General features: G+C 40.4%; 11 protein-coding genes and 1 long non-coding RNA gene across 20 annotated transcripts; 6 read left to right on the top strand and 6 right to left on the bottom strand.

Moving 5' to 3' along the window:
* Positions 1–3,034: 3,034 nt before the first annotated feature.
* LOC114160956 (aryl hydrocarbon receptor nuclear translocator-like protein 2) lies at positions 3,035–21,711 on the bottom strand. Of its 2 annotated transcripts, none has more exons than XM_028043917.1 (17): positions 21,515–21,711; positions 14,243–14,357; positions 14,062–14,100; positions 13,944–13,985; positions 13,620–13,777; positions 13,461–13,543; positions 10,758–10,850; positions 10,092–10,209; positions 9,857–10,006; positions 8,530–8,767; positions 7,972–8,078; positions 7,703–7,853; positions 7,566–7,621; positions 7,263–7,374; positions 6,070–6,148; positions 5,860–5,962; positions 3,035–5,204 (listed from the first exon to the last, which is right to left on the bottom strand). In XM_028043917.1, the coding sequence occupies exons 1-17, from the start codon at positions 21,642–21,644 to the stop codon at positions 5,056–5,058; spliced, it is 1,923 nt and encodes a 640-aa protein (XP_027899718.1). In that variant the 5' UTR covers positions 21,645–21,711; the 3' UTR covers positions 3,035–5,055. The 2 variants fall into 2 exon arrangements, with proteins under 2 accessions (XP_027899718.1, XP_027899719.1); XM_028043918.1 differs by having other exon boundaries at positions 14,261–14,357.
* Positions 21,712–27,562: 5,851 nt separating this feature from the next.
* On the top strand, positions 27,563–30,088 carry LOC114160639 (uncharacterized). Of its 2 annotated transcripts, none has more exons than XR_003598818.1 (7): positions 27,563–27,819; positions 28,091–28,175; positions 28,360–28,504; positions 28,625–28,818; positions 29,017–29,161; positions 29,260–29,387; positions 29,737–30,088. XR_003598818.1 is itself a non-coding variant. In XM_028043300.1 (7 exons), exons 1-7 carry the CDS (start codon positions 27,773–27,775, stop codon positions 30,040–30,042), a joined length of 969 nt encoding a protein of 322 aa, XP_027899101.1. In that variant the 5' UTR covers positions 27,563–27,772; the 3' UTR covers positions 30,043–30,088. The 2 variants fall into 2 exon arrangements, 1 of the variants encoding a protein (XP_027899101.1); XM_028043300.1 differs by having other exon boundaries at positions 29,098–29,161.
* Positions 30,089–31,587: 1,499 nt separating this feature from the next.
* Positions 31,588–47,355, bottom strand: LOC114161113 (serine/threonine-protein kinase 38-like). The gene is made up of 14 exons (XM_028044178.1): positions 46,817–47,355; positions 39,718–39,857; positions 39,285–39,336; positions 38,803–38,925; positions 38,248–38,331; positions 38,045–38,168; positions 37,817–37,971; positions 37,643–37,745; positions 37,464–37,525; positions 36,710–36,827; positions 36,433–36,556; positions 36,202–36,297; positions 36,022–36,113; positions 31,588–35,749 (listed from the first exon to the last, which is right to left on the bottom strand). The coding sequence occupies exons 2-14, from the start codon at positions 39,849–39,851 to the stop codon at positions 35,625–35,627; spliced, it is 1,392 nt and encodes a 463-aa protein (XP_027899979.1). The 5' UTR covers positions 39,852–39,857; positions 46,817–47,355; the 3' UTR covers positions 31,588–35,624.
* Positions 47,356–52,214: 4,859 nt separating this feature from the next.
* On the bottom strand, positions 52,215–56,094 carry med21 (mediator complex subunit 21). Its single transcript, XM_028043387.1, has 4 exons — positions 55,960–56,094; positions 55,475–55,589; positions 54,681–54,781; positions 52,215–52,812 (listed from the first exon to the last, which is right to left on the bottom strand). Exons 1-4 carry the CDS (start codon positions 55,999–56,001, stop codon positions 52,633–52,635), a joined length of 438 nt encoding a protein of 145 aa, XP_027899188.1. The 5' UTR covers positions 56,002–56,094; the 3' UTR covers positions 52,215–52,632.
* Positions 56,095–56,100: 6 nt separating this feature from the next.
* fgfr1op2 (FGFR1 oncogene partner 2) lies at positions 56,101–62,151 on the top strand. Its single transcript, XM_028043385.1, has 6 exons — positions 56,101–56,317; positions 57,097–57,233; positions 58,435–58,552; positions 58,654–58,796; positions 58,872–58,985; positions 61,427–62,151. The coding sequence occupies exons 2-6, from the start codon at positions 57,099–57,101 to the stop codon at positions 61,562–61,564; spliced, it is 648 nt and encodes a 215-aa protein (XP_027899186.1). The 5' UTR covers positions 56,101–56,317; positions 57,097–57,098; the 3' UTR covers positions 61,565–62,151.
* A 379-nt stretch (positions 62,152–62,530) lies between these two features.
* Positions 62,531–73,408, top strand: tm7sf3 (transmembrane 7 superfamily member 3). Its single transcript, XM_028043384.1, has 12 exons — positions 62,531–62,820; positions 64,707–64,861; positions 66,530–66,680; positions 66,799–66,919; positions 68,704–68,875; positions 68,951–69,128; positions 69,208–69,294; positions 70,410–70,490; positions 70,577–70,729; positions 70,838–70,938; positions 71,738–71,900; positions 71,974–73,408. The coding sequence occupies exons 1-12, from the start codon at positions 62,754–62,756 to the stop codon at positions 72,225–72,227; spliced, it is 1,683 nt and encodes a 560-aa protein (XP_027899185.1). The 5' UTR covers positions 62,531–62,753; the 3' UTR covers positions 72,228–73,408.
* A 930-nt stretch (positions 73,409–74,338) lies between these two features.
* Positions 74,339–98,710, bottom strand: gas2l3 (growth arrest-specific 2 like 3). 4 transcript variants are annotated; one of them, XM_028043383.1, is made up of 10 exons: positions 98,585–98,710; positions 85,799–85,843; positions 81,528–81,714; positions 80,615–80,733; positions 80,395–80,536; positions 78,660–78,723; positions 78,427–78,568; positions 77,293–77,397; positions 76,091–76,963; positions 74,339–76,054 (listed from the first exon to the last, which is right to left on the bottom strand). In XM_028043383.1, exons 2-10 carry the CDS (start codon positions 85,820–85,822, stop codon positions 75,686–75,688), a joined length of 2,025 nt encoding a protein of 674 aa, XP_027899184.1. In that variant the 5' UTR covers positions 85,823–85,843; positions 98,585–98,710; the 3' UTR covers positions 74,339–75,685. The 4 variants fall into 4 exon arrangements, with proteins under 4 accessions (XP_027899184.1, XP_027899181.1, XP_027899183.1 ...); XM_028043380.1 differs by having other exon boundaries at positions 74,339–76,963; XM_028043382.1 differs by lacking the exon at positions 98,585–98,710 and adding an exon at positions 87,496–87,980 and having other exon boundaries at positions 74,339–76,963.
* Positions 98,711–106,016: 7,306 nt separating this feature from the next.
* On the top strand, positions 106,017–138,667 carry arid2 (AT-rich interactive domain 2). 2 transcript variants are annotated; one of them, XM_028043599.1, is made up of 21 exons: positions 106,017–106,533; positions 106,657–106,750; positions 107,716–107,813; positions 121,023–121,156; positions 125,653–125,871; positions 126,141–126,208; positions 126,849–126,918; positions 127,986–128,236; positions 128,453–128,549; positions 128,627–128,836; positions 129,021–129,185; positions 129,847–129,925; positions 130,031–130,165; positions 130,283–130,500; positions 130,835–133,200; positions 134,051–134,205; positions 134,306–134,444; positions 134,584–134,669; positions 134,775–134,898; positions 135,729–135,820; positions 136,969–138,667. In XM_028043599.1, the coding sequence occupies exons 1-21, from the start codon at positions 106,442–106,444 to the stop codon at positions 137,078–137,080; spliced, it is 5,004 nt and encodes a 1,667-aa protein (XP_027899400.1). In that variant the 5' UTR covers positions 106,017–106,441; the 3' UTR covers positions 137,081–138,667. The 2 variants fall into 2 exon arrangements, with proteins under 2 accessions (XP_027899400.1, XP_027899401.1); XM_028043600.1 differs by lacking the exons at positions 106,017–106,533; positions 106,657–106,750 and adding an exon at positions 107,135–107,622.
* Positions 138,668–157,887: 19,220 nt separating this feature from the next.
* Positions 157,888–160,439, top strand: LOC114160799 (uncharacterized). Of its 2 annotated transcripts, XR_003598855.1 has the most exons (8): positions 157,888–158,173; positions 158,272–158,427; positions 158,605–158,689; positions 158,866–159,176; positions 159,288–159,582; positions 159,681–159,836; positions 160,014–160,098; positions 160,273–160,439. It is a non-coding gene; the product is annotated as an uncharacterized LOC114160799 (long non-coding RNA). The 2 variants fall into 2 exon arrangements; XR_003598854.1 differs by having other exon boundaries at positions 157,889–158,173; positions 160,014–160,439.
* A 204-nt stretch (positions 160,440–160,643) lies between these two features.
* scaf11 (SR-related CTD-associated factor 11) lies at positions 160,644–175,468 on the top strand. The gene is made up of 15 exons (XM_028043469.1): positions 160,644–160,839; positions 164,114–164,150; positions 164,417–164,562; positions 164,649–164,726; positions 166,181–166,260; positions 166,353–166,432; positions 166,518–166,555; positions 167,296–167,366; positions 167,452–167,577; positions 168,773–168,864; positions 169,180–171,714; positions 173,713–174,053; positions 174,142–174,315; positions 174,397–174,516; positions 174,936–175,468. Exons 2-15 carry the CDS (start codon positions 164,132–164,134, stop codon positions 175,029–175,031), a joined length of 3,996 nt encoding a protein of 1,331 aa, XP_027899270.1. The 5' UTR covers positions 160,644–160,839; positions 164,114–164,131; the 3' UTR covers positions 175,032–175,468.
* A 1,607-nt stretch (positions 175,469–177,075) lies between these two features.
* Positions 177,076–182,402, bottom strand: LOC114160747 (sodium-coupled neutral amino acid transporter 2-like). The gene is made up of 15 exons (XM_028043498.1): positions 182,211–182,402; positions 182,037–182,118; positions 181,842–181,957; positions 181,207–181,280; positions 181,016–181,108; positions 180,668–180,743; positions 179,320–179,402; positions 179,151–179,209; positions 178,863–179,015; positions 178,690–178,769; positions 178,474–178,574; positions 177,727–177,851; positions 177,494–177,638; positions 177,302–177,399; positions 177,076–177,181 (listed from the first exon to the last, which is right to left on the bottom strand). Exons 1-15 carry the CDS (start codon positions 182,324–182,326, stop codon positions 177,080–177,082), a joined length of 1,503 nt encoding a protein of 500 aa, XP_027899299.1. The 5' UTR covers positions 182,327–182,402; the 3' UTR covers positions 177,076–177,079.
* A 6,035-nt stretch (positions 182,403–188,437) lies between these two features.
* On the bottom strand, positions 188,438–212,654 carry LOC114160744 (sodium-coupled neutral amino acid transporter 2-like). Of its 2 annotated transcripts, XM_028043496.1 has the most exons (17): positions 212,310–212,654; positions 210,835–210,877; positions 195,899–195,996; positions 195,725–195,806; positions 195,530–195,645; positions 194,895–194,968; positions 194,704–194,796; positions 194,356–194,431; positions 193,008–193,090; positions 192,839–192,897; positions 192,551–192,703; positions 192,378–192,457; positions 192,162–192,262; positions 190,320–190,444; positions 190,087–190,231; positions 189,700–189,797; positions 188,438–189,579 (listed from the first exon to the last, which is right to left on the bottom strand). In XM_028043496.1, exons 2-17 carry the CDS (start codon positions 210,868–210,870, stop codon positions 189,478–189,480), a joined length of 1,521 nt encoding a protein of 506 aa, XP_027899297.1. In that variant the 5' UTR covers positions 210,871–210,877; positions 212,310–212,654; the 3' UTR covers positions 188,438–189,477. The 2 variants fall into 2 exon arrangements, with proteins under 2 accessions (XP_027899297.1, XP_027899296.1); XM_028043495.1 differs by lacking the exons at positions 188,438–189,579; positions 189,700–189,797; positions 190,087–190,231; ... (10 more) ...; positions 195,725–195,806; positions 195,899–195,996 and adding exons at positions 202,430–204,076; positions 204,197–204,294; positions 204,389–204,533; ... (9 more) ...; positions 210,364–210,479; positions 210,563–210,644 and having other exon boundaries at positions 210,737–210,877; positions 212,310–212,652.
* Positions 212,655–226,463: the final 13,809 nt, after the last annotated feature.

Genomic DNA, 226,463 nt, shown 5'->3' with positions numbered 1-226,463 from the left:
AAACCCCTTCTCCATTGTCAACTTTCAGTCTAGCCGGTTAATGTCTGGTTTGGGTCTAGCCAAATACCTGTTGGCAGTGTGTTCCTCACTATATGGGCAGGAATGTGGGAATGTGAGCGGGCATTAACTCTGGTCAATATGTCGATAATATAATTTTGTCTTTCATTATGTTTGTTTGTTACGGGTTGTTCTGAACCATTGACGGAGTAAGCGCTCTTCCGCAAGTACCGCCTATGCCTGTCCAGTGACATAGAACTACGGGCCAATCAACGAATGCAGTCTGCTGCCAAACGAGTCGCTTGCATTCAATACCTGGCATGACCCGGCTAATCCAATCCCTGACACGAATCTGTCTGGAACTGACTGGGGAAGAACCAGTAAAAGCCACGTCCATGGAGAAGAGGCTTTATCAATCTGACCAGAATAACTTCGTCCATGTTTTCTGTGTCCCCTACAAGAGTTGTGGCGATGACTTCCTTCTTGTCATTCCTCCATAAAAGTCTGTTTGTGCTGCATTGACTTATAATTATTCTGCTGACAGATTCTCACAGCTGACCTGTGGATGTCTGCAACTCTTCCAGATTTACCACAGGCCTTTCATTAATCATGCTTCTCTGCTTAATATTTCCTATGGCAACACATTTCTGCCAAAAACGCTGAGGAGCAAATTAATGGGCTCTTTGCACCTCAGCTTCCGCGTTCGGGAAAAAGCGGCTCAATCGTTTCCGATCTATTGAAAAAGGCTCTTTGCACTGGGTGTTTGCAGGGCTTGTCCAAGGTAACAATTAATGATGTACATCAATCCGAAGCCCCAACAAGTAAGCTGGAGAAAGGTTTTAAGATGTTCACAGATGTTCGTTATACATTCACAGATACAAAGGTGAGTTTTACTTTCTTTAAACTTTGTGGCTAACATTACTTTTAGCTTATTCTAGTAGGCAATATTCTTGGACATTTTTCTTGTAAAAATGTGCTATTTAAGTATCTAAACATTTTTCATCCATCCTAACGGACAATGTTTTTACCTTGTGAGGTCTGTGAATAAGCATAAATGTCCCTGGTCAGAGCATGCTCTGTTGATTAATAAATGATGCTCTGTTGTGTTTCCTTAATACACTCCTCAGGGTTTTTGGCAGGACTGTGATGCCATATTCTTCTTACCTGGCCAGCCATTTTATTTGCAATTACTAAAAAGCTAAATTTGACACAGGTGGACTTAATTAGATAACTTCTTAAGGCGATTTGTTCCTTTAAATTTCATAAATAGTGTTAGAGTAAAGAGACTAGATGCAAAAGACAACATTTTCTCTGTAAAAATTTTTGCAAAGTCTTGCATTCTTTTTCTTCCACTTTATAGTTATACCCTACATTGTTCTTGGTATTCCACATGAATTCTCAATGAAACATATTAAGGTTTGTGTTTTTACCATTATAAATGTGGAAAAGTTCAAGGGGTTTAAATACTTTTGCAAAGCACTGTAGGTAAACTCCATAACCTTAAGCTTTGTTTTGTCCTATTAATAAAAGGTTTCTGTTTATATCGTAGGTTTGTGGTGCCTTTCTATCCTAAAGAAAGATATAAAACTTCAGATATTTCACAAAAAGATATTAACATTCATGGAAAAACCTCACATAACCTTATATTAAAGCATAAAGTACGGCGCCCACCGTAAGAAAGGCTTACAGTGTTCAATTATGCTGCATAACTGACCAGTACAGTATTGCGAGGTAACGCAAAAGAAAAAAATTCCCCATGTCCCCTAGGGGGCTCCGTAGAATACAACATACGAACAACCGAACGTATGTATTTTCATCGCAAAATATGTCCAGCCTCCATTAGTGCTCTATTTATATGACACGTGCCAACATACAACATGAATCGATGTTGTTTTCGAATTGATGGGAGAATTTCATTTCTGTTGATTTACAGCACAAGCGAGCGACGCGTCATATTTTCAACATTTTGAGGATCCGGTGTGTCACAAACTGCTGTTTGTTTGCTGGTTGGAAATATAAAACAGATTACATCTCGATCCCAAACACTTAGCTTATTTTCTTCCAACCCAGGAATCATATTTGCAAATGTGAATTCAGACGCCATCTTATGACAGATAAAAACAATCTGCAAGACAAGGCACGTGAAAATAAACAAGCTGACCACATAAAGCATCTGAATGCTTGACTGGGAAAACAAAAAAAAAAACATATTTTTGCTTGCATGGCAAACAAAATGTAAAAATTCTGCCTGTAAGCGAACTGGAAAATACGAGTGAGAGTAGTTCAGTGCTTTTCAAAGTGGGGGCCGTCAGGGGGCGCTGTGGGGCCCTCAGAAAGCTGGAGGGAAGATAACGAGAAAAAAAAAGCCCGATTGTCTTTTTTTCTTTTATCTCAATTTTTTCTTCAGAATTTTAGTTTTGTTTTTCAATCTTTCTGTTTAGGTAAAATATAACTTCAAAAAATTATTTTAATGTTACTTTTGAGGCTCATTTTCTGATTGGCTGCCAGTCAAATTGATCAGACTGCTTGGATGCTCAAGCTAGCGTAGCGCAGCAAGCTAGAAATGGAAACGACAAGAAAAAGACGAAACGAACCGTCCAGCAGCCCGACTGTGGAGAACATAAGAACTGTGTGAATAAAACAATATGTTACATATTTTCTAATGATCAAAAGAGTTCTACTGAAAGTGTGCATTATTTGGAAATAAAGACCTTTTTTGCAACAGAACTATTTGGGAGATATTTCATGTGTTTTACTTTTATTAGCTCTATCATTATGTTTCATACACACAGAGCTACAGCTTCTACTTACCCTTAAAATCCCACTGACAGAAACCTATGAATGTTTTATAGAAAGCTGGTACAATTTGGCTTTGTTACATAAATAAATGACGGTACTTTCTGTGCTGCCTCATTGTTCATCTGCCTTCATAGTGTCACCTAGATTTATTGGTAAAGATGTGTAAAAAGTCATAAAATAAATTATTTAAGGAAGTTGCATAATCTAAAAAAAAATAAAAATTTAGAACATCCCAGCCTTGAATTTAGATACATTTATTTAGTGGGGGGGCATCCATGTCAAAAAAATATAACTGTTTACATCTACGTTCCAGGCAAAGTTATTGAAATTCTTAATAATCCTCTAAAATAAATGCCACTGAAGCATTTTACATTTGATAATAACTTCTAATAAGTAAAATATGACACTTTTTTCGCCCTGTGCGTTTAAACATAACACGACACAAAAAGCTCGTTATGTAAGCTAGCCACTGGCTAACCACCACGGGATTCAACTTACACCTCAACTGGTTGTTTCGGGAGTGATGTCACATAAAAGCATTTTCTGCACAGCCATCACGAATGTAGACATGTGGAGTTTGCTCAGCTTTTCTCGAACATTTACTGAAACCGTGTGTTTTGGCGATACAAAGACAAAATCTTTTTTAGAAAAAAAAGAGTGAATATGTGGAAGAGCGCGTCGGGCCAGGTGTTGAATATGGTGGAGGATCTGGGATGCTGTGGATCAGATTCTCTTCCAAAAGTCCAAGGGACACCGCAAAGATGCTGTCAAGCTATACTCTTGTTATCCAGGTATGTATTCTACTTCTGATGTGCTCCCATTGTGGAATAGTCCATGTCTATTGGGAGCAAGTGTGTGACATTCACAGTTTCTGGCTGTATCAGGATCGGGACGTTATTTTTTGCCCTTCTTTCACCGTCTCATTTTCAGTTTATTTTCTTTAGGCTTTATGTGTGCTCCTGAATGTTAAGATAATTATAACAACTAAATGATTAACCAAATCAATCAGAAAGTTGGGCATGCCGTCAGTTTCACTTTCAGTTTCACTTTCAGTTTCAAGTATCGAGATGTCTGCATAGCACAGCACGCAATACGTAGTGGCATAAAAAGGGTTAATGTAACAGATTTGTGAGCCATAGTTGCATCATTTTTGTAGCAATGGTGGACATGTATATATTTTTATATATAGGGTTTTGTGATCTGTGTCAGTAATGTGGCAAAATCTTCCGACCTGCCCAAAAAATTTGTAGTAGCCAATTTGTGTAGGCTACAAGGTCAAGTGCATAGTAAAGGTGTGTGTGTACTAGCTGATCAGTGAGAGAAAAAAATGTATGGAAAAGAAAATTGATAAAAAAGCGGCAGAATATTTTTCTACAAGCAAGGCAGATATACAAAATCATCTTAACCCCAGCCAATTGGGTTTGTACCCACAATTGACTGTCCTGTGTTAATAACTTTGGAGTGTATTGTGATGCTTTATTGTTACTCAATTTAGAGTAACAACAAAATTGGTTTCAGAATTTTTATGTGTCACTAAAAACAAACCTCGTGTGGGTGATTGAGTTGGATGGTTATGACTTTTTAAACACCAAAATCTAGGGGAGCTGGAAGGATAAATCTTCTTATTTCGACAATCTCTGAACACAAGTTCGGACAAAACGCCTCCTTTTAGAGAATTATCTCACTTTTACTTGACAGTTTTTTTGCAAATAGGGCATTAAAAATGCAAATAGAAACAACAACAAAAGAAAGACAATCATCCATGTGATGATGAGCGTTTTCACCGTGTGCCGGTGATGCGCGACTGTTCAAAGTTTGAGGAGTTACTATAGCAGCACTGAATTCGTCAGGAGTCTCGTTCTTCTTCTTCCACCTTGATAACTGATGGCAGCAGAGCAAATACTTTGTTCCTTTAGTTTTCTGTAGAAAGTGTTGGTCTAGACCTCCCTGAAGGTGCTAAGGTCTCACTGAGGAAGACTGGCTCACCACTGGCTCCGGGGGCACTTTAACCTCAACATGCTTCGAGCAAGAACCAAGAAACCAACAAGACGATCAGTCACAATATTCTGTCCTCAACTAAGACATGTTGCAACCTTTAGGACAAGTCCAGCGCCTTCACTTGGTTGAGGACAGGCAAGTCTTCAGATAATAGTTTGTTAAACGGTTCACAGGTTTGTGGCATTTGGCAAAAAAAAAAAAGAAAAAGGAAAAAAAAGGGCACAAGAACGTTAGAGGGGGCGCTGAGAGTCAGAGCTCCCTCTAGAAAGGCCAGTGTAAATCTTCAAAGTCCCCCGATTGGCTCATGTTCACGTCCGTCTCCAGCAGGCTCATGATGACCGCCATTGCTGCCTCGTCGCTGCTGAAGCTGCTGAGCCCTGGGACATCCAGGTCCAGCTGGGACAGGTCACCTGGGGGACAGCAAACAAGAAAGAACTTCAGAAACTCTCATCTAAGGCTTTCAGCAATGCTGAGGGCTTTGTTTTCTTGTCAAGTTATTGTCCCTGAATCCTGTCTTGTTTACTTGTAAACAAGTACTTGTATGCTTTATTGGGTTTATTTGGGTGCTAATACATCATGTGTTACATTTGAATACAAACTAATATGTGTCAAGTTTCAAGTCATGAAGATGAATTGACGTCCTCTTGAACACGAGATCAAGAGTATGGCTGTATGGCTGCCACCCATCGAAACACAACAATAGTTGCAATAGTAACAATAGTTTACTAATAACAATATTAATAACTAATAACAATAGTTTACTAATAACAATATTAATAACTAATAACAATAGTTTACTTCCACTTTCTATGGTCTGAATTTTTTAAAGTCAGTACTGAACATCTATTGACAAAAACTTTGTAGTTGTGTTTAAATGCATACAATGTTGAGAAATAAAATATTAGCTTGTACTGCTAATTGTTGCTAGCCTGATTTCCCGACTACTTAAAACAGGTCGCTCAAACTATTAAATATTTTCCTTCCATTGGAGTACCAAACATTGATTTTTGCACAATTGTGACGTACTAAAGTTGTGTTTGAAAGTTGCCAACAGACTAAAACTACCTCGACTCTCAGGAGCTCCACTGCTTTCAGCAGCTTCCTTACTGGAATCAGCCTGGGACTGGGAGGTTGAAGAGCTGCCTGCTTCCTCTTCTCTGCTGGGAGTCTGCAAGAGTCAGAGGCACCTTAAAGCTCAAAGTTAAAGCAAACACACTGTTAATGCGTGGAAATATGCTGTGGTTGACAGTCTGCAGTAGCAGTGAGGCAACTTACACTCCTGCTGGTGAGTAGACATTTCTCCTGGACAGAACCAAATGGACTAGAAGCTCCACTCGATGGGGATGAGTTTGCCCTGTTAAAAATAGACATAAAACTCTGGTGATGTGCGCTTAAGGTATTCAAACCTTGACGGTTGCAGCATTGAGAACTCTAGGTCTGTTCGATTGGGGACCAGAATTGCAACATCTGTTCCATTTTCAGTGCGGTTCACGTTCACACTGCACTGTGTCAAACCAACCGAAACAGCTGAAAAACCTGTTCTCCTCCTCACCTGTGGTGGCGCTGCACTAAGAACCGCGGAAGGGAATGACACAAGTACAATTTGGAACACTTTCTAAAAGTATATTTTTTCTAAAATATACTTTAAGTTCTAATTAAAAATATTGGTAAAATTATACTTTGCATAATCCTTTTAAAATGCACTTTGCATGTATTTGTAAAAATGTATATTTTGAATGTACATTTAAAGTGTACAAAGGATACCTTTATTTGTTCCAAAAAAGCATGTGATAGATACACTTAGCACACTTCAAATTGTGATTTTCTACATTTTATTTACAATTATAACACACTAAGCACAAAATTCATTGTTTCAAAAAAACTTACATCAAGCATACTGATGATTAGTCTGGCTTCAAACATGCTCAAGGACGCTAAAATTTTATATACCTACTATATTTATTTTTCACAAGGGAACTACCATGAGCCATTTCTCCCACTAGTTTTAGACTTGTGCATTTGTTTTCATTGTATTTACCCAGAATGCCCTGCGCTATTGTCCTCTTCCTGCTTTTGGAGCAGTCTTCAGTCCGCTAGGCGTTCACGCAGGCATTTGAACTGCACCAGAGTTCACTTCGACCGAACCGAGACTGAGGTTTGTAGGCGGCGGACCAGAGTTAGCTTTTTTGGTCCGCATCAGAGTTTGATTACGTATTCAGACTTCACCAAGCACGCAGAACTTTCTCGGCAACCAGACTGGAGTTTGATTAAAGCGGACTAAACACGGCTGGTGTGAATGCACCCTAAATCTGCCTTTCTGTCACAACAGTCTTCATGTCTTTCTACATGGCTTATCGCTCGTTTGTATAACTTGTTGGGACTTTTTTAATGGTACCGTCCAATTATTCTCATGGCAGTTTTAAAAATATTAAAATTATTTCTCACGTGTCATACCAAATGCGTTTTACCTGTATGTGTCGCTCAGTTCGTTTGCAATCTGGGTCCCTATGCTGCCTGCGTAGATCATGGTGCCCACACCAGTGGAGAGGCCAGGAATATCCGGGATTTGCTGTGCTTCATCTGTTAAAGCAAAGCCTCAAAAATTAAGTATTAATTTCCCTGGATTGTTTTCACTTAATTTTCTGAGGTATATCTACTCAAAGCTTACTGCTTTTGGGAAGGGACGGAAAAACTATACATGGCTTTATACAAGTGTGAAAGGCAATATCAAGAAAACATCTTGATTTTACAGTTTTGAATGAAAACCTCACCCTGAGTCGATTTCGAGCTGCCAGCCTCGCTTTCCTCTTTTGTGCGACCAGGCCCCCTGTTGGTGCAGAGCAGCATTGCAGCTTGCAGATCTAATGCATGAAATAGGAACCGAATCTGAGCGGGGAAACACACTTACGAGATCACCCTGTTCGAAGAGACGATGAACTCCACTTCTTTGGTCCACGGATTGGTGAAGCTAAACCACTGGCTTTGGAGCGTAACATAGGAGCCGTGTTTTGTTCTGAACTTGTAGCACTGGGTCTCGATCTTCTCTTTGCTTCGAAGAACTGCACAAGACATTGGACTTCATCAAAGAGAACTTCTAAGAACTTCTAAATGATGTGTGAAAACCTTCTTCCAGGCATTGAAAGTTGGGTTTTCTACGATTATAGTTTGCTCCATCACCTTGCCGGTGCTTCCCTGCCATATGCTGCAGGTCGTCCTGGTGGAAGTACTCGTAACAGGAGGTGCCAAGGACTTCCTGCGGCAAATAACCGATGACTGTCGTGGCTCTGGGTAGGAAACAGAAAGGGTAGAGTTTAACTATTCAGCCATTCTCTGTCTTTCCTACCACCTCCCAAGATTGTGTCCAATACGATGCATTCTAGCAAAAGCTGAACAGCAGCCTCAACATTTCACACCAGAAATTGGATAAACTTGAATCACTTTACTTTATTGGTGTTGTGTAATTACTTCCCAAAAAAGTGAGAAGAGATTGTCATGTGATGCCATCAAGACGCACAGCTTCTTCTGAGAAACAACGGCAAAGACAGAAAGGATTATCTCCACTGACAGAGGAATCGACGCCACAGCAAGCCTCTGCCATTCCTTTCTCAGCCGAACCGTGGCTTCAGAGCAAACCCGTAACCGACGGCGAGGGTGGTGGTGAAGGGGTTTGTGGGGGGCAGGGGGGAGGACAAGATCAATGGTGCGGATGGACGTAGTTAGAAAGTGGAAACTCACTGTTGATCTACAAAAGTGAACTTGCCGTCGATTGCACAGCGGGTTACAAACTCGGTGGCCTTGACGTTAACGTCTTTAGGGGGCTGGTGGGAGACGTTGGGGTGGAGGCGGCACACCGTCACCAGGCAGTTCAGGCTGGGCGTCTCCTTGTCCGCGGCGTCGCCCTCCAGGTCCAGCTGGCTGCTCGGCCAGGTCCGCATGTACCCGGTGCAGTGGAGGGTGCAGTACCTGTAGGTCTCTGTGGGCAGAAACAACGCGTGAGGCGACGACGCTCGACGTGTTTTAGTGGGAGTTTATGTTTGTTTGTTGGAGAAAGTTGGTGTTTAAGCAGCATCATAAAAGGAACAGAGACTGGACAGTGGGAGGAAGCCGGAGTACTCGGAGAGAACCCACGCATGCACAGGGAGAACATGCAAACTCCATGCAGAAAGATCCCGGGCCGGGAATCAAACCCAGGACCTTCTTGCTGCAAGGCAACAGTGCTACCAACTGTGCAGCCTGTTCTTATATTTAAGAACGGGCTGCTGTTGTTCTTATATTTAATTGGTTATTTTGTAGATCAATGCCTCTGTTTGCTAGTGTACAATGCTTGTTCTGCATGAAGTAATTGGTGAATTAAAAACAAAAAGAATCCACATGTGCAAAGCTGATGGAGACAAAATGCAGCTGAAAAGGCAGTGAAACGTTGTTGCATGAAGGTTTGGGGTTGAATATAGACGCACACAACATTTTAAGCTGTGGTGCAGACTAAAAAGCATGAGGCACCTGGAAGGTTACTGATTCCCCAATGTAGTGATCACGTTGTACCACAAGGTGGCGTCAGACCTCGAGGCATGTCATTTCAGCAGATCCTGGACCATTTCACTTGTTAGTTGTAAAGCAACCAGATCACCCAGACCTACTTTTTGTCTTTTAAATTGTCTCCTTTTATTTTTAGTGAAAAGAGACAAAAAAAAACATTTTGTAATATTTAGAGTCACTCACAAAAGTTGAACAAAACAGTTTTGACTGAAGAATATTGGTTGTTTTTTTCCCTTGTTTATGAACTGATGGAGCCTTTATTTATATCTAGTTCCTCAAACTTTACTAAATCTTTCTTTTGGCAGTTTTTGAACATTTAATCCAAATAATAAATTGGTTAATAGTAGGATCACAAAGTCCTACTACCTCTAACCACTCTGACAGAACCTAACCACGTCCTTGTTTTCATCTGTATGAACCAAGGTCTTCTGTTCCTTTTTAGACACTAACTCACCACCAAAAAGAGCAACGCAGGACGGGCATGCAGCAGAACGGCCATTTCAAAATCTGACAAACTGGAATTCACCTTTCTTCTTAGAAGCGGCGGGCAGCGAGTGCTTGCCCTCGTGCTTCCCTGTGACCCGACTGTGCTTCATGCGGCAGAAGAAGGATCGCCTGGCTCCGGTGGCCAAGTGGGACGGCCTGACGGGGGCTTCGGCCTGGACCTGAAGCCCCGCTGCACAGAGAAGACCACAAGTTCTGACACAAAGCGCCTGACTCCCGTCTGGTTTGCTCTAATTCGGTTTCGCCTGCAGTCTTACTGGAGGCGTCGACGAGGCGCTGCTGGGGGAGCATCTCTGAGGACGAGAGCTGCTCCTTCACCTTGTGGATGTCTTTGGGGTGGATGAAATCGAACAAACTCTGGCTGGTCAGCTCCAACTGGAAGAGAAACGCATGTATTGATGATATTTCTGACTTTAATTTGTAGAACTTATGGTGCGAGTAATTCAGCATTTAATCAGTTTAAAGTACGACAAAGACTTACGGCTTTGTTTTAATGATTGAGGGAGTCTAACTCCAAATGAAAGATTATTGAGGATTTGAAACAGATTGTAAAAGTTTGCATACTCTTTGAATTTTCAAATTTTTTTACATTATAACTACAAACTTCAACATATTTTATTGGGAATTTGTGGGACAGAACAACATAAATTAATGTTCTAACATGGCAAAACAAGAAAACGTTCCTATGCTATAAATATTTTTTGCATGGTACAGCTGATCACTGCATTTTCATGGGCTCAGTGTAAATTCTAATTTGCATCAGGACTTCACCGAAATACTTTTTGATGATACTTCATCAAAAGGTATTTTGAACATTATACTTTTTGTTGTATTAATTTATGTTGTATCATCAAAAAGTATTTTGTTTTTTTAAATCAAGCATAAATATTGACAACAAAATGTGCAGTATGGCCTGAACAAACCTTGCTGAAGTTAAGGATCTTGGAGACAGACTCTGAGATGAACAGGATCTTCGCCCGATCGCACCTTACGACTAACAGGAAGCCATCGGCTGCCTTGACATGAAGACACCAAGAAAATTGAGAAATAAAAAGCCGGTAAAAAAAAAAAAAAAAAAAAAAAAAGAGGAAGTGGACGTGTTGTGGGAAAGTTGAGGCTACAGTTGAGGCATGTGACCGAAGCCATAATCCCATCCATCCATCCATCCATCCATCCATCTTCTTCCGCTTATCTGAGGTCGGGTCGCGGGGGTAGCAGCTTCAGAAGGGAGGCCCAGACTTCCCTCTCCCCGGCCACTTCTTCTAGCTCCTCCGGGGAAATCCCGAGGCGTTCCCAGGCCAGCCAAGAGACATAGTCTCTCCAGCGTGTCCTGGGTCTTCCTCGGGGCCTCCTCCCGGTGGGACGTGCCCGGAACACCTCACCAGGGAGGCGTCCAGGAGGCATCCTGACCAGATGCCCAAGCCACCTCAACTGGCTCCTCTCGATGTGAAGGAGCAGCGGCTCTACTCTGAGTCCCTCCCGGATGACTGAGCTTCTCACCCTATCTCTAAGGGAGAGCCCAGCCACCCTACGGAGAAAACCCATTTCGGCCGCTTGTATCCGCGATCTCGTTCTTTCGGTCATGACCCAAAGCTCATGACCATAGATGAGGGTGGGAACGTAGATCGACCGGTAAATCGAGAGCTTCGCTTTTTGGCTCAGCTCTCTTTTCACCACGACGGACCGGTACAGCGCCCGCTTGACAGCAGACGCTGCGCCAATCCGCCTGTCGATCTCCCGCTCCCTTCTTCCCCCATTCGTGAACAAGATCCCGAGATACTTAAACTCCTCCACTTGGGGCAGGACACCCCCCCTGACCCGGAGAAGGCACTCTACCCTTTTCCGGCTCAAGACCATGGCCTCGGATTTGGAGGCACTGATCCCCATCCCGGCCGCTTCACACTCGGCTGCGAACCACTCCAGCGAGAGCTGCAGATCACGATCTGATGAAGCCAAAAGGACCACATCGTCTGCGAAAAGCAGAGATGAGATCCTAAGGCCACCAAATCGGATCCCCTCAACACCTTGGCTGCGCCTAGAAATTCTGTCCATGAAAGTGATGAACAGAATCGGTGACAAAGGGCAGACCTGGCGGAGTCCAACTCTCATAATCCCAGACTGGGAAAACTGGCTTTAGTAAATCCAAGCTATAACATATGGGATCCCTGTTCTGAGGAGTGTGAGAACAGATGTGTCAAGCTTTTAAAGCTCAAAGGGGGGTTAAAGCCAACGTCGTAAGACAATGGAAGGGGTATGATGCAAGTGGAGAAAACTTATGGAGTGTGGTACACGCTGCTGCACCGCCATTGAAAATAATCTGGTTATGACGAGGGTTTAGGAATGTGCAATACATGACTGAAAAAGCAGCAACTCATGTCTTGTATTAATTTAAAACAAATGCTAACAAAATAAAAAGATCACAAGCATACGTTTGGTGCTTCAAAGAGTACACAACGTACTCTAATGTCAAGACACAAACTCGTAAGCAAATACCTCTGAGAACCATTGAAATCGTTACGTTAATGGCTCCATTTCAACTCGTGAAGATTCATGTAGGTCTTAGGGTGTTTTGAGACCTGATAGTCCGGTGTACTCAGTTCAACTGGAGAATAATATTGTAATATTTGTTACATTTTTAGCCGCTGCAGTTCACTTTCACACTGCACTGTGTCAACCAAACCAAACCTTTTGAAAAACATGTTTACCACCTCACCAGCGGTGGCGCTGCACCAATAACCACAGAAAAAAGCAACACAAAAACCTCTGAAGAAGACACTAAGAGTAACTTCCCTCATCCCAAAATGCAAACAACAATGAAGTGGTGTCAGATTTTAGCTGTTGTAGGATTTGTTTTTGGCAAAACACCACAAGCCATTTCTCCATCGAGTGCTAGACTCAAGAGTTTGTTTCGGTTGTGTATACCCAGAATGCCCTGCTCTTTATGCTGCTCTCTGGCTTTGGACCGCTCTCTGGTCCGCCTGGCATTCACATATGCTCTCAAACCACACCAGAGTTCACTTCTATTTAACCTAGACCTAGGTTTGCAGGTGGACAAGAGTTTGCTTCTTTGGTTCACATCAAAGATAGCGCGAACATTCACACCTCCCCAAACAAATCTGACTTTCTAGGCAAACAAACTAAAGTTGGACAAAACAGGGTTTCTGTGAATGCATCCCAAGTTGCCATTTTGAAGCTAAGTATAGTTGGACTGAATGTTTTATAAAACTTGCCAGGAGAAAGCATCAACTCTGAAAGGAACAGAACACATTTTGGCTTTAAAGTTTCTACTGAAAAATTGATAGTTCTAATGGAGCAGTGCAACTTGGGCAGAGAAGACCAAAGTGCAGATATCTGGACATAGCAAACACAAACTCCTAATACCAACTATCCAAAAGTCCAAAATGAACTAAGCAGTTTGCAAAAATATTCCAAAATTAAGTGTAAGGCCATCTGTCACATTGCTTAAGTGGAGGCATTCAAGAGTCATACTCTGAATGTTATCTAGTTGCCTAGATTTAAGAGCTGATAAGAAGCGGGTGACTTCAATGTGTTGTCCTTGTAAATTGCACCAAGACTTTCCAATAATCAAAGTCAAATTTTTATGACTTTAGCTTTTAAAATTTTACCCTGAGCAGAAGGTGCCGAAGGTCATCGTGAGGCAGGATGGAAGGCTTGTGCTTGGCATCGGCGAAGGCACCGCTCGCCCCAGCTGCAATCAAACAGAATCCACTTTTAGACCATCTTTACCAACATTTTCAACAGCAGTGCAAACGGTTATGAAGTACCTTTGAGGGCTTTCAGGTGTTGTACAGCTTTCCGTAGAACAGTGAGCTTATCAAGTTTTCTTGCCCTGGGCTGGCACGCAGGAATCATGGCGGAAAGCTCGTCAATGAGGTTGTTCATTTTGTCCCTCCGTCGTTTTTCAATCTGTCGGTGAGGCTCCCTGTAGGTACATACATGTATATCTTTAATATTTAAATTATGATGATTGTAAAATAAAGTGATAAATTCAGTGAAGAACCGTTTAAGCTCATAGAACTCATTGAAGAGCCATTGATGTCAAAAGTTCCTTAGCTACTCAGATGATCCAGACATGAATAAAGATTCACCTGAAGCATTTCATTTTGACTTGCTGATCCTCTCCCTCAGATCTACAAATAAAATGATCAAAATCAGACTTGATGTTTCCTTCATAATCAAGATGTAAAGCCTGAAGGCTGTGAGTACCTGCTGAGGTCATCCTCTAAGTTGAAGTTGAGGCTTTGCCTGTGAGATCAGAGACAACGTGAGTCATTTAATACTCCAGAGAGAATACAATTTGTCCATTGTACAGTGTCACGTTTATGATACTACATAGGAGTAAAAGACACCAAAGTTGTTTATTGCCACAGACAACACCCGCTCTTACTGTACACGGGTGTCTGACCTCTCCTCCACCTCCCCTTTCCGTTTCCTTGGCAGCTCGACAGATGGCATCGTGGATCCTGCCTGGACTGGCCCCTCCTCCTCTTCTGCAGCTCGATCTAATACGTGAGGACAAGCAGGAATGTAGCAGACTGTGAGTGAACACTGCAGCCTGGAGCCCAAAAAGGGCCCAGGCTGTGACATGGTATCAGGGTGTTACAGCAGGACTCAAAACGCAAAGAAAGACAGTTGGGAACTTTGGGCAATGATTTGATGGAAGACCTTGTGTCTTGACATTCATTGGGAAAAAACTTTTCTGGTATCACCTATTTAAACATTGTTGTGTCCTACTAACCATAGCGGTCTCTCATGCCAGTTGACTCTTGGATGTCAAGAAAAAATAAAGAAGAAAAAAATAAGGTACAGTTTTTTATTCCAGGGCGCAGGAAAGGAAGTTAAGACCAACTGTTGAATATAAGATTCAAGAGGGGGAGTCTAGCTCTCATACTGGTTACACTTACTAGGCAAAGACAGTTACAGAAGTTTGATTTTCCAGTTCACATAGGTTTGTAGCATGTCTTTATCGACACGCTGTGTCCCTAAAGACATGCTGTGGGCATTGTTGAGTAAATTTAGGTGAGATGAACATCTCATTTCTACAGAATATCTGGTCTCTAGTTTCCAAAAGCAAAAACTGTGTGCTTGTTCTGGGTACAGAGTCAAATTTGTTCCTTCAGCATGTTGTTCTCCACCAGGGCTGACCCTGAAACTGGTCGTATTACAGGTGTTGACAGACAGGACGTCCAGGTGCAAGTGTGGAGAGGAGGTGTTCTGGTTTGAGAACTTCTGAGTCTCATTATTCAGAGGATGCAGTAGAGTAACTGTCTTCAAGCAAGGGCGCCCTGCAGTGACTTATCACTTCAATTAAATAAACAACTTTGTAGTCAGGCAAGTGCCGTTCTCCTAGCAACTGCCAAATCCAGACTTGCCCAATGAACTGCCATACAGAGAAACATAATTAACCACTCCAGAGAACTGCTCTAGAATCCACTGGTGGTGTGCATTACTAAATACTTACCAATACTTTGAATTTGATGAGGTACGGCTTGGATACAACTTTTGGCCATTGAAACCTATACCACCAAGCTGTCCAAATGTACTCACTGCACAGTCCAGTTGTGAAATTGCGACACTTGAGAGCGTCCTGTTCTGTCATAAACTTGTGTAGAAGCAGATCGTGCCCGAGGGCTGTAAATAACACATCTGTAGCCATGGAAGTGATTGGGTGACTCACTACGTTTGCCAATTTAGGGTAAATTGTCTTCAAAAATGCTCTCATGTTTACTGCTCATCTCCCTCCAGCTGTATTTCACTTTAAAAAACAAAAAAACAACTACCTTCACAAGAATCCTGTCATTTCCCTTCACTCTATTATCCTTCAGCTTCCAGCCACATTCCTTCCTCAAAAACTCAAACTTAACTGCTTTGCCTCGGTCTTGCTCTAGAGTCATCTGTTTCCAAGCGAACTGTGACACGCCGACTGAACATTCAAAACCTCGAGCTGTGCAGGTTTGAGCTGTTAAATGGCATGTGTGCGTAAATAAGGTTTGTTCTGTGTCTTGCCTAATCCTTATATAACAGCTGGAACACTGACCTACTTACAACTCTCGGGTGGACTCTTTAAATTGTGACATCCACTTACAAAAAAATCAAACCTGCACGTGAGGAACACTTTATAGTGAGATAGCTGACCGCCGTAGTGCCTCGGTTGAATTATTGACTGGATTTTTAATATATTAGGTGATTTAAGAAGATTGCCGTGTTTTTTAATTTAATCTTCCAGCGAGGAAGCAAGGTGTCCTGTCAGACCGTCAGTTCCCGAAACAATCTGTTTTGGAAGCAAGATTGTACGGTTGACTCACTTGCACTTAAGAAATAATTTCAGATCATTCTTAAAATGTACATCAATAAAGTGTAACATATTTATTTATATAAATTACAATACTATTTGCTATAAGAGAACCTTTTTCCTAGACAATGTTGATATTCTCTTAATAAATAATAATTGCCATAATTTAGTTCAAAGATTATAAGCAGAAGACTAGACCCACTGGACTGTTAGCTAGTAGCTACCATCAAAGTGATGGTAGCTCTGGTGGACTCATCACAGACCAAAAAAAATACCTTTATTTTTACAATAATCACGTTTTATGAAAATAACTAAAAGTGTTATCGGACTGAACAATACTATATACCATGTGCTCATGAAAAACTACTTCATTAACCTACCTTTCCTCACCTTTGATTGTTGTGCGTAAATGTACTTGTTTTTTTTTGTTTGCTTTTTTCAGAAGCAGTCTCAAAAAATACGGTCACGCCGACTTTCTTTATTTCTTGTTATTCCCCTTAAATCATATTCTATTTTTATGATTACAATGTCACACAAAAAGGAAATAGCAATAAAATCGTACCCTCCCTGGAAATATTTCTTTTTGCACGAGTGCAAATTAGCTCATGGTACAGATCGTGCTTTCAGAACAGATTTTGCAGTACCAGCCACACGAGAACACACACACACACACACACACACACACCTACACACCCACAAAACCTCGTAAAAGCGAACATGAGGTCAGTGCAACCCGATAGACATCACACAGGGTAAAAAACTTGCGGAGTCCTACTGACCCTGTCTCTTAAGGGCTAAGTAATTGGTTCAGAGCAGCAATCTGAATAAAAATTTATTTTTATTTAGTAATAAATTACTTTGAGATGTCACAGTGACCCCTCCCTGGCTCAAATGACACCTGGGAGTACTCAAGAAGATTTAAACCAGCAGTGGGGGAAAAAGCTGAATTTCATTGACATATTTTCTTTAATCTTTCTGGTGCCGTTTAGTGGGTCACTGATGCACTAGTGGAAACACCAGATCTCTCCTCCACCCACTGCGGATCTCTGCAGCTGATCCAGCACATTACACTGTGTACCTCATCAGGGGGTTTTACCACCTTTGTGTCATTCAGCTAAGGCTCTGTGGACTGTTTCGTGCTTTGAACGAACATATATGGGCAACACTGAGTCGCATCAGCAGTGACAGGAGCACTGTGGAGAGGCCAGGCCTGCAGGGCGCCATGGTGACGACATACAGGAGGGGAGCGACAGGATGAGGCGGAAGCACGGTTTTCTGTTTAATTCCACTTGAATACCTTGAGAGAATTTGTTGGTGGACAATAAACGACCTGATCTGGGTTCAAGTGGTGCACAGAGGGGGGAAAAAATCCCTATGAAACACAATGCAGCAGCTCACTTTAGAATCAAAAGACCTTGAAAATGTGTCCAAGCTGCTTGACAACTGGCTGCACGTGTCTTTAATTCCCTTATTTATGCAAATTCACAAACAAACTTACATAAGGTCCCTGCAGGTAAAGAGACCCAGTCACAGGTAGAAATAGTCTCCAGTTTAGGTCAGGATATTCTTCAGAAAAACTCAGAAAACTGAGTTTACTTGAAGCTGTAGAATTATAATTACATACACCTCCTCTCCACACTTGCACCTGGACGTCTACAGTTTCAAGCACACAGCCAAGCTACAGCAGAAATACAGAAAATGGTAGCTTTATATTATAGTACTTTGTAGCCAGGCGTTTTTGTGTGTGTGTGTGTGTGTGTGTGTGTTTTGAATGTTTATTTTCCCATTTTCTGTCCACAAAGTGATCGTGGTCTTTACAGAAATGCTTCAAAATGAGTAAAATGGGCAAGAAGAGGACAAAAACTGTTTCAGGTCTAAAAGACACAATCTACACCAGAAGAACATTATGCGATTCTTCCATGCTAAGAAATCATTAACAAAAGTTAACTTAAGGTGGATTTATCATTCGTTCTTAATTAATACTTTACATTAAACCCATATAATGGGCCAGTAGCTACGATTCCATACAATGGTCATGCCAATTTTGACTGGAATTTTAACATGTTCCATAGAGTAGTCCCTCCATCCATCCATCTATTTTCTGTACACCATTATCCCAGTGGAGTCGGGAGGGGTGCTGGTGCCGATCTCCAGCGAACGTTTCAGGCGAGAGGCGGGGTTGCATATAGTAGTTTGGAGAGAAATGAACCAAGATACGTAAAGCGTTATTTTGTCAGATGTTGACGCTACATGTGGCTGTTATAAACAGAAAGAGGAAGTTGCAAACTAGAATTGACCACACATATCAGGAAAAACATACGTGTTTTTCCGATAAACTGCTGAGGAGGTGTGGACTTGTACATTTTTCAGGATTCTGTGCCTCTGGTAGGGCACAGACCCACCAGTGGATGGGAACGTTCGATACATTAAAACTTATTCAGCAAATGTGTTTCAACCCTTTTTAACGCAATGCTTCAAATGTGAAACTTGGAAAAACGTGAATAGAAACACAGTTAAAATGGGTTTCAATTATTTAATTACAGTACAATCACACACTAAAAATTTGTGGAATATCAGCTCTTTAATTTGAGTGATAGAGAAAATAGACATTTGGACGCAATCGACATATGACCTAATTTTTTCCCTCAATTATTTGGTTGGACTAATATTCAGAGTCCCTGGACTTTTTCACATTACACATACAAATCTGAAAAGTCTTCCATGTTTTTGTATTCGGCCATCGTGAGGCAAAGCTTCTCACAACCATGTTTCACTGCAATAACAGTCTTTGGAGATAAATCTAGCAGTTTTTCACATCTGGACACTGAAATTTCTGCCCTTTCCTCCATTTTTCTCCACTTCACAATTTTACACAATTCTAATTGTCTATCATTAAAAAAAAAAAAAAAAAATACATTTAACTGCACGTGACATGTGAAAAGTTTTCTTGGTTGAAGAATTTTGTGAGGCACTGTACACAGGAAGTGCTAAGCATGACACAATAAGCAGCGTTCTATCATGTAGTGTAGATGTTGAGTGTTTTCTTTCATTTATGCGTTGCTGACGTATTTAGCTTGATGTTTGATTATTGGTAATTTAAGATAACCAGTAAACTAATAGTCTCTCTGCGTTTAGATAACCTTTAGCTATTTGGCACTTAGCTTGCAGGTCAAACCAGTTTGAACAGCCAGTAGTTGAGTCTGCTTTGTTTCTTAGTAATTAGGGTTTTTTTTAAACAATTTGTTTGAGGACTTGTTAAGTTGTTGTTAAGGCTTAAGAAATGGGTATTTTTGGCCCTTTGCAATAAATAAAACACACGTTCTAGTTTGAAATTATCACCATTTTCTAATGCCAGATCTGTTTAATCTTTGTTATTATTCATGAATAATAAATTGACAAACTTTTGATAATGTTAAGGTTTAAGGATTCCATGTAAAATGTAAAAGCAGCCAAAGTTTTTTTTTTTATTATTCCAGTGCAAAAGACGTTTATTTGCTCTGTTCAGACAGAAAATGGGCGAAAACAGAGAAAAATACAGCAAATGTCCCAAGGTTAGGAATCAAACCCTGGACAGCTGCGTTAAAGAATAAGGGCTTCTACAAATTCTGCAAGTTTAAAGTTATTTTTTTTAAACGACAAAAAATATGGCTCAAGACCTGGATTTAGCTGACTTATACACTCGCTCCTGTTAAGAAAAACCAAGGTTCTCGTGAAACATCAGGAAGAGTTTGAGTTATTCTTAGAGCTGCTATCTATGCATCCAGGAACCGAGACAGCAGTTCCAGAGCCAGGTCTGTTTTAAACATGCTGCGAGACTCGGATGACTCATTATTCTCCAGCCCAGTTTGAGGTCATGATCTGATATCCGTGATGCCTGGAGCTGCTTTTGCACGACTGTTACTGAAACTAACACTAGTGAACCTCATTTATGCACAGGACACAATCAAATTAGAACTTCAGTGAAAACGTTCAGGGGTTGTTCAGACTCGTGCAATTTGTTTAATTTGCGGGTGAAGTTTCAAGGTTTGAACAAGGATATGTAGGGGGAATGCAGCTGAAAATGTTAAGTTAAATTATGCTTAATTAAAATATAAAAAAATAAGCACAGTGTTTTGGGCATTAGTTGCCTTTAGTTCACAGCAATTGGACAAGACACAGGGAGGAGAGAGAAATGGAGAACATGGAGCAAAGGGTCGAAGACAACAGCCCACATATTGTTAAAAAGAAAAACAAGCACACAGGCTTTTTTGTGCAGGACAAACAAGGAGTTCAGCTTATTTAATTATTTTTGTCTATTTAAATCTTAATTTGCAGACATTTTAAGCTGCTCTGTCATAAATGTAGGGTAGGTGGAATATGCCTGAGTTTTGTTTACATTTCTAATATGGCTGAAAAAAAACAAAACTCAACTGAGCTGAATTTTTTGGAACTGTTCATTTAGAAGCATATTTCATTCATTGAGGAAAGGTCACTGTGTATTTAAACGACAGGCTTCATTTAAACACTGTTGTTGAGTTTTGATAGGACTTACACCGAATTGAGTTTTGCGTTGTCAGAACGTCACGTATAATAATCTGATCAAAACCCACTTTCGGGCGGACATTCCGACGCTTGTAAGAATTGTGGCGCTTTCTCCAGTCTTTTCATGCTTGACATTCCTGCACTCGTCCCTGGGCTGATTCAGCGGCTCTCGGCCACCGCAGGAACCAGCTGCCTCCCCCTGCTGCACGGCGCAGGCAGCGCTGCTCTACTGATCTACTGACCCACTTTCGGGAGGAAGTCTGAAAGAGAAACGGTATCTCGTGGAAACACGTGACGCAGAGTAGCTAAGCTCTTGTCGGGGCGGTTCTTGGTGACGGTCGGGTCAACCATGCAGAAAGGCTCACCGCTAGCTTCGAGGATAAAGCTAGAAACACAACAATTATTTAAATTGTAAAACTTTGGGAGGTGCTTTATTTCGTCACAGCGGCGTTGACGTGGTTGCTGCCGGAGCGTGGCCTGGTGAAGGGCTCAACAAAGGCACTTCATGCGCGTGCTTGCCGTTGCTCGAACATTGAATGAACGTGAAGCGCGCGACTAGATAACTCAACAATATAATAACTCAACAATAGTTCAGCAGTGTTCATTTCATACGGGGAACTACTGTGGCTAAACCCTGACGCTAAGAGGGACACTGAAAGTAGCTGAATTACTCTAAACAATAAACGAGTCAAAACAGACCTTTTAAATATTAAGTATCTCAACATTTAAATGTTTATCGTTAGAAATAGGAACGACGGTGAAGCAGGAGTTCAACAAAAATAAATACATAAAACTGTAGCGCCAACCCAAAGTAAAGTACTGACAACCAGAGCTATAAGAGCTTACCTGCCGGTTTGTCCACCGTGCTGTCGGAGCCCCCGGTTGACATGCCTGCGGACTGGAACCGGCGCTCCCGGTGAAGGCTACGGAGAGCCGCCGAGCATGTTGAGACACCAGCTGTTGTGGTGTGATGCATAAAAGAGACCGTGGGAAGGAGGGAGCTTCAGATAGCCGGGGTGTTGTATAATTGACTTCATTTTTTTTTTTCAACCCCCCCTCCATCACTCTCCTCCTCCTCGCGTAGTTCCTGTTTTTTTTTTTTTTTGTTTTTTTTTTTTTGCACAGAACGATGTGAGTGGAGTGGAGAGGAGTAGGGTGGGGTGGGGTGGGGGTAGAAACGTGAGGGATGAGTGAGAGAGGAACACCCATTTTCAATAGTGGACGGGGAAAGAAGGAGAGAGTTCACGCCGGTCTTATCCTCCATTAGCTACTATAACCTATATGGTTCATTCAGGTCCACTAGTCGAAAAAGCTGCAACGTTCTGAGGATTTTTTTTCTTTTTCAAATGTAATTTAATAGAGCCAGTCAGTGAAAAACGACACATTTTTTCCAGTAGTTATTATTGTATAGTTACGCTGAACAAAATACAATTCTGACTGCAGTTTCGTGTGACAGGTAATAATCCATTTGAAGGGCAATTAAATGGCCTGACAGGAAGCGTGCAGTGAGCGCGCGGCAGTGCTGATAAATTCATTTTTGATTCACGCCGAATAGAGCCGAATAGAGCCCGGTCACTTATTCTTCCCCTCCCCGTGTCGTGCACGTTTCGGTGACCTCAATAAGAGCCTCGAGCTCGTCACCCATCTGACGCCGCTGCAAGCTTTCTCGCTTCCTTCCTATCGGAGCAACGAGAGAAGTGAGGTCTCACTCTGTTTCTTTTTCCAAATCAACTTTCATCCAAAAGTATATCATGTTTTTTGTTGTTTTGTTGGGTTTTTTTTTTAAAATATGAAACTATTCATATCCCTGGCCATTTAAGATTGTAAAAATATTTATTTTACTAAATGGCAGTGTAATGACAGAAAAAAATTGTTTCGCAAAATTTGGATCACTCTTTGGAACAGAGGAAGAGGATTATGGACACTGAAAAAAATTGGCTTTTTTTCCTCAGAATTTTGACTTTACTGTCAGAAGTGTTTTTCTTAGAAGATTGCAATCAGGATGATGAGGGGGGGAAAAGTCTGAATTTCCGTGGCCCTAATCCTCTTCCCTGATGAAGTGAAGATATTCACCTGTTCAGACGCTGATGTGCCAGGGTACCTTTTCTGGTTAGAAATGTGCAATTCAATCTGCTTAATAAAAGAATAAAACGTAAAGATGCTTGCCAAAGCTACTAAGAGCCTGTCATTTTTAGAGTGTCATTTTATATGCTTAAAGGCCACTCGTAGAGGAAGACGCAGTTACTTCAAAAGCAACACATGGAGCTAGAGTACAGTTTACAAATCCACCTTATAGGCATGAGACTACTTTTTTTTAAAAGTTAAACTGTTGTGCAGATTAACCACCCAAATGTTAGGGTCCATTTAATGAGCCATAGCAACAGTTTTAATTATTTAATGATGGATTGTAGCATATTTTAACTAAATAGATTCTGAAATAATTACATATAACTTTAACATTACAGATTCAACTTTTAATTCACCATCTATATTTGCAATACTGCACTTAAGTATGTTTTCATTTCATTTCAAACATCGATGCATGTTGCTTATTTATTTCAGATATAAAAATGTTTTTGACAGTCTGTTGGACTATAATCATTTTAGCTTTCAATAGTCTCAATCTAAGATTGTATCCATGCTAGGCAGGATGTAAAAGTAATTTTTGTTTGTCTGTTTGTGTGCTTTAGCAAACCCAGAAACACAGTTACACAGGAGTTAAACGTGTTAAAAAGTTTTAATATGGAGCTTTTAGGTCTTTAAATGGGGAAGTACGCAAAACAACCTGCACGGCAGCAAATAACAAAGATTAAATAGATGGTAAACTGATTTTATATAGCAAATTCTACAATATGAAGGAAAATGGGGGAAAAGGGAGCAGACGTAGACTATTGTGTGTTTTAGTGAAAACATTTACTTTGAGGAGTTTTGTTCAGGAATATATATGAGGAGTGATAGGTCTCCACTAGTATCGACGATCTTCGGCGCTCACCTACATAGTGTTATTCGAGACCTTTGCACGAGACTTTACGTAAGAAAGAAGGCTGCACGTGCCAGCGAGAAACGTGCTGACCTATATATTATATAACTCGAGGGTCACGTGGCGGCGGGAGGCTCATTAACCCATTTTATAAAGAGTCCGTGGAGAAAGTGCGGCGATTCCACGCACGCACTTTCAGCTGCCCATCAGAACAGCGGGGTGGTCAGGTGATACCGAAACAGAGATATTACAAACATATTCTGATGTTTCAGAGTAGCAATGCAAGGAGTCAATACCAGTAGTTCTTATAGGTTGACATATATAATAAATATTTAACTTATAATTAATATCAATCTGTCTACCTACGTCTTGAAATCGTCAACATTAACATAATGATTTATGATTAAGGAGTGAAATGTCCTTCATCTTTCCTCATGACAGAGGAATGTTGCCCCGCAAATATTTCAGTGTGGTCATTTAATAACTGATTTTGTAAAGGTGAAGAAATTTGATAGTCAGTGTTTAAATATGAGGGAAAACAGCAGTCAACAACCGGAAGACAAAGATGGCGTCCAAGATCTACAATGTTCTTCACATTGAACATTTAATGTTGTCAGCTGCTGTTTTTGAAAAGTTCCTTACATGAAGAACCTTAATGGAATTTTCTCTGCGATTTGCTGTGTTCGAAACACTTTTGAGCACAGGAGAGGTTCCCTGAAGGTTACATTTAGCAACTACAATGAGACCTTTGAGGAACCTTTCAGGAATCTTCTCTCTAAAGTAACTTGAATGTAAGTTAAGCAACATTCATGATGTTTCACTCTACGAGCCTCCAGGGAATGTTCAAAAGTTTCAAAACTAACCTTCAGGGATTAATTCCTAAATCAGAAAGTATGTTAATTGCAATATTCATTGTTTGATTTCCTTGTAGTCTTTAGGTAAAGTTCTATGTCAATTAGCTTCAACATTTACAGGGACCTTTAGAGAATATTCCCTAGATGCCCCAAGAAGATTAGCTTCAACACTATATGACTTTCTGGGAACCTTGAGGGAACCTTCCTAAAGGTTTCCAGAAGGCAGTTGCAACATTGATAGAATGATGCTTCCTAAAGGTTCCCTGATACCTTCAACTTTGACAGTGCAAAATCCAAAATGTGATATTTCAGGAACTTCTGAGAAACATTCCATGAATCGTCACTGAAGGTTAGCTTCAACATTTACAGCTGGACCCTTTCTAAATCTTCACAGAATATCCCCCAAAAGTTCCTTGAAGCCTTAACATTGCAGCTTGGGGACCTTAGGGAACATTCTCCGAAGATACCTAGAGGGTAAATGTGAACTTTCACACCACACATAACCTCCACAGAGGATACCTAAGACTCTTTAAAGATTAAGTTCCACTTTTACAACTGGATCCTTTGGGTACATTACCTAAAGTTTCACAGAAGATTAGCTTTAAAATTCAGAGTGTAACCTTTTTACTGACTTCAAGGGATTTTAATTGGAGGTTATTGGCGATGTTCACAATGTGACACTTCACAAAATGCTCCCTTACTGTCTCTCGAGGTTCCGTGAGAACCAACGTCAAATGTTATACTTTTTATATTATGACCTTCAAAGAAATTGTACTAAAGGTTCCTTGAAGATTAACTACTCCATGATGTGACTCTTTGGGAAGCGTTGAGGAAAGTTCCTCAAAGCTTTCCTTGAACATTAAGAGGATGTTCTCTGAAGGTTCCTTGAAGTCCTGCTTTAAACATTCAGTGTTACTCTTTAGGAATTTTGGGGGAATATTTTCCTGAAGGTTCCAGAAGGCAACAATCATAGTATTAAAACCTGGAAACTTCCAGGGAAAACTTTGTAAAGGTTCTATGAAGTCTGTTGTCAACTTTCATATTGCATTGTGTTTCTGTGTTTCTAATGATGTAAAGCACTTTGAAATGCCTTGCTGCTGAAATGTGCTATACAAATAAAATTTGATTGATTTCATAATTTTCACTGGGTGGCATTCAAAGAACCCTCAAGGAACTTTCTTTGAATGCTTCCTGGAGATCAGCTCTGATGTCCGCAGTGTAACTCTTGGAAACCTCCAGGGATTGTTCTCTAAAGGTTCTGTGAGGTCTAATGTCAACTTTTACTTCCACAAAATGACCTTCAGAAGACCTTTTTATCAGTGTTCCTTAAAGGTTACTTCCATTTTCATGCGTTTAATTTTCTCCGCACACAGTAAAAAATGCTGGGTTATTTTCATAACCCAACTTCTGGGTAAGAGATGCTGGGTCATATGTTGGGTTACTTTGACCCAATATTGGTTCAAAAGTAGTGACCCAGCGGTTGGGTTGACTTTTTTTTTTGTTTTAATGAACTCCACTTAACTGATTCTGTTAGGTTTCAGGTTCAGTTGACTCAACACTTTACCCAATTGGTTGGGTCAAATACAGTTTGACCCAACCAATTGGGTAAAAATCCATTGCCCTCTTCACAAACCTCCATTTTCAACTGGACTGTGACCTGATCAGACAACACTGGATTTCTCAATTCAAATAAAACATGGTAAGTTACAATATCATGGCATAATATTTTTAAAGTTTATAGGGTTATTGTATTCTTCATATATTACAGATCTTTTAAATTAAATTTATGTAACTTTAATTTAATTATTTGATTTAACCTATCATCTTCGTTGATAGGGTAATGTTTTTGAAATAATTAATTTAATTCAAAGATAATTTATCCAATTTGGTTTAAAAAAAAAGGTGAGGGTGTGGGAGGGAGAGATAGCGCTTTGCCCCCCCCCCCCCTGGTTTTCGCGGGCCTCGTTCACTAGCGCGCGCAAAAGGTGGTAGCTAAGCTAGAATGCTAATAACGGATCTATAGCGACAAGGAGGGACTGGAGGCTTTGCAGTAGCGGTGTCCGAAGCGATACAGGCTATACAGGTATTCTTAGTAATATATCAGTAATATAACTGTTAAATGCCATTTTCATTAAGCCTTTTATTTCTTACTGAACACACTATGCTATGCTATTATACGGTTAACCTGGGTGAAACCGATTGAGGCAGTGGAGAAGAAAAAAAAAAGTATGCACCAGCAATGGCAGAGGAGGGGAAGCTAAAGTTGGATGCTTTCTGTCAAATAAAAGTAACTTTTACAGATTTCTAGTGAAGATTTAACTATATAACAATAAAATATCTGCTCGATTTATTGAAATATCTCTTAATTTAAAAGTGCTCCGACATGTTTGGAGTCGTCCCCACCGGTGTTCTGTCAGATCAGCAACTCTGCGATGGCATGTGCTTAACACAAACTGACGGCTATACTGTATCTGTCATTATTACCATATGATTTTATGTAAGCAGCAACATCATCATGACGCAGAAATTAGATAATGCGCACGTATGTTATTCTGGCCATTATTAGCCACCAAGGTGGAATTAAAAACATACAGTTATTAGTGAAAACAGCTGGATTAACGTTTGGGTTTACACAGATCTGCTTCATGTTGTCAGGTATCAGGTTGCGCTGGTGAAAACAAGACTGAACAGTGTGATCTCTCCTGGTGTCCCAAAAAGTGATGTTTTACATTTGTTCAGGGTTATTAGCTGCTAAACATATAGTCAATGTCCTATTATTTTTTCTTATTTGCTGTGAAATATTTGGTGATTGTCCTAAATAAAATATTTTTGCACACATTGTACAGGTTATTTTCCACATAGGAAAAAAATGACTCAAATTGTATCACTTTTTTCCCTGAAAGATCTGAAAGATGGATGAGTTTGTAAAACAGAAGCTGACTGAATGGAAACTTTCTGACCTAATCCCTGCTTTTGAAGGTAGGTTAAGTATATACATGTGTGTGTGTGTGTGTGTGTGTGTGTGTGTACTTAAAAGCATGCATTGGCAACATATTGACATCCATTCTTACTAATTAAAATTAAAAATGACACATCTCATCTTTTCTTAAATTTCTAAGAATATTAAACTGCAGCTAAATAACAGCTATTTTATTTTTCACTATTTATCTGTAGAACATCCGTGAGATCCTCAGTGCCTCCCCTGAAGGTAGACCTGTGGTTATCAGTCTTGATGGAAATCAGCATATATCCATTCGTGAAAGACGGTGCATGGTCAGAACACTTGTGTCACACCTGATGGATCAATATGGAGAAAAGTGAGTATTTCTTGTAAAAACTGGATCAATTAGGTTGTTTTTGTGACATTTTGCTCTTGGTGAGAACATTAACGGCATTGTGCAGTGCTCACCTAAGTAAAATTTCTCCAGTTAGAAGTCTTAAAGTATGTGTTGGGCTAATAAAAACAGAATTTTTTGGAAATTGTTTGTGTTTTAAGGTTTCTGCTCTATGTTTTCATCTTACAATAACTAATTAAAATAAAATATTTTACTTGCCTGTCTTACTGAATGTAATTTTTTTTGTTTCCAGCCCATCTTCAGACACTAAAGCAATTCTGGCATCTTCGATTGTGGACCAGTTTCCATGTTTAAGAGACAGCCATGGCACAGGATATGTAAGTTTTCACACTTCAGAGAACTAGCACACAAGTACTTCAACAACTTGCACAATGGTTAGCATTAAATATCATTGTAACTATGGTGTTTGAGCTTTGAGTTGTAGGTTTAATAAAAAATTTGGACATTAAAACAGAAAGGCTAACATTTAACTTTTATATTTCTTTTGTTAAAAATGTTCAGGACGCCTGGTTTACCCGCGGAAGACAACACAGGCCAGCAACTGGCTTTCTGGAGGAGCGTTTCCGTAATGTAAGGAAAAGGCATCAACCAAGGAAGAAGATGCTTTCAGCCCCAGAAGCTCCACCAAAAAGATCAAGTTTGCCTGGTACTAGCACATAGACTTTTTCCAAGCCCTATTGTTTTGAGCAGCAATCTAAGCTCTTATTGCTGTGAATTACCTCACATTTTTATTCTTTTAATTCCTGTAATATTTTTTTCCCCACAGAACCAACCATCAGTGCTGAGCGTGCCATCCAGATGACAGAATGGCTAAAAAATAACTTCTGGCCCGCAGACCAGGTTGTCCAATACATGCGGGAAACTGCAGTATATCGCACAGGATGGATCCGCTCAAGTGGGACAATCCCAATGCAGCAGATTTTTGCAGAGTTCCCACGTTTGTTGGACACACCAGGGATGGTGAGGTTATACCTCATATTGAGATCAGTTAAATGTTAAACAATAAACTGCAATACCATGTGAAAATGTACAATTACAATCAAACTCAAAATGTCAAACTACCCAGAACATACATTTGTAGCACCCATGAAAGGTTGAATGTAATAGTTCATTTCACTTTTACATTTGATTTGTATTTTTGTCTTTTCTGATTGTTAGATTTTGCAGGACTTTGCCGTTTTATATCCACAGTCTTGTGGATAACTGACAGAGAACTGGAACACCTTGTTCTCATCAAAGGTCATTCGCATGGGGAAGAAGGAGGAGAGCGGTCTTCTGCCTGAGATTGAGTTGCTTCCACAAGGTATTGAAGCTCAAAAGGAACATTTTCTGAACTAATTTTTTTCTCCTGTGGCTCTTTTTTGATTGTGTAGCATTTTAATCTGAGTTTTTCTTTGACAGACAAACAAGGTGACGTGGCACTGCAGCTGCTGCCAAAACTCCTCCATGCTGTTCCCTACAGAGTTGGGCGAAAGGTGGTCAGACCCAGCAACCTTGAAGTCCAGCAAGCCTTCATTGATGTCCAGCCAGTAAGTCTATCTTCATGTCAGAATGAGTTCTTTGCTGTTTAAATGTAGTTGAAACCAGAAGTTTAAAACAAATATGCTTTTTTTCCCTCACTGTTCTCCCTGTCATTAATCTGGAATTTACCAAGTCCTAATTGACGTGAAATAAGAATTTTAATGTCATATAACACGAGACAGCGTTGACCAAAAATATGTCTTTTTATATAGTATATGTAAACTTCAAATGCAAGGGTCTTTTGATAATGTATCAAACAAAAATCACATAAGAATTAGTCAAAAATTATTAGTGGGGAATGTTCCTCCTTACCTTTAAATGACTAATGGCTTCCTTTCTGCTTTTTCCACACACCAGATTGGGACAAATATGGTGGAATATCTTGGAAGTACAGCAACAGAGCATCCACGTGTTCTCATGCTTGGGGACAGGTATTGTTGTTCCCAAGCATTTGTTGTCATAAATGGAACTGCTTTGGAATATCCATCTCTTTTGTGGGCCGTTGACGGCTGTTTCAAATCATTCTTCGTTTTTGATGTGAGTTATCCGAAGTCGTGTATCCAGACTTGGGATTTTCTCCAAACTGTGATATATGAAATCCCAGGAAACGAGTCACCCCCGATAAAATTAATGAGGGCACAGTTGGAGGCCATGGAAGAATAAATGCAATTCTTCAATAACCCTTAAATAAGTTTTAAATGTTCTGATTGAAAAACCTTCTTTGTTACTATGTTACTATTTTTTTTTTACATTTCCTTCAAACTCTTTTGATGAAAATATTTTGTTGTGTACACCAATAAAGTAAAAAAGGGTGCAGATTTAATCAATTGTTTATATGTAACTTTTACATGTCTGTATTAAAAATTTCATGTATGTTGGAATGTATAACATTTGCAAATAAAAGTTATTTTGAGCTAATCTGAATGTTTTTAGTTAAATTTTTATAGTGCATTTTAAAGTAGAAAAGGAAAAAAAAATTAAAAATAAAAATATGGTGGTAAAATGACCCTTTTAATGGGTAATAAATTTCAACCCAATATTGAGTCATTTTAACTTTGGGCAGTGGTCAATTTAACCCAAGCTTTAGGTTGCAGCTATGACCCAATGTGCTGGGTCAAACCCTCAACCCAACCCAGTTGAGTTAAAACAACCCAGCGTTGGGTCGGTCCATATATGACCCAGCGCTGGGTTACGTATTGGGTTATTTTTAACCCAGCAGTTTTTACTGTGCAGCTAAACTGAAAAGTGGATACTACAGAGTAAGACCATGACAACAGGGTCATGGCATGACGGCCCTATCACTTCTTCTGTGAGGCGGGTTTTCGAGTGCGTAAGTAACCCGCTTGCTGTTGGCTTTCTGTTGTAACCTGATTTCGTGGTCCAAACCAGAAACCCAGTTTCCTTAATGGGGGTAAGGGATTAAGAGAAACCCGGTTAACTAGATTTGCAGGGTGGGATGGGACAGCGTGAATTCTTGGCCAATTCTTGACATAACATTGATGACTCACATGAAGGTTGCTGTGTTTTCTTATAGCTGCCGGTTTACTACATATGGTAACCTGGGACACAGTGTCTTTTAAAGAACAAGAACTCTGTCTGGGAAAATATTTTTTAATAGTACTGACTTCAAAATATCACTATTTATAAATTACATTGATTAATGATTATTAATGCTTGACCGGCATACTTTGATTTTGTAATTGAATCTCTACCATCCCTGGATTAAGTTGTTCTTATCCATTTGTTCATTCAGGGCTTGACCAACAGAAAATGAAATAAAAGCTCGCCAAGAGCTCCCCCTAGTGGCTCAACAGGGAGAAAGTAAAGAGTTTTGATTTTACATTGCGAAAACTTCATCTGCTACAGATTGCAGTCTCATTTCATTTGGTCTGCATCTGGTTTCTGTTTATTATCATTGCTTAGAAGGTAGAAAAAAGTTCAAATTAAGTCTCAAGTAATTCATTTAGCACTTGAGTGTAAGAGGGGTATTTAAAGTTAGGAGAGACGACTTGTAGACAAGACCAAGTTAAACCACATCACATTGTTGATCCCTGTTGACTAGAGTGAGTTTGTTTTAACAGTTGAGATGAAGCAGGAAAAGACCAACAACTGTATCAATTTGGACAGTGGTGTTTGTTACATGGCCTGTGCCAAACAAAAAAGAAAAAAGGAATTTCCCAGAACAGTAAAGACATTGAAAACTTCAAGTGTTTAATTATTTTTTTTATTTTATTATTTCTGAGCAGTGTATCAACATAAAAAAAAACTGAGCAACATGAATGAATATATTAATGAGCATCCCCTTCTCTCCTCTACAGACAGTAGCCTTCCAGGTTTCTACCGCATCTTAACACAGTTCTGAGCCGTGGAACCGGGGAATCTTCCTTCAACAGCGAGGGGAATACAGATCATTTATCTTTTCGGCTTTTATGTTGATTTTACCATACGATATAGTTGCGCTCATTGTCTCTTGGCAAAACGAAACATGCAGCATTACCCTTTAATAATCTGCCGACGACTGTTTGTTACTCGGCAGTAAACTGGTTTGGTCCAAACGAGGCAAATGAATTGTCTCGCTTGATAAATAAGAAACATTTTCCTGAACCTTTTACTACCTCGTTGGAAAAATCCCTTTAGTTAAAGTGACACCGCAGTGGATTTCAAGTCAAGTGTTGCTGTATCAAGTGAAATATAGCACGCATCGCAACTATTCACCCTCCGTTTTTCTTCTTCATGATAAATAAAACAAACACTGTCGATCCTAGCACAAAGCAGACATTTGACACTAAACAGTGAGACACTTCACCTCACAACACAAAAGGAGATCATCCACTTCATGAACAATTGTCCCTTTCCTAGTCAGTCTTCAAGTCGCCTCACTATTTCTCTGGAGTTTTCTGAAAGCAGGTTTTGTTTCTGAATTCGACACATCTGTGGGAAACTACCAAATACTGACCAAGAGGCTTGAATTTTCTAGTTTGAGATTGTTTCAGTAACATTTAAAACCTTTTCTGTCATCAATCAAAGGCAGTCTTGGAATTCATCAGCCTTTCACACAGCCACAGTGTCGTCACCAAGCTTTGCATTGACACTTAAGTTTGAACAGAAATTCCTACAAACAGATTTTGTGTCGTTTGAAAGACATGACCAGATGGAGAACACATTGGATGCCATGTCTAAGTTTATCAGTTTCAACAAATGATTAGACCCCCCTGTCAGCATACCTTCCTAGAAGATCAAAATAGTTTAAATATGTTGAGCCAATCTGTTTACTCTAGTTTCTCCATTCATGTGCAGTAGTAAGATTTCGAATGGCAGGATTATTTCTTTAAACATGACACAAACAGAGTGGCAATGGAAGAAAAAGTTATGTTTCGGAAGGTCATGCAATGATTTTGATATCAGATCAAAGAGTTGGCAGTACTGTCCCACAGCTGGTTCCATGGCAACATTGGGTGTAGATACAAGCAGTCATCAAGTCCAAAACATGCCCAATGTCTTCATTGGCAAGTCAACCCAAGATTCAAGAAGTATCCAAGGTGATCCAACACATGTCCATTTAGGGAGGCCTAGCTAGGACCTCATCATGACAGAACAGGTTTGTCAAACTCCAGCCCTCTATGGCCTGGTGTCCTGCAACATCTAGATGTGTCCCAGGTCCAACACAACTAAATCAAATGGCTGAATTACTTTCTCAGCATACAGTCAAGTTCTAGTGTAGAAGGGTGACATCTTGGGGAAGACAGGCAGAAGTATGATGTTCCTGTCTGGTTCCATCAAAACATTACCAGAGAGAACCTTAGGTTATGCGCTGTGGATCTCCTAACCCTACATTTATGGTGTTGTGGTCCATCTTGGGTGTTTGGAACCTTCACAGAGAGTGTGGTGACCCACCACACTCTCAGTTTAGGGCTACTGTGTGGTATTGCTGGGAACTTGCACAGTACAACCACCTGGTTCGAAGCAAACACCCAATGCAACCTCCAATCAATTACCTGCACAAAGCACTCACTGTGTCTGGTGACCTTCCTCCACTGTTCCAGACTGTTGGATGCTCCAGCAACTGGCTGGTAAAACTCACTCTCTCTCCTCTTGAATCCACCACTTATTACCAATCACATCATCTATATACCAATTTACGGCGATTTTTGTGGCTGACTAAAAACAAAAAAGGGCTCGCTAATAAGAGATGTCCACGGACGTGGATAGGATTCTGAACTTTTTTCTGTTTGTTGTTTACATCAGAGGGTGCGATTTCACATAAAACACAGCCAATTAAAATACAGTGAATGTCTGCAAAAAGAAAAATCCAATTTATACATTAAAAAAAAAACACTAGCAGCATAAATAACACAAACACATACAAATATTTGCCTTTAAAACCCTCATCAGTCCAACTGATGAGGGTAGCATTTTTGAGTGTAGTCGGCCAAGGCATTTGTAGCTCGACAAATAAATTACTTACATGGAAAATGTAAGAAAAGAATTAACATGGGGTTATTACAGAGAAATTATCAGAATGCTGAAGAACTACTTTTCTAGCAGAGACCTTTAGAATCAGCTAACATAGGGATTCCTGGGAATATTTCCGATTACATTTACTCTTAGAACGCTTAGCAGACATCTAAGAAATGTCACTGCTCACGCACACATTTTGCTTTAGAAGTTTTGATTTAGTAAATGGAAATGACTTCCTTTTCAAGGGTGGTTTCCTGTTAATAAGCGACGGCTCCATTCGAACCACGGCATGTGATGAACTTTGGTAACTCCGTAGTCTCCCCTTCTGAGACTTCATGGTTAAAGACTGGCTTTACAGGGAGCGTTTTGTTTGTTGGCGTGCTTGTGAGAGGGATAAAAAAAAAAAAGTGTTAAAACGCATCCTACAATGGACATAAAATGAAAAATTAAAAACTCCAACCCTAGAGAGATCACTCTTATGCTGTTTTTGACCTATTTTAGTTCCATTTTTTACTACTTAAAGAGTTTCCTGTTTTATTATCTCGTCCATAAAAACCTGCCTTTGTATTATCACAACCCTCATAAATCACCTAAAAGACACCAGCTTATATATTTGCTTTTTGTTATACATATAATTCAAGCTGCCCCTTTACCGTTCTCTCAAAATCAATCAGCTTTATGCTAAGCTAATCTTAATGAATGCCTCCTAATTAATGTTTTCTAAACTACAGTGATACATCTAGCTACTTAAAAAGGCACTTTTGCATGTTATGTTGACTTAAGAAGCAAGAGGCTGGGCCTGCGGCTCATTAAGTTTTACATCTTAAAAGGACACAGAGCAATTTGGCAATGCCTCACGCCGACTAAGCAGAAGAATTACGAGTTCCGTCTTGTTGCTTTGCAGGGAGTTACACTATTTAACCTATGCCAGTGTCCCACCTTTATAAAGGAGGATTCCAGCAGGATTTGGGTGTTTGCTCATTCCTAAAATATTATACCCCTCGCTTTTTTGATATCCATCCTCAGATATTACATATCTTAAACAGAGGACGCTCAATTAAACCCCAAACAGAAGATAAAAAGGTGAAACTCACAATATACAGACAACTCAAGATGTCTTCAGTCTAAACCGATTGTGAGATTACGATTAATAACACTTTAATACCTACGCTGCAACAGCAGGCGGCGACAAACCGAACATCAATATCAAAATTAAAAAACGGAACTTGCTTCGGGTCGGAGCTATAAAACTCATTGGAAATCGTGCTGGAATTCTCCGTACAGCACAGCAGCATGTGTGCTTCAGTAGTTCTGGTTCTCTTCGGTCACCCAGACTTTGATTACAGTGCTGGGAGCTTTTAAGCGGACGTCAGTTTGCAGCTGTGTTAATGTAACCGCCAGTGTATCAACTATCAATGTGAGGATGCAGAAAGCAGGGATTTGTATTCAAGCCCCATTCCTGCCATCAACTTTTAAGCTAAACATGCAGATATGCTTAATTAGTGTCCTAGTTAAAGAGCTGGCCCGAGAGCTATGGCTAGAGACAGCACACGTGAAATATAAACAACCGAGGTAATGCGGCGACGCTCCGTCGTCTCCCAGCTCCTTCCAGTGGGGCGTTTTCTTGGCGGCAGAGCTGACCTAAATAGCTTGTGACGATGGTTACGTTTAGACCGAGGGACCGACGGTGCGTCGCGGCACCGGCGTGGCCCGTCAGAACCGGAGGGGGCTCGGCGGCCCGACCCTGTGTCCGTTAAACGTCTCTGTGTTTGCTTTCCTTGAGCGTGTCAGGCCTTTCCTGCCTTCATGTATGTGGGGATGGTGCCTCGCTGAGTCAGGCCCTCGAACCGTTTGTACGTGTAGTTCAGGAACACCCAGTCCTTTGATTTGAAGTCAGGCTCTGTTGCATTGGCTGTCAAAAACACACAGAAAATTGATTCAATTGACTGATAAAGATCCGATGTCGGAAAGGAGGAGTTATGTTAGGATTGTATTCTGCAACTTTACCCCTAGATGTCACCAGATTCTCTACACCGTGCCTTTAAGTTCACTTTGTTTTCAGTTAAATAATAGCAATATTTACAACAGAGGTAACCTCATGCACGTGTGATGCGAGTAGCCGCTGTAAAACTGAGTTTTACTACAATATAAACTGGAAAACATGAGACATTTGATATGACAAACCTGGCTGAAGGATGTCTGATTCGGGGAAGTCATCAAAGTTTGAAGTGTCATCAATACTTTTGATTTCGATAGAAATGGCTGCCGGTCGCTCCCTGTGGACGGAGACAAGAGGTGTTCCATCTTCTGATAAAAGGTTAGTGTAAAGTGAGTCCGCGTTTAGAAAAGCAGGTTTGTTTGTACCTGATGTGTTCCCAGTCCACTGACTCAAAGAATGGATGACTCTTGATCTCCTCTACACTCACAGCTCCGATTCTGTTCTCCGCATCAGTGCAATACCTTCAGTAACACCCAACAGAAAATTAAAAGTGAAAAGCGAAAACAGAACTGAAAACTTATAGAAAGAAAGCACATCCAGTTTCGGGGTCTGATCTTCCCGGGAGATTGGAAGGTAGGAAAAGTCAATGTTTGAACCTTAAAATCAAGTCTTTGGCCTTCTCTGAGATGGGGACTTCAGGTGGGAAGACGAGCGTTTCCTTCCAGTTCATGACCTTCCTGTAGGTCTCCTGTGGCGTCTCCGAGCAGAAAGGCGGGTAACCTGCCAACGACCCGAACACGCAACAGACAGAAGAAACAATGGTGATGCCTCAGTACCATCTACTGAGGTTAGAAATCCTACTTTAAAGTCTTAGAGCGAGCTTAAACGTAAAACGTATCAATCCAACAACACCAAGAAGAAGTCTGTTCTTACCGATGAGCATTTCATACATGATGACACCCAGAGACCACCAATCACAGAGCTTGTTGTACCCTGTCTGCATGAACACTTCAGGAGCGATATAGTCTGGCGTTCCCACAGTGGAATAAGCCTGTAAGTGAGCCGCAACATTCAAAACTCAGCTTTCTAAATGGAAGATATGAAAATCAAGTCTAAAACAGGGAATAGTCCGGTCCGACTCACTCCCTTTAAGTTCATCGTATTGATTAAACAGACCAAAGTTTTCTTGTTTTAACTTAGTCGGAATTACAAAGATTATTTTTATATGCTAAATGCCAGAAACCTCGGTGAGAACAGATTTTAGAAATGTTTTTGTAACTTTCCTTCAATTCAAAAGCTTATATCATCAGTATCATTGGTATCTGTCGCTTAAAAATGTGTGACTTGGGACGTTACAAAGAGAAATTCTTAAAAACAGTTCTCGTCATATTTTCAGGGATTTAGCAAATAGAAAAAAAATTGGTAATTCTAACTAAACTAAAACAAGAAAAGTTTGGTCTAACTTCAGACAGTCAGAAAAAAAAAAGTTTGTCTTTTTATTGGTTGTATGTAAATATCTGGTTTGAAATGTATAGACAACATGAAAAAGTGTGGTCCATGTTTGGATGACAGCGATTTTAAATGAACTCCATCTGGAGAAGAACGGATCAAATTTGACATTTGCACATGACGAGTGCATGAAAACACCAAAACTACACCTCAGCTACAGTCTAAAAAGGATCCGTACCAGCTGTCTCCTGTTCTTCTTCCAGGTTTCTGCTTTCCTCTTTGAGTTCATGTTCTGGAAAGCTGGGAAAAAACACACAGAACAAAGAAGAGAAGCATCGCATGAAACAAAATAGAACAATCTCAGTTATATGCTGCTGCTTTTATTGATATTTGGTTCAATCTACTTATGCGGCTCACAGAAATCACTGGGTGGGTTGTGCGTCAGGTTCCTGTAAAACTCTGTGCGATGAGCCTTCTTGAGTCCGGTGCACAGCCCAAAGTCAGACAACTTCACGTGACCCTGGAAGCAAACCGACATTCAGTGACACTACGACTCTGGAGTCATTTGAGGGTCATGCGTTTGGTTCTGACCCTGGAGTCCAGTAGCAGGTTGTCAGGTTTGATGTCTCTGTGGATGAAGCCCAGCTGGTGGATGGAGTCGATGGCGAGGACCGTCTCTGCGATGTAGAACTGCGTGGCCTCTTCCGACAGGGTGTCCTTCTTCATGAGCAGCGTCATCATGTCGCCTGGCAAACAGAAGGGCAGGAGATGTTTCTCGCTTGTTGAACATCATCGGATGCTGTGTAGGGGGATAAGCACCTCCAGGCAGGAACTCCATGATGAGGTAGAGGTTCCTCTTGTCTTGGAAGCTGTAGAACATCTTGACCACCCAGGCGCTGTCCGCCTCCACCAGGATGTCCCGCTCCGCGCGGATATGAGCCACCTGCAGGGGGAGCCGGCCATGAACTTAAGAACACAGCAGGGTGTAATCTTGCGACTGGAACGGCAGAACAAGGAGTCACCTGCTCTTTCTCCAGCATGTCTGCTTTCCTCAGGATCTTCATGGCATAAATGTGTCCTGTGTCCTTCTTCTGCACCAAACGGACCTAGACGAAGAGAACGTTCTCGTTTTATTTAAACGTATCAATCAGTCATTCAAGTTTATTTGTTCAAAGTGAAAACATAAAAAAACACATCAAACACATCATGTAGTCAATAGTTGTAAAAACCAATAGCAGATATTATTTTTGATGATGTCAAGTGACTTGATCACTTGACTGTATGATGTTTTTATGACTTTATTTTTGTGTTTTTATTATGTAAAGCACTTTGAACTGCCTTGTTGCTGAAATATGCTCTACAAATTAACTTGATTATTTCATAGATAGATATTGAATAAGAGAGTTCCTAGGATCAAGCTTTGAGGTACCCCACGTGGGACTTCTGTCCGCTTTGGTGAAAAGTTATCTACGGAAACAAGGAAATCCAGGATTTTTTATGTAAGATTCGCACCAATTGAACCAACTGGACTTTTAGTTTCACTGAACCATTTTTGGACTAAAAAAAACTTGACCTACCTCTCCAAAAGCTCCCCTTCCAATAACTTTTAGAGATTCGAAGTCGTCCAAGCCGAGCCGCGTCCTCTTCAGACGCAGAAACTCCGTCTCCTTACGGGCGTGTTGCGAGCGCCGCATCACTTTCTGCAATGGTACAGAGACGCCGAGTTGCCCGACTGACTTCAAAAATTACAATTTTGGATTTTTGCGGTGATTTCATGTTTGTACAGTGCCTAATTAAAGTATCCCAGCCCCTCTGACATCTTTACTATCTATTCAGTTCATCTACAGCTGAATTTATATAAAACGTAGGGAGGCAATCGATTTTGCTGGATTTCATTTAGGGACATTGGATTATCAGAAGGCTGAATGTACTAGGTTTGCATTTGTGGGGGAAAAAGAATCCTGAGCTATTATAAGTTTGAATATCACATAAAATCCAAATAGATCTATTGAAATTTGTGGATCTAATGTAAAAGAACATGAAAAAGTTGGATTTGTACCTCCTCGTCAGGCAAACCCTCCTCTTCCATGGCCTTCTCCAGCTTCTTCTGCCTAAAATGAGGAAGACGCCACATAAAACAGGTCGCAGGTCATTCAAAGCATTCACAGTAAACACGCATGATAAAACATCTCCAGTTTCTAGTTTCCTCCACATAAGCCTGTGAATGTAATTGTTGGAGTAGAAGCTTCCAGGGAGCGATTCATACGCCAAAGGAGGTGTAGGGTGTTGGTGTAAACAGAGACTCGTGTGTCTCCTACAGGAGTTCCCTGAGCAACAGGTCAACCCTCAGGTAACAGGAGAGTGACAGGCGTTTGTTTTGTTCACACCGTCTCGGGGACTGTTCCCTTATCTACGAGCCTGAGCGGTGGAACGCGACGCTGTAAACAACAGCTCCATCTAGCCTCGGCGACTCTCCCGTCAGCCGCTTTTACCTCATCTCCCGCTCCTCGTGCTGCGTGAGCAGGGTGCTGTAGAAGTTCTCCAGTGTCAGCTTGGCCACGGTCACCCTCTCCCGGGTGTGGTTGCTCATGGGAAGGGCAGCTGCCGTCCCTCCCGTCATGGCCATGCTATCCTGGTGGACAACAAAAACACAAACGGATGAGTGGAGGAGGAAGCAGGTCACCTTTTGAATGGAACGGTTTTGAGTTTTGGCAGGTTACCACGAGAACTTGCTTGTGAGACTTGGAGCACAGGATTACATCATAGAGGCGTTTAGGCTACGTTCACACAGAACGTCTTGATGCTCAAATCAGATTTTTTTTTCGCTGAAATCCTTTTTTTTTTTTTGGGCGTGACTGTTCATACTGCTAGTTAAATATGCAGGAGAAGAACGTTGATGTCACACAACATTGCATTGCTTACGGAAGTGATAGTAAATGGAACCGTTCATGGAACGATTTTAAATTTTATTCAGCAGTGGGAGCCAACAGTATTGCCCCACGATCATAACAAGACGAAGGAAGCTGATAAAAAGAAAGTAAAACTAATATTGATGGCTGTTTGTGGAGAATTTACAGCAATTTCTGTAGGCCAGTCTGTTGGGATGTGTATTCAGAGCCAAGAGTGGTGGGACTGCGATGTGCTTCACTGACACAGACTTCTGTCAGAATTTCGTAACCATAACCTTCTGAATTATGACGTACTGATGACATGAAAGCCAGATAAAATGCAACATGACCGTTCAGGCAGCAGACTGTTCTCACTGCAGAATAAACAGATAGGCTCCTGTCCACCCAAAATGATGTCTGCGCTTAAACACCTATTTGGAGGTTTCATCATCGGCTAAAGATGTGTTATTAATGTTCTAATAAGACAGTTACCAAAGAAGCCACCACATTAAAGCTCCAATAAGCCTATTTTGGCTGATACATGGCAGCTGTGAAAGAAATTTATGATCTTGGTTCTAGTGGCAGTATTATTATCATACTTCTATATATCTATATCATGTGTATCCAACTGGTAAACTATGTGAATGCTATGGGGATTGTTTTGGGTTTTTTTTGGTTTTTTTCAGATTCTATCTGGTATCTCGCTAAGATATTCCAGTGAGCCACGAAATGGAAAAGCCACATGCTGGATGGCTCGTGGCCCATGGGGCTTTATTTCATTTAAAGGTTTGAACAGAGTGGACTCTTTCGACTTTAATGGTCTTCGTTTAAACCGGGCAGGCCTAAGAATAAATAAATAAATAAAAAACCGGCAACACATTTGACAGCCAAGTGATTCCCATTCCCCTTCAAATACAGGGGGGGGGGGAAAGTGTTTGCCTCTCACAGGTGGCGTCAGTTTTAGTGATAAAATCATCTGAGTATTGAGGAAAAGATGGTGAACAAACCATAAACAGACATGCCAATCAAAAAGATCTTGATGACTCTATTGGGGAAACATTCTGTTGACTACCTAAAGAGGATGGTAGTGTCATGATGTGGCTAGCTGATAAATCAGTCTGGACGATATTTACATGAGAAACTGATCGTATTCTCAGATCTTATCTGCCTAACATCAAGCATCAGCAGGTGAAGCTTTTTCAAATATCAGTGACAAAGAAAGCTGGAGTCGGCGAAAGCCCTGCTCTGAAACAGTCACGAGGATAAATTGTCACAGGAGTTATTGAGATAGTAATATCGTTGGTTTGACAACATTTTCAAATAATGTGTTGGTAATGGCATAACAGTGCAAGATCTCAAAGATGAATACGGAACAGGACGACATTTGAAATATAAAAAAATAAAATAGAGCCAAAAGCAATAGAAGAAAAAAATAATAGTTAGCCTTAAAAAAAAGAATCATCAAAATTTAAATTGAGCTTCTTTTTTTTGCTGCAGTAAAAAAAAAAATATATATATATATATAATCATTAATAATCAGTATGTTGCATTATTTTTGCAGCAGTATAAATAATTGTTGCTTTTCTATTTTACATAAATTAAAAAGAAGGTCATAACCCAACTCAAAGACTACAAGACTGCTAAAGACAAACTAAGGAAATAAGTTCAATTTTCCTCCTCTTTAAGGAGCTGAATATTGATGAGAGCAGATTATGCAAACGTTACGTAAGAGAGTGAAAAAGGGACGAGGGTGGACGTGCACATCACTAAAACATTTGGCAGCGCGCCATCCGAAAGGCATGAATGGGTTAGATTAGCTCACAAAGACATTAAACAAGCCCTGCGGGACAGATATAGGAGCCGTGTTTCGTCTATTCCCCCGGCCCCTTTTCCCGTTTCGGCCCCGAAGGTCCCACAACAACAGGACACTTCCTGACTTCTGAGGGAAAATCCTCTGAATCATCACTGCAAAGTCCCTGATTTGGAGGGAGCCGGGGGGCTGAGGGTTTATTGAGGTTAGTCAACCTGGGTTACTGTAAGAAAGAAGCACAGTAACCCAACACTTCTTCTTCCTTGGGTTAGGTTGTCAGTATACAAGAAGAGTAACTAAAATCCTGCTGTTTTGATTGGATGCTGGTGACTGAGGGAGGTGAGTGGAAGAGCGGAGGCCTCTGAGGGGAGTGGAGCGATGAGGGCCACATCTAATGCACAGTGGAGGGGACAAAGCTGGCAGGAAAGGTGCAAAATGTATTTACTGCCAAGTCGGCAGGAACCTGAGTCATTGATATTTTTATTAAATATCAGATATTATTTTTACCATAACATGTTATAACTACAAATATGAATATGAATAACGACTCTTAAACAAATCAGCTTTCTTTCTGGACACAACCCAGAACCGCAGGCTGAGACTTAAAAGCCTTCAGACCAGTTAAATATTACTTTACTACACTGCTAATATAATACTTAGAAGTCAATGTGCTGAATATGATATTTAAAATCATCCTTGTGTGACTACAGATGTAAAGGTGGTCTGTGTATCTGGTACTGTGTATCAACTTTCGCCAAAGTTATAAAATCCCTTAAACTGGAACGATTACTGAAAGTAACTGGGTCCACCACATAAATAAATGGTGTAGAGATAAAAAAAATTACAATAAAATAAAAAATACAGGCTATTAGAGACTAAATTTTAGCTGGATTTCTGGGGGTGATTTTCCAAAACAAATCAGCTAGTGCTGAAATATTGCAAACTGTGAGCTCCTCTGCATCAGAAGCCATGACAGTGGGAACATTTCACCCCAGAGCTGCCCTGTTTTTCCATGAGTCCGCCTCCAACACATTGAGCTGCTTACGGTTTTTCCTCTCTAAGTGGACCTCGGCTGCGCGCGCCAAATAAACGCAGCATGTAGTGACGTTTGGGGAAACCTGATGGCTTCTTTCCATTGAGTACGTACCTTTCTCTGATTCAGGTTAGCAGAGCGGCTTGCGTTTCAGACTGACATAATGAGGAAAGTGTAACAGACTGGCTTCGGCATGACAGATTTGCCAGGCCGGGTTATGGGTTGTTTTTGGGTTTTTTTGGAAGTAATGCACTGCGTAATGTATGCTAACTTCCTATGCAGACAGTGTGTCTCTAGGAGGAGGGCTACCGGTTTTTACAACCCTATGAATTCTGGTCACTCATTGCAGGAGGAAAATTCATTATTGGGATCAATATCATTCTGCTTATTAAAGAAATATAATGCTCTTTGCTGCTGCTTGTTTAATTTCCACCGTTTACTCTTGGTCTGAGTGTTGTTTGTTAGGTGAAAACACCCGTGGCTCTTACCTGCCACATGCAAGTACGGGTAAAACTTGGTTTTTACATGCACTGTATGAGTGGGATTGCATTGACACTTAATGACGTGAGTAAAATGGAGTGGTTATTATGGAATTTGGACCAATTCCTCCTGAAAGAACTGGTGTAACTGAGTCAAGTCCACTAGCTCAGACACATGCTTTCAGGTCAGGACGGGGTTATAGCAGTTAGGATTTTTTTTTTTATAATAGTTTAGTTTTATTTTATTGTGACTTTTGTCTTATTTAGTAAGTTTTAATTAGTCCTTAAAGTCTGTTTGATAGTTTTTGTTAGTTGTTAGTAAAATATTGTTTAGTTTTTATTATTTATACTTTTTTTTAATATATATACTTCGGGTCATTTTTAGGTGCAGAATTAAAAAAGTTCAAAGCGTTGTTTTGTGATTGTGTTTACATCGATCCACTTTGAGGACTAAAAGTGCCCAAGTGTTCAGCTGTTGTCTTGATTTTTCCAGAAAATCTCATTTGTGAAGCGCACCAGTTCCTCCTGCGGCAAACCAAACCAGTTGTTCTCAGGCTTGCAATCTTCCCCTGTTTTCCTCCAATCGGTTTGGTCTGACATTTCTGGTTTAGTTTTCACTGTGCAACTTCTACATTCAGGTATCTAAAGGGATTTATTTACCCGCCGAAACCTTCACAATACATTCAAAGTCAGCTCGTGATATTAGAAATTTCAGTTTTAATATATTTACTTTCACGTACAAGACCATGACGTGTGGATACAGTAACAAAAAAAATTGCATTAAGTGCTCTCCTTTGCAGAAATCCTCCATTTTTGATGTTTTCAGTTCAACTGTTAACAATAATGTAACAAAAACCGCACGGGCGGGTCCAGGTCAGATTGGCTTTTAGTTATGGTTCAACTGTACACAGCGGCTAGACACATTTTCTTGGGCGTTCTCCTCCGCTGACATGCCATGATGATGTTCAAATTGTTCGCTCATCTAAATTTCGTTCCTGAGAAAGTTGCTCATTCCAGATCTTTTTGAATGCGTCGCAAATATATTTTCGAAACATACAAAAAAGCAAGACACGCCACACCACAGGTGGAAGCGGTTATGAACTGGTCAGAAGGTGTTATGTGGACGACCTGGGTCCAGCAGAATGTAGAAAATGAACCGGCTGCAAGCTAGCTGCACTCCAGCGGCGCTGCACGGCCCTTTAAATCCATCTGAAGGGACTGAATTTGGCTTGAAGTTAACTAGATCCACCCTGTAGCTAAACAAACAAGGCTGCACCACTCAGGCATTAACAAGGAAGGCATTATGGATGCAAGCAGCCTGTTTAGAAGCTCAAGCATGCAAGCTTGAAGCAGCCCATTAAAGCTAAAAACGACAAGAGCGTCCAGCGAAGCAGGGAGGGTACGGCATTACTGCTCTGACGGAACAGTTCCATTTGTTCAAGACGGCAACAAGACGTTTGTCCTGGTTACTCTGCAGAACCGCAGCAGTTCCTCAAAGATCTGTTTCAGCGAAGATTGAAAGGTTTTCCCCCCGGGCGTGCCGGGGTGGCGTAGTGGATAGCGCGACCCACATTTGGAGGCCTTGAGTCCTCAACGCGGCTGTCGCGGGTTCGATTCCCTGGCGACATTTGCCGCATGTCTCCACCCCTCTTTCTTTCCCCCTTTCCTGTCAGTCTACTTTCATATAAGGGACACTAGAGCCCACAAAAGACCCCCTGGAGGGGAGGGGAAAAAAAGTAATTCCCCCTTTAACAAGTGCTGACACACTTGGAGAATTATCTAGAGAGCAACAGCGTTTTGACAGGAGTTTTAAAAGCTTCTTCAAAACGCAGAGTTCCACCGGCTTACAGGTAACCAGCTGAATCTAATTCACAGCAAAATCGACAACAAAACAAACAATAACACCTTTATCCTTCTAAGACCCGGATTTCTCAGAATGTGTAAAATTCTCCAGTCAGACGCGCTCCACCCTTGCAGCACTGTTTTCCGTCTTGAATGAGACGACTCATTTATGAAGCCACTCAGAACACACATGAGCTCACACGTGCAAACACTCCCAAAACACCCAAACAAGAAAATGATCATCAATCAGACCTGCTTCATGAAGCCTTACAATATTAAGGGTCTTAAAAAGGAGCCCTTAATATTTTAATAAAACAATTCTTATGCTCAGGAATGACAACTTTGTAATTCATCCAGAATGAAAGCAACAGGAAACAGGCATATTTCAGATTCTAAGCAAATTGAACAAATTGAATTACATCAACACACCTGACGAGGTTTTGGTTTAGCAGATGGTTCTGCAACTCCTCCAGAACAACGCCACCCTGACAATGCTCTGCTGCTATCTGTGTTCTTTACACACTACAGACAAAAATGCTTTTGAGTTCCATTTTTTTATTAATCTTAATCCATAAGTATAAAAGTATTTGTATGTGAAGTTCCTCAAGGCTTTGTTGTCGGGTCACTTTTATTCAGGCATGAGCCGGCCGCCAAAATCAAGATTTGCAAAAAAAAAAATAAATTAATAAATAAAATACATTAAAGAGAGAAAAAAAACTGTCGGAAATCTGCAAAAATGTTCTAATAAATTGTTCCTGACAGCCACAGTCTGTTGGCTGAAAGAAGGCAGAGACTTTTCCCTTGAAAACAGTTATTGTTACTATCAATAACTGTCATAATCAACATGCTGTCTTGTTTTAGCTGAAGTAGAACTGATTTGCTTTTCTGTTTTAAATAAAATAAATCTTTTAGCTTTTACTTTTTTGTACTTCACGTTGTATTGCAAAGTTGTGGTATTTTAACTGAGAGAATGACTCAGGCCATTTTGCAACGCCTTATCAAAACCATCCTGTCTGAGATGCAGCTGCATTTGCGTGCATCTGGTTATTTAGATCCATAAATACACATGTTGATCAAAGGTCCTCAAAACTCAGCTCTCCGGTCACTTTTTAGTTCATATCCACGAGGCTCCTCAAACTCCATGAGATCACAACATCTTGTACTATATGCTGATGATACAACTTTCTATTTGCGTGCCCTCATGACCACAGTGTTTTGTAGTGTCTGACTTAGTGTAGGTATATCAGTGAGTGCATCAGGCGTAATGTTATAAAGAAGTCATCGTTATTGCTTACCTAACCTACCAGCATCTTAAAACTAGAATTAAAGCTATTCCTTTTGGATTTTGCTCTTTTTTTTTTTCTTGTATTTTCAATTTTATTTTATTTTCAGAGGCATTCGAAATTGCTTTGTGCATAACGGACGTCAGAATAAACTTGTCCTCATCTTATATAGGCTCTATTGTAAATAAGCACTGTTCAGACAATATTAAAATGGCATATTTTACATTTCACGTGCATTTTATTGTATTTTACCTACCTCCGTGTCCTGCTCCAGAGTCAATTATTGGCGTGCCGCCAGCACACAGCAATATGAGGGGAAAAAATATGTAAAATAATCCGGTCTGTGCCTAATATTTAGGCAGTTTCGGGCTGGTGGAACCAGTTAATATTGGCTGTCCGTCAGAGACCTATGAGGATGAACAGTAAACATCACCGGTATCAACGCCAAAATCATAACAAAGCTCTTCTGTCGCTGGCAGCAACCTCACCTAAAAATACTAGAAAAATATTTAACCGCTTTTAGCTGTCTACCCGACCCTCCCAAAAATATCAGCCGCCTTCCCGTTTCAGTCGCTACAAAACATAAAATAAGAACCGCTGCTTCCTGAGCTCGTCGGGCTCAGCAGACGCTCTGGGCTGACAACGCAAACACGTCGACATGGAAAAAACGTGAGCGACGTCCAATCAGCGGCGTCCGAAACGCGACTGCTTTTCCTCTAGCCAATCACGACGCGGACACAACGTAGAGGAGCAGGCGCTTCAACCAATGAGAGGGCCTCTGCCGTCACACAACGGACGCAGGTTTATTCGGCTAGCAGGCTCTCCTCTCGACAGCTATGAAAAATATACTGTACTACCTCCAGTTGTGAGCGTTGTTACATCATTTTGGGGGCTGTGGTTTGTGCGGACCCCGGCTAAAAATAGCGAACGTGGCGTCACTGTGTTAAAGTTAATTTCATAATGAAAAAAAGGCTCATTTTTCCCTCTTGCAGTGCTAAAAAAAAGTGTTTTCCACCTAATATATCATTTCACTGTTTGCTTTGAGGATATCTCACATCCTCAAACTATTTGATAAACTACCAAATAAAAATAATTCAAGTAAATATTTTTTTTTTTAAAGTTTTGAAATAATTATTTTCACCTATGAAGCAAAAATAACCCAGTCTGATCTTATGTGCAAAGGTTACTGTCTCCTTTGTTAAATCAGGTATTGACTTACATATGTTTTTCATTTACATTTTATTAGCCATACCCCGGCCTTATTAATGCTGGATCTGTAGAATGAAGAAATCACTTAAATTGAATATGTCCGACAACATATGAAGTAGGCTAAAAAGGCAACACATTGTACCTGAAGCCAAAGATCTAGACGTCTGGAAAGAGTTTTTCTAAGGTTTGGAACTCGAGTCAACAACAGTGAGAGTCATCTACCACAAATGGAGAAAATGTGGAACGGTTGTGAACCTTCCCACCACAGACCAGCCTACCTAAATTAAAGCAAGATTGCATCAACCACTCACCCAGTTAGTCAAAAAAAAACCCAAACCAACAAAAAAACACCTAAAGCCTCGCAGGCCTCGTTTGCTTCAGGTCAGATATGCGTTTTTGATTTCAGCAACAAATGAAAAAGAGATTTGGAAAAAATGACATGGCATGTGAGGGTTCTGAGGGTCAGCCACTGCTGAGAAAAAGCAACACGCAGGCCGAGAAAATGGACTTATGTAGCTTGGGGCTTCATTGAAAAACAAACAACAGTTTAGGTAGCTTTTTTTTCCACAAAATCAACTAAATTGTAGTTGGAAATCTTGCTTTCTGATTTTAGAATCCATTTGATATATGAATAAAATATGGGTGACAGAGTACTTTTTTTTTCATGGCACTGCAAATGACACAGCAAATTAAGATTAGGAGTTGATTATACATGCATGACTATTATCGTTGACTGTGCTGCACAAAGTAAGGCAGTTACACCAGATGGAGGTTTTGTGTACATTAACCCGAGCAATAAAACCATAAACCATGATAAGAATCCAAGACTTTCATTACGAGAAAACTTTCTGAGAACTTTAACATTTCCGAGTACAAACGTGTTCATTGTTTTACACGAGGTTGTAAAAATTAGGCCTTCAGTTTAAATCAAAGAGCAAAGCAGAAAGCCAGAAGGAAACCAGCCTACTTCCTGTAAAGGACCAATGGGAGCACAGCCACTGTATCAGGGTTGCTTTCAATGCTTCCTTGTAAAAAAATAAATAAATAAAAAAACATCCCAAAGGTCTTTAGGGCAGACGTGTAGGGAGCAAAAAAAAAAAAGATGGACCTGATTACTCCTGGGAATCACAGATAAACACAGACGTATCACTGACAACCCAGTTCTGTTGACCCAAACAAAGCACACAGCAGTTCAGAGTGGACGTTAACATTTTCCTGTTATAAATCTCCTTATTTGGACGACTCGCTGGCCTTTTACCGTCAGGGCTGTGTCGTCGCCGGGCAGAGGAAAGGTGGGTGTTCCCTGCCAGCATGTCTGGGTGTGGTGAGCGACAGACAAGGCTGTTTTTATGTTTCTCGTATCAATGGGGCCCACTGAGCTGTGACACAGCACCTATATTTAGTTTTGTCTGGTGAATTTCTGGCCTGCAGCTCATGCTGCGTGAAGTTCAGATTTAAATCAATCAATCAATCAATCACTTTATTTTGGCAAATTGTCCACATTAAACACAGGAAACAACTAAAGAAAAAAAAAAAAAAAAAACAACAATAAACAAACCCACAGTTTACCAAAAAAAGGAATACACTGAAGTAAAGCTTATTTTTGCCTACCGTTTTTTTTACCTTACAACCCACCAGGATATCTTCACAATATAAATCTACATAACAGCGTAAGATTTGATCATTCAGTTACATTTTAAAGCTCTTTTGAAATTCACCAAGAAAGGACAAAAATCATCATTCAATTCATTCCACAATTTCACACCAATAACTGAAACACACCTAGACTTTATCTGGCTTTTCCCTTTTGCACATTCAAATGTAAACAAACCTCACAAATTATATTTACTCTCTCTTAGCTTAAGACTTTTGTTCAATGCTTTATACATTATTTCCAGTATTTTTATAGAAACAATATCTTTAAATTTTAATATATTACTTTGAATAAAGAGTTTATCAGTTGGTTCACTGTATCCCACCTTATTAATAAGCCTTATAGCTTTTTTTTGCAGCTTAACTAATATATCAATGGTTGTTTTACTTGCATTTCCCCAGATTTCTGAGCAATAAGGCATAACCGAAGAGGAATATATAATGTGCAAGCCTTTAACATTTATTAAAACTTTTTATTTTAAACAATATTCCAATAGATTTTGCAACTTTATTTCTAATATATTCTATGTGAGGATTCCAACTAAGTTTATTATCTATAATAATCCCTAGAGATTTTGTCTCATAAACTTTTTTGATTTCAACTCCATTTATGCATAACTTTACATTATTATAGATCCGATTACCAGAGAATACCATGAATTTAGTTTTTCCTTCATTTAACGGCAACTTATTGTAATCAAACCATGTTTTCAACTCAGCTAATTCTTTTTCTACTGTTTTTATTATTTTATCCATATTTATTCCAGAAAAAAAAGAAATTTGTAAATGTATTCAAGACGCCTACAATTATCAGTGGGTCATATAAAAAGGTTGTCATTAAATTTGTTGATTTTAATAACAAAGTAATTACCAATTGCCTTTGCATTTATTGATCATCTTTTTTTTTTATTCCACATTTATTTTACCAGGAATGTCCTGCTGAGATTCACAATACCAAAGATTTGGAGGGAAAAGTTCTTTTAATTCCTTAACACTAAATCTTGAAGATGAGATGGATGGCTAATAGCATTATGCTAGCAAAGTCTTTGGCATAAACAGTCCCATTTATATATCTTTTTGCTAATTGTAAAATACTCAGCCGAAGGATTTATGCAAGGATAAATAAGGATAATCTCAGCTAATTTTTAAAAAAAGAAGAAAAGTAGGAGGTGGGACCCAAAACAGTTCCTTGAGGAACACCTAAAGATATTGGAAGCCTCTCGGATTAAAATAAATTAAAGCCCTGAAAAATGAAATATTTTTGGATATAATCTCATCTGTCTACTTCTCCTTTTCTACCCTCTCAGCAGTTTGTTTTTCTAGCTCTGCTTTGCCCCTTAAGAATTATGAAATCTACTAAAATAAGGGCTCACTTCCCTAAAATTCTCACACTTTCATGATGTAAGTGTTTGTTCTACTTTCTGTAAAAGTCACGAGTCGATGCCCGTCTGTATATTAAGAAACAACAACTTGGAAAAATGATATATCAATGGGGCCTATATGTAATCTTTTTTTTGTTCATCCATCTTCTGGTGACCAAATACTTTAATTCCATTGTTTTTTATGGATTTCAATGTACAGCCCTAACCAGATATTTACTTAGACTTGATGTAAAAAAGATACGTAACCTTTTTATTCTGACAGTTTGTCTTGAACTTTTTCCTAATTTAGGTCAATGTGTATTCCCAGATGTAATGGGAAAAGCCGAAATGAAATCGTTTCTATTATATTTCCTAGATTGTACTTTGTGAAGGGCTCCAGGAATTCTTCTGACAACAAAACGTCAACACATGATGATGCTGCCACTCCTGTACTTCACAGTTGAGAGGCTGTTTTCAGCCTTTCAATATTAATTTTTCTTGTAAATGCAGTGATTTTTTTTTATTAAAAAAAGGCCTTAAAAAGCAGAGCATCATTTTAAAATTGTCTGTCTGCAGTGTTTCACTCCATATTGTGACCTGGCTTTTCGTCTCTGAGTGGCACATCTTGGTATAGAAGTCATTTCGCTGTGGATTAATGAAACTTCCACTAGCTTCAGCCAAGTTATTTACACGTTTGGTTTAATTCTGGGTTCTCCTTCCTGGATGGCATGATGGTCGCCCATCTCAACGCAGCTTCCACTTGAACACAACGGAGCAGATGAACGTGGCACCTTTAGACATTTGAAAATCAAACAAGGATGAACCAGAATAGTGGAGCTTAACAGTTCTCTTTCTGATTTCTTGATTTTTTCCCCCCCATGATGTCACACATCGAAGAAGGCGTTACCTTAAAATATATTTACAGAAGTGCCTCCTGGTGTTCAAATGGTGTAAATCATTTGCCTCAATTGCCATGACTACCACAGTGCATAATCTTAACTTTACTTATTTTGTGACCTCAGGCACCACAGACGAGACAAACTGGAAAGTATTAGAGTAAGGTGTTGCTCACTTTCTAAGGCTGTTAGATAAAGAAAAGCTGCATCACTAAAACCTGACATTTTCCCATAGGTGTGTACATTTGTTTTGTCTTTTTTGGCCATTTTTTTAGATTGAAAGATGTTAGATCCGATACTACACGAAAGCCGTCTCTTAAATTAAAGGCGTTTCCAAGCATTACATGCAGATTTTAATGCAACATATGAAGCCATTAAATATGCTTTCGAGCTGTGACGTTTATCGTTTAGCACGTGGGGGGGGGGGGTGAACCCATCATTCATTTAAAAAAAAAAAACAATAAAAATGATGCTATACAGACCTGATCCGTGAGATATTTATGAGATCAGCTAAAATAAAGTGTAGGCTGTTACCGGAAATGCTGCTCTGTATTTTTAATCACATATTTACATTGTAACCTTTTTCAAAGCAGACTGAAGTGTTTACATTTACGTCAAAAAAAACAACAAATGAAATGTACAACATGGAATCTACATATATAACACAGCGGACGTGTTGCTAGGATGAATGTCCGAATGAACACCTTTTTTTTTTTTTTTTACTTAAGCCCCCCGCCCCCAAAAAAATGCAATTCAGAAATGACTTCAATTATTTGATTTCAAAATAATGCCTTTAAGTTTAAACTACATTGGAGACTCTAGTGTTGTTCATCCCAGACAGATGTTGGGCAGTGGAGAGATCTTTCCGTTTTTGCAAAACAAACATTCGCCGTGTGGAAAAAAACCAAAACAAAACAAAAAAAAAAAGTGTCCGCTGGTGGCAGGACGCGACGTCAGGACTCGGCCGGCGAAGGCTGGCTCAGCGCTCCGTTGCGGGTGCGCAGCTGCGACTGGGCGATGTCGGCCAGCGCGTTCTGGATCTTCTCCAGCAGCATGTCGCCGCGGTACACCACCTCCTCCAGACGGGCCGCCGCGTCGTGGTTCTCCTCCTCCAGCTGACGGAGGCTGGCCGCCTGGCGACAGGTAGACAGAGCTGCAGAGTCAACCGCCGCGTCGGGTTTTAATCTTCTTTTACTTAAGAGTTAAGGATCTGAAATTGTGTTTTTAGTGGGAGTTATGTGGAGGAAAAAAACCCTGACTCAAATGAGGAAGTGGAAGGAAAAATGGTGCGTTGGTTTTATATTTTATTTAACAAATAAAAATCTTAAGAAAGTGTGCCATGCATTAAAACACAGAACATAACCGACTGGTGTCAAAAAAATTGAATTGTTAAAACATTTTTTTCTTTTTTGTTTGTTTGTTCTGTTATCTAATTGGTTGTTTCTAATTTTGGAGATCAATGCATCTGTTTAATAGTTTTGTATGCACTAATTGGTGAATTTTTTATTTTTTTTTAAAGTGGCAAACATACTCCAATTTTTTGGGATATGTTTGTCCTAGCTAGATTTTGACCTGGACTTTGACTGGGCCATTTCAGCACATGATGATCCAGCTCAGTCTATTGCAGCCTTGGTTGCTCTTACAATGACAAACGGTGCTTCTTAGAGTGATCTGATTAAAGGTTTTGAATAAAAATGCATGCCACACTCTCCAGATTTTGACTGGTAAAAATTTTGGAAACATTTTGTATTGTTTTCCTTCCATTTCACAATTATGCACTTACTTTTTGTCAATTTGTAACATAAAATCAAATCTTTATTTATATGGACATAAATTCAAGGAGGCGGTTTAAGGCATTTTGGGAAACAATGATAACATAAATCTGTATTTTACATATTAAAGCCTTTTGCTGGTGAAGGCCACCATCAGGACACAAAGGCAGAGCTCCAGCATACTTACAGCATGATCCCAACTTGATTCTTTTAGCCATCTTATTAGTCATTCCATAAATATATCAAGCACACGCTCACATGACTCGCATTATTTTTACCCAGCGACCCCAGAAGGCTCAGCCATTCACATTGGATCTCATGTATCCTTGCGCTTCCAGAAAAGGGAGCTACACGTTAGCAGCGAGGCTAATTCCATCCACAAGCAGCCAAAACAGAGGCTGACAAAGAGCAGCTGTACAACCAGGAAGTGGCATAATGATGCGGAGAGTGATTGTTGCACAGAGTGACCTCGTATCAATAAGTTTATTCTGCGAGAGAGAAAAAAAGAACATTTCACCGGATCCAATTCCACAAGAATTTTTTTCCTCAACTGTCTGGCAGCAACTTAGTGATGTGTTACATGAGAACCTTTAGATCTCAAAATGCAGGTAGAAAAACTCAAAGTATTGATCAGAAAAGAACAACATAGAATCAGCGATACTCTGAAGAACAACAGTCAACATGGTGAACATTGACTGTATGAATACTTTTGATGCATTTTCAAAATGAAAACATTTAGAAGAAAAACTGAAGTCTGGTTTGAAGACAACAAACTATTTCCCTCCCAGATTCTGGGGCTACCTAAATGGAAACCAACCCAGATGGCTCCCTCTGCTGGCCAAAAGCTGGAAATCCCCACAAGAAACCTTAATGCAGAGGTCTCAAACTCCAGTCCTCGAGGGCCGCAGTCCTGCAGTTTTTAGATGTGCCACAGGTACAAAACACTGGAACATGAAGCGACGTTTGCTAGGATCGGTAGTGCTAGCTAAAGCTAAGGCTAAAACTTTTAAATTTGAACCGGGGAAAAGGAAACTATTGGGATGAAATTAGCTTACTATATTATTTCAACACTTGCAAACTAATATTTGTCATTTTAATCCCTTTTTTTGAAAGTTTTTTATTTTTTTGCGAGTTAATCCATTTCCTGGACATACAGACACTCGCGCTAGAGCGAATGAGCAGCGCGCGAACTCCTGCGTAAAGCGTTATTGCGAGCGGACTCTTCTGACCTGCAGGGCCGCCGTAGACTCCTCGCTGGGAAGAGAGTCGATCAGAACGTCCACGTCTTTGGCCGTCCTCGCTATCAGAGCTGCGAACAGTTGAGCGTATTCTGGAACAAAGAGACAGAGAGAGAAAAAAAAATCACGTAGTAAAAAAAAAAAAATCCGTAAACGTTAATGAAGTGTGCCAAGGAGCATTTTTGTTCAACACAGTCTAAACCTTTTGCAGAATCACATTTTGGGATCATAAAGCCACAAACCTCATTGTGGCTTTGCAATTGTTGTGAACACTTGAATTTTATTAGTGTGGGGAGGCAGGAAAAGAGGAAGTCAACTCATTTATTTTATGCTCTATTATCAAAAGATTTTTTTTTTTTTTAACAAAAATTATTTGATTATTGTATTATCCTGCGTTCAGCAGAGCCAAGCCAACAGCTTGTCATTCACAAAGCCGGTCCGCAGTGAAGCAAAAAAGCTGCAGAAGAAGGCTTTGGATCAAAGCATGTGGATGTGTTAGAGCGGCCTAGTCAAAGTCCAACTGAGATCTGAAAACTTGTGCTCAGAGATGTCCTACCTCCAAACTGGTTGAATCTGAGCTACTTTGAAACAAAAAAACAAAACAAAACAAAAAACACCAAATATGTGAATGTGGTAGAGACACACCTCACCGTTTAGATTTGTTTACGTTTGCTTTTATGAAATAAAAAAATAGATAACCTTACCTCCTTTAGCTTCATATTTAGATCACTATTCTGGGTTAGTTTATGCTTGTGAGGCTGTAATGAAAAATTTACTGAGCCAACCTTCAGTGGGGTTTGCAGGCTGATCCTTGTTGATGGCCGTCTGGATGTTACTGAAAGAGGCAGGTGGAGCACATTGCTGCAGAACGCCGATGGCGTTACAGAACTGATCAGCGAGCTGCAGCAGAAACACAATCAATACAGAGATCGATTAGATTATCATTCAGTACAGACGCTGCAGTCCAGCAACGATTCAGGGCTACCTAGCTTTAACCGAATCTAAGTAGACCTTCCAATACGATATGATATTCAAATGTGCTAAGCAGGTAAAGAAGAATATATCTTTCTTAGTAAATTACATATAAAGCATAAACTCGTGCATCTAGTGGTTAGCTGTGGTAGCTAGATAGGTTGAAAAGTCATGTATACTGCAGTTTTGGAGGAGTTACTACTTGCTATTACTGCTTATTTAATCAAGTTCTTGTCACATAAGGACAAACAATAATGTCCGTTTTCTACAGTTCCTTTTAAAAGAGAGTTTTGCGAACCGAATTGACTGCGTCTTGAAGTTGCGTTAGCCGATCCGCCATCTTTTCTGTCGCTACAGGAAATCGGGTCCTCTCTCGCGAGAGCGGGATCGCAAACTCTCGCGGAAGTAGACGGGCTGTTTCGGAAGAGTTCAGTTTGCTGTAGCTGAAAGCGGCTTCTTGGCGCGTCGCAGGACCGACTACAGAGCTACTGTGAATGTTTCTGTCCGCTGTCGTGCGTGTTCGAAGGGAACGGACCCACAACAGAGCTTCAGCCGAGGACCAGTGTTAGCGTGTGGCTAATGACAACCACCAAAACGTCAACAGGAAGTAAAAAGGCTAGCTAAACTAGCGTCTACTTGCACTTTGAGCTCTTCAGGTGTGACTTTCGTATTTTACACATTTCCTGTTGTTTAAAATGAGCACTGAACAATAAGCAAAAACAGGGGCTGCTGTCAAACATTTTTTATTAATTGTTTAGTGTATCATAGTCCACTGCTGGATGGTATTAGTTTAGTTAGCATACCTAGCAACTGTCAGCTAAAGTCAGAAAATGAGGAGCAGTTTTTATCTTTGCAAAATATGCTGACCTGTCTTGTATATCAATATAAAACAACAGCTGGATCTGTATAAATTGAAATATTATAGATAGATTAATATTTGATCATAGAAATATCGATTTCAGTACTTCAATTTAAAAAAAGTGAACCTCGTATAAAACCATTAGACACAGTGTAAAATTATTTCTGGTCAGTTTAATGATTGTGACTTACAGCTAGTAACAACGCACTGTTGAGCTTGTTACAAAGTTAACATGATCTTATGAGTTACAACTATATTGATATCTCTCGGATAGATAAGTAAATTGGATATGACTGTAATATTTTCACTCTATTAATTCTATTTTTATGTACTGAGCTGTACCAGCACTTTTCATTGTGTTTCTAGAATCTGACTCCATCTTTCTTCATTAGATCATATAGTTCAGCAAATTAGATACGGTTTTAGTAAACAACCTATAATGTTTCTTTTCCAAGGAACGAGTGAGTTTTGAACATGTAGGTGTTTCTATTGTTAATTATCCTAACTAATTGATTTTAGAGTGATCTCTTCGGATCTTCTCTGAATTTGTCCTGGCTGTGACTCGTCTCTCCTCAGGTATGAACTGTTCTTTAGAGAAGGTTCTGGCAGATGCCAAGTCGTTAGTAGAAAGACTCCGTAACCACGACAACGCCGCAGAGATGCTCATCGAACAGACAACCTCCCTCAACAAGCGGGTGGAGGCCATGAAGCAGGTAGGGCATGAGTGTGTTGCTGGCTGAGTGTGAACAGAGGTTATTCACACGGTTAGTGACCGAAAGTCTCAGAACAGAGGCCTAACTCCGTAACTTTTATTTAATGTTCTCATAAAATAAGTTGGTTTTAAACTTGCTGCCACCCGGGGGGGGTGGGGGGCTGCGTTCTCCCAGAAAGCTGGAGCATATTTTATGTGAACGCATTCTCCAGCACTAATGGGTCTGTGAATATTGTTGTACATGTGAAATGGTGAAAGAGAAAGTCATGATTTAAAAAAAGACTGCAAAAGTAGGGCTGAAGCGATTAATCTTCATTAATCAATTAGGGAAATAATTGTCAACTGATTTACTAATCTAAGAAACTAATCGTTAAGGGAGCTATACAAACAAACAGAAAACTATCAGCTGAAAAAACAACATATTCAGAGCTGTAATTAAGCCAAAACTGTATATGAACATCCATCCATCCATTTTCTGTTCACCCTTTGTCCCTAATGGGGTCGGGAGGGTTGCCGGTGCCTATCTCCAGCTACGTTCCGGGTGAGAGGCGGGGTTCACCCTGGACAGGTCGCCAGTCTGTCGCAGGGCAACACAGAGACATACAGGACAAACAACCATTCACACACACACACCCCTAAGGAGAATTTAGAGAAACCAATTAACCTAACAGTCATGTTTTTGGACCGTGGGAGGAAGCCGGAGTACCCGGAGAGAACCCACGCATGCACAGGGAGAACATGCAAACTCCATGCAGAAAGACCCCGGCCGGGAATCGAACCCAGGACCTTCTTGCTGCAAGGCAACAGTGCTACCAACTGCGCCACTGTGCAGCCCCTGTATATGAACAGTTTTGACTAAATTTTGCAAATAAGATAAAAACCTTAATTACCTTCATCTGTACTCCTCAAGTGGCATAGTTTCAGCTTCACCATGGTCAAGTTCACTAAAGGGATGCTAAAGTATTGAATATTCTTACTTTAAAAAAAAATTAATTATTTGTTTTTTATATATACAGTATATATTAATGTATTTCCAGTATTGTGTAAAAGTGCAGGTACAGCTCAGTACAAAAAAAACTCGAGCGGTTAAATGGAGATTCTGGTGATTGTGCCAAATGTTTTCACCGACAATCGATTACTAAAATAATGGTTAGCTGCAGCGCTGTATGAACAGTTGATGATGTGTGATCTCCTGTTGCCAGTACCAGGAGGAGATCGATTCTCTTAACCAGGTTGCACGACATCGACCTCGCTCCAGTCTGGTCCTGGGAATCCAGCAGGAAAACCGTCAGATCAGGGAACTCCAACAGGAAAACAAAGGTGAAACACTTGTGGATCCACGCTCCTTCGGTCCTACAGCGGCGGCTAGTTGACTCATTCTATAAGAGACAGGACCAAGCTTGTGTCCTCTCCTCCTGCAGAGCTCCGAACGTCGTTGGAGGAGCACCAGTCTGCACTGGAGCTCATCATGACCAAATACAGGGAGCAGGTGTTCAGGCTTCTCATGACCAGCAAGAGGGAGGACCCTGCCATCGTCACCCAGCTGAAAGAGCAGCACACCACGGTCCGCACACCTGACCTGCTGATGAGAAACATGCGTAAAATGTATGGAACTTGAATGTCCTTCTGCTCTTTGCAGGAAATGCAGGCGCACATAGACAAAATAAACGAGATGGCGTCGGTGATGAGGAAGGCGATAGAGGTGGACGAGGGCCGGGTTTGTGAAGACGAGGAGAGGATTAAACAGCTAGAGGTAACCCTGGACACTTTCAAAAATTCTTAGTTTTACAAGTATTTTATACCAGAGTGACTCCTTAAAAACGTATATATCTAAAATCAAAGCCTTAAAATGTCTTGAGTTCATTTTCAAAGATGTAAATATGCTAATCACAGGTTTTAAATGTTGTTGCATCATCGTTCCATCCTTAATGTAGTTTTTTTCTCTTTTTTTTCTTTCTTCTTTTTTTTTTTTGTTGCCAGACTTTTCAGTCAAGTGAAAGTTTGAGTCTCACGCAGATGTTTTTATTACATTATGAGACTGGAGGCGGTTGGTAACTACCTGCTAATATACTCGTGCTAGCTAGCTAGTTTTTTTTGTGTCCATCATGAAAACAAATCCATCGTCAGTTGGCCGGACGAAGTTGGCTTTTGCCACTGGCTTCAATCATCCACTATGTTTATAGTTTTTTGTGTCGCAAATGTTATTCATGAAAAAAAAAAAAGATCTAAAAAAAAGTCTTAAATTTGCTGAAAGCTGCAGCTACCCATTATACACAGGAGTGGAACCAGATTCAGGGTGCACTGACTGCAGTCTTTTAAAAGACTGATTTGCAGATTCTGATTTTGAACAACACCATTTTTATTTCACCCAAGAAGTCGCTAAATATAGCAGTAAAGTTGCTAAGTTGGCAACAGTGAGGTGACAGTTGATGACTGCACACGTACCAGTCAACAACAGTGAGGTGACAGTTTCACATGTAAATATCATCCAATCGCTGTTCTTCCAAAATCAAGAGAATCTGAATAATAGTTTATTTCACAGTTAACACAAATACAATATACAGTAAGTAACATATTGTTCCCAAAGAGATCAACACTTGTAATAAATAATTACATAATAAATACATGTATGTATAATTTTTTGATGATTTATTGGTGCACGTTTACACCAGATGGTTCAACCTAAGTTACCAGATTTCTGTCTCTTGCTGTTGGACTGGGCCGTATGTTCTGCTTTCTATCAGATAATACTGAATGAAAATGTACATCCATGAGGTCATGACCTTAATCTGAGGTCATGAGGTCAATAATCCAAAGCACACTAGCAAGTCCATCTCTAAGTGGCACAAAAGAATAAAAGAAGCTGATTTTTTTTAATGGTTTAATCCAGTCACACAGGAGGATTTTCAAGCACTAAAAGCATTTTTAAGGTCATGCCACAACATGTTAGTACGGTTTAACTCCAGTCTTTAGCTAGACCAGGGGTCGGCAACCTTTTCTATTCAAAGAGCCATTTGGGACCGCCTCCCAATAAAAAGAAAGCACTTGGAGCCACAACCCATTTTGATGTGCAAAACACTGATTGAAAATCAATTTATTTTTTCCTGCATGTTTATGTCTGTTAAGGCTAAGATGGAGCAGCACTGAAAGCAGCTCTTTAAACCATTCAGACTAGAACACAACAGAGACACAATCAAAACTGTCAGATGATTTATTACCCGCGATAATAACTCAGAAATAGTCCAAATTATAATGTATTTTTATTTCTTTCCTACTTACGGAAAGTTTCTGTTTATATTGTAGGTTTGTGGCACCTTTCTATCCTAAAGAAATATATAAAACTTCAGATATTTCACAAAAAGATTCATGGAAAAACCTCACATAACCTTATATTAAAGCATAAAGTACGGCGCCCACCGTAAGAAAGGCTTACAGTGTTCAATTATGCTGCATAACTGACCAGTACAGTATTGCGAGGGAACGCAAAAGTTTTGCGAGGGAACGCAAAAGTTTTGCAAGGGAACGCAAAAGAAAAAAAATTCCCCATGTCTCCTAGGGGGCCATGTGAATGGGGAATGGCCTTTTTTCTCTCCTCTCCCTCGGGATATTTTTTTTTAGCAAAGACAGAGTGTTTGCTCTTGAAATGTCTTTCAACATTTGACTTCTTGTTGTTTGCCAGTCTGTCGCCACATATTAAGCAGACTGGTGAACCAGTTTCATCAGCGGTGAAAGCAAAATGATCTGTCCACGTAGCATTAAATGTTCTGCCATCTTCAGAATGTTTCCTTTTCTTGGATTTATTCATGATGTATCTTCCAGGCAAGAATCAAAAAGTCAATAAATCAGTGCGCTAAAAAATTGCGGTCTGCCAGACATGTGGGGTTCGCCAGGAATGCCTGTCGCACATCGGTGGACATGACGTATATTTTGGGTGCTAAAATTGTTCAAAACTTTTGTTTTAATGTTACAAGTTTACCATAATCTTCAGATTTAGAAATTTATTTTAAAATGATTTTAATTCATAATTTTTTAATGATTTAATTTTAATAAAATATTCTATTTCCCGAAGTCACTGGGAGCCACAACAGAAGGATGAAAGAGCCACACGTGGCTCCGGAGCCATTGGTTGCCGACCCCTGGCCTAGACCATCACTAGTTCTCACACACACAACCAACTGTGTTTGTGTGTTCCAGCTAGAGAACAACGGACTCCGAGAGCTGCTGGGAATCAGTCGTGAGGCTTTCCTCGTCCTAAAGAGAGAAGAGGCCTCGGAGAACACGTCGCTGTCTCCGCTGCTGACCAGCGCCGACGTCAGCCTGCGGAAGAGCTAGAGCCCCGCCCCTTTACGGGACGCCGCCGCCGCCGCCGTTCCACCCACAGACTCCTCAAGGCGAAGCCTCCTGCCGCATGTCGCCACCGGAGCCCCGTCTCTGTCTGCTGTCGCTGTAATGTTTTGCTTTCTTGTGTCAGTGTGGAGCCTGCGTCGTTTTAAAGTATGAATGAGTGAAAGAGTGACATAAATAAATGCACAGTGGTCAAACCGTGTGAGGCCATGTTGATTTAATGTAACATCTAAACAATCATAGCATGTATTCCCATGTTTCTGTCTCTGTTTTGGTTTCGGTGGTTGTGTGTGTATACGCAACTTCTTACTTTCACAACTCCTGTTGTTGTTGTCGACGGATTTAAGGACAGGAAGCGAAACTTGAACTGCTCAAAACACTGCCAGGAGTAGGAGCAGATGTTCTCAGGTTCTCTTATTTATGATGGGGGGAGAAAAAACAATAAAACTACAATGTAAATAATAGCCTTTTACAGCTACAAAATAAATTAGCTTAAAAATAAGATGATTTACTTGAAATATGTTTATTTACAGTGCTTTGCATTGTTTGTTTTACAAATAAAAATCTGAGAAGTATGGTGTGAATTTACTCTGATACCTCCAAGTGAAATTTGGACCGTCTAGCTGCTTCCAAAACGTTGAAAGGTCTAGTCAAAGTTCAAGAGAGAATATCGGACTTGAAGTTTGATCCCGTTAATTATTTTCTGACCTTTTCTCTTAAGTTCTTAATTTTAGTTTTTGTCATTGTTTAATTATGATGTGTTTTTTTAAAAATAGAAATAAAAAGGCATAAGAAAAAATATATGTATGTATATATATATATATGTACATATGTATGTATAAATATATATATATATAAATAATTAAATTTGTAAAAAAAAAAAAAAAAGTCATTTAATATTGAAGTTCACGTTAAGTCGAAGTATCGCGGGATTAGAGGCGAGATTTCCAAGCCAGAAGGGGCCTGTTGTTGAACCAGCAGAGCGGCAGGGAGCGGAGTGAGGGAGACAAGTTGGGGTTTGTTGCAGGGAGCAGACCTCAGCTGTCCACTATGTCACTATCGCGGTTGGTGGGACGAAAACACGGACGAGTTCGCGGTTTCCGGTGATTTTTCAACCACCGGCAGGTTGAAGTGTTTTTTTTTTTTTATTTTTGTCGGGCAGGTAAACCGGAGGGAAATGTCTCACTGGATGTGGAGTCCGCTGCTGCTCTTCTTCGCATGTGAAGTACAAGCTCAAGCGGAAAGTGAGTACAGTCACTGCTACGGCGTGTTAGTGTCTACTTTTCTTTTTTTAAAATAAATCTTCTTCATAAATCATTTTATCTGTATAAAACTGCAGAATTCAGTTTTATGCGGTTTTTTTCTGTTAAGCTAGCAGGACAAGTAATTCCGCTCGTGCAGAAAAGCATCTGTAGCTTAGCTAGCTAAAAAATAAAACACGACATATTTATTTAGTCCACTAACCTCACTATAAGAAATAGCTCGATTAAAAGTAAATTATTAAAGTGGCAGGTTCCTGATGTCAGTGGAATAAACATGAAGGAAAGTCAATAACATGCAGCAAACCTCAGTCTGGGTAAAGTAGTTTTAAGTTCATAGAATTGCACTTATAAGGAATTTAGAGGCACCAGCAGGTGAAAACATTAGGATTTACTTTGTTAAACTAGATGTTTTACGTAATAATGACATTTTTAAAAGTCGAGTTACTCGATCATATAAAGAGATGTTGGCATTGAGATTGGGTTCCTTCAGCTCATTCCTTCCAAACAGGCTGAGGAATGAAAACATCCATAGTTAACCGATTAACTATGGATGGGGGGGAAACATCTAGGGAGGCAATGGAAGCAGATGATCAGATGATGCACTTAATTAATCCTGGTATATCTGAGGCTTGGCCTGACAAAAATATATTTGTACTCATTATCAAAGAAAGTCTTCCATCAAATCTTGCCCTTTAGAAGCAGTGGAGATTAAGGGAGCATTCAGACTGAACGGATTTTTGATTTTCTTGGAAATTGCCGAAGATCAACAATTGTCAAAGAGAAGAAATGTGAACATCCTTTAGAGCATGACAGCTTGAATTTCTTTGAGATGAGAAGTCATTTTGAATTAAAAAAAACAATTGTCTAATTCTAATCTCTGGGCATTTGTAGTAAAAACAAAACATCTAATTGCTCTTATATAAGATGGAGATCAGGCTGTGAATGCATGGCACATAAATGATATGCAAATATTTCATCTAAGCATTCCTGTAGTGCAGTGTTTCACTTGCTGACATTGCAGCGACAAGAATTGTGATTGGATATATTCTGCAGCTCTCCAGAAATCTATTTTGGTGAGCAGCAGCTCGCATTTGAAAAGTCAAAATTAAGGCAATCTCTTTAATAGAACTGCTCTACAAAAATCGGCAGTGAAGAATTCAGGTTTATGTTGAGTAATCTCAATTTTAATGTTGCATTTTTAGTCCGTTTTCAACCAAATTTTGCTTGGCTGTTGGACAGGCCTGTCATTGTAACAAATTTTGTCCTAGAAATTATTTTTGATAAACAATGAAATAGTCATTTTGAGACCATTTTTAACAAATAAATAATAATAATAATAATGGTTTAATAATGCAAGTAAACCCACTCAAGCATAAAAAAACCCCTTTAATTTCTAAAGAACATTTTAACATTGGATCTGGAAAACATTTCACGCATAAAAAAAGCAAATAAAACAACAATAATTCAAAGTCTTGATATTCAAAATTGCAATAAAAACAATAATCATCTCAGGGAAAACAGGCCAAAGTGGCAGGGAGTGGAAGCTAACAGTTCGTACCATGTGTCAAAAGCTTTGCAGTGTTTCACAAAACTTTCAACGATATTGCGCTCATTTTAATTTATCATCCCATTAATTGATTTGTTGATAATTGTGACCGGCTTTCTGTTGAGCCCTTCAAGAACACTTCCTTAATCCAGGAAGGAAATTAAATGCTAACTCATACTGTTCATGTTGTTGATGCTAACGGGCGTGGGCAAGAACCATCTCCTCTAGCAGCCTGTGTCGTAGCGCAGCAGTAGAAGACTCTGACTGAAGATAATGATTCCTGGACGTCCACGTGACCATCTGTGTCGTGTTGTGTCCTCAGACCGCGTGACGTTCCTGCCGGGGGCGTTCCAGAACGTGAACGTCTCTCTGAACGAGACGGTGGAGGCGGTGGTGACCCGGATCCCTCCGGACGTGGCCTTCATCACGCTGCAGTTCCACACGCTGCACCGCAACGCCACGCTCTCCTACACCAGGGTGAGAGGAACAGGGATTACTTTCATGCATCCGCTCACTGCAGTGAAACGCGAGGAAGTGGGATTTACTTACCAGATACAGTAAATGTCGGACTGTTTGTGGCAGAAGCTTTGTTTCCTTTAATGTTCCTGTGATTTCAGGTGTAGCTTCAGTGAACCGGGCGAGTTAAATCAGCGAAACAAGTGCGTTTTTAATTTCTCCCACTAATGCTCGGGGTCACGGAGTGCGCTAAAACCGTTCTGCTGCCACGGAATGAATGAATGAGGCTTTGTGAGGCGGGTCGGCTGACCCCCTGAGAGAAGTCTCAGTCAGCTGATGTACAGTCCTCAGGTCAGGAGCAGCAGACGAAACGACTTCCAGGAGAGGGAGGGGGGTAATCAATCTTCTGGCCAGGGTCCCAAAGTCTCTGAGGGGGAAAAAAAAATCTCCCCGCGGGGTCAGGGTGGCACTTACAAGTCAGGGAATGTTCTCTGATTATTCTGGAAGAAAACTAATCTGTGATTAATTGCCTGCTTCAGACAGATGAAAGGAAAACAGATCCAAGTCTGCTAAACGTGCCCAAATAAAAGGGGAAGTAGAGTTTTTCAGCAACAATGTAAAGTCATTCTAAAGATTTTAACTTCCTGTATGTGATATCTTTAATCAGTTCCCTTTTTTTTTCTTGCTTTGATCAATTACTTTTAGGATTTTTTTTGGTTGTGTCTACACCTTTCACAATAACAAATATTGCTGGACAACTTATAGTTTTAAAGTAATGTAATAATAATGCAGGAACACGTTCTCGAAGACCAACAAACTTAAAATTCTAATGAATATTTAACAGTGGAACTGGGGCACAGTTAAAATATCCCAAATAAATAAAGAAAACAGAAACAACAAATGAAATTAATCATGATGTCTCTGTAAACAAAATTGTTCTTCAAAGAAAGCTCTAGTTGAGACCTGAGCACCAGACTGAGGACTTTAGTCATCCAGTTTTTGGTTGATAGAGCGAAAATAGAGAAGAACAATAAATCACCCAAATGGAAATGATGAATCTCAAAAATCATCTCCGAATCGAATTGTGACCCTGAAAATTGGAATCAAATCCGTTGACAATGAGAGCAATCTGAAGGCGACACATAAAGACCTGATCAGTTATGGATTATTGAGTATTTCCTACAGATGGAGCCTCTGCGCTGGATCCGCAGTAGACTGTGGTTGTTGCTGGAGTTACAATGAAGCTGTGATGGAGAGGAACAACAACAACCCGGTTGTTGTCGAGTCGCAGTTAAATGTTGACTGGTTTCTTTGTGGTCCGACAACACGGAGCCAGACTTGTCCCCAGTTACTGCTCTGGTGAAAATTGCAGTTTAAAAATCTCCTGATTGGGATACAGTTGTGATGGAAAACATTTTCTGTAGGCTAAATAACTACCCTTTAATTAAAATTATATTTTGATTAATGAAGAAATAACCAACCCTCTTCAGTTTGGAAGTTTAAGGAAGACTCAAACTCATTCGTTTCCAGTGCCAACAGTGTTTAGTCTGTTTAAAGCAAACTCTTGTCAATAACTTTAAATTTATCTTCAGTCTAACTGCGGCTAATTCTGCTTTTTTTCTTTAACGAGGCTGATTAGTGCGTCCAAATAGAATAGCTAAACGCCTGAGCTTGACGTCTGTGTTCCAGATCCCAGATGAAGGTCCTTTCCTGTCGGCCGTGGACTCTGGGCTCCTCGCGGCTCTGCAGCCGGCCCAAACCCTGCTCTCCTTGTTCCTGTCTTCTCCCGACGAGGAACCCGTCTCTGGGACCGGAGTCATCCTCTCTTACTCCAGCACTGGTAAGGAGAGCAGGAAGTTGCGCACTCTCAGTCACGAAACGCGTTTCTGCAAAAGATTTCACCACAAACTGAGAAGCAAATGTATCTATTTAGTTTTTGCACTGGTGGTTCTTTCCAGCGCCGGTCCCTGGAGCCTGCAGCATGGAGTCCAGCCTGGACTTGGATCCCAACGTCTACATCAGCTACAACCTGTACGAGACCACCGTCCGCTTCGGCCCCGCTAATTTAGGATACCAGAGGTGAGCCGGGGAGAGTTTGCTTCACTTCCTGTTTAGCCACTCTGGTTGCAGGCTTCAGCAACACTGCAAACACACAAAGCAGATCTGGGTTTTTTTTTTTTTTTTTTTCATGAATATTTCTGAGTGTTGAACCTCGATGACGTATTACTGGGAAACATTTGCAATGGTTTGTGGACTGGAACGCTACATTAGACCGGAACGCTGTTTTGTGTTTTTTCTGTCGCCTTGCAATGTCATGCATGAGGTTTAGCAAGCAACTACTTATCTGATTAGTTTTTAGAGAAGACAGGAAGTCAGTTTTGATTTAGATCAACATCTACACTGCAAAAAACAAAATCTTACTAAGTGTTTTTGGTCGAGTTTCTACTTCAAAAGTACAATTGAAATAAGAGAAACTCAAAAGTAACTTTTCTGCAAGAAATAAGAGCTTGTTTTAAATGAATAATTCCTCAGTTCCACTAGAACTATTTCACTAATAACATGAGGAAAATGTCTTGCTATGAATTAAATAATCTACCAGTGGAACTAGTGGGTTTTTATTTATTAATATGAAGGAAATATTTACTTAAAACTCCTATATATTGCTGAAAAGTTACTTGTAAGTTAGTTTTCTCTTACTTCAAGTGTACTAAGATATTTGCACTACAAACAAGACCAAAAGCATTTGGTAAGATTTAATGTTTTTGCATTGTAACTCATCACAAAGATTTAAAAAGCTGCAGCTTTGACTCTGAGATGTTGCAAAACCGCCACACGTTGGTGGCAGGAGCTCGTTTTACTGTCTGTTTGCGACTTTCAGGCGTCCTACTGGTGCAGGAACCAAAGTAGAGCAGACTGATGCACATCAGCTGTTTATCAGCTCTCACATCGCGTTTGTGTCCCGCCCTGACGAAAGAAGTGAAAACGCACCAGTCCGTGTCTGTTCTCTCTGCACATGATGCGCCAACAACAATTAAACTGCAACTGTCTACTGTGGGTAATGAGATCCACAATCGCTTTCATGTGACAGAGATGTATGTAATGTTTACTGTTTGCATATGAGGCGGCAGTCAAGTCAAAATCAGTCCCTGATGTTTTTCAGAGTTTACATTTATGGGCCTAACCTGACCCAAAATGTGATCGGGCTCAGGCTTCTCTAATACGTTTGATTAGATCAGAGAAAGCCAAACCAAACTGTAAAGTTGTGTTAATTTGCTTTTTAGTCTAAATTAGAGGTACAGAAAAAAAATCTGTTCTATAGAAAACCTGCCATCAGAGAAGCATTTGTATTTTGAACAATTGTTTGACATTTTTTTTATTTAAGAAAAAGTTAGGCAGCTAAACTAACCTAATACTGGTCATTTAAGCTGCAGATTTGTATGCACAATTCTATGTTTGAAAAATGTGGATCTCTATTCTACATATAACAGACAGCTTACCCTGTTAAGGAAAGAGAATAAGGTGTAGAGTTTCATTAGACTGTAACAAGTGCAGCACAAAGCACAGGCAGCCCCGCCCTGCTCTTCTCCTCTCAGTCACATCCCAGATGATTTGCTCTTGACTCGCGCTGCGGTTCCAGCAAGCGACAAAGTGGAGCAGGAAGATGCGAAATGAAAGATTAAAACACAAAAAAGTTGCACTTATGACTCAAGTTATGCTCTAAAAACTGAACCAGTGAAATTTTACTAAATAATATGTCGAGTTTAGATTTGATTCAAACTTAGTCGGGTCAAGTTGGGTATTTTTTAAAAAAAAATTTAGGTAGATATTAGCTCTCTTTCTTTCTTTTTTAAAATCTTTGTCAGAGGTCAAACCCTGGCAGCCTGCGACACGTCGACAGCAAGCGACACGCGCTGGCGCCTGGAGTACGACGTCTACCATTACTTCCTACCCGAGAGCGACCTATCAGAGAGCAGCCTGTTCAGCGGCCTCCAGGCTGTCGCCGACGCCCGAGGCATGGCGGCGAGCGGCAGACTGGTGAGAACCCAAACATGACCAGTAAACTATACGTTTAGCGACGCATCAATGAACGACCGTCTTGTCTCCTGTAAGGTGGTGACGCTGAAGTCAACGGACAAGACGGCCGTGGCGTTCAGCTCCATCCCCGGTCAAGGCGTCATCTACTCCGTCATCGTCAGAGACCCCGTGTTGAACACCTCCGCCTCCTACGTTCCTGCCCACACCTACGCCTGTAGCTTCACCTCCACTCTGGACGGCTGCCAGACGCTCGGTTAGCATCTGTTGTAGCCACTGGTTTAAAATCAATGTTTTAAAGAATTTAGTTTAAGTTAGGTGTGAACGTGTTGCAGAAAAAATATCGACAAAAGTTTTCTTCACCATCGCTGGCTTGGCAGGCTTGTTCGTCTGCTTTTTCGGCCATCGATTCTTCAAATGTGGTGAGTCGACACACTAAGAGATGTATTCTAATCTGTTGGTGATGTAGAACCTGCTTTGTGATACTTAAAATGAGAATCCCTCAATAAAACTCTAATTTTGAGATCTAACAAACGGGCACCTCAACCAGGGATTTATGAGCGTTCTGCTGAGTCTACCTGATTACATCTCAAATTCAAACTGAGTTTTTGCAAACTCTTACTCAGGGTTTGTATGGGTACTTGAAATCCTTCAAAATGCTTGCATTTCAATTAGGCCTCTTTAAGGTTTGGAAAGTTCTCGTTTTCTGCAGAAAGTGCTTGATATTCAAAGTGAGCAGTTTTGTAATAAACTGCAATCAGACGTTTGATTCAAACCCTACATTTGGAAAACATGTACAGCTGAAACCAGATTTTTACATACACCTAATTAAAGACATGCAATTTTTTTTCTTCTTCTCACATTTAAGTTAGATTGAAGTAAGTTTATCTTTAGGTTAGTTGGAATTACCAAAGTGATTTTATGTGACATAAAATTATATTTTAGTTTGCTAAAATATCCCTGCTGTAGAATGTCGAATACTGCCACAATACATTGTTAATAACAATAATAAATGATGTCATGTGGTAGTGATTGTAAATGCTTGAAAAGTACTTAAATTTTACTGTGTAATGTGCACAAACCCTGCGTATCTTAGCAGGCAGTGAAGGAGTTGTACAAAACACAGAAGTGAATGGAAACAGCTGGAAGTCTTACTTCTCAGGCTGTAGTTTGTTTTTTGGTTTAGGAGTTAATTCTCAAGACGCTTCATGCCTCTTCATCACATCCACCTAATGCCACACAGTGATTGGAAAGGAAGTGTAATTATTATGGGGGAACACAGATGTTTTGTATCAACAGAGCCATTTTTTAAACTGAGAAACATTATGCTCACAAACAACATCTGTGGTTTCACATACTACATCACCATTCATGTATGTTTCAGGAAAATGTTTTAAAATAACTTTCAAGCTATGGAAAACAATAGAAAAACATGGAAATATGATGAAGGTAACACTTTAGGAAGCTAATGGAGCTAATGTGAGTCAATCTACTTCCTGTATGGGTTAATTTGTCTTTCTCTCTTCCTGTGGTTCAGAGCTGTTCTGCATGGGGTTCAGCTTCGCCGCGTTTTTCTTCTTCGTCCTCATCACAAGGACCACGCAGCTGGACTATGACAGTGAGACCCTCCTCCCAACCTCCTGACCCATTCACACAGCGTCAACAAGTTGGGATTTATTTATTTTTATTTTTCTCCACTCCCAGTCCGGCTGACCGTGTCCGCTGTGGTGGGGGTGGTGGGCGGTGTCGTCCTGGTGATGAGCTGGTGGCGCTTCGGCTCCGTCATGGCCTGCGTGGTCGTGGTCGGCCTGATGCTGGGCTTCCTCGTCGCTGCCGTCGTCCTCTTCACCCCGCTGGGTACAATCCGCCTCTCTCTCAGTCACAGCGCACCTTTTTCTTGTTGTTGGGGATTTTTTTCTCGTTTTGTTTTGATTTTTAAATCTGTGCCTTGCCGTTTGAACACAGGAGACCTCGAAGTGTTCAGGAACTCGGACGTGGTTTTCTGGGTGACGTTCTGCTGCATCATGATCACACTTCCGCTTTTCTTCGTGCGGTGGCCCAGAGAGGTAACACATTTCACACTCTGGTTACCTGACAGCGGCCTTCGTCTGGTGAATGTTGCCTAGTTACCACTGCAGCAAAACACCGGCCTTTCATTCAGTTTTCCTGTGGCAGATGGAGAAGGAAAGTGTTAGAAAATAAATAAAAACCTGAAATGTGCAAATTATGCTAGATTTTGTTTAGGAGCATCAGAGTGAAGGCTGACCGATGTACAGATGTAAGCCACACTTTTCAGATTTTATTTCCGTAATGGAAGATGCTGTGGGAAAACTGGTCAGAGCTGTTAGAGAAAATGAGTTTAAATACTTATGGGTATTAGTTTATTAAATAAACATGAAGAACTAAATTTTTTATTTTAATATGAAGCACCACATTATGAAAGTTATATGGTGTGAATACTTTTGAAAGCCAATGTATGCCTTTATTAATAACTTTATTTATTAGTTTAGTAGATCACAGTGGATTGGTTTGTTTTTAAACTGTGAGCTACTAAACAAATTGGTGCCATGCTGCCACCTGCTGGTAGTTTTGCTGCTACTGCAAGTCGGTGGGAAAAGAGAGCAGATTATCAGTATGTACCGCTGGTGCCCCCTGGTGGGCAAACAATCCATAGTCATTTGGAAAAACTGAATGTTTATGAAGTTTATTTTTGTAGCTTCTAAGTTAGATGCGTCTAGTTTCTGTTTATCAGTGAAGGCAACATGAGTGCAAAGTTGCACAGAGGACCAGAGTGGTTCACTAACCTGATTAGATGTAAAAATGGCCGCCATGTTTGAGGTTCTCCTCGCTTCTTGCTTGCTCCAGGGAAACATCGTGACGTGCGGCGTCGTCGGAGCGTACGCCGTGGTGCTGGCCGTCAACGCCTACGTCTACACCAGCCTCTCCTACATCACGCTCAACATCCTGAAGCGCTTCCTCAACAACAACTTCAGCGCCGCCTTCACGGACGCGCCGTTCCAAACCATCGGTGAGTTTTCATCGACTTGTTTCAGCTCGAGCCGTGATCAGATTTTTAACCGCCTCGCCGTGTTGTCCTGCAGACTACGCCTTGATCACGGTGTGGGCGGTGCTGGGCGTGTGCGGCGTGGTGCTGCAGCTGTACCGCGAGCGCTCGCGGCCTTTCTTCCCGCCCAGCCCGTACCTCATGTGGCTGCAGGAGCGCGAGCGCCGCAAGACCAACGTGCTGGACCCGAGCCACCACGTGCCCTCGCTGGCCGGGCGCCTGGTGGAGAGGGCGCAGCAGCTGGTCGGGCGGAGGGAGCCGGCAGGCGAGCACACGCCGCTGCTGCTGTGACAGCCGTCGATGCCATGCTGCCACCTGCTGGCAGTTTTGCAGAGTTGCGGCGCAGACGGACAGGAAACGATTCGGTTACTTTTAACACTGACGACACGAGACTGAAGATCTGCAGAAAGACCAAAAGTCCTTCAACCACTTCCTTTTTACTCAGCTCTTTTTTAAAGCAACGCAGATTTTTACCTGCACAATGAAACATGGGAGCCGCCATCTTTCTTTCCTTCACTTCCTTTTTGATCAGGATCCAGAACTCTGGAGGCTTTCAAACGATCAGGACTAAACATATAAACAAGTCCTCCCTCTGCAGACCCCTTCATATTTTGCACACTGGATTATATTAAACTATATGATGTTACATCGTTTAGTGCTGTGACACGGTGTTTGAAACATTACTGATTTGTTTTTGTTCATTTAAATGTTTTAATATCAGACAAAGATAACCTTAATCAACAAAAAGCGCTTCTCACATCAGGACTTCAATTATTTGTGGAAAAAAATGATCCGAGCCCAGCTGGCCCACAGCATCTCATTCGTCAAGACTTTGACTAGACCCAATCAAAACATTTATTTTTTTTCCCCTTTTGGAGTAACTTTGATAGGTCAGCCAGTCCTAGGAATGTTTTCCTCCGTTCTCTCCAGACTGAAGGACGTTATCTGGTCCTGATCGTTTCTGTCCTACTTCGTGTTGCTAAGCAGGTTCTAATTAAGTTCATATTTAACAAATCTGAAAAATCAGATTAATTAGGTCATTATATATTTCCCCAGCTTATCTTTGTCTGATAATAGATTAATTTGATTTGAGATGTGACAACAGTTCATCGCAGCACCTGGTTGCCATGGCGTTTCTCAGGGGTTTTGACACACAGCTTTTAGACCGATGAGTGCTGATGACACATGGTTAGATTTCTGAAGCAATTGAATATGTTTTGGGGTATTTTGTTCAGACAAGCCAACATGTTTGTAAGATTAACCTGTTTGAATTTTAATGTATTGATATTTAATAAAATGCCTTCAGTGTTTTTTGGACAGATTCTGCCGTAATGTGATTTCACTGCATTGCCTAATAATACGGGGGTCGACACTAATTGTGGCTGTTTAGAGTTGCTCACTTTGTGTTCTGCTCCCTTAGTCATGAATGTGCCTTGAGCTTTTAATAAATGGGTGCTTTCCCTTCAAACTAATTTTCCCTCTAAGGTTCACTTTTAAAGTTTGCCCAAGAGCACTTTATGAAAAATATAATTCATCCTTTGCTTTCTAACACTTCAGAAAAACTCCAGAGCACAATGCTGCCAACACCATGTTCTAATTCCGATGTTTTGTCAAATCCGATTTGTTTTTCCTTTTGCCAGGGCGGTTCACACTGCCACACGTGCGACCTGTACGTGTTCTGCAGTCTGAATGGGCAAAGGACCTGAAAGTGTCCCGCATGCGCAGTAGAGGGCGCAATAGTGTCAGCGTTCTCAATGTCCTGCCAGCCGCCATAAAAAGAAGTAGTGCTCATGGACCTTACCAAGCTCTGCCCACAACTGACCTAGAAACTCCCATGTGGCCGCAAGTCTCACAAACAAAGCCTGGCGGCGCGTTGTTTCTATGTAAACATGGCATCCTCCACTTCGACTGATTCTCTGAAGTGTATTTCTGACTCGATTAGTGCATCATTTCTACCGGAGTTTCACAATATAGCAGCTACTACAATGGACAGAGGAACTAAGAAGTTCATGTAATCTTTTTTGGATGAGATCAAGGTGTTTGAGTCACGCAATGCCTCCAACATTGTGCACATCACAGCAAAATGCTTTCACTCGATGAGGAAAACCAGCAGATCCACAAACCCTCTACATCAATATAGCTGTGGACAAGATCACTGCTGCCTCTTGTTCTTGCAAGGCTGGGTAAGTTGGGCATTCGTTGTTTTGTAGGTTAGTTTTGAATACAGGTCGCATTACGTAAAAGAAAATCGAAATTTAATATATTTTGCCGAAAAATGATCACCTGTAAAGATCAAACTCCTCAGTTTTCTATGACCCCATTATAGAAAGCAGAGTTTATCGTTATTCTAAATCTCATAACGTCAAAGTTCTCAGTTTGAGAAGCAACAAAACGGTCAACGATCTTAAACCAACATCCATTTATTAATCAGACAAAAACAGACATTCAACATAAGTTTTATATAAAGTGCTAAGAAATAAATTGATAAAAACACAAACCACCATTACAAAAAAAAAAGACAAGACGTTCTACAAAGTAGATTCTGCTCTATAAATGCTGTTTTCTCAGTGTTTTTGATTCAGGAGAAAGAAAGGGAGGGGAAGGCATCTGATCAGTAGTTTCTTTCAAAAAGCAAAAGTCACACACAGTGTGTTCAAAGTGTGTCAGCTGCTCGATGCACCACCTTCTGGCCTCTGATACATTCTGCAGCCACTCAGAATCACAGGTGAGAGAGAAGGAACGGAGGATTTCTGTTTAAAGGCACAAGACAGGAAGGAGTCTGCAGTAACAGGATCTGGTGTTCAGAACGTCCAGAAAGTATTTACAGCCAACGCTCCACATTATGCTGCAACCTTGATCCAGAGCAGTGCTTCTCAATTCCGGTCCTCAGGCCCCCCTGCTCTGCATGTTTTAGATGTGCCTCTATTCAAGAAACAGCTGATTCAAATGATTGCATCACCATCAAGTGCTGCAAAAGCCTGTTAATCACCCAAAGATTCAATCCAGGTGTGTAACAGAAGGGAAACACCTAAAACATGCAGGGCAGGGGGGCCTGAGGACTGGAATTGAGAAATGCTGATCCAGAGTAAAGAAAAAAAACAAAAGGCACCATCTGGTTAATACCACCCCATATTGTGAAGCACGGCGGTGGCAGCTTCACTCTGTGGGGAGGTCTTTCTGTAACAGCAACTAGGCAGACAGACGAGCTAGAGTTGAAGCCAAATATGAAAAATGGTTAATTTTGCAATTAAGGTTGTGACAAAATGTGGAGAAACTGATTAGTTTTTAGGTGGCCTGACATCCAGTCGTTTTCACAAGCTGAAACTGGAATCTCAGGAAAATATAAATAAAATTCAAGCATATTTCTAGTCATTTTTTTCAACTTTGGTAACCTGCTAAGGAAAGACAGAAGTTTATGTAAAACTTGTCTTAAACCAACTATATTCATGAGTTGGGTCTAAAAAGTTTCATGTTGTATGTTGAACATAATTTCCCTCTAAGACCATTTATGATTTAAATATTGTCATAATTAAATGTAAACATTGTGCAAGTTTTGAGTTTATTAATGTAAATCTGATCTCTAAAGAGACCACAGTTGGATAAAAAAAAAGACTATTAAATAATTAAAAAGAATAATCAAAAACAAAATTACAGACATGATCAGACACAAGGATTAGAGATGATATCAATGTAAAGACTGAGCACCAACAAGTGCTGCTGGTTTCATGAAGCCTTTAGAGGGCGCCATTTCAGGCTCTCTGCTTCCTCCTAGTGGTCATTTCAAAGTATGGCTTGTCACTCCTGGTCTTGCTCTGTGGGATCTTCTCTGCAGCTTTCACTGGGTTTCTCTGAGAGGTTGTGGGTTGAGTTGTCGTTGCTTCAGGCTTCAGCGCCGTCTTTGTGCTGGGGTTCCCTGGAGCTGCTGGTTTTCTCACAGTCCTCTGTGCTGTGGGGGGGGCCTTCTGATTACCTTTAGAGGAAGAGGAGGGAATACTTGGGACCGGCCCAGGGATGGCAGAGGCCACCTTGATTTTAACCTTTGACATGGAGCAGATAGAAGTTACTGTTGCTGGGGACACAGCCTGGGAGCAGGGGGTTGGGGCACGGGAGGAGCCAGCCTGGGAGCAGGGGGTTGGGGCACAGGAGGAGCCAGCCTGGGAGCAGGGGGACGGGAACTGTCGGGGTACCGTTTTTTGTACCGGCACAGTCCTTGTGGCCACCCTGGCCTTCCTGATCGTCCCCAGTCGGAGGCGTGACGCCGGAGAGCCGGAGCGCCTCTGTGCAAGGTGGGAGCGCTGGCTGGCGCCTGAGGGAGGCTTAATGTCTCTGGGGGCACATACGGTGGTGGAACGGGGCATGTGCTCAGTAGTGGGGGAGGTACATGGGCTGGAAGGTTTGGGGCATTTGGAGGAAGGCTCAGGGCAGACCGGGCTCCTGGGGTGGGCAGAAGGACCATGTGGGCAGGGCTTTAGCTTCGAGGCAGAGCTTGGCTCCACAGGGGGAGCTGATGGAGTCAGGGCTCTGCGGTGACTGCCCGGGCTGGGGGCCCACCTGCAGGAGCTGCTCACAGGTGAGGAGGGCAGAGAAGAGGAGCCTTTGGTGGGGACGGGTAGGGGGAGTTGGGTGGGCTTCCTGGGGGAGGACGGCACCGTCTGGAGGTCCTTCTTCGGTGGTGCAGCAGAACCTTTCCTCGCCAAGATGGGGGTGCAGGCAGGGGAGGGGACGTACGAGCGGCAGCTCTGTCCTACAGGGGGCACAGATGCTGATGAAGAGCAGGAGGAAGAGGAGGAAGCAGAGGAGGAGATGAGGCCATTAACTGCAGCAAGAGGGTCCATATGAGGCGGAGGGGGTGGAGCGTTGTTGGCACGGTGACCGCCCAAACCAGGTGGGCCCTTCTGAAAGGCCAGGATCTTCTGCTCCAGTGTGGTGAACTGCAGCACCCGCAGAGGGTCGTACTTGGTCAGGAAGCCCCTCAGGGTGTCCCAGCCCCCGCCAACTCGCACCATCACGTGTTTGCCGTGCAGCATCTGAGGGAACAAACATTCCCACATCATCCCAAAGTCCACACCACGAGCTTTCAGGCAAGCAGCAACTGTTTGACTGCAGCTCCCGAAATAGCAGATGCAGATTAACCCGTCTGCACTGAGGCGTTGTGCCCTGAATAGCAGTGGAGTTGTGATGTAATCACCATCCGCTGCTATTGGCTAATGAGCTTGCATGTGTCCAGCCACGGCCTGCGGCCATGTGCACCACCGGAGCTGCCAGGTCGCAACAGCTAGCAGCTAATCTCTGACAACAACACAAACACTCAGAGCAGAGTTCAAACTGACCGGGACGGACAGACGGAGATACTCACTCTGATGAATATTGTCTTATCGCCCAGTCTGTAGCGTCCCTCCGACAGGTACTCTATGGACACCTTGTTGGAGCAGTTACAGGGAGGGTCATCCATGCTGAGCTCCTGCAGAAGCAAACCATTTATCATCTCTGATGTACACAGAATCAGTTTAGTGTCTGTATTTAAACCGCTGATCCTTGAAGAACGCTCGAGTCGATATGGATGGATGTTCAATGGTCACCTTTAGGACAATAGCTGTGCTTCCGCTAGCCACAAGATTGTCCTATATGACATTTGAGGTGTTTTTTTTTAAAAACGCACCCAAAATGGTTTATTTCACAAAACTGCCATGGAAACACTTTTTTCACATCACATGTTCAATAACCGGATGTTGCTGCTGGGGAAAACCACAAAGACGACAGGAAGTAGTGGGAGGATCACGGTGCAGATAAATCATTTTTTACTGACCTATCACGGGAACAAACTCATTTTTGTGCGATTTTAATTTAATGGAAACACCTCAATTGTGACATTTTTATTGGTTTTCCAATATTAGCGGAACATGAAAACGCAGCTAATGTGAATAATGTCCACTATTCCCCTCATTATATCCCGCAATGTCGTCGCCTTGTCAAATATGTCACTGTCGGTTAAAAAATTGATTTGGAAAAAATAAAAGTTGGAAGATGAAAAATCAAAGTTTGAGATTGAAACCTGACAAAATGTGCAAAAGTTAATAGGAAATAAATAACTTTGGGAGAGAAAATAAAAAAAGAGAGAAAAAAAACCTTTTAAAGTAGGAACAGCTCAGTTTAAAGCCAGATGCATTTGGGAATATGATTAATCCAACTGTGTCCGTTTTTAATTCCAAGCCATTTCCCGCTTCACTGACTGGTTATTTTTAGAGCGGCCGTCTCCTCTGGGAGGAAAACGATCAACCTCGACTGTTGCTGCTGCGCTCTGATCCACTGAACCAGACTAAATACGTAAACCCATCCAACCGGCTCCGCAGCCCCCCCTTCAGGAGCGTTTCGACGTCTGCGCCCGCATGTGTGTCACGACGTGGCTCTGCACATGTGACTGAGTCAGAGCGCCGGCGGGGCGTCATGTGGGTCAGCTGCCGTTGTCAGGGGAAACGGGGTCTGATCTCACCTCTGGGTGGTAGAGCGCCCCGTGCTGGCAGCACACGCTGAAGGTCTTCACCGCGGCGGGAGGATCTTCCGTCATCAGCAGCGTCTCCTCCAGCTCGATCTCCTTCTCCAGCTTCACCAACACGGGCGGCTCCACCCCGTATCTGGGACAGGCGGAGACGAGTCAGGACTAGGTGGCGCCGAAGAGAGAGAGAGAGAGACTCAAAGGCTCTATGTTCAGAGGGGCCAACGCACCTGGAGACGATCCGGCCGACCTCCAGCAGACACAGACACACCTGCCGAGGCTCCTTGTGCAGCACTGGAGCGGAGAAAACACCCGTTAGCAAGAGGCGGCAGACAAACAGTCAGGATCAAAAAACATGTTAAAAATCTTTTTTTTTTTTTTAATTCAAAATCAGATCAGAGCTTTCTAAAGTGTTTTATAAACCTGGCCATCAGGCTTTACTCCCCCACCCGCCAGGCTAAGCATCATTTGTCTTTTTATTTTAAAAATATACACTACCCGCATTTCCATCGACCATATAAATATATAATTTAAAAATTAGCTTATTTTGAAAAACTGCAATGGAAATATTTTTGTCCCCACATCGTACAAGTCACATGATCAACAGCCAGATGTTGCCAGTGGCACCAACCACAAAGAAGAAGACAGGAAGTAGCTGGAGGATGATTGCGCAGCGTGTTTAACAACTTATTGTGTGAACAAACTTATTCACATGCGATTTTAATTGCGCTTCTTAATTACTGGAGACACAGGAACTGCTAAATTGTCGGTTTTTTCAACATTAGTAGAGTATTGACAAAGTTTGTGCACATTTGTAATGGAAAGTGTACACACACTTTACTTAGGGTGAAACAACTGAAGTGAAAAAACGTTTATTTTAATTATATTTTTTATGTTTGCCATCTTTCAGACTATAAAGCTGACAGGACATTTTAAAATATGACTAAGTAACTATGCGTTACTGGAAGACATCAACAGTACCTAAAATCCAACAATAAACATTTAACTCAAAAACATGGCGGGTTGTTGGCCGGCCGTCCCAACGCCTCAACCAACAGACTTAGCAGCTTCACTGGTGGGAAACCCTGATTAGGTCAAAATAATTAGAGCAGCAGTTATTTGGGTTTCCTTCCAGACTGGGATTCAAGTGTGATCCATGTGGGATCACTTCATTCGAGTTGCTCAAACTCCAGAGTGATTGCTCCCTCCATCAGATCCCGTTAAGCCACTAGGAGGTCCAGCTTCACTGGACTCTGCTGCTCCGATCTGCTCCGTTTGATCCCATTCAATCCTCAATGCTACATCCAACAATAACGAGCCGCAGCTTAAACATAGCAGCTAATAAATACCGCCTTGGTCGCCATGGTGCCGCTTTGTTCACCAATGTTCTCTAAAAAAAAAAAACTTATAAAAATAAAAATCAGAAGTGTAGTATGATGGCTAACATTTTCACTTGACAATCAAGCATTACTTCCTGTTGGTCTTGCATATAAAAACCTTCTTTAAACTTTGTGGCAAAATGAGGACAAGTGCAAAAGGAAGGAATGAGTATTTCTGCTAAGCAGTGAAGGTTTAAATAAACTGATAAATGTAGCTTCTAGTAAAAGTTTCTGATTTTCACTGTAACTCGTTACTTTTAATGAATCTAACAAAAATATTTTTAATCTGTGACTAATGTTAAAGATTATAGCTTCATTTGGCCTCAAACTTGAACCTTTTCTTTACAGCTGCATTTTAATAAGTTACCCAACTGTCTTTCTAAATGACTCAACTAGTTTTAATAGTTCACCAAATCGAGTGGGCAGGTTATTTTAAACGTCAACCTCAGAGGTCATGTCTGCAGGAATCCAGGCTGAAGCCTTCTTTCCCTGAGTTGGAATGATTAGACATTAAACCTGAACGTTTGTCTAAAAGTCCCAAAAGAAATGAGTTTAGTTGTCTGGTTGGACGCGTTCTGGTGTTTACCGAGGCCCTCCGACTCAAACAGGTAGGTGTCGTCCACGCCGACGTGCCGGCACCAGGCCAGGAAGTTGGCCGTGTTGTCCCGAGCGAAGAAGGAACCCGGGGAGGCGTCACGCTTACAGGCCACCTTCCTGGTGGGGAAGAGCTGGACGGGAAGCGGAACGTCAAACTTATGTGGAGGCCGATCATTCCAGTAAACATTTGTCGCGTTTCCACGTCGTACCTTGGGTAGCGCTGTGGGGCAGGTCTGGGCGACCTTGGTCTGCAGGGCGCCGATCAGCTGGCAGAGCTTCACGCCGTTATCCAGCTCCTCCATGAACAGTTCGGCTCTCAATTCCTCTCCTGGAAAAAAAGAAAACCACAGAAAGGTTAAAAGATATAAACCAGAGGAACATCTTCCTTTCTCTGCATGTTCCTGAGCAGGAGGCCACATTAAACACCAACATTTCCTCCTCCAAGGGGCTCAGGCGCTCCCACGCTCCCTCTGCTGTAAATCAAAGCCGGAGGGAACAATACGGCCGCACTAAGTGACAAAGATTGCTCTGTAAAAGTCGACTTCCGCCCGACAAAGGGCTCAGCCTCAGGGCTAGAAACTTTATCCCGTTGATCCCACCTGTTGGTTCGCTGTTTGAAACGTCTAAAAACCTGAAATGCAGGCCATCCTGTCCACGGGAGCGCCAACTCACGTTGAGCGCCGAGAACCTGCCCACATTCCTCGTGTTAGCAGCCAAACATTGGGCTGTGAAACCCTGATTCAGCAACAATAGAGTCAGTTTCGGGTTCCTCGCTGCTCCATTGTGCCACACGGACAATGGGCGTCCATATGAAGGCAGCAGTGGAGAAACTGAGGGATTCTGTTCCGCTCTGCGGTTTCCCCAAGAGATGCTTGGAAATGGAAGCATCGAAATCTGATTATACACGAGAGCCGCGTCGATAGTTCATCGGTACGTTCCTGGCCTCTGGGGGGGAACTGTTGGCAGGCAACACACACACACACACACACACACAGAACTACTGTTGAAGGCAGATGGAAAACTGATTGGATCAAACCTTGCTGTGTCAAAACATCTAAAAAAAAACCCAACAAATTAAAAGTTAGGAGTGTTAGGAGAAGCTGGTGTGGAAGTTAAACCCACCCAACATGCCACTGAGCCAGATGGCCAGGTCCTCTTGCATGGGGACCAGCGTGGCCTCGTGACGGACCGCCAGCCACTGGTCATACTGGAAAACGTTGGAGAGGCCGGGGCCGTGCCGCTGAGCCAACGGGCTGCGGGGGCACCTGGGACTCAGCAGGGGGGCGTCGAACTTCTCGCTGAACCAAACCTGGAGAACAAAATAAAGTTAACTGAGCTGGAAAAAGAAAAAAAACATACAAGTAAAAACACCTTAAATCTAAACAGGTCATTTACAAACGCTTTTGGTGGAAATTAAGTTTGTGTTTGTTAGTCTTACAGCGAAGCTCACAAACACAGGAACTTAGAAAAGTTAGCATCTGAAAAGAAAAGGAAAAAAAAAAACATACCTGAAACTATTCCATTTTTCTGAATTTTTGTCATTTTATACACAAAAACTAACTGGTTTTGTTGGCCAATAATTTCCTTTTAGAAGTTGTTAGCCTTGTTGCCCAGCTAGCAAATACAGGAACTTAAAAAGTTTGTATCCAAGAGGAATAATAAAGTTAAAGTCAACCTTTTCTTGGGGTCCAAATTTGTCTGTGGGAACAAAAACATGACAAAAACTAGATAATTTTACTTAAATGCCTCTTTCGTTCCCATTAGTAATTAGCTATTTTAACCCAACATTCTGAGACAGGCATAATTTTCACATAGAGTTAGTTTATGGTATTAATGTTCCTAACGCAGCATTATAAATAAGCATTCCTTGCATTGATGATCAAAATACTACTTTTTTTTAATAAGAATTTTGGTTGACAAATTCAGTGATGTAAAAAAAACAACCAAATTGTTAAGATTATTTTTTACCGTTTTCACCACGGTTTGCTCAATAAGAATATCTAATTTGAAAATATGATTAAAAGCAGTTACTGTGTGCAGTTTAGTCTCATAATAAAGTGACTTTATTATGAGACTTGTACATCACTCTTGAAAAACATTCCATTATTATCTGTGGGGCGATGATTGCTGTGTCAAGCCACAGCCATACAGTTACATAAAAATGAAACAATGTTTATACGGTCAGTTTTATTATTGGAACAGTACCACAAAATACTGCAATAGTATTTTACTCTTTAGGACAAAAGCACAAATGATATTCAGTTTTCTCCTTGTGTGAGGAAACACTAATGGATCATATTTAGTGAGCTACCCATGCAGCCTTCACACAGTGCTGCGTGTAAGCTCTACTGAAGAATCTGTGCACAAACCTGACCTAGTAACTGTGGTTACTCCATCTTAAAGCCACAAATCCATCTTTAATCAATACGTTTTCTGCACAGCCTCATGTTATTTTGCTTCTAGTCTGAATATATATATATATATATATATATATATATATATCTCCAATGCTGCTGTACTTTCCCAACATGTGCTTCTTTGTGCCTGAAGCCAACGTCCAATCATATCCATCCCTGCTGTCACACACTGCCTCACCCAGTCAGCATCCTCATCTGGTCACTCAAAGTCTGTCACACAGGGAAACCAAGTGTATGTGGGGGCAGTGGGGAGTTCTCAGTTTTATGGCTCTGAACAAAATGTAAAAAAAAAAAAGTGCTTTATGTTCAACTCTGTCAGTGTATTAGGGTCAGTGTAGTTAGAGGAAGAAGGGGGGGAAAGGTACATTTCTGCCCCCCAAAACTTTTTTTTTTCCCCCCAGGAAATTTCTGAGATTAAAGTCAAATTTTTCAATGTTTGGAATTGTTCTGATTTTCAGATTTCTGTGGCTTTCCTAGAAATTTCCTGAGATTCATCTTAAAATTTGTGTTCAAAAAGTCACATATTTTCTAGAAAAAGACCTTAAAATTTGAGTCTTTTTCTAGAAAATATGAATCCTTCCTCCCTCCCTCAATGGCCCCAATACACAGTTGTAAAACCCAGACTGAGAAGCAGGGGACCTCCACATTCCCAGCTGATTTCCCAGTTTCCAGGCGGTCCGAGGGGGTAAACCTAATCAGCTGCAGATGTCCACTCTGACATCTCCACACGTTACATAACCAGCTGCTGATGGACCGCTCCCTCTTCCTGCCATGCAGCTTGTTGACATCTGCCTCGGATGCGGCCTTTAATCTTGGTGTCGTTCGCATGTGACCAGGCGCTGCCGAGACGCGCAGCTCAATGGATTGTTGTGCTGCGGAACAAGGTGGCGAATTCATGGCGTTGGCCCGGACGACAAACAGGAAACCTTCTGGGCAGAGGAACGGACGGGCCGTTCCACACCGACGCAGCGCTGCTGCAAATTGTTCTGTTCCAGATCGCTGGACTGGGAGCAACTCAGGCCTCAGTGGAGCAGAACTTTGAGGTCGATATGATGGATTTAACCTCAGTTTGTTCTCCACAGCGACGCTAAAAAGAACATGTTGCAACTGAAGATTACAGAGAATGCTTTCCCCCTAGAAAGTTAACTTTTTTTTGCTACGTTTTCAAAGCTCAAGTCAAAGCCAGTTTTTAATAATTAGATAGGCCAGACTGTTGAGATGTTTAGGAGAAAAAAATAAATGAAAGAAAAAAAAGTAAAAGGGGAAAGGGACAACTCTCGGGGTTTAGATCTGCAACTTCCTGCTTTCCCTGCTGTAGAAATTACAGGACAGACAGCAAAATCTTTTAGTCACTTTTAAACCTCAGAAAGATTGAATCATCTGTTTGAGATAAGATTTTAATATTTTAGTCGTTTATTTCTAGATCCAGAATATGTGTGTTAATAAAATTTTGAGGTGCCAAAAAACACAAAGGATGGTTTGAGTGTGCATCAGTCACATTATTTCAAAGAAGAAAACAAAATGGAAAATCCAACCTGTGACAACTCCACAGATATTCTCAGTGAAAGTGAGAACATTGGAATCTAAATGCCTGTGGAACAGAGCCGGTCCGAGTTAATCTCACTGGGTACAGGAACGTGGACTCGTAATCCAGAACACAAACGCCCCAGATCCTGAAACACTCCCCACCTTTAATCGCCAATTAAAGGTGGTTTAATCTTAAGTGGCTCAAGCTAAGCACATCAAAACTTTCTAAAGGGAAACCATCCAACCAGATGGAAAATAAAAACATGACAAAAACAGATTCTCATAAGCTCCTCCTGCTGCTGCATGTCTATGAATCATCTGAACAGCATCAACAACAATCACTTACATTTTTCAATGCGACAGAAATGTTCCGTCTCCAAACAATCTGCTTCAAAAGTAGCAAGTTTGCAACTTTCAAGCTGGTTTCCTCCTACTTCCCATGACCTGCTAACTGACCTTTAAACTAAGCCTGAGCCGTTTACTTTAGTCCTTTTCACATTGCGTACTAAAATGCTCAATACACACTTTATATTTATTGTAAAGCTTTGGATTTCATTGGGACAAATCCCTTTACATTGTATAATTATAAAGGTATCAATGTTTGGAAATGCCAAACGGAACCCAAACTAAAGCTTCCAGTGGATTCTGCAGCAGTTCTTCCCTTTACAGATTGTAGTTCTACTTCCATGACTGCATACATGTTCAGCATGGCTGAGCAGATATCTGATCTGACTGTGCTCTACATGCGCAGTGAGGCTGCAGCATCACTGCTCAGCTTCCAGACCCAGAACCACCGAAACATTCAGCCACTTTCTACGCTCACTTCACTTTGAAAAACTCAAAACCTCGATTGGTAAAATCAAAGCTGCCATTTCGTCCACAGAGACTGTAACGTGACCTATAGGATCCATGTGCTGCGTTTACAGCTGCAGAACATCCGCGTCGTGCTGCAGCCCTTCCTGCCACATGTTATGCCATCAGCGCTTGGGAAGCATATTTTACATTCCCACAATCCAACTGTGGTGGGAATGTGAGAGTCCTGCTTTTTCCAGAGCAGATGAGAGGAGCGCGCCGGTCGAGGAGGTGTCGAACGGGGACAAGGCTGTAACTCGATCCGCTTGTTGTTCTGGGTTTGGGAACAACTTGCGATTCATCGCTGGGAGGGGAAAGGGAAAAAGTGAGGAGCAATCCGCCCACTCCCTACAAGATGTGGAGGGGGAAACAACTAAAGGCTGGGAGCTTAGGAACGCCAGACATGCACAACAACAACAGCAGCAGCACGGCATGCTGGGACACAGGTGGGCTCGAAGCAGCTGCTTAATTCACCTGGAGTATCTGAGCTGAAAAACCCAGATAGTTTAGGAATAAATAGATTGTTTTTCTTCTTTACTAATGTGACAGTTTGTGGTCCTGAAGCTGAACTTTTGACAGAAACAAGCAGACTCTTACCTGGATGCCAGTCTGGACAGCCATGATTGTGTTCACTTCTTCATTCTGTCGAGATGAAAGCAAATCTTTAGGGCAGAGTTTTCCCCCTGAGAACCCGTCTTAGCAGGGCAGTCTGAAGTCTACAGCAAATTTGAAGATATCACTAAGTAATTATGAATTATTGGAAGACATTGTCAACAATACCCAACACCTGCTAAAAGGTCTTAAAGGCAAATATAAATAAAACAATTCTAAGTCTGGTGGGCACAAGTAAAGACTGGTGGTCTGCCAGGCTTATAATACACTGGAAAAATCTTGTTTTCCACCAGCAGCTACAAAACATGAATCAAACTTATTGTTTAGAGCAACTGTGTCCAAACTTTTCAGCTAAAACTGTCACGTTGAAATTGATCGAGATCCACAAAATGTAGATATAAAAAAAAAACAAAACAAACAGAAGGTCGGGTTTTTTGCAAAAGGTTTCCCCTCTTGCCGTAAACAAAACAATATTTTAATAAAATCATCAATGTTTAACATATTTGGATTTTTTTCTCAAAGGCGAATGTTTAAACATCTTGCATTGTTTAGTTCAGTTTTTCGTAAAGGCTGTGGCAAAATGTGCTTGAGTGAAAGTCACTGGGTGTTTGTAGTCCTGTTTACTAAGAAAATTAATGAAAAAAAAACTTTTGATTTAAAAATAATTTGAAAAAAAAAAAAAAAAGTACTTTGTTCTGTACCTTCCACTTTCAAAAGATTTTAAATTGTAACTTCTTTGAAAGGCAGTGAAAATTCCTCAAGATTATTTTTTGTATAAAAAAAAAAAAAAAAATCAGCTTGACTTGGAAAACTGAGTTTGTGCATGTATCAATTTGTTTTTCTAATTAAAGGATATGAATGAGCACACTTTGTTTAAATTAATGAATGACCAGGAAGGAAGTTACTTATTAAAATGTTTCAACATATAGCAGGATGTATCAGATCTCAAAGAGAAAAAAATAATTATATATATACATTATTCCTATATATACACACTTTCATTTGTGAGCAATAAGCATTCAGTAGAAGCCCATAAAAACTGTGAAGCTGCCATCTGCCACGTTAATCATTCAGGAGGTTATGACCAAGCAGAGCGATCGTTCCAATTTTACAGCCTTATTATTCTATGTAAATGTACCGATCAGGGCAACCGGTTTGCTGTGACACTCCTCAGGGTAAATGCTGTTGCAGAGTGAAAAACTCTGTTACCTTCTTCTAGAGTCGCAGGTGTGTTTAAAAAGTGTTCAAAAGTCATTTTATTAACTCTGAATAATTAGCAACTACAATGATTAATTAAATTAGTTTAAAACTCAACATCAAATTGTGTAAGGAGAGTCTGTTTTAAACTGAACCTTCAAACTTTTCTCAAAGGAAGTGACACAGCTGGTTTCTCCAGTTTTCCCACACCAGTCTTACCCCGACACTCCCCGGTCCCAGTGGGGAGTGTGTTTGACACAGAGGGAGTGGGTGTGGGGAAGCAATCATGAGCACACAGATCCTAATAACAGAGCTGATTTGGACAACACAGCTGAGACAATAGTCCTGGAATACCAACCCCCTCTCCACGAACTGCTTTCACCCCAGATTTATGAATATCAGCAGCAAAAACTCTTGTGCTGCATTCAGATAACATGTTTTCTACTAAAGCACAGAGTGACAGGACTGACAAAGTAAAAACTAACCTAAACAACAGGGAGTGATGCGTGCAGACGAGAGGAGACGCAAGTCTGTCTGACATCATCTCACTTACCGCGGAACAGAAACAACTCAAACTACTGAAGAAACCTGTCCAGCGTCCAACTCCTGTCAGCCTATTGGACACACCGTGGACTAACCATGTCAGGTCCCTGCACAGTGTTCAGAAATGTTCAGCCAGAGCGGCTCCTGCCTCTGCGTCCACGACTGGGTGGAGGGAACGCCAGCGAGGGAATGACGGGACGGAGGGAGGGAGAGAGAGAAAGAAAGGGATGAGAGGAGGAGGTGCACGAGGAGAACCCTGACTAATGAAGTGGCTACGCTTCACTAAGCGCTGACCATCTATGTGCCCCCCACCAATCCTATCACAGCGGGACCCTCTCACAAAGCAGCCATTGTTTTCTTAACAACCAATCTCATCTCCGACCCAGGAACTCCCCGATCGGGATGCAATGAAACGGAAAGAGATGGAGTAGAGGAGGTGATTTACTGCTGCTGCTTCCTCTTAGACACCCCCCTAGCCACCACACCTCCCGGTTTGAACTAGGTCTGGACCGAAGAGTCAAACAAAGCTGCTGCAGAACGAGCAAACTTGAGGCGCAAAGGGCAAGCGCATGTGACATCCTATGAGTGAATCAGGTGTTTGCTTTGCCACAGCTGTTTCAATCTGATGACCGCGGGCTTGTTTGAGGTTCACCGCTCAAATAAGGCAAGCCGACTTCCAGCAGCCTTTCATTTTCAGCCACATTAGTTGCGTTTCCATTAACCGTAGAATTGCAGCAATTGAAATTACTAAAATAAATTTGCTTTCGATAAGACTTTTTGCAATAGGATGAGATTTTTCTCGGCCACATTGAAAAATATGTATTTTGCATAACTGCAATGGAAAGACTTTTTTCCCCACATGAGTCACGTGACCAATAGCCGGATGATACTATTGGAGAAAACAATGAAGACAACAGGAAGCAGGAGGGGTTTTTTTCCTGGGCTATGCATCCAGCTCTACCAGAAATCTCAGTTCATAAAAAAAGTTCTGAGTCTGCCGTAAAACTGCAGAATACAATTTTCCTAAAATGCTGCATATGTAGGCTTCCAAGCCTACATACGTCAATCCAATGTCATTGGAATGACATTGGGTTCGTCACTCCAATGTCTGAATAACACAGCTGATGGTGCTAGCACCATGGCTGGATGATTAAAATCTCATGTAAATGTTTACCTCCATCCCTGCCATGATTTGTAATGACTCATCGTGTGAACACGCTCATTCAGGTTTGATTTTCATTTAATTTCTTATTAAATGCAGCAATTGCACAATTCTGTTTTCTCGACATTTGCAGACAATAGACCAAGACCTGCACACATTTGTAATGGAAACAGCTACTGACGATAATAATGCCAGATAAGTCCCTGGAAACCACCTCAGGGTTTGCAGTGGTAGAAAGACCTTTAGAGTTCCAACAGAGAAGTATCTGTTGGATACTTTCATGAGGGGTGACCGCTCAACAACGACAGAAAAGAGGACGAATCTTTGGCAAGAACTCCAGTTGTGTGCATCTGGAGCATGAAAGGGGCCCACACACATGGTCAAATGTCAAGCGCAGAGGAGGGTGGGAGAACTGAAGCCAAGAGAGGAGACAAAAACAAAAAAATGGTTTTATTATGCTGCCAAAACCGAGCATGGTACCCCAGAAAGGGCATGGATCGACATGGAGACCTGCCACGCACATTCTTCAACGGTCATTTGACAGACATGTCCACACAGTGCTAGCTTTATTCTAAGGTTCATTTCCCATTTAACACTCAAAAGTGATTTCCCATGACACCCCCGCCCTTTCTCTTCAGCAGTTACGGCTTAAGTCGAGCACAAAAGATAACCAGTGGGGTTAGACTAAGGCTGGACTCAGATAAACGCTCAATTACCAATAGGGGTTAAAGATAAAGTTCTTTTTAGTTTTATACAACTCAATTTGTAACACAAGTCATTTAACTTCAGAAAACAGCTCATCCTGCTTTATTTCCCCCATGCCAACAACAACGTTACACAATGTGGCTGGAATGGATGCTGATTATCCCACTCCCCGTCAATCTGGTTTCATGCGTGAAACCGACACTCTCCCTGGCATCTCATTAAACGGACTTTCAAATTATTGGTTTTGAATCCACAATCATTTGAAATTGTGGCATACCTCAGAACGATTCACCAGCGTATATGTCTACTCTACTGTAAGGATAAGAAAAAATAAATTCAAACAATATAAAAATACTGAATTTATCCTAGAGGGAAATTAAATGTCACATTTCTGTCATTTAAGTATCTTTAAAAAGAGTCATCATGGATGGAGCTGCTGCGGGCAAAGCAGATCTCTAGCAGTCTTCAGTCAGAAGCCTCTGACTGAAGACTGTATGTCGGTCTCATCAACACTTGCCAACAGCTCAATATCCAGGGAGCAGAGATGATAACATGCCCTAGATGACATCCATTGTTGCCAAGCAGTGCTAATCCACATCATTTGCTTTTGCTACTCCTCCTCAAGTCTATCTTATCATATTTATCGTATGGCTACAGGTGTATAAATAATTTGCAAGCAGAAACACTTATTTTAATTTGAGCATATTTGATCAGAATAAATTGATGGGGTTTCTGAGCTACAATCAGTGCTTGGATTGTTTAATACAAAACATGAGACCTCACGACTGAGATGATGTCTGACTCTCATAGTTCACAAAAATACTTCATACATACCCAGATATCATCATGTACCCTGAGACCAGTGCTTTGTCCAGAGAATAAATTAGGAAGGAATGAAACAGCAGAGTCAAACCGGTGAAGAAAAGTGATTAAGGGCAGGCTGGAACATTCACAAACCAGATCACACAACATTCCTAAAGAAGAAGAGTTTGTAGAGTGAAACAGGCAGACAAATCTGCCAGAGAACCACCAGAGTCAGGTTTAGGGGGAGGAAGCTGTCGTTCACTCTGGGAGTGAAATTACAGACATTTTCAGACTGAACAGTTCCATGTTTATGGTAGAGTAAGCGCCACAAGCCCCGGTTCCCCCTGCAGCCTGAACTAAACTTGGATCCCGTCTGTGCTCTTTAGCATTCAGTGAGGGTGAAGACATCCGACTGTTCCCACTTCACACGCGCATACGTCGCACTGCTCTCTAGTCGTATCCAATAATCATTTAAGAGGATTGGGGCTATTCCAGACAGCAAAGCACATCCACGACGCTCCGTCACCAAAACACACAGCACGTGGCGCGCTCAGGGCGCCCGCGGCGCTCCGCTGAAGCATGCAGGCGCTCGTGCAGAAACGCAGAAGAGGGGGCATTACGTAATAAGTGAAGGTTCAGGCGGTGACGGACTTCTGATTTGCCGCCGAGTGATAAAACGCAAGCCTGAACCTGAGGCTTTTCATCCCTCCAGGGATTTTCTTTTATTTTTATTTAATCGGTAAACACTTGAATTCAGTGCGTTATTTGTTATGCAAGCGTCAGCCTAAAGTAGGAAGCAAAAATTAGAGAAAATTTCCTTAAATCACTTACTGTTTTTTTTAAATGACAGAGTATTAGGGCCATACTAAGAAAAAAAGAAATAAAATTACAATAATAAAGTCCTGCTATTACAAGCATAAAGTCGATATGTGTAAAGTCGTATCTCAATTTATGTCCGATATCACGAGAAAAAAGTTGAAAGAATAAGTTGCAATAATCTGAGAATTGAATACATTTTGAGAAGTCAAAGGTATAATATAAGAATTAAGTCAATATTCCGAGAATAAAGTCTTAATATGATTACGAGAAATCATGAGAATAAAATAGAAATAATACAAGTGTAAAGTCACAGTACCTTAAGTATTCATAACATTGTGAGAACGTAAGTCAAAAAAATACGAGAATAAGGTCATAACACAATCAAGTCAATATTTCATGAAATCATATTATGAGAAGTTGTAATACAAGCAAAAATAGAATCACAATGTGCCTTGCAATACAACTTTATTCTCTTATTTAAATTTTGTTAAATTCATTTTTTAAAACCTCGTAGCGTGGCCCTAATACTCCGTCGTAGTTTTTCCATTGGCTTTACAGCCATACTGCCAACGTTGGATTTAATCAGTTCATTGTGAACGCAACAATTTCCTTCTCGATTAATAACTTGAGGCGACACAATAACTGAGCGACATCCCTGTTAAGTGGCAGTAGGCCAGTAAACCCCCTTTGTTGGAGTCCAGAGGGATCCTGCTGGACCAAACTGGCCCCTAGAGAATAGCAGCTCCTTCTCTATTAGACTCCTTCCTGCTGAGCCCTTTGTGTCTGGACTTAATTACTCGATCAGAGCAGCGGTCGTTTAGAGCCTGGCCTGCTTCTTTTTATTGCAGATGGGGCCCGTTTGCACCGTGTCCATGAGGAAACTCATTCATTCAGGAAGAAAATAATGTCCCTGAACTGAACGGCTCAGCTTCAATTACTCTAAAGTTATTTAGCCCCCAGGTGTTTATATGTCTACTTGAAGTTTTTAAATAGAACTTTTAGAGGATTAAATCTACTGGACCCAACCTTCCTGTCCTTACTGCAGCGGCCTCTCCTTAGAGGTGGGACGTTATGAGTAAAGCCCATCTTAAAGGCTTGAATGAGCGGGCCCCACCTGCCGACCCAATTTTGATTTGATGACACTAATCCACAGCTTGCTTTACATCACAGTCAGCTCCTGGATATTAAAATCTTTCAGTGCCAACGAGGCCGACTGCAGACATGCCGGTGTGGAGTCAACCCACCAGAGACAGCCTTGTAAACGGCATCCTGCACAAACAAGTTTGAGAATGAGTCAACGCACAAACAGATGATTGAATCGGTTATAGCTTCAGACATAAAAGCTGTTTGGTTTCAAACAAAAACAAAAAAAAGTCAAATTTTCTACATTTTTTAAGTGAACTACCAAACACGTCTAGTTAGAACAGAGTTAGCTTTGTTTCAAGTGATATTCTGTTGCAATATTCTGAACAGTAAATATCTTCCCTTTGAAGCCATTTCCTGATATGGTAGGGTTCCTTAATCTACATTTTATAAGACTACTTTTTTTTAATAATGAAGAGCAGAAGTTCTTTTTGCCCTAACAAGCGGTTCGAATCCTCACTTTGAGAACTGTAAACTGGTGAGCTCTCAACAGAGCCTGACTTTGCACATTGGGTTGTCATGGACACCTGATTGCAAAACCTGACTTTTACACCAAACATTTTCCAATTCTGCAGTCCCGTCCATCCGCCTCACAGAGTTATGGGATGTTTCATTTCAGAATGCGACAACCCTGGGAAGATTTCTGCCATGAACCGTTTCTGCTCTGAAATCCCACAGAAACAGCAGGTCAGCCATTTGCAACAAATGGCTCAACAACTGCTACCGTTTATCTTTCCACCAGTATTACTTCAGCTGGTTGGTTCTGTTTGTCCATATATAAATGGAGAGAGCAAAGTGCATCACCTTGTGTGTTTTAAGATAAACAGGAACACAAAACTGGGAACTCAAACATATCCTGGAAGGAAGCAGACAGTTTGCAAATCAACACAACATTTATTTGCCTTTCGTTAATTAAAAAAAGAAGCTATTTTATCCCTTCATGGCAGCTTCAGGTGAAGAGAAACAATGTAAATGCTGTTCAACTGGGCCAGAGCTCTGCTAGTAATCAAATGTTCAAACAAATAGTCCCAGTGTTGCCAAGTTACCAGCTTTATTAAAGGTGAACTCAAACTACATCTAATCAAATCCTCTGAGGAGTCGTAGGAACTTCTTTTATAGGGAGGATTTAACCTTTATCATAATTTGCTTTGGAAAATGGAAAACTGTAGGTCAGAGCAGAAACTGGAGAATATTTTAACCCTCCTGTTATGTTCCGGGTCGAATTGACCCGTTTTAAAGTTAAATAAATTTTTAAAAATAGTTGGAAGTATTTTTTTTGCATGAAACTTTTTCTATTTGTCCTAAAAGGTGCACTCTACATATAAATTGAAAATTAATTCATTTTACACATCTGTACCAACCCCTAGGTCTACTTTTTACATAGATACTGTTCGGGTCAATTTGACCCGGCAGTCAGGTTAAAGTGCAAAAAAAGATTAAAAATGTCCATTTCTATATGTTTTCTTGCAGCTATGAACCATATTTCACCACACACAACCCTGCACACGCCGACACACACACGCCCACTTTCTCACCACTCTCTTTACTTCACTAGGAAACTGCGAGAAAGCAGACAACTTTTGTCAGGAATATTTTCTGTTCTTGTGGACAAACTCCACCCACACTGAGTGACACTCAGCAGAAGTGGAGGGAAACATAAATACTCTCTGCATGACTCATTTGTCTTGATTTTAATCAGCGGGTCAATTTGACCCTGAACAGTTTGTGTGTCTCAAATTCAATTATAAAGATCACCCATTGAAAAAAAAAAAAAAGTGTAATATAGAAAAAATTACCAAAGATCATTTCAAGAAAATTATATTTTTTTGTGTCTTTTCAGTGGACATTAAAAATGTAAATTCCATTTTTTATGTCCAAATGAGTAAATGAGTAGGTTGTCGTCACTGATCCTTAATTTCTGAGAAATAAAAAAAACATCATTGCACAAATATTGATAGAAATGGTTAGTATTAGAGTTAATAATTAGATACAAAAATGTTTTGGAGGAATTTTTTGGTTTCTGACACTATGGCATGATTAAACACTCCCCGGGTCAAATTGACCCACGAACATTTTTGCTGTGCCCTAGAAACGAACATAACAGGAGGGTTAAAAAAGAACCGTCACAGAAGACACTGGTGGTTAATCCTAGTTCTCAGTAACAGAGGAGCTCCTGAAAATAGCAGAAATATTTGAATTAAATGTTTGCATGCAGCTATCAGGAATTGGCTCAAAGTTCCAGAGTCAAACAAGCATTCAAATGACTCCTTCACTGGAGAAACATTCTGTATGTCATTTAGGCGACCTGCACAGTGCCTTGAAAAAAAATGAAATAAAATTCCTGAAGAGAAAAGTTTCAATTTATAAAAAGTTACAACTGATTATATTTTTAATGGGCAATCGTTTGGAAACTTCACAAATTCAACAATGCTTTATCAATCCCAAAGGGAAATTAAATAATCCATTTTATTTATGCCTTTGGTAGTTTGTGGTTTTTATTTCCCCCTTTTACAGTTTTGTGTTTTATTTTGGATATGCAAAATGTCTTCGAATTGCAGTGTTCTGTACAAAATGTAAGTTTATTAGGTTTTTGAGATGGACAACTTGCATCATTATGCCATCATCAATACATTACTAGAAAACAATATTGTTTATCGCAATTATTTCAGGGACAATTTGTTACCGTGACAGGCCTACCGACTATGCTAACAGGAACTGACAACATGTGACAATAGCTACGTTTCCATGACAATTTAATCTGTGTCAATATTCTGCTAATGTCAGAAGAAAAAAAGACAGACACAATTTAACTTTTTCTATTAAATATTAAACGTAACTAAAAATCATGTGAATAAGCTTGTTCACGCAATAAGATAACGCGCCTCCTCCAACTCATGCCGTTTTCTTTGTGGTTTGCACCAATAGCGAAATCCGGTTGTTGATTGTGTGATGCAGTTTTGCAAAGTGACCCAATTTTGATTCAGAAAGAAAAAAAAAAAAAAAAAAAAAAAAAAAAAAACTCACTTCATCTTAGCCCCAAAACTTTTTAATTGAACAGCAAGTTTTCAGATTTGGTGCGATTAAGCCAATTTATTTTCAAAATGTCAAATTGCACAATTAAATGGTCAATGAAAACAGAGCTGGTGAGATAACTAACTTAACAGGCTTTGACAGGTATAAATATTGTTCAGTAGCATAATTCCAGTTTAACGAGACTGGGATATAAACCCAATTTTGCTAAATCAAATCAGATTAAAGAAAAAGCCATAGATGAAAATTGGAAGTGCCATCAAACAAGTAGTTATGGATTTCCTGTCTGAAGAATCTGCGAGTCTTTAGATGATATGATTTATACTGCAAGCTGGAACTGTTCACGGAAGCTACACACATCTATCAGACCCTTAAGAAGCAGCACCAGATGAGACAAAGACAACTTAATGAGTTAAACATGAACACAGGGACATATGGGCTGCAGCAGTCAGCCGACACAATGGGATGATAATGAAATCTGGGATTACCCCTCATTTATTTGGGATTTCAGCCTCAGGAGGGGAGTGGTGGCGGGGATGTATTAAGGGTTAGTGTGTGTGCGCATGTGTTGTAGCTTTGGGAGGTCCTACATGTGAAGCCCAATGCCAAAGATCAAGCAGATGGCGATTATGAAAATTGATGGAAATGAGGTTCCTACTCATTTATTATGAAGAGGCGACCAGAGGCAGCTTTGTCTCAAACAGTGACTTGCTGTACAGAATCTAATCTGGAGGAGGACCTCACTTGGAAACATGGAGCAACTTCTGATAAACAAAAAAAGAAAACTCCAAGTCCTTTAACCAACTAAGAATGTGTTGTTCTGCCAAACTCTTATCAGTTTCCCCATTGCAGTGAAAACCCAGGAATAATGTGTAGAGGTACCAAGATCCTCTCAAGGCTGTTTTCTCTAAAACCCGTCGTTTCAGTTTTGATCTCCAACCAACAGGTTTCTGTCCATGTTCTGTCAAAGCGATGCGTTAAAGAGAAGACAAGATGTCTGTAGTTATGCAGGTAAAGTCAGCAGCCAGCGCTGTGCATCCATCAGTCTGATAAAACTAGTACGACTGTGTTGTTTGTGAACAGAAATGCATCCAAATGCCCAAACTCTGTGCTTTTTGTGATCATTTAAACATCTTTGTAGCCTCATTTCAACCAGCTGACCAACAGTGTGCAGAAACAGGTGGGTCCGTACCCACCTGTTTCTGCACAGGTGCAGCACTGCGACATGTTTATCACATGTAAGAGTACAAATTGTCCGACACATTTTGAGGTTAACGGTGCAACTTTAGAACTGACCCATTTGAAATTGGGCCACAATTAATCATTTTAATACATTTAATATTCTGAACATTAATCAGATGAATAAAAATTGACATTGTGCTGATTTTGTCATTTAACCACTAAAACATCTTTATTGAATATCAGAAATGCATGCAGATGCAAATGTTCGATTTAATTCTTAAAGAAAAAAACTTTTTTTTACCTAAAATACATATTATTTTTATTTAAATAATCAGATTGATTAGTAATTGAATAATAGTCACTAGGAGTACAGACTCAAAAAAGGCAATTTTGAGAACATGTAACAGACTTGGTAATTAAATAAAAAAAGAAGAAACACACACCAAAATATACATTTTGCACTTAAGCTATAAAAAGCAACTGCACTGATGTTAAGTCAAGCAGAAAGGGCTGAGCTGTTCACATGTTGATGCCAGAGGTTGTTGTTTTTTTTAGCTACAAATGCATCATTTGCTACAAAATGCTGAAGAGTTCACTGAAGGAATGATGCATTACTGCATTTTAAACACAAAATTACCTTCCCTAGCACCATTTTTTTTAATGGAATAGATTTCTTAATTTTGATGTTTTAATACAATTGTTATACTGCATAAGATAAGTTTAAATGGAAAATATGCAGAATGTGCCTTTTCTTAATCCCACTGATGGTCAGAATAATCTATAGAATACTTGATTATTAATCATTAGTTGCAGGCCTTTTGACAAGTTCAGAAGAATGAACAAACCTGTTCCATGTAGACACGTACAGGCCACCAAAAACAGGATTTCTATACATTTCCAGTCTCAGACTTCCATAGATTTCTGCAGCTTAGAATTTAATGTTGAATCAAAGAAATCAGGTTTTGATTTGTGGCAGATCGTTTCCTAGTGGCCAGACTTTAAATATGCAGTCTACAAAAAATAAAGAAAGAAAAAAAAAAAATCTGAAGGGAGGAAGGCTGATGGATGGACTGACAGACGAATCATAAACAGAAGGTGGAACGATGGACAGACAGGAGAAGTAATAATAATAATCTGTTTGGATGGACGAATGAGGGACGTTCGTCTGGGTGGTTCAATGACAGACAGATTAGTAAGTGAACATCAGAACCAACTTTCAGACGCATCTCATAGGCTTAGTGTCCTGCAACTTCTAGCTGTACCCCATGTCCCTGGGCCAGCACAGCAGAATATAATGACCAAATTCACATTCACTGTGACACTAAACATGCAGGCCGAGGCTCTAGATTATAATGCATGTCTAGCATTTCCCTGAAGACAACCTCTTTGCAGGAAGCACCTGTCCAATCCTTACTTCATCCCCTTTCCTTCAACAGGAAACCAGGATTGTCACACAACAACAACACTTCAGCCATAAAAAAAAAAAAAAAAAAAAAAAAACCAGCCCATCTTTATTGTTCTGGCTCCATAAGTGCAGCCACTGTGGACTTTGATTTTAAAAAAAAAACATCTTACATGACTACAATTCCAGACTGGATAAGATCATAGAATAACTCAGCAGAGACTGGCAACAGATTAAACATGTACTAGTAAACTACTGATCCTCTTACCCATTTATTTTTTGCTAGCTGCCACTCAACCAGGGATAAATATGTACACGCTTCAGACAGCGGCTCAGACTCAACAGAGGCAAGTAAAGACGTGTCAGAACCAAACAGCGAGGCTGCCGTTGGATAACGGAGACGGCAGGGAAACATGGATGGAAATTGGGTTTAAACAGAGCATTCTTCCTTTAAACGTCAGTCATTTTCAGTGTTTAGGAAGCCAAGCCGCAGATTTATTGCAATAAAACCCGATAGACCCCTTCAAAAGTTCCAGAACTGTTCCAGGCTCCTCGAATGCTCCATTTTGTGTGGACACAAAGTAACATGTGGAGACAAACGCGTCTCAATATCACGGTAAACCCGACACAAAACTTTAGCTTAGCTTTCAACTCTTCCTCTGTGTTCTAGCTGCTAGAAGTCTCCACGAGGCTTCCTCGCGAGGAAACTTTCACACAGGCGAAAATTCCAGCATCTTCCCAACCGCGTATCCTTTTCAATCGAAAACAGAGCAAATAAACTCACCAGCGGCACCGTGAGTTGGCAGTACTTCGCTTACAACCTCCGCGTCACAGTTGGTAGTGGATGCTCGTTTGACTCACTGGAAGTTTTCGGTTGGAGCTTCAATTATCGAGAGTTACTCACATTCTCCCCTCTATCGCTCCAGCTGTGTATTTAACGGAGAGCGCTGTTCGAAACAGCCAATCGGAGCGCAGAGACTGACTGTGGGCGGGACCTCTGGCCTACCTGAGCGTCGTTTTAATTGGATGATAGAAACCCATTCACATCAATGAAATTCATTCAGCTCTTTGCGCTGTGCCGCAAGATCAATGTGCGACAATTGAATAAATATAGATAATTATCCACATAAAAATATACAAAACAATCCAGTTTAAGTGCTCGACCCACGTTTCTTTTATACGTGACACTAATTTTATCCGGACACCTACTACTAGGTTTATAAAAAAAAATAAATTAAATATAAATAAATAAATAAAATAAATTTAGAGAAACATATTTTTATTTGTCCTTAATTTTTTTTAAAGAAAAAAAAGAGAGAAAAATTAGGTTTCCAAAAGTATCAGAAATAGAAAACTCTTGCTAAAAATCTGTCTGCTCTGTACCATAAAAGTCAGTGGGCGGAGCTAACACGGTTATCGGGGACTATGCAGTTAAACTGCAGCACAGGTCAACCAACTACATGATAGGAGTCAGAAGAGTTAAAATGACCGTAAGTAAGAAAAAATCAAAATGGCTGTCGCTCATATAAAAGGTCACGATAGTTAAACTGTTTTTTGTTATTATGTTTGTCTCATTATATCAGTCATACACGCACACTATTGTTCATTTTCTATTTGTGAGTGCTGCTTTTAGTCAAACTATTTTTCCACACTGACCGCCTTGACCTCCAGCAGGACTCTTTATTGCTACAGAGACACAAACTGAGCCATGTAAAATGAACCGCTTGAAGTAAACAGCGGGGAGGTTGGTTCTATTCACATCAAACTCTTATGTTCATGACTGTTGTGTCCTGAAGGGAAGAAGTAGGTCAGACTTGGGTTTCAGTCGCACACTTGCTATTGTGGAGTCAGTCCATGGCAGCCTGAAACACGGCGGTGGTAGTGGGACGGTCTGGTTGCTGCTTTGCTACTTGAAGGTTTGGACAACTTTCCCCTATGTTTCTCCAACAGATACCTGTTCAAAAAGGCATGATTCACAGTATGTCACGGAAAAACTTGTATTCAGAAACTACAAAGAAATCATGAATTCGGTCTGAAAAACACCAAGGAACTGTTGGAATAGATGAAAAGAGACAAAGAAAATACTTGATTAGTCAAAGTCAATGAGTTGGTGTAGGTGCTGATGGCTGAAGACAGGAAGGATCTTCTGCAGCAATCTGTAATACAGCGAATCTGAAGAAGCCTGTGACTGAAGACAGGCTGCCGGTGAAGACGAGGACAGTCTCACGAAGAAGATGCTAAGGTTTAATTTTCTTGATGTCGCGTTCTTTGTGTGTTTTTTTAAATGTGCACGGTGACATTTGCTTCAGTGTTATAAAGAATTTTTTTTTTACTTACTTATTTTTGGCTGTGTTATCGTTTTGGATAAGTAAATGGGATGGGACAACATCTTTATTTTTCTTTATAGGTAAATGTGGTATCACATGTTTCTCTTAGGTAGCTTGAAGGGGGAGAGGGGAATGGTAAAAAACAGGGGGAAAAAATTCTAAAACTGCTTCACATTTTTTGACAAAAAACAAGAGCAAGAAAACAAACAAGCACACGTACACATACCACGACCCATTTTAATACTGGCCTGAATTTATACTAATATCAGTTATGAAGAGAGTTCAAAAACCCAAAACTGAATCAGGACTTCCTGTTGAGTTGACAAAAAAGAAAATAGGATTTTTTGATTGTTTTTCCCAACGGGCATAGGTGGCGTACATTTTATGATACAGTTTTAGATCAGAACACAAATGTTTTCTTTTCTTGAAGAGTAACAAAAAATAAAGACATACCTGTTTTAAGATGTATTTTATAAGAAATAAGTGTCTAGAGTGGGGTCACTCCACCTCATTACTGAGTAAACCTACCTAAAAAGTTTTTTTCTCTCTAAAATGTTCGCAAAGATGACACTTTTCCACAAAAATAAAATATCTGTTCACGTTTAACAGTGTTGCCAATGCATATGGAACACATTGCATATTTAGTATACAGGAATGTTCTTTCATAATATGGAACAACGTCATAAAAGGACTTATCCTGATATATGAAAAGGATAATAATGTTGGAAGATATATTATTTCCTAACAGTGAACAGTATGTAAATGCGAAATTAAATGTTCTCGATAAATGTGAAAAATTAAACAAAAGTGCCATCTACTGGACTAAATGGATAATTAAATACAGTTTGTGTTCTATGCAAATTTACTGTACGTCACAATGTTTTTTGTGTGTGTAAGTTTTCTAGTTTAAGTTAGTTATGTATAATATCTACAGGACAGATGTAACACAGGTTTTTTCTGTCTTTATTATATTAAAATAAATTCTGCACAAAAAAAGTTATGTGAAGTCTTTTTATATATATATATATATATAACACGTCTATTAAAGTTTAAGTCACACTCGTTGATATAAAGTACTGATCTAACTTCAAAAGTACAACGACAGACAACGAGATCCCATCAAAACAGAGAACAAAATAGCACACAGAATAACTTCCATCTGCGCGCGAGAGGATCCCTCGCGGCCACCTGCCGCCTCCTCCAACCGGATTCCCAGCATGCACTTCGCTCCGGCCGTGACAGTATCAAGCTTAAAAATCTCCCAACTGATCTGTCCAAGTACAATGTGTTCCTGAGGAAATAGTCCGTGACATGAGGTGGAAGCTGTTGGCCAGAAGATGGCGCTGTTTACCAGAAGGTAGGTGAGTGAGGCTCCGGAGGTAGAGGCGGGTGTGGGAAGCAGTTAGGACGGTTTGTGTCCGAGTGTTTGGGGGGCAACTTGGGCTTTCTGCCCCTTCCCTCCACCCCATTTGCACCATATGCCAGACCTGACTGTCACTTCAGATGAGAACATCTGCAGTGATGGCACAACCGTCTGAGATGCGTTCAAGTGCTCACTGACAGCATTTGTTGCCTCTTGAACAGAGTTCATCTTTGCACTCATTTCTAATACCTACTATACAAATGGAGTATAATTATGAATAGTATGCTTAAATGAAAACAAATAATGATTTGTACTACCTTTGATTAGAACTAGTTTGATTCAAATACGTGGAAATAGTTTTGCTTCACAAACAAAACAAATGCTTTAGCGATTATAAAGTATGCTTTAAAGAATTGTTATAGGGCACGAAGAAGGCATCAAGATACACCACATCAAAACTAATAACATTTTCCATTATACACTTTAAAGTCCTTTAATTGAGATGCCAAAAGTGTTTATAAAATAGCATTAAAATACTTTTAAAACTTTTTGTAGTTTAAGAAACAAAAAACGGCAATGCAGGTTTGACGTGCCTAAAAGCTGCACTTTATGAGCCGGATCTGAGATGCTGTGAATGCCAACTCAAGCACTGAACTCACATTTTTGTGTTTTGATAAGAACACTAAAGGTTAAACGAATCATGAACTGGCTTTTGAAGAATTTGGAGGGTGTTGGAAACATCTAGCTCAGAGTTGACTTCTCTGAAAATGGCAGTTTTCCAGCAAGACCCCACCTTAGGCAGTCTAAATAAAATTTAAATAAAAACCATTAAAATTTTACTGCAGATGCCTACAGAGATATAATAAGCGTAGAATAATTCATGACATGATTTATTTTTCTAATAATTAACGACTAAAGTGGTCAGGACTCAATAATACTGGTGCACCGATTGCAGTTTTTCGCCGATCTTTGAAAGTGCTGACCTGTCGATTGCGACAGAACTTTTTGTCTGAAAAGTCACCACATTGGGGTGATTACTGAAGGCATGAGCTAGTAGGTGATCGTTGAACATTTTCTTTTTCTGGTGTTTTCAAATATAATAATGCCTTTGCTGATGATAAACAGTGTGTTAAAGAATCACTAAGCAGTACAAAATTATTTGGTCAAGGTTTGACTTGCCTAAATGAAAGCATTTTCCAAGCTTGCCCATCTAAGGTGGTGTAAATGCCAAACAGAAGTTAAATTTCCTTGTTATGTATTTTCACAAACAAGGGAACACAATTGAAATCATAAACTGTGCTTTTAAAAAAATGTAGTTAGTATAACATATTCCCAGGTTTAACCTGCTAACATACTCTAGATTTTAAACAGCTGACCAGTTCACTGTTTTAATAAACAGCAGTTTACTATAATTCCGTATCAGATGCTAACATGACTGGTGTCGTGCCACAGGTACCTCTAAGACCTGCATTACATATTAATTACTATAATTAGCGAAACATCCAATAAGACTGTTACCAACAAAACAGTGTTGTCGCTCCACAGCTGTAAACAAACCCGCAGCTAACTCGCCTGGTAGTACATACCTTGGGGGATTTTAACATACATTTTAAACAGTTTCGCGTTTACCTTATGTATATGAGATATCACAGTTTAATACTAAGCAGCTAATAAGTAAAAATGTACTTCTTAGTCGCTAACAGACTGTTGTGAACTTATTAGCAAACATTAGCGATGATGTTAAGGGATTGGAATTTAACACACTCGAGAGCGACACCACCACAGCTAGCTTCCAAACGGCTAACTATCAAGAACAGTTATCTCCTCATTGTTGTGGCTGCCATTCGCTTAAAAATGGAAGAAAACAGAAGAAATCCTTCTCCTTAGTGTGAGGTTTCAACGAGTAATTGGATTAACACGGATATCTGAGAGCACTGCGGTTGTTATTTTTTGCTAACATTCACCAGGCTAGCTAGCCGAGCGCGAGAGCGTGTCCGTTAGCCCAGAAATGGAATTGCAGAGAGGGGAGCCCAAAGAGGCGCGAGGTGAACTCCGGCGCGCCGCAGTTTTAACGGCGAAAATAGCACACTTTTAAAAACCGCACGAGGACGACAAGCACTTTTCTGAGTTGCACGGTGTCAATTCCTCAAAATGGGGTCTGCTAACGTGCGTCTCCGCCATTTTGTGACAGGTTTTTCATTGAGCAAAGGGGTACGTGTAATGGTTGAATGTAACCCCATCAAGAAAGATATCCGCTCGCTTGGCAGTTGCTGCGAGAAGGGATCGGGAGCAATTTTCAACCGACCCCCTCCGTGAGATAAAGTCGTTTTGAGGTGGTCACTAAGGGGTAGTGGCAGTTTACCACTACCGCTGACAAGTATGCAGCAACAGATTTCAGAAAGGAAAATAATATATCTGAGCTTGAGTAACACACAAAAATATATATAACCTTACATAAGACTATTTATAGAAATATGCCGAATAATTCAGATTTTCAGAAAATATCCGGCCTCAACAAAATTGATAGATAATTAAAAAAAAAATACGACTAGTGTTATATTTTAAAGCGAAATATTTGTATTGGAGACAGGGCTGTACTTAAGCAGGGGCAGCAGGTTGGGGCAGGCATAGTTTTGGGGGCCAACATTTTTTTTTATTTTTAATGATTGAATTAATGCTTTAGAAACTCAGTATTTTGTGCATTTCTAGAATAAAAAAAAGACTGTATGAAATGATAGAATTTCATCTCAATAGCTACCATTTAAAAACAATGATGTCATACTCTTTCTTCTTTCTAGCCTAGCTCATGACATCTAGCTCATCAAATCTATCAGCAAGTTTTATTGCTACATTATATCTGTACTAACAAGTCTGAATTTTGGAGTTCCCATATAGACACTCCCCTCAAGTCTTAGTTCTTAATGGGAAAGTTGGAGATCACTGGATAACAACTGGGTTTAGGGACCACAATCACCCCTAACTAGCTAAAACCCATGAACACTCGGGTCCCCTATAAAAACGCTTATAATGCCTATTTGAATAGTTCAAACACCAAAAATACCTTAATATGCATTACTTCATACAGCGGAAACAGTTGGCACTGCCATAGAAGCTAACATTTATAGTCTTCTTTATTTGGGCTGATATAGCCAATCACCTCTGAGGAAAACAAATGGTGCTCCTGGATTGGCTGCTTTGCAAGCACCAGACCAATAGTCTGCCAAGTAGCATTGCATGTAAATACTTCAGATTCCCCATCTGAATTTTTTGTCAAATATTCTTAACATTCTTGACAGAAAAATAGGTGACTATTCCACAAATAATTAGAATATGCCTACAAATAATTCCATATACACAAGGCCCTTTTTAAAGAAAGGAAATCAATGCAAAAATTGTTTCCAAAAATTTTTTTATTATGTGGGCAAGGCTTCATACTACACAGCGTACCTCATTGGATTGTAACAAGATCTTGTGATACTGAAGCATCACAGTGTCTCATTAAGAAGCCCCAAATATGTGTTTTCTGATTGACATCCTGTTGAGTCTACATTTGAATCTCTTATTTTGAAGTAAGGTGAGAACTAATTGACAACTTAGGCTACGATAGACTTCTCAGCTAGATAACTGGCAGCAGTTTGTGGCGTGAGCATTGAAATAGCCTTTTAAATAGTTCATACTCTGTAGAAAAAAAAAACAGTGACAGACAATATGGGCATAACTTGTAAGCACTGTGTAAATACTATGACTAGCTAACCACTAGGTTAGCATTCAAAACTTCTGATTTAATGAGTCTGTACTGTATTTAATCTATATAATCTGTCTATAGTTCCAAATCTAAAATCTACTGCTTAAACCCGAGTTGGATTCTTTAAAAACAGCAATGTTGGAAAGGTATTGTTTTACCTTTCCGACAATTTTGTGATTTGTAAAACCTCCAATTCTGAAAACAACAACAACAAAAAAGAATTCTTAATATTACCCAAAATATAAAATCTTACCTTTAGCATAAACATAATATTATTTATTGTCTTTAAGCTGGGTGAAATGCTGCAGCCCGAGTTCCTATGTAACTATTAATCAAGTATAATTTATCTGCATAGAATAAACTTGTGTTGGTAGGGCATCAAAACTAACCCCACCCACCTATTCTCCAGAATTTGGCCCTGACTGGAGATAAGCAGTGTCTAATAACTAGACTGAAGATTTCAAATGAACTCCAAAGCTATTAACTGTGTATCAGAATACTTTTTAAACTTGGCTTTAGTTCAACATGGAAGTAATTTTACCCCTAAAATACTAAATACCCACCATACAGCGTCTAATTCAAATGATTACGAAGCCGTAGTAATTAAATTAGTACCATCCCCATCCCCCCACGGGACACTTCCAAGAACCTTCTGACCCGTTTTCTAGTCGGCAGAGAGAGGAATTGTCAGACTGTCCCTAAAAAAGAAAACAGTCTCTATTGTTTCAGCAGTCACTGTGCCCGAGCATGGAAACAGTACCGCCACAGGCCACAGAGGGCGCTGCGTGGCAGGCCGGGCTCCGCGGCCTTCACATCTTTTTGTCTGAGAACTGGGTCCTCTGCCGCTCTACAGTGTGTGCGATAGCCTCGGAGCTGCGTCCGTAGCACACTGTCAAACCACTCCAAACGAACACAGCCGCGACCAAAAGCACTAATTGAGCACCTTCCGCCATGGCGCTTCTAACCTACCGGTAAATCGGCCGTGTTTTGGACTGCTCGAGGGAACTTAGTCCGAGCTTGTATCGGGTTTGCTCTCTGTGTGCATCAGTCTTTATTAGCGAGCTGCCGCTCTCCTTGCTACCAGCTATTTCTTTAACTTTTTAAACACTCGGCTCGGCGAATGACTGAGCGCCGGCGGAGTATGGGATCCTTGGTGTCTTAGGAAGCGACTGAAGTGGGGTTCGAGCGTTTTTGCGTGCAAAAACAATGGCAAATTCGACGGGGAAAAATCTCCTAGATCAGCGAAGGAAAGGACAGGCTTTCCTGGACGAGCTGCGGCAATTTCACCAAAGCAGAGGGTGAGATTGGGGCGCCTTTAATCGCGAGAAATACAACTTTAAATTCAAATTGCACGAACATGTGAGCTACCCAGAAGTGTTATTTAAGCATGTGTCAATTTATTTCATGTGTTATCTCAACAGATCGCCGTTCAAGAAGATTCCTATCGTGGGTGGGAAAGAGCTGGATCTGAATGCTCTCTATATCAGAGTCGTCTCTTTAGGTGGATTCGCGAAGGTGAGTGGGGACCTAAAGTGTAATTTCTCCACACTGGACCGCTGGCCGGACCGCTTCAGAACTCCGCGCGGATAACCCGGGACAAGTGTAACCCCCCCATGTACCTCCCAGAAAGACGTTAGTGGGTCGATGTTGGCCTTGTGCTAGTTTGCCATGTATCTCTATGCAATGTGGTGGCTTGTGTTGTTGTGTGGTTTGAATCGAGGAGTCCCACTGCTCGCGGAGTCAGAGTGCAGTTGGAGCGACTCGAAATTAGCGGGCACGTTCACCATCGATTATCGGCACGGAGCCCGGCCTGGGGGTGGGGGGGGAGCACCGCGCGGGGACACGGCGCGTCGCTCCGGGCTTTTACACACAGTTTACACCGGGAGGAGGAGGAGGTGGGGGGGGGGGGAAGCCTGAATTCTGCTTCTCGCCATAGCCATCTTTCTTCGGTTTCACGGCTGGGCTCGACTGTAGGCCTCAGTCAGAGGGCCCCGTGTCAGTGGATACAGTAAACGCTCCCGACACTTTACTCCAAAGACCAAACGACTCGCCGCTAGCAAATGCGTTTGGAGCCGCACGGAGGCAGCTTATTGGACAGTTTGGCCTCGAGCGGTTTTAACTTCAAAAATGGGAAAAGTCAAAGTTAGCTTGTTAGCAACATGGCTAACTAGCGTCAACTGTAACGTTTATGTCCCGAATGGATTCAGGCGGTTTAAATGATCTTTAATCCCCAAAATGTACATTTTTAGCATTACTAAACGAAAGACACGTTAGACTAAGCAACCCTAAGCTTCTTATTGGGTTTATTTAGTTTTAGTTTGCTCGACGAAGTTTGAGAAAGTTATTGATAAACGATGCTGATATTGGCAGGAGCAGCTGCTTTCAGTGTAACCGCTCTATCTTTGAGTTCTTCCTTTTTTCTTTTCTTTTTTCTCTAACCAGCTCCTCTTTTTTTCCCCCCCCTCTTCTTCAATTTTTAGGTGTCTGACAAAAACCAATGGGCAGAACTTGGAGAAGAGTTTAACTTTCCGAGGAGTTGCTCCAACGCAGCATTCGCTTTAAGACAGTACTACCTACGGTAAGCAGGACCGCCGAGCTGCTCTCCTCCCCGTGTTCAGGTAGCATGTGCGGAATGTTTACAAACGTAAAGATGCGAGCAGCAGGATGCAGCCTGCTAGCAAGCAGCACTCGTGACTTACTCCGAGACTTGAGTTGTATTTTAACTCATATATTTTTTTGAGCATGTTTGGAGTACATTTAGTCAGATTGTCACTTGTAAGTCTTTCGGTTCAGGCAGCTGTTTGGAATGAAAGTGGAGCAGCTGGCATTTGTGGTTCTGTTGCAACGATTGCTCCCCACCCCTGCCACCTGCCCACCAGAGATTGCACCTGTGTAGCCATTCATAATTATTGTACAGCCAACTGGTTGTGAAAGAAAGGAGGCCCTCTTGTTTGTGTGCTGTCAACAAGTGGCACCTAGTTGGAAGTAATTGGATTAAAGTCTGAGGTGTTTGCATGGCAGTATTCTAACTTTTTTTTTTTGCTGTCAGAAGATAAAACTATTTGTTTTAATCTCTATTTGGAAGCTCTCTAGTATCAGTTTGCTCGTCTGCCTCTAGATCAGGCCGCAGTTTAAAGATTTGGTGGTATTATGATACATTAGTAGTGCATTCCTCAACTGTTATTGACACTCTGTGACCTTTGGCGTTTTGGGCAGAATCTCTTGGAGTGAGAAACCATCAAACAACATGCAAATTGTGAATTTATCACACTTAAGACATTCTAAGCAGTCCTCATCTATACTAAAACTGTGCTGATATATTTTTGCAGCCCTGTGTTCAGTTCTTAAAAGAATTCACACTTTTGGCTCACGGAAACCACAAACTGTCTATCTCATTCAGGTTTCATGTGATGGACCGACACAAAGTTGCACATAATTTAAAGGGAAGAAAAATAATGCATGTTATGTTACTGGGCGTTCACCGGCTCAGTCTAATGTGAAGTCTCATCCATGTTGTTGACAGAAGTAGATGTAATTACCTGTGTAAAAAAAAAAAAAAAAAAAAGAAAGAACATGCTTATGCTGCTAGTCCACTGCAAGTGTAGTTATTCTGGCGTTTGTCTTGTGTCGGAGCATTCCCGCCGCTGACACAGGCGGAGCGTGTTTGTTCCTACCAGAACCTGATGTTTGCTAACATCAGGTTAACCCTGATCATCCGGTCCGATGCCCACCTGCAACCCCTGTCCGGTTGTGCGTCAGGCAGATGACGGCGAACCAAAACTGTGTTTTTGCCGACCGAGTAAGAGGAACGACCATCTGTTGGCCAAAGATCTCCCCGTCGTGAATGAATCGGACCGTCTCGGGTCAACACTTCCCACTCAGCGGTTCGGCGTGCCAAAGCTCCCGCTGCTGCCCACGAGATCCGAATGCAGCTCTGGAATATGCGAGCGCTCATCACCAGGAACTTTTTTTTTTTTTTTTACTTAATTTTTTTCCCCCGCTCACACTCGCTTGGAGTCGTTTCAACTGAATCAAAGCCCTCGGCATCCTCCGGCCCGTTTGTAGGACTCAGGGGGAAAAGGTGTGCATGTTAAATGAGAGACGTTTCAGATGAGAGACTGAGAACGTCATTAATCTGTAGGTCAGGAAATTCACTGCTTTGGAAAACGACTTACCAGTTGTTGCGTTTTTCTTCCTTCCTTTTATTACCCCTTCAAAGCATCAGCATCTGACCTATATTTCCTGTGTACTCCGCATTATTTAATTCTCTACACAAGTTGTTGTTTTCTATCATTTGCACATACACACACACACACACAAAAAAAAAATGCGTCCGTTGCAGTGAGTTGTGAGAGAGAAGAAAGGCTCCTGGTGTTCTTGGCGTTTCCTCCGAGCTGCAGAGTGTTGTACCCAAGTCAGGTGACTAGAACCGCCGGTTTAACCTCCGTTTGCCCTCCTGGCCTCTGAGTCAGTGACATCTAGGAAGTTTCAGTAGAGCTGCAGCTCATTGAAGGTTCAGTTTGTGTGTTGGGTTTTATTCTGGTGCGAGTTGTGCACGTGGCTGGAGAGTGTGTTTCTTTGGATTTGAAAGCTTTTGTTTATTTCTAGCAAAGTTTTCAGGCATTTATCGGTGACGGGGATTTTCACCCTGTTCTGTGGCAGTGCGTGTTTTGACAGTTAAACTCTGCGGGATGCACCTTTTGAGATTCTCATGATGCTGTAAAACTCTGAGAACTTTCCGATCTACCCACATAAATTGAATCAAAGATGATTTAAGTCCTGTTGCTGCTGCCAACTGTAAAATAATTAAACATGCACCGAGCTGAGATGTTCTGGTTAATACAGATTTTTGGTTTTCTTTAATGCTTGGGGCTATGTGTAAGATGAAAAATGTGTTCCTTGTTAGAGTAGTTTTTAAATCCACTGCACAGTGAGGGAATCAAATATTATTTCTATTTATGTATCAAAGCACATGTTTATCATTTTTAACTTAAAGAAGAAAAAAAATCAATCTCAGATAAGTAGATGTTCCTTCCTGATGATTATAGAATAAAATCAACAAGAGTTTCTAATGTTTATATGACCAGTTGAACATGTTTGACTAAATATGTTCTATTTTTCCTAATGATCTCAAAGAAGTAGTTTGTGATGCGTACAAACTCGGAAGTACTTCACAAACTGTATTGTCTTTTGCTTACGAAGGTCGCCTTTTTTTGTTTTGTTTCTTTATCTGCGCAATGCATGCTGGGCCGTAGATCATAGTCTACACCAGCCTATTGAAAACACACGAGAAGTCAAGGTCATGGACTCTGGCGAGAGTCTGGTTGAGCGAAGCTACCTCAAAGTTTTCTTGTGACCTTTTACACAAGATATCTGAAGTAAACGAACGTGTCACTTGTGAGCTGCTGTTTACTAGAGCTAACGATGGTTAGCAGAGAGCTTCCGCCATTAACACGGAGCCACCACAGTTGGCGGGAGGCTAGCAGGGAGCTTCTGCCGTTAGCGGGGAGCTAATGTAAAATCGAAACAAATTGGAAGACAATGAATGAATGAAGTGACACTGAAGCATAGTTAAGTCTTCTAGGTTAGCCTTTTCAAGCAGCAGCACCAACACCAGCTTTTTCGTCCATCTTTCTCCTCATCGTCTGTTTGGTCCTAATCCTTTTCATTTCTCCTTGTCAAGTCTTTAATGCCTTGTGTCTCAACGCGATACAGGTTCAAATTCAAAGAGCGGAACGTTTCTACTTGCGCAGAGATTACTGCCTTGCCTGGCCGGAGCTAGCGCCTCGGCTTTCATACATCATTTACCCTGGGTGTTATGTTTGCAGGACAATATACACACATCATAGATAGTATTTTACTGCTTTTTTGTTTACATTTTTCACATCTAAAAAAAATTTTATTGGAAAATTGGCCAATTGGTCTACATCTTAAAAATTAGTGACCAATACAAATAAAATACCGTAGCATTTATTCATTTTTGGTGTTTAAATCTATGTAAAAAAAATAATGACTACCAGTACCATTTTTATTTTTTAAGGCCTTATTGTACAGAATATTGTTCCTTTTTCCTGCGTTGCTGTTTCTAGAATAACTCAAATATGAGGAGACCATGTTAGCTTGTTAATTAGCAGGGCTCTGATATTTATCTTGCAGTTGGCTGCTTATCAAACATTCCAAGCTTTTAGTTTTAATTCAGTTTAATTTTTAAAAAAAACTTCCAGTATTTATCCCAAAAGAAATAAAATATCAAAATATTAATATCTGTATCTGCCCATATATTGAAAAAAAAATCTAGATCTGGTATTTGTGATAGTGTTCCCATCCTATAAGGATGGATCTAAGTGGTCTAATTCTATGCTTTATTATTTATTGTACATTATATTCATAATTACTAAGGGCACTTTGTTGTTTTTTTTAATGTTTAACCAAAGTAGTGAAGTTATTGTTGTCAGTTTCATTATTGTCTGTTGGCTTTTGTACTCCTATCTGGACTGACTGGACAAATTGAAGTTATGTTGTTTTTTCATGCTTGACTGAGCCTGTGATGCTACTGGTGCAGAGTTATCAAATAAATTTGTAGTTGAGTCCAGTTATGTCAGCGTTTAAAAAAAAAAAAAAAGTTTTAAGTGAATTTAGCTCCTTTTTTCTGTATCTGTTCGGTATCGGCCGATACTAAACCTCAGATTTATGTTAGAAGTGAAAAAAGTGGATCGGTGCGTCCCTAATTTAGTGTTGAGAGACTCGTTGGAGGGAGGAGTGTGTGAGGAACCAGAAAATCCAGCGCTGAACTTCAACCTCCTGGATGAGTTCAGTGTGTGTGGGTTTTCACACGGCCTGCTGCGGTTTCCCCGCTTCTTGTTTCTGCTGCTGGACTCTCCTGCTCCTCTGGAAACATCTGGAGCAGCCTTTAGATCTGCCTTCCTTCAGTAGTGTTTTATTTTTTTTTTTTTTAACTCCTAGCTAAGGCTCCAGAGCTGTCCAGTTGGTGACTATTTTTGTTGTTGTTGTTTTTATTTTGTGACGGATATGCTTCCCTTTCCCTCCTCCTCACGGACTGTAAAGCAAACTTGTTATCGGCGATAAGATCTGAAGGCCCTGGAGACTTGGTGTTTTTGGTCCGTCTGTAATTCGACCTGCCCTCTAGCAGTGTGGGCCACCACTGATAGCCTAATCTTCTTCTCTCAGCTTCCTCGCTAACAAGCAGATGGACAGATCTGCCTAATGCCTGACAGCGCAGCTACAATCTGGCTCCAGCACTTTATGATATTACGGATGCGTTCCATGTCTGTTCTAGGTGTTGATTTTGGGCGTCTTCCGCGCACGTTGCCCTTTCCAACGCTGGCTACTCAGTATTTACACAGCAACATAATGTTGTTAAGCCCATACATGGTAAATATGTCCAAATGTACACCTGAGTTCACCGATGCCATCGAGATCAGATGCTTGTTGTACCACACAGCTGTTTGTTTAGAACCAGATGGAGTAGAAATGTCAGGCCTGAAAACGACCCTCTGATGCTGGTAGTCAGCACAGATACGACCAATAACAATCGGCATAATTTATATTACTTCCACTGCGTAGAATCATCTTTCTCCAATGGGACAGCCGCAGAATATTATTGTTACTCTCACTATTTAATTCAAAATTGATTTTTGTGTCAAAACAATTCATAATTTCTGCTCCAATCTGCCGGTGTGCAGCGGATCCGCATCAGGCATCACGATTATTTTTGTAATCGGTTATCCTATCGATTAATCGGATACAAAAGTTTCACATTCTGCAGATATTTGATTTAACCACTTTAGCCTTTTTTTTAAAATACGATTTCAAAAATGCTTATCAAGATGAAAATAAGCGATTAAATTCCTTTTTAAATATGAAAATAAACAATTTATTGGAACGCTGTAGCATTATATGCAACAGTGTAGCATTCCTTTAGTGAACGTCTGATCATTTTGGTGCAGGGGAGGCATCTGCAGCTAAAATAAAAAGTTCCAGCATCAACATGTGAAAAGCTTCACCGTTGCTGCCTGACTTGATATCAATAGAATAGGACTGATCTGTTTTTTTGTTTTGTTTTTGTTTTTTTGGATTCACAGGTTAAAAGTTGGATTGCAAAATGTGCTTTTTTTTTTTCTTCTTTATTTTTTTTTTTTTAAGAATTTGAACCCGGTGAAGCCAGAACTTAGCCACTTGAGATGTTTTTGGGTAAAACATAATTACAGAAATTTTTTTTAATCTTAAGTGTAAGAAGTGCATATATTTTTTTTTGAATAGTTTAGGCTTAATTACTGCTGAGTGTCCTTTCAGCAAATTGCCATTTTTGCGTACATACTCCAGTTAACAATTAATCGATTACTAAATCAGTTGACAGTTGTTTAAAAAAAAAAAAAGAATCATTTCCACAATAATTTTCTTGAACTACTCCAGTCTGTTTTTTAAGGCAGAATTACAAATAGACGTTAATGAGTCACATTTATTGCATTTAAAATTTTATCCTATGCTTCGATGGAATTACTCCCTCCATGTGTCCTCTTGTTTTTTTTGGTTTTATGGAACAACCTTCCTGCAGACAGCCTCCTCCGTAGATGACGATGTTGCATTTCCATCCAGACGTTTGTAGCCATTTAACTGTCGCTATTTAGTGAAGAATCATTAAAAAAATTTATTTTCTTCTTACTATGTCAGATAAGCGCTCCTGTACATATATATATATATATATATATATATATATATATATATATAAAAGAAAAGCGGGTAGTCTTTGAACTTGCATTATTATGCCATTATCAATATATTTCTTGAAAATAGTCTCAAAACAACAATGTTATCGTTTATTGCAATCATTTCTAGGGCATTTTATGATCTGGTTGAACTTCTTGTCACAGGCCTACATGCCACAATAAGTTCGTCTAGAAGAATTTTGAATTAAACAGAAATGTAAGATTATAACTAATATACTAATTCAACAAATTAGTACAGTATATTATTGAAAAGTCAATTTATTTCAGGAACTTTATCACAAAGTTAAACACGTTTTCTAGATTAATTATACACAGAAGGATGTTTGAAAGGCGATTTCTGTTAATTATGATGATTTTTCCACTTACAGGTATTGAAAACAGGACATTTAAAATTAGAACATTACCTCAGACAATTTAAAACACACACACACACTTGATTCAGAGATAAGGGCTTAATGAAAAGTAGGCTTAGCACCTGCTGAAATAATACTTATAATCTGGGAAACAAGTGAATATGACTGCATCACTGGATGTCCTTTACCTTTATTTGGTCTTCACTCAGTTCTATCAATCCTGAATTCTTAAACCATGATCCACAGGGCTCATATTTCAAACTCATTTTTCCTTTATGTATTCAAGTACACTAACGTGAACACTCCCACTTTATTTTCCGTCCATAAATACATCAACAACCTGGATGTTCTTTAATGTACTTTTTGTTTTGAGTTCAGGAAAAATAAATTGGACCGATATTAATATTACTGTTAGGGTTGATAGCTGATATCTATCTCTATTCATATTTATATTTATATCTCTCTGTATCTTTTTCTATTTCCATTTATTTTTGTCTGACTCCATGTATCCATATCTCTCTACCGGGCTAATGCTGAAATATTGTTGAAAAATGTTATAATTATGTTTAATTGTGTTGCGTGTAGCTGTCTGATTTAAGCTGCAAGGTTCCCCCCCAGAAAATGAGCTAAGCCCGGTGGTTGGGCTCTAAGGCAGTCATTCTTCCAGCGGTCTGTTGTGTTTCTGAGTTAAAAAATGTTTAAAGTTGACAGGAAATTTTGAAATAGCACTTGATAATTCTGTGTTATTAAAAGATTGGAAGATTAATACCTGAATACCAGCTATAAAGTCTTAAAAATGCAAAAATGTTTTTAAAGAGACTTAAAAAAAAAATATCAATGCTTAGCCTGGTGGAGGCACAACTAAAGCCTGGTGGCCCGCCAGGCTTATAATGCACTGGGGGAAACCCTGAGCATTTGTAGTCTGCAGAAGAGAAATTGTAATGTGGAAAAATGGGATTCAGCATTGAATGAAAAGCAGAAATCGGTCAAGGCCGGTGCATTGCTGCTCGGTTCCAAGCATCAAAAATCATCCTGTGTTAAAAAGAGCGGAGGACATTTTTGAGACTTTGTAGTAATTGATATTTCATCACTGGTTTTCAACTTTTTCTACCTAAAAAACGTTTGTTCCTCCACGACTTCCAGCTGCTAGCAGCTCGTTTTCAGAAAACTGGTACACGTTCTGCTCTCATCTACTCCACGTTTCACACAGCGTGTGCGCTGCAGATTGTCTGGAATTCTCATGGCAAGACATGAGAAAGCCACCATTGGGACGATTTGTCCGACTTTTCCTGTGAGATCAGGGTTTTGCTCTGGAAACTGTTCCAAGGTGAACACAGAGTTCCTGTCTCTCCACTTGATAAGCAACCTGGTTACTGTCAGCAGGACAGTTCAGACTTTGAGAGGTTTAACTTTCTTTTTGGTTTTGTTTTGGAGAATATGGATTTCTTTGAGGACTTTTCCTCCATATTGCACTCGGTTTACTCCGCTCTGATTTGGAAAAGCAAATGTCACGTCACAAGTACGCCTGAAGTACATTCAGCTCTCTGTAATGTTGCATATGAAAGTCCCCAACAGATAACAGTTTTATTTGACATTAATGCAAAAAAAAAGGAAAAAGTAACAGAAAATGAAACTCCTGGATGGGATCAGTAACTTTGTTCCACTTTTTCATGTTCATTGTAGAAGTCCAAAAACATGGATGTTGTGCTGGTTGCTCATTCTAATCTGCTTTCAGGTGTGACTGTTTGGTTATTAATCCATCTCTTATTTGTGCTGTCCATAATCTGACCTTCATGGAAGAGTGGCGGCATCATACTGGGGGCGATAAATTGATTTGATCACTTCAGGTTTTTGAATTTGTTTGGAATTTCTTTTCTTCACCAATGAACTCCTCTGGTTTCCAGAGTTCAGAGTGACGTTTGGGCAGCCATGTCGTTTGACAAGCGCGTTTTCTAGCTTCTATTTATCTGGACTTGTCTTTGTCAAAGCTGTAGAACTCTAGAAGTGTTTTTTTTTCTCATTAGAATGCTTTTCTGTTCATTTGAAGATATTTTTCTGGTCGCATTGCGTCTTCATTCTGTTAATATTGCGACTTTATTCTTGTAATTCAACTAAAAAAATCTCAGTCTCGTAATCTCTACCTAAGGATGCACTGATCCAATTTTTCCACTTCTGATGCCAATATCTGAGGTTTAGTATCAGTCAGTACTGATGGTGGAAAAAAGGTGGATTGATTTTTTTTTTTTTAAACTTTACAGACACAAATGTACTGAATTACAATGCATTTGATAACTCTGCACACTTAAATACACCATGCGCTTCACATGCTTCATCAAAAATATAAAAACTGTATAATTTGTTCAGTAGGTGCAGTTAGGAGTAGAGCGGCTGATGTAGAATAAATTTAGAATAGCTGCATTTCCATTGTGCAAATTGGAACTGTGAAAATTAATTTGCCTATTGGCAACGTCAATTTAGAAAGAAACTCACATTTTTTATTTAAAAGTGATGAGTAGGTTTTTCAGCCGTATCGAAATTGGTTTATTTCACAGAACTTTAATAAACTGTTTTCCCATCAAACGAGTCACATGATCCCCAACCAGATGATACTATTGGTGGAAAAGACAACAGGAAGTGGCAGGATGATGATGGTGTGGCATGTTTTTAAATTGACTTATTGCATGAACAAACTCATTCATGTAATTTTAATTTTGTTTCCTATTTAATGGAAACACCCCAGTTACATTTTTTAACTTTTTTTTTTTACGACATTAGCAGAATATTGACAACGTCTTTCGCACATTTGTCATGAAAATGCATCTACTGCCAAAAACAGGTTGACTACTTTGGTCAAACATCTTTAAGTAAACAGCAACAGACCTTTCAAATGGTTCAGAAAGTGCAGTGAGAAATTATGAGTATAATGTAAAATAAATTCTAAAATATGATGTCGCTCAGAGCACATGGCATAGAATTTACTGAATAGATCTGCTCTTCTGGATTGAGCACATTGTCACGCATAAATGATCTACAATTCTTTTCAATATCTGTACAGATATTGATATTGGATCGCTGCATCTCTGATCCAGTCTGACTCTACATTGCGGAGATGTTAAAAGATGGATCTTTGAACACTTTTTCGAGCCTGCTTAAAAAACATACACCAATGACCTGCGTCCATGTCCAGCAGGGGGCAAACCGCTCTTTTTCTACATCTCCGTATTTCACAGTGATGGCATCTGGGCTGTTGGCATTCAGGAATGAAAGCCAGAGGATTCCTCTTCCGCTGCGATCCAGATGTGTGTAAGTAACGGCCCTGACAGGGACAGTGTCGCGCTCTGCCTCGGCCAGAGGGAGAGGGCAGAGAACGTCGGTACAGCTCCATCTCTCGCTCGCTCTCTCCTGAACGGTTGTAGTGAAATTCATGCAAACGCTGGCGGTTTGTGCTCTCTGTCGGTTGGTAGACGTCTCTCCCGCAGGAAGAGGCTGCTGCTCTCTTCATGCATGTAGGGGGAGAAGAGAAGGGGAAGTGCCGTCACGTGCAACTGCACTCAACAACCCTCCCACCCCCCTATTCCGTCCCCCACCCTGCTTTTATCTCAGACAGCGGTTGATGACGATGCAGTCAGCCCTAGCTTTCTCCCTCCTCTCTCTCTCTCTCACTCTCTTTCCAAATGATGGCAGAGTGTATTTATAGTCCAGCGTGCCGAGCGGGGGATTACCTCGGTGAACAAGCGGGGGCCTAATTCAGAGGCAGGCACTCGTTCGGTGACTCTCTGTCACACTGCCCAGGTTTTTTTTGTGTGTGTGTGTGTGTGTTCATCGCTACCAGGTATTCATCAAATCGCACGATGCTCTTTTGAGAAACGTTTTCCTCTCGCCAAGAGGGAACTCGTATGTATTTCCGACTTTTTCAGCGTTTCGGTAACTGCGAATGTGACCGAAACGTCACAAAGAGCTGCGACTTTGGTGGTTCTGTTGAAGAGAATCCCAGCCCGGCTTTAGGAGCAGCCGCTGCCTGTTAAACCAGCAGAGTGAGACCAGACTCTGCATTGAAAGCAGAGGTGATCAGTTTGCTTGGCAGCAGCAGGGATGTGGGAATAGAACCAGATGGAGCATCAGAACACCTGGGGAAAGATGAGGAGAAAACTTGTTTAGGTGGTCTTGGACAGTACGGACGACTGTTAAGTTCTTGGATCTCGCTTGATGTTCAGCCCGACTCTGGTTGGTGATGAAGTCATGCGTTTGGATATTTAGAATCTAACTCTGGTTGTTTATTACCCGGAGTAGAAAACGTTGGTTCGGCTTCCGCTGGTTGGAGTTTGGAATGATGTCCCGGTTATTTACATGTTGCCATGAACCGGTTTCAAACATTTAATTCAGAACCATTTCTGGAAGCTAGGGCTGAAGTTGAACTTCTTGGTGACATGTTTTTGGTTGCACCAATTGCAGTTTCATGGCTGATCAGATTGTTCAAAAGTCCTATGTTAGATTTATTTATTTATTTTGTCTAAAAAAACAAGTTGGCAACAGTGACCTGGCAGGCGGGTCTGTTAATCAGCCTTCTTTCACAGCAGAGCGAAAGGAGACATTGGCTGATTTTCAGATCTTTGTAGAATAGTTGAGATCAGCTTCATATTTATGTTTCACCCAAAATGAAAGAAATCGAGGCCGATTTTTGGGAGTTTTTAATCCGATATTGAACGTCGGTTACAAATCGAGATGCAAGTTAACAATCAAGTTGATCTAAAGTTGATTGATCTTGTCATATCACTAACAATTAATTGATAAGCGGCGATGTGCTTAAAGAGTTTTTCTCTTCTATCAAAAAAAGCCATAACATCGATGGCTACAATGTACTGTATTAAAAGATACAACATTTTTAACATTGTTTTGTGTCAGTTGTATTGAATCCTTACTTGAAAGTGGTGGTTTTCTGACAATATTAAACTTAAACATGCTCATAAAATATAACAAATCACTTTTTGAATAAATAAAAAAAAAAAAGTTTGTCCTCTGCTTTTCTGACATATTATCCTTGCTTTTGTAGCAAATCTAATATTTGGTTGAGAAGCTGACGCTGCTCTGCCATGCAGCATTGTTAAAGTGATAACTAAGAAGCTTGTCAAGTGTTTGCTTCATAACAGGACCGCATAAATTGCATTTTGCATTCCACACCGGATTCTGTTTGGGTAGTTTCTCTTTCAGGTTCCATTATGACCCCGCCATCTTTGTTTCTATATCAACTGGCTCTGCTTAAAGATAACCATCGGCGGCACTACAACGCCAAAAGAAGGTTTAAGCAAATGTTACTAATCAATTGGAACTAATTTTAATCTAATGAACCATTAATTGATAATTGGAATTAGATTCTGGAGAAGGTAGATCAAAAACCCTCAACTGACTGCAGAAGTCCTGTAGTTTCAGAAGAAGTCCTGGAAGATACTAAAGTGGCTATCAAAGTTGTCTGACTTTGAACAGTGTCGTCAGGCTGGTGGTGTTTTCTAAAGGCAGTTGTGGCTCATGGATGTTGGTAAATTGGAGAGGTCTTCCCTTAAGGAATGGGGTGAGAGTTGTCACGTACGCAGCCAGGATGTCTGGAAATCCTGTCGTACCATAGCAACACGGTGCCATGCTAAACTCTAAAGATGATTTTGAAGAAAAAGGTTGATTGAGGGGTTAATTCTGAGGCTGCCGTTGGTGTTTTTTTCCTCTTTTTTTTAGAACACTTTCAGTTAAGCGTTTTAAGTTCTCGTTTGAATGTTAGTTTAATTGAATAAATTTAACTTGCATCGGGAAGTTGCACATTTTTCTAGACAAGCTGCTTTCAGTTGCTATCAGAACTAAAAGAGAAACTTCTTTGGGGTCCAGCAGCTACTCAGGGTTGAAACAAGAAGCATGTGAATCTGGCTCAGGCGGCGCAGTCTGAAGGGAGGGAGCTGCTGCTAACGATTCTCAAAATAAGAGCTGAGCTAATGTTTCAGCAAACACTGTTAAAGGGGCAGTATTATATAAAATTTACTATTTTTTTTACGTATGTTGTTTCCCCATCAAAATCATATCTGGAGTGCCATCTTGACTCTTTTATGCATGTTTGAGAAATCTTTTTATCTCCTATGGCAACCATTCAGCTGTGCAAAACGCCTGGATGCACCTAGCTCCGCCTTCGAGGTGCAGTTTCAAAGTTTCCCCTCCTCTGTGACTTAACCACTTCACTCCTTCAGACTAGACAGCAGCAATTAGCAAACACCTGTTGGAACTGTGCCTCTGCTGAGGTCAGTATAGGAGCTACTTCAGAGTTGAACACTTTGTTAGAGGGTTATTAGAGGAGCCATGTTGACTTCCTCAAGGCGGAGCTTCAGAAAGAGCAGAAGCTTCTTAAAGAGACAGTCACTGTTTCAAGGCGTTAAATTCCAAAGTCATAATTTTTAAGCCATATTTAAGATCTCTACAGTATTTTTATAGTAACTGTTGACAGTTACTTGATTATGCTATAAAAAAGGCACTATTTGGAGAGAAACCACATACTGCACCTTTAAACCAAAGCAGAGACAACCATAAGGAAACTAGGATTCTGCACATTATTACATTTGGTTAAACAGGAAGTGTTTCAATTAAAGCTGGACACTGGGAGGTTGACTGTGCTCCTCTTAGCTCTCCTCTGACGGCTCTCTTCCCCTGACACAGATACCTGGAGAAGTACGAGAAGGTCCACCACTTCGGCGAGGACGATGAAGAGGCTCAGCCGGGGAATCCCAAAGCCTTCCTTCCAGTCGGTGCAATCCCCAGCTCCTACAACTACCAGCAGCACGTTGTATCAGGTAAGCAGAGCGTCCCCCGTCTGTCATTTCCTCACCGTCCTCCTGAGCCCCAGCAGCCCCAGTTACCGTCTGAATAGGAGATTCCCATTTGCTGTAACTCTATAACTACGACTCAGACGCTCTCATTTCATGTCAAATTTTTTTTAATTATTATTCATTTAATTTAGGAAACATCAAAGCTCTCTTCTCAGTTCTTTTAATCACATGCGTTTTGAAATGTTGTCCCCTCAGCATAAACTGTCTTAGCTTCAGCATTTTTAATTTCCGGATAATCTGCTCTGAACTGATTTTTCATACAGATCCCAAAGGAGCTTTCTTTAATTGCAGCGTGCTAATTTTTACTGCAGGAAAAGATGCATAAATGTCATTTTTGAGCTTTGAAGTGGATTTGATTTACGGCCCAGCCCCCTTTTTTAAGTAAGATACAGAAAGACACCGATGTAAATCTGTCATTATAAAGCAAATGACCCAAATTGATCAGCAATGACACAAAAAACTATTCAAGATTGTAAATGAATAAATTGAAAATATAGTGAAAATAATTACAATCTTTTGTAAACTGTCCCGTAGTGGCTGTGAAGTAAAGACTCATTTAATAAGGCCTGAATTATTTGGAGTTTTCAAAGGGTTTGGTTCATTTGATACAGTGCAGTGAAAATGTAACAGATGTTGCAGTTTTGGTCCAAAAACAGTCTTAAAATAATGTAGATCATTAACTTAACTCCTAGATCTTTGCCAGCATCTCCAACTACAGCATGCTCCACTAAAGGCGACGCAACTGGAGTCAGTTCTGACTCAATCCATAAGTTGATATCTTGTGGCAAACGGCTCATTTTTAGACTTGAGAAAGTGATGAAATCGCACCAAACAGTATTGCCTGGTTACACTTTGGAGTGGTGCGTTCATGAATCTGAAATGGATCGGGTTTTTTGAGTTTCTGACTCAGGTTAGGGTAGTTCTGTAGTCCAACGAAAGATGACAGACTGAAGTAGCTTAAGAGAGAGAAATGTGACGTTGAGGATTTTTGATGAATTCACGCAGCATAAAAGTTGGAGAATCCAATTATTTTTAGGGGAGGATTGGCTGATTTCAGCTGCTGGTCATTTGATTGACCAGTTGTTGGTGCCACTCAACACTTCATAACCTCATAGAAATGCACTGTAATCTGTTGACTGCACCAAAAACGCAATTCTACGTTAGAATTGTCATTTAAAATAAATCAAATACTGCATTTCTGCATTAGTAGTCTGAATAACACATACAAATGGGTCTGTGGTGTCATTTAGCAGAACACACAAACCATTTTAATTTGCCTAAGGAATGCTTTCATCATTCCAATATTGAAAGTCGTTATTGTTCAGTTATTTAGTCAGTATTGACATGAAGATCAGTTTCTAAGTGTGGGATCGCATTGCATTTACAGCAGAAAATAAAAGTACTTCGCCGTCTACTTTAAAGCCATTCTATTCTCCTGTTTGTTCACTTTTCCAGCACTGATTCATTCAGTTCTCTTCACCGTACTGCTGTGTTTTCACCAAGGTTATCAGGATACCCTCCCCAACCCCTTCCCTCACCACATGAATGCATCAAGTGTCCGTTTTCTCCAGCAGGAGTTCAGCTGTTTTCATGAGGAAAAACCAGCTCAGAGGATTTAAAACTGGATGCCAGTGTTGAGTCCACTGAAGCCGGCGGTTCTGTGTTCCTTATCTGGGCTCCGGCTCTGTGAATGCGAGCCATCCCGTCGCCACACAGGGTTGTAGTGTCGGCCGGTGGGGCTGCTCTCTCAGATAATTGACTTTCCTGACAGCGGTTATTGATGAAGGGAAGAAGGACGCACTTGTTGTTGGTTTTCCTTCCACCTCGGTTCAGATTAGTCTCCAGCCTTTTTAGTCTGAGACTCGTTTTTTTTTTTTCTTACTCCTTCTTTCTTTCTTTTTCTTCTGCTCAGCTAATTGACTCCAAAACACGATCACTGTGGGAAATCCAGTTTATTGAAAATGCAGAAGCAAAAGCTAGTCATAGTTTTCACTATAGCACATTGATCTGATTATTAGACCAGTCTATTATTAGTCTTTGAAGCTTTAAACCAATCAGCAGCCACACAAAGATTAATAATTAACTCATGAAAATGAAGCAAAACTGTATTCAAACTGCATCATTAATTCATAAACACATTCTCTTTCAACATTTACTATACACCAGTTATAAAATATATTTTCTCGGCCATATGCATTAAATTAACAATCTAAGTTGCAAACAACATATTGTTTTGAATTGATTTGTTTTAGACAGTTTTTTTTCTACACACTCATCCAAACTGTTCCATAGTTTTACTACATGCACTGAAATACACATCTGTTTGTTTTTAAATCATATTTCCTTCTGTGGTTTTTGTGTCTTGAGCCCAAGACAAAGAACATTTGTAAATGATCAATAACCTCTTTAGCGTTTCAAGATACTTGAATGAATAAACAACTTATTCATATGTTCTCTAGCATTCAGTTTTTATAAAATTCTCACCTCTTTTGTGTCACGAACATAAAGCTGGGTTTTATATATATGTTGCCCCATACATCGATACAGGTGTGTAGCAATGAATGAATAATATAATGCGTGGGGTTTTGATAGGTTTAAAACGTTTTATGTATTTTATGAGCTTTCCAGTTCGTCGTGATCAGCAACAGCCCCTAAAAATGTAACTCCATGTACTTTTTCCATTAGATGATTATCTATTGTTCTGTTGCTAGAAATTGTACGTTTTCATCCCAGCTTATTGAAGGTTTATTGTATTAAACCGCTGTATTTAAGTTTGATATATGACAAACCATAGTTTCTATGATGGCTTTAAAATCATTTCAAGAACGAATTTTTTATAATCTTTGGATTAGTTATAACATTTTATAGACTTCACAAATCTCTATAATGTACAAAACAAAAAGCTGTGGTCCTAGCACTGAACCCTGGGGAACTCCAGATCTGTTTTTGTCCTTTCCTAGCTGTACGAGTTGTTTTTTAGAAGAGAAGTTATAATCAAATGTGGGCTGATTGCAGTCAGTATTGTCATTTAAAATGCTCAACATTTAGATTGCAAAGTTATGTTTTCCAAAATCATCTTTATTTTTGCAGTTTGCCCATTTCATTTAGGCCATCTCTATAGCAACGGCCTCTTAGTCTTCTTAGGTGCACCGACAACAAAGTGCCGAGTCGGCTGCAACATCATTATTGTCATGTGTGCATCAGTTTAAAAAAAAGCGATTAGTAGTAGTCTACTACCATCATCCAGTGCAGCTGGGTTACCATGGAGACTGAACGCAGCCTAGTGGGTATTTCCATTCCCTTCAGATGACAACAAGTTCTCTGCAAAGTTTGTGAAGTATTCATTTAACTGCTACAATTTGTGTAAAGGCCCATTTGTAGTTTTATGTCTCCCAGGAGATGTTTACAGATCTTTCTGCAAACCTTGTAAATTGTGTTTTTAGCGGCTTACATGATGCTTGGTTCTGCAAATGCGGTCTATAAAACCTGATTGCTGCTGGAAGGCTTTCTGAGCTGAGCTGACAAAAAAAAAAAAAAAAAAAAGCAGATTTTTTTTTTTTTTGGAAGATAAAACCCCAGAGGAAGGTTGTGTTTAGAGATAAGGCAGGAAGAGGCTGTGGAAGTGATGAAATGAAGCGGCTTCTCCCAGACTGAAGTTGTATCATATCTAATGTAGGAGAAACTGACCTGAACGATATTTGTGAGCACAAAACATTTTAGGGCTGGAAATACAGTAGGTAAGACCCCGCACCAAACCAAAGGAGCCGTTGTCTGGAAAAACTGAGAGACGGACACACACACACACACACACACACACACACACACAGAAGGATTGAGGAAAATCGAGCAAGAATAGAGGGAAGAATCTCACATTTCTTGACAGATTGTGCTTTGTAACACTGGATCATCTCTATTTAAGATTTCTTAAACGATAACATGTTGAGGATGTCTCACACTGTAAAAATGTCGGTTTAGGTTATGAGCAGCTTGGTAGATTGAACACTTTTAAAACAGAGTTCCTATTCTGCATGGAAAAAGTATGGAAAAGCAAAATGGAGTGAGGACAATATGCATTTCCAGATTTTGTTCCCTTTCATATTGTCCTAACGTTGTGTCCATCCATCGGTCAGGCTGCTGGTAATCCATCAATCCATCTATTCATTCACGTTTCGTCCATCCTTCCCATTTATCCATCAGTCCATCCATCCATTCATCCGTACAGCCATTCGTACTTCCGCCTGTCCATCCATACATCCGTCTGTTCCTCCCTCCATTCATCCATCCCTATGCCTCTCAGTCAGTTGGTCCATCAATCCATCCATGTCCACATTTATCATTTTTGTGACATTTCTTGCTGTTGTGTACCCGTAGAAAACCTTGGGTGTGATCTTCAGGCCTTCATTGCTCTTCCATGTAGCCTGATGCATTTCCTCCGTTCTTTTCCTTTCTTTTTCTTCCAGACTATCTCCGCCAAAGTTATGGGCTGTCTACGGACTTCACCCAGCCGTGCGACTACAACAAACTGGTGCTCTCGCTGCTCTCGGGCCTACCCAACGAAGTGGACTTTGCCGTTAACGTTTGCACGCTGCTCTCCAACGAGAGCAAGCACGCCATGCAGCTGGACAAGGACCCCAAGCTGGTCACGTTGCTGCTGGCCCACACTGGCGTCTTCGACGACTGTAAGCCCCCCACATACAACACTTCAACTGAAGTGTAGTTTGCTTTACCGTTTGGGATTATATCAGTCAAGAAAATGACTGATTTAGATGTCGGGTATCCTGAAGGAACGCCACCCAGCTGCTTTCTTCTCTCTCTCCTTTGTTTTCCCATCACTGTTGGTCTCTTTAGCACCTCCCAAGTTCTCTAGTCAAGGAGCCATTGAAGGGCAATAACGGTAACTAAGCTAAGCATTGGCTCTCCCTCTTACCCTTTTTATGTCCTTTTCCAGCTCTAGGCAACTTCTCTACGGTGTTTGGGACAGACTGGAAGGAGAAAACCTCGCGCGACTTTGTTAGGGTAAAGTTTCCTCTCGCCTCCTTTGAGCTGGTCTTTAAGTTGGAACGTCTAATAAATAAAAATCAAATTACTCAAATTTCCATCAGCAACTAAGCTAACCCGCTACACTAATGTTCAAAGATTCTTTTTTTTTTTTTTTTTTAACTTGAGCAGCTAACAAACATCTGGAATAAGGTGTTCTTATTTAACTGAGGCATTTATCTAATATTAGGTCCTCTTAAGTGAGAAGATTTATTAGGGCATTACTAAACGAGGATGTCCAGGTTTTTATTGCTCCAAAGTCATTAAGTATTGATGCTGTAAAATCAGCTTATACGAGCATTCTTCTGGTTTGAATCAGTAATCTCACCTTATGCCCACGATCTGGTGAATCGTAAAAGTTAGATTTGAATGAAGTTACCTCCTACTGCGTTGTGGTGAACCTATTCCTGTTGGTTTTGATGAAGACCTTCAGTCTGCTGCTGGTTTTAATTATGTGCCACACTTTTTTTTTTTTTTGTTGGTCAGACAGTGAGTAATGCCGACTCATTTCCCTGATCGTCGTTTTGTTTGTAGTCCCACTTCGGAAGCTGATCTCACTACGGAGTGGATCGTGGATCCTGTTAGCTCAGTGTTTTGACGCCATGTTGTTCCTTCACAGTTCTGGAAGGAGGTGGTGGAGGACACCGAGGTCAGAGAGCTGATCTGGGACAAGAGCAGCTCAGCACAAGGTGAAACATTTTGGATGAGAGTTGTGTGACCAATTTCCAATCTACAACTATATTGTAATTTATCTTTAAAAATAATGTAAATATATAATTTTTTTTTAAATATATGGTATAGAGTACTTTTTTTGTCTCGAAATAAAGAGGCGTCTGTTCATAAGACGCCTGAATTTAGAATATTTGTACACAACACCTGTGACTGGTAATAAGTGTTTTATATTGAAAGGTAGGTGCTTGAATTACGATTGTACTAGAATTTTAAAGCAAATAGAAATTAGCAATTGACATTAGCATCATATATTAGCAATTAGCTTAGTTTGAGCATTACTAAAACCACTGCCAGCTTGTATTTTCTGGAATTCTCTGACTTTTTGTCAGCAGTATCATCGCAATAAATGTATTTTCCATGAGGTTAAAACAAGACAGAAACAACAGAAGTTGGACATATTTTTAATGAATAAATTGTAAAAAAAACATCCTTTCAAAGGATGAAAAATTCCCAGGAAGACGTCATTCAGTGAATGAATGAATAAAAATAAAGTCAGAATGTTACAGAGAATGAACCTGCAGGGAGTAGTTGTAGTGTTACCAGATTAAAGTCGTAATAATATGACGATAAGTCATAGTAATGAGAATAAAGTCATGAAGTCATAGTCCTGTATTATGACTGCTCTTTTAATTTTGAGTTTATATTCTTAGCGTGAGCCTAATACTGTCGTAAAAATGTTATAGACAGTAAGGTGTTTTTTTTTTCTTCTTGAATCTCTTTCTCTGAATTCATTTTCAGTGGTGATTGGTGATGGCATAAAATATTGAGACTTAATTCAGTAGCAACTTCCACACTGAAGAGTTTTCATTTTAGTGTGACTTAATAATATGCGAATGGTACATTCACTGAGTGTAAAAAGACTGGATTTTTGAGATTCAAACTGGTTAGGACCAGTTAAACTGAAAATCTACAACTTCTCCTGCCAATTTCTCATTAAATCTAGTCCTAAAACCAGATTTTAAGTCCTACAGTCCAACCTCTCGGCTTAGTCTGACCGACCCTTCCCTTTCTGCTCCGACCACAGATGGTACGTTCCGGGAGGACCACTGGCAGAGTCTCTTCCACCCGCCGCGGAACCCAGGCACCAGTGACATGGAGGCCCAGCGGGTGATGCAGGTCGCCGTCATCCTGCGAAACCTCTCCTTCGAGGAGGCCAACGTCAAGCTGCTGGCGGCCAACCGAACGTGCCTGCGCTTCCTTTTGCTCTGCGCCCACTGTAACCTCATCTCACTCCGACAGCTCGGGCTCGACACGCTGGGCAACGTGGCTGCTGAGGTGGGTCATCAGTTTGTGTATCGACTACAGATCAACCAGATGAAATCCTCAGTTTGTGTGCTCGACGTTTATCTCTTTAAGAAAGTTGCTGGTTTAGTTCCTGCTTCACCAAGCTGGCGTGTACAACGCTAATGTGGTTAGCTTAGCTTCATCAGATTTTAATAGGACAGCTGCATAAAGACTCTAAAGAATCGTCTTTTTTTTTTCATCTCTTAGCTCCAACTGGATCCCGTCGATTTTCGGACGACGCACCTGATCTTTCACACCATCACCAAATGCTTGATGTCCAGGGACAGGTTCCTCAAAATGAGAGGTGGGTCTAGTCAAAGCGTAGGCAGGAAACGCCTGCGGTTTTGAGAGCTTCTAAAACGTTTCTGTGTTTCTGCGTAGCTATGGAGATCCTGGGTAACCTGAGCAAAGCGGACGATAACGGCGTGTTGATCTGCGAGTATGTGGACCAGGAGTCGTACAGGGAGGTGATCATGCTCCTCACTCTGCCGGACCTCATGCTCCTCATGGCCTCCTTGGAGGTTCTGTACCTGCTGGCCCAACTGGGAGAGATTCCTTGCAGCAAGATCGCGTCGGTTGACCACAGCATAGGTACAAGTTCACTGAAAGGCTCAATCAAAGAGATTTTCCCCTAATAAATGATTGAAAAACAGAAGTTTTGCTTTGTCTAATCTAAAAATTAGTTTGAAACATTCAATTTCTTCACAGCGCTATGCCGTAGTAGTACGTTTAAGTTCACCGTCGAGTCTGCTTTGTCTTCCTTGTCCCGGCTCAGACCTGTTGGTGCGGTTGGTGTCGGTAGACCTCCACACGTTTGGGCCCGACGCCCTGACGGCAGTGCGGTTGATCGAGCACCAGGCCAATGCCGAGCAGGCCGCCGAGGTCCGACCGCAGCTGGTGGAGCAGGTACCTGCAGCGGTGCAGGGGGCGACGGCACCGGGTAAGGGCTCCTCAGAGACGCTTCAAGCTTTTTAACTTCCTTTTACTCTGTTAGACGGTAGATGTTAGGAAAAAAATCTCTGAAAGTTGGAAAAGAACAATTCCTCACCTTCCAGAAAGAGGACGCCCAAAACCATCAAATCAAAGCTACAGTGGAATAGTGAAAACCAGAGCATATTCATGTGTTAGAAAGGACTCAGCCAAAGTCTGGACCTAAATCGAATTTAAATCTGTTGCAAGACTTTAAATAGAAATGCAAACCACATTTCTTGGATTTTAATTGTACAAGAAATTTGAAAGCTTCCATTTCAGAATTTTGCTTCACCTTGTGTCAAACTATGAGGAAAATACATTGAAGTGACAGGAAAAAGTTCAAGGTATTGAAGTACTCCCTGCTCTGTACATATGTGTAAGTTACTCTTCCAAAGTTCCTTAGAACTGTCGTTGTTACGTACATAAAAATGCTGTTGCAGTTACTTTCCTTCAAATCAGTCAAAATCAGCCAGTCTTGAACCAAAGTGAATAACAATAATTAAGAGACTCCTGGCTTCTGCACATGGTTCTTTATTAGTTTGCTGACATCTAGTGGGTATCTATGTAGCACTACAGTTGAATGAAATTTGTGACAAACCCTTTGTAATGCTTTCATAATGTCTCCTTAGTAACAAGAGTCCCTGTTCAGTCCAACGTACCACCACCTGGTATCGTTGAACTAGATGGGGAGAAGTTTACGCTGCAGTGGTGAGATTTGGTTTTTTACATCTATGTTGATCTTTGTAGGTAAAACTCATTTTTTTTCTAATTTCTGGTAACTTTAAAACCTGTTCATTGGTTTCTTTCTAACAGGCTGAACGCACACTTTGAGACGAACCCCGAGGGCTCGGTTTCACGATCCGAAATGTACTCCGAGTACCTGGCTACATGCAGCAAAATGGGACGCGGCAACATCTTGAACTCCACCGGCTTCCTAAAATGCCTGCGGTATGTACAGGGCGCACACGACTCAATCAAGTTAGTTTAGCTGCTGGGCAAGATCGGTAGATAAATCCCAGAAGTGGGCTTATATATGTAGAATCACAAGGTCTCTCTTCTGCACAGGACGGTGTTCCCTAACCACACTATGAGGCGGCAAGACGAGGCAAAAGCGAGCAACCCGCTTCAGATCCTCCTGGTGGGTATAAGGCGAAGAGCGATCCCTCTCCCCATCCAGCTGTACTACCAGCAAACCCAGCAGCAACACCAGAACCCGGCCGCAGCTCCTCCACCTCCAGTAGCTCGACACGAAGCACCTGGAGATCCTCAAGCTCCACCACCAGGTACCTCTGGTTTTTGTTTTCTTAGAAGCAGGCGCTCTGGTCAGATGAACATTTTGGTCTGCAAGCAAAATGCTTCGTATTGAAGGAAACTGAGGCTAGGAATGGACCGATATGAAAATTTGGGCTGATATCAATATTTGATATTAATATTGCTGTTGCGGCTGGTAACCTATATTTACCAATATTATACATATTTCACTACTGGGAGATGGAATTTTAATGGGAAGCTTGTTTTACTCGCCTTTTGTAGAAGATGGTACTACTCTACACAGAAGTTTCTGACACATTGTATCAATCTGTATATTAATAAATATTCATGTTGTTTTGTTACCAGGGTTACCGCCAGGACATCCTAATCCTGGACCACAGTTCGTGCGGTCGCTTGGTGTCTCTAATAGCGCCCCACCCATGGCCTCGCCCGCACAGGAAAGTTCTCGTGTAAACCACCCAGCTGTTCCCCGTCACCCTGGTCCCCCACAGGCGTCGCCACAGTTACCCCCAACCCTGGTCCGAACAGCTCCAGGGGTACAGATCACAACGTCCGCTGCGGCCGCCCAGAATCACAGCCCACAGAATCCGGCGCCCCCTCCCGTGCCTCAGCAGCAGCACTCTCCCATGCTCCCCACAGGAGCTCCCGTCACGCTATTTCAGCCAGTACCACAAGGCCACATCCTCACCGCCCGGGTACAAGGTGTGTGCTCCCAGGTCACCCAGCAACCACCTCTGCCTCAAACCCTCCCCGTCTCTGGGCCTCAGGGTGGAGCCCCCCAGGTTGACGCCCAGTGTACTGCTACAGTTTCAGGACCCCCTTCCATCCAGGTGGGAGGCAGCCAGGCTGTAGGGATAATGGGCGTGGCCAACTCCCAAGGTTCTCGCGTAACATTTCAAAATATTGCTCCCAAACCAGCACCAAACCAGTCAGGTGGGCCAACAGCCACGTTAGCCCCTCCCAACCAGCAGCCTCAGTCTCAACAGAGCGTAGTAATAGTCAGTCCCAATCCCCAGCAGAATGCAGCCTACACCCCAGCCATACACCAGATTGTTCTTGCCAACCCCTCCTCCATTCCCGGTGCCCAGACTGTCCAGATAGCGGGGCAGCCCGGAGCTGCTTCCAGTCCCTGCTCACCTGCTGCCTCTCACTCAAATACCCAGGTCCAGTCCAATCAAGCTGTCAGCCACGCACTGTCCACGATACGGCAACAGCAGCAGCAGCCGCTGCCTCCTCTCCAAATCATATCCCAAACTCCTCCCACTCAACCTACCTCCACTGAATCCAGCTTGATCAAACAGCTACTGCTTCCAAAGCGAGGGCCTTCTACCCCGGGAGGGAAGTTGATCCTGCCTGCCCCACAGGTCCCCCTTCCAAACAACACGATAGCCCCCAACCCACAGGTCATCTACCAGAACCCCTCTCCTCAGCCGGTCAGCGTCCAGCTGGTCCCTGGCCAGCTTCCTGCTGCAGGTGCCCCGCCCCTCCAGGCGGTCCAGCTGCTGCCAGGGCAGCTCATCTCCACCAGTACGCCGGGCGGAGCTGCCATCATCCAGGCCCCCACAGCAGCTGGACAAGTCACGTTCACCGTGGTCCCCAACACTGGCTTCACCACCTCTGCTGCTGCCGTCGCCGCCGTCAGCCAGGGCGCTGTGGCTCCAGGTGTCCCGCCACCGCCGTTTTCTACTGGAACAGTCCCCCATCACGTCTCGACAGGTGCACCGCTCCCACCGCCACTGCCGGCTCCCCTCAGAGGAGACAAGATTATTTGTCAGAAGGAGGAAGAGGCCAAGGACGCCACAGGGCTGCATATCCACGAAAGGAAGATAGAGGTGATGGAGAACTCTTCGTTGGCAGAAGGAGACCCTTCGAACAACAAAACGAGGAACGGGGACGTCGCAGCAGGTGCCAAGCTACTAAACGGTGGGAAGTGCGTGGAGCCGAATCTACCTCCATATCACTCAGGGAACAGCCAGGGAGTACTCAACGGCCCGGTAACGGAGAGCCTCTCCTCCAACGGGAAGCAGGCTCTCTCTCCAGGCCCAAACGCCCCTCTCGAGGGCAACGCCGACCCCAAAAAGACCCTGGTCAACGGGGTGTGTGACTTTGAGCGGGGCGATAGCGGTGGCAACTTTAACAAAAACATTCCAAATCACATTGCTTCCAAACAGTACTTGGGGAACGGGGAGGTGGGCGCCTCTGAAAAGACTTCAGATCAGAGTCTTCCCAGTCCGCCCCCTCCCCAGCAGGACACTGCCAAAGCCCAGCAGGCCGAGCGCCTGGCCAACGGACCCCAGGCTGCAGCTCACCGGCCGCCCTCGGAACTAACCAACGGACCTCTGGGGCCGGCGCTGGGGCACGGCACGCCTGTGCTCAGACAGCAACTGCTCCCCAACTCCTCGCTGCCCTGCGCCGTCACTTCGCAGAATCCCGCCGCCTCTCCGGCGAACGGCGTGGCCTCAGAGCCCCGGGGCCTCAAGAGGCCCGCCGAGAACGACGAGCGTGGCCCGACGGCGGTGGCGACTTCCTCCGGGATCCCCAGCAAGGTGGGAGTTCGGATCATCACCATCAGCGACCCCAACAACGCCGGCAGCAGCGCCACCATGGTGGCGGTGCCGGCAGGAACGGACCCAAGCACAGTAGCCAAAGTAGCAATAGAGAACGCCACTCAGCAGAGGAACTGCTCGCCTACACAAGCAGCTGGCGCCACGGTGAGTCACTCTGGGGTTTCCTCCATGTAAACCACATTTCTGCACATGCTCTCCTCCTAATGGGACTTGATGCTTGGTCTACCGCATGATTTAGACTTTTGATGACAGTAAGTTCTGGAAAAGGAGAATCACTGACATAGATCCTGTCCGCAACATGAGTATTTAGCAGAACTTGTTTGTTTTTTTCTTAATTTAATCTATTCAGTAAAATTCAAACCGTCTTTTGGTGGAGATTTTTTTTGTTGTTATATTTAGTGAAGTTTTGAGATTAATCAAAAGGTTATATAGATGACCACTTTGCAAATGTCTAGTATAGATTTTGTTTTAGAAACCACATCTGTGGAGCCGTTTTTCTATTTTCTGTTGGTTTTGTTAAGAAATATGCTCAAACAGTTACACCTGTTTTGTCGCCTCCTACTGGTGTGGAAAGGTTTTTGATTGAAATCCTATTCGAAATATTCAAAATGTAGAAATTGTCACGTTGCAACTTTAATTAAGGTTCCAATGCCATCTATGACATTTACTATATTTAAAATTTGACTTGCTAAATTACTGGCACTTTTTCTGTAAATGTACTTTGAGTTTAGAGTATTCTCAGCGGGGCTGTTGTTGGGTAAATTCTCGAATATCTAAAAGTTTGGAGGTAAAGAAGGTGAGTCCAGTCAAGACCATGTGGCTCTCACTGATACCCACCTCCTACAGCGAAGCAGCTGAGTGAACAACCTTTGCCAAGAGAAAGGCCTGGGTTACATCTCAGCCAACATATTGGTCCTAATCCTGATCTCACGCCTGCATCCGACGAAGCCGTTTGTCCGTCGTCCTTGTTTCTAAAAGCATGTCTCCTCTCCAGCCGACTGCCACCCCGCCCCCAGCTCCCTCCTCGCAGCCGGCAGCAGCAGGCAACCACAGTCCGCACCTCCCAGCGCAGCAGACCCCCACGTCGCCGACGGAACCGGGCAGGAAAGCAGGGCAGCACTTCAAGTGTCTGTGGCAGTCGTGTAAACGGTACAGCGCCCCCTTCAGCTTCACTTTTCACCTCCTGTGTGATCATTTCAGCCACGTCCTTGTAAAAACTCTCATGTTTTTTTGGGGGGGGGGTTTCCAGGTGGTTCGAAACGCCGTCTCAAGTGTTTTACCACGCAGCAACGCAACACGGAGGAAAAGAAGTGTATGGAGGGCATTGTCTGTGGGAGGGATGTGAACCTTTCCCCCGGCAGAGACTGTCCTTCATCACACATCTGCAGGTAAAATCCCGTCATCGGCCAGATGAAAAACAATTTTTATTCTCCAATGTTGACCTTGTTATATTACTGCCTTGATATAAAAAAAAAAAAAACAGCATTTAACGTTGTTGTGTGAACCGCGTCTGCTCTGCTTCCCCAGGACAAACACTGCTCCAGAGAGGCTTTGCTGGCTGGACTCAAACTAGAGGAGCAGCAAGCACAAAGTCCCAATCAGACATCTTCCCAGTGCGTGCAACTTCCTGTCTGACGCGACTCGTAACTTGAATCAAAACCATCCACGTTTATCAAAAATCAGCTCTGCTAACAACGGTTTGTGTTTGCTCTGTGAAGGACTCCGCCAGCGGCAGGCAGCACTCCGGCACAACGAGCACCGAAAGCAATCGTCAATCATCCGAGCGCAGCTCTCATGGCCCTACGTAGAGGTTCTCGAAACTTGGTCTTCAGGGACTTCACAGTGAGTACAACCAGGCTCACACACGGTTTAAAGACTGTTATTATTAATATTTTTACTCATGCTGGGATTTACAATACTTTATTTCACTTCTTTTTTTTTTTTTAAAGTGTCAGTTTTGTCTTATTCAGGGTTCATACGGGTTCTTGAAATCCTTGTAAAAGCTTTAAATTCAATAGGTGGTTTGGAAAGTGTTTCATATTCAAACTGCAGTTTTGTAATAAAGCGCAGTCTAAAACTTGATTAAAAGAATACATTAGAATATTTTTCACTTTCTGAAGTTAAATCAGACTAAATTTCTCTTGTGTTTTTGTCAGTTAGAATTACCAAAATGTCAAAACATTTTTTTATTTTCACTTTTTGGTTTACCATATCTCTGTTGTCAAATGTAGCATACCACCACAAGATATTATTAATAACTAATAACTATTAATAACTAATTATTTATTACTTATTTTATAAGTAATAAAAGATATCATAAAATAGTTATTTGAAAATGTCGTCTTTAGATCATTTGTATTGTTTTTTTGTTTTTTTTTATCTCCTAAATGTGGTGCTGGAAAAGTTTTAAAATTTCCCTTGAAAGTGCTTGAATTTTACTGTGGGGAAAACTCAACCAACCTTTTAATAGATTATATTAGACTTGTTGACTTCGTGGGTGTCACTTCTGCTTGTTGAAGGCAATCGGAAAACCAAAAGCAAATAAAATTTCAGTATGCAGAGACATTATAGAAGAGGGGGAAAAAAAGCACGGATGATGTAGAAGGTGAATGAGCTTCTCATTAAGATAACCTGCTGAGTAAAGTGATGTTTGCATTTCGTGTTTCCTGTAGGACGAGAAGGAGGGACCGGTGACCAAACACATACGACTAACTGCTGCCTTAACTTTAAAGAACATCGCCAAGCACTCTGACTGTGGTCGCATGTAAGTGTCTTGCTTGACTGAAGGACGTTTGAATCCACACTGTGGTGATGTAATTAAGCCTTCTTCAAGATAATTAAATCTACAAAATACAGCTGTGGCCACATTGTTTGGTAAACCCTGGTAAAAATGAATATACAGCCTTAGAATATCATCTATTGTTTTATCACAAGGATTAGTTATTGGTGCCTCTGGAATAAATGTAATTAAGCATCTTTTATTTCTTATTTTTAGAAGCTTTTTATCAGTAATCCATGACTTCTGAGTCCCTTTGGTATGAACATGATGTAATATTTCAGCTCTTGAAGGCGGGAACCCATAATTAAGTTTCCACTACACACACTGAGCAGGATGGGGAGGGAGAACTACCATGAAGAGAGGCGTCTTGGGCTTTACTAAGTCTCCATAACAACAAGGCTCCACCGACTTTAGCAAATGCATTGCCTCATGTAAACAGGTGGAATTTACTAAACTACTGAGACTTTACTGTAACTGAGTACGTCGGTCTAAATAGACAAAGATTGACTTTTTTGAATAGAAATAGTTTAGTTGAAAAAGCACCTGATGCCTAGTGTTCTGTATGATGGACGATTTCTGAGGCTCTGGAACCTTTTTTTTTTTTTTTTTTCTTCCAAAGGCTCTGAATTATAAAGTCTTTGAAACACCTGGAGTCTTTTTTTCTTAATCTGCTGATTGTTCATCAGTGGTTCAATCAGCTTTTGCATGGTGATCTTAAACATTTCAAATTGTATATCAAATACGTATTGTGGATGATTCTACCTTGTGAAATGTGATCAGAAGTGTCCTCATACTGGCTAAAGGGATTGTAGAAACTATTACCTGCATGGGACAGCAATTAATGGACTTGTAACTTTATATATATATATATATATATATATATATATAATTTTTCAAACTGGATATTTTTCCCATTGAATAATTGTAGTCAAATTACAAGTTATATGCATATATATATATAGAATTTTTTTTACTTCTCATTTTACTTTAAATGTGTTGTTAGCAGAGGTGTCAGTAAATGCAGCCAGCACTGTAGGAAAAATCTGAATTCCCACCTTTCAGATTTTAATTATGCAGGTTTCATGTGATATTTTGCTGATGTTTATAGATTTCTTTTCTTTTTCGTCCCTCAGGTTGGTAAAAAGGCACGAGACGCACCTCTCTGTGCTCGCTTTAAGTAATATGGAGGTCTCCACCACGCTCGCCAAATGCCTTTATGAACTCACGCGCTCGCTTCAGGCTTAACGCCAAAAGGACGACCACCTACCATCCTCCAGCCCTCGCTCCTGCGAAGGCTCTGGCGAGCCGTAGCCGGTCCACCACGGGTGGAGGGACTCGCGGAGAGCGGAGGACGAAGTTCTGCCGCTTCCACCTCCACCCCTAAAACTCTGTTTGATCCTTCACCTACTTCCTCGCTCGCCAGCCTTGGTCCAACCGCCTGCCCACTACATCACACACAGGGGAAAAACGAAAAGAGGGGGGAAAAAAGAAGAAAAAAAAAGAAACTGCCTTTGGGGATCTTCCACCAGCTGCCCACCAGGGGGAGCTCCTTGAGACTGCTTCCCCGAGGGACTCCACTGACAAAACCCCCCCAAACATGAGCACATTTTTGTTTCAGTGTAGTCGTTTTTTTTCCTCCTCCTGTTTTTTTGGTGATCCCGTAAACAGGAGTGTGCTTAAGTTCTAGGGTGACGAGTATGAGTGGGCGGGGCCGCGAAGGGGGCGGGGCTACTGAAGGTTTCTCACAGGGTTGGGCGGAAGGACGACTCGGCCGGCGACTGGAGCAGAGAAAATTTTTCTTTAGAAACTCGGTAGCTTGGTTTTCTTACTTGAGTCAATATATTTTCACTTATTTATTATTGAAATGAATACCATTACAATTAATAAAAAGAAAAAAAAAAAGAATCTTGTAAATATGTTGTGAATATATATAAAGAAGATCCTTTGATGCCGATGCAGCCACTGGAGAACACGCTCTGTGGGGTAATAGAAGCATTACTTTGACAGGATTTAATAAAGTAGTATGTTTGTTTGTTTTTGTTATTTTGCTCCTTTTTTTTAAATGATCCTTGGTCACTTGTATCTAATGTGATTCTATACTCAGCGGTGGATGAATGTACTTAAAAACTTGTAAATAATTCTGCAAAGGTACTGATGCTGTAAAGCTTAGGGATGGGGTTAAAAGCAGTTTTTTGTGGAACTGTGACATTTTTTGTATTATAATACCTTGTAGAACTCATTTTGCTGGCTGAAAGAGTATGGAATAATATATCTCATGTCATTTTGTAGAAGAAAAAAAAATATTGAAGGTATTCTCTTCCCTTAATCCCCCTCCCCCACACGTTCCTCCCCTCAACACGTGCACACACACACACACACACACGGAACATATAATCCACTGTAAGCGTTTTTTGTCATCGTACGGGCACGGTGCGCGTACCAAAAATTTTTTTTGTATTTGTAAATTGGTTTAAATACATGGAGTTTTTATACAGGTTTTCTCCTGTGTTCTTTGCTTTACGTGCAGGTATGATATTTTCTTCACTACTTTTTTCTATCTTAATATAGTGTGGAGTTTTATTGTACTATTTTTTCATTCTTACTACCATGCCACATTCCGGCTCACGTCCTCAGACTGTCCTCTCTACCGTGTGTTGTGTAACATTTGACTGCCTGTCGTATTAGCATCTGACCGGGGCGACCCCAACCATCTTCATTTCTGCGGTGTCAGTAGGATGTGTGACTATACATAGACCTAACAGTCTGTTAGAGATTGGCTTTATTTACTTTGGTGACTGTTTATAGTTTTTAAATAAAACACTGAACATTTTTTGTCTGGGTCTTTGCTCATTTTTTTCCAACTTTCTTTTGTCCGTTTAGCAAAGGAGAGACAGTTGATTATAGCATGAAGAGGGTATTTTTACATACAGCCAAGTTTAGCGTAACTTATTTCCTTTTAATAAATGGAGTAGTCTAAAAGCAGCTTTTTATATTAGCTTTACAGAGCCTGACTTAAATATTGTTTTATTTTTAAATAACACCACTGATAGCATGTGTTGAGGAATCTTTCCCTTGTTCAAGGTGTTATTCTTTTAGTACACCTACAACTTGTTACAGATTCTCACTGTATACTTAGCGCTAGCACTGATAAAGCTGCGTAAAAAGCTTTAAGGAAACGATCCCACTTGATATTAAGTCTACAAATGTACATTTAAGTGAAGGAGAAAAAAGTTTTCAACAAAATCCGACAGCACTTCCATCCATCCGTCCATTTTCTACCCTAGTGGGGTCGGGAGGGTTGCTGGTGTCTATCTCCTAACGTTCCGGGCGAGAGGCAGGGATACACCCTGGACAGGTCACCACTCACCAGTGTGTCGCAGAGCAACACAGAGACGGACACACAACCGTACACAAACATAGAGTTTTTGGACTGTGGGAGGAAGCCGGAGTACCCGGAGAGAACTCCGTGCAGAGGTTTGTCAAGAATCGAACCCAGGACCTTCTTGCTGCAAGGCAACGGTGCTACCAACTGCACCTACCTGGCCTTATGTAACATTTCTCATTTGAACGAGGTCTGCACGATATGCCGATTTACTAAAACTCATTTGGCCGATAACTGATACCAATAATTTAGTTCATATACCTACTTACTATGAATTATATGACTTTCTCTACTGTGGAATTAAGATACTGCATTATCTTTGTCTGTTTAGCCAGCTACCAAATGCAAATGCTACAAAGGAGGCTGAAAATGATGTAACACGTTCAACTTGCATTAAGTTTAATGTCAAATTTATTCAAGACATTTGCTTTCTCTAAGACAATGTCAACAGTGCAAAATGGATGTGCTGCAGGCATTATTGCCACTCGTTTGTCATATAAAAATACCTTTTATATCGGTGAGTTATTTTGACAGAATGGCCGATATCCAATATTAAATTTTCCAACTAATATCGGCCCGTGCCGATTTCAAGCAGTTAATGGTCATATTGCTGCTTATTCCTCTGATGTGATAGCTTTACTGTGATTGATCAACAAAGATTCGAGCTTGATTGCACCTACATTCATCAACTGATGTTCTCTAGTTTCTGTTATTTTCCTTTGAAATACCTGCAGAAAATGTCTCTTGTTTTTTCTAGTCAATATTTTTATTGGGATATTTTTGTCCCAACTCAAATACTCCTAGTTGCAACTAAGAAATGTGGGGTTGGAAATGAAAACTAATTTATCATCAGCATAACAGGAAACTGTAGGGTTGTTTTTGTTTGTTTGTTTGTTAGCGATTAGCACCTTCTGTGGTTCTCTCACGCACCAGCGCGTGCTTTCGTCAACGTGCGTTCGTCAGTGAGCGTCATGGAAACGACGTTAACGTCGGCAACCCTATAAATCGCCCTGACCTTCTGAATTCTTTCCCTTTGCTACGGGACTTTTGAAGGAGACGCCAGAAGGAGCATTAAACGCCTCGGACGGTTTGAAACTATCGAGAGTCTGCTTTGCAAAACTCGCGGAAGAAGCACTTGCTGAAAAGGCACTCGCCGAAGAATCGTGTGGTGGAAGAAGAACTGCCAAAGATGGTTCCTGGCCAGGAGCAGCGCCAGCAGGGTGACCAGCGGGAAGGTTAATATTATTCTTCCACTATTTTAAATAAACGAAAGCGAGTTATTAGTAAGATATTAGTGAATTGTTTATTTTGTGTCTCTGTGTGTGTTTTTGAAGAAAGTCTGACTGCTATACAGAAGAAAAGACAATTAGCATTCTTGCTAGCGTAGATCTTTCTTAAGTAATGAGCCTTTTTTTTTGGCAGGAATGTTAAACTGTGGTGTAGTGATTTAAGAAATATATGTATTTTAGTGAATGATAGTCAAATTAGTTGAATTGATGTCAAATTAGTGGAAATTTAGCTTGTTCGTGACCGTTATTTTTTGAAAATTGCTCCGATAAACATTCCGTTTCCATGGATACGCTGAATGAAATACATTAGATATAAAATTTTACTTAAATTGTTTTGTTTTTTTTTGAAAACACGTATTTCCCACTATTATAGCTTATAATGAAATTGCTTAGTTTTGATACATTTTTAAGAAATGGACATGTTGACTTGTTTTATTTATTTAATTTTTTTTTTTTTAGCATAGCCAGAAAATCTAACCTGGATGCATGTCTGGAATGTAACGCTAATGTTTGGGAATAAATGTTATGCTGGTTTAAAAACCCCCAGTGAAATTTCGACCCAGTTCTTGGAAAACGAGCTTTTTTGACCGTTATTTTTGAAAAATGCCGTGATAAACACTCAGTATCCATGGATACGCTGAATGAAATACAATAGATATATAATATTACTTAAATAGTTTTGTTTTTTTTTAAAACACGTATTTCCCACTATTATGGCTTATAATGAAATTGCTTAGTTTTGATATTATTTAAGATGGACATGTTGACTTGTTTTATTTATTTGAAAAATTTTTTTTAGCATAGCCAGGAAGTCTAACCTGGATGCATGTCTGGAATGTTAACGCTAATGTTTGGGAATAAATGTTATGCTTGGTTTAAAAACCCCCCAGTGAAATTTCGACCCAGTTCTTGGAAAACTTTTTGACCGTTATTTTTTGAAAAATGCGTGATAAACACTCAGTATCCTGGATACGCTGAATGAAAATAAATACTTCATATTACTTTTTACACTTCTATTTACAAAAACATTTTTGTAAATGTATTTTCCCTATGACAGCCGATTTAATTGTTTAGTTTCATTATTTTTTCAAGATGGTGACCTGTTTTTCTTTTGTTTGTTTGTTTGTTTTTGGATAGCCAGGAACTTTACATGTTGAAATGATTTGATAAAGCAAAATCAATGCTTTTTAGTCTGAGAGTATCACGTTTGAAGACTTTGGTGTCCAATACTTTGACATTTTGATGATTTATTTGAAATCTAACTTGTTCTTGACTGTTTTTAAAAAAAAAAAATGCTGTGATAAACATATTTGGTCTCCATGGCAATGACATCAGACTTAAATAGAGGTTTATTAGGACACTCGACAAACGTTCACGTTGATGATGATAAGATAATGGATTGTAGGTGTTGTATATTAATACTAAATATTTGCATTTGTGGATTGTAACATATTTGTGAGATGAATGAATTTGCTTTGTGAGTTATATGAAAGTACGAAATTTTGGAAAATGTCAGTAATGCTGACTGTAGTTGTTTTGGTTTGAAAGAAATTTTGGAACCATCAACTTTTTGAAAAATGTGGTATATGAAGTCTCCATGGATACGTCGATTAAATAACAACACACAACATTATTCTTATAAAAATTCTTTAAAGAACAACCAATGTGTGCCTATTAATTTCACAAAGTCACAAAATAACTTAGTGTATTACTCAAGACCAGAAAAATAGAGTTTTGGTCCATTGCATTTTAGTGATGTATCATTTTCAGAAGGAATTTGAAATGTTAACAATGAATGTTAAAATTCATTAGAGAAACAATTATCTCAATTTGTTGTCTTTAATGATTGAAATGATTGATTGGTACCAAAGGTGAAGCTGCAAGTTTGTTTCTCTGAGTGATAACTGTCCATACATGTTTGATCATTGAGTTTTAGAATACGTATGTTGTTCTTTTTTTATGTAAAAATATGTTTTTTGCTGTGACTAAAGATGAGCTTTATTTATTCTATTTCTTAATTCATGTTCTTATTATGTAATCACATCTAGTGTAGCAATACCACTGTTAATTAAATCTGATGAAGAAAATTAAAGACATTCTCAAACCTGGGTTAATGTATTTTTGGCCTTTCAGTGTTCTCTCTAAACATTTCTTGGATTTTTGGGAAGGTCTTGATACTGAACTATAGTTTTTTTGTTTTCTTTTCCATTCTGTAGCGCTCCCAACAGATAGATCCCCAATATTGGGGGGACATCCAGACAGTGGTAAGGATCTCAGTAAGGTGGTCAAATGTTTTCTTGCAGATGTCAGACGACATTTCACTCACACTTCATATTTCCCTCCCTCTCAGTCTCTGAAGACCAGGGAAGGTCAAGCTATCGTTCACCTCCAGACTCTGTGGACTGTATTACCAGCTCCAGTGAAGTCCAGGTTGGTAATGACTGCACTAGCAGTTGCAGTGGTAGCTGTACTACCAGCTCCATTCTGAGAGTGAACCCTGCTTTTGCTGCGTCACAGCTGCTTGAGGTTCGTCCTCCAAGTTTTAAATACATATGTGAAATAGGGATGGTTCAGAAGCCTCAAGAGGGCATTTCTCCCTTGACTTCACTTGAATCCACATGTGGACTTGACAAGCAGGAAGAGCCCATTTTGAGTCCAGAGGATTCCAGACCTATTGGTACCTTGCAACATCACCAGGTAGGTTTGGAAGAGGATGCGGCTCATGTGACATCTATGACTGGCAACAACAGAACGAGGACAAAGGGCAGGGGTGATGAAGAGGAGCCCCCTGCCAAAAGGACCAGGGAGAATCAGGCTGAAGATGACCTCTCCTCCAAGAGAACCAGGAACAGTGGTGCTGAAGAGGAGCTCCCCGCCAAGAGGACCAGGGAAAGTGGTGATGGTGTAGAGGAGCCCTCTGCCAAAAGGACCAGGGAGAATCAAGCTGAAAATGACCTCCCCTCCAAGAGAGCCAGGAGCAGCATTGCTGAAGAGGAGCTCCCCGCCAAGAGGACCAGGGAAAGTGGTGATGGTGAAGAGGAGCCCTCTGCCAAAAGGACCAGGGAGAATCCAGCTGAAGATGACCTCCCCGCCAAGAGGACCAGGGACAGTGGTGATGGTGAAGAGGAGCCCTCTGCCAAACGTACCAGGGAGAATCAAGTTGAAGATGGCCTCCCCTCCAAGAGAACCAGGGACAGGGTTGATGGTGAAGAGGAGATCCCTGCCAAGAGATCCAGAGACAGCAATGATGAAGAGGAGGACGAGCCCATTCAGTCAACCCCTGTGTTCATTGCTTACCAAAACACAGACCATGAAGATCCCATTCTGTCATCCCCTGTTCTCAGTCCCTCAGGAGGGATGGTGCATGATGATTCTTGTCTGCCATCCCCTGTCTTCAGTTCCTCGTCATTGTATGGTGACTTGGATGATCCCATTTTGTCACCCTATGACTTCAGTCCTTCACCTAAAATGGAATCTGAGGATCCCAGTCTGTCATCCGTTATATTCGGTCCCACATCAATGACATACTTGGAGGATCCCATTTTGTCACCCTGTGACTTCAGTCCTTCACCTAAAATGGAATCTGAGGATCACAGTCTGACATCCATTATATTCGGTCACAATTCAACGACAAACTCGGAGGATCCCATTTTGTCACCCTGTGACTTCAGTCCTTCACCTAAAATGGAATCTGAGGATCACAGTCTGACATCCATTATATTCGGTCACAATTCAACGACAAACTCGGAGGATCCCGTTTTGTCACCAGTCTTCTGTTCTTCCCCTGTCCTTAGTCTTTGTCTCTCACCATCAACATACTCCAGAGAACCACTTTTTTCACCCTGTAACTTGAGTTCCTGGATGTGGTCTAACGAGGACATAGAAGAGGACCCAATACCTTCAACATCTGACGGAATTACAGGAAGAGAGAGATCCAGACATGTTTGGTTTAGACCTCACTACAACTTGTCTAGTGACTCTGATTAGATTGGGATCTTGAAAAACTGAATGCCTACCTGGTACCTGGTAACTAATGGAAGTCACATTAGGACATCATCACTTCGCTATTGTTTTATTAAAGCCAATGGCTTTCTACCAGGACTGAGGATGCCTTAGGTTGCGTCTTGCACCAGGGCTTTTCTTTATCCCGCTGGTAGATTTTGTATTTTAGATGTAAAGAATTCTGGCAGGACCGAGGATGCCTTAGGTAGCGTCTTGCACCGGGGCTTTTCTTTATCCCGCTGCTAGAGTTTGTATTTTGGATGTTAAGAATTCTGGCAGGACTGAGGATGCCTTAGGTAGCGTCTTGCACCGGGGCTTTTCTTTATCCCGCTGCTAGAGGTTGTATTTTAGATGGTAAGGATTTTGGCTGGACAGGCAATGCAGACTTCTTTGCTGTTTAATCAAATAATGACTCAATGCTGGAGGAGACAAATGCAAAATTCTGAGGAATGAGACCATATTTCTGAACAAAAAACACTAAAATGAGTCGGACATCGCTGGTGCATAAACAAAAAACACTAAAATGAGTCGGACATCTCTGGTGCATAAACAAAAAACACTAAAAGGAGTCAGACATCGCTGGTGCATAAACAAAAAACACTAAAATGAGTCAGACATCGCTGGTGCATAAACAAAAAACACTAAAATGAGTCGGACATCTCTGGTGCATAAACAAAAAACACTAAAAGGAGTCGGACATCGCTGGTGCATAAACAATAAATGCTAAAAGTATCGAGACAACGCTTCAGGATTAAAACTAAATCTAAAACAATCTTGCTGAGTAAAAATTAAACATCAAAAGAATTGAGACAACACAGCTCGGGACACTGGAAACAATACAATTGCGACAACACGGCTGCAAATTAAATTATTTAAAATTCAATCGACGTTTCTGTCACCTTCTAATTTTTAAGACATGAAAAAACGGATGGGGACACAATATAACTGGTTGTGCTGTAGTATAAACGGGTCGAAACATCGGTTTTAAATTTGAACACACAGGGCAAAAGGTAAGTATCAGTCCCAGACAGAGCAGCTCGCAGTGAGACTGCTTCTTCCATGATTCTCTTTGTGGTTCTGTTTCTGTTTTGAGGACTTTGAGATCTATCTGTCACTTGAGTTTTCTGTTTTGCTCTTTGTGTTTTCCTCTCTACTCTCCCATGTTCCAGGGTGTCATAGTGGGGCTTCGCCACACGGTGATCTCTAATATTGTAAATTGTTCTCACCTGTTCCTCCACTAATCCAGTCTCCCAGTTTTAATCGTTCAGGTTTTAGCCGATCATCGCTGGATTCTTTCGTCGCTGTCCACGTGGTTCCCGTCCTCCTGGTTTCCTTCTTGTTTTTCATACTGCTGGTAAGTTTTCGCATTCTACATTCACATGACACTTGCTTGCCTCTAGCTGGTGTTCGGGACCATCAGCTTTGCTAAATGAAAATGTTAATAGAAATTCACAATTGGTAATTTAGAAAGCGAGTCTTTTCATAACAGCCGGGCCCTGATGACAGAAGGACGATCAGGAATAGAGCAGAGGACCTACTGATGTAAAGGTTACATTCAGTTTTATAAATGGTGAGGACATGATTATGACTTGATCAGAAAGTCTGAATCTGTTATTTAGAATTATTTAGAAATGAAGGAATGTGTGTCTGATCATGTGTTGGTTCACTTGCATGACTCAAACAAGACAACAGCCCTGGACCAATCAGGGGAGAGAAGACACAGAGGACAGAGGAGACGAAGAAAATCCTGCTGGAAACCCAGAGAAGTTGTTTCCTGGTGGAACAGGAGGACAGGACACAGAATAAAGAGACACAGATAATGTGAAGTAGGTCCTTTAATAACAAATCAAGCTTTGCCATAGAAGATTATATTGAAAATTCACCTGTTCATGGGTCAGACGTTGAATTTTAAGGAATTTTAGAAACAGTAAATGGACTGAACTTATATAACGCTTTTCCAATCATTTTGACCACTCAGAACGATTTACACTAGAGTCACATTCACCTATTTACACTCATTAACGCACACACATTTATACACCGATCGGTAGGCACTTTGGTAGGTTAAGTGCCTTGCCTGGGGCACATCAACATGTGGCAGGAGGAAGCTGGAATCAAACCTAAAACCTTTCGAACGCAACACAACTACACTACCCACGGAACCCTCAAAGAAAACCCAGAGCTGATTTCTGATCTCAGATTTAAACTTTGCAGATAAATAATGTCTCTGATCATCCCAGGTTGGGTCTCCTGAGCCTGTAAACCTCCACCTTCAACACCACCAGTCAAGTGAAGGAAGATAAGAGAACCCAGTTGACAAAAAAAGTAAGAACATTTGTATCTTTCAATATAGCTAAACATTTCAAATGTAGCTGCAGAGAGTTGAACTGAAAGTTAGAAGCTGTTTCTATCTGCCGTCTATGTATATTTTCCTCTTTAACTCTGTTGTCTTTTCTCTTTTTTCTACATCAACTCATGTCACATGACTTGAGTTGACCAGCAATTAAAGCAGAAGATCTGCTCCACCTGCTAATCTACTGGTTGTAAAAGATTGTGGAAACGGTGAGGACATGATGATGACTTCATCAGAAAGTCCTTCATTCATCTGTTCTTTAGACAGAAATTAAAGAATGTGTGTCTGATCATGTGATGATTCTCCAACATTACTGAGATAAGACAACAGGATTGGACCAATCAGGAGACAGGACTGAGGAGACACAGAAAATCCTGCCGAAAATCCCGAGAAGAAGTTTCCTGATGGAACAGGAGGACGCCTGAGGACAGAATAAAGAGACACAGATCATGTGAAGTAGGTCCTTCTTGGGTCAGACATTGAATATTAAATAATTTTAGAAACATTATAGAAAACATGATCCCAGATTCAGATGCAACAGATCAATAATGTCCCTGATCATCCCAGGTTGGGTCTCCTCAGCCTGTAAACCTCCATCTTCAACACCACCAGTCAGGAGGAGGAAGATAAGAGAACCTAGTTGAGAAAAAAAGTAAGAAAACTTATTTTTATCCAGCTAACAATTTTAAATATGGATGAAACAGCAGTCAAATTTCAAAACTGTTCTTTCTTCTGTCCATTCTCTCTAACCCTGTTGTCTTTTCTACATCAACTCATGTCACATGACTTGAGTTGACCAGCAATTAAGGCAGAAGATCTACTATATCTGCTGATTGACTGGTTGTAACAGGTTGTGGAGAAGGTGAGGACATGATGATGACTTGATCAGAAGGTCTGATTCAATCATCTGTTTAGATAGAAATTAAGAAATGTGTTTCTGATCACGTGTTGGTTCACTAGCATGACTGGAACAAGACAGCAGCGCTGGACCAATCAGGAGAGAGAAGACAGAAGATCCTGCTGAAATTCCAGAGATTTAATGAAGAAGAGTTTCCTGATACAACAGAGGGACATCTGAGGACGGGATGCAGAATAAAGAGACACTGATCATGTGAAGTAGGACCTTCAATAACAAACCAAGCATTGCCATAGAATCTTATGCTGGTGAATTTACCTGTTCATGGGTCAGATGTTGAATATTAAAGAATTTTAGAAACATTATAGAAAACCCAGAGCTGACTTTTGACCCCTGGTTCAGATTCTGCAGATCAATAATGTCTCTGATCATCCCAGGTTGGATCTCCCGAGCCTGTAAACCTCCACCTTCAACACCATCAGTTAGGTGGAGGAAGATAAGAGAACCCAGTTGACAAAAAAAGTAAGAATATTTATATCTTTCAACATAACTAAACATTTCAGATATTGCTGCAGAGAGTTGAGCTTTAAAAACGGTTTCTATCTGCTGTCTTTGTAAAAAAAATTTTAACTCTGTTGTATTTTCTCTTTATTTCAATTCTACATCAACTCATGTCACATGACTTGAGTTGACCAGCAATTAAAGCAGAAGATCTGCTCCACCTGCTAATCTACTGGTTGTAAAAGATTGTGGAAACGGTGAGGACATGATGATGACTTGATCAGAAAGTCTCCTTCATTCATCTGTTATTTAGACAGAAATGAAGGAATGCGTGTCTGATCATGTGATGATTCTCCAGCATTACTGAGATAAGACAACAGGATTGGACCAATCAGGAGAGAGGACAGAGGAGACAGAAAATCCTGTTGAAAATCCCGAGATCCCAGGTTGTGTCTCCTCGTATTAGCATCTGACCGGGGCGACCCCAACCATCATTCCGGTGCCAAAGAAACCTCAAGTCACCTCTTTCAACGATTACCGGCCTGTGGCACTGACTCCCATCATGATGAAGTGCTTTGAAAGGCTGGTAAAAGAACACATCGTCTCCAGACTCCCCTCCACATTCGACCCGTTCCAGTTTGCCTACCGCCAAAACCGCTCCACTGAGGACGCCATCTCCTCCACCCTACACCTGAGCCTGGCTCACCTGGAGGAGAAGAACACTAATGTGCGGATGGTGTTCCTGGACTTCAGCTCAGCGTTCAACACAATCATCCCACAGCATCTGGCAGGAAAACTGGGACATCTGGGCTTCAGCACCCCCCTGCGCAACTGGCTGCTAGACTTCCTCACCGACAGACCTCAGTCAGTCCGGATCGGACAACACACCTCCGATGTCATCACCCTCAGCACAGGCTCCCCTCAGGGCTGCGTCCTGAGCCCTCTGCTGTTCACTCTGATGACACACGACTGCGTCCCCAGGTTCGCCACCAACCACATCGTGAAGTTCGCGGACGACACAACGGTGGTGGGCCTCATCAGAGACGACAACGACCTGGACTACAGAGAGGAGGTGGAGCAGCTGGTGGACTGTTCCGAAACAGCTTTTTCCCACTTGCCATCAGACTGCTGAACTCTTAACTGGACTGCACTTAAAATCTGGTCTCCACTTTATACCTTGCACATGTACAGAGCTAAATAACTTCCTTTTTACTGTCAGTCCTGCACTTTATATTTTATATTTATATTTATATTCATATTTTATACTGTATTTTATTTTATTCTGGAGTAACCTCACAACATTGAAAGCTCAAAACATTGTCCTGAGCCGTATGCAACGAAATTTCGTTCTGTATACACCCTGTGCATGCAAAATGACAATAAAGTCAGTCTAAGTCTCTAAGTCTAATCTTCATTTCTGCGGTGTCAGTAGGATGTGTGATAGACCTAGACCTAACAGACATAGACCTAACAGTCTGTTAGAGATTGGCTTTATTTACTTTGGTGACTGTTTATAGTTTTTTAAAAAAACACTGAACATTTTTTGTCTGGGTCTTTGCTCATTTTTTTCCTGCTTTCTTTTGTCCGTTTAGCAAAGGAGAGACAGTTGATTATAGCATGAAGAGGGTATTTTTACATACAGCCAAGTTTAGCGTAACTTATTTCCTTTTAATAAATGGAGTAGTCTAAAAGCAGCTTTTTATATTAGCTTTACAGAGCCTGACTTAAATATTGTTTTATTTTTAAATAACACCACTGATAGCATGTGTTGAGGAATCTTTCCCTTGTTCAAGGTGTTATTCTTTTAGTACACCTACAACTTGTTACAGATTCTCACTGTATACTTAGCGCTAGCACTGATAAAGCTGCGTAAAAAGCTTCAAGGAAACGATCCCACTTGATATTAAGTCTACAAATGTACATTTAAGTGAAGGAGAAAAAGGTTTTCAACAAAATCCGACAGCACTTCCATCCATCCGTCCATTTTCTACCCTAGTGGGGTCGGGAGGGTTGCTGGTGTCTATCTCCTAACGTTCCGGGCGAGAGGCAGGGATACACCCTGGACAGGTCACCACTCACCAGTGTGTCGCAGGGCAACACAGAGACGGACACACAACCGTACACAAACATAGAGTTTTTGGACTGTGGGAGGAAGCCGGAGTACCCGGAGAGAACTCCGTGCAGAGGTTTGTCAGGTATCGAACCCAGGACCTTCTTGCTGCAAGGCAACGGTGCTACCAACTGCACCTACCTGGCCTTATGTAACATTTCTCATTTGAACGAGGTCTGCACGATATGCCGATTTACTAAAACTCATTTGGCCGATAACTGATACCAATAATTTAGTTCATATACCTACTTACTATGAATTATATGACTTTCTCTACTGTGGAATTAAGATACTGCATTATCTTTGTCCGTTTAGCCAGCTACCAAATGCAAATGCTACAAAGGAGGCTGAAAATGATGTAACACGTTCAACTTGCATTAAGTTTAATGTCAAATTTATTCAAGACATTTGCTTTCTCTAAGACAATGTCAACAGTGCAAAATGGATGTGCTGCAGGCATTATTGCCACTCGTTTGTCATATAAAAATACCTTTTATATCGGTGAGTTATTTTGACAGAATGGCCGATATCCAATATTAAATTTTCCAACTAATATCGGCCCGTGCCGATTTCAAGCAGTTAATGGTCATATTGCTGCTTATTCCTCTGATGTGATAGCTTTACTGTGATTGATCAACAAAGATTCGAGCTTGATTGCACCTACATTCATCAACTGATGTTCTCTAGTTTCTGTTATTTTCCTTTGAAATACCTGCAGAAAATGTCTCTTGTTTTTTCTAGTCAATATTTTTATTGGGATATTTTTGTCCCAACTCAAATACTCCTAGTTGCAACTAAGAAATGTGGGGTTGGAAATGAAAACTAATTTATCATCAGCATAACAGGAAACTGTAGGGTTGTTTTTGTTTGTTTGTTTGTTAGCGATTAGCACCTTCTGTGGTTCTCTCACGCACCAGCGCGTGCTTTCGTCAACGTGCGTTCGTCAGTGAGCGTCATGGAAACGACGTTAACGTCGGCAACCCTATAAATCGCCCTGACCTTCTGAATTCTTTCCCTTTGCTACGGGACTTTTGAAGGAGACGCCAGAAGGAGCATTAAACGCCTCGGACGGTTTGAAACTATCGAGAGTCTGCTTTGCAAAACTCGCGGAAGAAGCACTTGCTGAAAAGGCACTCGCCGAAGAATCGTGTGGTGGAAGAAGAACTGCCAAAGATGGTTCCTGGCCAGGAGCAGCGCCAGCAGGGTGACCAGCGGGAAGGTTAATATTATTCTTCCACTATTTTAAATAAACGAAAGCGAGTTATTAGTAAGATATTAGTGAATTGTTTATTTTGTGTCTCTGTGTGTGTTTTTGAAGAAAGTCTGACTGCTATACAGAAGAAAAGACAATTAGCATTCTTGCTAGCGTAGATCTTTCTTAAGTAATGAGCCTTTTTTTTTGGCAGGAATGTTAAACTGTGGTGTAGTGATTTAAGAAATATATGTATTTTAGTGAATGATAGTCAAATTAGTTGAATTGATGTCAAATTAGTGGAAATTTAGCTTGTTCGTGACCGTTATTTTTTGAAAATTGCTCCGATAAACATTCCGTTTCCATGGATACGCTGAATGAAATACATTAGATATAAAATTTTACTTAAATTGTTTTGTTTTTTTTTTGAAAACACGTATTTCCCACTATTATAGCTTATAATGAAATTGCTTAGTTTTGATACATTTTTAAGAAATGGACATGTTGACTTGTTTTATTTATTTAATTTTTTTTTTTTTAGCATAGCCAGAAAATCTAACCTGGATGCATGTCTGGAATGTTAACGCTAATGTTTGGGAATAAATGTTATGCTGGTTTAAAAACCCCCAGTGAAATTTCGACCCAGTTCTTGGAAAACGAGCTTTTTTGACCGTTATTTTTTGAAAAATGCCGTGATAAACACTCAGTATCCATGGATACGCTGAATGAAATACAATAGATATATAATATTACTTAAATAGTTTTGTTTTTTTTTTAAAACACGTATTTCCCACTATTATGGCTTATAATGAAATTGCTTAGTTTTGATATATTTTTAAGAAATGGACATGTTGACTTGTTTTATTTATTTGAAAAATTTTTTTTAGCATAGCCAGGAAGTCTAACCTGGATGCATGTCTGGAATGTTAACGCTAATGTTTGGGAATAAATGTTATGCTGGTTTAAAACCCCCCAGTGAAATTTCGACCCAGTTCTTGGAAAACTTTTTGACCGTTATTTTTTGAAAAATGCCGTGATAAACACTCAGTATCCATGGATACGCTGAATGAAAATAAATACTTAATATTACTTTTTACACTTCTATTTACAAAAACATTTTTGTAAATGTATTTTCCCTATGACAGCCGATTTAATTGTTTAGTTTCATTATTTTTTCAAGATGGTGACCTGTTTTTCTTTTGTTTGTTTGTTTGTTTTTGGATAGCCAGGAACTTTACATGTTGAAATGATTTGATAAAGCAAAATCAATGCTTTTTAGTCTGAGAGTATCACGTTTGAAGACTTTGGTGTCCAATACTTTGACATTTTGATGATTTATTTGAAATCTAACTTGTTCTTGACTGTTTTTAAAAAAAAAAAATGCTGTGATAAACATATTTGGTCTCCATGGCAATGACATCAGACTTAAATAGAGGTTTATTAGGACACTCGACAAACGTTCACGTTGATGATGATAAGATAATGGATTGTAGGTGTTGTATATTAATACTAAATATTTGCATTTGTGGATTGTAACATATTTGTGAGATGAATGAATTTGCTTTGTGAGTTATATGAAAGTACGAAATTTTGGAAAATGTCAGTAATGCTGACTGTAGTTGTTTTGGTTTGAAAGAAATTTTGGAACCATCAACTTTTTGAAAAATGTGGTATATGAAGTCTCCATGGATACGTCGATTAAATAACAACACACAACATTATTCTTATAAAAATTCTTTAAAGAACAACCAATGTGTGCCTATTAATTTCACAAAGTCACAAAATAACTTAGTGTATTACTCAAGACCAGAAAAATAGAGTTTTGGTCCATTGCATTTTAGTGATGTATCATTTTCAGAAGGAATTTGAAATGTTAACAATGAATGTTAAAATTCATTAGAGAAACAATTATCTCAATTTGTTGTCTTTAATGATTGAAATGATTGATTGGTACCAAAGGTGAAGCTGCAAGTTTGTTTCTCTGAGTGATAACTGTCCATACATGTTTGATCATTGAGTTTTAGAATACGTATGTTGTTCTTTTTTTATGTAAAAATATGTTTTTTGCTGTGACTAAAGATGAGCTTTATTTATTCTATTTCTTAATTCATGTTCTTATTATGTAATCACATCTAGTGTAGCAATACCACTGTTAATTAAATCTGATGAAGAAAATTAAAGACATTCTCAAACCTGGGTTAATGTATTTTTGGCCTTTCAGTGTTCTCTCTAAACATTTCTTGGATTTTTGGGAAGGTCTTGATACTGAACTATAGTTTTTTTGTTTTCTTTTCCATTCTGTAGCGCTCCCAACAGATAGATCCCCAATATTGGGGGGACATCCAGACAGTGGTAAGGATCTCAGTAAGGTGGTCAAATGTTTTCTTGCAGATGTCAGACGACATTTCACTCACACTTCATATTTCCCTCCCTCTCAGTCTCTGAAGACCAGGGAAGGTCAAGCTATCGTTCACCTCCAGACTCTGTGGACTGTATTACCAGCTCCAGTGAAGTCCAGGTTGGTAATGACTGCACTAGCAGTTGCAGTGGTAGCTGTACTACCAGCTCCATTCTGAGAGTGAACCCTGCTTTTGCTGCGTCACAGCTGCTTGAGGTTCGTCCTCCAAGTTTTAAATACATATGTGAAATAGGGATGGTTCAGAAGCCTCAAGAGGGCATTTCTCCCTTGACTTCACTTGAATCCACATGTGGACTTGACAAGCAGGAAGAGCCCATTTTGAGTCCAGAGGATTCCAGACCTATTGGTACCTTGCAACATCACCAGGTAGGTTTGGAAGAGGATGCGGCTCATGTGACATCTATGACTGGCAACAACAGAACGAGGACAAAGGGCAGGGGTGATGAAGAGGAGCCCCCTGCCAAAAGGACCAGGGAGAATCAGGCTGAAGATGACCTCTCCTCCAAGAGAACCAGGAACAGTGGTGCTGAAGAGGAGCTCCCCGCCAAGAGGACCAGGGAAAGTGGTGATGGTGTAGAGGAGCCCTCTGCCAAAAGGACCAGGGAGAATCAAGCTGAAAATGACCTCCCCTCCAAGAGAGCCAGGAGCAGCATTGCTGAAGAGGAGCTCCCCGCCAAGAGGACCAGGGAAAGTGGTGATGGTGAAGAGGAGCCCTCTGCCAAAAGGACCAGGGAGAATCCAGCTGAAGATGACCTCCCCGCCAAGAGGACCAGGGACAGTGGTGATGGTGAAGAGGAGCCCTCTGCCAAACGTACCAGGGAGAATCAAGTTGAAGATGGCCTCCCCTCCAAGAGAACCAGGGACAGGGTTGATGGTGAAGAGGAGATCCCTGCCAAGAGATCCAGAGACAGCAATGATGAAGAGGAGGACGAGCCCATTCAGTCAACCCCTGTGTTCATTGCTTACCAAAACACAGACCATGAAGATCCCATTCTGTCATCCCCTGTTCTCAGTCCCTCAGGAGGGATGGTGCATGATGATTCTTGTCTGCCATCCCCTGTCTTCAGTTCCTCGTCATTGTATGGTGACTTGGATGATCCCATTTTGTCACCCTATGACTTCAGTCCTTCACCTAAAATGGAATCTGAGGATCCCAGTCTGTCATCCGTTATATTCGGTCCCACATCAATGACATACTTGGAGGATCCCATTTTGTCACCCTGTGACTTCAGTCCTTCACCTAAAATGGAATCTGAGGATCACAGTCTGACATCCATTATATTCGGTCACAATTCAACGACAAACTCGGAGGATCCCATTTTGTCACCCTGTGACTTCAGTCCTTCACCTAAAATGGAATCTGAGGATCACAGTCTGACATCCATTATATTCGGTCACAATTCAACGACAAACTCGGAGGATCCCGTTTTGTCACCAGTCTTCTGTTCTTCCCCTGTCCTTAGTCTTTGTCTCTCACCATCAACATACTCCAGAGAACCACTTTTTTCACCCTGTAACTTGAGTTCCTGGATGTGGTCTAACGAGGACATAGAAGAGGACCCAATACCTTCAACATCTGACGGAATTACAGGAAGAGAGAGATCCAGACATGTTTGGTTTAGACCTCACTACAACTTGTCTAGTGACTCTGATTAGATTGGGATCTTGAAAAACTGAATGCCTACCTGGTACCTGGTAACTAATGGAAGTCACATTAGGACATCATCACTTCGCTATTGTTTTATTAAAGCCAATGGCTTTCTACCAGGACTGAGGATGCCTTAGGTTGCGTCTTGCACCAGGGCTTTTCTTTATCCCGCTGGTAGATTTTGTATTTTAGATGTAAAGAATTCTGGCAGGACCGAGGATGCCTTAGGTAGCGTCTTGCACCGGGGCTTTTCTTTATCCCGCTGCTAGAGTTTGTATTTTGGATGTTAAGAATTCTGGCAGGACTGAGGATGCCTTAGGTAGCGTCTTGCACCGGGGCTTTTCTTTATCCCGCTGCTAGAGGTTGTATTTTAGATGGTAAGGATTTTGGCTGGACAGGCAATGCAGACTTCTTTGCTGTTTAATCAAATAATGACTCAATGCTGGAGGAGACAAATGCAAAATTCTGAGGAATGAGACCATATTTCTGAACAAAAAACACTAAAATGAGTCGGACATCGCTGGTGCATAAACAAAAAACACTAAAATGAGTCGGACATCTCTGGTGCATAAACAAAAAACACTAAAAGGAGTCAGACATCGCTGGTGCATAAACAAAAAACACTAAAATGAGTCAGGACATCGCTGGTGCATAAACAAAAAACACTAAAATGAGTCGGACATCTCTGGTGCATAAACAAAAAACACTAAAAGGAGTCGGACATCGCTGGTGCATAAACAATAAATGCTAAAAGTATCGAGACAACGCTTCAGGATTAAAACTAAATCTAAAACAATCTTGCTGAGTAAAAATTAAACATCAAAAGAATTGAGACAACACAGCTCGGGACACTGGAAACAATACAATTGCGACAACACGGCTGCAAATTAAATTATTTAAAATTCAATCGACGTTTCTGTCACCTTCTAATTTTTAAGACATGAAAAAACGGATGGGGACACAATATAACTGGTTGTGCTGTAGTATAAACGGGTCGAAACATCGGTTTTAAATTTGAACACACAGGGCAAAAGGTAAGTATCAGTCCCAGACAGAGCAGCTCGCAGTGAGACTGCTTCTTCCATGATTCTCTTTGTGGTTCTGTTTCTGTTTTGAGGACTTTGAGATCTATCTGTCACTTGAGTTTTCTGTTTTGCTCTTTGTGTTTTCCTCTCTACTCTCCCATGTTCCAGGGTGTCATAGTGGGGCTTCGCCACACGGTGATCTCTAATATTGTAAATTGTTCTCACCTGTTCCTCCACTAATCCAGTCTCCCAGTTTTAATCGTTCAGGTTTTAGCCGATCATCGCTGGATTCTTTCGTCGCTGTCCACGTGGTTCCCGTCCTCCTGGTTTCCTTCTTGTTTTTCATACTGCTGGTAAGTTTTCGCATTCTACATTCACATGACACTTGCTTGCCTCTAGCTGGTGTTCGGGACCATCAGCTTTGCTAAATGAAAATGTTAATAGAAATTCACAATTGGTAATTTAGAAAGCGAGTCTTTTCATAACAGCCGGGCCCTGATGACAGAAGGACGATCAGGAATAGAGCAGAGGACCTACTGATGTAAAGGTTACATTCAGTTTTATAAATGGTGAGGACATGATTATGACTTGATCAGAAAGTCTGAATCTGTTATTTAGAATTATTTAGAAATGAAGGAATGTGTGTCTGATCATGTGTTGGTTCACTTGCATGACTCAAACAAGACAACAGCCCTGGACCAATCAGGGGAGAGAAGACACAGAGGACAGAGGAGACGAAGAAAATCCTGCTGGAAACCCAGAGAAGTTGTTTCCTGGTGGAACAGGAGGACAGGACACAGAATAAAGAGACACAGATAATGTGAAGTAGGTCCTTTAATAACAAATCAAGCTTTGCCATAGAAGATTATATTGAAAATTCACCTGTTCACGGGTCAGACGTTGAATTTTAAGGAATTTTAGAAACAGTAAATGGACTGAACTTATATAACGCTTTTCCAATCATTTTGACCACTCAGAACGATTTACACTAGAGTCACATTCACCTATTTACACTCATTAACGCACACACATTTATACACCGATCGGTAGGCACTTTGGTAGGTTAAGTGCCTTGCCTGGGGCACATCAACATGTGGCAGGAGGAAGCTGGAATCAAACCTAAAACCTTTCGAACGCAACACAACTACACTACCAACGGAACCCTCAAAGAAAACCCAGAGCTGATTTCTGATCTCAGATTTAAACTTTGCAGATCAATAATGTCCCTGATCATCCCAGGTTGGGTCTCCTGAGCCTGTAAACCTCCACCTTCAACACCACCAGTCAAGTGAAGGAAGATAAGAGAACCCAGTTGACAAAAAAAGTAAGAACATTTGTATCTTTCAATATAGGTGAACATTTCAAATATAGCTGCAGAGAGTTGAACTGAAAGTTAGAAGCTGTTTTTATCTGCCGTCTATGTATATTTTCCTCTTTAACTCTGTTGTCTTTTCTCTTTTTTCTACATCAACTCATGTCACATGACTTGAGTTGACCAGCAATTAAGGCAGAAGATCTACTATATCTGCTGATTGACTGGTTGTAACAGGTTGTGGAGAAGGTGAGGACATGATGATGACTTGATCAGAAGGTCTGATTCAATCATCTGTTTAGATAGAAATTAAGAAATGTTTATCTAATCACGCATTGGTTCACTAGCATGACTGAAACAAGACAGCAGCGCTGGACCAATCAGGAGAGAGAAGACAGAAGATCCTGCTGAAATTCCAGAGATTTAATGAAGAAGAGTTTCCTGATACAACAGAGGGACATCTGAGGACGGGATGCAGAATAAAGAGACACTGATCATGTGAAGTAGGACCTTCAATAACAAACCAAGCATTGCCATAGAATCTTATGCTGGTGAATTTACCTGTTCATGGGTCAGATGTTAAATATTAAAGAATTTTAGAAACATCATAGAAAACCCAGAGCTGACTTTTGACCCCTGGTTCAGATTCTGCAGATCAATAATGTCTCTGATCATCCCAGGTTGGATCTCCCGAGCCTGTAAACCTCCACCTTCAACACCATCAGTTAGGTGGAGGAAGATAAGAGAACCCAGTTGACAAAAAAAGTAAGAATATTTATATCTTTCAACATAACTAAACATTTCAGATATTGCTGCAGAGAGTTGAGCTTTAAAAACGGTTTCTATCTGCTGTCTTTGTAAATTTTTCTTTTTAACTCTGTTGTCTTTTCTCTTTATTTCAATTGTACATCAACTCATGTCACATGACTTGAGTTGACCAGCAATTAAAGCAGAAGACCTGCTCCACCTGCTAATCTACTGGTTGTAAAAGATTGTGGAAACGGTGAGGACATGATGATGACTTCATCAGAAAGTCTCCTTCATTCATCTGTTCTTTAGACAGAAATTAAAGAATGTGTGTCTGATCATGTGATGATTCTCCAACATTACTGAGATAAGACAACAGGATTGGACCAATCAGGAAACAGGACTGAGGAGACACAGAAAATCCTGCCGAAAATCCCGAGAAGAAGTTTCCTGATGGAACAGGAGGACGCCTGAGGACAGAATAAAGAGACACAGATCATGTGAAGTAGGTCCTTCTTGGGTCAGACATTGATTATTAAATAATTTTAGAAACATTATAGAAAACCTGATCCCAGATTCAGATGCAACAGATCAATAATGTCCCTGATCATCCCAGGTTGGGTCTCCTCAGCCTGTAAACCTCCATCTTCAACACCACCAGTCAGGAGGAGGAAGATAAGAGAACCTAGTTGAGAAAAAAAGTAAGAAAACATATTTTTATCCAGCTAACAATTTTAAATATGGATGAAACAGCGGTCAAATTTCAAAACTGTTCTTTCTTCTGTCCATTCTCTCTAACCCTGTTGTCTTTTCTACATCAACTCATGTCACATGACTTGAGTTGAACAGCAATTAAGGCAGAAGATCTACTATATCTGCTGATTGACTGGTTGTAACAGGTTGTGGAGAAGGTGAGGACATGATGATGACTTGATCAGAAGGTCTGATTCAATCATCTGTTTAGATAGAAATTAAGAAATGTTTTTCTGATCACGTGTTGGTTCACTAGCATGACTGAAACAAGACAGCAGCGCTGGACCAATCAGGAGAGAGAAGACAGAAGATCCTGCTGACATTCCAGAGATTTAATGAAGAAGAGTTTCCTGATACAACAGAGGGACATCTGAGGACGGGATGCAGAATAAAGAGACACTGATCATGTGAAGTAGGACCTTCAATAACAAACCAAGCATTGCCATAGAATCTTATGCTGGTGAATTTACCTGTTCATGGGTCAGATGTTGAATATTAAAGAATTTTAGAAACATTATAGAAAACCCAGAGCTGACCTTTGACCTCTGGTTCAGATACTGCAGATCAATAATGTGTCTGATCATCCCAGGTTGGATCTCCCGAGCCTGTAAACCTCCACCTTCAACACCATCAGTTAGGTGGAGGAAGATAAGAGAACCCAGTTGACAAAAAAAGTAAGAATATTTATATCTTTCAACATAACTAAACATTTCAGATATTGCTGCAGAGAGTTGAGCTTTAAAAACGGTTTCTATCTGCTGTCTTTGTAAAAAATTTTTTAACTCTGTTGTATTTTCTCTTTATTTCAATTCTACATCAACTCATGTCACATGACTTGAGTTGACCAGCAATTAAAGCAGAAGACCTGCTCCACCTGCTAATCTACTGGTTGTAAAAGATTGTGGAAACGGCGAGGACATGATGATGACTTCATCAGAAAGTCTCCTTCATTCATCTGTTATTTAGACAGAAATGAAGGAATGTGTGTCTGATCATGTGATGATTCTCCAGCATTACTGAGGTAAGACAACAGGACTGGACTGAGGAGACACTGAAAATCCAGAGATCCCAGGTTGGGTCTCCTCAGCCCGTAAATATTCAGATTTACAAATTATGAGACAGTTTTACCTCCATATGGAACTGTCCCTTTCGTGCTATCTGCAGCCTGAGTTTGCGTAAACGAAACCAAATGCATAAATCAACATTGTGCTGTAATGCTCACCGCTTCCAATAGGGGGTGCCAGAAGGGCAACTTTTGTAGCTAGTCTGCAAGACATGTGGCTGAGGCTTTCTGAAATCTATGCCTCGTTTTTCGCTAAAAATACTTCCCGGATATCTTCATTCGGCCGAACAACACAGCAAGGACTTAGACGCTAAAAACATAGCGTAGAATTCAGCCTCAGCTCTGTTCAAAGGTGAGTAACGATAATTTACATTAGCTAACCGAAGCTAGCTGCTCTAGAGCTACAGGCGACGTAAGCAGGTGCTGTTGTTCAAAGCCGCTAGCTTTTAGCTGTCTCCTAGCCAGCTAGCTAGCTGCTGACCTTCATTGCAACCGTTGTGGCTAATAATAAACAGTATTCAGGCGCTCTGGTCGCCGCACTAATAACACGGAGATAGCTTTCAGAAGACTTTGGTTGTAGCTAACTGTGGTTGTCCTGCTATCCAATAACAACCATGTTGTTACCGTCGTGTTGGCACAAGTTGGTGCAAATTTAGTATCTCCAGACTGGAGGCCGTGCTCAGCAAAACAGCTTTTAAGAATATAAACTGTAAACCTATATCACATGCTGGATCCCGTTTAGTACATTTAGGTTTAGTTAAACATTTTAAGATTGGTCAGAGATTCAGCAGTTAGTCGGTTGTTATAAATGGCCTCTGATTAACTAAGTTGGGTTGACAGTTGAAAAACAAAGCTCAGCAGTGGTGTTGACATGATATCAGCGGAGTGGAGGAGAATGTCTTTAGGCCAGAGCATCAAACTGAGTCAGAGTGACCTTAAATGGTTCACTTGGACAGATTTTTACATTAAAATATTACATGAAAAACTAATCTGATTCTGTCCCCAGAAGCACACTGTGCAAGATGAGGGGGTTTAGTCGCTCGGTGGCTCATTAACATTGGCTACTGATAGGCTTGTTTACGATGATTCACACATAGTCAAGTCTGAACTCTCCAAAAAGAACTTGGAGTTGATTTGAGCTTAAATCTAAGCAATTGTTGTCCGTGTTTTAACACAAGGTGAGTGACGGAATCAAAGCCTAAAATTATTTCACTTTCATTTTGATTCAACAGCACCCTCCGATCTTCAAATGTTGGTCCAACTTAACCTTTGATAATCAACCGTTTTCTCAACCAAGGGGTCCACTGGAACCTGACTATGTCAACCTGATGGATGAATCACAAATAACCAGCGACTACAAAATGGCAGAGTCAGCAATTTATTCCTCAGACACCTCTTTAAAACTTTAGATATGATAAAACAGAATAAATGTCATTGTCCTTGACACAAATACAATTTCCACCACCCCCTTAAATATTTCTAAATTTTTGCTGTTTTTATCTCACTTAAATGTTTTAAACTAACAAATGAACTTTAGTAAGAGATAAAAAAAAAAACCCCAGAGTAAATACTAAATATGGTTTTTCAAACGATGTTATGAATCTAGAGGAAGAAAAGCTATAAAGTAATCATTCGCTAAAGCCAACAACTGTTGTGTCAGTCTTCAACTGGCATCAAGCAGTTGATCTTTGTTGTTGAGGATTGTTTTCTAAAGTTGAGCAGCTTTTTTTTTTTTTTCCCATGCCACAGGATCTCCTCCAAATTTAAGCCAGACTTTGATTAGGCCACTGGTTTTCGAGCTGTCTGGAGGTGGAAATGGCTTTGAGTATTTTCCCCGAGTATTCTGGCAAACGTATTATAAAGACGGTTTTCAACACCACCAGAAAATGTTTTTTAAGGCTTGGTGTTCTTTCCGATAAACAGAACATTATAACCAATTACAATTTCAGCATATTTTCATTGAGATAAAACCTGTTGGTAATTCAGTTCCATATTTAATTTTCTTTCTGTGATGATTAGTCATCAAGGTAAGGTCCCACTGGTTCTGACGAGTTTCTGTGCAGATTGTTAGCTTCAGGCTGAGTACGTTTGTTCTCATTATGTTTTATTAGCTACATTAGCTGTGTGACTTTTCACATTTCACAATTGATGTAGCGTCTATCCCTGGATGTGTACCTGGGTCTGATCATACCCACAATAGGACGGAACAAAACCCATGTTGACACGGGAACTCAACAGGATTAAACTATTGCTAAACTGCAAATGGTTAAAAAGCTAGCGTTAGCTTATCCTGTCCGACTTATTTACTGACATCTTTGGCCTTTCTCTGTTCTTTTGCCTCGTTGGCAAAATACTTTGCAGTAATGCTGGAGTAATGCTTTTGTCTTTTAGTCCAAAGAGGGTTGAACGGCTCTTCTCCAGGTCTACTTGTAACGTTGCTTGTGTTTGAGCTGTGATTGTTCCCGCGAGCCTCTGCAGTAAGATGAAAATGTCTGTTTGTCAAAGATCAATGTCTGTATTGATCTTTGACACGAATGACAATCTTTTGACAACCCTAGTTTGCAACACTTCCCAGACTGACAATATTACTGACTTTGATTCTCTTCTCACCTTAATAAATTTCTTTAGCTACAGGCGGGATGTGTTGCGTTTTGAGATGTGTTGTCGTACTTTGTGTTGTCAGACATATTTTTTTCAGTAATTTCTTGACTCTGCAGGTCTGGGAGTTAGTGTGCCTCGATGTTGCTGGCAAAACTGATCTCAGTTGCAGAAAAATGGACAGTTAGTTTATAATTGAACAAGTGGTGCATTTATTTTCTCAGTACATGAAATCATCATTTGAAAACTGCTTACTAAAACGGAAGTCTGTCAGTCTATATAGGGGCAAACACGTTTTTTTCAGTACTGTATAAATACAACATGTTCTACATAGGTTAAGGTCATAAATTCACATGATTAAAGAAACTCTTGGTAAATGGTTGTAAAATGCTGGTTAGTGTTATACAAAATGCTAAAAAGTAAAGATTATATGACTTTTATTGCATGTGTTTAAGTTCATATATATCTATTATATTTCACTCATGATGTGCAGTGTTGACAGGCAACAGTTGTTTTCATTTTTATTAATCTTGTAGCTTTTTGATATCCTGCTTTTTAGAGATCAACAAAAATATAACAAGCTGGAATTCTTAAACAGTCAGGCTAGTTTCTCGGGTAGCTAGCCTGCAGCCGCTGCTTTACGCATGGACGTTTCTGCCATTTTAAAATATTATCTTTTATGAGACTGTGTGTTTTTCAAACTATGCATTAACTTTTTTTCAGCCAGCTAACTGGCAGTGCTATGCTAAAATCTTTAGTCTATTTCAGCCAGTTCAAGTACTCCCGTCTCAGCAAGATTATTGATCTGCTTTCGTGAGTTATTAAATAGACATGAAACACACTTTAAGTCACCTAGGCCTGACATTGAAAGCTTGAGTTGTTGTTTTACTGGTAAAGACAAATCGCACAACTAACTCCTGTTAAACTGAGCTGGAGCCATGGAGAGCAGTGGAAGTTGTCAATATTGTTTGATGGATTTCCAGCTGAAAACTTTCTAATCTTTATGTTTCTGTCGTCGTCATGATCAGGACCACCCAGGGCCAAACATGACTGGAGCTGGAAGTGGTGAGATGTTTGGATCTTTAAAAAAAAATAAATCAATCAAATAAAAAATACAATTTTTTTAATATATATACAGTACAGACCAAAAGTTTGGACACAACTGTGTGTCCAAACTTTTGGTCTGTACTGTATATATATAAAGTCCTTGAAGTGGATTGTTATTTTTTCCAAGTATTAACATAATCTGCCTTTATATCAATTGACATAACACATATAAATGTGTTTTGTTTTTCTGTGCTGAGTGATTCTTTGTTTTGTTGTGTGTTCAGGGGGCCAGGGCGCGTCGGACGGGGCCGACGGCGAGGAGCCAGAGAAGTGTCCGGTCTGCCTGGGCGCGCTGGCCGGAGGAGAGCTCGCCATGCCGGACAGCTGCTGCCATGTTTTCTGCCTCAGATGCCTCCTCACATGGGCACAGGTGACGCTTGTGTAAACTAACACACATTTTGCAATTTTTCTCTGTTTGAATCAGTTAGAAAAAATGTCTTTGCTCTACCATGCCAGATGTCTTCCTCGTGCCCTGTGGACAGAAGACCATTCACTAATGTTTACAGATGGGACGGCCACCTCGGCCTCGTGCAGGTCAGTGACCTTTTAACCGCAGCACTTTCTGGTAACTTCATAACACTGTTATGAAACTGAGAGCTAGTTTCTGTTTGACCTGAGCAGATCAAGTGTCTGATGTGATTCAGATAATATTTGTAGAGGTTGAACAAAAAGCCAGATGGTTTTAATGCCATGTTGACCTTCTTTGGATCCGAACAGGATTTGTTGCTTTTTGAGGTTTTTTGACCTACTTCATGTTGTCAGAAGTTTTATTGAAGAGGTTTCTTAATACGACAGGTCAGGAAGTAATAAGCTAAAGTGAACTAAACAATATGGTTAGTCAGTTATACAGTCAGGTTTTATCAATCATTTTGGTTCTGTACATCACCACAATGAATTTTAAATGAAGCAACTTTGATACAATTGAAGTGAAAACTTTCAGCTTTAATTCAGTGGGTTGAACTCAGAGATTGAATGAAATGCAGATAATTAAAGCTTCAAGGGCCCAAAACTAATTGAACAAATTAAAAACATGAAATAATTATTTAAAATCCTACCCAGGTAAGAACCAGCCCATTGTTTTACGCTTTGCTCTGTCCAGAGGGTCTGCAGTCTCGGCTGTTGAGAAACAATTGCTTCCCAGAGGCGAGGACTTCATTGAAGTTTAAAATTGTACCCAATTGCTGACATTTGGCAGAGACGTATATTGGATGATATCCCCCAATGCGAAGAGAGAAGTGCTGAGCTGAACGAGGCGGTTGTTAATGATGTGGCCAACACGGACTGAACAGCTTTGCTCACTTCCTCCACTACATACTACAGTTCAAAAACAGCGCAGAAAATCAACATCAAAATTCAAATTCTCCTACTGTTAGCTGATTGGTTGAAATTCTACTGGAGAAATCCACTTCAGTGAGAGAAATCCCAAACAGAGCACTGAAGGGAGATGAGAATTGAGTGGAACTGCATAGGAAGACGACCAGGCTAGTGAATTTCTAATACTTGGTTGAAAAAACCTTTGCTTTTTGACTTTTTCATGACTGTCTGAACAGCCCAATTGCAATCTTTTCACTCTCCCAAAAATTCAAACTTGTACCACTTCCACATGTGAATCTAAATCGGATTTGTATTTGATAGATTTTAAGGCGCAGACTGAACGGTCCGAGACATGCATTGTAATCCTGCCAAGCTTTTAATGTAGTGGCTTTAAATTTGTGGGTCTTTCTGTCCCCAGTTTAGTCTTCAACAAGTGAAATGCTCATTTTGGTTCAAATCAGCTGACTTGGCAATTAAAGAATATACCACTTCTTTGTGTTAATAAACACTATATGTTTTGGGCCACCTGTATTCATTCCTTTGAATAAATATAAACCTAATTTGAAAATGTTTTTACCTTGGTTATCTTTGATATAAAAATGAAAAAAAGAGAACTCGTTGATAAGGTAGCAAATATATTTTTTGATGCATGGAAATGTTTTTTTCTTTTTTAGATTCCTGTAAGGAGGCAAACAACTCAAATAGAATCTGACATTTGCTGCTGTCGAAAACCCGAACAGAAAGTCTGTCTCATGTGAGTTCTCCTGACACATTCTGGTATTTGACTAAAGAATGATCAGTTTCTCTTTAAACTCAAATGCTATTTATTTATTTTTGTTCATACAGAAACAAGCCTGCTAGGAGACTACGGCAGCAGAAAACGGAGAGGAAATCTGATGTCAAAACAAGAGGCCTCGTGCGCAAGTGTATGTTTCTTTCTTCTTTTTTTTTTTCCAGAAATGTGTCCCTGATCGTCTTTATAACAACTGATTTATCAATATCTCATTTTAGGTAACGACGAGGAGCCATCTTCTCTAAACAGAAAAAAGGTGCACTTCTTCATGCATTTCTTCTGGAAACACATTTCTGCTGTTGTGGTTCCAAACTTAAAATGACTCATTTAAATCCAAATAATCTGAAATTTTGATTATTATGAATGGGTGAAAATGCTTACTCCAGTACAGTCGAATAACTGGGAAGGTTGGAAATTCTCCGTCTGTCGCACAAAACTATCTGACGAGCCGTAATATTATTTTCGATCACACCACGGCTTTGAGGCACAAACAAAGGAGGAGTTTTGTGGGTAGCAAGAGCTCGGTGTGACTTAAAGCAAACTGAATCACACCATTAATTGTCAATAATAAAAGACACAGATGGTGTGAGGTTAAGAATCACACAGAGTCTACACACAGATCTTATCCAGAAAATATTTCAAATTATTAAACTACCAACAAGTAACTCTGCTACACAAATATGTCGCACAGAAATATTAATCAAAAACAGTTTTTGGTCTGCTTGTCATTTTGAACACAATTGTATCCGAGTCTCAACCTTGTCTGTGACCTACGCCAGCAATCACAGTCCTGGATTACCCAATCAATATTAGCGACTGGCGTTGTGTGGAACACCTGCTGTTTCTGAGCGTTGCCCGTCTTGCTTTCGGGGCTTATCCCACTGCTGGGTAAAACAAAATCCAATTTCCAGTTGGTCTTCCAGAGCTTCCTTTAACTCTTGTTCCAGTTTTAGCATCTTTGTTTGATGTCGTCGGTGTTCCACATGTCTTATCCAGGTGAGGGGAACAGAGTGCTGCACGTGGTCTCCGCCCCCCTGCGTCTCTGTAACGACACCAACGCAGGACGTGTAAGTCTCACTGCTGGCTGTCAGTTTTTAGCTTTAGCATTGTATACGTATTAGCGTTTTTATTTATTTTTTTCTTGTTCTGCAGTGCAGATCCTGTGTGGCTAGCACAGCACCTAGCATACGACACTGGAATCACACAGTGCAAGCTGCAGGCGCAACGATGCCCTTGGCTCTCCACTGCTGCTCCCATTCCTGCTGACGGACCCCCAAGGTAATGAAACTCCAGGTGACCCCTGCTGTGAGGAAGGTTGACCTACAGTGATTCAGTTGTTCCTTAAACACCCATTGGCTCCTCAGCTGCATTTGAAAGCTTCAGTGAAAGTTGTGTTTTTGTAGCTTAATGAATAAAACCAGCTGATGTCATTGTGATGTTTGACACTAAAGCACATCTCTCTAAAAACATTAACACTAGTCCAGGGTTTCTGCACGGTAGTAAAAGGCAATAAATTAAATGAGCTTAAATTAAGGCCAGTTAAAGGTAGTAAAAAGTAACTAAAGGTAGTAAAAGGTAGTAAATTTTTTATCATCCCTTCAAAATATTTTAAATTTTCCATTGATTCTCACTTATTGTTTTAAGTTCGTTTTACTAAAATCTGTATAAAAAAATTATAACTACCGTACTGGCAGAACCTGAGCTGTCACTGATGGACTCCAAGCTGCTGTACACATGCGTTGTGTTGGAACCGGCTAACGTCTTGAGACTAGCTAGCATTTTGCTCTTCGCCATGGGAAAATATACGTTTTCATAACTTTGGCTCGATAATCCGAGATTCAAAGATTAGGAATGAGCGAAAGGCATTTTGTAAAGTATGCAGGAAAAAATCAAAATTGGATTCGGAACGATGTGACTGTGATCAAATCAGACCGCCTGGAGCATCCACCATTCATTGTGGCTCCACCGTGGAGCGGATCCCCATTTCAATTTTTGGTGCTAAACGAAGTGATGCAACTTCAAACTAAAGCTCAGCTACGAGCTAAAGTTTTACCAGCGACGCAACAGGATTTTGTGTTGGTAGTAAAAAAGGCAGTAAAAAGTAGTAAATTCAACTAATTTACTAAATTAAATTCCAGTATAATCCCTGTAGTCTTAGAAATCATAACCATTATGAAATATGCTTCTTAATTCAGTGACATGAATTGTGATTCTTATTTAATTGCACAAAATCTTAGTATAATTTCATATTTTCAAATCTATTGATATATGTCGGTGCTCTCAGGAAACGGTGGAGAAAATTGTAAAAAAAAATAATAATAACAAAGCAATATAACAGTCTGTTTTCAAGGTTTTCAGATAACTTGATTGGAATGCATTATGATTGATCAAAATTTTTATTATACGATTGGACATTTTTCACAGTATGATAAATGCCCATTTTTAGGATTTACAGTTGTGTTGCATTGTGCAGGCGGCGTTTTCCAGGTTGGAACAGCTCATCTCCATTTGGTCTCATCTCATCTCCCTTCATCCCCAGTGCATCGTTTAGCTCTAGTAATTTTGGTGAGTAACATCTGATGTTTTGGAGATAATCAAGAGCTATTTAGAGTTATGTAGAAATCACAGAAATACTGATTTTTTTATTTATTTATTTTTGTTTATTGTCAAACTGTCCCAGGAACAAAATTTTTAAAGTCTTAGTTGTTGCTACTATTCCAGTTAGTCTATTCCAGAGCCATGGAATCCTGGTCCTTGGGGGCAAAATGTAGTGTGCCACAGCTGTAATATTCTACTAATTCAAAAAAAAAAAAGCTCATTATTTACCGTGTCTGTTATGTACTGTCCAATAAGGATCAACTGTTCTGTTCTGTCCTGTAGTATTTCAGGGTGTTGTCTGCGCTGTCACATGTCCTAAAGGAGGAGAGAAGCGGGGCAGCAGATCATCAACATCTAAAGCACCCACCAAAGAGCCAGAGTCTCTTCCCTCCAGAAGATCTAGACGCAACACTAAAAGTCAGGAAGAGAGTCAGTCAGACTCCAAATCCCCAGCACAAGCCAGTTTGTCAGACTCCGATTCATCCGCCGGCCAGTCCTCCAAGCTGAGCAAACCTTCTCCAGCGCCAACAAAAAGGAAAGGGAAACGGGTGACAAACAGAAAAGCCAGTGGCAAACGGAAAGCCACAAGAAAAAACAGCAGTAGTCCAGCAGTAAGTGAGGAAGAGGAGGATGGAGATGACAACATTGAGAAGGAAGAACAAGAGAATGCAACTGTAGAAGACATAGATATGAACAACTCTGACCAGCTGCAGACTGCTGAAAAAAGCCTCCAAGAAGAGTCGAATGGATGCAACTCTGCTGATGAGGAAGTAGACATAAGCTCTGCGAATGGTGTTAAGCAAAACAAAGAGGTGACGCAAGAAGAATCTTGTGAAAAGCAACAAGAAGAGGCAGCTGGCGAAGAAAAAAATGACTTATCCTATTTTACAGACTCAACTCAGAACAGTCCAGTTTCGACCTATGAGGAAAGCCACAGCCAAAAAGATGAGCCTGTCAGCCCTGTTTCCAGCGCAGATAGAGAGTTTGATGAAAGGACTTTGCAGTCTCCCCCTAACACTCAAATGACCCCAGTGGAAGACCAGGTGTCTCTTCAGAGTGAGGAGAACACAGACCTGGATGATAAGATGGAAGTGTGTGAATCAATAGAGGCATCCATACCAGAAGAGTCTTCTAATGAATTAAAGGAGGAAATGTGCAGGAATTTGAAAGAGTCCGATTGTCCTGCTGACAGAGAATCTGACAAAAACATAGCCGATGAAGATGCAAGCACATCTGAGGACAGTGTTGGAATGCCTGAATCACAGGAGTATTCAGAGGTCCAGAGTTCTATAGAACAGGCAAAGGAAGATCCTACACCCAATGAAGACATTGTGGCCAAAGAGGAAGTCTCTACCATCCAAGAGAAGGGCATCATGAAAGAGGACTCTGGCACCCTTGAGGAGGCCATAACCAAGGAAAACGCTACGGTCATAGAGAAAACCATAGTGGAGAAAGACTCTACAACTCAAGAGGGGGCTTTAACAAAGGAGGACTTTGTGGCCCAAGAGGAGGGCACAACCAGGGAAAAATCTCCGTTCAAAGAGGAAGCCATAACAAAAGAGAATGATTCACCAAAGAATGATGTCAAGTCCAACAGTGACTCCACGCAGAGTTACGATTGCACAAATAAAGATGACACAAACGTTGTCCCTATGGACTGCAGCTCACCCACAAGTGAGCCTGCGAGCAGTTCCCTTCAGGAACCTGTGAGTGACAAGGATTACAATACTGACATAGTAACTCCTGCTACTGCTCCTGAAACCCAAGTCAGCAAAAATGCCAGTTCCAAGGCACAAAGGGAGAGAGAAAGGAGCCAAGAGAGGAAGAATGGCAAGCAGCGGCGCTCTCGCTTCCACTCGCCATCCTCCAAATGGTCGCCTCGGAGAGAGTCAAGGAGGGAATCATCAAGACGCTCACGTTCAAGAGAACGTGATGACATGTCCTCGAGTCGATCGTCCCGTGCTCGCAGCAGAGACAGAGACAGGGAGAGGGACGGAGAGCGAGACTATTTCAGGAGGGACCGCAGCCGTGAGAGGAGGCGAAGACGATCCAGGAGTCGGTCTCGATCAAGGTCTAGATCTCGGTCCAGATCTCGGTCAAGATCTCGATCAAGAACAAGGTCTCACAGGCGAGGGACTAGCCCTGAACGGGCAACATCTAGAGAGCAGTCTCCCCAGAGGAAGGAGCGTAGAGGAGGCTGGAAGACTGGGCATAGTGGTAGCTCTGGTTACGAGGGTCGAAGATATCAAGGAGGGTCTGGCCGCTTTGAAAATGGTGTGTCTCTAGAAAGCTCTCATGACAGACAGACTTGGTCCGAGAATCCTGACTGGGTCACTGAAAAGACTCGGGGTGATGCCGAAGACAAGAGCCGCGACTCAGGGTTCAGCAGTGGTTCAAAGTGGGAAGATCAGCGAAGGGGCGGCGGAAACGAGGGAGAATCACGTGGGCGGGGGGCTCGTGGAGGTTTTGATCGTAGTCGAGGCACAGGACGGGGTGGTGGCAACCGCAGCTTCTACAGCCAACAGGATGAAATGCCCGACACGCGCTGGCAGCCCAGAAACAATTTCTCAGGTACAGGCAACAATTCAGGGAACGACTCCTACAGCCGCTTCAACGAAAACCGGGGCGGCAGTCGAAAGAAGGAGCCGGAGCCAGGAGACTCCATGATCGACCGGTCAGGATGGTCCTCAGCATCCAGCTGGGCTGTGAGGAGGACGCTGCCTGCAGATGTGCAGGATTATTACTCCAAGAGGGAGAGAGGAGGAGCAGGCACCTGGAACCGACAAGAGGAGGAGCAGCAGGCACCAGCACCACCAGGTTATTTCTAGACTTTTTGCTCTATACTTGGAAAATCACATTCTTCTACATTGTGTGCACAATTATTAGGCTTATTTTTATTAATGACATTGCTGTCAGTTACTCCAACATTTTAATAAACCCTGAAAATGAATGTTTAAGAAAGTAAAGCTAAGGTTTTGGCTTTCTCAGGAGAATATTTACATGTGCACAGTTGGGCAGCTAAATGGAAAAACACAATTTCCCATGTAGCTTTTTTTTTTTTTCTCCAACAAGTTTCTTGCAACCCTGTTGACTATTATCAACAAATCCTTTTATGATTGTGTCATCAAGGCCCAAATTATCTCAGCGATTGTTAAAAGTTCTTCACCCCTCAAAGAGACTTTTGGTCATTTTTAAGTGTCAAGCTAAATCTCTCTTTTTGTTCATTTTGCCTAAAAGAAAAAAAGTTGCCTAGTAATTACACACACCTTGATATTGAGTGTTGACCTCCTTAGGCCACGCCCCTCCATCATTACAAAGACACACACCACCTGCTACACTTAAATCCATAAAGCATTCAAGTCTATCCGGCTTGGAAAATATGCCAAAAAAATATTCACTTTCCTAATAATTGCACACATTGCATATCATATAATATATTTGAAACTTTAGTTGCATAAATTCCGAGCTGAGACAATGTTCTACCATGACAAGGAGTAAAGGTAGGAATCATAAAACAGGGATTTACTATGGAGACGGCGAGCAGAAAATGGCTGCAGATTCAGAGCGCAAAAGATTTTAACCAATCAGATTTCTTTCATAATTCATGAAATGAAACTCTTATAGATCTGTTGCACATTGAAATGTTTCAAAACTTTATTTCTTGTCACAGTTTAGTTTATTGCTCACAGATAATAGAAACCTGAAAATGTTTGTGTCAGACAATTAGAACTGGCTTGTGTACAGAACTCTGTGAACAAGCAGCTTCGTCACCTCTAGTGTCCATGATTGTCTTCTGGAATCTGTCCAATCAGCAGTTAGTTTTTAACTGTGTTTCCCTCTCTGACCCATTTTGATGCTCAGGAAACCTTAGCAGGTGTTTTGAGTAAATTAGCTGATTATGGAGCAACACAAGTTTCTGTTGAACATTTTTTTTTCACACAATATTCAAACTTTCTGAGACACTAGATTTTGGGTTTTTATTAATTATAAGCCAAGGTCATCAAAATGACGAGAAATAAAATCTTGAATCTTTTATTTCACTGTGTGTAATAAAATCTGTATATGGGTTTGACTTTGTGACATTAGTGACAAAAATGTTGAAACTTTTTTTTACGATACTCAAATGTTTTCAGACGTCCTTTTCACGTTACACTAGTCTTAAACTTCCAACAGCAGCTCAGATGGGCTGAGTTGCTTGGCAACTAGGGGAGATGAAAAAATAAGTCAGTTCAAAGATTTTAATGCAAATGAGTATGTTTGAAGAATTCATTTCTTTTAATATTAATTGTAGCTGAATATCTGATTATATTGACTAACTTGTGACAGAAAACTACCAGGGTTCCTCTGCAGTCTGGAAGAGATTTCCTTTCTTTTTTTCTCTCAATTACTCTTTCATTTATTATTTCCTTAATTTTGTTTCTTTATTTTTCTTGTTTATTCTCATTTTTTCTTTTATTTGTTCTGTCTTCTCTTTTCTCCTTCGTTTGTTTTCTTTGCCGTATTTATTCTTCCTTCCTTTGCTTTTGTCTCATTCTTTTTTGTTACAAATTTCTTTCCTTTTTTCTAATTTTTTTCCTTCCTTCCTTGTTTAAGTCCTTACTACCCGCCTTCACTCCTTCCTTTAATTTGTTCTTTTGCTTCCTCCCTTATCCCAATAAATAATTCATAGGATGAATTCAGAGTGAACACTGGTTTTTCCTGTTTTAAAACAGACATAAGGAAATGTCTTGTAATCTATATAAAATGTGTAGAAACTGTGAAATATTTTGATTTGCTCATATTCAAATTTGTTTTTTCCCTGTTTTGTGCTTTTAGATCCACCAAAGAGCGACCCTACTCCTCCTAACCCCCAGGTTATCCCTAGTAACGCACCGGTGGCCGTTTTGAGCGTCCTTCCTCCCCCTCCTCCTCCTCAGCTCGGCGTCCTCCACCACCCGTACCCACTGCAGCGCCCCCTGTCGGTCAGCCTGCAGCCCGCTGCCCCCTACCCTTTACCCCCTCAGGTGCCCATACACCTTCACCCTGCAGTGCCGCTGCTCCAGGTGCCCACCGTCGCTGCCCAGGGTCTCCCTCCTCCCCCACCGCCGCCGCCGCCCATGCAGGCCGCCGGCCAGACGGTAGCAGTCGCAGCTCAGCCTGACGGGCACACGGCTCAGGTACGGTAACCATGGAGATGGCAGCTAACTTCAAAATGCAGTAGCAAGTTATGTCTATCTGAGTGATCAAAATTCCGTACGATGCCAGATGGTGAGCACAGTCGTCGGCTACAGCAAACCAGCCCTCCTCCCCACGTTGACCAAAGTGGGCGTGGCCACAGTGTCCCAGGTCCAGCCGGCTCCCAGCCAGGCGCTGCCGTCCTCCACCACACAGACCGGCCAGCACAGCAAGGCCCAGGCCGACAGCTCCAAAAAAGAGAAGGTAGGGTAGGGCACTCTGAGCCAGTATGGGCGAGTTTAGCTTCCTGTTTGTTGACCGTGTCACTTCCCGTTTGTGCTGCAGAAACAACAGATCCAAGAGAAGGCTATAAATGAAGTGAAGACGGCGATCAAACCGTTTTATCAAAGGAAGGAAATCACAAAGGAGGAGTACAAGGAGATCGTCCGCAAAGCAGTAGAGAAGGTACAGATACACACACACACACACACGTTTGTATTTCTAACCTTTAGGAACTTAACTAGGAACGCTTAACTAATGAAACAATTACGGGGACATTTTTGGGGGCGGGGGACGGTTATGGGGACATGTTGGGGGTCAAATGCAGTCAGATATAAAATAGCATCTAACTTTAATCAAACATGTTTATTCAAACTTTCAACTTCAGCTTTTTTTATGGGGATTTTTTGTGAGCTCCAGTTGTGCCAGTGGCTTCCTTGGTCCCTAGAGCCCTGTAGGACGTCAGTGGGTTAACCAATATATCAACATGGATAAATATATTGTGAACCCCCCGCCGCTCCAAAAAAGCGGCCTAAATATTAAAATTTTTATTAGCCAGAATGGGATAATTGCAGGAAATCAGGGCTCCTTTTTTTCCTGCTCAGGTCTGCCACAGCAAGAGTGGAGAGGTGAACTCCAGCAAAGTGTCCAACCTGGTGAAGGCCTATGTGGACAAATACAAACACGCCCGCAAGAAATGAATCTGCAGGGAACACCGGTTTCCCCTCCCAGACCTGTTCTGCTGATCCGATCAAGTGCAATTTCCTCCTGCTGGAATCTGGCCTCCCGAGCTGAGCGACGGCGGAGAGCCAGCGTTTTCCTCCTTTTTTTGATATATCTATCTACCTTTTATTGAATGAAGATTTGTTTTCTATAGATTTTCATATTTTGTTAGAAAATAATGACCTGATCATAAATTGTAATTGCAAGAGCCCTTTATTTTGCTTAGATCATGGGACTTTGGGGGAGCTGCTGTAGAGTGCAGAGATTACTAAAGATGTACTCTGAAGAGTGTGGAGGAGAGCATGCTAATTTCATAGCTTGAGTCAATATCATCAATGTTTCTTTAAAAAAATTCTGTAATATTTCAACTGAAAGATAAACAAAAAAAACAAAACAGTGCTTTTGTCTTTAATAGTCTCTGTAGCCCAATGAAAGGCCTGCAATCTGAGGACTGATTGTAATCAGTACTCTGATTGGATCCAAAGTCAGATGTCCAATCAGCAGTGAGTGTGTCTGGAGGTGTATGTGTAATATCTGTGTGTGTGTGTGTGTGTGTGTGTGTGTGTGTGTGTGTGTGTGTGTGTGTGTGTGTGTGTGTGTGTGTGTGTGTGTGTGTGTGTGTGTGTGTGTGTGTGTGTATGAGCTGTGCAAATTGTCTGGAAAATAAACTAGATGCTTCCTGCTGTGCTATGTCGATCAGAGGGTACCTGTTGTAATTGCAGCTCAGAGCCACAAGGTGGGGGTAGTGCTTCTGGATTTGTGGGAACTCTTAATGCTCATAAAATTTTTTTGTTTTGTAGAAAGAAAATGTGTTAAATTGTCTGAATGGAGACCAGATTGTTGGGCAGCGATAATAAAATTAGCAGAGGGGATTCCATATAACATGTTTAATTAGATCCTCATCATTTAAACTTAGATCTTTTCTCCTTAAAGGCTAAAGATCTAAATAAAGTTGATTTCACTTTATTTCTCTGCCTTGTATGTTGGGTTGGCTTCAATAAAAACATTCTTTAATAAATTAGCATAAGTGCAGTAAATGATCAAAAAGGTAATTAATAAGGAAGTTGTGTCATCTGAGACCAAGTCAAGATTGTTCCTATGGGAAAATGTTATTCTAAGCAATAAAAGTCCAATATATGTTCAAAGGTTTTGTGACGTGAACGTTGTATGCATGAATGTTTGTCAGCTTAGAAAAACATCAAACTGAGCAGTTTGCTCTGTGCTCAGTCTGTGATAAACCGACTTATACTTTCAACCAGGAGTTTACAATGATCCAATGACTTCCACAGATCTTTAAAAGTTTTATTTTTAGATGTTTGCATAAATTGACTTGTTGGACCAAGTTCTACGACTGTAGATAATTGAAATGAATTTGAACCACTTCAGTTCAAAATCAACTGAAGCCGTCTTGTAAAGTTCCTTGGCATGATGTCCCCTCATGAAGAAATCCAACTAGGAAAGGTTGAGATTGGAACTCCAGCTAAAATATTAAAACTTAGGATATGACTTGGTATTAAAGCACGTCTCTCTCATCTTTAGATCACCAAGCTACACTAATCCTCCTAACATTTGAAAATAGAGGCCAACATTATACACGATGAACACAGAGAATAGAGGTTCCAAAGGTAGTACGTCACTTTATTTACAAAATTGTAACGGCGTTTTGTAAAAGAAAAAAGATGACTATGGCATAAATCTAGAAAATCTAGTCGGGCCAGCTTTTCTGCAGCGGTGCTGCAGTACTTTATAAAAAAAAACATTAGATTTAAAGTTGCAGTAATTGTTTATTTACAGTCTTAAAAAATTGTAATTAAAATATATCCAGATGATAATGAGCACAAATAGTCTGATAAAAGTTTGTGACTTTACATGAGCTTAGGGGAAATATTAAATAGGTGTTGTTTAACTGAAAGCTGCCTTTTAGGACATAATCGATATCTTAGTGAAGTATAGCAACTAATAACTTTAAATTAAATTGAAAGAAAATAAACTTCAGTTCTTCTCCGCCAGCAGAAGAGCTGGAGCTTCAGTGACCTTGATCTTTCATAGAGTTCACGATCCAGTCGTAGATGATAAGAGTCATGCAGACAAACATGACAGCAAATCCTAATATCAGGAACATCAGAGCCTGGTGGAAGAAATCATTTCACAGTTAATTTGAAGTTGTTAGTTACACAATATTTTACATTGAGTTTACTAAAAAAAACAAAATATGATTGAAATTGTGAAATGTTTAGTAATGTCTTACCCCAATCTTCTGCATGGATTTCATTGACTCCTTCTTAACCAGTCTGAGATAGAAAGCTGAGGGCAGGATGAAGATCAGCATTGCAGCAGCAGAGGCACCTGGAATGAGGAAAAATTGAGCCGTTAATCATAAAAAGTCAATAACACATTGTTAGAAAGTTGATGATACATATTAACATGTGCAGTTATTTACCAATGAAGCCAAAAATATCTCTGATGCTGGAGACAAAGATGACCAGAATGTTGGTTCCTGCTAGCAGGCTCAGGGTGATAATAACGTGACGGATCCAGCTGAAGTCCTTTTTTGGGAAGAGCAGGTGGCCGACTGAGGTACGAATCTGTTCAGAACCAGACAACGATTAGCTCAATGGACTTCATAGTCTTCATGACTGACTGGATAATTAACAGTAGACCCTCAATACTTACAGGGAAGAGCACCACAGGAACCGTGAGTGTGACGGCGGCCAGCACAGCCAGACGAACAACCAGCAGGAGAATATCGTGCTTGTAGAACTTTGAGTAGGTGTGGAGCAGCTCAGGTCCCACGTGGACTGAATAGAAATATGACAGAGATCACTTTAGTAACTTGTTTATTATGACTAAGAACAGTTTGATTTAATGCCCACTCAGCTGCAATTATATATAATTAATAAACATTGACATGCTAACACATAAGACCAGGATGTGTAGTATACCTAACACAATACCCTCAATGTTTTCTACATAGAACATTTTATTTCTGTTTCATCCAGAGAAGGAAACAGTCATAGTGAACACAACTCTGCAACTTTACTACTGTTGACCACCAGTTATATATATATATAAAATCATCACCAACTCGATTTTTCTGTATACAATAAATACCATAAACCTGAATGTGTCTGTCGTGAAGTCAACCTACTGGACCTGAGACGAACAAAGGAAGGGTTACATATCTATCTGTTCATCACACTCCTTGCAGGATCCTCTTGTTAAATCCTGTTATTTTCCTTCTGTTTGTGGTTCTTGTCATTTTTTTTGTTCAGCTCGTCTTCATTAAATCTTCAAAATCTACTCAACGTCTCAATCTGCTGCATCTGTGTCCAACACCAACATGCATCTTGACAATATCTCAGTATCTCAATACTGCTAACACTCCACTACATTGTAGTTTTTAAATCTTGCCTAACTTACTGTTGAAGGTGAGGTATCCGAAGAGGGCAGCCAGCAGGTACATGATGAACATGGCCAGGAAGGACACGTTGGCCACATTCTGCATCTTTCGGCGTGACCGGCTGTTCAGGGAAGGAGAGTTTTATTTAGACACCAGACCAAACTTTAAAGAAATATAACATTGGTGTAGTTTAAACATTATAGGACTTTGAGTTAAATTCATGCAGCAGCACTTACTCTTTGAGCTCATCATACATGGGTAGGATAGTAGGGTGGCACACAAAGGCAAAAGTGAGGATGGGTATAGCATAGACAGTCTGGAGAGATGGAAAAATATAAAGGTTAGAAGTTATTCTTCGAGTATTATTGAAAATATTCAAATCTGTTTAATCTGTGAGAGATTGATTTACCTGTGAGTTGTAGACAAAGTATTTAGGCTTGCAAGTGTCATCATCTGTAGTGACATTGTCGCTGTGGGGGGTGCTGTTGAACATGTGCATGGTTTCATTTCCAGCGTCAAGAATAGGCAGAGGGCATGGAATCTGGAACTTCTTTATGATCACCTGCAGGAACATGTAGAAAAAATATATTTTTGGATGGTGCTATATTATTACAGTGCCTAAATAAACTAAACATTACAATGGGTTGTATCTAACTGTCAAAGGAGGAAGAAGGAAACAAGGTGGGATTGTACTCACCACAATCAGAAAAAACACCATGCAGAGTAGAGACAGACCACTGGTGTAACTAAGGTAACCTAAGGGAGACAGAAAAAATGTCACTGCCATTTTAAAGCTACCACTTCTACTTTTACTATTACTTAGGAACGACATTTTTATGACACACATGCACACACACACTCCTTACCCAAGTTCCTGAGCAGCGAGAGAGGCAGGATAACAATAATTGAGACCAGAATCACAAGGTAATCTCCATTGATGTACCATTCACTGAAACACACAAATACATCTTTAAATTGATAGAACAATATATGTTACACAATCTGTTGAGAAAATGTAATTAATTAGTTTGAACACTCAAAATGAGAATTTTTGCACTTGTCTTGACTTTTCAGCTTCAGAGGAGGTCGAGTCACTCTCTAGATTCAGACCTGCTCACCAATTTTTCACAAAAGGTCGTAAAACTCAACAGTGTGCTCAACCTAACCTCATGATAGAAAAGGAAGCCTAACCTACCTAAATTGACTGGCGCTCTGTATGGAATAAGAAAGCCATCCTTATTCATTAGTCATTTGACATTTTCTCCAAGATACACTGTTTTTAAATTTTTTAAATTTTATTTTCTTATGAGATTGTTGCTTTTTTGTTATTACATTAAATATAATTTCAAATCTTTGTGTATTTTTTTTCTCCAGGTATTTCTAAGCTACAGAAGATTAATTATTAGGGCCCACCAATATGAAAACTTGAGATGATGTTGATATCTGATATATTGCTGTTATTTCAGAATTTACCAATATTATAATTGAAGCAGACGACCAATGTAGCCCCGTAGTCACTTTAACTGTCACATGACCAAGCAGATACCACTTGCTTGGTCATGTAAGTGTTTACCACATATAAATATCTAGGCTGCTGAGATGACACATCACAGTAAAACTCCTGAATGACACCATCTTTTATCGTCAATGTTTCAGTTAATCCATTTCCTTTATAAAGCTGTGTCGGCTCATAGAGTCAGAAAGCCTGGGAGATAAACATTACAGTCGAATGCTTACATAGTACTGCATTCCCAATACTCTGGCTGAGTCCAGTTCATTCAACGTCTCAGACAACTGGATGAAATTGGACTCGTCTTGCTCATTATCATTGATGGAGGAGTTTGAATGTTCTTCTCTCTCCTCTTTGCTCCTGCTCTGCATCCAACAACACTTCATTTTCAACTATTGTGCTTTAGTTGGGTTCAAATTTGGTTATAAATAATGAATTTTCTGCCAGAAATAATGGAATTAAAATTTTTAAGAACATAAAATCTGAATATAATTAATAGAGCAATTCCAACATGCTGCCACGTTGAGCAGCACAATTATAGAATGTCACATAATTTGATTTTGTACTAGAAATTTCAGATCTAAAATAACAAAACTTATAAAAGTATTAAGTGGCAAATAGTGAAATGAACATGCAATTAATAAGAACCAATTCTGCTATTTCTTTATTAAGTTGTTATAATAACCAAATATTTAACTACTTACCCATCACTTGCTCCAGTAAAGGACTGAATAACAACAGAGAGTTCGTATTTAATAATGTAGAGGTAGCTTGACATGACTGCATAAAAGATAAAAAGGAAGAAAGAAAACAAAAGAAAATAAACACAGAAGTTAGCAACAGCCCTAGCATAAATTTATACATTTAGAGAAAAAAAGAGTCATTTCTGATATTTTTAGAGATACAAAAAAGTCACAGGACAGAAATTCTGCCTGTACTGCCAATTTGGACATAGAAAAGAAATGTTTCAGTTTATAAAATATGGTAGATGAATATAAGCATCATAACATTAGTTACAATGAAGCTGTTACACTTAAAGGTCAGTCCCTCACCTCCAATGTTCTGCATGGTGATGGAGCAGGAAGCAGCCAGTTTGCCTGGGATCCCAAAGGCCTTGTGACCCAATGACTCGTAAACAAGAGCACCTGGAAAAAGAGGAATAAATCGCAAAGAGTTTTAAATCTTGACATTTAAATGTGATACAAACATAAAACATTGCTAGAAAGTCAGAGCTGGTGCTCACCTGCTTCATTTGCTGTCTTTAGCAACAAGTGGACAGAATACAAGGAGAAAATGGCAACAGAAACCAGGAGAATCCTGTAAACACAAAAGAGAGAAAAGATCTTCAGTTGTAGATGACTTGTGTTTATCGGCAATAAATAAATAAAAACTATATGCTTGGTGATACAAGCTGTGCAATAGGCACAGCAATAACTAATAGGAATTCTGATATTTTTTTAAAAATCCAGGCTTCTGCTGACAGAAACCTTTTTAGTCACTAACAAAACATTTTCCCAAAAACATGATAAATTGAACAGCCACCAGGGGGCGTATTTGCAAAGCAACCTCCAATAACTTCTAGCAAAAAATGAACTTATGCTGGAGGTGCATGTGTTCTTGGAACACACACACACACACATTTTATTATAGATATTTTTCCCAGATGGTCTTTCACAGAATCTTAGACAAAGAGGTTCAGGTTTCCAGTAGCATCACATTAATTCAGATGTGAGTTTTTTCTTCTTTGTTTGCAAGTCAATATGAACAGAATAGTTGAAAGTTTCTTGCTGATCTTAGGAATATCATAGCCTGAGACCTGAAAACAACATTTGTCTGAATGCCGCTCAGCCAAATTAGGATGAAAAGACGAGTTCTTACACAAACAGGGCGATGCCGGTGTTGGCCATAGCGAAGGACAGACCCAGGATGCCGCTGCCCATGATGGCATTACACAGGTTCAAGACAAACATGCTGAATGAGGCCCTGCTGTGGTGCTGGAGAGGAGAAAACAGAATTTAAAAAAAAATAGCAGGAAAAAAAACTACATTGTGGAATAAATAAACCTGAACTTACATGTTCAGTTTCATATTTCTTCTTGCTTGGGTTATGATCAGAGAGGAAGTTTTGATTCTCTGAATCAGCATCTGGGTATTGCCTTTAATAGAAGAAAGAGATGTGTTAAATGAGCTGACATGTCAAACTTTTTCTTTGGTTTGTTTGTGAAGACGTGTTAAAGACGAGTCTCACCCATTGAGAGGATTCCTCTCGATAAAGTCAGAGTACGCAAAGTCGTTGCTGTTGGAGCTGCAGCTGTCGTCGTCTTGAGGAGCGTTCAGACATTTCATCTCAGTTGTAGAACCCATTCCATTGAAAAGGACTGACCCTTGGCAATGGAATCAAGAAAAACCTACTGTCCAGGTTTTTGTTACCGCTAGAAGAATCACCCTGGTATTGTGAAGAAACTGTCAAGGATACCAGAAAGAAAAATGATTACAGGTGGAATAAAAACAGGAACTAACCTGTTCAGTTTCTTTCCCTGAGATTGAGTTTTAGTTATGGAGGGAGTTTGGACTCTCTGCAACTAAATCAGAGTCTTGGTTTTCATAGAAAAGACAATTTTATGTTTATTTTGTTGACAGGATGTACAGTTTAGTTTTGTCAGCACAGGTTCAAACGACCCTCACACTTCCAGCAGTTTCTCACACTTAAAATAAGGCGACTGCTCTTTACTGTCATCCTAGTTGGGACTTTTGTGGTCTTTTTGAGTAGTCTGAAAATTTCATCTCAGTTTTAACATCAGACTGTTTTTCACTGGACAGTGAGACTTAACAATCTGAAATATTTAAAAATGATAAAAAATGTTCGTTGCGACAGACTGGCGACCGGTCTAGACTCTAGGGTGACCCTGCCTCTCGCCCGGAACGTTAGCTGGAGATAGGCACCAACACCTCGCGACCCCACTAGGGACAAGGGTGTAAGAAAATGGATGGATGGATGGATGGAAAATTTGTTTGTACACAAACAGTGCGATGCTGATCTGTAACAATAAGATGGCCCTCCAAGGAGCTTTGCTAGAAAACTCCTTCCCACTTGACGAAACATTCTGTTGCTGAGTAAAACATACAGAATGAGACGTGAGAAACGAAAACCTAAAGGTAACTGAAGTTTATGATGTTGCCGCTTACATATTCTGTGCCATGTTTCTCCTTGCTTGGTAGAAAAGAGAGTTAGTGTTTAAATGCTGCTATTATTGTCTCAATCAGTGTCTGGATATCACAATTTTAGTACCAGGCTTCTAGTTGATGGATATTTTACAGATAAAAAGCAAAAAAAGAAGGAAGTGGATCAATATTTTTATACTTTCAGTTTGATTATGTCCACTTGTCTGTTCACTCTGCCAAATGTGTATGTATAAACTCAGAATGGTTGAGATAGTCTTTTTCAGATTAAACTTTCAATATATGACCTCCAATCATCCATTATGTCAACTTATTAGCTGACAAATCCGTACAGAAGAATAACTATTTCCACCTTGGGAAGTTTTTTTTTTATGCTGTCAGTCAACATGAGGGACAACAAAAAAATCTATTGTGACGTCTGACTAGAGGACAGTCAAACATTTTTTTCTGTTGTTCATACTTTGATACGGACCACTGACTTGTCTGACCTGTTTTAAAAACCTGTTTCAAGCGAGTCAGAAAAGAACAACTGAAAGTCAAACCTTTAGAACTGATCCAAACACCTTTTTTACTTTCAAACTATACAGAACTATAAACATATTCAGTTTGATATTGCAGCAATAAACTGATTTATTTGTTGAAACAGGTGTCATAGTTTTGCTTATATAAGATCCGAAAACGCAGAGAAACAGCCTAGTAGTAATCATGACACTGTTCACTTCAGTAACAGTGGATGAAAGTCATTATGATTTGAGCCTCATAGCTTGTTCTTACTCCAGAAAGTGACCAGAGTTCAGGTTGTTTTCTAAAAATGAACACTTTCAGATGTTCGGCATGAACTTTAATTACCAACAGAACTTCTCACTGACATAGTAGCTGCCCTTCAGTAACATGACGATGATGCTCAACCAACAAAATGTTTGATGCAGATTAGAAATGGATTATGTGAAACTGTAAAAAGTTCTCAATTTATTCATTATCACAATAAAAACTAATATCAGTTGCATGAAGTCATATAATTTTTGATATGACTTATCACATTTTATTGGCTTTTTTTTTTTTTTTTACTGCATCTCAGAATTGCCAAAAACAGATTTACAATAAACTTGTAAAAGCTAATCCACTGGGTAGAATGGCAAAAAAACTGTATATTCATATAAGAGCCTCATACTATTAACAATAATATTTACTTATTATTATTATATCTAATAATTTTTACTTAATGCGTAAGTAAAAATTAAAGGTATGGTACAGTAAAACTGCTCTAAGAAGTAAATATTTATCAAAAAGTTACTAAAGTAATAGAGTAAATGTAGACTACTCACCTTTAGAGACGTGAACAAAGTGAAACTATTTAAAAGGGAGGAGACTTTACTCCTGGAGCAGGTGTTAGGACTTACCTTTATTTGCATCAGCTCTGATACTTGTAGGACAGAGTCACAGGAAGAGTGAGAGGCGGAGACTGGCACACAACGATGTGCTATTGGATAAAAAACAAAGGGGGAAAAAACAACCTAATAACAAAAAAACAGCAACAAGTTTACATTTCTTACACTCATTGTAAGAAATGTAAACTTCTTCATTTTTTCAAGTCAAGCAAAATTATTTAAAATCTGGAGCAAAACAATTATAGCTTTGGTTTTCAAATATGTCACCAGAACCATATGCAAGCCTAAGAGAATACTCAAAATCCGCAGTCAGTAAGTGGACAAACGTTTTGAAGCTGATTTTAGAAAACTTCATTCACTTCTCCAGATTATATACAAAGGACACTGAAAACAAAACAAATAGACAACTTTTTTTTTTTAGATGGACAATTGTCAAGATACATTTGGTAAATATTTGTTCTAAAAGTGGATGTGTTTTGAAGTCCACAGTTGGTGTTGATATATTTGAAATATAAATGTACGTATATCTTTTTTAACCCAGATTGGCTAGCACAAGTTAAAATGAAAAAAGTAATGGCTTTGAAAATAGCAGTTATCAAACCACTGATAAAAAAGAAGATCTGGACAAATCATTACTGCAGAACTACAGGCTGACCTCTGACCTCCCATTCATCAAAGTTATTGAAAAAACTGTGTTTAAATAATGAAATAGCTTCCTAATGATAACAAACCGCTTTGATTCCTTCCAGTCTGGTTTCTAATCTCACCACAACAAGGAGACTGGCCTCGTAAAAGTGTTCAATGATATCCATATAAATACGAACTGTGGGAGAACCACAGTGTTGGTTCTGTTGGACCTCAATTCAGATTACAACAAACAAATTTTGTTCTTAATATCAAGAAAATCAAGGTGATGACTTCATGGGTAATTTTCTGAAAACAAACAAAAAATGATAATAAATAACGTTCATGGCATACTTCCAACACGGTAACTCTGTCATATCAAGTGCAGCTTCCTTTTGGGGTAAATGAAGATCTATATTTAGACTTTTGGTGATCTGAAAATATTAGCTTTTATCTAAACCTTTTTCAACCTTAGACCCCATGCCAGCCAAACTATTACATTAGTTGTCACTACAGTTTTAGAAAGGATTAATCCATCCTTAGTGAACAGATGTAAATCAAGGCATTTTGGGGCACGTTGACACGTGGCATGAGGAAAGTGGAATTGAACCCACAACCTTTGGCTTGCAAGACAAGAACTCTCTCCACAGTCATCCATCTGCTTCTAACCCAGACAATCTGGATTATGGGCAATTCTGTTGATGTTAATGATAATGAAGGCAATGATAAATCTTCCACTAACACTACAGCTGTTTATGGAGTACCACAGGGTCTGGTACTTGGACCCATTTGGTAAATATACTTCCACTGTAGGAAACCAATTTGTTTGGTCCTGGTATTGAACAGCTGAACAGCAGCAAAATTTATGAAGTTTATTCTCAAAGGATTTATTGGCGGATCAGATTAAGAGGCCGTCTTCTTCTTTGAGACAAACCTTTAGAAGAGAATCATAGTAGCTAATCTCCACTTAACATATTACCTTCAAATATATTAGGTTACACAGTCCTACTTCCTATTGTTGTGCTGATAATGCTCAGTTATATTTATTCATACAGACTTGATGAATCCAATCAGTTTATACAGTTTTCAGCTGTTTAAGAGATAAAAGACCAGAATAGAACAAATGTCACGTTAAGATGCGAACATCAAAGCTAGACCAATACCAGGGTATTTGTCTCCAACTTTATAAAGCGGACAACATAGAAGACAGAGAGTGAAGGTTTCAGGTCATAGTTCATTTTATTGGGACATTATTTACACCATGTACATATTGTTTCATTGAAACAAGAGTGTAGCACTGACAGGCAGCATCCTTTCTGTGTTTGACCAAAGATTACGGTTTGCTGATTTGTGTCTGTCTTCAGGGGCTTAAAAAAATTTCAAAGTGGCTCCAGCCATGACCTTTCACCACTGAATCCATCCAGGACGAATATTCAGTGTTTCTAAAGAAATGAACAGATAACGCTCTGATGTTCTGAGCAAACTCTTCACAATATAACCTCATTTGGATTTTGAGCTCCATGAAATTGTTCAAACAAAAATCTTTAAAATCAAACAGATATATACACTGCTCAAAAAAATAAAGGGAACACTTAAACAACACAATATAACTCCAAGTAAATCAAACTTCTGTGAAATCAAACTGTCCACTTAGGAAGCAACACTGAATGGCAATCAATTTCACCTGCTGTTGTGCAAATGGAATAGACAACAGGTGGAAATTATTGGCAATTAGCAAGACACACTCAATAAAGGAGTGGTTCTGCAGTTGGGACCACAGACCACTTCTCAGTACCTATGCTGTCTGGCTGATGTTTTGGTCAGTTTTGAATGTTGGTGGTGCTTTCACACTCGTGGTAGCATGAGACGGACTCCACAACCCACACAAGTGGCTCAGGTAGTGCAGGTCATCCAGGATGGCACATCAATGCGAGCTGTGGCAAGAAGGTTTGCTGTGTCTGTCAGCGTAGTGTCCAGAGGCTGGAGGCGCTACCAGGAGACAGGCCAGTACACCAGGAGACGTGGAGGAGGCCGTAGGAGGGCAACAACCCAGCAGCAGGACCGCTACCTCCGCCTTTGTGCAAGAAGGAACAGGAGGAGCACTGCCAGAGCCCTGCAAAATGACCTCCAGCAGGCCACAAATGTGCATGTGTCTGCACAAACGGTTAGAAACCGACTCCATGAGGATGGTATGAGGGCCCGACATCCACAGATGGGGGTTGTGCTCACAGCCCAACACCGTGCAGGATGCTTGGCATTTGCCAGAGAACACCAGGATTGGCAAATTCGCCACTGGCGCCTTGTGCTCTTCACAGATGAAAGCAGGTTCACACTGAGCACATGTGACAGACGTGACAGAGTCTGGAGACGCCGTGGAGAGCAGTCTGCTGCCTGCAACATCCTTCAGCATGACCGGTTTGGCAGTGGGTCAGTAATGGTGTGGGGTGGCATTTCTTTGGAGGGCCGCACAGCCCTCCATGTGCTCACCAGAGGTAGCCTGACTGCCATTAGGTACCGAGATGAGATCCTCAGACCCCTTGTGAGACCATATGCTGGTGCGGTTGGCCCTGGGTTCCTCCTAATGCAGGACAATGCTAGACCTCATGTGGCTGGAGTGTGTCAGCAGTTCCTGCAAGATGAAGGCATTGAAGCTATGGACTGGCCAGCCCGTTCCCCAGACCTGAATCCGATTGAGCACATCTGGGACATCATGTCTCGCTCCATCCACCAACGTCACGTTGCACCACAGACTGTCCAGGAGTTGGCGGATGCTTTAGTCCAGGTCTGGGAGGAGATCCCTCTGGAGACCATCCGCCACCTCATCAGGAGCATGGCAGGCACGTGGAGGCCACACACAATACTGAGCCTCATTTTGACTTGTTTTAAGGACATTACATTAAAGTTGGATCAGTGTGTAGTGTTATTTCACTTTAATTTTGTGTGTGGCTCCAAATCCAGGCCTCCATTGGTTAATAAATTTGATTTCCATTGATGATTTTTGTGTGATTTTGTTGTCAGCACATTCAACTTTGTACAGAACAAAGTATTCAATGAGAATATTTCTTTCATTCAGATCTAGGATGTGTTATTTGAGTGTTCCCTTTATTTTTTTGAGCAGTGTATATATACATTCACATACATATGTACATATAGCATCGTATAAATATATTAAAATAGTTTAAATTACATTTCTTTAACGGCCTTCCATAAATAGATGACAGTTTTTCTCGATGCGTTAGTGTTGGAAACACAGTGCACTCTTTGATGAGCGGTTCTTGACTCAGTTGGGAATTGGCTCCATGCTGGATTATCATTGTTCTTCATTGTAAAACATTGCATTGTGCTATGACACTGAACACTGAAGAATTCTGGGTATTTTCTTGATGTTTAGGAGTGCACCTGACTTCGTACGGCTGAAGCTGTTGCGGTTTAACAAGTGTAACAAGTATATTATTACGACCACTGTATGTGGTCAAATTCAAAGCATTCTCCCATAAAGAAAAAAACATTCTAGGTTTCCCTCTGTGGCCCCCGATCAGGAGTCGGGGGATGGTGAATGGAAACGAAAGCCTTGGCGGCCTTCCCGAAGCAGTAGTGTCGCTGCCGCACACGCCCGTCAAACAAGATCTAATACAGACCTCCCAGTGTCTGGTTCTGTTCACAGATTCGCTAGCTGACACTTTGAGCGAAATCAAAGGACCTTAGAAATACTGAACAAGGTGCCGTTTTGGTGAAAACTGACAAATGGCCTCAACTATAAGTGCTTTTCAATATACAAAGATGCTTCACAGACACGTTTTTGGTAAAGTTGAACAAAAATAGAAGGCAAAAGTCAAAGGAAACTAAAGTGACCGTGAAGTTTCAATCCCGTGGTCTCGTTTGAGTCTTTGGGAGATTCACGTACTTCGTTAAGCAGGATGTTCTCGCTGAGGTCAGAGTTCACAGCTACACTCTCCCACGAATAACACTGTACCTGAGAGGAAGCTGTGTTTGAAACTACAAATTTTCAGTCTGTGTTGTGAAGCCTTTTTGTTTACAGCTGTACCACAATAATGAAACAGAAAAAAAGTAAAAAGCGAAATATTATTTAAAAAGTTACGATAAAAAGTGGGAAACGCCATCCTTGTGGCCTAGAACAGCAAAATGTTCAGACTTCAGATACATTCTCTTGGAATGGTACGGTCCATTGCTCAGAAAGCCAGAGTCGAGCATCAAGTGAGTTTTTGTGGTTTGCTTTGTTCGTCACACTGTTTTTGTTGGTTGTGTGTTTGTTGCAGTCCGACTCTGAAAGCTTCCCCCTCCACCAGCAGAAGAGCTGGAGCTTCAGTGACCTTGATCTTTCATAGAGTTCACGATCCAGTCGTAGATGATAAGAGTCATGCAGACAAACATGACAGCAAATCCTAATATCAGGAACATCAGAGCCTGGTGGAAGAAATCATTTCACAGTTAATTTGAAGTTGCTAGTTACACAATATTTTACATTGAGTTTACTAAAAAAAACAAAATATGATTGAAATTGTGAAATGTTTAGTAATGTCTTACCCCAATCTTCTGCATGGATTTCATTGACTCCTTCTTAACCAGTCTGAGATAGAAAGCTGAGGGCAGGATGAAGATCAGCATTGCAGCAGCAGAGGCACCTGGAATGAGGAAAAATTGAGCCGTTAATCATAAAAGGTCGATAATACATTGTTAGAAAGTTGATGAAAACCCACCTGTTTGGAATTGTATTTGAAACGTAATCAATTACAAATTTATTGATGGAACCTGACTTAATGTTGTGTTTTGATTGTTGGTTCTATGTTGCATTGTGTTTCTGTGTTTCATATGATGTAAAGCACTTTGAAATGCCTTGCTGCTGAAATGTGCTATACAAATAAAATTTGATTGATTGATTGATGATTCATATTAACATGTGCAGTTATTTACCAATGAAGCCAAAAATATCTCTGATGCTGGGGACAAAGATGACCAGAATGTTGGTTCCTGCTAGCAGGCTCAGGGTGATAATAACGTGACGGATCCAGCTGAAGTCCTTTCCTGGGAACAGCAGGTGGCCGACTGAGGTACGAATCTGTTCAGAACCAGACAAAGATTAGCTCAATGGACTTCATAGTCTTAGTGACTGACTGGATAATTAACAGTAGACCCTCAATACTTACAGGGAAGAGCACCACAGGAACCGTGAGTGTGACAGCGGCCAGCACAGCCAGACGAACAACCAGCAGGAGAATATCGTGTTTGTAGAACTTTGAGTAGGTGTGGAGCAGCTCAGGTCCCACGTGGACTGAATAGAAATATGACAGAGATCACTTTAGATAAATACAGCTTTCCGCAAATTCAGTTTCAACATCAATCATATCTAATTATCAAACAATAGCATGCTAACACTTTGGACTATGATGTAAGCTCTGTCTTTTGTAGCCAGTGTTGCTAGTGTAACAGAGTTAATATTGTAAATAATTCCATTTCTAGTTTGGGTTCAAGAGTAATGGGTGAAACAGCTCCCCCTGCTGGTGATTGGCAGTTATCACTATAGTGATCACAGACGTCTCGTTGCCAGTTCATCAGACTCGTGCGCGAGGCAGATTCACTGAGTTTAACACTCTGATAAAATGTTCCGTTAGCTTGATGTTAACATGAAATGCTATTCTTCATAAGGTGCTGTGGCTGCTGTGGTGAACCTGAGTCCTTACCAGTACATATTATGTTCCGTACAGGTACGTATTGTTTTATTTCTTTGTATTTCTGATAGAAATTTATTAAATACTGTTGCTAGGCCAGTTCATAAGAGACGTGCGCGAGGTGCTGTACCCGCTGTGATGAACCTGAGTCATGACCAATATTATGTTCCGAGCTGAGCTAGTACCCGACTATTATTATTGAGGTTATTAAGCTGCTAATAATTATGCTAGTCTTTTGGGGGTTTTGTGTACAATTTGTTAAAAATATTTACAGGTTATTAAAATCAAGGCAAAACCGGTCATGATGTCGAGCAAAATTGCTCAAGAGAAGCTTTTCAGCTAAGACGCTGTGCTGGTTAGCATGTGGAAGCTAACATTTAGCCACAGGACCAAAAAGATGTTCCCTTTATTCAACTTTCCAAATAGTAGCAACAGAATTTTCAAAAAAACAAGATTGAATGTTGTTTTGATATTTCTAAATTCTAAAACTTCAACCATTTGTTGTTTTACTAACCAGCTAATAAAACATGAATGCTTGTTTTTCCATCACAACACCCATACATTAATCCTCAAGATCAAACACAGAAAATTAGTAGGTTTATAGATAAAGACACATTTACAACTAATGTCAAACATAACTGCTAATTGTTAAGAATGCCTTGTGAGATCAGAGGCTAAGTTAGCTATAGTAAAGCTATGCTACTAGCTGCAAAAATATGCTGACTTTGAATTACATCCAATGTAGTGATATATTATCAATGTAATATGTTTTTTTCTTAAGAAATACATCAAAATGTCTCCTTTCATTACCGGTGCCTGCTTTGACTATTGTGTATAATGTTAAATAGCGATTTTAAAGTCCTTATGTAACTGCTGCGATGTTCCAGGAAACATTTCTGGCTGTTTTTTTTTTTTGTACTGACCCACTGTATTTGTGAAGTCAAACAGGAACATGCTGGCACCAGCTGAATCAACATATTAAGATTTTTAATTGAAGTCCTCCTTACCCTGCAAATTACTAAAACATTTCAAATTCAAGGTAAATGACCAGTGAACCCATAAAGTGAGAGTTTCACTCAAGACCAGAATGTTTGAAAGAAAACATGTATTGTTTTATTTATTTCTCAATGGACAGTGTATATTAATAAACATTAATACACAGCTCAAGTAAGCTAATTTTTAGTTGTAGTCCGTTTGGCAGTTGTCAAAGCTAGCCTAAAAATCTATTATCTAGCTGACTATTAATTATGAAATAAATTTTTTAAAATTACGTAGATCTAGAGCTACCACAATGTAGTTTTTAAATCTTGCCTAACTTACTGTTGAAGGTGAGGTATCCGAAGAGGGCAGCCAGCAGGTACATGATGAACATGGCCAGGAAGGACACGTTGGCCACATTCTGCATCTTTCGGCGTGACCGGCTGTTCAGGGAAGGAGAGTTTTATTTAGACACCAGACCAAACTTTAAAGAAATATAACATTGGTGTAGTTTAAACATTATAGGACTTTGAGTTAAATTCATGCAGCAGCACTTACTCTTTGAGCTCATCATACATGGGTAGGATAGTAGGGTGGCACACAAAGGCAAAAGTGAGGATGGGTATAGCATAGACAGTCTGGAGAGATGGAAAAATATAAAGGTTAGAAGTTATTCTTCGAGTATTATTGAAAATATTCAAATCTGTTTAATCTGTGAGAGATTGATTTACCTGTGAGTTGTAGACAAAGTATTTAGGCTTGCAAGTGTCATCATCTGTAGTGACATTGTCGCTGTGGGGGGTGCTGTTGAACATGTGCATGGTTTCATTTCCAGCGTCAAGAATAGGCAGAGGGCATGGAATCTGGAACTTCTTTATGATCACCTGCAGGAACATGTAGAAAAAATATATTTTTGGATGGTGCTATATTATTACAGTGCCTAAATAAACTAAACATTACAATGGGTTGTATCTAACTGTCAAAGGAGGAAGAAGGAAACAAGGTGGGATTGTACTCACCACAATCAGAAAAAACACCATGCAGAGTAGAGACAGACCACTGGTGTAACTAAGGTAACCTAAGGGAGACAGAAAAAATGTCACTGCCATTTTAAAGCTACCACTTCTACTTTTACTATTACTTAGGAACGACATTTTTATGACACACATGCACACACACACTCCTTACCCAAGTTCCTGAGCAGCGAGAGAGGCAGGATAACAATAATTGAGACCAGAATCACAAGGTAATCTCCATTGATGTACCATTCACTGAAACACACAAATACATCTTTAAATTGATAGAACAATATATGTTACACAATCTGTTGAGAAAATGTAATTAATTAGTTTGAACACTCAAAATGAGAATTTTTGCACTTGTCTTGACTTTTCAGCTTCAGAGGAGGTCGAGTCACTCTCTAGATTCAGACCTGCTCACCAATTTTTCACAAAAGGTCGTAAAACTCAACAGTGTGCTCAACCTAACCTCATGATAGAAAAGGAAGCCTAACCTACCTAAATTGACTGGCGCTCTGTATGGAATAAGAAAGCCATCCTTATTCATTAGTCATTTGACATTTTCTCCAAGATACACTGTTTTTAAATTTTTTAAATTTTATTTTCTTATGAGATTGTTGCTTTTTTGTTATTACATTAAATATAATTTCAAATCTTTGTGTATTTTTTTTCTCCAGGTATTTCTAAGCTACAGAAGATTAATTATTAGGGCCCACCAATATGAAAACTTGAGATGATGTTGATATCTGATATATTGCTGTTATTTCAGAATTTACCAATATTATAATTGAAGCAGACGACCAATGTAGCCCCGTAGTCACTTTAACTGTCACATGACCAAGCAGATACCACTTGCTTGGTCATGTAAGTGTTTACCACATATAAATATCTAGGCTGCTGAGATGACACATCACAGTAAAACTCCTGAATGACACCATCTTTTATCGTCAATGTTTCAGTTAATCCATTTCCTTTATAAAGCTGTGTCGGCTCATAGAGTCAGAAAGCCTGGGAGATAAACATTACAGTCGAATGCTTACATAGTACTGCATTCCCAATACTCTGGCTGAGTCCAGTTCATTCAACGTCTCAGACAACTGGATGAAATTGGACTCGTCTTGCTCATTATCATTGATGGAGGAGTTTGAATGTTCTTCTCTCTCCTCTTTGCTCCTGCTCTGCATCCAACAACACTTCATTTTCAACTATTGTGCTTTAGTTGGGTTCAAATTTGGTTATAAATAATGAATTTTCTGCCAGAAATAATGGAATTAAAATTTTTAAGAACATAAAATCTGAATATAATTAATAGAGCAATTCCAACATGCTGCCACGTTGAGCAGCACAATTATAGAATGTCACATAATTTGATTTTGTACTAGAAATTTCAGATCTAAAATAACAAAACTTATAAAAGTATTAAGTGGCAAATAGTGAAATGAACATGCAATTAATAAGAACCAATTCTGCTATTTCTTTATTAAGTTGTTATAATAACCAAATATTTAACTACTTACCCATCACTTGCTCCAGTAAAGGACTGAATAACAACAGAGAGTTCGTATTTAATAATGTAGAGGTAGCTTGACATGACTGCATAAAAGATAAAAAGGAAGAAAGAAAACAAAAGAAAATAAACACAGAAGTTAGCAACAGCCCTAGCATAAATTTATACATTTAGAGAAAAAAAGAGTCATTTCTGATATTTTTAGAGATACAAAAAAGTCACAGGACAGAAATTCTGCCTGTACTGCCAATTTGGACATAGAAAAGAAATGTTTCAGTTTATAAAATATGGTAGATGAATATAAGCATCATAACATTAGTTACAATGAAGCTGTTACACTTAAAGGTCAGTCCCTCACCTCCAATGTTCTGCATGGTGATGGAGCAGGAAGCAGCCAGTTTGCCTGGGATCCCAAAGGCCTTGTGACCCAATGACTCGTAAACAAGAGCACCTGGAAAAAGAGGAATAAATCGCAAAGAGTTTTAAATCTTGACATTTAAATGTGATACAAACATAAAACATTGCTAGAAAGTCAGAGCTGGTGCTCACCTGCTTCATTTGCTGTCTTTAGCAACAAGTGGACAGAATACAAGGAGAAAATGGCAACAGAAACCAGGAGAATCCTGTAAACACAAAAGAGAGAAAAGATCTTCAGTTGTAGATGACTTGTGTTTATCGGCAATAAATAAATAAAAACTATATGCTTGGTGATACAAGCTGTGCAATAGGCACAGCAATAACTAATAGGAATTCTGATATTTTTTTAAAAATCCAGGCTTCTGCTGACAGAAACCTTTTTAGTCACTAACAAAACATTTTCCCAAAAACATGATAAATTGAACAGCCACCAGGGGGCGTATTTGCAAAGCAACCTCCAATAACTTCTAGCAAAAAATGAACTTATGCTGGAGGTGCATGTGTTCTTGGAACACACACACACACACATTTTATTATAGATATTTTTCCCAGATGGTCTTTCACAGAATCTTAGACAAAGAGGTTCAGGTTTCCAGTAGCATCACATTAATTCAGATGTGAGTTTTTTCTTCTTTGTTTGCAAGTCAATATGAACAGAATAGTTGAAAGTTTCTTGCTGATCTTAGGAATATCATAGCCTGAGACCTGAAAACAACATTTGTCTGAATGCCGCTCAGCCAAATTAGGATGAAAAGACGAGTTCTTACACAAACAGGGCGATGCCGGTGTTGGCCATAGCGAAGGACAGACCCAGGATGCCGCTGCCCATGATGGCATTACACAGGTTCAAGACAAACATGCTGAATGAGGCCCTGCTGTGGTGCTGGAGAGGAGAAAACAGAATTTAAAAAAAAATAGCAGGAAAAAAAACTACATTGTGGAATAAATAAACCTGAACTTACATGTTCAGTTTCATATTTCTTCTTGCTTGGGTTATGATCAGAGAGGAAGTTTTGATTCTCTGAATCAGCATCTGGGTATTGCCTTTAATAGAAGAAAGAGATGTGTTAAATGAGCTGACATGTCAAACTTTTTCTTTGGTTTGTTTGTGAAGACGTGTTAAAGACGAGTCTCACCCATTGAGAGGATTCCTCTCGATAAAGTCAGAGTACGCAAAGTCGTTGCTGTTGGAGCTGCAGCTGTCGTCGTCTTGAGGAGCGTTCAGACATTTCATCTCAGTTGTAGAACCCATTCCATTGAAAAGGACTGACCCTTGGCAATGGAATCAAGAAAAACCTACTGTCCAGGTTTTTGTTACCGCTAGAAGAATCACCCTGGTATTGTGAAGAAACTGTCAAGGATACCAGAAAGAAAAATGATTACAGGTGGAATAAAAACAGGAACTAACCTGTTCAGTTTCTTTCCCTGAGATTGAGTTTTAGTTATGGAGGGAGTTTGGACTCTCTGCAACTAAATCAGAGTCTTGGTTTTCATAGAAAAGACAATTTTATGTTTATTTTGTTGACAGGATGTACAGTTTAGTTTTGTCAGCACAGGTTCAAACGACCCTCACACTTCCAGCAGTTTCTCACACTTAAAATAAGGCGACTGCTCTTTACTGTCATCCTAGTTGGGACTTTTGTGGTCTTTTTGAGTAGTCTGAAAATTTCATCTCAGTTTTAACATCAGACTGTTTTTCACTGGACAGTGAGACTTAACAATCTGAAATATTTAAAAATGATAAAAAATGTTCGTTGCGACAGACTGGCGACCGGTCTAGACTCTAGGGTGACCCTGCCTCTCGCCCGGAACGTTAGCTGGAGATAGGCACCAACACCTCGCGACCCCACTAGGGACAAGGGTGTAAGAAAATGGATGGATGGATGGATGGAAAATTTGTTTGTACACAAACAGTGCGATGCTGATCTGTAACAATAAGATGGCCCTCCAAGGAGCTTTGCTAGAAAACTCCTTCCCACTTGACGAAACATTCTGTTGCTGAGTAAAACATACAGAATGAGACGTGAGAAACGAAAACCTAAAGGTAACTGAAGTTTATGATGTTGCCGCTTACATATTCTGTGCCATGTTTCTCCTTGCTTGGTAGAAAAGAGAGTTAGTGTTTAAATGCTGCTATTATTGTCTCAATCAGTGTCTGGATATCACAATTTTAGTACCAGGCTTCTAGTTGATGGATATTTTACAGATAAAAAGCAAAAAAAGAAGGAAGTGGATCAATATTTTTATACTTTCAGTTTGATTATGTCCACTTGTCTGTTCACTCTGCCAAATGTGTATGTATAAACTCAGAATGGTTGAGATAGTCTTTTTCAGATTAAACTTTCAATATATGACCTCCAATCATCCATTATGTCAACTTATTAGCTGACAAATCCGTACAGAAGAATAACTATTTCCACCTTGGGAAGTTTTTTTTTTATGCTGTCAGTCAACATGAGGGACAACAAAAAAATCTATTGTGACGTCTGACTAGAGGACAGTCAAACATTTTTTTCTGTTGTTCATACTTTGATACGGACCACTGACTTGTCTGACCTGTTTTAAAAACCTGTTTCAAGCGAGTCAGAAAAGAACAACTGAAAGTCAAACCTTTAGAACTGATCCAAACACCTTTTTTACTTTCAAACTATACAGAACTATAAACATATTCAGTTTGATATTGCAGCAATAAACTGATTTATTTGTTGAAACAGGTGTCATAGTTTTGCTTATATAAGATCCGAAAACGCAGAGAAACAGCCTAGTAGTAATCATGACACTGTTCACTTCAGTAACAGTGGATGAAAGTCATTATGATTTGAGCCTCATAGCTTGTTCTTACTCCAGAAAGTGACCAGAGTTCAGGTTGTTTTCTAAAAATGAACACTTTCAGATGTTCGGCATGAACTTTAATTACCAACAGAACTTCTCACTGACATAGTAGCTGCCCTTCAGTAACATGACGATGATGCTCAACCAACAAAATGTTTGATGCAGATTAGAAATGGATTATGTGAAACTGTAAAAAGTTCTCAATTTATTCATTATCACAATAAAAACTAATATCAGTTGCATGAAGTCATATAATTTTTGATATGACTTATCACATTTTATTGGCTTTTTTTTTTTTTTTTACTGCATCTCAGAATTGCCAAAAACAGATTTACAATAAACTTGTAAAAGCTAATCCACTGGGTAGAATGGCAAAAAAACTGTATATTCATATAAGAGCCTCATACTATTAACAATAATATTTACTTATTATTATTATATCTAATAATTTTTACTTAATGCGTAAGTAAAAATTAAAGGTATGGTACAGTAAAACTGCTCTAAGAAGTATATATTTATCAAAAAGTTACTAAACTAGCAGAGTAAATGTAGACTACTCACCTTTAGAGATGTGAACAAAGTGAAACTATTTAAAAGGGAGGAGACTTTACTCCTGGAGCAGGTGTTAGGACTTACCTTTTGTTGCATCAGCTCTGATACTTGTAGGACAGAGTCACAAGAAGAGTGAGAGGCGGAGACTGGCACACAACGATGTGCTATTGGATAAAAAACAAAGGGGGAAAAAACAACCTAATAACAAAAAAACAGCAACAAGTTTACATTTCTTACACTCATTGTAAGAAATGTAAACTTCTTCATTTTTCAGGTCAAGCAAAATTATTTTAAATCTGGTGCAAAACAAATATACTGTAGCTGACATAATGGTGACATATTTGGTTTCCAAATATGTCACCAGAACCATATGCAAGCCTAAGAGAATACTCAAAATCCGCAGTCAGTAAGTGGACAAATGTTTTGAAGCTGATTTTAGAAAACTTCATTCACTTCCCCAGACTATATACACAGGACACTGAAAACAAAACAAATAGACAACTTTTTTTAGATGGACAGCAGGTGTTAAGATTTGGTAGATTTGGTAGATATTTGTTCTAAAAGTGGATGTGTTTTGAAGTCTACAGTTGGTGTTGATATATTTGAAGTATAAATGTATATTTGTCATGACATATTATTGAATTGACTGGAGAGTTGGGTCGGACTCTCCGGTCCAGTGCTCAACTGGTTTGAATCTTAATTAAAGAACAGGGATTTCTTTGTTTCAATTGGAAACTTTTCATCAAAGAGGTCAGAGGTCACATGTAGAACAAGGTTCAAGGTTCAATCCTAGGACCCCTCTTGTTCAATATTTATATGCTCCCAATAGCTCAGGTTCTAAAAGGAAATAATATTAGCTACCATAACTATGTAGATGACACGCAGCTCTACATTACGATGTCACCAGGTGACTCAGAGCCCATCCAATCACTGAACAGATGCTTAGAACAGATAAATATGTGGATGTGCTAAAACGTTCTCCAGCTGAACAGAAACAAAACTGAAGTTATTATCTTTGGACCTAAAGGGGAACGATCTAGAGCTATAGATCTAGAGTCAATGTACAGCTTCAGTTATTACAACTGAAAACCAGCGATCAGGCCCGAAACCTGGGAGTAGTGATGGACTCTGACCTGAACCTCCAGAGTCACAAAGTCGGCCTTCTATCACCTGACAAGAACATTTCCGGGATTAGAGAATTTATATCTAGAGAAACTCATCCATGCGTTCATCTTCAGTCGTATTGATTACTGCAACAGCGTCTTCACAGGTCTGTCCAACAAATCAATCAAACAGCTGCAGCTGATCCAGAATGCTGCTGCTGGCGTTCTCACTAAAACCAGGAAGATAGATCACATAACACCAGTTTTAAAGTCCCTCCACTGGCTCCCTGTAGCTCAAAGAATAGACTTTAAAATACTGTTGTTAGTTTATAAATCACTGAACGGCTCAGCACCACAATACATTATAGATCTGCTGTTGTTGTACCAGACCTCTCAGGTCTTCTGGTTCTGGTTCTGCTCTGCATTCCCAGAACCAGAACCAAACGAGGAGAAGCAGCATTCAGCTTCTATGCACCACAGATCTGGAACAAACTTCCAGAAAACTGTAAAACAGCTGAAACACTGACTTCCTTTAAAGCTTGACTAAAACCCCACCTGTTTAGAGTTGTATTTGAAACATAATCAATTACAAATTTAATGATGGCATTTGACTTAATGTAATGTTTTGATTGTTGATTCAATGTTGAATGACTGTTTTTGTGCTTGTTATGATGTAAAGCACTTTGAAATGCCTTGCTGCTGAAATGTGCTATACAAATAAAATTTGATTGATCGATTGATAGTTATTTGGAAGAAAAATACAAATCTGTGGCTCCAGCCTCAGCATCCTTCTAAATAAATAATCATCTTCTCTCCTCTAAACATGTTCAGACCATCTCAGTCTGACCTCTCTCACTTTATCTCTGAACATCTAACATCAGCTGTCCCCGTGAAGCTCTCATTCCATGATTCTATCCATCCCCAACATTTTGAGCTCCGAAATCTCCAATATTGCAATTGCCTTTTTCTCATCAATACTGTCTGTAAACCACACATCACTGATCTAACTACTGCCTTGCACACCTTTCCTTTCATTCGTGACCCTGAGAACTTTGAGCCCTCTACATTCTCTGCTTCTACTCTCCCTGTAACATCACCTATTCACCTTTTTTTAGACACATGTATTCTGTCTTGTGGTGCCTCTCTTGTCCAGTATATACCTTCACATCTCTAGCCTTTCCTTTGCCTATACCCTGGTTTCACTGTAGGTCACAATATCATCTTCAAACATCACAGTCCATGGACACTCCTACATAACCTCATCTTTAAGGCTGTTAATCACAAGAACAAACAAGAAGCGGATTAGGGTAGATCCTTGATGCAGCTCCATTTTTTCCTCTACAGACCTCCTCATGTTACACCACAGTTCATCTCTTGGCATCCATATGTCCAAGAACACTTTATCTCCATAAAACTCTACCATCATACCTTCACAAGTATGTTATCAGGACCAAGTGCAATTTCCCTCTTTTCCTCTTCAAAGACTTCAAATCATTGTTTGATGTCATTGGAGTTTCTTTTTTTTGCTTTTGTGCAGGTCAGGACACATTTTATTTTATTTTATTTTATTCAGGTGAGACCGATCCATTATCTTCTTGCTGTGCTGTGTTTATCTGAGGGAGCCTAGCAGTCATTGCAACTGAACATGCTTTGAGTCCTGTCATACATTTAAAACGTAATGCCTCCAAAAGAGCAAAGTACAGACTTAGATCATTTAACTTTAAGTTCTAGGAATAAAAAAATACCCATCACTTTCCAGAGAGAAAGTCAACCACTGACCACTAGAGGTCGTCATTGGGAAGAGAATAGTTTACTGTGTAACAATGCTACTGTCTTAATAATAATCAATTTTATTTATAATGACCTTTATATCTCAGAACTCTCAATGCGCAAGATGATGAAGGCAAGTTACTGAATTGTAGCTACAGAAGCGAGGTTGCAATTTACCGCAAAGCCAGCAGGCGAGGCGGTTGACGTATCTTGCCTAAGGGCATAAACAATAAGGGCAGGCAGACCAGGAATCGAGCTGGCGATCCACCTTAGGAAAGTAAACTCTTCTCCGTTTCCCATAAGAAGGCTTTCACTGATTAAACTCCTCCTGAGCTGTATACCAAGCTAAATACTTGATACTTTATATATATATTTATATGTATACAGTATATATTACCAAGAACAATAAAGGTAAGAGGAAATAAATTCAGATTACAACAAACAAATTTTGTTCTTAATATCAAGAAAATCAAGGTGATGACTTCATGGGTAATTTTCTGAAAACAAACAAAAAATGATAATAAATAACGTTCATGGCATACTTCCAACACGGTAACTCTGTCATATCAAGTGCAGCTTCCTTTTGGGGTAAATGAAGATCTATATTTAGACTTTTGGTGATCTGAAAATATTAGCTTTTATCTAAACCTTTTTCAACCTTAGACCCCATGCCAGCCAAACTATTACATTAGTTGTCACTACAGTTTTAGAAAGGATTAATCCATCCTTAGTGAACAGATGTAAATCAAGGCATTTTGGGGCACGTTGACACGTGGCATGAGGAAAGTGGAATTGAACCCACAACCTTTGGCTTGCAAGACAAGAACTCTCTCCACAGTCATCCATCTGCTTCTAACCCAGACAATCTGGATTATGGGCAATTCTGTTGATGTTAATGATAATGAAGGCAATGATAAATCTTCCACTAACACTACAGCTGTTTATGGAGTACCACAGGGTCTGGTACTTGGGCCCATTTGGTAAATATACTTCCACTGTAGGAAAACAATTTGTTTGGTCCTGGTATTGAACAGCTGAACAGCAGCAAAATTTATGAAGTTTATTCTCAAAGGATTTATTGGCGGATCAGATTAAGAGGCCGTCTTCTTCTTTGAGACAAACCTTTAGAAGAGAATCATAGTAGCTAATCTCCACTTAACATATTACCTTCAAATATATTAGGTTACACAGTCCTACTTCCTATTGTTGTGCTGATAATGCTCAGTTATATTTATTCATACAGACTTGATGAATCCAATCAGTTTATACAGTTTTCAGCTCTGTTTAAGAGATAAAAGACCAGAATAGAGCAAATGTCACGTTAAGATGCGAACATCAAATCTAGACCAATACCAGGGTATTTGTCTCCAACTTTATAAAGCGGACAACATAGAAGACAGAGAGTGAAGGTTTCAGGTCATAGTTCATTTTATTGGGACATTATTTACATCATGTACATATTGTTTCATTGAAACAAGAGTGTAGCACTGACAGGCAGCATCCTTTCTGTGTTTGACCAAAGAGAACGGTTTGCTGATTTGTGTCTGTCTTCAGGGGCTTAAAAAAATGTCAAAGTGGCTCCAGCCATGACCTTTCACCACTGAATCCATCCAGGACGAATATTCAGTGTTTCTTAAGAAATTAACAGATAACGCTCTGATGTTCTGAGCAAACTCTTCACAATATGACCTCATTTGGATTTTGAGCTCCATGAAATTGTTCAAACAAAAATCTTTAAAAACAGATATATACTGTATATACATTCACATACATATGTACATATAACATGGTATAAATATATTAAAATAGTTTAAATTACATTTCTTTAACGGCCTTCCATAAATAGATGACAGTTTTTCTCGATGCGTTAGTGTTGGAAACACAGTGCACTCTTTGATGAGCGGTTCTTGACTCAGTTGGGAATTGGCTCCATGCTGGATTATCATTGTTCTTCATTGTAAAACATTGCATTGTGCTATGACACTGAACACTGAAGAATTCTGGGTATTTTCTTGATGTTTAGGAGTGCACCTGACTTCGTACGGCTGAAGCTGTTGCGGTTTAACAAGTGTAACAAGTATATTATTACGACCACTGTATGTGGTCAAATTCAAAGTATTCTCCCATAAAGAAAAAAACATTCTAGGTTTCCCTCCGTGGCCCCCGATCAGGAGTCGGGGGATGGTGAATGGAAACGGAAGGCTTGGCGGCCTTCCCGAAGCAGTAGTGTCGCTGCCGCACACGCCCGTCAAACAAGATCTAATACAGACCTCCCAGTGTCTGGTTCTGTTCACAGATTCGCTAGCTGACACTTTGAGCGAAATCAAAGGACCTTAGAAATACTGAACAAGGTGCCGTTTTGGTGAAAACTGACAAATGGCCTCAACTATAAGTGCTTTTCAATATACAAAGATGCTTCACAGACACGTTTTTGGTAAAGTTGAACAAAAATAGAAGGCAAAAGTCAAAGGAAACTAAAGTGACCGTGAAGTTTCAATCCCGTGGTCTCGTTTGAGTCTTTGGGAGATTCACGTACTTCGTTAAGCAGGATGTTCTCGCTGAGGTCAGAGTTCACAGCTACGCTCTCCCACGAATAACACTGTACCTGAGAGGAAGCTGTGTTTGAAACTACAAATTTTCAGTCTGTGTTGTGAAGCCTTTTTGTTAACAGCTGTACCATGATAATGAAACAGAAAAAAAGTAAAAAGCAAAAGACTATTTAAAAAGTTATGATAAAAAGTGGGAAACGCCATCTTTGTGATCTAGAACAGCAAAATGTACAGAGTTCAGATACGTTCTCTTGGAATGGTACGGTCCATTGCTCAGAAAGCCAGAGTCGAGCATCAAGTGAGTTTTTGTGGTTTGCTTTGTTCGTCACACTGTTTTTGTTGGTTGTGTGTTTGTTGCAGTCCGACTCTGAAAGCTTCCCCCTCCACCAGCAGAAGAGCTGGAGCTTCAGTGACCTTGATCTTTCATAGAGTTCACGATCCAGTCGTAGATGATAAGAGTCATGCAGACAAACATGACAGCAAATCCTAATATCAGGAACATCAGAGCCTGGTGGAAGAAATCATTTCACAGTTAATTTGAAGTTGCTAGTTACACAATATTTTACATTGAGTTTACTAAAAAAAACAAAATATGATTGAAATTGTGAAATGTTTAGTAATGTCTTACCCCAATCTTCTGCATGGATTTCATTGACTCCTTCTTAACCAGTCTGATATAGAAAGCTGAGGGCAGGATGAAGATCAGCATTGCAGCAGCAGAGGCACCTGGAATGAGGAAAAATTGAGCCGTTAATCATAAAAAGTCAATAACACATTGTTAGAAAGTTGATGATACATATTAACATGTGCAGTTATTTACCAATGAAGCCAAAAATATCTCTGATGCTGGGGACAAAGATGACCAGAATGTTGGTTCCTGCTAGCAGGCTCACTGTGATAATAACGTGACGGATCCAGCTGAAGTCCTTTTTTGGGAAGAGCAGGTGGCCGACTGAGGTACGAATCTGTTCAGAACCAGACAACGATTAGCTCAATGGACTTCATAGTCTTCATGACTGACTGGATAATTAACAGTAGACCCTCAATACTTACAGGGAAGAGCACCACAGGAACCGTGAGTGTGACGGCGGCCAGCACAGCCAGACGAACAACCAGCAGGAGAATATCGTGCTTGTAGAACTTTGAGTAGGTGTGGAGCAGCTCAGGTCCCACGTGGACTGAATAGAAATATGACAGAGATCACTTTAGTTAAATTCAGCTTTCCGTAAATTCAGTTTCAACACCAATCACATCTAATTATCAAACAATAGCATGCTAACACTTTGGACTATGATGTAAGCTCTGTCTTTTGTAGCCAGTGTTGCTAGTGTAACAGAGTTAATATTGTAAATAATTCCATTTCTAGTTTGGGTTCAAGAGTAATGGGTGAAACAGCTCCCCCTGCTGGTGATTGGCAGTTATCACTATAGTGATCACAGACGTCTCGTTGCCAGTTCATCAGACTCGTGCGCGAGGCAGATTCACTGAGTTTAACACTCTGATAAAATGTTCCGTTAGCTTGATGTTAACATGAAATGCTATTCTTCATAAGGTGCTGTGGCTGCTGTGGTGAACCTGAGTCCTTACCAGTACATATTATGTTCCGTACAGGTACGTATTGTTTTATTTCTTTGTATTTCTGATAGAAATTTATTAAATACTGTTGCTAGGCCAGTTCATAAGAGACGTGCGCGAGGTGCTGTACCCGCTGTGATGAACCTGAGTCATGACCAATATTATGTTCCGAGCTGAGCTAGTACCCGACTATTATTATTGAGGTTATTAAGCTACTAATAATTATGCTAGTCTTTTGGGGGTTTTGTGTACAATTTGTTAAAAATATTTACAGGTTAATAAAATTAAGGCAAAATCGGTCAAGAGAAGGTTTTCAACCAAGTCTCTGCGCTGGTTAGCATGTGGAAGCTAACATTTAGCCACAGGACCAAAACGATGTTCCCTTTTTTCAACTTTATACGATATGATACAAGGTTTGCACAAAAAAGAGAAATTGACATCTAATGTCAAACATAACTGCTAATTGTTAAGAGGTGTTTGTGAGATCAGAGGCTAAGTTAGCTATAGCAAAGCTATGCTGCTAGCTGCAAGAATATGCTGACTTTGAATTACATCCAATGTAGTGATATATTATCAATGTAATTTGTGTTTTTCTTAATAAATACATAAAAATGTCTCCTTTAATTACCGGTGCCTGCTTTGACTGCTTTGTATAATGTCAAAGAGCGATTTTCAAGGCCTTATGTAACAGCTGCGATGTTCCAGAAAACATTTCTGGCTGTTTTTTGTTTTGTATTTGAAGTCAAACAGGAACATGCTGGCACCAGCTGCATCAGGTGGTGTTTTCACACTGTTGTGTTACCAGCCTTGAATCAACAAATTAGGATTTTTAATTGAAGTCCTCTTTACATTGCAAATTACTAAAACATTTCAAATTCAAGGTAAATGACCAGTGAACCCATAAAGTGAGAGTTTCACTCAAGACCAGAAGGTTTGAAAGAAAACACGTATTGTTTTATTTATTTCTCAATGGACAGTGTATATTAATAAACATTAATACACAGCTCAAGTAAGCTAATTTTTAGTTGTAGTCCGTTTGGCAGTTGTCAAAGCTAGCCTAAAAATCTATTATCTAGCTGACTATTAATTATGAAATAAATTTTTTAAAATTACGTAGATCTAGAGCTACCACAATGTAGTTTTTAAATCTTGCCTAACTTACTGTTGAAGGTGAGGTATCCGAAGAGGGCAGCCAGCAGGTACATGATGAACATGGCCAGGAAGGACACGTTGGCCACATTCTGCATCTTTTGGCGTGACCGGCTGTTCAGGGAAGGAGAGTTTTATTTAGACACCAGACCAAACTTTAAAGAAATATAACATTGGTGTAGTTTAAACATTATAGGACTTTGAGTTAAATTCATGCAGCAGCACTTACTCTTTGAGCTCATCATACATGGGTAGGATAGTAGGGTGGCACACAAAGGCAAAAGTGAGGATGGGTATAGCATAGACAGTCTGGAGAGATGGAAAAATATAAAGGTTAGAAGTTATTCTTCGAGTATTATTGAAAATATTCAAATCTGTTTAATCTGTGAGAGATTGATTTACCTGTGAGTTGTAGACAAAGTATTTAGGCTTGCAAGTGTCATCATCTGTAGTGACATTGTCGCTGTGGGGGGTGCTGTTGAACATATGCATGGTTTCATTTCCAGCGTCAAGAATAGGCAGAGGGCATGGAATCTGGAACTTCTTTATGATCACCTGCAGGAACATGTAGAAAAAATATATTTTTGGATGGTGCTATGTTATTACATTTCCTAAATAAACTAACCATTACAATGGGTTGTATCTAACTGTCAAAGGAGGAAGAAGGAAACAAGGTGGGATTGTACTCACCACAATCAGAAAAAACACCATGCAGAGTAAAGACAGACCACTGGTGTAACCAAGGTAACCTAAGGGAAACAGAAAAAATGTCATTGCCGTTATAAAGCTACCACTTCTACTTTTATTATTACATAGGAACAAGATTTTATGACACACATGCACACACACACTCCTTACCCAAGTTCCTGAGCAGCGAGAGAGGCAGGATAACAATAATTGAGACCAGAATCACAAGGTAATCTCCATTGATGTACCATTCACTGAAACACACAGAAAAAACATCTTGTCAGATTCTTCAGCTTACAACTTCACTGTTGCAGTGACAACAAATAAACATCAGAAATAGCTTAGACGAACTGGTCTGCGCAGGATGACAGCATCGCTCCCAGAAATAGGCACAACAAAGCAGCACAGAAAAGCTGAAGCCACATCAATTTTTAAAAGTTGGAGCGAGGTCGCAGTGAGCTCATACTGCGCACCATCTCGATGCGGCACTAGTCGTGACTTCTAAAAGAGGTTCTTTGAAGGGTCCGCTCTGAGTAACAAGGTGCTGGCATCCGTTCAAGATGTCCAGACGTCCCGCCTACATGGACACAGCTGCTCACCACGGACAGACAAAGATTCTGCTTCACCTACTCTTGAGAGTTGGCTCCGGATAAACAACAGGCAGCCATTTTGGGCGGTGTTCCACTTTACTTTGAGTGCTTGCTGACATAACCCTTCCGCTCATTTGCAAATATGTGACCTAATCTTTTTCTGATTATTGTTTTGACAGATTTTTTAAGTTGGCCTCACCTAAGCATATTGATTTACATTTTTAAAACGAGTTTGGAACATTAAAAATTCATTACAAATATAGATTAGAGTAGGGAAAGAACAAGCACATTATCCTGGAAAGATTATCCATCATGTTTTCTTACAGTACTATCCATAAACTGTTTTTATTTCCGACCTCTAGAGGGTGCTACAGAGCAATGTCCTCCTTTAACTGTGAAACGTATGCGAGGCATTTCATTTTGTACATTTTGTACTGACCAGGCATAAATTAATACCCACCTTGGGGACATTTTCATAACTGCTTCGACAACCAATGATTTAAAGCAATTTTCTGTATTTGACTTAAACTCAACAGCAATAATGTGTCTCTAATAGAGAATAGCTACCAGCAGAAGGTTGCTTAGAGTTATTTCTATTTCGTTAAGGTTGAAAGTAGTCATATTTCATAAGAGTCAGCTGGTCCAAGCAGTGATCAGAAAGAAAATAATTTAAAACAGACAACTCACCCATCGTTTGCTCCAGTAAAGGACTGAATGACAATGGGGAGTTCATATTTGATGATGAAGAGGTAACTCGACATAGCTGCAAAAAAATAAAAAGAAACAAGACCAGTTAATACGTTTTATTCAAACATAAGCTGAGTCATGCATCCAGGAACAAAGATGTTCCTAAGGAAAAAGAAGTGACTTCAGTCACTACTCCATTTCTACAATCCATTATTTTCCAAGATGCACCACATGACGGTGAGTGTAGGAAGCAGTTCAACCACTGTTGCATAACACAAAAAGAGCCGTTTTGCTACTTAAAGGTCAGTCCCTCACCTCCAATGTTCTGCATGGTGATGGAGCAGGAAGCAGCCAGTTTTCCTGGGATCCCAAAGGCCTTGTAACCCAGTGTCTCGTAAACAAGAGCACCTGGAAAAAGAGGGAAAAAATGCAAAGAGTTTTAAATATTGACATTTAAATGTGATCAAACATAAAAAGTTGCTGGAAAGTCAGTGCTGTTGCTCACCTGCTTCATTGGCTGTCTTTAGCAACAAGTGGACAGAATACAAGGAGAAAATGGCAACGGAAACCAGGAGAATCCTGTAAACACAAACGAGAGAAAAGATCTTCAGCTGTAGACTCGTGACTAAGATGTAATTACAAGGAAATAAAACGTGACTGCAATGAGTAGCAGGCCCCAATCAATGCTAAAATGCTGAACCTGAGACTTAAAGCTCAACTGAAAGACAACTGTTCTTTCCTGATGCTAAACAATCACACCCACATATAGCTAAAGTGAAGGTCAGGTGTTATTCCGTGACTGCTGAGCATGTGCTATGTTCATTGACTTTCTGAAAGGCTCGGACCTTGCATTGTTTTTTTTTGCTTGTTTTGGAGTTCCCAGCCTGAGCCATCAGCTTTTTAAGGAATTATCTTTGACAGCTAGGAGTCTGCACAGAATCACTTTGATGTAAAAGCTATAAATCTAGAGTGAAATCTGGGTGAAATCCGGAACAACCCCCTTCAAATGATAGACTGCACCAGCAGAGTAGGATAGGATGAGAGGTTTCCCTGCACAGGATCATCTTCATGCCACTCAGATACTGTAGGGCCAGTACAGTTTGTCCCAATGTATTAATAGACCAGGTAGAAATTAATCTCTCAACCATTTGAGACTCGCAATGCAAAAGTAAGATCACTGTCTGCCCACTTGCTCTCATTGGACGTCCTTAGTATGTCTCTTGACAAAATTAGCTTCAACCCAGGAAATATGCCTCTGTTGACGTCTGGTTGGGAGCCACTTTCTCCAACCAATAATCAGCTTCCACCCAACAATGTACACAAGAAGTAGCTACTTTGTTTTTTTTTAAGCTCCAACTTCCTACAGACCCTGACCTAGATTAGTCGATCGCCGTCAGACCAAGATCCTTAGTGGACCATTCATGATCCCCAGCATGTGAATGGCATCTATTTGGTTTACGTAACGCCTGGCCACCAGGATTATCAGTAAGCTGCTTCTCTGGAAAGTGGCCTACAGCTTTCGACTGATGATATGCACACTACCACAAGGCTAACTGAGAGAATACATCCGCATTCTGCTTTATTCAGGAATCACTTCTATTTTTTCATTGCTTAGACAAAAAGTTAGTAGAGATCTCTTCCTCATACTGAATACCATCTATACATCATGCACTAGAGTAAACAAAGCCTCTGTAACACTTTTCTTTGTTCTGTTTAAAAAACTATCAAGAGTCTGATGAAACCCAGGGTGCGAATGTCACAAGAAGTCTGGAAGTTGTTCACATGAACAGCCAACAGGGGTCACCATTACCAAAACCCTCCAACCACCTGCTTTTCCTTGAAGATGTATTTTTCTCTTCAACATTTCTAATCTACAGCAAACATAGGTGAAGCCGCACAAATCAGAACAACTGCAAATGTTTAACCTGGCATGTTGCCTCTCTGTTAGGGTCACACACCTGTTGGCAGAGTGGGGGGGGGGACTATCTTGCACAATTTGGGAATACCAGGACCTGAGACCTTGAAGAGACACCTGCCTGAATTGGAGTTGAGAAATGTTGGAGCTAAAAATGAGGTTTCAGGTTTTAGGTGATGGAAAAGTGCTTACACAAACAGGGCGATGCCGGTGTTGGCCATAGCGAAGGACAGACCCAGGATGCCGCTGCCCATGATGGCATTGCCCAGGTTGAAGACGGACATGCCGAAGGAGGCACTGCCCTGGTGCTGAAGAGGAGAAAACAGAATTTAAAAAAAAAATAGTAGAAAAAAAAAAAACTACATTGTGGAATAAATAAACCTGAACTTACATATTCAGTTTCATATTTCTTCTTGTTTGGGTTATGATCAGAGAGGAAGTTTTGACTCTCTGCATCTGCATCAGGGTATTGCCTTTAATAGAAGAAAGAGATGTGTTAAATGAGCTGACATGTCAAACTTTTTTTTTGGTTTGTTTGTGAAGACATGTTAAAGACGAGCCTCACCCATTGAGAGGAATCTTCTTGGGAAAGTCAGAGTACGCAAAGTCGTTGCTGTTGGAGCTGCAGCTGTCGTCGTCTTGAGGAGCGTTCAGACATTTCATCTCAGTTCTAGAACCGGCCAGCTTGTCATTGGGCATTTTAGAGCTGAAAATATAGAAATCATAACAAAAAGGTTTTAAGTAATTGTGTTTTATCATTTGTTTATTTTCCTTGATTCCATATCTGCCACACCTATGCCTCTTGTTAAGGTGTGTTAATAATAATAGATAAGGCAAACAGGTATTCCTTGTCTAAGAATGCATATCGTCAGAACAGATCAAAATCATATCACAAAATCATAGACTGTTTATTGAAGCGTCAAGGTTTACTTTTAACAATGTCTGATATTACAAGTAGGTGCATAAGATGTGCTGGCTAAGTATTTCATAAAGCTTATTCTGATGAGGCGTTTTAGGTCATCAAAATGTACTACCTGTGCTTTTTTAAGGTCGGAGATTGTCATCTGTTTTATTTAATCAAGATGTTCTATTTTTAATGTATGCAAAGGAGGAATATCAGATTCCATTTTGAAATCTCGTTTCAATACGTTTTAAGCAGGTTTTTTTGGGGGGTGTTGGTAACAGTTTTCGATTAGGTAGCACCGACCGACAGATGAGGCAGCATCGATGAGATCGGTATCAATATTAGACCACGTGAGTGAGATCTTTTCAGCGACGGGAGGGGCTGAGTGACGAGGCAGCCAGTGGAAAAATACCGGAGCTCGAGTCTTCACAGCATCACCCAGACTAGAGTGAAGAGGAAGTGATGCTGAAGGACAAAAAGACCCGCAGAGGCTGATCTTTACAACGCCCCTCAGAAAATCATTTGTTATTTACATTACTTCATAAAAAAGTTTTAAAACAGCTTTAAAGACAACCAGCCTTTAAGAGCATAAAACAACAGAATCGGATCAAATCTTGAGCCAAACGTGCTCCAGTTGTCTTGACTTAGTAAAATGATCCCTCCTGTTTCTTCCTGTTATTCATTTCTCCCGAGACTGGCCAACCAGATCCTTTTAATAACATTATTTCCACAGCCGGCTCCAGCAGAAACACAGACACGTGTGTTCCTTTTATGGGCATAGCGGGCCATTTCTTTTCCGCAACGGCTCGCGCTCTGACTCACGCCCAAGTTATGTTTCTACATTTTTCAAAATAAATTAAGCTCTATATTTTAATGTCAGTTTTTTTTTTTTGCCTAGAAATGCAACATTCAGACATCAATATGACACGACATCATTAAATTAGATTGACCACAATGGCTTCATTTGTTCACATATGACGCATCTGCTTTTTTTTTTTTTTTTTAAGAAAAACAAAATCCAAGATTTAAATATTTAAAGTGTCAAATTTTTAATTCTTCATCACAGGGGAATTAAAATAAATATATATATTGTTTAATGAATACATAGTCAAGTTACGGATTACAAGTCATAATAAAACAAGAGTTTGATTTTCTAAGCTTCCTGCAATTTGAAAGTCTGCACTTCCGCCGTCTGGTAATTTTCCAGTCTTTCATTCAACACCGGCATTCTTACCTTCGTACGGGGGAAAGAAACCTAAAAAAAAAAAATCCTTCCTTTTGTGGACAAAACAAGAGATCTCCGATCGATTTCTTTACAAAAATCAGCCGATCCTTAAGATTATTTACGTTATTTGTAAATGAATAGGAAATGAATGAAAAAGTCTAAGCAAAAAGACGATCTGATCTTTAAAAAGACAACCAAAGCAATTCAAGTAATCAAAGTAAAAAATACTTGAAATGTCAAGAACCGACACGCGTAAGAAGGATAAATTTGGTTTATAGAGAAAGACGGACAGAAAGCAAGAGTCCCCGGCGATGCGATGTGTTCCCAAAGAAGAGCCAGCACTGCTGGAGGAGTGGCTGGGACTCACCCTTTATTGCATCAGCTCTGATCCCCGGCAATAGAGGGGGGCGGAGCAAAGGCTGGACTAGATTTACGCACGCTGTGACGTGCTATTATTTACAAACAGATAGCTGACCAAGAGCTCTAGCTACTGGGAAACCACAGGCATCCACCAAAGGAGGAGCTCTCAAGTAAAATCACCCTGCCTTGAATTCGACTTTACAAAATATAGAAGAACTATCCATTAATGCAAAAGGACTATTGTAAATGGAGGAAAAATGCTTTTGAGTTCCAGCAGTATACTTGTTGAATATCCACAATGCAACATTTATTCTTATGTAATTTTATCACCAGTAATATAACTCTCTGCCTGTAAAACTCACTCATCTGTCCAGTTCGTTCTGGTCATCATTGCTGTGATGATGCTCAGTGAAAACATAAATGTCATGATGTCAAAAGGCTTGTGTGTGTGCGTGCATACAAGACAAACATAGGAGGTCAGAGGTCGTTACCCCTGAGGCAAACAGAGGCAATAAAATGCCATCAACCTTAAAAAGTTGTGACCTTTTGTTTTGGGACATCATCAGTGAACAAACTGGGCCAGAATCAATGCTGATGCCTTCCAAACTTTCTGCTGAAATGTTAATAGAGTTCAGTTCAATTCAGTAAAACTTTCTTCATCCCAAAGGGAAATTAAAAGTTGCAGTAATTGAGTGGTGATGGCTGTGGGCAGGAAGGATCTTCTGTAGCGCTGTCATAGCCAAACTGGCATTCTGGGTACAATGTCATGCAGTAATGAGCCGTAATTTTAGCTTTATGCTTCAGAATTCTTTATAAAACATGCAGGTTTTCCAAGATGGCAACAAATTAAAATGCTGACAACCTGAAATTTTAGACTCGAAGGTAATATGCTCTGTTAGTGTTAATCGTTAATCTTCCTATTCATTTGTTGCAATTGATTACAGCTGAAGAACTATCAAAAATACTAACGTAATAAGAAAGAAAAGCCAGAGAATTTTAAGAACAGCGTCACATCATCAGCATATAAGGATAACTTTTGTTCCAGCTCTGCCAGCTGCATGCACAACAAGTCTGAATACGTTCTTATTGCCACAACATCTGAACATCAAAAATCATTTCAAGATTATTGATTAGGATAGTGACAGACAGAGTTGTGCACAAAATCTGAATCCCTCTGGGCCAGCTAAGTAAAGCAAGCTGACAGCTACTGACTAATAATTACATGTAAATTATTTTAGGTTCCTTTTTTAACAGCCAGACTTGATAAAAAGAGGAACATATTTGGATTTTGCTGTTTACACAGATATGTTGCCGTATCTGTATTGTTGAAGGTGGCAGTGAAAGGTGATGTACAAACACACAGTGTTAAGCTGGATAATATTTTTAGCCCTGCTTTGGTGTTGATGTCTTTAGCTTGAGTTAATATTTATGTTGTTTTTGTAATCCATGCCATTACTAATACATTACACAATGTCTTTTTATAAACTTAGTTAGCTTCACTGGATTATTTATGTTTTTGAGAATTTTTACAACCAATATTCATAACTTATAGCTAATTCAGTAGTTTAGATAGTTGATTATTTAGAGACTATTTAGCTTGACTTTCATTACACATACCATATAGCTAATTTGTTAGACAAGATAGCAAGTGTACATTGTATTTGTAACTTCAAAATTCAAATTCATTCTTCTTTGATGAATCCCACTCCCTGCTCTGATCTCCACAGATCCACGGCAAGGTTTTTGAAATGACAGTGGACCCAGGTGACGGGTGTCAGTCCGGATCAGGGCGTGAGCGCGGCTTCAAAGCCAGAACTCCCCGCCTGAATGAGATTACACCCGAACACCCTCATGTGAGCAGCGGTCATCCTAATCCTCACTCATCCTGCTGGCTCCTCTGGATGTGTCATGTGTATGCATGTGGAGTGTCCTATTCCCTAATGTATTAGTAATGGCAAGGCTTACAAAAGGAACAGTACACCTGCTGGCAGGGACTTCATGAACCGCTTGATGCCTCTCAGTTGATGCTGCTACTATTAAAAGCGATTTCACTGTTGCACAGATGTTGTCTATTAATAACTGTGTCATTGCTTGTGTTTTTCCATCTATGACGGATTGATCAACTTCTAACATGCTTCACTCCTCTCCCTGCACCGCAGGCTTCGTCACATCGTAGAGGTAAAGCTAACAATAGTTAGTTACTGTTACTACTACTGATAAAAGTTTATTTCTATACCTGCCGCAACAGTAGTAGGGCTGAATGAATGATTAATCCAAGCCAATAATCCACCCTGCAGATCTGAGTCATACAGGACGCAGATTTCATCAGACATGCAAGTACAGACAGGAGTTGCACACAATGCAGCGAAGAGTAAGTACGATATGAAGCCACGGTCATGGAGCCTCTCCTTAAAACGGACCAAATCTAAATAAAGAGATCTTTGTTGACATGTTATGAAACATGATGATGTCTTTAAAGCCTGAACTGCTCTACAAAAATGTTCACAGCCTCACATTCGTTTTTGTTGGTCATGTGACTAGAGCTAAAAATTGAGCACATTCCTGCTTTCCTTCACGACGTGGCAAATTTAGGAAGGTTGGGCTGAAGGGCAGGCAAACTAATTTATTCCATCGTACATGTAAAAATATAAGGCAAAGGTTGAATTTGATCTGAGTGATAGTGACATAAAAGCTTATGCCGATGAAAGCATGACAATGAATCATGATCTTCTGTGAATGAATGTAATCAATTCAAAGAAAATGTCTCATATAAGAAAATGTCTCATATTCTACTGGACAGGTGAAAGAGGGCGGAGCCAGTCAGTTAAACCGACTGCTTTGTGTATTAATCTATTTAAGATGGTTTCAGTACTTCCATTGTTGGTGTATATCAGACCGTCTCTCGCTGCTGCTACGAACCCAACAGCTGCGGTCTCTTCGAATAACGCTGACTTTGTCGCCGACTGCCTCATAAGTACCAACAAGAGCCAGTTCTGAGACGTTTAGGGAAACAATGCTTTCACTGTTATGGTTGCTTGGATCTAAATGACTGGGAGTAAACAGTAGAAGACGTGAATCTACTAGCAAAGCGATTAATCAGAAACCACATAGGTGCGTATAGGCGCCAGAGAAATCTTCGAGAAAGTTTCGGTATGCTTACAAAGAAGATTTAATTACATTTGGTGAGAATAGCAGGAGCGTAGCAAGAATTTTTAGGTCCTTTGACTCGGTGGGCCCCCCTTTCTCACTTGATCAGTTTTTCCCACAAGAGAAAAATAGACTTACAAGTATATTAAAATATTGTGTAATTGTCAGCATAATAAAAATCAAATGTTATGATTTCACACAACCTTTTTTTGACTGAAAATAAAATAAATAACATCAGTGTTGTCATCTGGACATGATGAGAGACCTGATGCTGCTGATGTCTGTTACTATTCTTTGCTTCTTGTGGTTCTGAAAGGTTAAATATATGTTTCTCATGACATAAACACATTTCCAAAGAGGCTGATGAGACAAATTTCATACTGTACCTTGTTTACTGTAAACTCTGTATAAAACAAGTGCAGGCTGGGCGCCTTTCTCATTCGAGGCACTCCTTCAGAATTTATTTTTATATTTAATACATTGAATTAATTAAGTCATTCAGTAATACTTAGAAAACCACCCTTTTTCAAGGTCAGAGGCATGAAATCTGACTCAAGCGCATTAACTTTTTGTAATATGATGTGTGTCATATAAAAAGTGGACTTAAATCGTGTTCGTCACTAATTATGGTCTTTTACTCCGTTTGGTTCTAATCCTCTGTAAATTGGCGGTTAATCACCTGGGATTAGCTATGAATTGTTTTTAATTTTCTTTCATTCAGTGTTTCCGGCAGCATGATTACGGTGCTATTTTATAAAACTGTGGGATTACAAAGAATTCATTAATGCTAAATGCGTCATGATTAATAATTAACAGAGTTGTTTTACTGCAGGATGACATCAACTGATAGGTGGTGATAACTTTGGTCCTGAATGGATTTATGATAGCAATTAGCCCATTAAAGCAATGAGATGTCCTGTTCACTTCCAAGACTGACTATCCTATAGTACTACTCTATTTATACAATACAAGCACCGTGCAGTTAAAATTGGGATTTTTCTATTAGGTTACAACAAGGAAATCAATATTTTTATCATCCCCTAATATGTTTGAGACATGAGTGCAAAAGCAACCCAGCAAACGTTTGTTAAGCTGAGCCTTTTGTTATAGCAAGCCTGAAAAATGGCTCAGTTCCCATTTTATCATGACAATAAACTGGTGAAAACCTGCCCTGCCTATAAAGGAATGCAGGAGACCTGCGTCAGACCAAGTACCAGGACTGTTCAGAATGCATGTTCTTCCTTCCTCAACCTGTAAAGTAAGTCTATCATAGAAGTATGCAGTCTATTTAATGGGAAGGAGCGTCTATAATAATGTCCTTAACAATACCAGCCCTTCAATTCTCATACGTCACCACCACAAGCTCTGCACAAGCAGAGCATTTGGTGGACATCTCCTGCAGCCTGGAGATGTCCACCAACATCGGTCTCAGTGGACACCAGACAACCTTATTGGACATCCGCAGTACGCAAGGACACGGGGCTGTGAGTCTGGCAGACTGGTCTGGGGTCCCACAGGGAACTCTACGGACACCCTGCAGACTTCTCATTGTTCTCCTTGTGTTACCATCTGCAAAGTTTTCAGATAACTCTGACACGGTCTACCTCATCACAGGTGACAATGACTCAAGAGTACAGACAAAACTTTGTGAACTAGAACAAACTTCGAGAAAACTGCAAAACACCTGAAACACTGAGTTCCTTCAAAGCAAGAATAAAACCCCTCTGTCTGTTACTGGTTTTCGCAATTGTTGACTGTATTATGTGTTTATGATGTTATATGTTTTCACAATGCAAAGCACTTTGAACTGCCTTGTTGCTGAAATGTATTTTAATGAAACTGACTGACTGACTGGTTGACTGACTGGTGCCAGTGGAACCACCTCAAGACCAATGTAGGGGAAAACTAAGAAGCTGGTGGATCAAATCTACTATTCTCAGCTGCCAACAAAGTGTTTCTTTACCTATTCCATTAATGTGATACATTTATGTGATTTCTAAGAAGTGAATCGCTGATTCTACGCAACAGATTAAATATCCTGTAGTATTTAAGGAGTGTCTAATTTGTACTTTCAAGGAGGAGTTGCTGAATCCTCTACTGAAAGGTTTTCATCTCGCCGAGGCACAGTGAGGCAAATGTATCACATCACGTGACCCACTATAGTCGTCATATCAACTGTCTACATTGTTCTGTGTTGGTTGAAGCCGACATACTCAGTCTATCTTCCCCTGGTAACGCTGCTAGCTGTGGCCTTGTGGGGTTTTGTAGATTGTCAAGGTGAAAACATGATTTAGATTTTTGCAATTCTTTGCTTCTCTTTTCTAAAATGAGTCAAAATCAACAATTTGGAAGGTGTGTGACCTTTTTCTACACAGTTTGAAGCACATATAATGCAGAATCTAATTAGCCCTTCAGCCTAAGAGTGTACCCGATTACCCCGGGGCTAATCACCTCCCCGGCAGCCCTCCATGTTCTTATGCAATTTCGTCACCCACTGACCGAATGAATAGCACATCACATTTAACCCTGCCAGTCTCCCGCCAAGTCGCCCCCTTCTGGGTCCAGGTTGGATCCCAAACAGCGCTCTTGTCCTCTCGGGGGGGGTTATTTATTAACTTTTCATATTAACTCCCTTTAGTGTGGAGGTTTCCTTGCTCTCTCACCTGACCCCAGCTGAGTGTTCTTGGAACAATCAACCACGGAGGAGGATATTCATTACAATGTAGACAGACATCTTTTTCTTGCCTTTTTTGTTTCCAAGAAAGAGATATAATGATGAGCCAAGTCTTATCTGGAAAACAGGTCAATGGGTTTTTGTTCTCGTGTTGGTGTGAGCCAAGCATAAAATGTGAAGATTTGGCTCAGTCCATCATATGGGAGGTTACTGGGTTATTTCCATTAGAAAGAGTGCAGAAGGGGATAAGTGGAGCTTTGGGTGCTGGCAAAAATATGAATTTTACGTTTTGTTTGTGAAGCCAGAGCCACAGCTTTTCAATGTCTGGGATTTTTGCTGGACGTGCCTCTGCATATATAAGTACATTCTTTTTTCGTGGGGCCAACTGGTGCGTCCAAACAATCCCTGTTCGACGCTGCCAACACAAAGGAACGTTGTGGTCATCAGACTGTAAAGAAAACAATTGGCCGAAGAGGAAATGAGTTATCATTTGGGAACCTTGTAATGTCATTCAAACTCATACACAAACGATCACACAATGGCAAAGTTGATCCTGATCGGACACAAGGACCCCAGAGGATCAGGGTCACTACGTCAACAAGAGTTAGCTAAACATGACCTGCTAACACAATGGGAAATCCGACAGAGTCCATACAGCCTTGTTGTGTACAGATTGCTTTTTGTGGCTTTGCCTGTCCAGGTTGGATTTCTATGTTAGAATCAGTTTTTGAATAGAATTTGACCGATTTATTTTCAGAAACATAATGCAATTACAAAAAATGGGGTGGAAACACGATTAAAATGTGATTTTTAAAGTTAACCTCAATTTTTGATGTTTGGTCTTGTTCACTTCAGACTTTTATTCTTGCATTTTATGTATAAAAATCAGGACAGATCATGAAGTACTTGGATAATTTATGTCCCAGGAAACACAAGAGTTGGAAAAACTGCACAAATATGTTGGTTAGAAATCATGTTATTTTTTTTCCTTTCAGTTACTGTTTTCCTTCTGTTGGGGGTAAACAAATCTCATTATCAAAAAACAATACAATGATTTGTGTATCACTGGTGTAATAACAGTTGGATAAACAAATACCTTAAACCGCATTTATGCATTGCAGTCATGGTGGATGTTGAACTCAAGAGTTTTCAGGATGACTTTTTGTTGTAATTCAGACTCAGGATTCTGAAACTGGAACCCAGTAGGATGTCAAAGAGCATCATGATAGTTAGCTAGATTGTTATTAGCTTGATAATCACTGTTAGCTATTATCTTACTTGTCACTATTAGCCTGCTAACAAAAAGACTGCTATTAATCTTGTTTTTGAAGAACTACAATAATTTCACTTCTGTTTAGAAAACCAAAGACAATAGTCAAACATGTAATTTGTACATAGTTCCTGAGATATTTCCATTGTCTACAGGCAAGGGTGCCATCTTAGCTGAACATCTAGGTAAGCAACCAGGTTGATCCACTGGACAAAATCTCAGTGCAACTTTATATAAGTTATTAAATTTAGCTTTGTAAAGTCTAGAGGTACCAGAGCATCCCTTGATTTGGGAGCATTACCTTCGTAATCCTCTTAGTGGTGGGAAAGTGGTTTAATGTGCACAGTCTTTATGACAGCCACACAAATGGGGGGATCACGTTAGTCTTAGGGGCCCCACAGGGGGCTGGGGGGGCCGCCCGTCTCGCGCTCTGAAAACTTTCCACCCAGGATGGCTCTCTGGTCAGCCATGTGAACCCATTGACTCTCTGATCGGAGAGAGAGCGAGTCCATGAGGCAGACAGAGGAAGAAGAAATGAGTCAGAGGTCAACCGTCAGTTAACCTAACGATAGGTTAATTGACTGCTAGCTGACTATCACTGTTAAAAAACCCACGTTGAATGGAATAGGCTTATAAATGACGTTCATTTACAATTTAGCATGTACTCTTTGGCTACTAAAGCTAAGCTACTGTTAGCCACAGGAGTCTAATTATTTTTGGTTTAGAGCTATGATTCACATCATCATTTATAGGTGCTCAACATTATAATCAACTGTAGTTAATAGTTGGCGAATAAATGTCAGTAAATGTCAAAAAGTTCACATAACATGTTTTCAGTTCCAGGTTAGCCAGAATAGTGTTTTTCTTACACGTCACATAATAAGACACACAGATGTGCTTTCAGGTTGGAGAGACGTATAAAGTGCGAAATCACTTATCGCAGCTTCACTGCTCACACGGCTCCTGCTGCTTGGCTTTGTGCTGCTATACGTGTGTGTTTGTGTGTCTGTCCATGATCGTGTAGTTCTGAAAACATAAAACCAGTCTCAACATTTCACTCTTCACCAGCGGGGAAAGGAAAAAGGAACAAAAGGAGATACAAAGGTGACTTGGTTCGGTCTGCACCATAACGTCAGGGCACTGCGTCAGTTTAAGGCAATCTGTGGCGTTACACTCATTGGTGGTACAGTAGTTCCCATTCTCACATCCATACACTAACCTTTATATATACAGGTTGATGAGCTTTGATGCTCATCAACTATTTTATTAGGTGTACTTATGTAATTTCTTGTTAGGATACACAATGAATTAGCCAACCATATGACAACAACTCAATGCCTTTCGTGACCTACAGGATGGCAGTTGTGTGGATGAAAAAGCCACGTTGATGTCTGAGCTCAGAGGAGGAATTTGTTCCAGCCAAGGTCAGTGGAATATTATCTCTCACTGCAAAACATGTTGAACCCTCAAACAGACGGACTTCGTTACCGCTCCATGTTCTGTTAGCGTAGAACGAGAAACCGAGGCAGTGCCTCGCCAAACAACTAAAGAACACAAGCCTCCATTTTAGGACTGGGTCAATCAGATGGTAGGAAAGCAAATTCCTTTTCGTGGCGGCATCTTGTTGCATCTTGGAAATATTTTTGTAAATAAAGTAAACACATCCTCGAAGCCAATAAGCCGGTTAAGATATGCGCCCCGTCAGATGAGTTGGTGAATCTGCTGATCGCGTGAGTCATCCCCCTTCAACTTCCTGCTGTCTTTTTTATCGTTTTTTGCCGGTAGCAAGATCCGTTTGTTCATCAAGCAAATTTACTTTTGGAATTCCAATTTGCAATTTTATGGTAAATGGAAACGCAGCTACTGATCTTTCTGCTGCGGGTGAGGGAACGTAACGGATAACTTCTGGAAACAACAACCAGAAGTAGCCATTTAAGGAAATGATCCGATTGGGAGTCAGAATCCCAGTGGAAGAACAGCACTCCCATGATGCTCTCCATCCATAGTCAGGTCCCGCCTCTTCCTTGCATTGTTCATGTCATTAAAATTCTTCTGCATCCTGAACCTGGATTCCATCCACATGCACAAAGACTTATGACACCTAAAATATCACATTTACAATGTGGCTCAATATACAAGTCTGTCGGGATTTATCAAAGCATTGCTGGACAGTCGAAAGACTTCTCAAATTCTCCCGTTAACCATTCAGTTTGGGCATGTGCTGTTCACGTAAGGAGAAAAACAAACCCTGATCAGAGCCTTACAGCTTCCTGTTTGTCTCTGTTTGCTGAGGTCGACTCAGCACAGGACATGCGACCCGAAATGCCTTCACCGTGATGGCTTCCGGAGTTAAAAGGAAGTAAACAGTTTCCTGATGCAAGAAAGAGGTGTCTGCTGCCTGTAAGTCATCCGACTGACACACACAGAGAGCGAGCGGTTCCAACGTTTACAGAACTGCATGTTATGTTTTTAATAGGCTTTGTAGTTTTCTCAGGAGGGCATTGCATTACTAATTAGTTCCCGCCACAAAGCAGGTCCAGAAAGGTATTTGAGAGCGGTTCTCATCACATGATTACAAATAGGATTTAGCATAATGTTCTTACTCATAATTAGAAAATTGCATACCAAAGCCTCACAGAGGATTAGATCTGGACCTGGACGGATGAAAATATATTTAAGGAAGTAATTCATTTAGTGAGAATCCACCAAGCTGCTTAGTAGGTATCTGCAAATGGAACGGCAGGATAAATTCAGTCTGGTGACAGAATGGGCGCAGCAGTTTTAGTGCATCAAACCTATTCTTGGATGTGTCCCCCCCCTGCCCCCCAAGAGTCCTTTCATGTTCTTTGTGCGTACATGCTACTATGAGTGCAGGTATTCGACAGAGCGGTGCGACAGAGCATGCGTGATGGATGGATTTTGTCGTGTGCGCGCTAACCTCCGTGCCCGGCTGTGTTGGCCGAGCACACACGTGTAAAGTTTAACCAGGCTCGGGAATGTAGTTATGCAATGCGAGAGGTTTTTCCATGCAGACACAGAAAAAGATTTTACCTCCCCCCGCCAAAAGAAAACGACACAAAAGCAAACATAAACACAGCTAAAAGAGGAAACACTATCGCAGCTTGCATAAGCGGAGATGGTTACTATGGCTGCGGTAACAGTGAAGGTCAGTATATTCCCTTTGATGGTCCTGTGTTTGTTATTTCTCAACTTCTGTGAACTGAAAGCAAAGCGACTGAAATGTGTAGCCTGCTTTACATCCCACTCCAACTCACTAAATCTCCTGTTTATTTACTGAACATACCCAATATACTGTACTATGCTATACCCAATAGCAATAGCAACCACTGCAAACTGACAGCTACAGTGAATCAGAAAATTATTAATAACCCTTTAACCTTTTCACATTTTGTGTGCAGATGAAAAGGAACCACACATGCAACCCCCATCACCAAGCATGGTGATGACAGCATCATGCTGTGGGAATGCTTTTCTTCAGTAGGCAGTCATTTTGGATGTTATTGTTTACATACGGACATTTTTCATGCATGTGCTCAATGCTGTAGGGCAGAAAGATGATTCTTTTTACACCATCCATAACCGCAGTAAAACAATTCCATTAACTAAATAAACCCTGCAGATAGAGCTGTTATTGATTTAATGTAGTGAGCCACTGTAAAAGGAAAAATAATGCTGAAAAAAACATTGCAGAACAACTCAAAACCTTGTTTCTGTAGTGGCTGCGCTGCACACAGACCAGTTGCCACAGCAACTGGCTAGAAACAGCTCCACTAATCAGTATCAGAGTTCAACACCGACAAACATGCAAACATTTCCCACATGAAAAACAGAGCATTCTGTCCTTTACAGTACTATGTTCTTTAGGTTTGATGTTTATTTTGTGATTATTAATGAGTTTTTATTTGAATACAGTGTGGTTGATTAGCTAATTTACACCTGCTTTACTAATGATCTGTCAGAGAGTTGGTGTGTGGGTCTGCTTTTAATTTCTAACCTGAACAGCTACATGCTAATGTTCTCAAAGTCAAGTTAGCATAGCTGGAAGAAAACCAGTTAGAGGCAAAACCAAAGTATGTGCAAACTTTGTAGATTCATTGTCCAGACATAAGTGTGGTTTGATGGTGGCTGCTTCCAGTGCCACTGTGTGGGAACATCCTTGTCTTTGGAAGACCATTTCCTAACGCTTTCACTCTGTTCCCCGTCCTGCAGAGCGTAACAATGCCGTAACTCGGATGGATCTGCAGTAACACCCAGGGCTCTCACGCTGTGTGTTTGGGTACTCTCCGTCTTGACTTGTATCATAAAATCTCTTGGGGTTCCTTGTGTCTGTGAGCTCAAACAGATTTAACTCACAAATTCCAGATACAGAAAGTCAACCAGGGTTCATTGGTTTAATCATTCCTTTGCCCATAAACCACATTTACAGAACAGTCATCTTTAGCTGAAAGGCATTTTAATGAAAGATTAACACCTGACTAATCTTTTACCTTCCTGAGTACAGGACGTCTTTAGGATTACTCTGGTTGGTGTTGGAGACTAAAGAAGGGTTCTCGTTGTTTTCAGCCATGTGCGTTTCATATTCATGCAGAAGGGCCGTGTTATTCTAGAGTTATCTTTACCAGCAGCAGCAGCAGCAGCAGCACATAAAGCTGGATAGTTTCCAATCTGCTGCTCAACCATAGAACTGTGACATTTGTTGTCCTTTTTTGAGCTTTACATCATGTTAATGTTATTCCCTCATCAACAACAAACCTGGAGTGTTGCTTTGATTTGTTTATGCATGTTTGAGAAATCCCTTAATCTCCATGGCAACCATTCAGCCGTGCAAAACACATGGGTGGACCTAGCTCCGCCTTCTTGGAGCTGCAGTTTCCAAGCTTCTTTCCGCCTCACAGAGCAGCTCCTCCCCCACTCGGCTCCTTCAGACTAGCCAGCAGCAGTTAGCAAATACCTGGTGGAACTGGGGATCTGCTGAGCTCATTATATGAGCTATTTCAGATAAAAAATATTGTTAAACGGTTAATAGAGGAGCCATGTTGTAATGACTTCCTGGAGGCAAAGTTTTCGAAAGAGCAGGAGTTTCTTAAAGAGACAGAGACCCAATTTCCCGTTGTTGAAGTATGAAAAATTACATAAACACCTATTTAGCTTATGAAGTCTGATTTCTTTCAAGTCATATTTGACATATACAGCATATTTATAACAACCAAAGGTAACACAGTTACTAGATTTTGCTACACTTTGTGAATGGAAAACACATAACATTGTGATTCATAGTGTTGTGGATTGATCCTATAAAAGTCCAACTGATGACCGGATCGCCGCTGCCATCCCTGGATGTGTGAGTAAGCGTGTTGCCAAAATAAGTCTACCCTGTCATTGTCAAACTGTTGTGAACACCGTGGCTTAGAGTAAACTTTGCACGCTTGAATCGCTCGCTTGTTCCCAGCTCAGATGTTTACCTGTAACCAAAAGCTGAACAAACGTCACGGAAACACAAGTGCTGCTCTTACATTTCACAACATACCTTTAGACCGGAGGGAAAGTTTGACCTCAACATATTGCTAAAGAACAGGTGTGGAATAAACATCCATCTAAACCTTTAGTTCGTTGTTGTTGCATATTAATGTAACGGCTCCACGCGTGTCGAGGAAAACGCCGAGACCAGGTTTGACCTGCCGGTGCTGAGTCATGCCGGGTTGCACACAGGTTGGATTACCTGGAGGAAGAGACACATGCAGCTTCTGAACAGGAACTCCAGCTGAGCAAACACAGACCCAGAACCCGTCCTCTCATGAGAACTCATTTGGATGTGTTCCAGTACCAGATCATTCCTGTCCTTGCTGTTTGCTTTAATAAAGCAGACTCCGAGGCTCAGACGTTCTGAAGCCTCTGAACCGTAGAAGACAATATTTCCTCCTGGCTGTTTGCGTCCCTCGCATTAAAACAGCACATCTAAGCTCCTGAAAATGATAAATCCGGACTTTTTGTTTTGGTGGGTCCTTTAAATCTCTATAAAAGTCTCCTTCCTGGTTGGGATAGAGGCTGGCACCGGGGGCAAGTCTAGATTGTTTCCTTTGAAAACCTAGGAGGGGTGGCACGCTAAACTGTCATCTAAATGCACTGCAGTCTTAGATTGTAATAAACAGAGAACCAAAATTTGAATAATACAAACTATTTAACCAAACAAAACACATGGATGTGCTTAGCATTTGAAAACTATGCAGTAAATTTGTTTGTTAAGGTGGATCATTTTTTTAGTCACATGATTAGCTTAGCGTAGCTTAACTGTACACAGCTCTATTTTTAGTGCCGTTATGCTAACTCTATTCAACTTATTTATCAACTTAAAGTTGAAATTATTGAACTATTATAGACTATAAGTTTAATTAGCCCTTTATAAAGAGTTTTGTTTGTGTGCAGTAGTCTGGACACAAAAACAACTCTTGTATTTACATGTAAATGTTAATTTATTTGTAATGCCCCATTTTTAAAAACAAATAAACTTGAATCAATCAACAAAATAAAATGTATTAATGTCAGTTGCAAAATAACAAAAGAAGCATTTCTGTCATTTACTGACAGAGTGGTGACAAAAGCTAATCTGGATATGATATGAACAAACTGGTGGGCAGCTCTGGTGGGCGTGGCCAGATAGGTTGGCCAATCAGATTTCAAGGGCAGCTGGAGG

This window comes from Xiphophorus couchianus, chromosome 17 (assembly GCF_001444195.1).
Source record: "Xiphophorus couchianus chromosome 17, X_couchianus-1.0, whole genome shotgun sequence".
NCBI classification, from domain to species: Eukaryota; Metazoa; Chordata; class Actinopteri; order Cyprinodontiformes; family Poeciliidae; genus Xiphophorus; species Xiphophorus couchianus.
Note: the sequence above shows the minus strand (reverse complement) of the source record. Positions and strands in the feature narration are given on the sequence as shown.

Excerpts from the sequence above, each read along its gene's own strand:
- arid2 (XM_028043599.1), top strand. The coding sequence starts at position 106,442 with ATGGCAAATTCGACGGGGAAAAATCTCCTAGATCAGCGAAGGAAAGGA. Across the intron at positions 128,550-128,626 it reads CAGGTTCCTCAAAATGAGAG|CTATGGAGATCCTGGGTAAC; the intron begins GTGGGTCTAGTC and ends GTTTCTGCGTAG. Across the intron at positions 128,837-129,020 it reads GTCGGTTGACCACAGCATAG|ACCTGTTGGTGCGGTTGGTG; the intron begins GTACAAGTTCAC and ends GTCCCGGCTCAG.
- LOC114160744 (XM_028043496.1), bottom strand. The coding sequence starts at position 210,870 with ATGCCCAATGACAAGCTGGCCGGTTCTAGAACTGAG. Across the intron at positions 195,807-195,898 it reads GAGAGGAATCCTCTCAATGG|GCAATACCCAGATGCTGATT; the intron begins GTGAGACTCGTC and ends CTTCTATTAAAG. Across the intron at positions 190,445-192,161 it reads CGGATACCTCACCTTCAACA|TCCACGTGGGACCTGAGCTG; the intron begins GTAAGTTAGGCA and ends ATTTCTATTCAG.
- LOC114160747 (XM_028043498.1), bottom strand. The coding sequence starts at position 182,326 with ATGGGTTCTACAACTGAGATGAAATGTCTGAACGCTCCTCAAGACGAC. Across the intron at positions 179,210-179,319 it reads CTCGCTGCTCAGGAACTTGG|GTTACCTTAGTTACACCAGT; the intron begins GTAAGGAGTGTG and ends TGTCTCCCTTAG. Across the intron at positions 177,182-177,301 it reads AATCCATGCAGAAGATTGGG|GCTCTGATGTTCCTGATATT; the intron begins GTAAGACATTAC and ends TTCTTCCACCAG.
- LOC114160639 (XM_028043300.1), top strand. The coding sequence starts at position 27,773 with ATGGTCAGAACACTTGTGTCACACCTGATGGATCAATATGGAGAAAA. Across the intron at positions 28,176-28,359 it reads ACAGCCATGGCACAGGATAT|GACGCCTGGTTTACCCGCGG; the intron begins GTAAGTTTTCAC and ends AAAAATGTTCAG. Across the intron at positions 29,388-29,736 it reads CCTTCATTGATGTCCAGCCA|ATTGGGACAAATATGGTGGA; the intron begins GTAAGTCTATCT and ends TCCACACACCAG.
- fgfr1op2 (XM_028043385.1), top strand. The coding sequence starts at position 57,099 with ATGAACTGTTCTTTAGAGAAGGTTCTGGCAGATGCCAAGTCGTTAGTA. Across the intron at positions 57,234-58,434 it reads GGGTGGAGGCCATGAAGCAG|TACCAGGAGGAGATCGATTC; the intron begins GTAGGGCATGAG and ends TCCTGTTGCCAG. Across the intron at positions 58,553-58,653 it reads ACTCCAACAGGAAAACAAAG|AGCTCCGAACGTCGTTGGAG; the intron begins GTGAAACACTTG and ends CTCCTCCTGCAG.
- LOC114161113 (XM_028044178.1), bottom strand. The coding sequence starts at position 39,851 with ATGGCCATGACGGGAGGGACGGCAGCTGCCCTTCCCATGAGCAACCAC. Across the intron at positions 38,332-38,802 it reads GAAGGGGAGCTTTTGGAGAG|GTCCGTTTGGTGCAGAAGAA; the intron begins GTAGGTCAAGTT and ends CTCTTCGTCTAG. Across the intron at positions 36,114-36,201 it reads GTGGACTGGGAACACATCAG|GGAGCGACCGGCAGCCATTT; the intron begins GTACAAACAAAC and ends CTCCGTCCACAG.
- gas2l3 (XM_028043380.1), bottom strand. The coding sequence starts at position 85,822 with ATGGCTGTCCAGACTGGCATCCAG. Across the intron at positions 80,734-81,527 it reads CTGGCTCAGTGGCATGTTGG|GAGAGGAATTGAGAGCCGAA; the intron begins GTGGGTTTAACT and ends CTTTTTTTCCAG. Across the intron at positions 77,398-78,426 it reads GGGCGCTCTACCACCCAGAG|GAGCTCAGCATGGATGACCC; the intron begins GTGAGATCAGAC and ends TTGCTTCTGCAG.
- LOC114160956 (XM_028043917.1), bottom strand. The coding sequence starts at position 21,644 with ATGCATCACACCACAACAGCTGGTGTCTCAACATGCTCGGCGGCTCTC. Across the intron at positions 10,851-13,460 it reads TTCGGCACCTTCTGCTCAGG|GCAGCCGATGGCTTCCTGTT; the intron begins GTAAAATTTTAA and ends CTTCATGTCAAG. Across the intron at positions 7,854-7,971 it reads GGCAGGGAAGCACCGGCAAG|TTCTTCGAAGCAAAGAGAAG; the intron begins GTGATGGAGCAA and ends TGTCTTGTGCAG.
- tm7sf3 (XM_028043384.1), top strand. The coding sequence starts at position 62,754 with ATGTCTCACTGGATGTGGAGTCCGCTGCTGCTCTTCTTCGCATGTGAA. Across the intron at positions 66,681-66,798 it reads CCTCTCTTACTCCAGCACTG|CGCCGGTCCCTGGAGCCTGC; the intron begins GTAAGGAGAGCA and ends GGTTCTTTCCAG. Across the intron at positions 71,901-71,973 it reads CGCGCCGTTCCAAACCATCG|ACTACGCCTTGATCACGGTG; the intron begins GTGAGTTTTCAT and ends GTTGTCCTGCAG.
- med21 (XM_028043387.1), bottom strand. The coding sequence starts at position 56,001 with ATGGCGGATCGGCTAACGCAACTTCAAGACGCAGTCAATTCG. Across the intron at positions 55,590-55,959 it reads TTCAAGACGCAGTCAATTCG|CTCGCTGATCAGTTCTGTAA; the intron begins GTTCGCAAAACT and ends TTTCTGCTGCAG. Across the intron at positions 54,782-55,474 it reads GCCTGCAAACCCCACTGAAG|AATACGCTCAACTGTTCGCA; the intron begins GTTGGCTCAGTA and ends TCTTTGTTCCAG.
- scaf11 (XM_028043469.1), top strand. Across the intron at positions 168,865-169,179 it reads GTTTAGCTCTAGTAATTTTG|TATTTCAGGGTGTTGTCTGC; the intron begins GTGAGTAACATC and ends TCTGTCCTGTAG. Across the intron at positions 174,316-174,396 it reads ACAGCTCCAAAAAAGAGAAG|AAACAACAGATCCAAGAGAA; the intron begins GTAGGGTAGGGC and ends TTTGTGCTGCAG.